The 279,726-nt window shown below is 50.3% G+C and overlaps 8 protein-coding genes and 1 long non-coding RNA gene across 21 annotated transcripts; 2 read left to right on the forward strand and 7 right to left on the reverse strand.

Moving 5' to 3' along the window:
• Positions 1 to 21,052: 21,052 nt before the first annotated feature.
• Positions 21,053 to 40,170, reverse strand: EFNA4 (ephrin A4). The gene is made up of 6 exons (XM_084824543.1): positions 39,997 to 40,170; positions 27,503 to 27,795; positions 25,736 to 25,804; positions 24,451 to 24,510; positions 23,171 to 23,572; positions 21,053 to 21,602 (listed from the first exon to the last, which is right to left on the reverse strand). The coding sequence occupies exons 1-5, from the start codon at positions 40,107 to 40,109 to the stop codon at positions 23,481 to 23,483; spliced, it is 627 nt and encodes a 208-aa protein (XP_084680669.1). The 5' UTR covers positions 40,110 to 40,170; the 3' UTR covers positions 21,053 to 21,602; positions 23,171 to 23,480.
• Positions 40,171 to 49,719: 9,549 nt separating this feature from the next.
• Positions 49,720 to 99,260, reverse strand: ADAM15 (ADAM metallopeptidase domain 15). 7 transcript variants are annotated; one of them, XM_084824678.1, is made up of 25 exons: positions 96,539 to 96,872; positions 88,628 to 88,731; positions 87,948 to 88,030; positions 86,098 to 86,176; positions 85,232 to 85,308; positions 84,774 to 84,951; positions 83,279 to 83,344; positions 82,740 to 82,808; positions 80,093 to 80,262; positions 79,405 to 79,486; positions 77,708 to 77,862; positions 76,076 to 76,250; positions 72,754 to 72,846; positions 71,684 to 71,879; positions 71,446 to 71,554; positions 68,912 to 69,077; positions 66,971 to 67,042; positions 66,463 to 66,574; positions 62,845 to 62,986; positions 62,146 to 62,196; positions 59,914 to 60,019; positions 52,569 to 52,649; positions 51,411 to 51,482; positions 51,068 to 51,183; positions 49,720 to 50,309 (listed from the first exon to the last, which is right to left on the reverse strand). In XM_084824678.1, the coding sequence occupies exons 1-25, from the start codon at positions 96,657 to 96,659 to the stop codon at positions 50,249 to 50,251; spliced, it is 2,736 nt and encodes a 911-aa protein (XP_084680804.1). In that variant the 5' UTR covers positions 96,660 to 96,872; the 3' UTR covers positions 49,720 to 50,248. The 7 variants fall into 7 exon arrangements, with proteins under 7 accessions (XP_084680804.1, XP_084680808.1, XP_084680806.1 ...); XM_084824677.1 differs by having other exon boundaries at positions 49,729 to 50,309; positions 51,411 to 51,521; positions 62,845 to 62,983; positions 96,539 to 96,956; XM_084824682.1 differs by lacking the exons at positions 62,146 to 62,196; positions 96,539 to 96,872 and adding an exon at positions 99,206 to 99,260 and having other exon boundaries at positions 62,845 to 62,983.
• Positions 99,261 to 99,531: 271 nt separating this feature from the next.
• DCST1 (DC-STAMP domain containing 1) lies at positions 99,532 to 122,718 on the reverse strand. Its single transcript, XM_084824436.1, has 17 exons — positions 122,604 to 122,718; positions 121,798 to 121,878; positions 119,980 to 120,105; positions 119,415 to 119,489; positions 118,241 to 118,369; positions 115,969 to 116,108; positions 114,666 to 114,843; positions 113,062 to 113,205; positions 110,855 to 110,976; positions 110,585 to 110,745; positions 109,161 to 109,260; positions 108,086 to 108,181; positions 107,208 to 107,334; positions 106,416 to 106,532; positions 105,064 to 105,206; positions 102,896 to 103,009; positions 99,532 to 100,060 (listed from the first exon to the last, which is right to left on the reverse strand). Exons 2-17 carry the CDS (start codon positions 121,859 to 121,861, stop codon positions 99,815 to 99,817), a joined length of 2,082 nt encoding a protein of 693 aa, XP_084680562.1. The 5' UTR covers positions 121,862 to 121,878; positions 122,604 to 122,718; the 3' UTR covers positions 99,532 to 99,814.
• A 482-nt stretch (positions 122,719 to 123,200) lies between these two features.
• On the forward strand, positions 123,201 to 148,162 carry DCST2 (DC-STAMP domain containing 2). Its single transcript, XM_084823613.1, has 16 exons — positions 123,201 to 123,278; positions 123,878 to 124,328; positions 125,677 to 125,847; positions 127,329 to 127,430; positions 128,452 to 128,646; positions 130,827 to 130,892; positions 132,113 to 132,326; positions 133,027 to 133,184; positions 134,802 to 134,966; positions 136,517 to 136,684; positions 141,030 to 141,130; positions 142,217 to 142,347; positions 142,927 to 143,054; positions 144,599 to 144,692; positions 145,727 to 146,017; positions 147,973 to 148,162. Exons 1-16 carry the CDS (start codon positions 123,201 to 123,203, stop codon positions 148,064 to 148,066), a joined length of 2,607 nt encoding a protein of 868 aa, XP_084679739.1. The 3' UTR covers positions 148,067 to 148,162.
• Positions 148,163 to 149,551: 1,389 nt separating this feature from the next.
• Positions 149,552 to 193,928, reverse strand: ZBTB7B (zinc finger and BTB domain containing 7B). Of its 5 annotated transcripts, XM_084824439.1 has the most exons (4): positions 188,059 to 192,358; positions 156,281 to 156,331; positions 154,358 to 155,354; positions 149,552 to 152,060 (listed from the first exon to the last, which is right to left on the reverse strand). In XM_084824439.1, the coding sequence occupies exons 3-4, from the start codon at positions 155,344 to 155,346 to the stop codon at positions 151,583 to 151,585; spliced, it is 1,467 nt and encodes a 488-aa protein (XP_084680565.1). In that variant the 5' UTR covers positions 155,347 to 155,354; positions 156,281 to 156,331; positions 188,059 to 192,358; the 3' UTR covers positions 149,552 to 151,582. The 5 variants fall into 5 exon arrangements, with proteins under 5 accessions (XP_084680565.1, XP_084680568.1, XP_084680564.1 ...); XM_084824442.1 differs by lacking the exons at positions 156,281 to 156,331; positions 188,059 to 192,358 and adding an exon at positions 193,873 to 193,928; XM_084824438.1 differs by lacking the exons at positions 156,281 to 156,331; positions 188,059 to 192,358 and adding an exon at positions 193,464 to 193,903.
• A 14,981-nt stretch (positions 193,929 to 208,909) lies between these two features.
• Positions 208,910 to 217,680, reverse strand: LOC146334520 (SMAD family member 6-like). The gene is made up of 3 exons (XM_084824234.1): positions 217,186 to 217,680; positions 215,231 to 215,314; positions 208,910 to 212,529 (listed from the first exon to the last, which is right to left on the reverse strand). The coding sequence occupies exons 1-3, from the start codon at positions 217,598 to 217,600 to the stop codon at positions 211,991 to 211,993; spliced, it is 1,038 nt and encodes a 345-aa protein (XP_084680360.1). The 5' UTR covers positions 217,601 to 217,680; the 3' UTR covers positions 208,910 to 211,990.
• Positions 217,681 to 235,942: 18,262 nt separating this feature from the next.
• FLAD1 (flavin adenine dinucleotide synthetase 1) lies at positions 235,943 to 245,065 on the reverse strand. 2 transcript variants are annotated; one of them, XM_084824539.1, is made up of 8 exons: positions 245,029 to 245,065; positions 243,507 to 243,651; positions 241,230 to 241,989; positions 239,706 to 239,853; positions 239,207 to 239,305; positions 237,842 to 238,031; positions 237,040 to 237,113; positions 235,943 to 236,408 (listed from the first exon to the last, which is right to left on the reverse strand). In XM_084824539.1, the coding sequence occupies exons 2-8, from the start codon at positions 243,606 to 243,608 to the stop codon at positions 236,273 to 236,275; spliced, it is 1,509 nt and encodes a 502-aa protein (XP_084680665.1). In that variant the 5' UTR covers positions 243,609 to 243,651; positions 245,029 to 245,065; the 3' UTR covers positions 235,943 to 236,272. The 2 variants fall into 2 exon arrangements, with proteins under 2 accessions (XP_084680665.1, XP_084680664.1); XM_084824538.1 differs by having other exon boundaries at positions 243,507 to 243,757.
• Positions 245,066 to 246,617: 1,552 nt separating this feature from the next.
• Positions 246,618 to 251,511, reverse strand: CKS1B (CDC28 protein kinase regulatory subunit 1B). Its single transcript, XM_084824876.1, has 3 exons — positions 251,377 to 251,511; positions 248,359 to 248,486; positions 246,618 to 247,114 (listed from the first exon to the last, which is right to left on the reverse strand). The coding sequence occupies exons 1-3, from the start codon at positions 251,433 to 251,435 to the stop codon at positions 247,062 to 247,064; spliced, it is 240 nt and encodes a 79-aa protein (XP_084681002.1). The 5' UTR covers positions 251,436 to 251,511; the 3' UTR covers positions 246,618 to 247,061.
• A 118-nt stretch (positions 251,512 to 251,629) lies between these two features.
• Positions 251,630 to 256,367, forward strand: LOC146334523 (uncharacterized). 2 transcript variants are annotated; one of them, XR_014786376.1, is made up of 4 exons: positions 251,630 to 251,875; positions 254,118 to 254,295; positions 254,463 to 254,560; positions 255,308 to 256,367. It is a non-coding gene; the product is annotated as an uncharacterized LOC146334523 (long non-coding RNA). The 2 variants fall into 2 exon arrangements; XR_014786377.1 differs by having other exon boundaries at positions 251,773 to 251,875; positions 254,404 to 254,560.
• The last annotated feature ends 23,359 nt before the right edge of the window (positions 256,368 to 279,726 follow it).

A 279,726-nucleotide genomic window follows, 5' to 3' on the forward strand; every position in this document is an offset into this window, starting at 1 on the left:
GACCTCCTGCTGCCCCGCTTCCACCTTAGGGGTGCCACATTTTCCCCGCCTTCTCCATTCAAAACACATGCACTGGTCCAGGGTCTCCATTCCCCTCAATTAGCAGGAGATCCCCCTCCCCCAAACGCAGCAGGAGTGGCTTAGGACTTTTCCAAGTCAAGCAATACCTCCAAGGGTTTCCCCTGGAGCAATTCCCCTATTTGGGAAAGGTTACAACATCCGGGATTCTTTAGCTTAGAAAAAAGGCAGTTAATGGGAGACATGATTGAGGTGTACAAAATGATGCCTGGGGTGGAGAGAGTGGATAGGGAGACATTTTTCTCCCTCCCTCATCATACTAGAATTCGGGGTCCTCCCATAAAGCTGATTGGTGGGGGATTCAGGACAGATCAAAGGAAGGACTTCTTCACACAGGGCATAGTCAAACTGTGGAACTCACTTCCACAAGATGCAGTGATGGCCACCACTTTAAAAGGGAATTGGACAAATTCATGGAGGAGAAGGCTCTCAGTGGCTACTAGGCCTGGTGGCTATATGCTACCTCCACTATCAGAGACAGTATGGCTATGTACACCAGTTGCTGGGGAATATGGGTGGGGGGTGCTGTCGTACTCATATCCTACTTATGCACTTCCCATGGGCAGCTGGTTGGCCACTGTGTGTACATAAAGCTGGACTAAATGGAGCCTTGTTCCGATCCAGCAGGGCTCTTCTTATGTTCTTAAGGCAGAGATCCCCAACTTTTTTGTGTGGGCACATTTGGAAATTTGAGAAACTGCTGTGGGCACCACCACAAAATGGCTCCCATGGAAGATGTGGCTAATCACATAATGGCTGCCATAGGGGCCTGGCTAGTCAAGAGGGGTGTGTGTGTGTGTGTGTGTAGGGAGAAATAGCAAGGCTAGAGGCTGGGAGGGAGGGGGAAATGGAAACTGGCCTGTCCAATCTTCTTCTGTCCACACAGACCTTTCCCTTTTGCTCTCTCTCCCTCTTTCTCTCTGTATGACTCTGTCTCTCTCTCAGCGACCAGCCTCTAGCCTAGTTATTTCTCTCCCCCAACCCCTTTCCTCACTATTTCTCTCCCTTCCTCATCCCTAGCTGCCTTTTTCCTCTCCCTTCCTAGCCCTAGCCTTGCTCCTTCTCTCCCACTCATCCCTTTATCTTGCTGTTTCTCCCCACTTCTAGCCTCGCTCTTTCTGTCCCCTCTCCCCCTTTGCCTTGCTATTTTCCCTCCCAGCCTTTAGCCTCGCTCGTTCCCTCTCCCCAGCCTCTGGCCCCCGCATGGCGGTCTTGGCCAAGTTTCTCACCTCTGAGTCTCATCAGCTTGCTTTCTGAAAAATGGATGCTGAAGAAGAAAACGCTGGTTTTGAAAGTGTGATTTTTTCCCTTCTGGAGCTCAGTTCCTATCCCTGCCTTGTACATAGGTTCTTGGGCAAGTTGCTTTTCTTTTAACTTTCTGAGAGATGGGTGTTGTCTGACTAGCCACATGCCCCTGGGGCAGCCATTTTGTGAGAGCACCTACACCACTCTGTCAGAATTCCAAATGTGCCCACCAACCCAAAAAGAACATGAGAAGAGCCATGCTGGAAACCCATAAGCAGGACATGAGTGCAACAGCACCCTCCCACCCATGTTCCCCAGCAACTGGAGTACATAGGCATTCTGCTTCTGATGCTGGAGGTAGCATATAACCATCAGGACGAGTAGCCACTGATGGCCCTCGCCTTCAAATAGAGGGCTGACCTCGGCAGATGGCCACCCTATGAATCCTGTGGTGTCGAGCCACGAAACCTGTTTCTGTGCACCCAGTGGCCCTGTGGATCCAATCCACTGCCTAGTGAATAAAGGGTGAAGAGCCACAACCTACAACCTTTTTTTAGTCGAGGCTGCCCCATTTCCCATTCAAAACAGTTTTACACACACCTGGGTCTCTACACAAACATCCATCTCCCCTTGTTGGGCTTTATGTCAAAGGCCCTGTTGTCATGGCAACACAGAGCTGGTTCCCTGTCTCCCCATAGAGACGAAGCCACTTTGGCTTATTTCCCTCTCTGTGGGGACCAGCAGGGCAAAGGCTGAAACCCAGACTCGGGAATGGGGAAAGCGAGGCACTGTGCTCTGGCTGCAGACCGCTCTTTATGTTACCTTGAGCTGAGCAAGGCCAGAGGAAGCTTCAACGAACCTGGTTTTTAGGCCTCTATAGCGGCCATTTCAGCCTGGGGAGCCACTTACGCATCATTCCCCCCCAAAAGCGGAAACACATTGCCAAAAACAAGAGGATGTAGATCTGCATAACATTTGCATGTGCTAATGTGAACATAGCAAAGCACATTTAGAAATCATTACTCTAATTTAAATAGAAGTACCACCTCACTTAGTGGGGATGGCTGTGACCAGGCCTGCTCTGCTCTTCTTCTTATGGTTCGCTATCTGTAAACCAGATTTGGACTGGACATAAGAACTTCAGAAGAGCCCTGCTGGATCAGACCAAGGTCCCTCTAGTCCAGCATTCTGTTCACACAGTGGCCAGCCAGTTGCCCACGGGAAGCCCACAAGCAGTACTGCACAAGAGTGCAGTAGCACCCTCCCACCCATGTTCCCCAGCAACTGGTGTGCATAGGCACACTATTGGAGGTAGCATACAACTATCGGGACTAGTAGCCGTTGTCAGCCTTCTCCAGGAATTTGTCTAATCCCTTTTTAAAACCATCCAAACTTGTGGGCATCACTACACCTTATGGAAGTGAATTCCATAGTTTCACTATGCACAGTGTCCTTCAAACAGTCCTTCAAAGAGACAGGACGCCTTCAGAAAGACAGCCCAAATATTTATCTTATTCTTCTTGATTTAAAAGGATTTCTTTAGGCCGCCTCTAAAGCTGAAGCCCTCTCGAGGCAGTGTACACAATAAAAACAGCTACAAACAATACAGAACAAATACAATTTTTTAAAAAATCAGTCAATAAACACTCAATGCAAATTCTATAAAGTTGCCATTGTTTTTAAATAATTACTGTATTTTGAATATTTGCACTGCTGCTGGGTTTTATTTTGGTTTATATTGGAGTTTTAAACTTCTTTTATATTATGTTTTATCATGTTGTATGTTATGGTGTTTATGGCTGCAAATCGCCCAGAGAGCTTCAGCTGTTGGGTGGTATAGGAACGTAATAAATAAAATAAATAATAAAATAAAATAAACAGAGATCACTAAGAAAACTAGCAGCCCTGGAACTATAGAAAGGCCAGCGAAAACAGGTGGGTCTTCAAAGGAGCAACCTTCTCTCCCCTGCCCCGAAAGAAAGCCCTCGTGGTAGTCCAAGAGACCTGAAGGCCACACATTTGGAGAACCTGCTCTAAGGGTGCAATCTTATGCATGTTTAGACAGAGAAAAGCCCTACAATTCCCAGTATGTCCCAGCCTGGCTGGGGCATGCTGGGAGTTGTAGGCCTTTTCTCTGTCTAAACGTGCATAGGATTGCACCCTAAATGTAGGATAATTGGACACCGAACATACGTTTAGGGAATGTTAAGGAACCAGGCCCTGGAATACCAGGCAGTTCCCCGCTGGCCACAAGCAGAGGTTGTGGTTAGTAAATTAAAAACAACACGATCCTTTATGCTGAAGCCCCATCTCTGTATGCTGTGCAGGTAGAATACTGCTCCGCTGTGGCTCTGGAATCTGCATTCTGCTTCCTCTTTAGCCACCACCACCCCCCCACCACACACACACACACACACACACATTCCCAACTGGACCCCTCATAAGAATGTAAGAAGAGCCTCCCAACAGATCAGACCAAAGGTCCATCTAGTGCAAGGGTGGGGGATGCCTCCACATGTTGTTGGACTACAACTCCTATCATCCCTGGCTGGGGCTGATGGAGTCAGAGTCCCATAACCTCTGGAGGGCCATGGGTGCCCTTACTCCTGATTGAGTCTGGTTTCCTACAGTAGCCAAACAGAGGTGTCCAGGAAGCACACAAGCAAAGGCCCACAGGAAACATCCCTCCCCTGTTGTTTGCTCCCGATAGGTAGACTGCCTCTGAACATTCTGTTGTATTCATCATGGCTGATAGCCACCAAGTGATGCCTCCGACCTCCAAGAATTGCTCTAATCTCCTTCCAAAGCTATCAAAGTTGGTGACTAGCATCAGAGGCCTGACTCTCTGGCCCACCAGCAAGAGCTGTTAGGATAGGGACAGGGCTTTCTTAGGGGTAGCCCCACACCTGGAACGGCCTCTCCAGGGAGCTACAAATGGCTTAAAAACAAACAAACCCTGAAGATACATTTATTCCAGTCTGCATTTGGTGCTTAAAACTCATTACCTGCTGCTGCACGTGTGTGTTTAATTGTAATTTGTATGTTCATGTTCTTTTAATGAATATTATAACCTGCCTTTGTGAGGGCAGCGCACCTTAAAAGGCAGCTTAAAATCTTTTAAAGAGAGCCAGTGTGGTGTAGCGGTTAGAGCATTGGACTGGGACTCTGGAGATGCGAGTTCTAGTCCCCACTCGGCCATGAAACTCACTGGGTGATTTGGGGCCAGTCACAGATTCTCAGCCTAACCTACCTCACAGGGCTGTTGTGAGGATCAAATAGAGAGGAGGTGGACCATGTAACCTGCCTTGGGTTCCTTGCAAGAGGAAAAAAGGCAAGATATAAATGCAATAATAGATAGAAAGATAGACAGACAGACAGATAGATGCCACACCTTTTGGCGGCGAGTTTCATAAATTAAATTCCACGTTGCGCAAATAAAGAAGCATTTTCCTTTCATCTGCCCTGAATCTACTGATGATCACTTTCACACCCCTTTCCCCAAAATTCTGGCGTTACAGAGGGGGAGATCTTTCTCTGCCCACTTTCTCCGCATCCTTTGAAAGGACTGACCACCCTCTTCTACCTCGAGCCCTGCTCTTCACGTATTATAGCTTGGCCTTCCAGGGAGCCCGCCTGGAGCCAAGAAAGAGGCCAAGAATCCAGTCTCCGTCAAGCCCTGCAGGAGAGCGGTTAAGCCCCGTGTCCGTCAGGGTCGTTCCGTCACTCCACAGTGGCCATCGGTCTCTTATTCAGCTGCCAGGTCCCATCTCGCAGCATGTCGGCAGGAGAAAGCCCCTCGACACGCGACATTAAACACTTGACAATGAGGCCTGTTCCGGGCCTGCTGGCAAAGCGCCTCAGGGGGCGGGCGGAAAATGCGCCCCGACAACCGTGCCCGGCCTTGTGCCAAACACCAAAGGGGGAGCCCCACAGGCCTGAGAAAAGAGTCGAACAGGCGTAGAAGGGTACGCTTGCGGTTTGTGGGGGTGGGCAGGAAACCATTGTGAAATGACAGAAACTCTGTCTAGGACAAAAGGCTGTGTCTACCCACCATTATGTCTGTGCCTTAAAAAAAACCCGCATTGTTTCATGCGCTTCCATGCGCGTGCACAGTTTAAGAAAAGGGACCAAAATAGTAGTCGATTTTACTGAGGGAGGGAAGAAAAAGTGGGCCCTGGACCCAATGACTCACGGAGCAAAAAGCCCTTTGCAAAACTCAAACCTTCCCTGCTCCACCTATCACAGAAACAGAGGAACAGCTTTGCTGGATCAGACCAAAGGTCCTTCTAGTCCAGAGATATTGATGCGCTTATAGCCTGAGGGCCGGATTCCATTTTGAAGAAGCTCTCGGGGGCTGCATTTCAGAGGTGGGCGTGGCCAAACGAGAAAGGGGCAGGGCCAAAATATCAGCCTATTTTATACCTTAAAGCTCATACTGCCGGACACAAAGCCTTAGGAGAAACATTTCAACCTTTTAGAAGGGGCAGGGGAAGCTGCACATAATTTGAGAAATAACCCAACAATTGGTGGTCAGGGGGGAGAGGGCGTGGCCATCCTGGAAACCCTGGAGGGCTGGAGGTTTGCTGGATTAGATCAGTATGTCTGTTTTCACCAGTGGCATCCGATATTCAGAGACAGAGCGTCCATGTGCACAGAGACTCTGTTTAGCTAGTGCGGCAAGCAATCACTGCTGGACCTACCCTCCACGAATTCCTCCGATCTTTTCTTTAAAAAATAAAATTAAAATTAAAGCTTCAAGGTGGCCGCCGTTTCCCGCACCCTGTTTGGTCCCCAGCACCTGCTCTTTAAGGTATCGTGATAGAAAGGGTCCCCGCTAACTGCCAGCGGAGCGCTCCACCTCCTCAAATTTGTGAAAGCCTGCGGCAGTCGCCTCAACGTATAGCAGTGCGGAGAGCTCTTACACCCATGCGCGTCGTTCTTATGCACACAGAGAAGTACGGTGACACTGGCTTTAATTTTTCGCTCTCTTTCATTCTCTCTCTTTCTCTCTGCCTTTTCCCCGTGGGGGCAGAGAACCAACCAAAGCCGCTGCTACAGCAAGATCCGGCTGACTCAGCACCGATCCGCGGCAGTCGCATCATAATGTGCCAAATCGGCCTACTCTTTCTAGGTCAAGGCAGTGCACGAGAGAGATGGGCCAGGGACCTTTTGCCACCGCAAGGTGGGGCGAGGTTAAAGGCCAAGTGGCAGAGGGTGGGCCCAAGTTCAGATGGGGCCATAAAGCACCATCCAGGCTGAGCGTGCTTTCCATGATACATTAACGCCTTATGTACCAGAGCTTGTTTAATGCATCCTCCTCGCAACGGCTGTGGCTTGTGCATGCCAGATCTATCGTCTGTTTGCTTTGGGTGGTGGGGTGTGTGTGTTGTGCTCCTCCAACAGGCGCTACTCTTTAAACGGCATGCAAAATTAAGTTTGTGAAACTTCTCCCCCCCGCTCCCGTCCCTCCGAAAAGAGATGCTGCCAATAAAAGCATCAGTTGCGAATTCGAACAAGTTGAGAAATTTTTAGGGTAGCCACATCACCCCCCGAAAGAGAGGAAAAAGATTTGCATAAAATGTGCATATGCTAATTTATAGGCAGAGATGCAAATTTAGAAATAGTGACGATAATTTAAATAGAATGAACTGGTTCACATAACATGACAAGCCAGAGTACGAGTTGAATGTGGGTTGTTGTTGAACTGTGGATTGTTGTTGATGACTCATGGGTTGTTGTGTTGTGTGAACCCAGCTGCGTTAACAAACCACGGTTTGTTAACCACGAACAACCCACAGTTCACAGCCCAAAAACAAACCATGGGTTATCTTCTGAGCATTTGAGTTCTCGGTATGGCACAAGTAGGCCATGAATGGTACCTACCAGTATACTGTCTCTGTGGTGAGTTGTGAGCAGATGTTGACCGCAGGTTTACACAGTGCGAGTTTAGACATATCCCTGAACAACCCCCCCACCCCCAAATCATGCTCAGACAGCTAAATAATTTTTTAAAATAAGCATTTATCTTGGGTTTTTGAGTTTACAATGCACTTCAGATACATTAACTTCTTGTAACAACACTGTAAGGTATGCCTATATATATATATATACACGCGCGCGCACACACACATATATATAATTTTAAAATTACCTTTACAATTATAAGCATACAAAAATACAAAAATTAGACACTATAGGTCTGTATTATTGACCCCATATTGCAGACAGGGGGATTAAAGAGAGAGAGAAAGAGAGAATAAACACGAATCGTTTGTCTAGACGGGGAATTCCGTACTTGTAGTCCAGACTTTTGGCCTTCAGAACACACCAGTTACAGAAACACGATGCTGAGATAGTGATGTATATCACTGTACGTTGGCTGTCTACAGGCCTCTGACCTCAAAGGAATTCACAGACACACTACCTCATAGTGAAATGTACAGAACTCGGGCAGACTCTCAGGTCAATAAGAAAAGGCTGCTGTCTTTACTATTAGTCTGCCCTCCTCCCTCCCCCCAGCAGTATCAAGTCCACCTGCAGCTTTTTCCGCCCCCTCTTTTGAATCTCCAATATCTTTTGTTTCGGATTTTAATTGTTAGAAGTTGCTTTGGGAAACTGACTGTGGCTGAAAAGCCAGGCCAAACGAAAATCTAATATTGACGAATGGAATCGGGAGGCCCAAAAATGAATTTCCAAGCTGGGGCTGAGAAGGATGCAGAGAACCCACTGAAATCCGGAAACTAGAGAAGAATGGCAAAGCCTGGCATTGCACAAGGCAAGCTGCAGAAGCTGCGTATGTTTGCCTGGACGAGAGAAGACCTGGAAAGGGCAGGAAGAGACATAAGCCCTCTCGAAAGACCCTAAGGCAGGTGTGCCAACATTCTTCCAATGCAAGGGCCAAGGCCAACTTCAGAGAAGCTTCCAGGGGCTGCATTCCAGTGGTGGGTTGGGCCGAAGGCAAAATGGGTGGGGCCAAAGGGAAAAGGGTGGAGCCAAACAACCAGCATATTTTCGGTTCCAGCTCTATCGGCCAGTACGTAAGGTGTAGGAGAGGCATTTCAACCTTTTAGATGTGAAAAGAACTGTGCAAAAGGTGGGAAGCCACCCAATGAGCGGTGGTTGGAGGAAAGGGGTGGGGCCAGGTGAAGGGGAGTGGACATATGCGGAACTCTCATATCAAAGAGGGCAGAACTAGATCGAATGGGCTTAGGTGACAGGAGGGGAGGCCAGGCCACTGTAAAAAAAGGCAAACTGCATTTTAGGCATAGTTAGAAAAGGAAGTGAGAATACAACGGCCAATATCATACTGCCCCTATACAAATCTATGGTGTGACCACACTTGGAATACTGTGTACAGTTCTGGTCACCACACCTAAAAAAATATATTGCAGAGCTGGAGAAAGTGCAGAAAAGGGCCACTAAAATGATCAAGGGGCTGCAGCAACTCCCCTATGAGAGAAGGTTACAGAGGTGGGATTGTTTAGCTTGGGAAAAAGGAGGGTAAGGGGAAGCATGATAGAAGTCTACAAAATTATGCACAGTGTGGAGAATGTGGAGAGGGAGACATTTTTCTCCCTCTCTCAAAATACCAGAACCCAATGGGGTCATCCTATGAAGCTGATTGGTGGGAGATTCAGGACAGATAAAAGGAAGGGCTTCTTCAGACAGCCCAGAGTTAAACTAGGGAACTCGCTACCACAGGATGTAGTGATGGCCACCAATTTGGATGACTTTAAAAAGGGGTTGGACAAATTCCTGGAGGAGAAGGCTATTCTTGGCTACTAGTCTTGATGGGTCTACGCTACCTCCAGTCTCAGAGGCCATATGCCTATGTACACCAGTTGATGGGGGACGTGAGTGGGAGAGTGCTGTTGTGCTCATGCCCTGCTTGTGGGTTCCTAGTCGACAGCTGGTTGGCCACTGTGTGAGCAGAATGCTGGACTAGATGGACCCTTAGTCTGATCCTGCAGGGCTCTTCTCATGTTCTTATGAGGGGAGAGTTTGTTTGAACATTAGGAGCAATCTAGAGGGGTGGCCGGCTCCCCCTCGCATGACATCTTCAAGCAGAGGCCTGACAGCCATCTGTTGGGGATGTTCTAGCTCTGAATGTCCTGTATTGATCAGTGGGTTGGACTGGAAAGGCTACCACTGGTGGACCTTGACGTTCTAGTAAAAAACCCAAAGAAGATCCTGCAAGCCTGATAAAGTCTGCCCACCCCTGTCCTACAGCAATTGTAGATAAATTAGATAGATCGATAAATAGATGACTCCCTCTAACTCTATAATTCTATGTGTTTGAATTCCTTGCTTTGGAAGATTGGATTTCAGCCTCCATATTCAGGGTTCAGAATGTGTGCCTAACAAGAAATTCAAGGAGGTTTCCAGAGCAGAGATCTGGCCAAAATCCTCTCCTTCTGGCTTCAGAGGTCTACCCCCTGGTTGCAGGCGCATGAGGGCTGGCAGTGGTGATCAGCAGTCAGACAGGGGAAACTACTTTGTACACACTCAGAGGCATGTGGCTACTGCCCCCATGTTTCTGAGTGAAACACTGGTCCTGAAAACCAGTTCCGAGATTAAACCCTGGAAAGGACCTGTTGGAGTACAAGCTTGCAGCCTGGTACAGCTAGGAAGACCGCAGTATTTGAGCCAATATTGATCTGGAGCGCTCTACTGAACCAAATTGTGAAATTATTTACTTTTTCCTTCTGCAACATGAAATAAGCATGGTTTACAACAGGGATGGGGAAACTCCAGCCTGCAGGCCAGATAAGGCCCACGGGGGCTCACCATCTGGCCTTGCAACTTCTTTCCCTGGCTCTGCCATGGAAGGCTGTTATCTCTAATCAGCAGCTGCTCAGAGAGAAGTGCTTTCCCCTGCTTAGCACTGAAAAAGGCTCCTTTTCTCAGTCCTTAGCAGGGAGAAGCACTTTTTTTGATCAGCTGCTGATCAGAGAAAAGAGCTTTTCCCTCTGGGGGAGAGGGTGCAGCGGGAGTCCTGCTTTCTTCAAAAAGTCAAATCTCTAAGCTCTGAGGCTTAGCCAGGGCAGTAGGTGAGGCGGGGGAAGGCCTGACGCAGGTGCTTATTGACCCTGACCGGCTGTCTTACACAGCAAATCACATTCAACCATTGAATAAAGCTGGAGGAAGGAGAAGGAAAAAAGTAACCAGTGAGGAGGAGTTTAGGGGTTGTGTGTGTGGGTGTGTGCGCAACAGCATCAGGCAGGAGCAGGCTACCTGAGTGGTGAGGGCTTGGAATGATAGGAGCATACCTTTCTAAAGGGCCCAGTCTTAACACACCCCAGTGCAATGACGACAACAAAGTTTGGAGTGTAAAAATCAGAAGCTGGCTGCAGGGACAGAAAAGACTCCTCCTTTGGAGCTGAAGCAGGCTGTAGCCAACACAACCCCGCGTCACTGATTTGAGCATGATGTAGCGATTAGCCCCAGCGTGCCGCTCTAATGAGGGAGCAAAGACGGGGCAAGTTAGCACAGCGCAGCCGGGCCGGGGAAGATGCACAGCCAGGCCTAATGCCTTACAAATGTCAGAGCCTCCCAGCGGCCAGAGAAAATGAGGGAGATTAACGGAGCTGTCAGGAGCTGGGTGGGATGGGGCGGGGGAGGGAGATGGAAAAGAGGCACATGCATGCGCTGACAGAGATATGAAGGCGCTTCAAACACACACACAGGAAGAGTCAGTGAGACACTGACATAAATAAGCATGCACAGCATTACATGCGCATACATCCGCTGGCACTGCACAGATCTGGAAGAAGAGTACTACTTCAAATGCTGTAAAAGGGAAGGAGATGTCTGTTATCAGGGGCTCTTGGATATGAGAGAACGTACACATTCAAAGATGGAACCTCCATGTTCCAACACAATCTACCTCCAAATGGTGCATGGCAAATTTTTTCAGGTTCTGCTTCCGGGCTTCCCTGTGGGGCATGTTGTTAGCTGCTGTGGGAAAGAGGACACCAGGCTAGATGAACCTTTGGTCCAACCTGGCATGGCTGTTCTTAGGAAGTTCTTTGGGTAAGATTCCCCAAGACACCAACAGTCCAATCCTGTGCAAGTATGCAGTTCTGGTCACCACACTTTAAAAAAAGATATTGTATTGCTGGAAAAACTGCAGAAAAGGGCAATTAAAATGATCAAGGGGCTAGAGCAACTCCCCTATGAGCGAAGATTACAACAGATGGGATTGTTTAGCTTGGGGAAAAGGCAAGTAAGGGTAGGGGTGTACACATGATAGAGGTGTACAAAATGAGGCCTGGTGTGGGGAAAGTGGATAGGGAGACATTTTTCTCCCTCTGTCATATTACTAGAACCTGGGGTCATCCCATGAAAGTGATTGGCGGGAGATTCAGGACAGATCAAAGGAAGTACTTCTTCACACAGTGCAGAGTCAAACTATGGAACTCACTTCCACAAGACATTGTGATGGCCACCAATTTGGATGGCTTTAAAAGGGAATTAGACAAATGCCTGGAAGAGAAGGCCATCAATGGCTGCTAGTCCTGATGCCTCTGTTCTACCTCCAATACCAGAGGCAATGTGCCTATGCACACCAGCTGCTGGGGAACATGGGCGGGAGGGTGTGGTTGCACTCGTGTCCTGCTTGTGGGCTTCCCATGGGCAGCTGGCTGGCCGCTGTGTGAACAGAATGCTGGACTAGGTGGACCCTTGGTCTGATCCAGCAGGGCGCCTCTGATGTTTTTACTTGGAACGAATTCCTGTCTGGCTCAGTGGATTTCATTCTCAAGTCATTCACCCATAAGAATGCAGCCTTAACATTGCAGACAGAGAAAAGGGCATCGTCTTTCCCATGGGCTTAGTTGACTTGCGGAACTCACCACCACGAGATTTGGCAGCTGTCGTCCCACCTTCTTAGACAGCCAGAAAAACAAAAAGGGATTCGAGACAATCACTGCAATCTTCTACACGTCTGCTCGAAAGTCCTCTTAAGTTAAATGGGGCTGACCAAGTGTGTACAGCAGGGATGTTTAACCTCAGACCACCCCGCCCTCTTCCCCTCGGACTGCCAACTGTCTGGTGGTTTCCTGGCTTTTGCACAGGTTTCTACCCATTGTGAAATGCCTCTCCTAAGGTTTAGTCACTGGCGGTGAGAGCTTTATGCTAAAGCATGCTGGCATTTCTGGTATTTTCGCCTCACCCACCACTGGAATGGACCCCCCACCCTGGAGCTTCTCCTAAATTAAATCCATTCCTCTGGCTGAAAAAGGTTCAACACCCAGGTGTATAGGATTGCAGCCTGATTCCGGAATCCTAAATACACTTCCCGATGAGGAAATCCCATTGAACTCAATAGGACTTACCTCTGAGTAACCGGCTCAGGATTGTGCTAATTCACAGAAAGGGACGGGATGCATCGAGCTAAACAGAACCTCCACGTGTAAGACTCGGCTGTGCTCTGCCTGTTTCTACACATCCTCTCCTCCTTTGGAGTTGAAGGCCACAGCCTACACAACCCTGCGCCACAGATTTGAGCATGTTGTAGCGATGAGCCCCAGTGAGCCGCTCTAATGGGGGCGCGAAGACATGGCAAGTTAGCATAGCACAGCCGGGGCGGGGAAGGTGCACAGCCAGGCCTGCTCTGGATTTATTTATTTCATTTCTATACTGCCCAATAGCCAAAGCTCTCTGAATAACAGATGCAGGGACAAAAAACAAGAGGGCTGTTGCACTCACGAGCCTCTTTGGCCATTAGCCATGATAGCTCAGCCTCCATGTGCAGAAGCAGTCTATCCCCGAGTATCAGATGGCAGGGAATAAGGACATACACCTGCTGTTTTCCCTCTGAGAGAGAGGCATCAGGGTGGCTGCTGTTAGCAGTGATGCATTTAGGTGAATTTTAGACTCTGGAGTTAACGGTCTGACAGAGGTGGGGAGGCTCAGTCTATACATGGTAATGTGAATGATTTCACTTCAAAAACCTGTTGCATCTGGGGGCCCTCCTGTTAATTCAGCTGAGCGGGGCCCGGACCTGTGCCCCAAAGTCTTACCCTAATGGCACCGCTGGTTGCAGAGTGTGATGCAGCACAAGCAGCCCTTTGTCTGTCGTCCCCCCACCACCACCTTGCCTCCCTTCCTGTCTCACTTACAGATTCTGGGCCAGTCTTCTCCCCGGGGTGGCATTAAGAGGAAGCCCCGAGGCAGAGAAAAGGCGAGACGGATGGGCGGGAGGGAGGATCATGGCGTAATTTACCTTTAATAGATTCAATTTGGGCGGCGCGGGCTGGCGGGGCGAGCAGCCATTTTCCCGATTCGGGGGCCGAGGAATTCGATTTGCCAGGAGCCGCCGTCAATTAGCTTTTATTGAGGCCATTTCTCATCCACAGCCTACGAGGGAAGGAAGGAAAGAAAAGAGAGGAGAGGGAGAGAGAGAGAAAAAGGGTTGCTACCTTTTTCTCTTCCTAGCAAGGTGCCTGCCCTTTTAACAGTGCAATGTCAGGCAGAAATTCCACTGGTGACGTTCACCTACCGGGAGGAGAGATGCCAACAGCTGTGCTGGTATAGAGATGCTGAGGAACACAAAGACATGCAACAGGGATGCCACCCCATCTCCCATCTCTGCAGGTACATGCTGCACCTGTTGGATTTCAACCCAGGGAAACACTTTTTCTCCCCAGAAAGCCTCCTATTCTTGCCAGCTATTGGTGTGCCTGGATCAGCTTGCTATCTGTCTGGAGGGCCACAATCCATGGCTGGTGGAATGTGGTCCACTTTGTAAGGCTTCAAGCTGCACACAAGTCTGCTTTCAAAGTCGCAGGTCAGACCAGAATGTCTGTCCATCCAATATAAAAGGGCACGATGGGTTAAGATCTCCAACTTACATACATTCATCCATCATCTTATCAAAATCAAAAGTGCCACCAAGTTGAACCTTGCAGAATCTGGGCTCACCAGCGCTGAGGCCCCAAACCTATTTTCATTGTCAAAGCCCAGGTCTGAAAGCAAAAGACTGCCCCCTGCCTGGTTCCGACTGACCTGGTGTTTAATGCTGAGGGTGCCCCTGAACATGGGTAGAGTGCCACGCCCTTTACAAAAGCGTAAGACTGCCCCCTGGTGCTTCTGGACACAGGCAGAGCATCACACTCTGTGTTGATACGTACTATGCAGTTTCTAGGATTCGAAGAAGATGCAAGTCTGAGCCAGGGCTGAGCATCAGCGGGCCTGCTTTTCCTGGTGCCCTCCAGATGCTGTGGACTTCAACTCCCATCAGCCCCAGCCAGCACAGCCAATGGTCAGGAATGCTGGGAGTTACAATCCCAAACATCTGGAGGGCACAGGCTGCTGTACAAAGTCTGCTATTTAAAGAAAAACAAGAACCTGGAATTACTTTTCTTTCCCTGCATCTTTCTGAAAAACCCAGAGCATTTCCTGAAAGGGCTGTTTCTTTCCTTCTACAAAGGTTGGAGAATTTCACCTGGCCAGAAACACGCACACACAAACATACAGAAACACACACCCAGGGCAGCCAGCAACCCGGTTCAGGGGACTTGGCGAGGGGGCGGGGAGGGAGGGGGCATCACAGGGGCCTACGTCAGCTTGGCTGTGCAGCTTGCAGGCAAAACCATAAAAGCCCCTCGGACGTGACTCGTTTGCTGCAGTGGAAAGGCTGCAGTGCCAGCAGCGGTGGCAGAGAGCTCTGGGGATCGAGAGAAGCGGGTGAGGGTTCCTTGGCATTTGTGCATGAGCACAAGCATGCTGGGCAGGGCTGGCGTCAAGGGTTAGCATGATCAGGCACATGCTGAGGGCCCACGCCCCCATAGGGGCCCACTGACACGAGCCCCCTGGCGTTGTGCCTCCTCTTCCCCATTGCAGCCTGCTTGTTCACCTGCCTCTCGCTCTGGCCCAGGGGTGCAGCTAGGTAATTTTAGACCCCGGACTTAACAGTCTTATGGGGGGGCTTCAGAAGGCTACGTGTACTATTTCAGTTGTGACACCCCCCCACACACATTTTTCTTCCCCACCTCCAGCTCCTGTTCCATGCTTTACAACTGCTTCTTCATTCCTGAGACGTTAGAACAACACCGTCTGCCAACCCTGAGAAAAGAAAGACTTCCAGCATGTGCAGTTGTGCATTTTAAGCTCACTTCAATCACAGCACCATCATGAGTACACGAATAAGATGGGAGTTTGCTGAGTTGTTCATGGTAGGATGCAAGACAGGCTCTTCCCTACCCCCAATTCTCTCTCTCCCTCTCTCTCTCTCTCACACACACACACACCATGGTTGTTCTCCAAATATCACATTGCCACATCTCAGGATTTCAGCTGGATGCGTCAAGGTCTTCTTCTCAAGGCTCAGAAGCTGCAACCTGTGCAAAATGCGGCAAAGTGCTGGTTTTGACCTATAAAACCTTACACAGCTCGGGACCACAGTACCTGACAGAACATGAACTGACCCATAAGCTAGGCTCAGCATCTAAGGCCCTCCTCTGGGAGCCTTCTCCGAAGATTGCTTGGAGGGCAGCAATGAGAGAGAGAGAGAGAGAGAGAGAGAGAGAGAGAGAGAGGGCCTTTTTGGTGGTGGCTCCCCCTTTATGGAATAATCTCCCCGACGAGGCCCACCTGGTGCCAACATTGTTCTCTTTTCAGCACCAGGTTAAAACTGCCCTCTTCTCTCAGGCATTTGGCAGTGTATAATTACTCTCTTGATTGTCTCTGCCTGAGTTTTAGATATATGTTGTTGTGTGCGTTGTTTTATGTCATTATGCAAATAGTTGTTATATTTTATATGTTTTTTAATTTTTGTGAACCGCTCAGAGAGCTTCAGCTATGGGGCGGTATAGAAATATAATAAATGAAATGAAACGAAGGTGTAAAATGAGGCCAGGAACCAGAATTAAAGGGGCAATCAACCTGCCACTCAGGTTGAAAGGCTTTGCAATTAGCCCCTCCCTGTGTCCATCAGGCTCCACCCCAAGGTACTTTATGCAGCCAAGCTCCTCCCCTGCCCTGCCAGTGTCCTCAGGGCCTGAGCTGCTAGGCTCCACCACCCACCAGGGTCTCTGCCAGTCACACAGTCAGGCTGCAAGTAACTAGAAAATGCCCAAGAGGAACGCAGTGTGACCATTGCTGGGGCTAAAGGGGATAGATTTATAGCAGGAGCGTTGAGCCTAAAGGATGGCGCATGGGGAAAGGGCAGGACCATCTGAGGGGCAGTCGGTTACTCACCTCTGGCATAGAAAGCTGGGGCAGGGCAGGCCATGCTGGAGATGAGGGGCGCCGCCTGAAAACCCATCTGAGTAACCTCCCTCAGAGTTGCCAGAGTGAAGGGTAGCCCTCAGCCCTGGCATTTTATAGCAGCCAGTGGCATGGGATTGGTTGTCCTTGATCACCTGACACTTAAGAACAGGAGAATTCTGGTCCGTGGTAACTTCCTGGCTGAAATTGCCTGCAATTCCCTCTACAGACCAGCGGTGACACAATCATTGCTACCCTGCATTTCTCAAACATTTGCTTAAAAAAAACAGAGTAGGCAATTGGTGGCTGCAATGGTTTCCTGTTCAAGCGTCTGATATACCACATTTGCCAAAGAGTCCCTCCAGCATAAATTGTGTGTTGCAAACCAAACTATTCTGGGATTGGCACGATTGGTCTGGTCACTGAATGGCAGGGTTGCCAACTATTTAGCAGGCCCTGGTACTGTGCCTTTAAGAGCAGCTTGACGTGTGGGAATTAGCAGGTGTCGAATGTTCATCACCAAGCCACAGGAAACTCTGCCTGGTCATCTATGCACAGAAAGAGGCTCTTAGAGGCACAAAGGCAGCCCAGGTCAGGCTTTTGGGATAGTTGGCAGCCACCCCAATGTGGGGAGGAGGCAACAGGTTGTTGATTATCCCACATTTGGAAGACCTGCACATTTACCTGCCAGCGTGAGTTGGGGGGATGTAAAGTAGACGAAAAATAAAATTAAAAAATGTCACAGTCCATATGCAGGAAGGCCTGAAACAGAAGCAGCTGGTTGGGTCCTATAATAAAAAAGGCAGCACAGACTTCTTGGTGGTGGCCCTCAAGCAGTCCATGGTTCTTGCACCCATGAAAATGGACACTGGAATTCAGTGTTCATTTATAATGGTGGGGGAGGGGGAGAGCCTGTGGACATCCAGGTTCTGTTGGGACTCCACGTCCCATCACCACTAACGATTGTCCATACTGGCTGGGGGTGATGGGAGCTGGAGTCCAACATCTGGAAGGCCACAGGTTCCCCACTCGTGACTTACAGCACATTTCTGGACCTCCGTCTCCACCATGATAGATTCCATTGTACCTTTCCCACCTGTGGCCCAGTCAGGAAGGTGGGTTTTGCCCCTCCTGATCACACATTGGTTGCTGGACACCATCAGGTATCCAGGTGGGTGTTCACCAGGGCATGATCCAGTCCCAGTGTTACCTCTTTGTAAGGAAGGGAACAGCTGGGAACAGGGATGGCTTGCTGTGAGCACCAAGCTCCTCCAAGCCGCCTGGCGCGAGATCAGAGGAAGCCGCACGGCGTTTGTACATAAAGGGCCATGAAATCGACATGCCACGGCAGGCCTCTGCTCCTACAGCCGCCCCCCCCCCCCCCCCCGCGTCCCCACAGCACAGATTAGACGCTTAGGCCACCACACTCTGCTGCAGGTGCAACTGATAGGGGAAGAGCATCACCGGGCTGGAGAGGCATCTGCAACTGCATCCAGGGGGTAAAGGCAGGGCAGAGGGGCAAAGCCCTTGGGCAAGCGAGGTAGAACACCCAAGTGGAATCCACCACTCCAGACACCACGGTGATCAAGACGGAGTGAAATCTGCCGGGATGCTTGCTCCGGCTCAAGTCCCCTTTGAAAGGACTGGGAGCTGCACAAGAGCGTTAGTCACACAGGGCCAAACAACATACCGGTAAGTTCTCTCGCATAGTCCCTCTAAGCTGAATGGGGCACCTGGCGCCCCCTAGAGTAGGAGAACGCTGCAGTCACCATTCATTCCTGCTGATGTTCCTCCCAGAAGGTTTATGGAGAGCCGATTCTCTAATCAGGGGCGGATTTAAAGCACACACACACACACACACACAGATCTGCACGCCACACCCAGGCACGCGCTTTTGTGGCGCAGCGCGGTTTGATTTGCAGGGTTCTGCCGGCGGCCGCACGGCCTCACACTGTTGCGCCACCTGCCACGTTTTACGGCCGGCACTAATTCTCCAGCCTTGATTTGCGGCAGGGGTTCTAATTGCCTCGTTTAGGTGCGGCGATGGTGCAGGGGCCGTTAACGTCAGGCAGAGTTATACCGCGTGGTGCTGCAGGGGCTGGTGGGGCGGGGGGGGGATAAACGTAGGCGGGGGGGCGTCACGGCTGTCTGCGGCTGCAGCGGGCGAATGCGGCTGGCGGCTGTGCCCATTTTGCTTTCTGCGTGGGCGCGCTCCAGCATTCCTCCATCCCAAGCCAGCTGAGGATCGGCAGACGCAAAGCCCTCAATGACCAATCCTGGTTCGATTTCGGGCGGGGGGGGGCTTCCTGCGCAAGGAGAGCAAGAGTAGCATCAACGTGTTGTTGGAGAAGCGGTAGAACCGGCTTTGTTACAGGTTGCCAAAATGGATGATCTGTGCTGAGATATGTCTCGGCAGGATTAAGTCAATATGAAAGTTCTGGGGCCAAAGTTGGCAGCAAGGAAAGCTGCATTCTACAACCAGCCTATGAATTATGCAGATTGTGCCTAATCTTGATTTATTCTGGTTTTGCTTGCCACGGGGAGGGAGGGACAGCCTCCCATCTTGTGCATCCAGTCATTTCGAAATCTCGTTCAGCCATCCTTCTGGCTTTGGAGGTTTTATTGAGTGTTTCCCATAAATTACCTTCTCAACAATAAGGACTAGTAACGAGGGATGTCCGTCGCCAGGAAATCTGGCCCTTTTGGGGCTGGCTGGATTTCTGCACTCCCCATGACCTGGTTTGCATTTCTGAGCCAAGCTGCAGGTTTCTTCCTGAAATTTGGGGCCGGGGGGGGGGGGGTAAAAATGCCTGTAAACAGCAATTTGCGCAAATTTTGGCCAAGATTTTGCATAATTTTCAGTCGAAATTTGCACAAATGGTTATTTACACAAATAATTTTTAAAAACCAAAAGTCCATGAACTGGCCCCACCTTGATGCAGAACGGCCAGCTCACGGGAAAATGAGCCAAAGTCTGAGGGGTGGGGGAGTGAGCTGATGAAAGCTCGGTGAGCTCTATCCCCCAGATGGAGTCCTCCAACATCCCTACCGGTAACTGGCTCTTTAACACCCATGAACTATAGTCTCAACAATAAGGACTAGTAACTTGCGCTTTAACACACACAGCCACAAACACATCAAACCCCCAAACTGTCAAGGTGTAGAATTCCGCACCCAATAGCCAGGTTTTGTGGCTGGACACAACATGGCACAGGCGCCCTTCCAATGGGGTTCTCTGCAGGAGAACCTCCTGATGGACCGAGCCCCATGGGTCAGAACTGTCTGCCACCCGCTCTGCCACCTTTAGGCCTTGCCTTGACTCGCAGTTAGAAAACCTTTTCCTGAAGTTGTTGCTTCCACATTGCATCCCCCCAGGTCCTGGAGGAGCTGGCGTGTGCCGGGCCTCCCATGTCCCTCACCCAACGAGACGGCACAGGGAGTGGTACGACGGGATCAGTTGTCGTTGCCACGGCAGCGGCATCCCCGCCCGGCTTACCGCAGCATCGACACTAATTGCCAGCAGGCGGCCCGTAATTAAAACTTCCATGGTGACATTTCCTGACATCTCAATATCAAACGGTGCAATTAATCTCCACCACCCGGAAGGTCATGGTACCGAGTGGCAACTCGGGAGGGGGTGCTGGGGGGAGAAGAAAATAGAAGGGGGCAAACTGAGCAGTGAACAACCACAATCCACCTCCTCCTCTCCTCTGTATGGAATTCCACCCCCCATCCAGGCGTGACCATAGGTGCCGGCATCACTGGGCACCCACTCTGGGGGGGCGGGGACGTACGCGAGCAGAGGTCCGTCGAGTTCGCTGCAGGCAGTGGCTGTGGTGGAAGATGCCCCCGCCCCCTACACCCAAGCTAACAACACTAGCAAGAAGGTGTCGCTGAAGTTGCTAGTGCTGTCCATCCCAGTGCTCGGCTCAGAGAGTCAACGTTTCAGAGGGCCCCCCTTTAGGTTCCTGAGATTGGGGTGGTGGGAGAAAGAGAAATTTGGATACACCAGAGAGGAAGAAATTGGCAGGGCTTGTGGCTTTCATGAAGGACCCCTCAAACTCAACGGCGGGCCGCTTGCAGCTTGCTGGACGTGCCCGGAACACAGCTCCCATCAGCCCTTGCACACAAGGCCAATGGCGAGGGATGAGGGGAGTTGCAATGTGTGTGCGTGCGCACCTATGCATATGCAGGATCCACTGGGAGGGAGGGGGGAGGGAGAGACCCCCCCTGCAGGTCTCTTGCCCTGGGCCCACAAAAACCTAGAAACAGTAACCTAGGAGGCTACGATTTGACCACCACTGTCCTAGAGTCCCGCGCCCAACAGCTGCGATGGATTTTCGGCAGCCGCCAAAAGGCACCCATCAGCCACGCAGCTCTCCCCTCACCTTCCTCACTGCCGTGCGCACCTCTGGCTTCCTCTTAACCCTCCCTCCCCTCCAAAAAACACCCCTCCAGCTCTTTCAAGGTCCCAGGAGAAAGCAGGGGGAATGGTGGGGAGAAAAAGCAGGCGACGGACTTTCTGAAATGGTTTTATCGTCCGGCTCAGTCACTGACAAGTAGGACAAAAAATATATATATATTTAAACAAAAGAAGCTGGGGAAACCAGGAGGAAATTGGTGATGCCAAAAGGAGATCTTCACGGAAGACAAAAAGGAGCAGCCATCACTGTCAGAGTTGTTCTCGTCGAGAACAGAAGGGGGGGATGGGAGGCTGATATGGTTCAGATTGTTTTCAGGGTAGGGGAGTGGAAGGAAGGCATTGCTCAAGGAAGATGTGAAAGGGAGTGGGGGATCGATGCCCCCTCCCTTAAAGCAGCTGAGTCTGGAAGATTGGGGACTGCGAAGTTGGGGGAGCATCTCCCCATCTTTGGCATACAAACAGTCCCGGAGACAGTTCTCTGGGCTCCTGCCATACCATGGAAGAGATTCGGTTCGCCTTCGTCAAACTCAAATCTGAGGGGGGGGCAGTTGGGGGGTGTCCTGGGTCCCCTTGCTGACACCATCAGAGGCAGGTGGTGAGACACTGTGGATCCGACATCCCGTGGGAATAGGACACAGAGAAACTCCTGCAGGAAAAGACACAGAGAGAGAATATGAGAGAGAGAGAGCTTGTTAACAGAGGGAATTCCTACAACTTTGGGGGGTATGGGCATGGGAACATGGCTGAACTAGAACTGGGGCTGGACCTCCAAACCCTGTTTACACAGCCCCCAGGAACACATGAAGTGACAATTAAAGCAGTAGAGGCCTCAGAGCATGTGCAGAGTTCCCTTCCTGAAGTAACAGTTGCCGTTTGCTCCCCAGCGCTTTACATGGAAGTTTTAGTGCCCCATCCATCGCAGATTTGTCCTCTGAATGATACACATCTTGGAATATGACCAGCACCAAGTCAATATGCAACCCCCCCCCAGACATTACTCCCCCAAATAGCGGTGTGTTGCCCTTTGCTGACCCTGACAGCCACTCCCCCTCACAGACTTTCATATTGGCTTCTGACATTTTCATGGTTCTGTTATTTGATTGAGATCTGCCTCAATAGATGATATTTGTTCTGTAATTTTCTGCCTTGTCTCTCTCTCTCCCCCGAATGCCCTTTTCACCGGTAGCCTAGCAGTTTGCTGTTGTTTCATTATTGGTTTTAAGTTTCTTTATTGTTCCCTCTATTTCCAATGTCAGGCTGCAAGTGCCGATCCTTATGTTACCCCTAAGGGCATCATACATGCAAAAGAGGGAGGTACTGGCAGACTTGGGTGACCCCAAGGTTTGCGGAAGTATAAAAAAAATCTAAGGGGGCAGACACACACACCCAGAAAGAGAGAACTGAGCAGGTTCAGTGGCCACAGAATGCCAACTGACCGCTGGCAAACTGAAAATCAGGGGGCAAGGAGAATGGAATGGAATATGCTAAAAGAAGTCACAGCTGGCTGGCTGGCACCTTGAACACTCTACACTACAACATTTTGTTGCAGGTCTCACTTGTCATTGTACTCAGGGCATTTTACTTATAAGGATAATTCCTTTTCTTCAACCCCCTGCCTCCACCATTGATTTTGAAAAACACACACACACCACAAATTCATTAATTACAGCTTGAGTACTCAGCAGTCACTAATACACAAGAGTAACCACTTTACACAAAAAGGGACAGGGCACGTCTACCTTGGTTTAGCTTAACCAAAAGAGAGAACAGGACCAAAAGAAACATTTCAAAACCATATAGACTAGAATCTTTGTTTTAAGCAAAAGCTAAGGTGCTGAAGGAAATTAATTAGGCCAGTTCTGTGGCCTATGCCCACTGGATATAGGCGTTCCCCTCATTATTCTCCCCCTGCCTCTTTTTACAGACAGACCTTCCCCCCGGTCTCTGCAAAAAAGCAGTTTTCAGCTAAACGTCAGGAGAAACTTCCTAACAATGTGTGCTGTTCTACAGTGGAGCAGACTGCCATGGGAGATGCTCTCCAATGGACATTGGATGCAGAACTAATTTCTTTAAGCATCTTAGCTTTCCTTTAAAACAAAGGTTCTAGTCCTTATTTAAGCAGGGAGCTGGACTAGATGACCTCCTTAGCCCTTCCACCTCTATCATCCTGTGATTCGTCCCCTCCTGCCCACCCATCTCCTTGTCAAGACTTACCTCCCAGTCAAGGTCTTCCTGTTGCCTTGACAAGTCCTGGGTGGAGATGGTGCTGGGTGGTCCTGAGGATCCAGGGGGCATCCTGCCCCTTTGGCTTGGTTTATCTGGTGTCCGTGAGCTCAGCCCATCTCCGAGGCTGAGCAGGGGCCCAGCTGAGGAATGGTTGCAGGCACGTCACCTCCAAGTCCTAAAGTGCCAAGTGAGGAATCCAGTATCCATGCGCGTGGGGTAGGGGCAGGGTGGCGGGAATGTATGGCCAGCACTCCCTGCCCCAGCCCGGAGGAGCCCTGGCCTCCCTCCCTCCCTGAATTCAGAGCTGCAGGAAGGGGAAGAGGACGAGCCCCAGGCAGGCACAGCTGCGCCAGGACAGGGCAGAGCTGCGTCCAGGTGCTACAGCAGCATCTGTGCGGAGAGAGAAAGAAAAGGACAATAGCAATGGGAAAGGGGGATCTCCTCAGGAAGCAAGCATGCATGCGCGCGCATACACACGCGCATGCGCACACACGCACGCACACACACACGGGGTGGGGGGGATAGTTACACGTCCAAAACCAGTCCAAAACTGGATTAACGACAGCTGCTTCTCCTGAAGCCCCCTGGGAAGAAGTTGTTTCAAAGGAGCTGCTCCTCCGCAGGATCATCCCAGTGCAAGTACGTAAAACAGGGGTGCAGAACCTCAGGGCCAGGGGCCAAATTCGGCCCTCTGTAGGTCCCAGCCTGGCCCTCCAGGGTTTGCCAGAAGGCCACGCCCCCTTCCCTGGGCCCCAACCCCTTTCCCCACAAGCAACAGTCATTTTTTTTGTTTGTTTCCCAGCTTTTGTGCCGTTTTCTTGTTTCCTGTTCTGAAAGGCTGAAATGCCTCTCCTAAGAGTGAGTTCCTGGGAGGAAGTGTAAGGTAAAATATGCAGGTCTTGTTGGTTTTTTGGCCCTGCCCCTCTTGCCTTCAGCTCCGCCCATGAGTAGGATGCAGCCCCCGAGAGCTTCTCCAAAACAGAAAGAGGGCTGAAAGAGGTTTGGCACGACTGATGCGAGAAGGGCCCTGCTGGTCCATCTAGAGTCCATCTAGTCCAGCCTGGCATTTCAACATTCACCTAGTCACCACGGGCAAACCTGAATCTCTTGTGGGCAAGTAAGCAGGCTGGCACTCCGTCCATTCCTCTGCACCCAGCATAAAAGACAGGTCCCTTGGCCAAGTTCCTCCGATTCTATACAATAAGCAGCCGTGCTGCCCTTTCCCTATGCCCAAGCCCACAGACGCCCACCCCCAACAACAAACTCACCCTCTGAGCTGCCTCTCCCACGCGGCTGCGATTTGGGACCCTCCGTTGCAGGTTCTGCAGCTAGAAGCAAAAAAGGCTGGGTCAGTCTAGGAGGCACGGAGAGGATCCCTCTTCCCCTCCAGGTCCGTGACGCAGCGTCACCTCCAACAATGCATGCCGGGAGGAGGGGGGGACCGGAGGCCCTCCAGATGTGGTTGTACTCCAGTTCCAATCATCCCCAACATTGGCCATGCTGGCTGGGGTTCATGGGAGTTGGAGTTCAACAAGATCTGGAGAGCCACAAATTCCGCACTCAAGAAGTAGTGTCCCCCCCGCCCGTGATATAAAGCCCCCCCCCCACCAGGTGTACACACACACGCAGAGGCCTCTGCTAAGACAGTCAGGAGACAGGCATCGTCGTCATGAACGGGCTTGTTTTTTCGGGCTTAATGTGAATGAGGCCTCCAGGCCGCGCTCCAGAACGGGCTTGATTTATTTATTAGCACCTGCTCTTCAAAGTCTGAACTTGGGGTCTTCCCCAGCCCGGTTGCAAGAGGTCCTTTGAACTGGAGACGCCAGGGACTGAGCCTTTTGCACACAAACCACTGAGTCATGGGGGCCCTCAACTGCTAACTGGCCCCCGGGGTGACAGCCTCTCAGATCGCGCAGTGCAGCCGCTGAGGGGGCAGGGAAAGGCCTTGGCTCCAGGCCACCCAAATCAGCCGGCCCCAGCCCACCTCAGATCACCTGGGTTTCTTTGAGAAGGGAGGTTCACGAAGCAATTGCACCCCCCCCCAGCCTTGTCCCAGTGCAAACCCCAGGTTTTGGAGGGCCTTTGGGCAAGTACCCGTCAATGGGCCCCCTCCCTCCGTGAGTCCACCTTCTCAGCATCACTGCCACCCGCTGTTCTTCCTCCTCCTCTTCCTCATCATGGCTCCTGCTTGCTTTCTTGGCAGGCAGAGTGCCAGGGCGCAAGGAGGCAACGACATCTCTCCTCCTCCCCCTTCACCACCGTTGCCTGGGCTGGAGCGAGTGGCAGGTGAACAAGCAGGTCGCAATGGGGAAGAGGGGGAGCAACTCTGGGGGGCTCTTGTCAGTGGGCCCCTGCTGGGCTGTGCACCCTCGGCAAGTGCCCAACCACGCCTACCTTGGACGCTGAAGAAAACAGCATCATCAGCTGCACCCAGTTGTTACAACAGGGAACCTTGTGGAGAGCTGGCAGGGGGGAGTGTGTGACCCAAGTCCACTGGCCAAACAAACGTCCCCCACCCCTCCTGGAATAGGACAGACGGTCAAATGGACTTACTGGTTGCTTTGCAGCAGACAGACACCCTCAGCTTCAGGCAGCGGCCAGGGCTCTCCACACCGGGGATGGCTGACGGGGAAACGGACCAAGAAGGAGGTTGTTGAAGAGGTAAGTGACCAGACTGTAAGGAGGGGAAATCACGCACCTGCGCGCGCGCGCACACACACCTCCAACCCTGGAAAAGCAAAACATGCAGGGCACAAAACCCCAGAGCTCAGCTGTCCGATTGCAGCTGGCACCTTCCTTTGCTTCTCCGTACCTCAAAGTGGCAATACACCGAGCAAAAATTCAACAGGTTCAGCTTTCAGCTCTTCCCAACACAGAGGTGCAGCAAAGGGAAAAGGCTGCATGCATTTGATTTTCCGCATGCAACACAGCCATTCTGAGCAGAGGAGCTGGCCAGAAAAAGACGTTGGCCCCCCTGCTGCCTTGATCTGCTTTCCTTCTGCCCGCCACCTAGTCACAGCTTCAACCGAGATTCCCCAAACCTCCCTGTGCCTCCAGGGCAGTTCTGCCACTTTGGCGGCTGTTGTGTTCCTTTCATAGCAGTCCGACAGGCAGCAACCCAACAGGCAAAGCCTCCCCCTTTGATTGACACCGAGAGAGCTGCATTTCTCCTAGATTGCTGGGAGGCTTTGAAACAGCTGCTGTCAGCAATCCAACTCACAAATGCAAGAACATACTTGGTATGGTTCTGTGGTTTATTGGGGTGGGGAGGTAGGGTCAGGGGTCCGCCACAGACAAACTGTAGTACTGAGTAGGTGAGGTTACAGTCACAAGTTATACGTATGGTGTCAGACAGCAGCACCCAAATCCTGGTTATTATCCACAGTTCTCTTTCAAGCAGGCCTGCACGTGTTGATCAACTAAAATTTAGATTAATCCACTAAAACTGCTGATCAGAGGAGAACCCCTTTCAGCGCAAGGGCCGAATCCCATTTCTGAGAAGCTCTCGGGGGCCGCATCCCAGTGGTGGGCAGGGCCAAAGGCAAAGTGGGCAGGTTTAGGATACCAGCTGGTGAAAAAATACAGGCATGCTAAGGTACATGAAAGTTTCTCTAGTGGGACCACTAAGCAACTTAGAGGGCTGGGGTTAAGAAAATGGCAACTGGGGAGGCATTTCAATGCCTCCTTCCCCAACACTTCTAGTCAAAATTGCAGCACTGTCCTGGCTGCTTTTGAGCTACAAGTAGATCTGATCTAAGGCAGAGCTAAAACACACACCCTGCCGCCATTTTGTCACCCCATTTGTGGGCAGAGAGAGCAGGAGGCTGTTCCTACTATTGAGAGGGCAAAGGCGGAGGGGAGGGGTGCAAAGCTCACCAGCCGCTCTCCCAGCTTGTCACTGCTGCCAGCCGCCATGTTGCATTCCCCATAATGCCCCCAGTACCACATAGCCTCGGTCCAAATGGGTAGAAAATGGTGCATGCTTGTAGGCAACTGTCTATAAAGAAAGACACAAATGGCTATGGGAGCCACTAAAGGAATGCCGCTTGACCAAACATTTTTCCGGGGCATTCTGGGAGTTAAACATGGTGACCGGCAGTGCCAAGGGAAATCCAGTGAGCTTTGCAAATCCCCAACCCCCACACCAGTGCCCTCGAAATGCAAAAGAGAAAAGGTGGTTTCACCCCTCCTTCCGTTGCACACCATCTCAAAATCCAGGCTGAACTTAAATTCCGGAGTGTGGCCTGGAGAATCGCAGATCCTCCTCATCTCAGGTGCAACTTGAAAAGAATTATTCTGGCCATGAAGAGCCCTACTCACAAATATAGTAGTAATCATGTCCGGGTTGAAACTCGAAGCCCAGCGAGAAGGGGGTGAACCTCTGGATTTTCTCCGAGAAGCGGACAGGCCCGTAAGGCGCATATGGGCGGTTGCACTCCCAGCGCTTGAAGGCGCCTGGCGTTTCGTAACAGCCCCGGTGACCCTCGACATCCACCATGAGGAGAGTGAAAACCTCTGGTCCTCCCACAGCCACAGGTTGCTCATAGTGCGGGCAGTAGATATCCAGATAATCGTTGATGGAGACCTGGACGGCATAGTCTTCATCGAAGAATCTGTAAACAGAGAAGCAGGCCGGTCACCATCTAACTGAGTCTCACCAGATGAATTAATCCAAATGATGCTGCTCAAAAGATGAGACTCTTAGGCAAGCCAATTTTGCTGCCCTATTCTATATGGTGCACTCCCTGGAGCATAAAATCCGAAGTAATCTGGAATCTCCAAATTGTGAAATAAATAGTAATTAATTATAATGAGTTGCTTCCAATATTGGTCCTACTTGGAGTAGACCCACTGAAGCGAATAGGACTTAGGTTAGTCATGAGTGTACTGTGCAGAATAGGACAGCGATATCGGTTCACTTAAGAATCTCATCTTGTGAGCAGCATCATTTGGCTTAATTGATCTGGTGGGAATCGATTAGTCATGACTAACTTAAGTCCCATTCATTAAAGTAGGACTAACATATTTATAAATGACTGGAGTAAAAGGCTGTTACCAAGGTTTTTGTTTTTTTTAAAGCTCTTATGCGTATTGCAGAAACAGAGCTAGAAGAAAAAAAGAAAATTCCCAAAGGGTCTCCTTTTTCTTTTCTCTTTCTTTAAAAAGAAAGCAAGTTTCTAATCCTCATGGATGCAAAGAGATGGGATGTGAGCACGCGGGTGACGCCTGGTAAAAGAAGCCAGGAAGGAGTTGCTGCTTATCTGTACTTGATTCAAGGTCTTGTAGAGCAGAGGTGGGCAGACTTCAGGCTTGCAGGATCTGTTTTATTTTTTTACGAAGTACAAAATGGGGGGGGGGCACACAGAGCCAGTGACCCACCTTATGAATCATACACCGGGAGAAGCTGCGCAGAGAACGGCCAATCTACATCCAACTCGCTAGAGATCAAGAATTCTAACACAAAACTTACTGCCCCTGGACAAAGGCAACCAATACATGTTCCCATTTCACAGACGAAGATGACTGAGGCCAGGAGACGCAAGACCACCCATGGCAAAACGTGTTTTTTTGCTTGTGGTCACTTTTTAAAATTTAACTGGCACTTTGACTTGAGATTGCTAAGAACCACTGGGAGATGGAAATCCTTGCTGATCTGCCACAGATCATCCAGAGATCTCCCACTGGTTCCCAGCCTGCCTTCTGCCCAGCCCTGTTGCAGTGCTCCTTGAAGACACACCTCAGAATCTCCAGCTCATGCAGAATTCTGCAGCCTGGCTCTGAACGAGGACAAAACGTGGAGAGCGTGACGCCGATCCTGGCTCATCTCTGTCGGCAGCAAGGAGCTGGCATTTATGCTTTAGTGGAAGACTGCCCTGCCCAAAATGGCACCCTCCAGATGAAGACTCCAACTCCCATCAGCCCCCACCAGCCTGGCCAATGGGCAGGGAGTATGGGGTTTGTGGTCCAAAACACCTGGGGGATGCCAGGTCCAGGGAAGGCTGCTTTAGTTCTCTACGTAGTTTGGATTCTTACTCGCAACAGCAAAAACTCACTTCTGTCCCTGAATATTTTCTTTAAATGACGCATGTTTCCCTCTTGCCCAAAGTCCAAAACCTCCTCCCAATTGGTCAGAGGCCAGTCCAAGTTTCCGCTCACGCAGGGGGACAAGACAGAACTGTACAGCTCAACAGGGCTCTGGAGAGCCTCCAAAGTGGTGCAGAACGACAGGAAAGTCCAGTGGTGCAGAACAACAGGAAAGGGCCATGTGCCCTAAGAAAAGATACTGGGTGGTATCCAACGTTAGTCTTACTTAGAGTGGAGCCAATGAAATGAATGGGGCTTGAGTTAGTCATAACTAACTCAAGCCCCATTCATTTCAATGGCTCCACTCTAAGTAGGACTAACATTGTGGAGTTGGAAAAAGTGCAGAAAGGGGAAACTAGAATGATCCAGGGGCTGGAGCAACTCCCCTGTGAGGGAAGGTTACAACAGCTGGGATTGTTTAGCTCAGACAAAAGGTGAGCATGGGAAGACGGGCCAGAGGTGTACAAAATTGTGCCTGGTGTGGAGAAAGTGGAGAAGGCGACATTTTTCTCCCTCTCTCATCATACTAGAACGCAGGTGGGGTCATCCCAAGAAGCTGACTGGCGGGAGATTCAGGACGGATGAAAAGTGAGCAATTAAACTATGGAATTCGCCACCACGAGACGTAGTGATGGCAGATCTGGAGCGCTTTAAAAGAGGGTGAGTCAAATTCCGGGAGGAGAAGGCTACCAATGGCTACTAGTTCTGATGTCTCTGTGCTACTTCCAGTTTCAGAGGCCGTATGCCTATGTACACCAGTTGCTGGGGAACATGGGCGGGGGGGGTGCCGCTGCACCCCTGTCCTGTTTGCGGGCTTCCCATGGGCAGCATGCTGGACGAGAGGGAGCCTTGCTCTGATCTAGCAAGGCTCTTCTGATGTTGGTGTGACATCTGGGTGAAGGGCCAGGCCCTCCGCAGGCCAGAGGAAATCCTGCCCCTGCCCATTTCAGCCTTCCTCTGTACTGAGAGAAGCACAGCGTTCCGTGACTCTCTCTGCAAGGAGCAACTGCCCGCACCCACCACCCGCTGTTATCTCCGATCCGTGACCTTTGCTGTATCTCCAGGGGGGATTCCTCCAGGGGGAAGAGCTTGGAGGCCAAGACCTGTTCCCTGGAGGAACCCATGGAGGCTCCACAGGCTGGATTAGGAGTTTTTGCACCCCTGGTCTAGTCCAGCCCCCTGCTCAATGCAGGATCTGCCAGTCCAGATGCAGCTACAGCGCCCCTGACAGACGGATGACAACCTCCTCTGAAAGTGGATGATTCATGCAACTGCCCCCGATCCAAGGTGGCAGCTGATCCACATCCCCCCCCCCCAATACAGGAGCGTGGTTCAATTACCTCACTCCCTGTTCCCTTTAGCAGAGCCCGGCTGGACGAAGCCATGGGCACAGTGGTCACTCGCAAGGGGGGGGCAACAAGCACCCTCCTCAGAGGTCAGGTCATTCTGCTGCACTCGGCGTGACTGAATGAGCCAACCAGAGATGAGAAAAAGAGTCACCTGCCGCAGTGGGGTCTGACCAGAAGCAGCCTGGGCCAGGTCAGCAACTCATACAGGGAGGCAGCAGGCACCCTCTTTTTGTGGGTGCACACTTTTATTCTCACGGGAGCCTTGCATTGCATTTAATTAACTTTTTTCTTGCAGGATGCCACTGCGCCCCGCCCCGCAGCGTAACCTATCGAATGCTTTTAGCATGCCCATTGCTTTTATCTCCGTCTCTCTTTTCATCACAGCCAAGGCATTCCAGGTTTGTTTGATTTTTTATTTTGATTTGGGGGTTTTTAATCTGCCTGTGGAAAGGCAACCCAGAAATTAACAAAAGCCACGTGCATCCAGCTATCCTGAACATGTCATTCCCCCCAACGCCCTTGAGGGCTGTTGCTTGTTGTAGCACAGAGCCCAGGGTTTGGGATGTGAAGGGAAAATGCCTCTCTCCAGGAGCCCCCACACACAGCTACACAAAAGAGGAGAGGTGCAGACGTCCCAGGGCACCCACTGCTTTCCCACCCACTGCTTCAATCCAGCTGCCCAGCTTTCCTAAACAAGCAAGCGTCAGCTCCGATTAATTCAAGTGGCTGGAGGTAAAAAGGGTTAGCGGGGAGCTCCCAGGGTTATGGGCTGGCAGCCCAGCCCCAACACAAAAGCCCCAGCGCCTGAAGGCACTGCTTGCCCCCCGCCCCACCGAGTGTGATGCATTGTCAGGGAATGTGGCTGCCCCCAGCTGGGCATCCCAAAATCCCATGCAACGAGGGCACTATCGCTCGCAACGCACTGTCGGCCAGGGGCAGGGGGTACCGGCAAGCCAAAGACATTCAGAGGACAGGGGGTTGATATCTCAGATTCATTCACGGATGGCTCGTGGGAAGGCAGGCGTGGGGGGAGTCGTTATGTCTGCCAAGCTCAGGCATCTCGAGGGAAGCAAGCGTCAGGACTCGAACTTGCAGCAGGACATGAACTTGGGCCAAAGTGCCGATGAGTGAAGGTAAAGGGGGGTTTCGCAGCTGTCGAGCAGGACCAGACCACATCAATAGACCAGAGTGGGCCATGCAGTGCTGCCTGACCCCTGCCTATAAAAGCTTCTGGGGCATGCTCATGGGTCAAGCCATCTCAAGGGAGGCCCAATGTCAAGCACACCACATTCTTGGGCGGCTGCGAAGGCCCCATCACCCTGGCACAACCCACGGCTGCTGCTCATCCGGGGGGGGGGGGGGCTTTAAAACGGCCACCTTTCTTTGAAAAAAAGACCGGCTCTCAACTCATGCAGAGCAACAGACTGACCCAGTAGTGGACTCGGCCAGTGCTCCGCAAGGGCCGGCCATCCCAGAATCCTTTGCAGCATGCAGAGGTGTTCCACGGCAGGCACTCAGAGGAATTCCTCTGCAGAGGGGTTGCTGGGAAAAGCGACTCCCCGTGCCACGTCCTATGATCTCTCCCTCACAACATCACAGCCATTGACTGGCATTTCTCTGTAGAGCGCATCAAAGACCAGCAGAGCATGAGCAAGTCGGTACATATTCGTTTGGAAGTTAAGTGCCGCTGAGTTCATGGCAGACCCCTACTCCCAGGGAAGCATGTGCTCTACTCCCAGGGAAGCAACATGCAGTTTGCAGACCGGCCTGATGTGTTGGTTACAGCAGAAGTGAGCAGACTTCAGGATTGCAGGATCTACCTCATTTCTTTACTAGAACCCCAAGATACATCAGCTGCAGCTAGCTGCAAAACCTTGCCTACGTTGCTTGCCTGGAATGGATGATTGCTCACCAGAGGCGAGTAGGTGAGTGGCTATACAAGTCTGCATGGAATACAAGAGACTTGGAACACTTGGAATTCAAGAATTTGGAGCCCAGGAATTTGTCTGGGTTGCCAGAACTGAACGGAGCTCATCATCCTTCCACACCAACATCAACTGCTGATTTCCCCTCTGAGCTTTCGTCAACAAATGAACCAGAAAATACAAAGCTCTCTAACGAGCTTTAGAACTACAGCAATTGTTTTTCAAAGGTTCCCTGTCAATCAGCCAGGGCCCACTGCATTCATTGGCCAGAGAACCCTGGAAGGTGGAAGCGGGCTGACTTCTTACTCATGACTGGACAGAACATGACCTCAATATGTTTGTCCTCATTGTCCATGACTAAAAGCAGGCTAGTTTAGCCTCTCACCTACTCGCCTCCGGTGAGCAATCATCCATTCCAGGCAAGCAACGTAGGGATGTTTTTGTGAAATGGATCCCCTTCCCCATCCCCAAACAGGCTTTTAATGTATCCAAAATTGCATTTATTTGTATACAATGGCAGGCTGGTCAGAAAATTGGAGGCAGAGAGGAGACGTAATGCTGAGGACACATTTGCAAGGTTAATCAACGGAGCTGCGAGACTTCAAAGAAAAATAACTAAAATGTGAAAATTCAGGAACTACTTCTCGTGATGTGCTATCTGGAGGTGCTAGAATTGTATTTTCCCTTCCAGTACAAAATATTTCAGAGTAGGTGTGCAGAGAACACAGCACCCCCCACAAGAGGAGCACACTTCTGCAAAATGGTGCACAGGCAATGTGTAGCCGGTTCTGCAAAAAATAAAAACCTGGACAGGACAGAAATGGCCCACAGACAGGGTGGAGAGGTTAAGAGCTTAAAAAGGCAAGGATCGCAGTTCATTAATTAAGAACCTCAATGACCTATTTTGCTGTTGTGAAGATCAATCAGATTAGGTATCGCTTCCTGTCCTGAGGTGGAGGGACGTGATGACGAGACACGTGCATTGTCCAACAGCTTATGCTGTCACTTTAATGTAGCTATAGGATGGTTCCGAATCTGACTGGAGTAGCAGTGGTGGGAGAGGGTATGCTTAACCCCTTCCCTACGGACCTTTTCCTGCGGAAAAAAAACCACTCCCCATAATCAGTTGTCACCCCATGGAGAAAAGATGCACAGTGACAGTATCTAATTTGGCCCGATTATGAACCAGACCATTAAGTAAACAGGGTTTGGAGAGGACAAAATTCACATGGTCACATATTTATATACAGAGATTTTAAAGTCAACACAACCTTTGTTTTAAACGATTAAGGGCGCAATCCTATGGCTGCTAGTCAGCGGCTAGACGGCCATAGGATAGGTCAGTTCCCAGGAAGTGACCTTGGAGCCTGCACTCTGAGGTTGGTTCCCTGAGAACCGACCTCCACCCCCTCCCCCGTGCTGCCTCACAGGCAGTGCGGATCGGCCCTGCGCTCGTAAGAGCAGCAAAAACGGGGCGTTCTGGGGGCTGGCCGGGGCAGGGAGGGTGGAAGTGCCTTTCCAAGGCTTCCTATGTGTCATCTGGCGTCCACCACCCCCGCCCAACTTCCCGCGGCTAGACAGCCGAAATCAGCTGTCTAGCTGTGTATGCAGGGCGGCTGAAGCACGGAGGGGAAGATCCCCTCTGCGCTGCTCCTGCCCCGCATTGGATAGGAGGTCGCCTCCGAGTTTAGAGGCAGTGGCCTATCCCAATAGGATTGCGCCCTAACTGGCTAAAATAAAAGCACCCCCAGACATACAAAACAACCTGTGTATGTATACTGCAACCTCACTAACGCAGCAGCATCCATAATCGTGATGTATTTTTACCTAGAGCTGGTACATTTTGACGGGGCTTTGTAGCTGATCACATTTGGTGCCCAGATTCAACCAAAAACTGCCCAGAAGCCAAATTCTCATATATGCAAACCTCCCCGCAGATTCCAGCCATTTGAGGCTTGGTTACAGTTGCTTAATGGGCAGAGAAATGCACTCCATGCATGGTCAAGAGCACGCTCTCTAACATCTCTTCAAGAATTCCTTGACTTAGTTTCCGGGGCTGGTGTTTTGGCAGACCATAACAACCTCACAGCCACCGCGACCTGGTTAACAGCGCCTGTGAGTTAAATCAACTTTTTAAAAAAAGGTTTTTTTAAAAAAAATATAGCAATGACTTAACAGAAAAGCACTCAAAGCACAGATTAAGAGCAGAGCCAAGGCTGCGGATTTTGCAACCGGGGTACAAAGTCCAAAACCAGACAAATAATAGGCCCTATTTAAATGGACGTGAGAACCGACCTTGAAAACAGCCTGGGCCATTTGCCTCTTAGCCAGAACCCTCAACCTAGCAGCCGGGATGTGTGTGTCACATTCGCTCATTGCCTAAAAGGGGTGTGTGTGTGTGTGTGTGTAAAGGCAGACTCCTGGCTTCAACGTCAGCCACTTTTTTCGACTCTCTTTTTTTTACATCATAAGAAGAGCAGTGCTGGATCAGACCAAAGGTCCACCTCATCCAGCATTCTGCTCACACAGTGGCCACCCAGCTGCCCACAGGAAACCCACAAGCAGGACACAAGTTCAACAGCATCCTCCCGCCCATGTTCCCCAGCAACTGGTGTACACAGACATACAGCCTCTGATACTGGAGGGAGCATAGAGCCATCAGGACTAGTAGCCTTCCCCTCCATGAATTTGCCCAATCCCCTTTAAAAGCCATTCAAACTGGTGGCCATCGAGACATCTTGAGGAAGCGAATCACATAGAGCGCTGTGTGAAGAAGCCTTTCCTTTTATCTGTCCTGAATCTCCCACCAATCAGCGTCATGGGATGACCCCACTGGGTTCTAGTATTATGGGAGAGGGGGAAAAATATCTCCCTCTCCACTTTCTCCACACTGTGCATCATTTTGTACACCTCTATCACGTCTCCCATTACTCGCCTTTTTTCTAAGCTCAGCAACTCACATGGGTACTTTTATTTGTTTACCACCTAGCCTGATAAAGAGTTCTGGATAACTCAAAAGCTCACACACTATTTTTGCGACCTTTGAGTTGGTCTAAAAATGATTTTGGCATTTTTCTTACAGCTAGTAGGAGTACCTTTGCTTTAAGAGAGCCTGCGTGTGTGTGTGCGTGCGCGCAGGCGTGCATTCACGTATGTGCTTCAAAGAGCCAGAGTACGCACTCGTGAGCATATATGGACGTGTGTGTGTGTGTGTGTGGTATGTGCTTCCAGAAGAGTGTGTGTTTTATGCTGCACTCTTGAAAGGGAGTGTGTGTGTTTGGAAGATGTGCATGTTTTTGGAAGAGACTTGTAATGCTAACTATTTCCAGTCCTCCTGAGCAGAAAAGAACAGGCCAGAACAACCTCCATCATCTTACACAGCACGCCACGCGACTGTGGGATAACTGCAACCTCTCCTCACAGGAACAAAGAGAAAAGCGGCAATAGCTAAATCCTGTCTGGGGGGCTCACGCGAAAGACACAGGCGCGAAGCCCTTCAACAATAAAAGTCCAACAGTAAATCTGTTTGAAAGATGAAGATAAACTGACAGAGTGGTGCAGACAGCCAGAGGAGAAATGGGAGAGAGTAGTAGCGTGGAACTGAATTTGAAAGAAAGGGGCAAACATCTCCCCTCACACACATTTGCTTCTTTGCGGAATCTGCTTGCAAAATTATGCATTTATATCCTCTCTTTCATACCTTTTAAAAATCAAAATCTTAAAATACAAGGAAATGCATGCCTTAAAAAACAAAAACAAAATATCTATATCAAGGCCGTGGTTTTGCTTGCAAAACCATTTCTAGAGAAAATGTTGTAGAAAACTTCCACCCATGAGACATTATCTTCGTAGAAAGGTGGGGTACAAATCAAATCAATAATTATTAGCTTTCCCCAACGTGATAGTCCTCCAGATGTGTTAGACTACAACTCCCAGTATCCCCCACCCAGATGCTGGGAGTTGTAGTCCAACGCAACGGGGGGCTCACAATTTTGGGGAAGATTCTAATTTAGGGAAATTTTCAACAACTTTTGCTGTATGTTGCTTTCTGTCTCTTAACCTCACAATTTCAGTTGGGATAATTGCACACAGATTTATATCTTCCTAGTTCAGATTTAAAATAAGAAATATCTCCATTATGAATTCGTAAGGGAAAGCAAGGCCCCAGGCCTCTCGCCACTTATTCCAGTGCAGCCAAAACCAATTTAAACGGGGCTGTGGAAAGGGACTGATTTAGACTAAATAGGTTGCAGAGAGCAAGCCACTGGTCCCCATTTTATCCATGTTTACTCAGAGGTAGGTCTCACTGACACAACGTAACTTACCCCCAAGAAAAAGTATGTAGGACTGCAGCAAGGTGAGGTTACAAAGGATGGAATCTCTCAGCACTGATGTTGATCAACAAGATTTAGGCTGCAATCCTATACACACTTGCCTGGGAGTAAATCCCAATGAACTCAAGGGGGCTTAGTTCTGAGTAGATATGGACAGAATTGCACCGGGAGTTGTATTTTTTATTACTTATTCATTACTACACCTTTTTTTCTCCAAGGCAGCATACATGATCCTCTTCCTCTCCATTCTGTCCTCACAAGTACCCTGTGAGGTACGCTAGGCAGAGAGTCAGTGACTGGCCCAAAGCCACGGAGTGGAGACTTCAACCCAGATCTCCTGAGTCCAACACTCTAACCACTACATTACACACTGATAGTTGCTTTCTTACCATGTCTGTCAAACATTAACATTCAAAGCCTTTGGATTCCTAACAGTATAAAAAAAGCTCTGCTGATTAGATCAAAGATCCATCTAGTCCAGCAATCTGCTTTCAACAGGGGACAGCCAAAGCTCTCAACACAGGGCACAGGGGCAACAGCCTACCTTGGTTGTCTGTGTCCACCCCCGCACCAGCTGGTGTTCAGAGATAAGACTTCAACATGAAGGCTCTATTAAGCTACCACGGCAAATGTTCACCTGAGCTTTGTATGTGTACAAATGTTCGTCTGAGAGTTCCTAGACTGTACCTGTTAAAACAGTTATCATTCAGACAAATCCTCACAGGGATTCTGCACCTACTCCTTTTTCTTTCTTTCTTTTTTAAAGAATTTTATGCAAAGGGCTGTACCGCTTCAGATTGCCTGGGACGTGGGGTGCTCACCTATCAGTACCAAAAAAAATAAAATAAAAACCTCTGCATCTTAAACACTAGCATCCCAGGGAAGAGAGTAGATTAGACCCTGTCTCCCTGATGTACTAAATGTCTATGTGCAGGGAATATTTGTTTTGTGTATGGAAAAGCATCCAGCCACAACAGCCTCCACCTTCAGTGTGAAGTGGTACTCAGGTTAACACACACATTCACTGCTTTACCTGCTTTACCGGAGAATCAGGCCTTAAAGGGTGGAGGTGGGGGGATGAGGCCCGGATTCCACAAGATGAACCAGTTGGCACAGAGAGACCCTCTCTTGCCCACCACATCCAGCGCTCCCAACACACTCTGCCATCTTTTATCAGGATTTATAATTTGCGTTGGGCTGCCGGCCAACTCCTTCCATGGCACTCCCAAGACGGCTTTGGCTAGGCCGGAGACCCAAGCGCCAGCTAACCCAACGCTCCCACGCTGAGCAAAGCAAAACAAGCTGGAATGTTCCCCACGTAATTCGCACCCCCCACACCCCATTCCCCGCAGACTCGCCCCAACTCGCCCCCTGTCTGCCCGGGTGGGCCTCACTAGGAAGGAAAGGAGGAGAACCTTGCAGTAGTGACAACAACAACAACAAAAATCCAGATTACATCTGAGAACCACGTCCCCACCCCCGCAACTCGGGCATCACTCTGGGCACAGTGCCACCACCTGAGGCAGGCCACGGCACCCAGAGCTGAACAAACAGGGCAGGCACCCGTGCGGCTCCTGAATTGTGTGCGGGGACTTGCCAAGGCTGAGCCCCGGCACCTTTTCACCATGCTGGAGCCCTACCCTGCTGCTCCCACGCATTCAATGAATGTAGCCCCTGACCAGGTGCAGAGTGCTTTCCCACGCCACTTACAACGAGTCCCCTGCACGCATGAAACAGGGAAGGGCTTCCATAAAGATGTAAGCGCTTTGGGTAGAAAATCAAGCACGGCACAGGACAAATGCCAAGCTAGTTACTCTGAGCTAACTTTTAAATGCATCTTTTAGCCTTTGGGCCCCGAAGTGACTGGGCACCCTCCTGTTAGCGCCATCGAAAGTTGGGTTTTGCCCCCTCTCGGAGCACTCGCAGCAGACTTTCCCTCCGCCTCTCTAGACAGCTGGAGCACCCGCCTCCTAGGCCTTAAAACTACCTGGGCCAAGGGAAGCGCCAGCTGATCTGGCAAACAGAGGCTGGCGCAGCGGAATGCTGTGCTGGGAAGGTGCCATGAAGAAAGCCAGAAAGTCCCTCCAAAGCACCCATTCTTGGGGCGGCGGGGGGAGGATTCGATCCACATCTGCGAGCATTAAACAGAAACAAAACAAAAGGAGATGGGGAAGGCAAGCAGGGACAAGCCGCCAAGCTGGCGGGCACCATGGGCGCAAGACCAGGCAAGACTCTCCAAAACAGAGGAAGAGGGAAGGTGTGTGGAGAGGAAGGGCCAAGGCCACCAGTCCTGTGGCCATAAAGAGGGGCAGAAGTGATGCCAGCCCAACCAAATTTGCCACCAGCGGGGCGCCAGCCCAGTCCAGAAGGGATCCCGGGGGCATCTAAGACAGCCCAGTCTGGGTCCAGGTAACCCAGGTGCCCTAGCCTGCTTGGGTCCTCCGTTTACTCGATTTAGAGCAGGGCGTCCGTGTGTGTGTTGGGGGGGCATTAAATGGGCAACACGCCCCCAACAGGCAGCCGAGGTAGACAAGGGAGGTGCGGGGTGAGGAGAGAAGCTGGATGTTAATGGAGGAAGGCGGCACCTGGCTGGGAGGCCTCCAGACAAAGGAGATGCTGAGCGCGCAACATGGAACCGGGCGGGGGGGGGGGAGCGGGAGGGAGAGGCAGACCCCCGAACCCCTCCCCCCACACTTTAACCAGATCCTCTCCGGGAAACGTTTAATTAAAAAAAATTGTTTTAGAAGCAGCTTCAGGCCTGAGATGGGGAGGCGATCCAAGATTGGGGGTGGGCCCCCCCAATTTTTAGAGTGGGGGGGAGAGAGAGCAAGCTCAAGAGAGAGCATCCACACTCTTTCTACCGGGAGAAAACTAAAAGGGTCTCGCCGTCCAACACACCGCGCGCACGGATCGGGGCGAGGATTTGGGGTTCTGGAGGGGGGAGGAAAGGGCGACGGGTCCCCCCAGGGGCGCAGGGGCCTGGAGGTGGCTGGAAGGCTCGCTCTGGGGGAGAGGAAGGCTCAGGAGAGCGCGCTCGCGACGGGATCCGCTGGGATCCTCGCGGGGGAGATGGGGGGCGGGATCCCCCCACCCCCGAACATCTCTCCCCCCCCCTTCCGTACCTGTGGTTGCTGCTGTTCCAGTAGACGCCGTGGCGAAGGGCGCGCACCTGCTGGCAGACGAGGGCCCCCCAAAGCGCCAGCAGCCCCCAGCCGAGTGCCCCAGCCGGGCGCATCGCTCCGCCGCCTTCCCCAGCGGAGCCCGGCCGCCCCGACGCGCGCGCGCTCGCCCGGCCCGGCCCGCGCAGCAGGGGAGCGAGAGAAAGTGCCGCGGCGGCCGCGCCCCCGCGCCGCCAGCTCCAACTTTCGACCAATCGGAGGGCCGGGACGCTGCGAAGAGTAGCAACTTCGCTCAAAGAAGGGAAGTGGGAGGGGCGAGAGGAAAGTTTGGGGTTAACCCCTGCAGTGCCGCGGCGCTCCGCTCGCCTGCGTTCATCCTTCTTCACGATTCTTTTCTCTTTTCTTCTGCTCTCTTTCCTTTTCTCGTCCGTTCCCTTTTTCTCGTCTTGCCTTCTTTTCTTCGCCCTGTCCTGCGAAGCATGGATTTCTTGTATTGTGTGTGCGGGGAAGTTACTGTATTTTAAAACTTGGCACCGCTGCTGGGCTTTTTATTCTGGTTTATTTTATTCTAATTGTTTTTATTTTGCTTTTTAGGCGGCAGTTTTCAACTTTTACATGATGTTGGGTCGTGTCTGTGGTGTGGGGTTTGAATGGTCGTCAAGCGCCCGGGCAGCTTTGGCTCTTGGGAGGTATAAAGAAATGGAATAAATGAAGGAATAAAATAAAATCAGGCACTTCGAGACTGCGGGGGGGGGGGGGAAGCGACGCATAGATTTTAATAATAATAATAATAATAATAATAATAATTCTGCTAGAGGAGGGCTGCTGGACATGTTTGTAAGACCTGGTTTGGCGCAAGAGACAAGACGCTTCGGATTACGGAATTAGGAGCCCAGGGATTTCTTTGGAGGACCACAGATTGTCGGAGCACACGGTCCTTCACACTTACATACACAGTCCACTCTTTGTTACCCCTAAGACAGCCTCCCTAAAGCTGTCGCCCTCCAGATGCATTGGACTACATCTCCCATCACACCCAGCCAGAGGCGGGGGACAGTGGGACTTGTAGTCCAACACATCTGGGGGCACCGGCTTGGAGCGGCTCCCCTAAGCTTTCTCCCCCCCCCATAAAATTTTATTTTATTTCGAAATAAAGTTAAAATGAAGGCAACAAAAAGAAGAAACATAATAATAAATTAAGATCACTAAAGAAACATAATTTTTAGTCTGTAACCGATATGCCTGTGGAAAATTTAGGGTGGCTGTGTGCGTGGTCATTTTGTTGCTGTTAAACATCTGGGAGTCAGAAGCCTTGCTGATCTACTGCAAATCACCCAAAGAACTACCCCAACTTGGTGCCCTCCAGATGTTTTGGACTTCACCAACCTCAGCCAGCAAGGCCAATGGCCAGGAATGCTGGGAGTTGTGGTTTAAAACATCTGGAAGACACCAAATTGGGTGAGGAAAGCTGAATCTACCTTTCACTCACTCACCCCAGCTAAAGTGAATGGGGGGTTGCCAATGTTTCAACTAGCCCCCTGCTCCTGTGCCTTGAGCAAGCCCCTCAATGGGCAGATATTAAACCAAGAGGGAGGCTCTGAGAAGTGTAACCTAGCTGGCTGCGGCACATCAAGCCTCAGAAGGCAGCGCAGGAGCAGGACAGGGCCTGGTTGGTTGGTGGTTTTCCTGGTCAGTTGGCAACCCCACAGCCCAAGAGCACGACCCCTACCTTGCAGAGGGGCCCAAGGAGAAAAGCCGAAACCAGGCTGCTGGGACGCCCCAAACCATCATCAGCATCTTTTCTTATTTTTAATTGACATTTTACGATCACCCATCTCCCTGGCAAGTACAATCCCTTCTCCATGCCAAGCAGAAAAATGGAGAAGAATTTGAGACTTCGCCTAAGAACGACATATTGAAGCATTTAGCGTGATTAATGTTTTGTTTCTCTTTTACAGGCCAAAACTCTTAGCAATAATATATTTTTTAAAAGGCAATGAATCTCTTGCTTGTTTTTCCCCCCTTCCTTCCTTGGCTCTGCTATAATATGCAATCGAAAACCTATCTTCTTTTACCAGGGTGGGTGGGTGGGAGGGTTGTGGTCTAATTCCTTCCTTACTGCCCCCCCTCCTTACCACTACCACCACCCTGCCATGTGCTCCACCCACGTTTTAAAATTTCCAAAGCAAGAAGGAATCGTCAAAATATCTTAGCAGATATTGTTGGACTACAATACCCATCATCCACCCAGTGTAGCAAAATGTTCAGGGTGGGGTGAAGGGAGTTGCAATGCAACAACATCTGGGGAACTTTAGAGTGGAAAAAGCTGAGTTAAAGGATAACTAATTTGTGTTTGATCATTATTATTAATAATTTTATTTATTTATTACATTTCTATGCCACCCAATACCTGAAGCTCTCTGGGCAGTTCACAACAATTAAAACCATAAGATACAATGCAATAAAATACAATGTAAAAGTTTGAAACTACAGCATAACATACAACCAAAATAAAACCTAGCGGCAGTGCAAAGTTTTAAAATGCATACTTATTTAATAATAAGAATTTATTTGATTTATATCCTGCCCTTTCTTGCAAGAAACTCAGGGTGCCTAACAACTCACACAAAACAGTACAACACAGAAACACCATGAAAACCATGACTCTAAAATAACAAATGTAATAAAATACAGTAAGACTCTGCAGTCCTATGCATGCCTACTTAGTAGGAAGTCCCACTGATTTCAATACAGTCTACTCTCAGGTAAGTGTGCATAGAATTGCTGCATAAAACAGATACAACACTTGCCTATACCCCCAAATGAATACATCTTTAGCTGAATGACAACAGTATTTGGGGACGGCCAAATCTCTACTGGAAGGGAATTCCACAGCCAGGATGCCACCACTGAGAAGTCCATGTGCAGTAGCCCTGTGGGCTGCTTTCCTCAAGGGGACCGGAAGCAGAACCTCCCTGGCCAATCTTAAATTGTGGGTTGGTCAGTACTGGGAAAGGCAGTCCGACCTTCAGATATCTGAGTGCTGAACCATTTAGGGCTTTGCACACTAGTACTGACACCTTGAATTAATCCTACACATACATAACAAGATGCAGAAGAGAGATCCGTCAATCCAAGATTAGCCGTGAGATATTAAAATGGGGCCTCCAAGCTCAGGAGCAGCATACCCCTAAATAACATTTGCTAGGGGAAGGTTGGAATCTTTCATCCACAAATAGAGGAGGAATGTCTCACGATGCTGAAACAAGGATTTTATTTGTAAAAAAACCCTCCCAACATGTTTTGGCCGGTTTGTATTTTAAGGCCTTCTTCAGGGGGGTCATAAAAACGTCTGCAGAAATTCTTATAATAAATATATCCTACTAATATTCGCACGAAGAGGCTGTCTGTTTATTTATTTCATTTTTTATATATTCTCTTTTGTCTGCCTCTAAGAGGACCAAGAATAGGGAAAGGCGATCGCCCTCTCTCCTTCATTGTGGGCTTCTTGGAGGCCGCTGGATACTGGGCTAGGTAGAACTCTGGTTTGATCCAGCAGGGCTCTTCTGATGGTGCTAGCCCTGCTGGATCAAATCAGACGCTTATGCTTCAGACAATAGACTGAAAAATAAATAAACAAACAAAATATAGATGCAATATAATGATACTTAATCATAAGAGTTTATTTGATTTATATCTCACCCTTCCTTGCAAGGAGTTCAGAGTGCCTAACAAAATACAAATGCAATATAACGATACTCTTTCATGACACTTGCAAACGGAGAGGCAGCCAAAGGCTATTAAACTGCAAGCAGATGAGGACAAATAGAAATGTCAGAAAAGACTGTAATGTCAGTGGCCTCTTTGGGGAGGGCGTTCCAGAGTTGGAGTGCCACCACAGAAAAGGCCCTTTCCTTAGTTCAATCACAGCGTACCTCCACCAAGGAAGGTGCTCAGAGAAGGGCCTCAATGAAGAACTTAAGAGCATGGGTCAGCTGGTGTGGGAAGAGGCACTTATGATGGTTAGGAATGAAATCTCCCTCTCCAGAGGAAGTCTGTGAATAATACCAGGTGCTGATGCATTCAGCGGGTTTCCCAGGGGCATCTGGTTTCTCACCGCTGGACCAGGCTTTCCGATTAGGCCAGGGGTGTTGAACTTCTTTCAGCTGGGGAACTATACCTGGGGAACTATACCTGTGAGAACAAAGGTTGCCTTGTCCTGCCCTGTCCTTCTTCCATTTTGGAGAAGCTCCTGGGGCCACATTCCAGCAGTAGGAGTGGCCAAAGTCAAAGGGGGTGGGGCCAAAATACCAGTGTATGTTAGCACAAAGCTCTTTCCACCAGGAGCTAAGCCTTAGGAGAGGCAATTCGACCTCTTAGCACAGGGGTGGGTGGGCTGCACAAAAGCCAGGAACCAGCAAACGATTGGTGGTCTGAGGGAAGGGGGCACAGCCAAGGGAAGGGGCATGGCTACCTCTAAGGAGGGATGGGTTTGTCGCTTGGGCAGGGGCTACACTCCTAAGTCCAATATCCTTTGCAAGAATCTCAGCAGCCATCAGATACTAGAGGGTCTACAAGGAAATTGTATTCCATTGTATTCAACTGGAATTCAGCTCTCAAACTGAAAGAAGTTCGACACCCCTAGGCTAGGTGGGCCCAGGTCTGACCAGCAAGACATGTCAGGACGTTACAAGAATGTAACAAAATATCTTCTCATAATTTCATTTCTATCAAGAAATAGACTCAAGCCTATATCTTGTCTCTGCACCCTGCCCCTTTAAGCTGCCTGTGGTTACTGAATGCCAAAGGAAGGGCACTTTGCACATGTTCAGAGGCCCTATTTTTTCCATTAGTATCACTTTGCACGGTCCATATTCTGAGCTTTAGTCTTATTTTAAAGAACATTTTTTTTTCATTAGAGGTTGAAGGTTGAAAGCTGACCAAACTGTTTCTGTTGAAGATTAATTAAAACTGAATTTATAAAGAGCAATATGCTGGGGCTGGGGGTGGGACTGATCACAGCAGAAAGAAGGATCAGTACAAATGGATCTCCGCAGAGAACTATTCCTTACCAGTCCTCCCCATCAACAGTAAAATGCACAATGCTAAGTCAGACTCTCACCATGTGAGGCTTCGGGGCTGCTTCACACAGGACAGCTTCCCTTCCTTTGTTCGCTTATTTAAAATTTTACCTTAAAATAATACAAATACAAAAAAGAGAAAGAAAATGTGCATCATTGCAAACAATGTTGCCCTGCTTCAACACTTGCATTCTTCAGACTGTAAGAATGTCCCCGTTCTTTCCAAAAATAAACGGAGATGCGTCACCCCTTTTAAAAATCTAATCATCTGGTTATCACTAGTCATTGACTTTATATAATTTATCATTTTCTCCATTAGAGCCACATCCTATTATCTTGCTAACCAATTTTTAATAGTTGGGATAGTAGCCTCGTTCCAGACTTCAGCTCACAGGTGGGGAACCTCCCCTCCTAGGTCAGCGGCCCCTTTCCCTGCAATTAAGCAGTTATGTTTTTAATAGCCTTCCATTGGCTTCAATTGCAGCAGGGGCTGTGCATATGTAATTGGGGGTGATGGGGGTGTACCCCTCTGTCCCTGGAGAGGGGGCTATTTGTGTGAGGGGGAAGATGTCAACCAGGGAGGGAGGAGTTACCCAAACATATTTAAGCTGGACATACAGTCAGGGCCAGAAATATTGGAGCAAGGATAACTGTTTTGGCAGTTGGCCTCTGTACACCACCACATCGAAGTCGAAAGGAAACACACCCAGATGGGAGCGGTCAGGACTTTCAGCTGTAATTTGAGGGGTCTGACAAAAGTGGGGCACTAACCATTCAGGAAGTACAGCCAGTGGCATACACACACCCCCATCGTTGGTGGCTCATATGTAATGGAACAAACCAACATCATTTCAAACTTAAGGATCGCCTGTAATACCTGGATGAAAATCCTTTGCAGGCCATGACTGCCTGAAGTCTGGAACCCATGGACATGACCAAATGCTGACTTTCCTCCCTCAAGATGCTTTGCCAGGCCTTTACTGCAGCTGCCTTCAGCTGCTGCTTGTCTGTGGGTCTTTCTGCCTTCAGTCTTGTCTTCAGTAAGTGAAAAGCATGCTGTATTGGGCTGAGATCAGATGACTGACTTGGCCATTGAAGAACATCCCACTTCTTTGCCTTCAGAAACTCTTGGGTAGCTTTTGCTGTATGTTTTGGGTCATTATCCATCTGCAATACGAAGTGGCGTCCTGTCAGTTTGGCAGCATTCGGCTGAATCTGAGCAGAAAGTATAGCCCTATACACTTCAGGATTCGTCCTGCGGCTTTTATCAGCAGCCAGGCCATCAATAAACACCAGTGACCCGGTTCCATTGGCAGCCATACATGCCCATGCCATAACACTGCCTCCACCATGTTTGACAGATGATGTGGTATGCTTTGGATCATGAGCTGTTCCTTTCCGTCTCCATACTTTTCTCTTCCCATCATTCTGGTACAAGTTAATCTGGGTTTCGTCAGTCCAAAGAATCTTATTCCAGAACTGGGCAGGTTTTTTTAGGCGTTTGCTGGCAAAGGCTAATCTGGCCTTTGGGTTCTTGAGTGTTACCAGTGGTTTGCACCTTGTTGTGAAGCCTCTGTATTTACATTCATAAAGCCGTCCCTTGACTGTAGATGTTGACAGTGACATGCCTACCTCCTCAAGAGCATTCTTGACTTGGCTAGATGTTGTGAAAGGGTTCCTCTTCACCATGAGCAGAATTCTGCGGTCATCCACTTTAGTTGTCTTCTGTGGTCTCTGAGGCCTTTTGCTGTTGCTGAGCTTGCCAGTTAATTCCTTCTTTTTCAGGATGTTCCAAACTGTTGTATTGGCCACTCCCAATGTTTTTGCTACCTCTCTGATGGGTTTATTCTGTTTCCTCAGCCTAATGATGGCCTCCTTCACTCGCATGGACACCTCTTTGGGCCTCATGCTGTGGGTTCCAGCGAACAGCTACCAAATGCAAATGTAACTCAGAACCCACTCCAGGCTTTTTATCTGCTTGATTGGTCATGGGGTACCCGGGAAACAGGCCACACCTGGCCGTGCGGCTGCTTGTCAGCCATTCGTTCCATTACTTATGAGCCACCAATGATGAGTGTGTGTCTATGCCACTGGCTGTACTTCCTGAATGGTTAGTGCCCCACTTTTGCCAAACCCCTTGAACTACAGTTGAAAGTCCTGACTTCACTCCCATCTGGGTGTGTTTCCTTTCAACTTCAATGTGCTGGTGTACAGAGGCCAACTGCCAAAACAGTTATCCTTGCTCCAATATTGCTGGCCCTGACTGTATTTATGCTGCAAAAAACACAAGTTGGATTGATTCATGACTGTCACGTCCCACATGATCTGGAACATATCGCAGCAACAGATTTTCCAGGTGCATCTGGGAAGGAACTCCTCGTTATCAAACCTATTCTATGACAGTTTTCCTGCATGGAGATCAGAGAGGGAGGGGAACCATGGACCGAAACATGCAACAGGGTCTGTTGGGAAAACAAGCATGCGGTTCCTGGGTCCCTGAACTACAGAGCCTCAAATCCTCTGCAAACAAGTGACAGGGTCACTAGCGCTCCTGCACGCAAGGCTTTGCCAATACCAATCTGTTTCTCCCTCCGCCCCCTACATCCTCCGTCCGCACCAGGGCTGCTGCAAATGGCATCGTTCCCAGCTGAGCTGACACATGATGGCTGCACTGCCCGGGGAGCTGGGGCTCCTGTTGGGAGTCACGTATTTGGTGAAATTACAGGGTGCGGAGGCCCATAAATGTGGATCCGCGTGGCTGGGCAGGACAAGGCAACCTTTGTTCTCACGAGGGAGGGGGAGACAGGTGCAGGGACCGTGGGAGACACACGCAGTGCATGCCAGGATGCAGGGCGAGAGGTGTCCGGAGGGCTGGGCAGGTGGGCCAGATCCCCTGCACCGCGCTGCCAGCATTTAATGCAGGGGTGGGCCACTTGGTGCCCTCCTGAGGTTTCGGCCTACAACTCCCTTCAACCCTAGCCAGCACAGCCAACAGTGAGGGATGATGGAACTTGTGGGCCAAAGCATTTGAAGGGGGACAAATTGCGTATCCCTGATCAATGTCAGTGAAGGCTTAGGGGAGCCATGTGTCCTAAAGAAAGATATTGGAGAGTTGGAAAAAATGCCGAAAGGGGCAACTAAAATGATCACAGGGCTGGAGCAACTCCCCTAGGAGGGAAGGTTACAACAGCTGGGATTGTTTAGCCTGGAGAAAAGGGGAGTAAGGGGAGACATGACAGAGGTGCACAAAATGATGCCTGGTATGGAGAAAGTGAAGGGGGAGGTATTTTTCTCCCTCTCTCCTAACACTAGAACCCAAAGGGGTCAGCCCTTATTCTGACTGGCGGGAGATTCAGGATGGATAAAAGGAAACATTTTTTTTCACACAGCGCAGAGTGAAATGATGGAACTCCCTTCCACAAGACATAGTGATGGCCACCACTTTGGATGGCTTTAAAAGGGGGTTAGACAAATTCCTGGAGAAAGCTACCAGTGGCTACCTGATGGCTACATGCTACCTCCAGTACCAGAGGCAGTATGCCCATGTACAACAGTTGTTGGGGAACATGGGCAGGAGGGTGCTGTTGCACTCCTGTCCTGCTTGCGGGTTTCCCATGGGCAGCTGGTTGGCCACTGTGTGAACAGAATGCTGGACGAGAGGGACCCGTGGCCTGATCCAGCACAGCACTTCTTATGCTCTTAAGTCCTCTTTTACAGAGGATATTCCTCTATTTAAAGGGCTACTAGGGGGCCATCCTCTATTTGAAAAGATGTCTTGTCCAATACTGGTTTAAAGACTTAAAAAACCCATCAGAGCGTTTGCCTATCTGCAGTTAGCACCTGAAGAGCAGACCAAACAGGTAGTCACTTCCACACTAGGCGGAGTTGTCCTGTATTTCTATTTAAAATATAATAGTCTAAATTTGCATCGATACATACAAATGAGTATGTGCCTACTTTATATGCAAATCTGAGCCCCCCTTTGTCCCTCTTTTTTGGTGATGCATTTCCTCTCCCATGGCAATTCAGCAGTGGGCACCCTAGAGCTGACGCAGATCCAAACCCCTTTCGTGTATTTCCCTCGGCATTTCTTGGACGTTTTGCTCGAGCAGCGACTTGCAAACATTTGTTCCGAAGCTTTTTCATTGGAGGCTCAGATTCAGCTCTACCATTGCCCACACCCAGTTTCTTCATTGTGCATCTGAATTAGGGAAAATTAAAATGTGGTGTGTGCCAAACCTTTGAAATGAAAGAGCTGCTAGGCAGGTTTCCATCGGCAAGAACCAGTTTTCTGCCAGTCAAAGAGCTCTGTGTAACATCAAACCTGACATATTCTGAGGCCCCAACAGATGTTGGTCCAATACAGGACAGCAATTCTTTTTGTTCTTGCTGCTGCTTTTGCAGTCTTCAAATCTCTTGGATCGAAGCAACCTGGCATCCTCTGGATGTGTCAGACTTCAGCCCCCATAATCCCTTGCCAGTATGGCCAATGATCCTGGTGGTTGGGATGATGGGAAATGTAGTCCAACACATTTACAGAGCACTGGGTTGAGGACAGCTGGTTTAGAGAAAATAATACCCATGGAGGGATGGGAGCATGTGCTGGGGCACCATCTAGTGGAAAGACAAAGTAACAGCACCAAAAAAGATAGAGACAAGCCTGTTTTTATTAAGAAAAGTTGCCTCAAACCTTAACTCCAAAGTTGTGGGCTATTTCCAGCTAGGATTTCAGACGTAAGGGTTCCCTTAGGGAATGGCCTCCGTCCTACACTCTCAGAATATAACACACACTCTCTCTCTCGCTCACACACACGCATTTGCACTTTACCGAGGGCTCTTGCCCCCTCATTCCCAGTGAAAAGACTTTCCCTGCCTTCTCAAAATTCCTTGTGTTCAGATTCCAAAACCACAGCAGGGCAGAGGAGCTTGGAGCCAATATGGCGACACTTCGGCCAAGTTTTGGAGTGTGACTCCCGGCCACAGGAAGAAGGAAAAAACCCCACACACGCTCCCCCGCCTTTGCCAAAGATGCAACGGCCCTCCACAAAGTCCACAGCCAAAGCCTGCAAAGCAGGCGCCAAGAATGGACTGTTGCTGTTGTCCCTGCTGCCTGGTTTGGCCGGAGAGAGGCAGGCCTGAACGCAGTAGAGTCCTTTAGGCCTGGGCAGGCCAGATTAGACTTCGTGGATGTGCACTGAAGGGCTGGCTGCCGTGGCAGGAGGAGGGGGAGCAGGCCTGCGGGATGAGCAAAGGAAGAAGGAAAGGTGAGAGGCTGCACACGTCAGAACAGATTCATCAAGAAGGAAGTTTTCAAAGTAATACAAGCCAAAGAGCTGACGGAACAGCTTAAATCGCCATGTGAAAAAATTCAGACTCACCTGCCCTCTTTGGCCTTACTGGTCCACTGTGGACCAATTAGGCCAGAGGGGGCAGGTGAGTCTGAATTTTTTACATGGCGATTTGAGCTGTTCCATCAGCTCTTACAATCTAAAGAGCTACAACACACAAGGAAAGAGAGATGGGCAGAGAAGAGGGATCTATCGATTTATCTATCTGAGATGAGGAGCAGGGCCATTCCATAAGCCTTGCTAGAAGACCACTTGCTTTTTCCCTCCCTCTTTTCTCCCCATTCCTTTTTCCTTGTGTGTCATGTCTTTTTAGGTTGTAAGCCTGCAGGCAGGGACTGTCTTGTTTCTACTGATTATATCTGAGCCACTCTGGAAGGCTTTTTGGCTGAGGAGTTGGCTAAAAATGTGTCGGTAAGAAAACATATACACACGAGATGCACATGCATCTGATCAAATGTTGTCACTCTCGTGAGATAGGGAGAATCGTTTTACGTTTTTCATAGTCTCCCTGACCCTGTGGGAAAAGGGGAGCGATCGACTTTACACAACCTGTCTCTCCTCATTCCAATTTCCCCTGCCTTGAAAGGAACGACCATCTGCATGTGCCACCCGCCCACAGGTGTCCTCTCCTGCCTTCCCCCTCACCTGGAAGGCAGCATCTGGACGCGAGGGTCATTGCTGGGCACTGCACACAGCTCAGCCCGGGGGGGATCTGACGGCAGTGGCTTCCGGGGAGGTGGAGGCTTGGTGGGGCCAGGGGGCTGCGCAGAGAACGGAGAGAGCAGGGATTAAATGGGTGAGTGCCCTCCATCCTCAAACTCTTCTCCCCCGCCTCGCCCTAGACAGGGTATTGAGACATCCCATCCACCAACATCCCGATACCCCCCCACATATCAGATCCATTGGCCTTGGACATCCCTCCCGCACAAACAGAGCACCCCCCTCTCCAAAATGCTGCCACCGCCACCAGGAATAACACAACGGTTACCTGAGTGTCTTTAGGAATGGGGTCGGCAGGCAAAGGGCGCGTAGGGGGCGCGGGCCTGTCCTGGGTCAAGGCCTGGGCAAAAAGAGCAGGGACAGTGACAGAGGATACATGCTGGGGTGAAGAAGAAAAGGGGGAGGTGAGGTCGTACATGGGGGGGGAGAGGCTAAAAGCAACTGGGGGCCTGGTTTACTGAGGGCTTTTACCAACCACGACAAATGACTAACTGAAGTCTCCCCTGCTCCTTTCTATTTTCAGGAAGGGTCATGACTCAGGGGCAGAACACATGCTTTGCATGCAGGAAGCCCCAGGTTCAATCACTGCCAGCATTTCCTGGTAGGGTTGAGACAAGACACCCCTCCTCCCCGAAAGCCGGGAGAGCTGCTGTCGGTCAGTGTCTATAATACTGGGACAGATGGTCCAAAGGACTGACCAAAGCAGCTTCCTATGTTCCTATTAAATCAGCCCTTTTTTCAGAAGCATGAGGACTGGAATCGTAGTTTGTTTTTTAAGGGAAGGACCATAGCTCCATGGTAGAGCTCCTGTTTCACAGGTTCAGTCTCCGGCATGCCCATGTAGGGCTGGGAATGACAACTGTCTGAAACCCCACAGAGCAACTGCCGGTCAGTGGAGTCCATACTGCACTAGAGGGCCGAAGGATTTAATCCAACAGGTTCCTATTTAAATTAACCTTATTCAGAACCATGAGGACTGGGATCTTACTTCCTTTTTAAGGGAAGGGCCATCACTTATTGGCAAAATGTTCCAGGTAGGGCTAGGAAAGGCAACTGCCTGAAACCTTGGACACTGTGGCCAGTCAGTGTGCAGACGATACAGCGCTCGACGGAATAGTAGTCTGACATGGTATAAGCCAGCTTCCAATTTAAAACAGACCTTCCTTCAGATCCATGAGGACTGGAATCTTTTTTATTAAGGGGAAGGCCATAGCTCAATTGCAGAGCACAGGCCTTGCACGCAGAAGATGTGAGACTCAATCCCTGGTGCTGGCCTTAAAAGGGCTAGGGAACAGGATACACACCCCTGCTCCCCCAGTCTCCTAAGTCCATGCATGGACAGGCAAGGGACATGCAACAGCCTCGAGAAGGTGTTATAGGCACCCCGCCCTTCCTTGCCCTCCCGCACCCGCCCCCGCTTCGTTACCTGTTGACCCTTTGGGATCGGGTCAGGTGGAAGAGGCTTGGACGGTGGGTTGGGCCGTGGGGCACCAAGAACAGCAGGCTGCTGTAGCAAGATGGGAAAGAGAGCCGCGAGAAATGAGGGAGAGACAAAAGAGAGACGGGTGGATAGAGGGCGTCATCAGTCAAGTTCGTGGCATGCTAGGGCACAGGCGGGGAGCTCACATCCGTGCAAATGTAACCATGCAGCATGCGCCAGCAGGCAAGAGGAAGAGAGAAAGACACACAGAGGTGCCCCCACATTTCATGTCCATACAACGATTCAGTCTGAACCCCAGGGCAGTCCTGGAACCTGCTCCCACTTTCCAAAGGCAGGGGCTCAGCCACAGAAAACCTTGGGCAATTCTAAGGAAGGACTGCTTTGGGGCATGTGCAGAGTGCCCTGAGCTTCAACAAGTATCCCAAACAAACCTGCCCCTCCCAACCTGACAGCTGGAGATGGGGAGGGGGGTTCCAAATTAAGGAAGGGGGTCTTGCAGTCACATTTAGATCCCTCCGCTAATTAGAAATGAAACATTATGGCTGGTATTTTTTTTGGCGGGGGGGGGGGAGATGTGACAAAACAGAAAACGTGATCAACAGTGTGCATGCTTTTGGAATCTGGCATGGTAAGGTTTGTGGTGTTTTTAGTTTTGGGCTTAAAAATCAAGTTTCTGGCTCTCATGGTTGCCAAAAGAAGAGAAAAAGCTTGAGGAGACATGAACAATTCGAGAGGAGGGGAAAGAACTCAGAAGCCAGGAAGGCTAGTCAGAGCTTTCGGTAGTTGGGACACGGAACTGAGGTGCCCTTGCACACCTCCCTAACCTCATCAGAATACTAGATTCTGATCTCTGCCCACTGAGCTTTGCAGTAAACCCACATATTTGCCATGTCCCAAAGGCATGGCTTGGGAAGATGTGGGAAGAAAACAAACCATTTAATAACCTGTCCTTGTATTATACACAAGGATAGGTTATATTACTATATTCACATTATTCAGTTTTTCCAATAGCCACTTCAGGGACTGAGTGCCGAAGACTAGATAGCCAAAATAGGGCCCGCTGAGAAACAAGAGGGTGATAGCAGCATGCTCGGGGGAAACCCAAGATTTGCAGAAGTACATTAAAAATGGAACCAAAGGGTTCAATTGCCCCACACAAAAATCCAGTGAGGACTGAGCATGTTCAGTTGTCATAGAAAGTTGAATATCACTTTAAAAAACAAGAAATGGGGAATGTAATGGAGTATTTTGTAGGGGGGCGAAGCAGGCTGGCCGGCCAAAAGGAACCCTTCTGCTATGAGATGAAGATACAGTGCAACATTTTGGTCCAGTGCCGATTGTATAACATATACTCTGAGAGACAAAAGTTCAACCAACCCATTACAATCCTCCCACTCTTAATTGCCTCCTTCAAACCCCAAAAGATGATTGCAGTTAGGCTAAAGCAGCTCATATAGGAATCTTATTTAACCGCCCACCCCTCCACACCTATCTATCCTTCCTTCCTTCCTTCCTTCCTTCCTTCCTTCATTATGAATACTTCTATACCACTTAATAAAATAAAATCCCTAAGAGGTTTACATAGAACAATATTATATCACAGCATTAAAATACACTATTACAAATCACTGCGTAAAAGAGACTATTGTAACACTTTCAGCCGCAAGAGCAATGAAAGCAGCGTATCCTTCACCAGTTCCTCAGTCTAACACACTCTTCATTTGTTCATGTCGAATATTGCTAAAACAATCCAGTTATTCACCCTATATCCTTCTCTGAGCAGCCACCATCCTTGTTTCTCTCTGTAGCTCTTCTTCTCTGCTGCCGTGAATATGTTGAAGATGTAAGGGAAGAACGTTTAAAACAAACAAAACAAAACCTGAAGCTTTAGAATGGGAACATGTGGAATAACCAAACAGGCTTGTTAGCTTCCAAACCCTGTGGGTTCTGAACTCCACATCACATCCAAATCCATGTAATTGAATCCCAATTAGATCAGGAAAATGGCAGTTCTGGTGGGAGCAACTGAGAGCAGGGAAGCAGCGACAAGAGACTAAAGCCCAATCGGACACACTCCACAGATGTGTGGAACTACAATTCCCATCACTCCAGCCAGCATAACCATTGGCTATACTGGCTGAGGACAATGGGGGCTGTAGTCACAATACCCCTGGAGGGCTGGGTTGGGAAAGGTTGTGCTAAATCATCTCCCACTGCAAATAACTCCCCAAAGCCTTTTGCCTTTGAGGGGAATTTTTTTTTGCAGGGGTTGTGATGAATACTTGTTTCCCAACTCCCCCCTCTCAAATCCCTCTCCCGATGCCCCTGCTGGACGCAGCTTTCCACACTCCAAGCTGGCTATCAAGCTGCTGCCACTTGCATTCATAAGTAACATGAAATCCCTCCCCGCCCAAGACACACACACCGATTTTGATCCTAGGACCAAGGTTTGTGACTTTGGCACAGAATTTCGGTTCACTGTGCAACAATAGGCCCCAAGTAAAGTTTGACTTACCAAGGAGGCTGCAGCAATGCTTTCTAACCACTTGAAGGCACTGTGGGACTCCCTATCTTCACTCCTACCTACTATTTAGGGATGTCAGAGAACTCCATTTGGGGGATGGAGTTCAATGAGTTTTCCTAGGTTTGGTCCCCAGACTTCATTCCAGTTCCTACTGTGATGCCCAACTCAGTCTGCAGTCAGTCGGGCCAGTCTGCGGATTGTTCCAGGCATTTCGTGCATTTTCTCGCCAGTCTGCATAAATTAAGGCCGAATTTGCAGAAGTTCAGCTAAATTTGCATAAATTTGGCCACCTATGCAAAATACTCAGAAATTTGTGCAAATTGCAGAACCTGTCAGGAAAATGTGCAAAAAAGTTTCCCAGAAAAGTTTAGGAAAACGCCTGCAGCTTCGCTCACAAATGGAACTCTGTCGAGTCAGAAAAAGACTGGATTTCCCAGAGACAGACATTCCTACTGCTATTTCTAAATGCTAGAATAACAGCAAATCCCCCCCTCCCATTTTGACAAGAAAGCTTTTCGTTTTGATGCGATGTTCCTTATTAAGGCCTCTGGCCACAGGGAAGGGGGGGTTGTGGGAGCCTTAAGGATGCACCAGCCCCCCTTTCTGAATTGAACTAGACAAGAGGAACCTTGTAAGAAAATTATGCTGTTCTATTCAGGGGTTTTTTCCCTGCAAAATCCATTCCTCCACGCCACTTTCTTTTCTTTTTTAATGGATGCTCAACATTCAATGGCTATTGAGCTTTGGTCTCACTGGACACTGTTTTGGGCAGGAGGGATTGCCCCCTTAGGTTTTATTTGTTGTTATATTATTAGTATTAGTATTATTATTAACATTTCTATACCGCCCCATAGCTGAAGCTCTTTGAGCCGTTTACAAAGTTAAAACATTAAAATACAATATACGGAGTTTAAAAACTATTTACATAAAAGCATACGGACAATATATACAAACAACATATAAATAAAAACATTTGGCTAAAAACGATTTTCTTAAAAATCCAACAATAAAACAACACAGCTTAAAACAACAAAGCTTGTTAAAGTTTTTTCTTTTCTTTTTGTACTTCTATAAACCATGGGACTCCCCTGAGCAACCTGATAATCTCCCTCATGTTTACTGGCGGCCCTGTTTTGGCTACATAGCCACCCGCACATAGCACCTGAATCTGCTGTTAGAAGGAGTGATTAAATAGCTTTACACTTATCAGAAATATATTTAGTTTTTTGTACTTTCACGTTGACTCAGTGCACCATTAAAAGGTCTCTTCTCTAGAACATATTTGGGTAGTCTTATTCCAAATCTTCATAGCCCCATGAAGCACAATCCAGGACTTGTTCAGAACCAGAGGACTCAGATCCAGAACTTGTTTTCAACAGGGGACTGTCTGGGCATGTACAGAGAGCATTTTGCAATCCCTACTAGGTAACGAGTGCCAGCTGTATTAATAACAAGAACAGCAACGTAACTTAAAAGAAAAGTTCAGTGTAATATACCCACTTTCTTGCAGAGGGGGGGAGCTCCCAACACATGAGACATGCCTATGGTTGTGAGCAAGACAGGGAACTCTACACATGCTCCAGAGTCCTTTCTCCTCCTGTCCCCAACCTATCTCAGAACAAGATTCCAGGACTGGCCCAAATTAAGGCCCAGGATCTCTTTCTCTCCAGATGCAGTAAATGCCTCTCATTTCAGATTTTACACGCCTGCTACATATTGACATTTTGATCTGATGCTGGTTTCGCAGTGGAATTCCCTGCCCACACGGTACCTCATTTGACATTTAGATTTACGATATTTAGAATTTCCCAGCTCTCTATCCTATTTGGAAGCCACCCTTCTTCTTGGAAGGAGGCTGGGCCCAGCAGCCAGTGCCCAAGTGAAAGAGCTGGATGTCAGGGTGGAAACTGAGCCCATAGAACCCCAGAGCAGTTCTGATTCTGAGGAGGAACAGCAATCCATGGGAGAGGAGCCAGCTCATCCCTCACAGGCACAGCAGCTGGCAGAGATTCCTCCTGCCAGCATTCCTGAGATAGATAGTGACCCTGGCAGTGAGAGAGTGTGGGAGGGGGGCTTGCTGGATGCTTGGCGCAGATGCAGGGAGCGACAAGCGATGGAGGGTGCGGAAAGGAGGCGTAGCGCCCGTTTGGCGCGCAAGCAACGGTTGCGTCCTGTGGACCCAAGGGAAAGAGGGAGGAACTCTCCCTAGCCCATAAGTTCAGGCTCTGCAGGTGATTCTCCTTCAAACGGGGACCAACTGCCTAGCATAGGCTACTCTGCTATTCATTGCTTAGTCGCTGGTGATTAGCATCTGAAAGAGTCATGAAGTTGTAAAAGGATTAAAGCCTTGAAAAGAATCCTTTTGTCTGTGTCTTGAGTTGGCTATTGAAGTAGACTGAAAGAGGCCACTAAGGCGCTCCTGACAGCGGCAACCGCACTACGAGGAAGGCCAAGGCACAGTGGTCAGCTCCAGGTCACCCAGTAGGAACTGAACCCAAGACCCACCCAAATCCCAGTCCAACACTCTCCTACACTCTATAACTCAGTGCACGCAACTGAAATTATATTAAAGTATTCAATTACGCATACAATGCTGCAGAAAAACACATCTTTGGTGGCTTTTTTATCTACTCTGTTGCAAACATAATAGTTTTTATTTTCCCATAATGATTTTTCACTCCCCACCTCTGCCATAGATCCCATCTCCACTGGTCTCCCATGACAATGCCCCCAGGATGGACACCAGAGTGCAATCTGCATAAGCCACATCCTCCCCAGATGACTGACCACTCCCACAATTACCCATAGCAACCATTCCTAAGCCCCACGTCCCCTCAGGAGCAACCCAGATCATGCCCCCCCATCACCCATGGCAAAAGCCCTCAGGCCCGCCCATCACCAATAGCAACAGCCCCAAAAACATGGCCTCTGGTTAATATGGCAACCAACATGCACATTTTATACATATAATATGTATGCGAATTTTGTGTGTGTGTACACACATACATAAAATAATTCATTTTTTCATTCATAATGTCTCTGTGTATCATTATATATATGTGTGTGATACACACACACACATCTGTTTTTTTCATTCAGAATGTCTCTGTGTATCATACTACATATATATATTTGCATGTGTGCATGGGTGTATATATGCGCACGCGCGCACACACACACACACACACACAAACCAACATTTTACTGAGCTGAAACGTAAATTTGATCTGCAACCTTGGAATGAAAGTTTGCAAGATTCCAAAATCTGAACGGAAAAAAGAAGTGGGAAATAAAATGGGAGAATTGGGAGGGTGGAGCCTTGTTAGCAAGCCTGAGCCAACACATTTTGCTACCTGAGGTGAAGGACAAAACAGTGTCTCCTCTCTATTTTTATTTATTTATTTATTTATTGCATTTATACCCCGCCTTTTTTTTCCTCTTGCAAGGAACCCAAGGCGGCTTACATTATTCTCCTTCTCTCCATTTTGTCCTCGCAACAACAACCCTGTGAGGTGGGTTGGGCTGAGACTGTGTGACTGGCCCAAAGTCACCCAGTGAGCTTCCATGGCCGAGTGGGGACTAGAACCCGGATCTCCCAGCTCCTAGTCCAACACTTTTGCCACTACACCACACTGGCTCTCTACTCCCTTTCCATGTACAAAAGTAGGGCAGACTGGCAACAGAGCCTTACTCCCATACTGGCAGCTTCCTCCACTATACCTGAGGGCATCAGGCGAGATTAGGGGGACACCGGGCAGCCTCTTGGCACTAGGGGTGTACAGACTTTGTTAAGTCCGTTCTGTATTTTCGCGGATTGTCAACATCAGGAAAAACTTCCTGTTAGAGCAATACGACCATGGAACCAATGACCTAGGGAGGTGGTGGGCTCTCCCGCACTGCAGGCATTCAAGACGAGGCTGGACAGCCATCTGTTGGGGATGCTCTGACTTGGATTCCTGCATTGAGCAGGGGGTTGGACTCGATGGCCTTGTTGGCCCCTTCCAACCCCACTATTCTATGATTCTATGAACTTTCATTTCATTGTCCACTCATTGATGGAATTGGGTTTGGGGTTTTTACCAGTTCTCGTTCTACTTGCGCCAATGCGCATTAGCGCTAATGTGCACTTGCACAAATATGCCAATGCACATACACACTAATGCACATCAGCACTAACTGCATTAACTAATGTGCGAATACACACTTATGCAAATGCACATTGAGGCAAATCTCCCATGACTCAGAAAAAGCTGGTCTGCCGCATTATCGGCAGGTTGGATTCATAGAAAGCTGAACCCATTTGAATGCATTGCAGATTTCTCCGACATCCCTACTTGGCACTGTCCACTCTGCACACTTTAGCATCTGCTGCCCGAGGCAGCTGCCTCATTTTGCCCAAGGGCAGGGCTGGCCCTGACAGTAATTTGATTGTGATGTTCCCCTTTCGTTTGTACTTCGTAACCCCCCTGACATCAATTATATTTGAAGAAAGGTGAAGTAACACTAAAGCAAATAAAATTCAAAAGAATAATTTGTTGCAGCAAGAAAAGAAACAGGGAGGTTTCTGACACTTAAAATTCATATTTAAAATTCCAACACTGAAAATTTAACTCCTGTATATTCAAGAGAATTCACCGCCAAAATTTCAAAGGGCTAAAAAAACTTTTGTTTTCAAATTTGTGTTTCAGCTTTAAAAGTCCTCTGTTCCTCAAACATAACTGCGAAACCCCTGCCAAGTTCTGGACTGGGGAAAACGATGGCGCGCGCGTGTCTGTGTGTGGGACTTCGCTTGCTCCCTCGGCTTACCTTAGAGTTTGGCATGAGCTGCTTTTCGGTGCTCTGCCTCCACTGTGGAGGACAGGGGCGTTCTGGGGGGGCTTGACTGTAACTCTGAGGTTCCGGCTGTGTGATCCTGATGAGGAGGGAAAGACAAGTTGAGACCTGGCCTGCACATTATGGGCCATCATTCAATCAAAATGGCTTCTGAAGAATAACATACCATGACTCTGGCCACCACCAAACCCAAACCATGTAAACATGGCCACCATGTTTGTACTTATTTCCCCTTTACCAGAGGTGCAGAACCTCCGGTGTGGGGGCCAAATATGGCCTGCCAAGGTTTCCAATCTGGCCCTCTGGGATTCCCCAGAAAGCCACACCCTCTTTCCTCATGCCCCAACCCTTTCCCCAAATCACTAACCGTCTGGGTTCTTGCCTGGCTTCTGTGAAGGTTTCCCCCCATTCTCGAAGATTGAAATGCCTCTCCTAAGGCTTTGTTACTGGCAGTACGAGCTTGAAGGTAAAATATGCCGGCAATTTGAGCTCCACCCCTTTTGCCTTTGGCCTTGCTCACCACGAGAACGCGGCCCCCGGTGCTGAAAGAGGTTCTGCACCCCTGCTAATCACGATCCACCAGGTCACCCTTCAATGCCAACCCAGCTCAGCATGGTTCTAGAAGCTGATGCCACACAATGCGGAAGGGCCAACATGCTGAGCAGCACTGCAAGTTACAGCCGCCACCGGGCTAAGCCCTCATGTGGCAGCTGATTCAAACAGTTGATGATAACCGTTACCGTGGCTTAAGGCCCGGCCTACCTCAGGAAACAGAATGCAGACATGGAGGAACCTGCGCCAACCCCTTCTTCAAACCCCAGCATTACAGCGTTTGTCTGGTGTTCCCCAAAGGGTTAGCGGGGCAAGAAATCTCACCTCCCACGAGGAACAGGGCTGTCTGTGTGTATTTGGAACACAGGCCACAAGGGCAGAATTAGGACCAGGGTCCTTTCGGTCTGGAGACACCAGAGGCCTCCTCAAGAAGCCAAGCAGGAGCCAGAATCCCAAACCTGAGTTGTCCCTCCCACCCAACCCCACACAATTTGCAGATGGCCTGAGCTGGCCTCCAGTTCCAATAATATTCATATCCTTTAATCTAGAGATGCCAGGGGGAATTAAACTCAGCACGTTCTCCACGCAGAGCAGGCACTCAAAGGCCAAGCTCTGAACTCAGCTAAAACGACATGCCGCCGTATACCACGGGAAGGCAGAAGGGAGACTGGAATCGAAAGTCCAAGTTCACATTATTTTAGTGTGCGTCCTTGTGGGTTTTATTGTATTTGTTTTGATGATGCATGTTGCCCCGAGAGCTTTGGATACATGGCAAATTATCATCACCATTTACTGATAGATGAACTGCTGACAGATTTTATCATATTCAGCGGTATATAAATGCCACAGATAAATAATAAATTAAAAATTAAAAATAGATTTCTGGGTGATTTGCTGTGGATCAGCAGGACTTTCCAACTCCCAACTGTTTGACAATAGTGATGATAAAGAGCCTTTCTCACTCCCCCACCCCTAAATTAAGCTGAAAGCAGGGGTGGGGGGATGCAAGAGTAAGGTATTTGCGTGTGAAAGAATTTGTTTGCAAGCTCCAGATTTGGGATTCAAAACAAAGTCCTGGGCTACGCTTTCTGGCTCCAGTTGATAGACTTTGAGGTTCTAGTGAAAGGCAAAGGAGATCCCGTAAGCCTAATGTCTTGGAAATCCTGGTCTTGGAAGGGAGTCAAGTCAATTCCTCTACCCTTCCCACTGCTTTTCCTTTGTGTGTCGTGTCTTTTTAGGTTGTAAGCCTGCAAGCAGGGGCTGTCTTGTTTTACTGATTATGTGTAAACATTTTTGGCTAAGGAGCGGGATAAAAACACTTTAAATAAGTAAATGAACTATGAATAAGAATTCATGTTTATCACAGAAATTAGATTCTGTGCCTTTCAGGGGGTCCCTTTGGTCACAAGCACATACAGCCCTGTTTTCCAGACAGCTGATTATACCCAGAAAAGGGGGGGGGGAATAAACATTTGTAGAAGCATTAGACCCCCCCAAACTGAGAAGCAGACTCACCAGTCAGAGCACAGATTATAGTTAAACCACCACCAAAATCTTTCAGTAATAAAACACCAAAAAGGGGCGCCAGTGTGGATAAATAAACAAAGAGACATATGCAAAAGCAGTCAGCTGCTCTGGAACCAGCCACATTACCCTCTTGCTTCAGCTGGGCGGATAAAGCGCACCCGGGACTCTGCCTCAGCACTGCAGGGTGAGCAGAGCAGAGTTAGTCTTGCACTACAGCGCACAAAGAGGGGCGAGAGCCAGTGTGGTATCGTAGCTGGTATCATAGTATCGAGCGCTGGACTGCGACTCGGGAGATCTGGGTTCTAGTCTCCACTCGGCCATGAAGCTCACTGGGTGACTTTGGGGACAGTCCCCGACTCTCAGCCTGACCTTCCTCACAGGGCTGTTGTGAGGATAAAAATGGAGAGGAAGAGGGCCACATAAGCCGCCTTGGGTTCCTTGCTAGAGGAAAGAAGGTAGGACATAAATGTAATGATAAATAAAATAAATAAATGATGGCTTTAGTTTTACTGGAGGTTTCTTTGTGAGGGGTGGGGCAAGTGTCGAAACAGATGGCGCTGGGAGGAGAGACAGGTGCGATGCGAAAGAAAGACGGAAGTCGAAAAAAAACAGGGGTGTTTGCAATCCCTGGAAGTTGGTGAGTGGGTTGGAGTGATTTTGGAGGACAGAGAGCCCAGAGAAGGTTGGCCGTCAAGGAGAGGGGGAACGAGAGAGAGGGACAGAGATGTACAGGACAAAGTGCTCACATTTGTGGTAAGGAGAGCTATTCTGATGGGATGCCAGTGGAAAGTGGGACCCAAAAGGGGGAGGAGGAGGCCACCTTACCTGTACTGGCAGCTGGTGCCTTTGCCGAACTGGCAGAGCCGTTTGTGGAGACCGATCCGCTTGGCGCAGCAGAGCCCAAAGGCGAGGACCAAGATGAGGAACAGGGCCGTAAGCACGAGGGCGGTCGAGGTGCCATGGCCTGCTGGGAAAGGAGGAGGCGGCGAAGACAGAGTGTTATTCAGTGCCAGGCAGACGCAGGGGCCGTTGGGCCACATGCCAGGCTGTACGCTCTAGGAGCACGGGGGAGGCTTCTCCCTTTGCTCCCGTCACAAAAGATGTCTTGTAACCAGAATCAGGCGTCTGCTGTGAATGTCCTACAGAGTTATACACAATGCTGAGTTTCCTAAAAAGGAGATGTGCTGGCGTTTCACCCTTCTTTTGAATGAGGTTGCCAATTTTTCTCTCTCTTCCATTCCTCCCTCCCTCCCATTCCTCAACTTCCTCCTCTCCTTTCCTCCTTCTTTCTCTCTTTCAGTCTGGCCCTCATCCTGAACCTCGCCCAGCTGCAGAATTGACTGAGTTCACACAACACGACAAGCCAGAGTATGGATTGAACCATAGGTTGTCGTTGAACTGTGTGTGGTTGTGTTGTGCGTACCCAGCTGCGCTAACAAACCATGGTTTGTTAACCACAAACAACCCATGTAGAGAACCCATGGTTTGTTGTTGGACTGTGGACTGTGGGTTGTTTGTGGTTAACCATGGTTTGTTAGTTTAGCTGGGTTCACACAATACAACCACCCATGGTTCAACAACAACCTATATTCAACCTATACTCAGCCTTGAGTATGGGTTGTCGTGCTGGGTGAACCCAGCCAGTGTCTCATGCAGGAACACCAGCGGGATGTGCATCCATCCATTTGTCTCCTCTGAGGCTTGGTATCCCCTAACCACCAAGACATTCTGAAAGTGAACCTTTTCAGGGCTAAGGAATTAATTTAATTCGGAAATAAGCGGGCCTCCACAAAGACATGTTCTGGAAACCTCTGCTCCAAAGGAAGAGAGGGAGAAGAATGGTAAGCCACCTCCTTGGTGGTATTGTTATGCAGTTCCTGTTTTAAATGGCTTTGTTTTGTTTCACTACTTTTATTCCTTTTATATGCTGGTTTGGAAGGCATATGTTTAACATGTGGTTACTATATAAAAAACATAATAATATAAGGTCATAAATAATACATAGTAACCTTTAATATATAATAAATTAATAATAACTTATTCACTACATTTCTATACTGCCCAATAGCCAAAGCTCTCTATTATTATTACTATTATTATTATTAAGTAGTAGTAGTAATAATATGTTGTTTCCATCACAGCTTTCATTGTTACAACTTAATAGCATTAAGAATTTGTGTTTTTCTGTTTTCCTTTTCCTTCCAGACCCCCTTTTCCTTTTGTGTCATGCATTTTTCCAACTGTGAGCCTGAGGGCTTGTTTTTATTCTTCCAGAAGCCCCTCTGGGGATGGCTGAAGAGCCAGGTATGAATGCTTGAAATAAATAAGCTGCTGCTGCTGCTGACAAAGAAGATCTGGTTTCCAGCCTTTTGTCAGAGAGATTGCCCACTAATGGCCCAGAATGGCTGCTGGATGTTTTCTTAGTGGGAGCTAATGGCTAGGAAATAGAGATCTTTCCTGAGCATTTTGAACAGAAGACACTATCTGACCTTGGAAGAAGATTCTTCCCTCTGGCTCACAAGCTTATTTTGTGTGTGCGTGTGCACACGCGCATATAAACATATATGGAGAATGTGTAGAAGGGAATGTATGTGTGTGCATATATCTGTGTGTATGGATGTGGTATAGATATAGATCTTAGCGAGACCATGTGTGTGTGCTTGAGAAGGAGACAGAGAGAGCTGAAAGCATATTGTGGAAGCCAGGGCCGTTGTCAAAGGCAGGCCACACCCCGGCAGGGACCCACTAACTAGAGCTCCCTGGAGTTGCTCCTCCTCTCCCCTGTTGCAACCTGCGTGTTCCTGTTCCCCTGCCTCTGGCTCCGGCCCAGGCAACAGTGGTGGTGGTAAGGAGCAGCAGAGATGCTGCAGCCGGCTTGCTCCCTGGCTCTCTGCCTGTCAGGCAAGCAAGTGGGAGCCACGAGGAGGAAGAGGAGGCAGAGCAGCTGGGGGCCATGGCGGGGAGAGGGTTGACTCACTGGGGGGGGCATTGAGGGTGCCTTGCCCAAGGGCCCTCCGAAACCAGGAGCCAGACAGGAGGAAACAACAGAGTCCCCCGAAGACATTTTGCTGCCTGAGGCAAAGAGGCCGCCTCCCCGCTTCCACATACAAGAGCCGACCAGACAAGAAGCTGAGCCTGGCACTGGAGACACCTGACGAGCCACAGGCTAGGTTACGGGGGTACAAGGCATGTCATGTACCACTCCATCGCCACCCGCGCCCTGCCCCTGCTCTACGCATGCATGCAGCCCCCCAGCATCGGCTGCCTCCCTCTGCCTAATTGTAGGGCTGGCCAGGGGGGGGGGGGAGCATCTCTCTCCCTCTCTCGCCCCCCCGCCCCTGCCCCAGATCTGAGGTGAGGAACTACATCTGCCTCCTGCTAGGAGCTCCTGCTCGTATCCTGGCCTTTTTTTGCTTTTTAAAAAAACTTTCAAGGCTTTTTATACGATGTTTTACCATATTGTATTTGAGGGTTTCAAGGGCAGTGGACTGTCCAGAGAGCTTTGGCAGTTTAGAAAAGGAATGGACAAATAAAATCACTGCACATTTCTAAAGGAAAAGAAAAAATATGACCAAAATGCCATTACGGCCCTGGCAACCTCTCTTCCCCAAAGATGCCAAGTGTCAGGGTGGACACTGAGCCCATAGAATCCCAGAGCAGTTCTGATTCTGAGGAAGAGGAGTCGCTCCTGGGAGAGGAGCGCGCCCCTTTTTCCCAGGACCAACAGTTGACGGAGATTCCTCCCACCAGCATTCCTAGCTTAGGTAGCAGTCCTGGGAGTGACAGAGTGTGGAAAACAGACTTGATGGACGCGCGACGCCGACACAGAGAGCGGCGCCAAATGGAGGGCGCAGAAAGGAGGCGTAGTGCCCGGTTGGCGCGCAAACAACGGCTGCGCCCAGAGGATCCAAGGGAAAAGGGGAGGGACTCTCCCTAGCCCTTAAGTTCAGGGGTCTGCCAGTAATTCCCTTTCAAACAGGGACCAACTGTTCCAACTTAGGGCACAGGTACTCTGCTGCTCATATCTAGTTGCTAACGGTAGAGTTGTTAAGTTGTAAAAGAAGAATAAAGCTTTGAAAAGAATCCCTTTGTCTGTGTCTGGACTTGGCTACTGGATTAGACTGAGAGAGGCCTCCAAGGAGCCCTTGACACCAAGCCCAGGAAAGCACTGGCACTCCTGGATGTTATCCGTGCTTGTGGAAATGTGGACTACATCATCATCAATAATAATAACAATCAATATCAATATCAATAATAGTAATCAATAATAATAATATCCAATACTACTCAATTAACATCAATAATGATAATCAAGAATAATAATTATTATTACTAATAATCAATAATATTAACATAAATCATCATCATGCCCCTAATGACACACCCTTCCAGCTCCAATATACAGGCTTTCAGCCACCCATGAGGGCTCCCCTCCCCATTTACCTTGATCCATAGGAGGGGGACCACTGTCAACGCTGCCCCCAGACCCACTGCTCTGGCAGTTTGGGGGTGCCCAGCCTGGCTGGCAATGGCAGTGCCCTTTGCTGTTACAGACCTGCAGCCGGCAGGGCAGAGAAAGGAGAGAAATTAACCCAGAGCCCCGTTACCTGGCAACAACCCCGAGCAGAAAATCAAAGGTAAACAAAAGGAATACCTAAGTAGCCAGGGAGGGTAAAGATGCTTGATATCGTGAGTGGAAGCAGAGGTGAATCAGTGGGGGAATGCATTTGGGCAGGGCTGGGCCTACGCAGGGGTATCTAACCTTTTTTCCGGCCCAAGACATTTTGCTGCCTGAAGCAGAGCAGCAAAAGGTGCCTCCCACCCCCAAGTCAAGGTGCACAGTAGCCAAAGTTAGCAGAATCCTTTTGGGACATGGGGCATGCCCCCTTGCAAAGGGTCCCCTTTGGTCCTCTGCCACTAATAACCCCTCCCACCATACCCCGCTGCTTACCCCATGCCCGTTGCACTGGCAAACTGGCAGCTTCAACAAGGAGAGATCCTGGCACCGTTTATCAACACAGATCTGGAAGTGGAGAAAGGAAAAGACATTTAGGGGGCAGGTTGTCCGAGGAGCTTGGCATGGCAACAGCAGGTCAGAGAAAACCCACGCCCCCTAGAGCAGGGGTGCTGGAAAAAGTGGAGAAAGGGGCAACTAGAAGGATCAAGGGGCTGGAGCAACTCCCCTAGGAGGAAAAGTTGCAACGTTGGGACTGTTTAGCTTAGAGAAAAGGCGAGTGAGGGGAGACATGACAGAGATGTACAAAATGATGCCTGGGGTGGAGAAAGTGGAGAGGGAGACGTTTTCCTCCCTCTCTCATAATACACCCAGTGGGTCCTCCCATGAAGCTGATTGGTGGGAGATTCAGGACGGATCAAAGGAAGGGCTTCTAATATCCTGGAAGACAGAAACAGAATTCAAAGTGATCTTGATAGGTTGAAGTGCTGGGCAGAAAACAACAGAATGAAATTTAATAGGGATAAATGCCAAGTTCTGCACCTAGGAAAAAGAAACCAAATGCACAGTTACAAGATGGGCGATACTTGGCTCGGCAATACTACAAGTGAGAGGGATCTTGGAATTTTTGTAGATCACAAGCTGAATATGAGCCAACAGTGTGATGTGGCTGCAAAAAAGCCAAATGCTCTTTTGGGCTGCATTAATAGAAGTATAGCTTCCCAATCACATGAAGTACTAGTTCCCCTCTACTCAGCACTGGTTAGGGCTCATCTTGTGTACTGTGTCCAGTTCTGGGATGCAGACAAACTCAGAGGAGGGCAATGAAGATGATTAGGGGACTGGAAACAAAGCCCTATGAAGAGAGACTGAAAGAACTTTTTAGTCTTTAGGCATGTTTAGCCTTGAGAAGAGAAGACTGAGGGGAGATAGGATAGCGCTCTTCAAGGACTTGAAAGGTTGTCACAGAGAGGAAGGCCAGGATCTCTTCTTGTTCATCCCAGAGCGCAGGACACGGAATAATGGGCTCAAGTGACAGGAAGCCAGATTCCGGCTGAACATCAGGAAAAATGTCCTGACTGTTAGAGCAATACAACCATGGAACCAATGACCTAGGGAGGTGGTGGGCTCTCCCACACTGGAGGCATTCAAGACGAGGCTAGACAGCCACCTGCCAGGGATGCTTTGACCTAGATTCCTGCATTGAGCAGGGAGTTGGACTCGATGGTCTTATAGGCCCCTTCCAACCCTACTATTCTATAATTCTATGATTCACACAGCGCAGCGTTAAACTGTGGAATTCACTTCCACAAGACATAGGGATGGCCATCAATTTGAATGGCTTTAAAAGGAGGTTAGACAAATTCCTGGAGGAGAAGGCTATCAGCGGCTTCTACTCCTGCTGGCTAAATGCTACCTTCATTATCAGAGGCAGTGGGCCTACATACACCAGTTGCTGGGGAACATGGGCGGGAGGGTGCTGTTGCACTCAGGTCCTTCTTGTGGGTTTCTCATTGGGGCAGCTGTGAACAGAACACGGGACAAGATGGACCCTCAGTTTGATCCAGCAAGGCTCTTCTGATGTTCTTAACATCTTTCAGTCTGAGGGCTGAATTCCATTACGGAGAAGCTCTCAGGGGCCACATCGCAGTGGTAGGTGGGGGCCAGAGGCAAAAGGGCCGAAATCCCAAAGACACCCAGCACATCTTAGCTTACAGGTCTTAGTGCCAGGAACCAAGCCTTAGGAGAAGCTTTTCATCTGCTAGGAACTGGGGAGAGGGGAAGCCAGGAAACCACCCAATGATCGGTGGTTGAGGGAAAGAGGAAGGGGGCGTGGCTATCCGGGGATCCCAGGAGGGCTGGATGTGGCCCTGGACCTGAGCTTCGGCACCTCTGCCCTAGCAGGACGCACCCTCTGTCCACATGACGCCAACTCACCTTGCTGGGGCCACAGGCTGTGCCCGGCAACGCCATGGCCAAATCCAGGATGTCGTGGACAGGCGTCAGAGTGTTATGTGGGCAGGCTGGGCCCTGAGCCGTTGCGTTTCGTCTTTTAGCACTGGCACTGCTGCCTCGGCACTGCAGTCGCCCGCACCATGCGTCACTGCCGGGAAGGGATTAAGTTGTTACGCTGGTTGCCCTTTACGCTCCAGTTCAAGCTTCTAGTCCTCAGTTTTTAGTTTAAAAATAAAACGAAACAAAAAGCAGTCTCCATTTCTCTGCCTCTTAAGTTTATCTTCTCTGTTTCTCCCCTGAAAGAGGTTATCACAGGATCGCTCACTGCAGATTAGTAACCTTTTAACAGCCTCTAACCCTGGCCGAATATCAGGGAGAGAAAATCCCACCTGTTCAATACATGCTTACAGGGGAAGGGCCATAGCTAGGGATGTCGCGGGCACCCGACTGGGTCCGGGAATTCATTGGGCTCCCCCTGCCCATGATCCCCGGACTGTGCCCACCGAGATGCTGTCTTTGCTCGCCCCCCACTCGTGCCTGCTCGCGCTCTCCAGGACTCACCGCGATCCTGTTCAGTGAGCGCCCGCCACTTTCGTGCCTTTGATTGCTATGTAAAACAGGAAGTTAAAAACATGTGCATATTTAAACATGCACAGTTTGGAGCTGGGGAAACTAAATAAGCACAATATTAGAGGGACTATACCTCTAATATTGTGCTTATTTAGCTTTCCCAGCTCCAAACTGCGCATATTTAAATATATGCATTTTTTTAACCTCCTGTTTTACATAGCAATCAAAGGCGCGAAAATGGCGGGCGCTCACCGAACAGGATCATGGTGAGCCTGGGGAACTCGCCGAGCTCGTGGGCGGCCTGAGCGCGGGTCCAGGGGTGTGTGAGCAGGGGTGCCACTTTGGCGAGCGCCCAGAGAAACCGAGCTAGCGTGAGTTCTCACATTCCTAGCCATAGCTCAGAAGGACAGCACATGCTTAGCATGCAGGTAGTTCCAGGTTCAGTCCCCAGCCTCTACAGGCAGGGCTGTGTAAGACACCGTCTGAAGCCCTGGAGAGCCACTGCCAGCCAGCCTCTACATGCTCCCAGTCTAGTTGGAGGGTTGGACTCTGCATAAGGCAGCTTCCTAGGTTCCTATTCAAATCCCTTATTCAGAATCATGAGGACTGCAATCTTACTTTGTTTTAGAGCTCATCCTCTGAATAACCTTCCCCAACATGACACCCTCCAGCTGTGTTGGAGTACAACTCCCGTTACCCCCAGCAAGCAAAACTGCTCCTATCCCCCACTAGCTAGGGATGATAGAAGTTGTAGTCCAATACACCTGGAGGGTGCCAGGTCAGGGAAAGCTGATGTAGACAATGCTGAGTTAGTGGGGCAACAGCTTCACTTTGTATAAGACTACTTCCTGTGCAAAGGGGGAGTTCAAAACCAGCAGTGGCATATGCATGGTTCGAGCAAAACCAAAGAACCAAGTCCTTCCCGGACCATACCACTTTAAACTGTGGGTGAGGGACAGCAGGCTTCCCCCTGCCAAAATCTCCACTTATCACCCCCCCGCCCCCTGCGGCAAGTGCAAACCCTTTGTGGATGTATTAAAACAAGTATGGTCACAACAAGGATGAGCTCAAACCTTGTCTGTATTCTGCACAGATCCGAGCAGAATCACTGACCAGGTTTGGATGTAACAATAAGCTAGGATTGTTAAGAATTGTGGCTTAGCGCTCGCAAGCAGCGCGCTTCAGCAAGCCGCCCAATCGCCCCCCTTTGGCTCCTCCACCAGCAGCTAAACAAAGCAGAAACTAACGAGGAAGCAAAACCTTCCCGTTGCATCCAGACCCAAGTCGCTCCCTGGAACAGGCTTCAGATTCTGGCTTGTCCAAGCTTGGATGTATTGGGAATACTTTTCTCCCTTGTTAGTTTCCTGTTCCTTTAGCTGGCCCTGCTGGCAGGGGGAGCCGAGCAGGGGGCGAGCAGCCGGCGTGCATGAGCAGGGAAGGGCGGGAGCAAGGAAAATTAGCCACTAAGGACAGAGGTAAGAGGGCAAGGGAACCAATGAATGCACAGAGAAAGGCGGCCAGCGGCTCCTTCTCCACGTGCAATTTGTGCTCCCTCCAGTTTTCTTGGCCTGTGGATAAGTCTTCAAGTGAACCAGATGGGTGGGGTCTGCAGAGGGCCCTGCCCTTCCCTGTCCCCTTTCTCCTGCCTGATCGTTTGGGGCTTTTCCTGGCATTTCGGTGTGTGCCCTCCACCCACATTCTAAAAGGTGGATAGGCCTCTCCTAAGATTTAGGGACTGGTGGCCTAAGAGCTTTAAGCTAGATTATGCGGGCATTTTCAACCCTGCTCCTTTTGCCTTTGGCGCTGCCCATTTGCCCCCCTCCCCACACACACACGCACAAGAGCTTGCATGAAAATTAATTCTGCTCTCAGGCTGAAAGAGGTTTGACAGCCCAAGGGCCAGGCCAGCAGACAGGAAGCTGACAAGGAGAAGGGGCGGCACTCACCTCTTGGCACAGGGGATGTAGGAACCGCTGACTCGTTCCCCACAGTGTCCCTCCAGGTCCCCTCTCCCATTCAAGGATGCCACGCAGGCATCCGAGACAGGGACTGAATCTGGCAGGAGACAGGGAGGGAGTCAGGACGGGACCAGAGCGGGATGTGGTGGCGGCCACCCAGGCACGAAGCCTCCTCCCGCCTCTCTGTGCGAAGTCTCCCCAGCACGCAGCTTGGGCGTCTGCTTACCGGGGCCCCAAAGGTCTTGACATTGGCTCCAGTAAGTGGGGCATGTCCCGCCATAGCAAACAGCCGTGCCTTCCTCGCACGATGTCCCGTCCTGTTTGTGGACGTTGGCAGGGCAGCGCGGGGAGACCCCGTTGCAGAATTCAGGGAGGTCACATTCGTTCTGGGCTCCACGGCAGACAAATCCGGCACTGCGCAGCTACAAGGAGGAAGACGGAAGGAGAGCATGGGTGATGAAAGAGCATGTGTGCGTGCACACCGACCCTCAAATGCGGCCATGAAAGAGGATGCAATGACTAGTTACACATCTATCTATGCAAAAGAGGGTCACTGAACCTCTTTCAGCCAGACGGCTAGATTCCATTTCAGAGAAGCTCTCAGGGGCCGCATTCCAGAGGTGGGCAGGGCCGAAGGCAAAAGTGGGTGGGGCCTAACTGCTGAAAATATCAGCCTATTTTAGCTTCAAGCTCTCACTGCCAGTAAGTAAGCCTTAGGAGAAGCATTGGGGCCTTTTAGAATAGGGGTGAAAAAATGCACAAAGGCAGCAAACCATGAAATGATGGGTGGCTGGAGAAAAAGGGATGGGATCAGGAGAAGGGGGCACAGTGGTCTGGAGAATCCTGGATGGCTGGAGTGGGCTCTTAGGAGGGCCAGATTTAGGGTTCCCAAACACACACACACACATGTGCAAGGCATAGGTGTCCATGTGCTCTTATTAAAAGTGGGACAGCGTGGTGTAGTGGCTAGAGTGTTGGACTGGGAGTCGTGAGATCTGGGTTCTAGTCCCCACTCGGTCACGGAAGCTCACTGGGTGACTCTGGGCCAGTCACAGACTCTCAGCCCAACCTACTTCACAGGGTTGTTGTTGTGAGGATAAAATGGAGGAGGATTATGTATGCCGCCTTGGGTTCTTTAGGGAGGAAAAAAGGCGGGATATAAATGAAATGAATGAATGAATGAATGAATGAATGGGACCTGCATATCAGAAGCTTTGTGAATCGGAATGCTGAGCCCCTTTGGGATGAGGCTGAGAATCAGCAACCCCCCCAGCCTCCCTGGGCGTGCCCAGTTACCTTGCACTCGTGGCAACAGGCTCCTCCCGTGGCACACTGGGCCCCAGGCATCAGCTGGCATGCGCTTGCGTTACAACATGGATCCGCACACTCCTGAAAGCGGGAAGAGAGCGAGAGAGATTACGCTGAGAAGGCCAGTGGGCTGCTCCATATCCTTGCTTTGACATAGCACACGCAGTGATACTGGGCTGCAGGGGGATGAGCAAAGCTGAAGCAGGCTCTCACCAAAATGCAAAGGCCTCCTCCTTCACCCCTCTCCCTGCATTCTTGCCACCAGCAACCTAGTTCACTCTTGTTCTGTCTGCGCCAGTGGCCCCTGAACTGGACATGGGTGCTCAGGGCTTGCTCCACATCTGCCCCGGAGCCTCCAGGTCACATCTAAAAGGGCGCCGCCTTCCCACAGACACTCTGTGGCTACTGAGCATGCTTATCGGGCGATTGTGTGTGGGGCAGTGGGAAGTGCTTCTCTAAATGCTGATTCTTACATAGCAAAACAGCACAATCCACACACAAGAGGAAGCACCAGTGTGGTGTAGTGGTTAGAGTGTTAGGCCTGGACTCGGGAGACCCAGGCTCTAGTCTTCGCTTGGCCTCGAAGCTCGCTGGGTGGCTTTTGGCCAGTCGCTAGCTCTCGGCTGAAGCTACCTCACAGGGTTGTGCTGAGGATAAAATCATGAAGGGGATCGCATAAGCCGCTTTGGGCTCCTTGAAGAAAGGTGGGATATAAATGTAACAAACAAACAAGAATTAAATTGGCTTTTGATCTAATAACCCAAGAAAGCCTGTGGGCTAAGTCAAAGACTAGAACAACTGGCAGAAGGTCGCTTCATCTTACAAAGGAATTGTATTCGGAAACCTCCATGCAAACTTGCTATGGCGTTAGTAGCCGTCTTTCTAACTCTATAAAGTCATCCCAGGGAGTTAAACAGGGGTGTATTTCAGCTCCTCTTCTGTAATCCTTACATCAATTATGTCTCCCCCAAATAGCTCCCCTGAATTTCGTACACCAAAACTTGCAGAAACTTGTGGATGCCACAGCTCTTCTTTCTCAAACACAAATTGGTTTGAAACATTTATTAAAGGAACTCCCCAACTACTGTCAGAATGAAGCTCTCTCAATCAACTATGATAAAACTAAGGTTTTAGTTTTTTCAAAAAGTAACAAAAATATTTGGTCCCTACATGTATGTACACTTGAACAGATCTCAACTTTTAAATATTTAGGATCATCTCTCCACTCTTTTTTATCTTGGACATTCCACAGGAATTACGCTATGGATCACACACGCAACAATGTGGCTGCCATTCAGAGTTTATCTGGGGCCATCATACCTAGAATCATAGAACAGTAGGGTTGGAAGGGGCTTATAAGACCGTCAAGTCCAACCCCCTGCTTAATACAGGAATCCGAGTCAGAGCATCCCTGACAGATGGCTGTCCAGCTTCATCTTGAATGCCTCCAGTGCGGGAGAGCCCACTACCTTCCTGGGTAATTGGTTCCATTGTCGTGTTGCTTTAACAATCAGGAAGTTTTCCCTGATGTTCAGCCGGAATCTGGCTTCCTGTCACTTGAGCCCATTATTCCGTGTCCTGCACTCTGGGATGATCAAGAAGAGATCCCGGCCTTCCGCTCTGGGACAACCTTTCAAGTCCTTGAAGAGCGCTATCCTATCTCCCCTCAGTCTTCTCTTCTCAAGGCTAAACATGCCCAGTTCTTTCAGTCTCTCTTCATAGGGCTCTGTTTCCAGTCCCCTGATCGTCTTTCCAGTCCCCTGATACCTCTTCAGTCTTACAAGTTTTCACTGCCGAAATCACTTGCTTAGCGCTGAAATCTGGCGCTGAAATCTGGATTCTGGGCTGCAATTCAAGTGTTGAAAAAAGTCAAACCGCCTTTTGACGCCTTTCAAACCGCTTCTGCACCTTGCATGGCTCCTTTAGAGCTCTGACAGGTTCTGACTGAAACTCGGAGCAGATTCACCGCCCCACTGACATCGGAGCCACCAGCCCCCGCTGCCCAAATGTGTGGCAGCCGCAGCTTTGGGATTGGGGGCAGTCCTGGACTCTATAGAAGTCAGAATCTGGTCTCTAGCTCTCAAACTTTGGCTTCGCTTAGTGTTTCCCTGCTTCTCCATCCACTAACTGAACATTGGTCCATTCAGATCCGTATGTATGTTTATGGATGAAGATGCTAAATGGCTAGGGCTCTCCCCATTGCTGCTTTTCCTATATGGCCCTGAGAAGGCCAGATCTGGTATAATACAGTGTATTAAAGATATAGATTTCCGAGCTTCAATTGCAGCAGCAAATAAGACCTGCTCTCCCTTGGCTTTTGGCATTCATCCAGCTTCTGTTAACTCTGAAGCCAAATACTTGCAAATATTAAGCATCTCAAAGTATAGGAGAGTGTTTGCGCTTGCCACACTTTAATGTGATACCCTCAGCTGTCTGGGATGGGAGATTTAGGGGGACAGATCAGGCAGTATCCAATGGTACTCCTACACAGAGTAAACCCGTTAAGTGAATGGGCCTAGTCTACACAAGACTACCATTGGATACTACCCTTTATTCCAACAGACTACGTCCTTGCAGCTCAGAAGAAATTGAAATCGTAAGCCATGCTTTTCTTCTCTGTAATTTTTATCGAGATCTCCGTAATGAGTTAATTAACCCATTAATCTCTTTGTATCCAAGAGGATCATCTGAATACTATGTTCTTGTTCTTCTTTCTGATACAAAATAGTGTTACAAAAATTGCAACTAAATACTTGTAAAGAGCAGTGAGGAGACGCTCTAAAATATTAAGAAGCTACACTAAATTTTCAGCTTATGCTCTGTTTTATTGTTTCTTTGATCTTTAACTATTGTATAACTACAGATATTCAATTTATGTTTTAGGATTTTCTTTCTGTAAGTCAAGCTATGGCCTTGTATTTTATCCTCCCGTGTCTATTGTTATACAGAGTAGCTCTTATTTTGAGGTCTGTTGACCGGATCAATAAACTGATTGAATTAAATAATAAATAAATAAACACCCAACAGCAACAACCCAACTTCAGGGAAAACCCCTCCACAGATGGAGGAACCCCAAAACAACCCCATAAGGACGGAGTTTGCTCTGTGGCTAGAGAATGCTGACTCATTGTTAGAAGGGAGATGGAACGGAGTGCCTCTGAAGAAGGCATGGCTGGCATCCTGAACAGGATCACTTCACACTGCAATATTTTGTTGCAGGACCCACCTGTATAAATGAATATACACCACAGATCTGCACAGCAAGGGCATCTGAGGAAAGCAGGGGATGAAGAGAGAGATGCCTTCTTACCATCCGGAGGCCGCAATCGCATTCCTCCCCAGACTCCACGAGATGGTTCCCGCAGCGCAAATCCACCAGGCGGGCCGGATCAGGCACGTCCAAGAGGCACCAGGCCCGACTGCTCTGCAGGATCTCCTGGACTCGCTGCTGGCTGCAGCTGCTGAAAGTCAGCCCAAGAGCAATCCTAGCAAAGAGATATTCAGACCAGAAGACGTTCAGAGCCAAGGCATCCTCAAGTCCCCGCACGTGAGTCATCTTCGAAACTCCAAAGGGCCATCCTGAAGGGGACGGAGCAGACTGGGTGCTCAGTCGCTCCAGAGGGCAGAACTCGAACCCACAGGCGGAATGGCAGATCTCGGCTAAGCATTGGAGATGCTTCCGAACGGTGAGAGCTGTTCAGCAGCTGGACAGACGGCCTCAGGAGGGGGTGGGCTCTCCTTCGCTGGCGGTGTGGAAGCAGAGGTTCGAGTGCCGTCTGCCACAGGGATGCTGTGGTGGTTTCCCCACTCACAGAATCATAGAAGGGGCCTACAAGGCCAGCGAGTCCAACCCCCTGCTCAATGCAGGAATCCAAGTCAGAGCATCCCTGACAGGTGGCTGTCCAGCCTCGTCTTGAAGGCCTCCAGCGTAGGAGTGTCCACCACCTCCCCAGGTAACTGGTTCCATTGTTGCATTGCTCTAACAGTCAGGAAGTTTTTCCTGATGTTCAGCCGGAACCTGGCTTCCTGTAACTTGAGCCCAATATTCCGTGTCCTGCACTCTGGGATGATCGACAAGAGATCCTGGCCTTCTTCTTTGTGACAGCCTTTCAAGTACTTGGAACAGTGCTATCCTGTCTCCCCTCAGTCTTCTCTTCTCAAGGCTAAACATGCCCAGTTCTTTCAATCTCTCTTCATAGGGCTTTGTTTCCAGTCCCCTGATCATCTTTGTTGCCCTCCTCTGAACCCTCTCCGGCTTGTCTGCATCCTTCTTAAAATGTGGTGCCCAGAACTGGACACAGGACTCCCGATGAGGCCTAACCAGTGCTGAGTAGAGGGAAACTAGTACTTCCCGGGATTTGGAAGCGATGCTTCTATTAATGCAGCCCAAAAGAGCATTGGCCTTTTTTGCAGCCACATCACATTGTTGGCTCATATTCAGCTTGTGATCGACAACCATTCCAAGATCCTTCTCGCTTGTAGTGTTGTTGAGCCACGTATCCCCCATCTTGTAACTGTGCATTTGGTTTCTTTTTCCTAGGTGCAGAACTTGGCATTGATCCCTATTAAATGTCATTCTGTTGTTTTCAGCCCAGCGCTCCAGTCTATCAAGATCACTTTGAATTTTGTTTCTGTCTTCCAAAGTATTAGCTATCCCGCCCAATTTTGTGTCATCTGCAAATCTGATCAGCATTCCCTGCACCACCTTCTCCTTTGTGGTTTCCTGGCTTTTGTGGATTCCCCCCCCCCCCCCCAATTCTAACCGGTCGACATGCCTCTCCTCTCCTAAGGCTTCGTTATGGCAGGAAGAGCTTGACGCTACAAGATGCTGGCAGATTTTGTATAGTTGGCCCTGCCCACCACTGGAACGTGGCCCCCGAGAGCTGGACGAGGTTCCACACCCCGTCTTAGCGACTCAGCCCCCCCGCAAGCGCACACTCACCCCATCGGTGGCTCCATGATGCAGCTGTGGCCTGGGCGGAGCCTGGGACTGGAGCCTTTGCAAGCGCAGCCAGCACCGTCGTGGTCGAGGCCCAGGTTGTGGCCCAGTTGGTGGGACAGCGTGGAGGCCATGGCCAAGGGGCTGACAGAGTGGTCCTGGAAAAGGGAAGGACGAGAGTGGGGAAGGGCAGCCTGAGTCCTCCACACAGGAAGCTGGCTTATACTGAGTCAGATCCTCGGTCCATCTAGCCCAGTACTGTCGACACAGACCGGCAGCAGTGGCTCTCTGGGGTTTCAGGCAGGAGTTTTTCCAGCCCTACCTGGAGATGCTGGGGATCGAACCTGGGACCTTCTGCTTGCAAAGCAGGGGCTCTACCACCAAGCTACAGGCCTTCGTCTAAACACCAAATAAGACGCTAGTCCTCATAGTTCCAAATAATAGGATTTAAACAGAAACACAGGAGGCAGCTTACAGCGAGTCAGGGCACTGGTCCCCCCAGCACAGTATCATGTTCACTCCCCAGGGCTTCAGACGGGGGGGGGGGGGGTGTCTTCTCAGCAATGCCAGGAGATGCTGAAGATGGAACCTGGGACCTTTTGCATGCAAAGCCATGTGCAGCGCAACCAAATTATGGCCCCTCTTCTACGCAGGAGTCCCCTCGCCCCATGTCCAGATTACTGGGCCTTTAACTTAATCGCCTGCAGGGAGGGATTATAATTTGGGATGCAAAAATTCAGTTGAAAACATGCCCCCATTTTAAAAAGGCAGTCAGAAGTTTCTGGCCCCCTCTTCTCAAATTCATCCTCTCTTATGCAGGTTTGATCAAGCATTAAAATCAGCAGTAGGTAACCCAGCGCCCCCCAGATGTTTTAGGCTACAACTCCCATAATCCCCAACCACCAGCCATGCTGGATGGGGCTGATGGGTGTTGTAGCCCAAAACATCGGGGGGGGGGCGCTGGGTGGTCTGTCTCCTGCTTAACAACCCCTAAGAGTGATCTGTTTTCTCTTATCAGATAACAACCTTCAGAGCTAGCAGTGAAGTTGTGTGTCCGGGTGCTGAAATGGCTTTATGTTAAACCAGGGGTGGGCACGTTTGGGGGGAGGGTCTAGGGACCATTTCTGGCCCCAGCTGATGCCTCTCCGCGGGCCGCATTCTGCAAGGCACCAGCAAAAAAATAAAAATAAAATCCAGATTTTAGGGGGAGGGGGAAATGGCAGTTTTAACGCTGCAGAATTCTGAACAGGTCAAATTTCGTTTGTTCTGAAGCTATATTTGACGTTTTTAGTCCTCTGTGGCAGCTATAGAGCACTTAAAGGGTTAAACCCAGCTTCAGAACAAGCAAAATTTGACCCATTTAATGCTCTGTAGTGCTAAAAGCTGCTATTTCCCACACACACACATACACGGCATTTTAAAAAAAAAATTGTCGCCCCCGCATATGGCCACACGGCAGGGGCTGCACCAGAGCGGCCCATTCCCCTTCCCTGTATTACACTTTCTTTACGACAACCCTGTGAGGTCAGCCAGTATTATGATCTGCCATATTGCAGATGAGAAGGGTGGCCGAGACCGAGCTTGTGTAGGTCCGCCTTGTGACTTCATGCCGAGATTCAAACTGGGCTCGCCAACCCGTAGCTCAGCTGCTAGACTATGCCAACTCTCTAGGAAAGCAGGGGACACGAGTACTCACTCACCATGCTGATCCCACCCGACCGCCTGGAACAGATGGAGCCTTGGGTGGATGCCCCAATCATGCCGCCAGTGAACGGGGAGCCCCTACACGGGGGGGGGGGGGGGGACAAAATGGGGGAAGGCAGGAGGAGTCGGACACAGATGCATGAAGTTTACACAAGCCAACACAAAAGAGGAGAAAAGCACACATCTGGAATCTAGCTGCAGCTGTGAAAGCATGCTGCAGGACAGACACCGTGTGCAAGTGCAGACAGCTCCGCCCACCAAGATTCTAGGCTCCGCCTCTCCGTGGCCATACCCACAGCGTGAGGATTCCAGGTCAAGCACCTTACTCTTTACAGCAAGGGTGGGCAGAAGGTAGATCTCCAGATGTTTTGGACTTCAGTTCCCAGAAGCCCCTGCCAGCATGGGCAATGGTCAGGAATGCTGGGAGCTTAAATCCCAAACATCTGGAGAGCGACTTCTGCCCACCCATGCTCTGAAGCAGCCTTCCCCAGCCCTCTAGATGGTCTGGACTACAACTCCCAGCATTCCCCAACCAGCCATACAGGGAAAGGATCCAGAATGCACTAACAAGGACCCAGAATGCCCAGGGTTTTAGCTGCAGATGCCTCTCCTCTGCCCACCGCCTCACTGGGGTCCTCTCGATCTATTCCCGGCATAGCATCCCTAACCCCGCCAGCTCCTCACATGATGAGCTGGACGCTGTCATGGGGAGTCCGTGGCAGCAGCTCCTTTTGCCTCCACTGCAGAAACCGCTCCAGCACCTCCTGAGGGGGGCCGTCCACCGACACGCGGTCCCGGTCGTTCCAGACTTCTAGGCCCACAAGCGCCACCCGCAGACCCATTGTCCGAAAAAACTGGGCAGGGCAGGGGAGAACAGAGAAAGGGCAGTTAGGTAAACAAAATAAAAACCCCCAAAAAGAGAGAGCAGAGCTTAATGGAAAATATATATATAATAATATAATATAATATAATATAATATAATATAATATAATATATTTTTTCTTTTTATATATATATACATACACACACACACACACAGTATGTATGTGTGTATAATATATATATGTATGTATGTATGTGTGTGTGTGTGTGCACGCACGCATATATATATATATATATATTCTCTCCATGCTGGATTAGAGCCAGAATTCATGGAATCTGAGAAAAATAAAAAAAAAATATTATTTATATGTTTTATATTCATTCATTCAATGCAGTTTTGCCCTGCTCTTTAGCTGAAAAGGCCCCCAGTGCATCTTATAGATATCAGAAGTAAGACAGTCCCTGCCCTTTTGCTTAAAATCTAAAGGACACGACGCATAAGGAAATGGGCATGGGGAGGGAAGAGGAAAAACGCAAGTTCAGGCACGCATTCTTGAAGTACTAATAATGAACTTATAATGTGTTTGTGTACGTAGATACACTGTAAGTTCATTATCTATATATGCATGTGTGTATGCATGTGTGTTTACATATGAACACGCGCACACACACAGAGCTTTTCTGTCTTGCTGCTGTTCCAATGAACATAGGAAGTTGCTTTATACTAGTGCTGTGCTGAAAATGTCTCCCACATTTTTTTCAACCCTTCTCATTCAATTTGATAGAAGAGGAATTGCTTTCGAAAAGAAATTCAATAGTGAAGACATTTCGGAGAAATCCTCATGGGTTGGGGTGGGTTTCCTGGGCTTACCTTACTGAGGAGGTGGCTGAGGAGTGAGCGCAAGTGTCCTGTTTTTCAATGTACACTCCCCTCTCTGGCCACCTGGCTCCTCGGCTTCCTACACTTCAGTTAAAGCCCGGTTTAAGGCACCATGAGGTAATTCCTCCCACGGGGCTTTTTCAAATCAGGATGTGCAGGCAGCCTGGGACACTAGCTGGGATTAGGTAAGCTCAAAAACACCACCAAAAGAAATGATAAAACATCCTGAATGAGGCAGAACAATGGAAGCCTCTTTCATGGCAGGAGAAAAATTCAGGAAATTGGAGGACAGACTTCAGCAGAGCACTAAGTCCCCCTCATCCCTGGAGCTGGACGCGACACTGCCCCCACCTGCATTGTGTGGACACAAACTGGGGGCTGGCCTGCCAAGACAGTTAATGCTGTTGCAGCCCGAACACCCCCAAAACCCTTACCCCCAAAGGAAGAAGTTGTGCGACAAGCCCTGCCAATGGGGAGCCCCACCTGGGAGAAACGGTTGGGAATTTCTCCTCTCCCTGGAGAAATCCGGTGAAATTATCTCCCAAATTGCTCTGCCCGCAAGGAGGGTGGAGAATTTCGTGAGGCCGTTTGCACACAGCTCTATTTTACAGCAGTTCAGACCACTGGACCACCCAGCCTAGCAGCCTCTGCTCCAGAGGAGACCCTCCAGACGTTGTTAGACCCCAATTCCCTTCAGCTCTGGCCAACACAGCCCATAGTGAGGGTTGATGGGGGTTGCATTCCAACCAGAACTGGAAGGTCACAGGCTGCCCTCCCCTCTGCTGTACTCAGACTAGCAGTGGGTCTCCAGGTCAGGGTCTCAGCCAGAGGTCTTGCATATCACCCGACACATCTTACATGGAGATGCCAGAGATTGAGCCTGGGACCTCTGAACAGAAAGGAGGTGCTTTAAAGTTTAAAGCATTATTGTAAAGCAAATTTAAAGATTTTAAAGCAGGTTCACCCTGCCCTTCAGCAGGAAAGAGGCTTACGTACAAAACGAGCAATTAAAAAAGCCCAGGACAGTGCCTGCCCTCAGTCTTATTATCTAAAAGACAAAACAACAAAAGGAAAACTTGACAAGGAGGGAAGAGGAAATCGAGCAAACTCGGGCACCGATTCATCATGTTACAAAGCTGTTCTAACAGACAGCTGGCACAGAGATGAGATGGTCGAAAAACAATTCTCCAAAAAACACTTAATTGGGAAAATAAATCGTCAAAACAAATATATTAACTTAAATTAATTCTAATACCAAACTAATAACAACAAAAAATCCATCAAAATTGTAATATACCAGGAGAGAGAAAAAAATGAGCATTTCAGATCCACAAAACTATCAATTCCCATGCCATCCCCTGCCAATACCGCCAACTCTTTCTTAGTGTAAAAAAAATCAACAGGAAATTCTTCTCCCTCGACTTCCTGTAACAGGTTATATCCACCGCTCCCCATCGCAAACACAACCTGTCTATATGAAGTCACTATAATAAAGATACTTGAATGTATGAAAAGGACTTCAAATATAAGATAGCTCAGATTTTATGGGAAGAAAGAGGAGGGTCTCTAGAAACACAACTGACCCGCCCCAAACCATATCACCCGAATCTGCAAAGGGAGTCTACTCACCCCGTCCATGTGGCTTGCAATTTCTAGCATCCGTAGCTGGGTCCGATTGATGTGAGGATCCAACTTGAACTGAAAAGAGAAAGAACTATGGTAGAGGTTGTAATAAAACTGAGTCCCCCAAGAGGCACTAGAGAAACTGTCGTTTAGACTTCTCCAATGTGACTCCCTCCAGATGTGCTGGGCCTAGGAGTTGCAGCCCAACACATCTGGAAGGTGCCAGTCCAATACATCTGGACGGGGAGGTTTAACACTCAGGAATGTTTAACTGTAGATTCTCCCACTGATTTGGTTCTTGACGGTGGCCACAAAAATACCAAGCTTGTAATCCCAGTGAGGAAGCTAGAGCGGGACAAGGAAGACTACCTTTTGAGATTAGCAACTTGAGATCGACACTGGGAGCTTCCCTCGCTAGATAAAGTTGGGCGTGTACAAATCTAGTCATTTAGGTTCTTTCTTGAGAAGCTACAAGGCAGGCAGTGAGGGGTTGGGGTGGGCAGGTAGGCACTGTGGGGGTACAGGGGGGAAGGCAAACGTCTCACCTCAGCCTGGTCAGCCACCATCACCAGCTCCACAAATCCGCGCTCAGGTTCTGCCTCTCGCTTAGCCTGGGAGGTGGGAGAAAATGTTGTTTGTTACAGTGTCAGAGCTGGGACAAGAGCAACAAAGCCCCAGAAATGTGGCAGATTACAGAAATCCAGCAAAACAGTTTGACAGTTGGGCATGACAGGGGATTTATAAAACGTTATGCATCAGGTAGAGACAGTGGAGAGGGAGGATTTTAACTCCCTCTGTCACAGCTCAACTTAGGAGTTCACCCATTCAGCCTTAAGGGTGAAAGGATGGACAAAAGAAAATGGCCTCTTCCCAGGAGGGGTAATTAACTTCTGGAATTATATGTGGTTAGGGGCACTAGCGAAGACACCTTTATTTAAAACCAGCAAACAGACCCAGCTTCGCACGGCTTGGAATACCCCTTAGTTTGATACAGCAACACCCTCAAGCAAACCTATGCAGCTATCAGAGTTGGAGACATTGTCCTGATGCCCCAGCCGCTGTGCACCCCCTATAGTCGCCTGAGGGAGGGTTCTCGCCACTCCATTTCCCTGAGGGGAGGGCATATAACTCTCTCCCTTGGCCTACTAATCTCCTCCGTTTCAAACTGTGTAGATAGCAAAGCTATGTGCTGGTTAGGGAAGTCTGCCACTTAGTGGCTGAAGATGTTACCGCAGGCTTCAACCACACGGACACATTTAAATTAATTAAAACTAATTATTGTGTTTTAAAAATAAAATAACTTTGAGGTGCACACTCCTAGGGTCCCCTTAGTATGCATGCCAAGTTCCAGGTGTCTAAGTTTCACAATCTTGGCACTATGGTGCTGACAGATGGACAAACCAAGGCACATCCTCTTTCATTATTATAATTAAGTTAAGACACATTTACAGAGGAAGATAGAACTATCAATTGTATCAGCCAAGGTGGCTAAATGGAGCCTCCAGACACAAAGAAAGTCTATCTCCAAATACCAGCTTCTGGGGAGCAACAGTGGAAGAGGTTTGGTTGCATTCAGGCCCTGCTCGTGAACTTCCCAAACGCATCCAGTTCGTCACCATAGTAAACATGATATTGGCCCTCTAGTTAGATCCAGAGGGGCTCTTCTTTCATTTTTTAACCAACAATTTCCATCCAGACACATCTCAGCCAGCCATTCCTGTGACCACTAAGTCAACATTAGATTGTTTTGGGGTCCCCCACCCCCACTTAGAGTTTTTTCCCTAAAGATCTCATGAACTTCTGCAAATCTTGGGAATCCCCCAAGCCTTCTGACACCTCCTTCCTTGTGGTACTGCTTTGGCTACAAAAGGAACAGCACGCACAGCCTGAACATCAGATATAGAGGGACAACTTGCAGGCAGAAAGCCCCAGGTTTGATCTCCGGCATTTCCAATTTTAAGGGATCTCACCCTAGAAAGATGCTAACAGCCAGGCAGTGGCTGGATGGACCAACGGCCTGACCCAGATATTCAAACATACCCTATGTAGCAGAGTTTGCTCTGGTTCTGACTGTGGGCGATGCTGTCCGTGGGACAGAGAGACCAGCTTGCATTCCCCCGTCTCTTGCCGGACAGCCTCGAGTCTGTAGGCCCTTGTTCTCTCCTCATCACTGGACTCAAGACTGTAGCTTCTGTCACTGGACACAACAAGGAGGCCGCTGGGGGTGGAAAGGGAGTGACATTAGAGCTCCAGCAACATTTTTGCTGAGGGAAAACCCACCTAGCAGGGGTGGGTAGAAGGTAGGCCACTGTCCGGTTTTGAGCAGAAGTCAGTGAATCCACTCCAGGTTTCAGTCAGAACCAGTCAGCACTCTAAGGAGCCATCCAAAGTGTGGAAGCAAGGGGAAACAAAGATGGGAAACAAGTTCTTTCTCAGTGGCTCTCCCTTCTACACCCTGACACATACACCCGCTGCCCTTTTCCTGGCTCCCCTCGTACCTTAAACCGGAGCAAACACAGACATTGGCCCAGGCATCAAGGTACCCCAGGATTCCACCCCGATAACAGCAGTTGCCCTGAAAGACACGGAAGAGAAAATATAAGCCCGGCCTCCCAGCCTGGCAAGCCTCCGTCAGCTCTGCCAGCGGTGTGGCTGGGGCTCACAGGGACGCAGCACCGGCACTTTTCGATTAGCGGGAACGCAGGCAACATCAGCCCACCCCCCAGAATTCTGCTCCTCGGGGTTACATATGAGCTTTAGAAATGCTGTCCCAGTTAATACCTGCAACAGCCCACTAACGTAAGCTGGCATTACAGACGGACATAATGGTGCACTGGGACCAGCACACTGAAGGGTCTCGCCACTCCAGTAGGTTTTCTGGTCCCGGCCTTGGCACCTCTGCAGCGGCAGGTTTCGGGGGGCCCTTGGGCAAGACTCCCTCCGTGGGCCCCTCCCTCAGTGCGTCTGCCTTCTCTTCACCACTGTCCCCAGCTGCTATTGCTCTCCCTTGTCTTTTTCATCCTGGCTCCCGCTTGCTTGCTTGGCAGGCACAAAGCCAGGGAGGAGGCAGGCCGTGGCATCTCTCACTCCTCCTTCTTGCCACCGCCGTCATCTGGGCCAGAGCGAGAGGCAGGGGAACCAGCAGCTTGCAAAGGGAAGAGGAGCTGCCACTCCAGGGGGCTCTTGTCAACGGGCCCCTGCTGGGGGTGGGCCTCAGCAGCTGCCCCACCACGCCAATTCTTAATGCTGGCCCCATACTGTGGCTGAGTCCCAGCTGGCACAGGCAGAAAGACTGAGAACTGTATCTCCAGCCGAGAGGCGCCGGTTGGTATGCGCTGTGCACTGCCAGGAAAGAGAAGCTCACCTCTGTGTATCTCGGATGCGTTGCCCGTGTCCCGTCGGGAAGGTAATAAACAAGCCCTTGGGCGCCGGCCAGCAGCTCCCTGCAAACCGAGAAAATACAATCAGCGGGGGCAGACTTTGTATTGGGAGGACATAAGAGCATCTGGCCAACCTCATGCTTCCAGGAAGCCCTTGAGCAGGAACGAAAGCAATTACCTCCCCACACTATCCTGTGATCCTTCCCTCTATCACAGGGGTGCAGAACCTCTTTCATCCTGAGGGCTGAATTCTGTTTCAGAGAAGCTCTCGGGGGCCACAGACAAAAGGGGAGGGGCCAACGTATCAACACATTGTAGCTTCAGGGTGCGATCCTAGGCATGCTTAGACAGAAAAAGTCCTACAGCTCCCAGCATGCCCCACTCAGCATGGCTGGCTGGGGCACGCTGGGAGTTGTGGGACTTTTATTTGTCAAAACATGCATAGGATTGCACCCTGAAGCTCTGACTGCCAGTAAGGAAGCCTTAGGAGAAGCATCTCAACCTTTTCGGATAGGGAAAAAACTGCACAAAAGCTACCAAGGGAAAAGGCATGCGGCCAGGGGAAAGGGCGGTGGCCTTCTGGGGAACCCCAAAGTTTAATTGCTGCATCTACCGGAAGCAAATTCAGGTGCTGAGAGTTAGCATGGCTATGTGGCCAAAACGGGGCTACTGAAAAACAAGAGGGAGGTATCAGCGTACTTGGGGGGGAAAACCCAGGTTTGCAGACATAGGAAAAAACCCTATGGGGCGAAAGACAGACAGACAGACAGACAGACAGGAACACAGGTTGTCCGCTTGGTGCTGGTGCGAGATGGAAAACAAGAGCAAACCACACTGCAACACTTTGTTGCAGATCATACTTGTCAATGGCCATTAGTCAGGATGTCTATATTATTCCTGCATTGAGCAGGGGGTTGGACTCGATGGCCTTGTAGGCCCCTTCCAACCCTACTATTCTATGATTCTATGAATCTCCATTTTTCTACACAGGAAGCTGCCTTACACTGAATCAGACCTTCAGTCTATCTAGCCCAGTATTGGCAGCACCTCTCCAGGGTTTCAAGCATGATTCCATCCCAGCCCTACCTGGAGACACCGGGGATCGAACCTGGGACCTTCTGTGTGCAAAGCAAGGGCTCTACCCCTGAGCTACAGACCCGCTTGAATACCTCTGAATACTTGTGGCTCAGAGGAGTGGCTGACCACTGTTGGAAACAGGGTGCAGGGTTCTCTGGACCCTTTACACTCTACTCCAGCAAAGGATCTTGCATTCTTACATTACGTTATAAGATTTTTTTAAAAGTGGACACGACTCCCATGCTACCTTTGTTGCGAGCACAAAGTGGGTGCTTTTTATCTACTGCCCGTGACAGTTGGAGGAGCCTCGCTCAACTTGGTGCCTTCCAGATGTTTTTGACTGCAACTCCCATGAGCCCCAGCCAGCATGGCCCATGCCTGGGGCGATGAAAGTTGTAGCCCATAAAATCCACAGGGCCCCAGGTTGGGGGAACAGCTGCTGGACAGCATACTGAACCGGGAGGTGGCTGGATTCAGAAAGCAAAGCTGTGATCGATTGTTACACGGATGTCTCACCCGGATCCTCCTCGTTCCATCTCTGAAGACCAGACTCTGGCAACAAACCATGGAGGAGGGGGAGGGAGGCTTTCATGCCTTGCTCATGGTCTTCCAGGAAGTATCTGGCTGACTTCTCTTGGAGACAGGATGCTGGGCTGGAAGGACCTTTGATGTCGATCCAGCGGGGATCTTCTCTGGTTCTTCATGCCTGTTCCCCTGGAGCCTTCCCCCAGTGCAGCCCCCCCACCCTCAAACTCACCAGTTCTGTGCCAAGTCCAAGAGAAGGTGCTCTCCCTCAACCTCCAGTGCAACCCGCAGCCGAGCGGGGAACCCCTTCTGCCCCTGCGGACGAGAGAAAGACAGACAAGGATGGCGGAGGAGAAACACAGCCACGAACGGCACCGCCTCCGTCGACAGATTCCCCCACTGGAAAAGAGTTTTGCCAGCTGGCCAGTTGTGGAATGGATGCCAAGGGGTCGCGGCAGTTCCGAATGGCCCCGGTGCCCTTTGAGCCACGTGTCTGGGCTCCCTCTGAGAGCCCGGCATCAGGGTCAAACTAAGGCCAGGGAGAGGCAGCTTCACCCCCTTGTGGGCAGGAAGGGCTGCTCCCTGGTTAGTTCATTGTCCTGTGGGTGTGAAGGATGGGGGGGGGGTGAGGAGCATGCTGCAGAAAGGTGTCTGCTTCCCCCCACTCAATCTCCACCCCACCCGGCATTTCCTGCCCAGCAGTAATACACGGAAATGCTCCGGAGCCTCCCAGCATCTGTGGGTTGGGCACATCGGGGGGGGGGGGTGCCAAGAGGAGATGAGCTCATTCACCCAGCTCAGCTTGAGGTCATGGCATAGCAGCTCTTCTCCTTCCCCCTTCAAAGTGTCTCTGGCTTTCTCCCGGTTTTAACTCAGATGTTTTTCTCTTTTTAAGCCAGCAGGGCATCTTACCAGCGCTGCTTCCTTCAGACTGAGGTGCTTTTGGTCCTGCACGATCTTTGGCATGACAGGCCAGGAGCAGGTCCGGTCCCCCCACCACGGCCGTGCACCGCCATCTGCCAACAAACCACCAGTGAAAGCATCAGAACTAGGATTGTGTCAAATCCGTTCCATCTGGGTTTCACAGATTGCCAAGTGTGTTTCGTTCCGTCATCCACACATTGACAAAATTGGATTTTTGTTTGTTTTCCAAATTTGCACAAATACACAAATCCCCCAAAATGCGCAAATCCCCAAAATGCGCATTTTCAGCTTTAGCCAATGGGGGGAAATGTGCATTTTTGGTCAGGTTTTTTTTAATTTTGCGTATTTTTCTACAAGGAAATTTGCGCAACATTCAGGAAAGTTAGAAAAACGTTCCACAAGTCTGCGGGCAAGGGGAAGGTTGGACCACTGTAGAATCATGAAAATCTAAACTCATTTGGTTCCATCGTGGATTTCTCCAATATCCCTAGTCAGAAACACCCCCCTCCCCAAAATGATCCCCTTTCTTTCGTCGGCTCTATGCACAACCGTGTACGGCCATCACTGGGAAAAGCCAGAATTCTTGCTAATTGACATATTCAAGGCATTCGTACTGGTATTCCGGAACATAACATTGGCTTGTTCACAGATGATATGGCCATCGATATAACAAATCCAATATCAGCACTATCAGAAAATAATCTCATTCCTTGATGTTTTGGGGCAAGCTTCTGGGTACAATGCAAACTATCAGAAGTCAGAGATGATTAATGTCCATCGATCTGCAGTTACATGAGCCAATCTAGAAATTTCCTTTTGTGTGTTACTACGCCTGGACGACATCTGGAGGTTCATCTCTCTCCCTCACTACATGAAGTCTATAAACTCAACTATCAGCCACTGTTCACATGAATTCACTCTGATACTTACAAATGGGGTAAGGATATGTTATCACGGTCAGCTAGAATAGCTATAGTAAGAATAAATAACTTGCAAGACTCCTTTTCTCCTTTCAGACAATTCTACTTCATCTCTCCATTCCAACTCTGGGCAAATGGAAGGAACTATTAACCTAATTTATCTGGTCTGGACGGAAGCCAAGGTTGAAGTGAGCAACTTTGAGCAGCACCTAGGCAAAAGGAGGTCTTGCCATGCCAAATTTGGAATTATGTTATGATGCAGCTCGAGATTTCTTGTAGGATGGATGTATCCTTCCCCAAAGCACCAATGGACACTCACAGAACAACAAGCAGTTAGCAACTGCCCTCTTGATGCTATGGGTCAGATGTTGCATCTTTGAGCATCCAGTGATTAGAAACAATATACTTACTTCGAAACACTGGCAGAAAAAAATGGCTCCTGACCTGTCTCCACTAATGTCAGTGTGGCATCATCCAGCACATAACAATCCACAAGGTTTTTGCACTTGGATAGCAGCAAAAGTTTGTAGATTTCTTTAAAAAAAAATTGATAAAGGGGAACCTCCCCTACGCAGATGTTTTGAAAAGAACTGAAGCAACCATGCTGTCTTTTTATCAGTATCTGCAACTGTTGTCACTTTCTTCATCTGTATCACATTCAGACGGCAGCCAAGCACCTATTTATTTCTTTTGAGTCTTTTATAGAAGCTGATGTTGGTTCAAATAAAGGTTTAATGTCATCTATTTATACAACCTTCCAAATGCTGTTATTGGATGGCAAGCCATCCTATGTGCGGGCTTGGGAGACTGAATTTGGTAAGTCTTTGGAAGACTGAGTGGCAGCATATTTGGACTTCTTTTGCTCCTTTATCAATCAACACTAATATAAAGACCGCACAATACAACATTCTCAGTAGGTGGTACATGACTCCTAAAAGGGAATATGTTCTTCTTTTTGCTGCCTTTATGTTATTAACTTTATTTTGAAACATTTCATGATAACATGGGGCGGGGGGGCAGAAATTCTCACTGAGAGAGACCATTGCCTATTTGGTGGTACAGCCAGCCAGAATCAGGCACCCCAATGAATTATGCAAATGAACGTATTTACATAATCATCTTCCCTACTCAAGGATTCGGCATTCTGAAAGCCCTGGAAGTCCCAGCTTCTTAGCCCTTCTCCCACACCCAACCTGAGTTTTCACCAGGATCTCAACGGCTAGAAACTTGAGGGTCGTGTGGAGTTTGTTTGTTTTTTAGTTTCTTTTGGTTTTGCATGTTTGTGGAATTTGGTACCAAGATCAAATGCAAGGGAAGACAACGCCAAATGCACTTCTTCATTTTTAGGCAGTGCAGAAAGGACGTCCTTTATTTGTGGTTTTCCGCTGAATCACTTAGCCAAGTGCATTTGAGGCTGTGATGTGCACTGCTCCTCCAGCTGGCTTAAAAGCTTAACTGGACTGGGGAAGGGGAGGGAGGCTAACTTAAAGTGGGGGGAAGAGAAAAAAGGATGACTAACCATGCAAGCTCATGCATGGTTATTCCGAAGTACAACCCTCTGTGTTAAATGGGGCTCACTCCCTGGCTGAGTGGGTCTGGAAAAACAGCCTTAGGGCTGATTCACACATGGCATTTACGGAGGCAGGAAAACTCCCATTTACACAAGGAATATCAGACGCTGTCTTACATCCCCACATCCAGCCTTCCCCAACCTGGTGCCCTCCAGACGGGTTGGCCTACAAGTTCCATCATACCCAGCCAGCATGGCCAATGGCCAGGAATGCCAGGAGTTGTAGTCCCAAGCATCAGGGGGCACGAAGTTGGGGACGGCTGCTGTACAGAGTACGCTGTTTTTAAAAAGCAACAACCTGGATTTTCTTTTTTCCCCTGCGCCTTTCTTAACCCCCCAGAACATTTCTTGAAAGGGCCATTTCTTTCCATCAACAGAGGTTGGAGGATTTCACCTGGCCAAACACACACACAAACGCAGGATAGCCAGCGCTCTATAAACAGGAGATGCCCGTTTTATAAACGGGGGATTAAATCTGGGATCTCTTGCATGTGGTCTACAGCCCATAATGCTTCCCTGCCTTAAAGCAGTGGTGGGCAACTTGTGGCCATCTGACTCCAGATCATTCTGCCCAACAACTCCCATCAGCCTTAGCCAGCATAGCCAATGGCCAGGGATCATGGGAGCTCCAGGCGAAAACCAGTGGCATAGTAAAGTCATGGTTAGCAGGGTCAAAGCACCAGGACTTCTTTATTAGCAGAGACAGCCATTTGCCACCCCACCCCACATACGTCCCTGTTCCCTCTGAGCTTGGCTGCAATCCTCCCAGTAGCTGGGAGAGGCAGGATGGATTTTCCCAGCAAATATATATTGTTCTGAGCGACGTAACACAAAGCCTTTGGGGGTGGGTGTCTTGGTCTTGAATGTCTCAGGATGCAAACATTTTGTTTGTGGAAAGCCCAAGATGTTTCAGCTTCTTATTTAATTTTTAAGGCCTTCTTCCAGAGGTTATAAAAATGTCTGCAGTGATCCTCAGAACAAAATTACCTCCTGCTGTAATTTACTGGGGGGAGATATTTACAGCAGGAAATAATTTGTTTTGAGAATCTCTGTAGGCATTTACATAACCCCTTGAAGGAGGCCTTAAAAATTAAGTAAGAGGCTGGAACGCGTTGGGCTTTCCATAAATAAAATCTTTGCATCTTGAGATGTTTTGTCTCCTTTTACGGTCTCCTATGGATGCTTACCAGCCTTTGTACCCCGCTTGGTCTTGAATGGACAGTTAAGACCCATTTGCTTGGCAATAAATAAAAACCACTATAAAATTAATTTGCTGCTATAGATCAACACAGCTGGTTGCATTTTAGGACTGTCCATGGGGGCGTGGCTACGGAGACTGTCAGAAAGAACACCTGCACTTCAACACTTGCTGGCTAAAACATCTGGAGATATGAAGCCCTCCAAATAGCTTAGTACAATATATATATATTTTAACATCACAGCTCCTGATGAGGGCGGAAGCCGAAATGTTTAGCTCTAAATATATTTTGAAATTACTCTGCTGTTTATCTTTCATACATATTACATATATTTAATATGTCATATGCACACACACCTCTCCAGAGTACACTTGAAACCATCACTTCACACCCCTGGCAAGAGTATTAAGAAGGAGCTTTCCATGTTAGATGAACCAGGGAGTCTGTCTGCATTAGTGACCAACTGGACGTACAGAAGCACGTAGCTAGCTACCTGTCACTTAGGGTGACCGGCCTGCAGCCCTCCAGATCGCATTGGACTCAAACTCCCATCAGCCCCTGCCAGCATGGCCCATGGCTCAGGGACGCTGCAAGTTGTAGCCCAACAATACCTGGATGGCCATGCCTTGCCCATGCCTCTGGGAGAAAGTGGACAGAGATGCCTGCTTTCCTCCTCCTCTTGCATCACCAGGGCTGAGAATGTAATCCCTTGAAATTGACGGGCAGTAGATTCAGGACAAAGAAGCTGAAGGAATTTGTAGAATTCACGGCCACAAGATGCAGCCATGGCTGCTAGCCATGCCTTTCAAAAGGTGTGTGTGCGGGGGGGGGGGGGGTAGACAAATTAATGAAGAATGGATCGATCGATGGCTCTCGGCCACAATAGCTTAAGAGAGCCTCCATATACAGGGACAGTCTATCTCTGAATAGCTCTTACTGGGGAAAAACAGCAGGACAGGGTTGGTTGGTTTGTGTCTTACATTTATATCCCACCTTTTTTTCCTCCAAGAAGCCCGAGGCAGCGTGCATGATCCTCCTCCACCTCTCCATTCTATTCCCACAACAACCTTGTGAGGTAGGTTAGGCTGAGAGTCAGTGACTGGCCCAAAGTCACCCAGCGAGCTTCATGGCCGAGTGGGGACTAGAACTGGGATCTCCGGGATCACTGTCCAACATGCTAATCGCAACACCACACGGGCTCTGGGTTTGCCTTCCCAGCCTGGCTGTAGGCTTCCCAGCAGCATCCAACTAGCCACGGTGAGGAAACAGGCAGACCTTTGGTCTGACCCATCAAAGCTCCTCCAGTGTTCTTAGGCGCCCACCTGAGAAGCATCACGTGTGACGTCGCCCTTCATCTCCCTTCAGCCTAAGCCCCTAGATCCCACCCTCCTCCTGAATCAGATGACCAGGGGTTCTTGAAACAGAATTCTGTAGGTTGGACAGCAAAGAATCGATCTTCTGCAAGAACAGAAGAACAGACTTGCTGGATCAGACCAAGGGTTCATCTTGTCCAGCCTTCTGTTCACACAGGGCCAACCAGCTGCCCAGGGGAAACCCACAAGCAGGACAGGAGTGCAACAGCACCTTCCCACCCATGTTCCCCAGCAACTGATAGGGTTCTCCTTCAGGAATTTGTCCAATCCCTTTTTAAGGTCATCCAAAGCGGTGGACATCACTAGATCTTGTGGAAGTGAGTTCCATAGTTTAACTCCGTGCTGTGCGAAGAAGTCCTTCCTTTGATCCGTCTCGAATCTCCTGCCAATCAGCTTCATGGCAGGACCCCTTTGTGTTCTAGTATGATGAGAGAGGGAGAAAACTGCCTCCCTGTCCACTTCCTCCAGACCAGGCATCGTTTTGTACACCTCTATCATCTCCCCCCTCATTCGCCTTTTTCTCCAAGCTAAACAAGATGTTGTAACCTTTCTTCATAAGGGGAGGTGCTCCAGCCCCTTGACCATTTTAGTTGCCCTTTTCTGTACTTTCCAAGTTCAAAGACAGTATACCAGCTGCTAGAGGGATGCATATGCTCACAGGAAACCAGACACTGGGCTTCGCAGATGCTCGGCCTAGGACTGCTAAATGTCTGAAGTGGCCTCTGCGGCTGGACCTTGAACAGCAATTTGAGCCGCAGGCCAGAGCAGGTAGATTACGTTCCGTTCTGCACCGCAAGAAGATTCGCCTGCTCCATTTCTGCATCTCTTGAGCCACCATTAAACACACAGGAACAACCTGGGCCTCACCTTCCTTCTCCAGCCATCAACAGCCTCCTTCATTCCCTTGCAGACTCTGAGAACACAAGCTATATGGGCAGCTAAGGGGTGGTTCACACATTGTGCAGGCAAACCCAGGTTCATAGAATCCTGGATATTGGAGGGGATGCTGTAGGCCATCTAATTATTATTATTATTAGGGCGCAATCCTATGCATGTTTAGACAACGAGTCCTACAATTCCCAGCATTCCCCAGCCAGCAAAGCTGGGAGTTGTACAACTTGTTGCTGTCTAAACATGCGTAGGATTGTGCCCTTAGACACTTATATCCCGCCTTTTTTCCTCTTGCAATGAGCCCAAAGGTGGCTTACATGGTCCGCCTCCTCTCCATTTTATCCTCACAACAACCCTGTGAGGTAGGTTAGCCTGAGAGTCCATAACTGGCCTAAAGGCACCCAGGGAGCTTCACGGCCAAGTGAGGACTGGAGCCCAGATCTCTCGAGTCCCAGTACAACACTCTAATCATGATAGCACACTGGCTAATCCACCCCATCTGCTCGACGCAGGAAATCCAGAGCTAGAGGATCGTCAACAGGTGGGCTGGGGATGATGGGAGTTGTAGTCCAACCCATCTGGAGGGCGCCAGGCTGGGGAAAGCTGCTCTTGGCAAGTCCATTGCTGAACTGCTCTTATAGTCAAGAAGTTTCTCTTTAATATTCAACCGAAATCTCCCCTCCTGCAACTTGAGCCTGCTGGATCGAGTCCCGCCCTGTGGGGCAGAGAGTCTTTTTTTTTCTAGGCTGCAATCCTAGGCATGCTTACTTGGGAAGAAACCCACTGAATGCAATGGGGGCTTACTTCTGAGTAAACACACAGGCCAGAGGTGATGTCCCAGGGAAAAGGGATGCCCACGGTCAAATCTGAACAGTTTCAGGGGCACGTTCATGTTGCCTGACACCATGCAATCCAAAGAGGAGCGATGGCCTTAGACAGAGGCAGGCATGAGGGCTGAACTGTGGCGTAGCTGAAACCTGGAGAGGTGGTACAGATCAGCAGCCAAGAGCTGCGAAACCAGGACTTCCCTGGTTGGAATCTTGCCGCCACCATGATCTCACTACTTGGCCTTCAGGCAAGCTCCTGTTTTCTCCAATTTACATGCACGCCTGCAGTATGGACATAATAATGCCCATGTTGTTGTTGTTGTTGTTGTTGTTGGGGGGGTGCTTAGCTTTCCCAGATAAATCACATACTTCTCACGCACGATGTTCCAGTTATCAGGTCTATAAGGCAGTTTCTTACATTTCTATTTAAAGAAGCCCTTACTCAGCACCATGAGGACTAGAATCTTACTTTGCCTCTAGGGGAAGGGCTGCAGCTCAGGGCACATGCTACACATGAAAAGCATCCCAGTTCTAATCCCCAGCATCGCCAGCTAGGCCTGGAGAAAATCTCTGCCTCAAATCCTGGAGCGCCGCGCCGCTGACAACCAGGGTACGTAGTTCGGGAGTGAGGACCCTGCAGCCTTCCCAATGTCGTTGGAGTACAACTCCTATCAGCCCCGCCCAGCATGGCCAATGGTCGGAGATGATGGGAGCCCCCATCATCTTTGGCACCATCGCCCCCGCCCCCCATAATGCAGAGGATACTGAGCTAGTTAGGCCAGCAGTCTGACTAGGTACCAAAAACCACAACACGTTCATGACAACCGGCCTACCTGACAGGGTTGTTGCACAGGCTCAAAACAAGCCAGGAAGCGCTTCCAACCCCCTCACGCATTCCCCCAAATTTCTGCTGCAACCTTACGCCCGCTTCCTTGGGATTCAGCGCCGCGGGCGTCATCGGATTGGCTTCCTGCGGGCCAAGCCGCGCAGGAGCCGGCTGTAAACTTAGCTGTGCACGCGTCCGAAACGTAACGTGTGAAGAAGCCCCTAAGGTTTAGCGAGCTCAGTTAGGCGTTCCCGTTTCACCAGCCGCGGTCGGGGAGAGGGCGAACGACTCACCCGCACTCCGCGCCCCTGGACCGGTGCCGCCGCCGCCGCGCTCCGACGCCGAGCCGGGCTCCCCGGAGCCGGAGCCGCCGCACGAAGCCAGGAGCAGCCCGAGCCGCCAAAGCAGCGCCATGCCTCTCCCGGGCGCCCCGGCGGCTGAAGGGAGGCGGGAGGCGCTGCGGCCGGCGCGCCCGAGCGCGCAGCCGGCTTCGGAGAGGTCCCCGCGTCCTTGAGGCTCGCGGGGCGCCTGGCTGCGGAGAAGCCGCAGATCGGAGATCGGAGCCGCCGCCGCCGCCGCCGGGAGCCGAAGCAGCCGAGGGCAGGAGCAGCAGCCGAGGCTCGGGCTAAATCCCTCCCCCGGGCCCGGCCAAGGAGGCGGCCCCTGCTGCGCTCCGGCCCGGCCCAGCCGCCTCCGCCCTGCCTCCCGCCTCGCATTGCAGCACAGCTGCTGGGCCCGCCCGAGAACGGGAACTTCCTGCCCGCCCGGCCCTGGCCTCGCCCGGCTGAAGCGTGCCAAGTCCCTGCCGGAGAAGCCAGCCGGCGCGCTGCGCGGCTCGCCCCACCTCGCCCCGTGCGCCCGAGCCGGCGAGAACCTGGCCGCGCCCAGCCGGGGCGCACGTAGCTGCGGGGGCGCCGCCTCTCGCTCGCGCTCTCCCCGCCCAGCCCAAGAACGGAGGGATCGCGGCCACCTCCCGGGGCCGAACCCGAGTCACTCCCGAAAGGCGGCGGCGGAGAAGCGATCGACGCACACAACAACAACGCATCCCCGCCGGGAAAACGGTGGCGGAGGGCTTCGGGATTTCCCTGGCCGGGGAGAAGGGCGAGGCGAGGGATTTTGCTCGGAGGGCTTGCCAAAAAATCAAAACCAACGCAAGACGCCAGATTGACATGGAGAAAATACACACAACAAATTAAAAACGCAATAACGCCCTAGGCTGTGCCACCCCTGTGCCCTGAACAGGCTTCACCGGGCCTAGAGCTAAAGTGAAGTACAGAATCCTAGAGTGGAGAGGGACACCGAGGTCATCTAGTCCATCCCCTGCCCTGCTGGTGCAGGAAATTCATTGCTATAGCCAGTGGTGCAGTTACACTTGGCCCTTAGGGACCAAACCCCCCCCCCCCAAGCACCCAGAGAGCAGCAGATGATGAGGGCATCAGAAGCAAAGTCCCATCTTATTTCTGTGGCCACGATAGTGGCTGTGATTTCAGTGAGCTTAAAATGCAAAACTGCACATGCTCAGAGTAATTTTTAAAAATACAGAAAAATCAGGGTTGGCAAACGGTGTTGCTGTTCTCACATATCAGGAATGTTGGTTGTAAAGCGTGGAATGGTAGTTATGGGGGAGAAGAGAAATGTGAGATGTGTGTTTCGCAACTGAAGAAATACACGTGGCTGTCTAAAAGCTTCCCCACCCCACCCACCCCATATTGTTAAATCCAGGGTCAAAAATGACCCAGCGGCACCACAGGTTACAGATAGGGGTTTTACGCAGAGACTGGATGGCCACCTAACAAAGGAGAGACGGCCACCATCTGAGGCAATGGATGCCTTCCACCAAACAGCTTGTACCCTTGGGATGTTTTTCCTAACGTTTAGTCAAAACGCCCTTTCTTGTCATTTGATCCCGTTTGTTTGGGAATTTGCTCCATCATCTATGTGACAACCCTGCAACCCAGAACATCCAAAGGGAAATGCAATAGGGAGAAGATAACTTTTTAACAATGTGTTATGGGAGCAATCCTGAGGCCCCTAGACGTTGTCTGAGGAGCCATTGGACAGTGGGGATTCCCCCCTCCGAGGTCTCAGACAGGGCTCCTACCTTGGAAAGCGGAGTCAGAGATCTGATCCCCTGCCCCCTCGCAGCCAGTGCTGCCCTCCTAGATCAGAAAAGAACCACGCCGGCTGCCCTCCAAGGTCAAAAAGGCAACCTTGGAGAGGGGGGAAAGGGGGTGCTTCAGCTGGAGGGGAGGAGACCGGGGAGGCCAGGGTATGAGCTATCCTGAGACCCTTCCAGCCTCCTTCCATCCCCCTCTGAAGTGCAAAAAAGCCCATCTAGTGAAAAATGCAGGGCGGGAGCACGGGGAAACGAAGATTGCCTCTGCCGCTCCTCCCACCCTGCACCGGATGATCGGACGCCTCCAAGTTCGGGGGCTTCCAGTCACTGAGGGTGCAATCAATAGGATTGTGCCCTAATGTGGGAGAAAGAGCAGGCCAAGGAGGCGGAAGGAGGGCATCAGGCAAACCTCACATTAAACCAGGAGTGGGTCACATGCAAGTCCCTGCGGCTGTTTTTGCAGCCCTGCCACAGCCACATTCGCCACTGAATCTGTGGCAGTGGGCAAAATTGCAGAGGCGCAATTGTTTTTGAGAACAAGGTGCAAGCGCTCCATGTGTCTTGTTCCAATGGAAAAGCGGCACACTTTTGCCTACCACCACAGCAGCAAATCCAGCAGTGGGCGCACCCTTCGGTGGCTCCTGGGGGAGCAAAGTGGCCCTCAACTCCCGGAAGTCGGCCACCCGCTGTATTAAAAGTATGCGTGAGGAGACCACTGGGGCTACCTCTGCCCAAGGCTATTTCTTGGCGAAGCAAACAGGGCTGCTGCCTTGGGTGCCAAATTCTGGCGGTGCCAAAATGACCCCCCCTCCGCGAAGTTGTCAGGGGTGCTCCAGCCACCCACCCATCCATGCTGCCCAGAGAATGGCCCCGCTCGCCCAGTCGCTCACTCTGAGGAAGAGAGCAAGCAGGCTCTTTGGGGAGGCAGCCAGGCCTAAATGCCGCGCTTCAAGGGGTCCTTCCTGAAAGCCGAGCATTCTGGGCAAGATGGCTACAGAGATCGCCTGTGCTGCTGCAGCACAGGCAGTCTCCAGGGCCACCTCACCCAGAATGCCTCGCTTTAAGAAAGGACCCCTTGAAGCACGGCATGGGCGGCAGAGAGACAGCCGCCAGGGAGAGTAAAGAGAAGGATCAAATAAAGCAGTATATAAATGCTAATACTGTAGTTTTAAACATTTACATTTTATATTGTATTTTATGATGTATTTGGTGGTTTTAATTGTTGTGACTAGCCCAGAGAGCTTCAGCTCTTGGGCAGTAGAGAAATGTAATCAATCAATCAATTAATTAATTAATTACGTGAACCTCTGTTGTATTCCAGCATGAAGAATCGGCCTTCTGGGTAGGCTGCTGCTAAATACACGTGAAAATCCAAGGAGACGAGGAACAGCACATGGGCAATTTAAGCCCAGGAAAATAAAACCCCACGGCATATCCCCACACACGCCCCGCCTCAATCGGCGTAGCCCGCCTGCCCGTCGCTGCTGTCGTCGTCGGAGAGCAGCTCATCGGGGCTGCACGCAAAACACACCCGGCCCATGTCCTGCCAGCAGATTCGGCAGTACAGGGTGCCGCAGTCTGGGTTCGGGCACAGGCAGGAGTTGTGGGATTCAGGCAAGTTGCAGAGGATGCAGCGCCGTCGGAGAAAGCGCTGCAGGAACGGGAACCAGCGGCCCAGTCGGTCCAACAGGGGCTTCTCCTGCAGCGAGGAGAGGGAAGAGGGAGGCATTCAGTGCCAGTCAGAGAGGCAGATGAAGGGGGAAAGCATCAGGTTCAAGGCCCGGCCTCTCTAGGAACAGTTGCAAGGCTCTCCGGTTCCAAAGCTATGAAATAACTCAGCCAGTGATGGAGCACGTGCCTTGCACGCAGAAAAGCCCCCGTTTCAACCCCTAGCAACTATAGGTGTGTGTGCTTTTAAACCCAGCTCCCCCAAAACATAAAGTTAGCACACCCAAGATTCTAAACCAGCTCTCCCTGCAGTGGTAGCTTTCTACATGCAGAGAGGGTTTAAAAAACAGTATATGGATATCAATGGGAGCCCAACAAGGGGGGGTTTCCTACCTCCGCTTGCAGTGTGAAGTAGTACAGGTCCCCTGCACTGCCACATTCTGCAGCGTGTGGGAACGGGCCTAGTGAGCCTGCATCTTGAGTGGAAGAGCTGCAGCTTACCTGTGGACCCTGTGCAGGGGTAGGCCAAGACATTTTGCTCCCTGAGGCAGCGGACAAGATGGTGTCCCCCCTCCCCTATTCCATATGCAGAACCAGGGTACTATCCTTCACTACACCTGAGGGAAGCGGGCTCAGATACGGAGCACAGGACAAGCTGTGTGCACGCACACAGCTGACTGTGCACGCACACACAGTCCTGCCCTGCAAGAGGGCTAAGGAGGAACAGCTGCCCACCAGTCTTGGGGGGCCTTGGGCAAGGCATCCTCAATGGCCCCCCTCCCTCGATGAGTCGGCCTTCTCAGCACCACGGTCACCAGCTGCTCTCACTCCGCCTCCTCTTTCTCAGCATCACTCCCGCTTGCGTGCTTGGCAGGCAGAGAGCCAGGGAGCAAGCAGGCCGTGGCATCCCCTGCTCCTCCTCCAGACCACCACCATTGTCTGGGCCGGAGCGAGAGGCAGGGGAACAAGCAGGTTGGAAGGAAGAAAATGAGAAGGAAGCCCAGGGGCTCTTGCCACTGGGCCCCTGCTGGAGTGCGGGCTCTTGGCAGCTGCCCAACCATACCCACCTTCAGTGCCGGCCCTGCCCGCTCCCCCAGCATGTGCCAACTGAGGCAGTTGCATCACTGTGCCTCATGGCAAGGCCGGCCTGATTGTATGCTCTGTGCGTCGGAGGCCACAGCCTGAAACAAACCAACGTGGCCTGGTAATCAGGCACCGAAGGCACCAGGCTGGGCTGGTAATTTGCTCGATGACTGGTCCCAGTGGGAGGGGACAGGCCAGAGGCTGCTCTGCTGAGCCAACAGGAAGCCATGCCCTGAGGTCTCTGCACAGCAAGGGGGTGGAGAGCCGGAACGTAGCGGACTGAAGTGGACAGGATATAGGGGACGCCGCCTTGGAAAGGTATTCACGGGCTGCAGGGTACTTGCACTCAGAGGCCCACGTGCAAGATGTGCAGAGGGGGGCACGCAGGTTGGGGCGAGGAGTTTGGTCTTTATATGTATATAACATTTCGCTGTGTAAAAAGAAGGGGAGAAATTACATAGACTTTAAACGAGCACTGAAATGTTCTATCAAAGAGGACACAATTCTCAGAAATGTACATTACTACTACAAAATCAACACAGAAAAAAGAATGTATGGTTGCCCCTTAGGGTCAAACTTATTATTCCAGAAATTAATAAACAGTGACCATTTTTCTGTAACCATTAATAAACAGTGACCGTTTGTTCTGCTTGTTTCCTGCAAAACAGCCCTCCCCAACCTGGTGCCCTCCAAGCGTGTTGGATTACAGCATCCATCATCCCCCATCCACACAGCCCCTGTGAGCTGGGGATTATGGATGTTATAGTCCAACACATCTGGAGGGCACCAGGTTGGGGAAAGCTGCTGTAAAAAGTCTTGCAAAATGTCATTTTTGGTTATTCAAGCTATTTCCCATATTTTCATTAAAAAGTCTGGAATTGACAGTGTTATCCGTTGTTTTCCAGTTCAGAGCAATGTATATCGGTCTTTGCGAATTCTGAGATGTATGGTCCTGATCCACACCTGTCGGACAAATGTGTGGATTGGAGCTTAGCTATCCAGCAGAATTTTTACCCCCTCACAAATGCTGCGCTGCAGTTCGTAGCAGTTTATAGATGTATCAAGACCCAGATTTAAAAACGGATTTTGGAGAGCATATGTAGTCCGCATTGGAATACATATTAAAATATGTATGACACTGTGTATTGTAAGGGTTTTTAAAAATCACATTACTACACCAAGCAGAACAGAACTATGGGTAGTAAGGGGGTGTTCTTGTGCTCATGTCCTGCTTGAGGGTTTCTCGGAGGCTTCCGAGCGGCCACTGTGGGACAGAATGCTGTACAAGAGAGGTCCTTGGTTTGATCAGGAAGGGCTTTTCTGATGTTATTGTCACACAGATCAGAAATAGAACCAAGGTCTACTCAGAGGCTGCATCCCCTGCCAGCCAAGAACATCACAGCAAGGGGACGGACAACCTTGCCCCATCCACTGGCCAGAGAAGGAAGTTTGCTTTGCCCTTCCCTGCCAGAAACAGCACCTTTGAAACAAAGAACTGGGGCCGGAGTTTTGCTTTTTTGTCTTTCCTCCTCCCTCCCAATCCCGTTTCCTTTTGTGTCGTGTCTTTCAGATTGTAAACCCAAGGCCAGGGACTGTCTCCACATTCATCTTTGTAAGCCGCTCTGGGAGTCTTTTTTGCCGAAGAGCGGGGTAAAAATGCAGTCAACAAACAAACAGATTCTGCCAGCCTTAACTGGGCGCACAAGCTGAGCCCAAGGCAAGGAGGCAACTCCAGCTGATGGAGGAGTCCAAACGGTGTGATGCCGCCGACAAGGCTACTCACCAATCTTTTGTGCCGCCGGGCCCGCAGGATAATGCGCTTCCGCTGCACCGTCATGAAAGCCACGCGCTGCCGCAGCATCTCATTATAAAGAAAGAGAACACGCTTCTTCTCCCGCTGGCAAATAGAGGGGAAAACGTGCGTGTGCAAGGAGGAGAGTTGTGAGGCAGCTGTCCTAGGCCTAGGACGAGCCACCGCCAAGGTCAAAGGGGGGGTTGTCACCTCTTTTCACTGACTCATCAAAAAACCTCCAGGTGCCCCCACCAAATGAGGAGAGGGGGCTACTGAGGAGGGGGCCTTTTCAGTGGTGGCACTCCAGTTGCAGAATGTTCTCCCTGGGTGCCGTCTACACTGTGGTCCTTTCAATGCCAACTCATGATTGTGTTATTCTCCCAGGCATTTTAGTTCTTTAGTTCCTGCCATTTTCAAATCTGTGATTGTATTTTTAAATATTTATGCTGTGGCTGGTTTTTACTTTGGTTATATACTGTAGTTTTAATGTATGTATGTATGTATGTATGTATTATTGTGCTGTATTCTAATTGTTGAAAACCACCCAGAAAACCTCGGCTATTGGCCGGCACAGAAATGTAATAAATAAAAACTGAATGGCCTTACAGGGTTATGGGGATGTGTGTACAAATGTCAAGTATTATTATTTAGTATTCTTCATGCTGACGTCAGGTGGGGGACCCTTCACCTGTTATACATTTATTTTTTATTAAATGTACTTATATGCCACCTTTTAGGGAAAAGTCCTCTGTAAGGGGCTTACGAAACATATTTATTTATTTGTTAAATTTATTAATCGCCCATCTGACTGGTCACCCAGCCACTCTCAATTAGCTTCCTATACATAGCGGGACATGGCTTTTTGCGATCCAGTGGCACTGTGTTCAGTCCAGGCCCTCAGTCATCTGCCTGTAAATTGTTCAGCTGTGCCTGGGACTGCAGAGCAATGCATTCTAGCTTCATCCATTGGCCAGAAGACCAAGGCTCGTGGGAGGCTGCACCCACTGCACCCCAGGAAGGACATCACATTGAGGAGGGGAGACAACCCGGTCCCCATCCATCAGCCAAAGAAGGAGCAATGCTTGTTTTCCTCTTCCCTCCCTTTTCCTTTTTCCTTTCGTGTTGGTGTCGCTGAGATTGTAAGCCTGCAGGCAAGGACTGTCATGTCTTTCAACAGCTGTGCAGCGCTTCGAAAATGTTAACTCTTTCCAAAGGGGTAGCCTGTTAGCCTGTTGCAGCACAAAACAACAAAAAAAATCTTCTGACACCTTAAAGATGTATAGTGTATTCTGGCTTGAGCTTTTGTGGGCGCTGCCCACTTCATCAGATGCATGAATATCTGATTCTGATCCGAGTTCATGCAATGGATGAAGAGTGTATCGTCCAGGAAAGCTCGTGCCAAAACAAATTTGTTACTCTTGAAGTGCCATGAGATTCTTCATAGAAAATGTTAGACATTTTGCAAATGAAGGCACAGAGTCATAGGGTTGGAAGGGGACTATAAGACCGTCGAGTCCAACCCACTGCTCAGTGCATAATCTTATGCATGTTTAGACAGAAAAAAAGCCTACAAGGCATGTGCAGCGCTTGTAGGCCGTTTTTCTGTCTAAACATGCGTAGGGTTGTGCTCTGAATAAATATTAATAATAATAATAATAATACAACTGCTGACAACTGAAGACACACTTGTTTGCCTGGGCATTTTCCTGACCGCTAGCATTGTCAGCTACCCCTGGCTATTTTAATGAGATTTTATTAGGTAAAATCAAACATAAATCCTACTGTTGAGTAGACCCATTAAAGTGAATGGGACTTAGCTTAGTCATGACTAACTTAAGTCCCAATTATTCCAATGGGTCTACTCAAAGTAGGGCCTTATGGTGGACTTTACCCATTGTTTTCGTCCTTGTTTTCTTCATGATTTTATCTTGCAAACCGCTTTGGGATCCGTTTTTAAATAAAAAGCGGTAAAGAAATTGTGATGTTATCATAATCCTAATGATAGTGACAATCATAATAGCAGTAATATTAATGACAATAGTGGTGAACATGACGATAATAACGATGCTGTGAGCCTGAATCCCATGAAGGGCACACCAGAGCAAGGCTCCGAGGGTGTCTTGTGGGGTTGGTTTCAGTCTTCGGCCCAGCACACCAACCTTGGGGAAATAGAAGGCAGCGATGATGCGACGGAGACGGAAGACATACACCTGGGCGAAACACAGCAGCACCAGGGCACCCAGGGGAATGGCGCAGTTCAGGTACTGCTCTTTGCGCATCCCTCGTGCTTCCGGCAGACACTCTGTGGAAGGCAGACAGAGAGGGAGACAGGTGGTGGAGGCTTCCCAGCCCTTGGGAAAGCTAAATCGGTTGGCCTATTTTTGCGGCAGTGAAGGCTGGAGGCTATGATGTCAGCGGAACCAGTCAGCTGCACCTTGGATAGCTGCTTTAGAGTTCTGACTGGTTCCGACTGAAACCCAGAGTAGATTCACCGCCCCACATCAGGGCCGCCAGCCTCCACAGCTTGGCAGCAAACCCAGAGCCATTTTAAAGGCAGAGGCATTAAAAAAAGAAAGCCCACTCTACGGAGCAGGGGTGCCACATCTCAGGCCAATCCAGCCCTCGGGGTTCCCCAGAGGGCTACACCCCCTTCCCTGGCCACTCCTGATTTCCCCCAGCCATCGATCATTTGGTGGTTTCTTGGCTTTTGCACCGTTCCCCCACCCCCACCAGCCATCGTGGCTAAATGGAACCTCCAGCGTGAGATGCAGTCTGCTGTCGGAGCCAGTGGCCACTGGTGCCCATTGGGGCTGGTGGGGCGGAGGCAGGGCAGATGTTCAATGTTCTGTTGGGACTGGAGAGGAAGACAGGAGAAGATCGTGTGTGGCCAGGGCCGGCCCGACCATTAGGCAAAGTGAGGCGGTCGCTTCAGGTGGCAGAGGCTGGGAGGCGGCAGCAAGGTGTGCCACATGGCCCTAAGCTAGCCGATGCCTTCAGGTGCGGAGGAGGGGGCTGACCCATTGCTGGTGTCGAGTAAGATTCAACTGCCAGCCCAGTCAGCTTTCGAACATGGAGGAGGAGGGAGTACCGTCTTCTCCTTTGCCTCAGGCAGCAAACTGTCTTGGGCTGGCCCTGGGTGCGGCACTCAATGGCTGCACGTGTACTTGGTTGTCTCTGCCACAGGTGGGGGACAGGTGGAGGGTCACTGCCCCACTTGCCCCCAATACAGAACCACCTCTGGTCGCACCCGAGAGACACTAGCCACATGGCTGCCTTCAAACCCTGCTTGTGAGCTGCCCAGAGGCCTCTGGCTGACCCCTTGGAAAAGATGATGCTAAAATAGATGGGCTGGGGGATGGCTTATTGTCTTGCATGACCCCCTTAGAGGTTGGCCAGCTCACCCTTTACCCAGGAAGACTGGGCAAAAATGATTGCCCCAGCCTTACAACCCCGCCCCCTGCAGCATGCCTGCACCGTGTGTCCGTGCCTGCATCCCCCCGCCCTGACTTACGCACGTTGGTCGTCTCCATCACCATCTCCGAGGAGGTGTTCAGGGCCCCGATGGTGCTCCGCAGAAGCCGCGCCATCATGGTTTTCCCACCGACCTTGACTTCCAAGTGGTGACTGCCTGGAGAGAGAGGGAACCCAAAGCAGCTTACGCGGTCCTCCTCCCGGGGCCATCTAGACTATTGCAGGGAGGAAAAGATGGGTCCATCGATAGCGCCCTCTCCCCAAATCTGCAGCTGGCACTGTGTGGGAAATTTATTTATTTATTTGTTCATTTATTACATTTAGATCCCTCCTTCTTTCCTCTAAAGAACCCAAGGGGGTGTACATGATCTTTCTCTCCATTTTATCCTCACAACAACCCTGTGAGGTAGGTTAGGCTGTGAGTCAGTGACTGGCCAAAATCACCCAGTGAGCTTCGTGGCCGAGTGAGGACTAGAACCTGGTTCTCCCCAGTCCTAGTCCAACACTATAACTATGGTTAGTCCCCTGATAAAGAGATCACAAAGTCATAAGGTTGAGAACGGAACATGCAGCTTCTTCGCTGAAGCTAAGCAGGCTAATGTCTGGTCAGTGCTTGGATGGGGAACCCCAGCCCCCACCCTGAGAACTTCTACCACCTTGAGCCCCGTGGCAGGATATAAATGTACGGAAATAAAGTTAAAGTAAACAGTGTTGCCTGTTTCATGCGTTTATCATCTCCAGCTGATGTTTAAGGCAGGGCTAGAGGAGGGGGAAAGGAAACCTCCCTTCCGGGGCAGGGGGACGGAACAGGGTGCCACAGGTCACAACTTACTGCGGAAAGAGTATTCCACAAAGGAGTGGTGTCTGATGGTACTGAATATGATGTACAGCAGAAAGTCAAGGACACAAGCAATCAGCAGGAAGATCAAAGCTGGCAAACAGCCCAGTAACTCCATCATCTGGAAAGAAGCAGGGGTGTAGGGCAGGCGGAAGTGTGGGGCGGGGAGACAGAGGGGCCAACGTGAAAAGCGGTAGTGAAAAAGGCAAACTCAGCATCAGGAAGGGGGAAAAGACCAAAAATATTGTGATGCCTTCATCCAAAACAAGGGTGGGGAACCTGTACTCCAGCTCCCATCAGCCCCAACCACTGTGGCCAGGGATGATGGGACTTGTAGTCCAACAACACCCAGAGGGGCACAATTTCCACACCCCCTTGATCTAAAACATTCAAATGGCACAGCCATGCTTACCGTTTCAGGACTCTACTGCTTTCTTCTGCTGCATGTGCTAAATAATGTTGCTTATAGAATCCTGATAGAGAAATGGAACCTCCCATGTTCAGAGGCAATGTACCTCTGGACAGCAGGTGCCGGAAACAAAGAGCAGCGGGAAGGAAGGCCAGGGACTTCCTGCCCTGCTTGTGAGCTCCCGGGGGCCTATGGCTGGTCACTCGTGGAGAGAGAACATGAATACCAGCCATGACTCCTGTACATGGGGAATTTGGGGCAGCACAGCTCTTCTACACCTCTGCGTGATGAACTATGCCTCTCCCCACCCCAGGATTCCCCAGTTCTATGCGGCAGTTAAAGGCACCGAAGGAGCCCAGCCACCTGACACCCCCCCCCGCAATTTTATGTCTTGCCCCTTTACCTCCCTCCAACTTTCCCCACCAGCACTGTAGGTCTCTGCCTGCAAAGCCCATCCATTTACCATGCTCTTGGTCTCAGCCGGCTGGAAAGAGAGGCGCGAAGGGTCGATGACACTGCTTTGTTCTGCACGCCGCAAGGGCAGAAGCGTACGTTTCTTCTGAAGGATTACCGGGGGGTGGGGTGGGGGGGTGAGATAGAAATCAGAACATTGGCAATATGGTGCTAGACCCTGCACCCCAGCCCTGACTGGCCCTCCCCCACCGCCCGGCACCTCTAGAAACTCACACCAGCAACACTTGTCTGTCTGTTGTCTGGACCGCTCATGCCCTGAACGGGTCTTTCTCTGGAATGCCACCAGCTCAGCCTAAGTTTCTCTCATGGCAATTGGCACACTGAACCCCCCACCCTTTGCAACAGGGCTGGGGAACCTGGCCGTACACCCTTTCCCCTGACTGCCAGTCATCGGGTGGCTTTCCCGGTCTCGCACAGTTCCCCTGGCCCCATGCGAAAAGGTTGAAATCCCTCTCCGAAGGCTCAGTTCCTGTCAGGAACAGCGTCAAGCTAAAAGATGCTGGCATTGGGGGGGGGGCGCCCCTCTTGGCGTAGGCTCCGCCCACCACTGGAATGCGGCCCCCGAGAGCTCCTCTGACATGGAATTCGGCCCTCTGGCTGAAAAAGGTTCTGCAGCCCTGCTTTGGGAGGTGAATGGAAGCTTCCAGAAAGGAAAAAAAGTTGGTTTGCTTTGGAGTCCTGAACACACTGTGGTTAAGGACTTAAGAAGACCCCTACTGGATCAGACCCAAAGTCAGTCTAGAACAGCATCCTGTTTCCTGCTTTAGCCAGCCAGGTCCTTCTAGGACACCCACAAGCAGGGCAAGCAGACGGGAGCCCTTGCCTGCTGCTGTTGCCCCTGGACCTCTGATATTCCAAGGTGAATCTGAGCTCCAATTAGCTATTGACTCCAATAGCCATCAACAGACGTATCCTCCGTGATTCTGACTGCCCCGCTGCTCTCTGAGATCCTTCCTCCATCCCACCTTCTGGACTTATTTTGGACTCTGTTGCCCACTACTGGTAACCTTTGACCCCTAGGGCTGTGTGCGCCCCCCCAGCTCCACTCACCCAGCTGACCCTACCTGTTTCCTACGCCGGGCGTCTATCTGCCGGAAATAGCGGGATATATAAAGATTGTCAAAGCGGATGTCTTGGTTGTAACTGTTTGTATAGGAGAAAGCCCTTGAAGAGAGAAAAAGTGGGGGGGATAGGGAAAAGTTGGCAAGGGGAAGGGCTGGGGAGGGTCACTCCAGCCTTATCTGCCCAACTCCCCACTATAATCACACTGAGACCTACTTCCACTTCCCCTGCAAAAATAGGCAATGTTAAAACTGAACTTTTCCATTTAAAAATGAAGAATCAAGCAAGTAGTCCTCATGGTTTGGGAGGAAGCCCACTGGACCCAGTAGCGTAGTGGAGCCAGGCTCGCAGGGATGCAGCACCAGCACTTTTAGATTAGCGGAACACTGACGTCATCTGCCACCGCCTCAGACTTCCCTGTTCCCTCTGAGCTCAGCTGCAATCCTCACAGCAGCTGCAGGCAAATTAGTTCTTCCAGCAGCAAGAGCTGTTCCCTGTTGTAATCCAAAGTATTTTGGGCTGGAATGGGCAATTCAGACCCTTTCGTTTGTCAAAAGATCTGCTCCTGATGGAGAAGAAAACTCCTAGAACTGGTTTGTTGAGATGTATGAATGCAGCTGCCTGCGTTTTTGGACTCTCCCTCAGGTGATGGCTGTCACGATGGGCACCTGCAGTTCCAAATTGTGGCACCCCGGCTGTGGAATGAGCTTCCCAGAGAGGTTTGCCTGGCACCTACATTGTACTCATTCCAGCGCCAGGTGAAGACCAATTTATTCTTCCAGGCGTTTGAGGTCTCCAGTTTGTTTTTATCTGGTATTGTATCTTTATTATTATTATTTTTTGCACCGTTGTTGGCTCTGTTTGGTTATTTTTATACTGTAGTTTTAAACTTGTACATTGTATTTTATTATCTATATTTTATTGTCTGGTATTTTTTGGTTTTAACTGCCAGAGAGTTTCGGCTATTGGGCAGTATAAAAATGTAACAGATAATAGATAAATAAGTAATACATTTGCCACTATACCCCTGGGTGGGCAGCATCTGCTCTGAAAGGGGGTTTCCTGCTCATCATGGGCTTTGATGCTCTCTGCTTCTCCCTCTGCATGTCCCAGTGGGGTACAATTTCTTATCCACCCCCCACTGCACACCTCTGTATTGCCCCAACAGACACGGGGCACACCGTAACGTGGATTTGCAATGTAAAATACATAAATGCACATTTATGTAAACACAAATGTAAACACATTTATTGCTGCTAGCCGCCTTGGGAGGGCTTCTGCCCTGAAAGGTGGCCCAGAAATATTTTAAATAAATAAATAACCGTTCTCCTGCAGACGCTGAAACCATGTGCTCCGTGACCAAGCCCTGACCCTGCTCCGCCGAAGGCCCCGTCTGACGCGGCCCCCCTGCCCCAGTCAGACTCACGAGGCAAAAACGAAGACGAACATGCAGGAGAGCAGGACCCGAAGGACGGACATGGCGGTGCTCAGACGGCTGCTGTGCTCAGCCAGCTGTTCGTTGACATCGTCCACCAGGTGCTTGTGGGAGGAGATGTCAGCCCCCACCAGCATGGATTGATGCTCTTCCTGGGTGGTCAGGGAGAGGAAGGGAGAGGAAGAAGAGGAGGAGGGGGCCACATAGGTGGTCCCCATGCCCTCGGCAGTCCCTGGCAAGAGAAAGACACCACCCACGCACCTTGACCACTAAGCTGGTGGTGAAGTCCTGGTTTAAGCTGTCCACAGAACCGTTGACCCGGTCGTAGGTCTGGCCAAAGTTCCCTTCTACGGGGATCTTGTCACGGCACCAGGTGTGCATAACTGAGGAAGAGGGCCGGGGAGTGAATAAATGTGCATCAGTGAACACAAGCCTCGTTCTCGCTGAGGTGATCAACTTTGGGCAGGATTATACCACATCAGATGGCAGGGCTCTACGACTTTAAGCAGCAGGTGGGCGGGTCGCACGATGGAATGCTCCTCCCTACCCCACCCCAGAATGTCCCTGAACACAGGAAACTAGCATTTCAGGATGAAGTGTTCTAGACTAGCCTTCTTTCGGCAATGCTAGCTTTCTATGGGCAGGGAGTATATTTTTGGTTCTAGCCAAACCTTCTCCCCGCTATGGTAATTTTCTATGTGAATATATTTTGGGTGTGGAGGAGCATGCCATCATTTCAGCCCCACTCCACCCCCAAACCTGGCACCTGCTATCTAAAGTGGTACAGGCCAGACATAGCAACTTAGGGGTGACTTAGCTACCCATGACTATGCATGTGCTGAGACCTTCTTTCCAAAGGGAAAAGGCAGATGAAGCGTTGGCCTCTGTGACTGGTCCATCCTGGGATCATTCCCTCTATTTCCAATGTTCGGGTGCAAGTGCCAATGCTTGGTTCAAGTCCCCACTCGGCCATGAAGCTCCCTGGGTGACTTTGGGCCCATCACTGACTATCAGCCTGCCCTACCTCACAGGGTTGTTGTGAGGATGAAATGAAGAGGAGGAGGATCATGTACTCTGCCTTGGGCTCCTGGGAGGAAAAGAGGCAGGATATAAATGCAACAAACAAACCAATAATAAAGACGGAGGTATTGGCAAGTTCAGGGGAACCCAAGTTCTGCAGAGGTATGAAACATTATTAGGAAAAAAAACAACCCTAAGGAGAGGGGGGACCTTCAAGAACAACCCAGTGGAGAATACGGACTAATTGCTGGGGGGAAAACACCCAGAAAGACAGACGGGGGGGGGGAATGTAATGGGTCCCCCGAGGCTGGAAGAGTGTACAAGAGCTCTCTAATACAAGGTTGTCTTGCAAGTCCCCTTGTAAATGCTAACGAATCTGGTTAACACATGAAGTCTCTTTACACAATGTCAGACCGCTATTGGAGTGTCAAGACCACTCCCTGATTTCCCCCAGCATCTGCTACTTCAGCCTTTAAACTGGAGATGCCAGGGCATCGAATCTGGGACCTTTGGCAAGCGAACACGTGACACTTCAGTGCTACGGCCGCTCCTAGCGTAGCCCCTCAGGTGCAAGACCTGAGCCCAAGGTACCCTCAGTTGGACCTGGATCTGGCCCCCACATAGGGATGTCGGAAGAATCCACAATGGAATCAAATGAGTTCAGATTTCTATGAATCCGACCCACGGATGCCACAGCAGACCAGCTTTTCCTGAGTCGCACAGATTTCATGGACTTGTGGACCGGTTTCTTTACTTTCAGGAATGTTATGCCAATTTAGTTGTAGAGAAATATGTAAAATAAAAAAAATCGCAGCTGAAAATGTACATTTCCCCCTTAGGCTAAAGCATGAAAATGCACATGGGGGGGATTTGCGCATTGGGGGATTTGCACATTTTCGCAAGCACGAATTTGCTCAAATGCAAATTGGCACGAATTTGGGAAATTGGGAAAAAATCTGATTCCATCAACGAGGGGACAACGGAACAAAAGGCAGCTGACAATCCACGAAACACAGATGTAACAGATTTTACAAAATCCATACATCCCTACTGTCACATTGTGTCTCTAAGATGCAACTAGATCAGTCATGTAATTTTTTAATATCCTTTTTCGCAAGATTACAAGGTCTGGGGCATCTTAGCTCAGAAAAAAAGCAAATGGGGCAGGAGGCAGGACAGAGGTGTACATACTCATGCCTGGTGTGGAGAAAGTGGACAGAGAGACGTTTTCCTCCCTCTGTCACCATACTAGAACCCAACGGGGTCGTCACATGAAGCTGATGGGTGGGAGGTTCAGGACAGATCACAGGAAGGGCTTCTTCACACAGCGCAGCGTTAAACTGTGGAATTCGCTACCACAAGACGAAGTGATGGCTGCCAGCTTGGACAGCTTCAAGAGGGGATTAGTCAAATTTACCCGGCTCCTCTCATCCTTGGCCATGACTCACTCTTGGCAAAATTGCAGAGGAAGGTGAATTTCATGGGAACGCAGAGCAGGTGGTTGATAAGAGGCACGGCAATGGTGCGCATGCAGGATCGGTGCTTGGTGTCGAACCAGGCGCGGCAGCGCACGATCGCTTTGTCGATTATGTCTAGAATGAGAAAGGAAGCCACAACATCCCACCCTTTCTTTCTTTCTTTTGATTATTTCATTTAAAACATTTGTATCCTGCCCTATCTCATTAAGATCTCGTGGCGGCATACAGATAAAATCAATTTAAACAGTGTACAACAATAAATAATTTAAATAGCTACAAATATATTAAATCATTACGCTAGCTAAGACCAATTTAAAATCTAAAACAATAAGGGGGGCAATCCTATGGGGATGGGTGGCTGCCTCCAAACCCAGAGGCGACCGCCTATCCAGCGCAGGGCAGGAGAAGCACGGAGGGGATTGTTCCGTCCATGCTCCTCCTGCCCTGCATTTTCTGCTAGACAGCCGATTTTGGCTGTCTAGCCACAGGAAGGAGGATCGGGGGAGGAGGCTGCCGGATGACACACTGGATGTGTCATGCCAGTGTTTCCACCCTCCCCGCCCCAGAACACGCCCCGGAATGCCCCATTTTGGCCGCTCCACACTGCTCTTCCGAGTGTGGAGCGCGGAAGGGGGGGAAGGTCGGTTCTCCGGGAACCGTCCTCAGCACATGGGCTCTGAGGTCGGTTCCCGGAAACCCACATATCCTATGGCCATCTAGCCACTGACTAGCGGCCATAGGATTGCTCCCTAAAACAGTTCAAACTGTGCAAACTCAGGGAATCCAATTAGCCCTCAAAGGCTTTGGTAAAAAGCCATGTTTTAACTCAGCGCCAAAATGAAAACAGCGTCGGCATCAATCGGGCCTCCAAGGGGAGTGCATTCCACAACCAGGGTGCCATAACAGAAAAAGATGCAGCACCCCATTTTTCCATTCTCCATTAACACCACCATGCCAGGTTCAAAATATTCTTATAAACAAGAGGGCCGTTAACACACATTACTAAATAGGGATGCATGAGAATTTGTTTTTGCCTGCAAAACATGGAAACACACCCCATTCAAAGCTTCGAGCACAAGTCCACCAAAAATATTCACAAATTGTCGAACACGCATTCCCGTTTGTCTTGTTCCTGATTCCCATTTCGATTGGTGCAAATTTCCTGATTTGCCCAAATTTCCTCACTTTACTAAATCAGCCCCTTTTAAGCCAATGGAGGAATCTGGTGCAATTTTGGGGAGATTTGCACTAATTTGGGGAGATTTGCACAACTCTCCTGTTCGATTGCAGCTGTGTTTGCACAAGTTTCCCATTTGCGCAAAGCAAGCAGTGATCGCAAACACAAACAGGAACTGGGGGCACAAGACGAGCAAAAATACAAGGTTCGGAGAATTCTGCCCATCTCAAACCTTGGTTGTTCCTGCATCCCTATTGCTAACCAACAATGTCGTTCCCATTTTAATTTTTCCGCAGGGGTGGGTGATGGGGAGCGATGCCTTGTTTAAAATGTGGCTATCGTTTGCCCCCCTACACTTGAAGCTCCCCTCTTTGCGCACACATGCGCCCATGCTCACATGTGCAGCGCATCCGCGTCTTTGCCTCGTACACCTCTTGTGTGGAAGGGTTGGCTTTCTGTATGGCTTTCCTCATCAAGCGCATGTCGTAGCCCGCCTGGCTGGCCACCTGCTTGTTCAGTTCCGAGAAGGAGCGGGAGACTTCTTGGGTTTCGGATCTCAGGGTCTCTCCGCTCTTCTGCAATAGAAACACAGCTACAAGTCATCGGGATGGTTGAATATTATGTCCAGTATCAGAAGCAGTATACCAGTTGCTGGGAACATGAGCAGAGGGTGCTATTGCATTCTCTTCAAGGCATCTGGTGGCCATTGTGAGAACAGAATGCTGAACTAAATAGGCCTTTGGTCCAATCTAACACAGTGCTTCTTGTGTTCCTATGTTACCCAGAGACACGGTGCTGGGGGTGGGAGGTGTCCTGAGGCTTACAGGGGAAGCTAATGTCATCTGACAGGGTCAGATCTGAGCAAGGAGATCCAGTCCATGTAGGACACTCAGGTCAAGGCAGGTGAGCTTGAGTCAGGTAGGTAAAATCCAGTCAAAGCAAGTGCATCAGGCCAGGAAAAGCCAGAAGCCCACCTGCATAAAGGGAAGCTGCAAGAAGACCACAGAGCATGAGCCTGGCCAGGTGGCGCTGTCGGCAGCTAGGAACATAGGAGGATGTTGTCTCAGCAGCAAGCTGAAGCCAAAGCAGGAGGGAGGTGGGACTGAGCAAGGGATACGGATGTTGGCAGCGCCATAGCCTGAGCCGTGATGGTCTCACATCTTTTTTTAAGCACCAGGCACAGCTGGTGCTAGAGCCAAACACCATGTCTCAGAGGCCAGGGAGAAGCTACCAACCAAGCAGAGCGAGACCCCCCTCCCCACCATCCCCACACTACCTAAGGAAGAGCCCTGCTGGATCATACCATGGTCCACCTAGTCCAGTGGCCAGGCAGATGCTACTGGGAAGCCCACCAGCAAAGACCACCTCCGAATTCAGTTTCGGAGAAGCTCTCAGGGGCTGCCTTCCAGTGGTGGGCGGAGCTGAAGGCAAAAGGGGTGGGGCCAAAATACCACCATATTTTAGATTAAAGCTCTTAGTGCCTGTAGCAAAGCCTTAAGAGAGGCAATTCAGCTTTTCAGAATGGAGAAAAAACTCGCAAAACAGCTGTGTGAAACCACCACACGGCCAGCGGTTGGGGGGAAGCGGACTGGATTTGGCCTTCATGCCAGAGGTTCCTCACCCCTGCCCTCCGCCAAGTGCCCAGGCACCTCCAAGAGGACTAGCATCTTAGCTTGGTGATCTAAGCCCTTTCTTCTCACCACCATGTCCGTGAGGATCTTGCGCAACGGGGCCATCGACACCTTCCAAGAGCGCTTGGCGTTTTCGACCTGCAGCTCCACAGTGCAGCTGACAGAACGGACAACTTCGCCAAGGTTGTGCCGGATGTTCGCCACGGGGCCTGGTGCCAGGGGTGGGGAAGGAGGGCGTCAAGCGGGAGAGAGGAACTAGCACCCACAGCACCGCATCATCCAGGAACGATGCCTCGGCTGCAGCTCCCTCAGGACAACAGCCTTGGAGTGCAGACAGGAGACAGCCTCCCGCAGCCTTGGCAGCACAGGGTCCAACCTCTTTCCGCCCAGGGGCATTTCGGAGACACTCTCGGGAGCCGCATTCCAGTGGTGGGCGGGGCCACAGGAAAAAGCAGCGCGGCCAGAATGCCAGCATATTTTAGCCTGACATTCTTACTGCCAGGAACTAAGTCCTAGGAGAGGCAGTTCAACCTTGCAGAATGGGGGAAACCCCAGCAAAAACAGCAAAACCACCCAGCAATTGCTGATTGGGGGACAGGGGCGTGGCCAGGGAAAGGGGCATGGCCACCTGGGGAACCCTGGAGGGGTGGATTGGGAGCCCAGGAGGGCTGGGTTTGGCCCCCGGGCCTGAGGTTCTGCACCCCTGCTCTGCAGGCATCACAGTAGTTCCCCCAGAGACGAGAATACGCGTTTACAATTTAAATTGCTGCATGGGATGATAATCCTGCTAAGTAATATTTCCCCCCCACCCCTCTGCTCTAGCCACTCTTGCCCTTTGCAAATTATTTGTTGGCTCTGCTCAAGCATGGGCACTTCACATAACATTCAACAATCGGAATTCTGCTGTTTCCCAAACTCTGCACCAAGAAAATCCAAATTCTCATACTACTATGATGATGATTATTATTATCATTTAGAAAAATAGTTCTAGATTATTATGGCTGTTTGATCAATTCCTGTGCTGTTTATTGTTTTGCATTATATTGTATTTTATTCTTTTAAATATTTGTATTGTGTTTTATATTTTCAACTATTCTATGGCATTTTAGTTTTTTAACTGTTTGTAATCTGCCCAGAGAACATTAGTTATTGGGTGGATTAGAAATGTAATGAATAAATACATAAGTTGTTGTTCTTGTTGTTAATGGTAGTAGTACTTATTATTATAGAAATTGTTATTGTCACAAGGGAGGCTTGGAAGGTGTAGACAAGGGAGAGGGCCTTCTTGGTGGTGGCCCCCTGATTATCATCTCTCCACTGAGGCCTGCCTGGTGCCAACACTATCATCCTTTCGGTGCGAGGTTAAGATTGTACTCCACTCCCAGGCATTTAATTGCATATGATGGGGCATTTATGTTAGCAGTCTTGAACAGGTCTAGTATTTCATTGAAATTGTTTTTAATAGTTTACATTGTTTTAAATTTGGTATATTGACATTTTACGCTGTATTTTATTATTTTTCATCTGTGGTTTGTGATTTGGTGAATTGTTGTGAACCGCCCAGAGAGCTTCGGCTATTCAGCAGTATAGAAATTAAATTAAATTAATTATTATTATTACTATTATTATTTCTTCCCAACCCCAACATATGAGTTCTATGTCAGTCAGCACAAGAGCAAAAGAGGGAACAGAGAGCCCAGGTTATAGTGCTTGTATTGCGGGGGGGGGGGGGGATATTTTTAGAATGATGAGATGGGGAGCCTAGTTCAGTGGTAGCTCAGGGCCATCACTCTTGACCATTTTGATTGCCTTTTTCTGCACTCCAATCCACATCTCCTCCTACCGGTTTTCTCCCCAACAGCTACCCAACATTCTGTGACTACTGAGCACGCTCAGTCCTCATTCGGCTGTTTTTAGAGGTGTCCCCCCCAACACATATTTAATCCCCCCCCCAAATATGCATTGTATTTCAGCAAAACCTGGTTTTCCCCCAGTCCTGCTGATTCCCTCCCACGTGTGTATGGGTGATACCATTTCGGCTACATAAGCATCAGCACTCACACCTTGAACATTGGAAATAGAGGGAAAGATTGCAAGAGAAAGAATGCCAAGTAACCACTGGTGTAAATGTCCATAAGTTTATACAGGGCCAGAATTTCTTGATGTAGAAATCTGGTTTAATGTAAGTAAAACATGTACTCCTGTTTAAGTGTAAAGGACACACACAACCATATATGCTAATGCTAAACCAAAGTATTTGTGGTGTAGTAAAAGCGTTGAGCCCCAAATTAGAGAACATGGTAGGAAGGGGTCATGGTAGAAAGCTGGGTATTTCTCTTACCATCATAGACTGTTGCCAACACGTAGGTGAGGATGTAAATCCGCCCTTCTTTCCCCAGGAATTTGGGTACCACCAAGAGGCTGGAGCAACGGAAGTGCGGAGAGATGCCCCAGCCCAGGGCAGCCACACCTAGAGGAGGAACAGAGCAGCCGGTCAGAATCAGTCTCCGCCCCAGTGTTATTATTCCTTCTTTATATAGCCACTTTTGCATGCATTTTACAGAGCACAAGATGACGGGTCCCTGCCCTGATGACCTTACAATCTAAAATTCAAGACAAGAGAGGGAAACAAAGGCAAGAGGAAAAGAGGAAAGGAATATGTCGTTGTTTCAGTTATATACACTTGTTCTGGTTACAGGCTTCCCTGCAGGAGGATAGATTTCCTCAACCCAGTACCCTTTGGGTATATTGGACTCCAGCTTCCCTCATCCCCAGCTAACAGTGGTGTAGCTGGGTAATTTTAGACCCTGGATTTAAGGGGGGGGGGGCTTTAGATGGCCACATGTATTACTTCAATTGTGAAACACACAAGTTGCATTGATTTCTTAGGGTGCAATCCTATGCATGTTTAGACAGAGAAAAGGCCTACAACTCCCAGCATTCGCCAGCCAGCCATGCTGGCTGGGGAATGCTGGGAGTTGTAGGCCTTTTCTCTGTCTAAACATGCATAGGATTGTGCCCTTAGTTATGTACCATATTTCTTGGCCGCCTTTCAGGGCAGAAGCCCTCCCAAGTCTGCATAAAATAATAAAACACATTTATCTTCTCCCCACCCCCCGCCCCCAACGACATTCCAGGGTTTACAACAAACATTCCCAACATGTTAGAACAACAACACCGTTTGCCATCCAGTGTTATTATTCCTTCTTTATATAGCCACTTTTGTAGGCATTTTACAGAGTACAAGATGATGGGTCCCCTGCCCCGATGACCTTACAATCTAAAATTCAACAGAAGAGAGGGATATGGAGGCAGGGGGGAAACAAATTTCTCATATATCCCCAAGTCCAGCACATCTGGAGGACACCAAGTGGTGCCACAGCAGGGCACATTGACTCAAAGAGAACCATGAAATGATGCCCCTTGAACTTCCGAAATCCCTTCTGAGTTCTTCCACCTCTGCACCTCCTCCAACCTCCAGAACCTCCCTCTCCCTCTCCTCACCCTGCACTCACCCGCCATGCTGAACATCAGCTCAATCTTGTGTCCTTCGCTGATGGACATTGGGAAAATCAGGAGGCGAGAGAGCCCTGGAATCCAAGCCGCCAAGGCAAAGGGGCCAAAATACAAAAAAAACACAAAAACCCACCAGCATATTTTATAAACCTCTTACTGCCAGGTGCTACGACTTAGGAGGGGCATTTCAACCATTTAGAATGGGGGTGGAAACCACACAAGTGACAGGAAACCACCAAACGGTTGGGGGGGAGGAAGGGGGGACAAGGAAGGAGGTGTGGCTCTTTGAGGTTCAACACCCCTGAAATAAATGGAAGTTGGAAGTTGTAAACTGGGAACTGGGTGCATACTTACCTCAGAGCAAGCCCCATTCAGTATGGTGGGACTTGTGTCTGCATAAACATGCACAGCATTGCATATTTAGTGAGGGCTCTCTACTGCCCCCAAATTCTTTTCTGCACCATACACGTCGGCCTGACTTCCAACAGCACCTGGATCTGTTGCATGTTCTCACGCCTCCCACAAAAAAAAACAACACCCTTATCCAGGTCAAACTATACTCACCCAGAGCAAATAAGGTCCCAATTCCAGACCCCAGGAAAAACTTCGCCACTCTAAATTCGTCAGGCTGGCTCCACAGAAAAGTTATGCAGAAACGGGGCAGGAGGATGCCAAGGGTATACTTCAGAGCTATGTGGACACAAAGGGGTTAATAATACCTGTGGAGGTTATCCAAAAAATGTATTCAAACACTATTAACAATGGCTAGCTGGGTGGCTTTTATGCAGATTTGGGGGGCATTGTCCCTACATGCAATTGCTAGTCTAGGGCAAAACAAAAGAAATTATGGACCTTGATATTCCATATGATCCAAAGATAACCCTTTTGGGATACTTAAAAGGAAAGCTTGGAACCGTTGGCTTGGACCAATTGTTTAATTTATAGGATGCTGCAAGAATTTGGATGGTAGAATATCAGAAATCCATGCAAACTCCTACCACCTCAGACTGATTTTTGTCTTGTTTTTATAAAGTTGGGACATTCCATTACTAACAAAATTGACCTTTTTTTTCAGTAAGTCACCCAAGGAGACAATTTAATAGATTTGTTGAAAGATGATGTCTATTTATAAATTTCTGGAATAATAATTGTCAAGGTATAACCTTCACCCATATGTCCTTCTTTCCATGCAGTAAACACTGGCTTTGCTTTTACTTGGTGGTCTTAGTTTATTTATTTATTTTATTAGCCGCCCATCTGGCTGGCTACTCAGCCCTCTAGGTCTTAGTTGTTGTGATTTGTCTATTGTTAATGTCAGTGTTCTGATCTTTCTAAAAAATATATTTGCATTATAACAAGACAAAAAGAAGGGGAGGGGGAATCATCAAACAACAGCAAAAAGAACATTAAAAAGCATACCCATTCACAAAACTGATTGCAACCATTAATTTTTTTAAAAGGGGGGGAGGAACCTCAACACTTCCATTTCAAATATATACCGTAATATAAGCATTACATATATAAGAATGCAAATGAAACTGACCACAGTAGGACATATGTTCAAATGCAGCAAAAGAATTTGTGTGTGTGTGTGTGTGTGCATATTATATCTGTGTGAATTATACACACACACACACGTTTTATATGTTGCATTATAAGGGGAACCTTCACAAATCAGTTTATGATAAACGAATACAAATATAATTTGGATAACTTAACTAATACAAAGGCATTCATTAAACTACAATTTCATGAAAGCAATCAAAGTATAAATACAAACATTAAGAAGTAGGGGTTAAAAATAAAACCCAGTACAGCTCTTGGAAAACAACAACAACCACCCAAAAAACAAATTAAACTCAAACCATCAGTAATGTCAAACTGCAGAAACCCAGCGCAGTATTATAATTAAAAGCTGATTTGAACAGAACAATTTTCTAAACCTGATCAGGGTGCAATCCTATGCATCTTTAGACAGAAAGTAACTCCTACAACATGGCTGGCTGGGGAATGCTGGGAACTGTAGGACTTTTTTCTGTCTGGGGAATGGCTGGGGAACACTGGGAGGTCTAGGGTGTTTCTTTCTGTCTGGGGAATGCTGGTAGTTGTAGGACGTTTTTCTGTCTAAACATGCACAGGATTGCACCCTAAAAAGATAATAAAGAAGGGGCCATACATATATCCCTTGGGAGGGGAGTTCCAAAGATGTGGGGCCACCACGGAGAACTACCTGCAATCGAACAGGTCTTGATGGTGGGCCTACGAAGAGGCCAACCTAATGCACCCCAAATAATGCCCCCTTCTCCACTCGTATAGATTTTGACTCTCCCCAAGGCTTGGGCGGGGCGAGGGCACCAGAGGGTCAGAGAAGGCAGCACTCACTCGTGTTGGCGGGCTTTCGCTTCTTGACTCTTGGATACTTCCCGTTGGAGACCTGGCGTCCCATGGCTCCTTAGACTCCTGCTAAACAAACAAATAAAAGGAGATGATCTCAAAAGAAGCAAACCCCGCTCTCAAGAGCGAACGCACCAGAGAGGCCACAATAAAAAATAAGGACTAAAGCAAGAGACAAAATTAGAACAGTCTTTAAAAAAAAATATTGTATACCTTGTGTGCAGGATGTTAAGAATAACTGTAGTATAAAAGCCCGTTCCCCCCCTGCCCCCCCCCCGTACAGACTAGCCTTCCTCAGCTTGGCACCCTCCAGATGTGTTGGAATAACTCCCATTATCCAGAGCTCGGACTGGGGTGATGGGTTTTGTAGTCCAACACATCAGGCAGGCCCCAGGTTTGGGAAAACTGGTAGAGATGTTCAGTGACCTTGTACTGCAATTACTCTTTAACTAATCCAGTGCATGACAAAGTTCTCATCTCCGGTGATTTCACCTTCGCCAGTTTCCATTCCTGTGACATCTAGCATCAAGGTGAAGCCCTGCCTGATATCAAAGAAATGGTGGATGTGTGTCTGGGTCGTACCACTTGTGGGGCATGCTCACATGATGTAATTCTTCTCCATACCAACCTGCGCTCTATTCAATTCCCTGCACATAGAAAACTAGCATGCCAGGAACTGTTCTCCCTGACATACTAGATTTCTACACATGGGGGAGGGGAAAATTCTATTTTTCATATGGAGGAGTGTCTCGTCATGTGACCCCCACACACACACACACAACACACATACACACCATCTGAAGTAGTACAGCCCAACTGTGAGAACTGTGCCATCGCAATCCAGGTTCTGCGTTGCCATGGAGAGCATGCCATTCTAATGTGCATGAAAAGTGTGTTACCAGGTGGGGTGTGTGTGTGTAGGGAGGAAATGCACTGCCTTTCCCCTCAGAATTCAAGCTATTCCGGGTGAGCTCAATCATAGATAGGAGCAATGGTGATTAAGTCATGGGAGCAGAGCTGATTCAAGTTGATTAAGTGGCCATGCCAGGAACCAGCCCATTTCCTTGAAAAAGTTAACCTCTGAAGTTCAGGGCCAGTACTTGGCCAGCCTCTGGTACAAAAGTTGCCAACTGTTGGTTTGGAAAGTATTAGAACCTCTTCATCGGGCAACCTGACACCCTCCATGTGTTTCGGAAAACAACTCCCATCAACCCCCAGCCAGCATGGCCAATGGCCAGGGATTGTGGGAGGGGTCATTCAAGACATCTGGAGGAACCCGGATACTTTATCCCTGTTTTACAGTGTGTGTGCTACGGGTTGGAGCCACAGGGTCAGCCAAAGTCAGGTTAGAGCCTGAAAGAATCTGGGCAGGGGAGAGGGGCAGAGCTGAGATGGAATCTGATAGGCCAGGAAGGGAGCCAGGGCAGAATGTGGGTGGAGCTAAGGAGGGGTCAGGAGAGAACCAGCAAGTGATGGGAGGAGCTAGTGCAGAATGTGGGTGGAGCTAAGGCAGGGTCAGGAGAGAAACTAGCAAGTGATGGGAGGAGCCAAGGCAGAATGTGGGTGGAGCTAAGGCGGGGTCAGGAGAGAAACTAGCAAGTGATGGGAGGAGCCAGGGCAGAATGTGGGTGGAGCTAAGGCGGGGTCAGGAGAGAACCAGCAAGTGATGGGAGGAGCCAAGGCAGGATGTGGGTGGAGCTAAGGCGGGGTCAGGAGAGAAACTAGCAAGTGATGGGAGAAGCCAGGGCAGAATGTGGGTGGAGCTAAGGCGGGGTCAGGAGAGAACCAGCAAGTGATGGGAGGAGCCAGGGCAGAATGTGGGTGGGGCTAAGATGGAGTAAAGAGAAATTCTAGCCAGTGATGGGAGGAGCCAGGACAGAATGTAGCAGGTGATGGGTGGAGTTGGGCAGAACCTGGACTTTACTGGCTTTTCAGATCTCGAACAAGAACATTGTCTTTGGAGGCAGGGGCAGTAAAATACTAGTAACTCTCCTTCCCCAGCTCCCCCATTCCAAATTACTATCACCCTATTGGTTTCTCAACCCACCCTTTGTCCGTGCTTTACCAGCACTGCCAACCAACCTCTCTTCAGGGCCCAGTCTGGACACACAGAAGCAAGGAAGACCCCCGCACACTCTGGTTTGCCCAGCAGCCCATCCAGAGGAGCCTTTGCACCTCCGTCGCCACCATGGGCCTTCTGTCCAGTCTGTCCATCCAGCGGTTGAAGGAGGCACTGCAGAAACTCTCGGGCCGCAAGAGGAGGAGGAAGAAGCGGCAGGCCGTCCCTCGGCTGGCGGAGGACACCCTGGGCCGGTCGGTGGCCCGCAGCATGGGCGGGTTCGCCCTGGGGATGACCCTCGCCGGGGCCTATGGGGCGCTGGTCATTTTCGTGCAGGGGTACAACGTCTGGTACTGCCTGGTGACGACCATCACCCTGGCTGCTGGGCTGGGTCTGGGCATGGCCTTCTCGCGCAAAGCGAGGCTCACCGTCCTGCTTACACTGCCCCAGATTTTCTCAAGTAAGTGCGAACGCCAAGATGGGCAGCCCCTGAGCACTGAAACACCGCCCCTGCAGGCCACGGATATTTACTCGAGGGCTGGCTCAGATTTCCCTGCGGGCCAAGCGTGTGGTCGGGGAACTGGGACGCATCCACGAGGATGTACAGTTTTTATTCTGCCTGCGTTTGGTGGATTGTCAGGCATCTTTCATTCTGGCCTGCTCTCGTGGACAGAATCAGGTGTTTTTTAGGGGTGTATGAGAGTTTTGTTCCACTTGCACAAGAGCACATTAATGCAGGTCCCTACCCCCCGAAGTAAAAAAACAACAACACCTCAGCAGGTCCACGGAATCTATGCAACTCAGAAAAAGCCAGTCCGCTGCAAAATCCTCAGCTTGGATTCATAGAAATACGAACCCATTTGAACCTGTTGCAGATTTCTCCAACGTCTCTAGCACCCACACCAAGCCCTCTATGTACCCCCTTTATACCTCTGACATCAGGAAGGTAAGAGGTGTGGAACTTTCCACGGGGGCCCTCTCCGCAATGTTCCCCAGCAACTGGTATACACAGGCAGACTTCCTCTGATGCTGGAGTAGCACATAGCCATCAGGACTAGTAGCCATTGATAGCCTTCTCCTCCAGGAATTTGTCCAACCCGCTGTTAAAGCCATCCAGATTGGTGGCCATCACTGCATCATGTGGTAGCAAATTCTATAATTTAACTCTGCACTGTGGGAAAAAGTCCTTCCTTTGATCTGTCCTGAATCTCCCACCAATCAGTTTCATGCATATATAGTGCATCTTTATATTTTTATATTACGGTTTTAACCTTGCACACCGCCTGGATATGTTTTACTTGACAGGCGGTATAAAACTATTTTTAAATGGAATGAAAATGTCAATAACTGAATAATCGCTCCATTATCTTCTGATAGAACTACATATAAATCTAACTCCCCTGGGGTCTCAGTCCAGCCCTCTGATGTTTCCCAGAAAGCTCAACCCCTTTCCCACAATCCCCAAGTATTTGGCGGTTTCCCAATTATTTCCCACAGTCCCCAAGTATTTGGGGGTTTCCCAGAATTTCCCCCCATTCTAACAGATTGAATTGCCTCTCCTGAGGCTTAGCAATGGACAGTAAGAGCATCAAGCTAAAATACGTGGGTGTTTTTGGCCCCTCTCGTCTTTCCTTTGGCCCCGCCCACCACTGGAATGTGGTCCCTGAGAGCGTCTCCGAAATGGAAACTGGCCCTCGGATGGAAAGAGGTTCTGCACCCCTGTCCGAAGGGGAGGGCTTGAATGAAAATAACTCCTGCCCTAATGTGTGTCTTTTTCCTTCTGCCTTTTTCTCTGTCGCCCCCTACAGAAGAGGGAAAGACCATGTTGATGCTCTTGGCGTTCAGCCTGGCCATGGAGGGCCCCTTCGCCAACATCATCCGGAACTTCACCCGGGGCGCCGAGGCTGTGTCATGCGGCGCTGAGCTCGCCCTCAACCAGACAGCGGAAATGCTGCAGCGGGCCCGCCAACCTCTGATCAGTGAGATAACAGGGCTTTTTGCCCGCAGATGTTTGATCACCTCTGGGTTTGTGCCAAAGTGGCACTTTTATTCCTAGCCGGGTCGGAACTGTCTTCTAGTCAGTTTTTCATTTTCTTTTCTCATTATTTTATTTCCGGATGATGAATCCCTGCCTTCCCAAGGGGAGGACACATGAGGTTTTTGTTTTGTTTTAGCCATCTGATCTTCACAACAGCCCTGCGAGGTTAAGTTAGGTTGGAAGACACCAACGATTGCAAAAATCACACGGTGGCGGGGGGGGGGGGCAACTAGATGTAAACAGGAGCTTTTAAAAATTATTTTTTAAGCAGCTGGCTGGGGCCCAGAGTGGTTGTAGCCAGAACCAAAAGCAGGCTGAGTTATGGATGTGACTCTTATCTTGGTTCAATGTGCAAAGGGGGTGGGGGGGAGAGACATTTGCATCTGGGGATTCTCCTTCCAAAGCTTGGGCAAGGTTTCCCCCCTCCCCCATTGAGACAGAACAGGACATTGTCAGTAATATCAGGAACCCAGGACATGGCACAGAGAAGGGGAGAATAGCCTGTAGTATGCATACACCGGTTGCTGGGGATCATGGGTGAGAGGGTGCTTTTGCACTCATGTCCTGCTTGCGGGCTTCCCCTGGGCAGCTGTTTGGCCACTGAGTGAATAGAATGCTGGACTAGATGGACTCTTGTTCCGATCCAGCAGGGCTCGTCTTGCATTCTCATGATAATCTGGCCATCCAGATTGAGAAATATGCCAATATGCCAGAGGTTCCCCACCCCTGGATTCTTTTTATTCTTTTTAAACTAGCAAATAGACCCAGTGCACCATTTGAGGCCATGAGTTCTGATGATGCTCAAAGATGTAGCTTGGTTGTAGGCTTCTGCTAGGGCTCAGATCAGGAGCAGGTTTCTCAGGAAGCCAGATGGAAAGCGATCACCGCCACAGAAAGCTCCAAGTGGCATTGGGGCTGGGGGCCAACCGAGGCTGTCTGCGGGACGCTCCCAGAGAACTCAGAGCCAGACTGAGGCTTAAATAGGACTCCACCGGCCCTTGGCCTGGTTAGCTCCACCTCTGCATTGACAGAGGCTTTGACCTTTAAAGGGGACTGGTCTGTTTCAGCAACCCCAGGCTGCGGCAATATGGGAATGGTTGCAGCATGCTAGTGTCTCCGTGGCGCGAGTTCTCAGAGGGGAGAGGGAAGTTTGATATATAATGAACAAACATCTAAGTGTATGAGTTGCTGGGAGCCACACCGCACTGTCTAATTTAAGAGTCTTAGGCCCCTATTTCCAGATGTTTGTTGGCTGCTTGACAGTGCTTAAAATGCACTCTCAACATGCCCAGGAGCAACCCCCTCTTTTATGCTTATGGCTTATGTTCTTGGGTTCAGCCTGGGCATGGAAAGACAAGTACTCCGCTCCCTGGCAAATGCGAGCTCCATTTAGGATCTGCTCCCTCCCCATCTTCCGCCTAGATGCACTACAGAAAATCAAGGAAATCGCCCAGAAGGCCAAAGTGGTTGGCGACCGCGTGCGAAAGCTTTTCCGGTCCGTCATGGACTCTGTGCGCCATGTAGGTGAGTGCCAGCAGTGCAGGATGGGGTGGGATGAAGGCAGAACTGGACAGCCTGGAAGTAGTGCTCTTATTCATAGTTAACCACTGGAACTTACTGCCATTGGGTGTAGTGTGAGGACTAGCAGCTTAGATGCCTTTGAAAGTGGATTAGACAAATTAATGGGGGGTGGAGGAGGAGGAGGGAAAATCTGTCTGTATCTATTAGCCATGATTAGGGTTGTATAAATTTTGTAAAAACCATTCTGTCTACATTTGCCTTTCATTCCATTGTCCATTCATTAACAGAATCAGATTTTTCCCATTTCCTGAATTTGTGCAAATTCATACTTGCATAAATTCACACTTGTGAAAATGCACCCCCCCAATGCATACCCCCCCAATGTGCAAATCTTGCCCAAAATGCATGTTTTCATGCTTTGGCCTATGGAGGAAATGTCTATTTTTGGCCAGTGTTTTTAAAATTTTTCCTATTTTTTTACGACTAAATTTGCGTAAAATTGCAGAAAGCTAAAAAAAAAAACAACTGGTCTGCCATCTGTGGAATCCATGCGACTCAGGAAAAGCCGGTCTGCTGTGGAATCTATGGGTCAGATTCATAGAAATCTGAATCCATTAGATTCCATTGTGAATTTCTCCAACGTCCTGGCTAGATGGAACATCCAAATTCATATGCAGTCTACCTCTAGATAGCAGATCCTGGGGTCAAGTAACAAAAGACAGCATACAGCTTGTGGGCTTCCTAGAGGCATCTGATCGGAACTGGGATACTGAGCTACGTGGGCCTTTGGTCTGATCCCACAGGGCTCTTCTTCTTCAAGTTCTCCTGCTCTTTGAAAGGTTCAAGACCTGGGGCAAGTGGTCCCCCTACAGTTCCCCAGGGAGCTTGCACTTGGGGCCAGACTGAGTCCTGGCGGCCAGAGAAGGGCATGCAGAAGCCCACGTGGTCACTTTTCCACAGGGGGAGGCTCCTTGGGGAGGCTCGAGGTGATGCGGTTTCTCCCTCCTCCCCTTCTGCCATGCAGCCCACTGTTTGCGCAACATCTGGCACTGGCTCCTCAACCTGGGCACGGTCTGCAACGAGGAAATGGGCACCCCCTACCGGAAGTGCACCCACATCTTTGAAAACGCCAAGGACGAATGTCAGCGGGTCATCCCCGTCCTGTACTACCTCTGTTACGTCGTCCTGCTGTTCAAGTACCTCTGCGGCCTGGCTAACGGTGAGTGCGGCCACAACCCGGAGCCCTCTTCAGCCCAGCTGGCGGTGACGCACGACGCCTGACCTCTGCCGCCAGAATGTGGCCCCTTGACACGCTGGCCATCTTTGGACTGGCCTGAACCCCGGCTCTGGCCCCATGTCAGCTGGTCACCACATAGCATGGCCTCCAACCCCACATCACCCTCGTTGATGCTTCGCATCCCTGACCTCTCACCATCCCACTTGCTGTTGAGCATAAAGCCTGACCTCCAGCCCCTATTTGCCTGACCCTTGACCTCTGACCCCTCTCAGTCCACCCCTGAGCACTCATGCTGCTGGCTGTGACACTCTGCCTTTCATCAGCCTGGATATTGCTTTGCATGACCCTTGACCACTGACTCCTCAAGAACCAAGTCACTAAGCATGACCTTTGGCCCCTCCCCATAGCAGCTGCTTGAGGCGACCCTTGACCTCTGACCCCCTCGCCACCTCACTTGCTATTAAGATGACCCCCTGATCTCTGACCCTTTGTCAGCATCCTGTTCACTGTCTAGGTGGCCCCGACTCCTTCTCAGCCTAGTCCCTGCCTAGTGTGACCCTTGACCCATGCCCCCTCATCAGCCTGACCGCCGTTTGGGGTAACCCTTGACCTCGGTGTCTGTGGACAATGGTTAGAGTGACTCTGGATCTAAGATTCCACCCACCTCCAATACTTTGGTCAGCCCTGCAGTTGGGCCGGAGCAGGCCAGGAGTGGAGCTGCACAGAAACTGGTGGTTCAGGGATGGATGTTGGTGGGTGACGGGTGGAGACCAGCAAGTCATGGGCGGAACTGGCAGGATCATGGGCGGAGCCTGCACAGTCGAGGGGTGGAGCCGCTCCAAAAATAACATGCAGGCTCTGTGGTTTATTGGTTTTTCCTATCCTGATACTGGCAAGGGTTCAGAATACTGGCCTACCTTAGAGGGCTGCTGTAAAGATGAAAGAGATAGTGGGTGGATTTGTTGTTGTTCAGTCGTGTCCGACTCTTCGTGACCCCGTGGACCACAGCACGCCAGGCCTTCCTGTCCTCCGCTCTCTCCTGGAGTGTGCTCAAGTCCATATTCATTGCATCGGTGATGCTATCAGTGGGTGGATACAGATCACTATATAAACACTTAGTAGAAGACTCTTACGAGTCCCCTGGACTGCAAGGAGGTCAAATCAGTCCATCCTAAAGGAAATCAACCCTGAGTGCTCATTGGAAGGACAGATACTGAAGCTGAAGCTCCAATATTTTGGCCACCTAATGCGAAGAGAAAACTCCCTGGAAAAGACCCTGATGCTGGGAAAGACTGAAGGCAAAAGGAGAAGGGGACGGCAGAGGATGAGATGGCTAGATAGCATCACGGATGCAATGAATATGAACTTGAGCACGCTCCGGGAGAGAGCACAGGACACGAAGGCCTGGCGTGCTATGGTCCATGGGGTCACGAAGAGTCGGACACGACTGAACGACTGAACAACAAAAAGGGCTGAATAATAGGAACAACTCCGCATGCTTCCAGACACTAGGGGGCAATAGAAAATGTCCTGTAGCGTGACCAGTTCCCTTTTTCCTGCTCCCTCCCCTTCCTCTTCCTTCTTCCACCTTCTTCTTCCTGCCTCTGCAACAATGAGTGCCATGTGCTCTTTCCGGAAAGGAATCAAATAACCAGATCTCATGTCTTCGCTCACTTACACTCATGCACCCAGCTTTAAGGGGTGCTTGTAGTTCAACGGTGTTAGATAGCCTTCTCTGACAACGTGTATAAAAGCACTAATAAAATAAGGGTGCAAGACTATGTGTGTTTAAACAGAAAAAAAGTCCTACAGCTCCCAGCGTTCCCCAGCCAGCATGACTGGCTGGGGCATGCTGGGAATTTTAGGACATTTTCCGGCTAAACATGCATAGGATTACTCCCTAAGTTGATTTGAACTTCTTTTAAACTGGCTCTAGCCTGCATTTATTGCCTCCAATACTAAATGCTGTGTTGCCACACTTTCTCTGTATAAACCAAATCTGCTGTAAGTCACACCAGACTTTCCATCAAGTAGTAGTTGCAGTATCACAATTACTGGCCGGTCAGTCAATTAGCGGGCGTTTGGCAGCTGCTCAGCCCACAGGGGCTGCAGTCTGGAGTGTGTGGGGCTGCCCTCCTAACGGCCTTCTTTTCTTCCCACAGTCCTCCTTGCCTTCTGCATAATTCCCCACTACATCGTGCCCTTCCTGCGCCGCAAGGTTGCTGAACGTGAGTATGGAGGATAAACTTGCCTGCCTCTTTAAAACGCCAAAGTATCTCTCCCTACAGATCTAGTTTCCCCCTTACGTTGCAACCTAGCTGTCACTTTCCATGCATCCTACAGATACGCAGCTCATAATTTCCCACCCATGGTTCTTCAGGGAAAACATTGCCCGAAACCCCTCCCAGTTTGCACCTTTTACTCCCACCTTCCTGGGTTGTTGAAAGGTGCCAATGACACATCTCCCGAGGTGTGACAGGTACTGAAGCTCAGGCCTGTGGGCCAAATGCAGCCCATTTTGAGTCCCAGTCCAGCTATCTGTTGTTCCCCAGATGGCCATGCCCCCTTTCCCCAGCGCCACCCACTTTCCCCCCACTGCCAATCATTTGGTGGTTTCCTGGCTTTTGCACAGCCCCCCCCCCCCCCGAGCACACGCACAGCCCGGGAATTTGTGATCAGTAACCAAGATGAACCCCACACGTCCTTTCACACACAACAAATCCCTCCTGTTTTTCCACCAAGTGCTGTTGTTATTATTTTTAAAATCTATTAGATGCCGTTCTCAAAAAAATAAAATAAAAAATCAAGGAGTCTTAACAACAGAGATGAAAACATGCACAAATTTTAAACAATTTAAAGATGCAATCCTATGCATGTTTAGACAGAAAAAAGTCCTACAACTCCTAGCATTCCCCAGCCAGCATAGGTGGCTGGGGAACGCTGGGAGTTGTAGGACTTTTTTTCTGTCTAAACATGCATTGGATTGCACCCTAAAGCAGTTAAAAACAATAAAATACCAGGACCTGATAAAACACCTAAATTAAGAATCTCCATCATATGCCATCAAATGCCCAGAATGAATTTCTGGCTTTTTCAGCAACCTGATTTAGGAGGGGAACGCTTTTTCGTTGTTGCTCTTGTTAGGCAATTGGGTGTCAGAAACCCTTGCCAGAAGCCAGAAGAATCCAACCTACCTTCTGCCCGCTCCTGGTACAGAGGTACTGCGAGACTTTCCTCATCCTCACAAGGGGCTGTAGCTCAGTGGTACAGCGCCTGCCTGGCATGTAGAAAGGTCCCAGGTTCAATTCCCGGCTTCTCCAGGTAGGGCTATGAAAGAACCCTGCCCAAATCCCCAGAGGACCCCTGCCAGTCGGTGTAGACAAGACGGAGCTAAGTGGTGCAAGGGTCCGAATCGGTGTAAGGCAGCTTCTGATGCTTTTCCCATCAGCCATTGTAGCCATACTCAACCGCGTGCGGAGCGAGTTCGAATTCAACATCACCTCCGTGCACAAATTCGACGTGACCGTCAACGCGAGCAAGAGCCTGTCCCAAGTCGCCTTTGACATCATGGAGAATGTGTCGGCCCGCCTGCAGCCGGCGAAGGAAGCTGTGGGGCTGTTTGGCTACACGTCCACCTTGGTTCTTCTTTACATCTCCATCAAGTGAGTTGGAGAGGAGGCAAAGCTGGGAGCCATTTCCCTCCCCTTAGATCAGGGGTGGGCCAAAAATAGCTCTCCGGATGACTTGGACTTCAACTCCCAGCATTCCTGACCATTGGCCATGTTGGCTGAGGGTGATGGGAGTTGAAGGCCAAACCATCTGGAGATCTGCCCACCTCTGCATTAGATAACCCAAGGCATTCTTGCCCCAACCAGATTGGGGAACACTGGGCTCAGGCGTGAACCTGGATTGCCCCAGCCCTGCCACCTTTTATCCTCACAACAACTGGGCAAGGTAGGTTAGGCCAAGAGAATGCAATTGGCCCAAAATCACACCGCAGGTCCTAGTTCTGAGTAGCCGTGCGTAGGGTTTCGCAAACACCACACAACGCGCTGCCTGCCACCATTTTGCGCACTGCAGCGGCGAAAATCTATTTCAAACTGCTGGTAAGTCGCATAGTAGGAGAAGTGTGTGTTTTCCTAGCATATTGTGCAAAACAGAAACAACACGCTTTTGCATCGGTGGAGAACAGGCCATGGCAGAATCAACAAATGGAGCAGCAAGGGCAGAACGTTTAGCGATGCGTCATGGCGAGTGGAGGAGCGCAAGGGCGACCCTCCCAAGCATGGGAATTGCAGTGGCAAAAGTGCTGCCCCCATTTTTGTAGCAGGGTGAGAAAGTAATGTTGGTCGCCTCTACCAGGGCTCTGCTCTACCGGAAGCATTACTTACACGAGGACGGTTTCGACAACATCTACATCACCAAGCCGTTCCTGGAAATGGATGCGATGAGGAAAAAAAACAAGAGGCCCACCGTCCTGCCCCTGTCTGCAAAGGAGAGCACCAAATACATCCGCCCAGGTAGGACAGCACAGGCAGCGAGACCCGGATGGGAGAGTCTGGCCTCTGGGGATGCTGGATGGGATTGGTTGGTCATTATATAGTTAAGTCCAGGGCTGGGCAACATGCAGGCCTCTATATGTTTTGGCCTACAACTCCCACGATCCCTCACTGTGGGCTATGCTGGCTAAGCCTGATGGGAGTTGTAGGCCAAAAATCTGAAGGGCCACAAATGGCCTACCCCAGGTTTAGTCACTAAGTGGTCCTGGATGTAGTTATATCTGAGTGGAGGCAGGAGTTTCCTGGTGCAGTTCTGTTCTTTACTTAAGAGAGATAATAAAGTTATTGGTGGGCTGGCAAATCCACTAAGCCTGGGCCACCACATGTGGGCTGCATGGGGCCCTCGGGATCTCCAGCTCTTCCTACACTTCAGGCCCATTCTTGTTCTCCGGACCGCCCCCTCTAGGAATGACTTCCTCTTCCACGTGCGAGAAGTGGAGAAGGAATGCAGTGGCACAGATGTGAGAAAGCGCTATGCAGTCCTCTAAGGTTGCGAACCCCGCCCACTTTGGCTCTGGCTCCGCCTTCTCTTGACTATGGTGGCGCTCAATGGACTTTTCCCGCGGGCCAACGGCCCTTCGTAGGAAAAAGGTTCCCCAACCCTGTTCTAAACCTTCCACGAGTGGAGGGCGGGGGGGTGTCTAAGAGTTCTTGTAAGGCACATCATGTAATACGGAAACTGTGAGGGCTCCACAGTTGGAGGCTAAACAATTACCTAGTCCTGTGTGAAAGGCACTCTGTACATGGTCTGGGACACTCATTCCTGATTCCCATTTATTAATACTTGCAGGTTGCTTTTCTGCCCGTGGGCTTTCATAGTTCCTCTCAAAAAAAAAAAAAAAAAGTAACCCCCCAACAGACATACAATTATAGAACAATAAAATAGAAAAGTAACATTCTGACAACTTCATAAGATTGAAAGTGCGTCCAGACGAGGCTTTTTTTTGACACTGTCGCCCTGCTGTGTTTATGGGGGGTCCAGAGGACATCTTCCACTCATAACCTTCCTATGTTTTCCCACTGTGTATTTTTCCTTACCATGGAAAATTCATGAAGGAGAAAAAGACAGTGCCTTCCAACTGTTAGAGCTAGGAGTCCTCCATCTGGAAGCACGCAAACATTACTTTTAAAACTAGCATTTCAAGAGGAAGGTGGGACTAGAAGCCTTCTCCCTGAGATGCTACTTTTCTATGTGTGAGGATATATTTATTTATTTTGCATCCCGCCGTGTGGGGCCCCTCCTTATGAAGTGTGAGCAGTACAGCCCGGACACAGGTTGAGCACCTCCCTGAGACAAGTAGGCCACCAACCTCTCAGACCTCGAAATTGCTACACACACACAGCATTTGGTGTCCCTAGGCATAAACAGAACACCCCAAATACAAGGCTGCAAGATCGCTTGTACTGAGCGAGTCACAATACAAACCTACATTCCCCTCTTAAAATATCAGGTGAGTCCTTTAATACTGATCAGTGTAACACTCAGATGAGTCCCCCCCATACAACACAACCAAATACAAACACATGTCATTGCAGCTCACACACACACACACCCATTCAGTGTGTCTTCTCATGCAGCCTCACTCGTGTTGCCCCGCAAAGAGCAACTCCGCTACGCCCTGGCGATAGCCTCCATCTGCCGCCAACTGATCCTTGTGGTCCTGCTCATTGTCGCCGACTACTCAGTCTTCTGGCTCTTTGACTTGGTGCGATACCAGCTGCATGGAGAAATTGTTGCGAGAGGTAAGACGGGGAAACATGTCTGTGCCCTCCACCCACCCAGCTCTTCGCTACACTGGGCCTCTGATCCAGGCATTTGCTATCAGGACCCTTATTTTAAGGACAGATCTACATCATCGCCATCGCTTTTTTCCTCTTGCAAGGAACCCAAGGCGGCATACGTGATCCTCCTCCTCTCCGTTGTATCCTCACAATGACCCTGTGAGGCGGGTTGGGCTGAGAGTCAGCAACTGCCCCAAAGTCACCCTGTGAGCTTCATGGCCAAGTGGGGACTAGAACCCGGATCTCCCGAGTCCCAGTCCAACACTCACCACTACATCAGAGGGCTCAACACTACACACATATATCAGTTTTAAACTGAGTGCAAGAACTTCCAAAGAGTGCGGCATTTACCCTGGTTCAGTTGCCTTTGGAAGGAGGTTGCTGGAGACTTATTGGCGATTTGTAATATTTGGGTTTATTTACAAAAATGCAAGTTGAGCAGAGGTGGGAGCACAGCTGAAACGCTCCAACAGCAATGGCATAATGGAGTCAGGGCTCTGAGCCCCTGCACTTTTGATTGGCAGGGATGCTGACATCATCCTCCCACCCCCCCACCCAGACTTTCCTGTTCCCTCTGAGTTAGCAGCAATCCTCACAGTAGCTGTGGGGAGAAGATGAATTTTCCCAGCAGGAATATACTGTTCCCTGGTGTAATGCAAAGTATTTTCAGGTGACTTGGTCTTGAATGGGCAATCAGTTTTATACTGATTGGCTTTACAAAAAGACCTGCTCCTGAAGGAGATGAAAACTAGGGACGTGGGAATCGGCAAAACTCGAGCTCGGCAAGTTCTCCAAATTCTATCTCAAAGCTCATTCTGATTCAAGTCCATATCAGAGAGCAAGCTTTGTTTTGTTTTGTTTTGTTTTTGTTTTTGCTTGGAAATCCAGGTGTATTTCTGTGTGCATTTTTCCAGAGGTGCACATCAGTTGTGCGCATTCTTGAAACGTATGCATTCTCCTCCCATTAATTAAAACTTATTTGTGCACATTTGTCAAAAGTACGCATTTGTCATGTGCATTTTTCAAATGTATGCATGCTGTCGAATGCATTGGTGGCAGGGTGTGTGTGTGTCTTTGAATCACATTGTAAACTCAGAAATGTATGGACTTCAACTGCAGATTAAGCCTGAAGTTTGTTCTGGAAGACGCGGACTGAGTAAATTCTGATCAAAAAACAAACTGAAATTAATTTCTCATACGTATCTAATGAAAACTGCTAGAACGGTTTTATTGATATGGATCAATGCAGCTGCTTGAATTTTAGGACTCTTCTTGGGGTTGTGGCTATGGGGCTGTCATGATGAGCACCTGCACTTCCAAATTTATCAGTACACCACTGCCCAACAGACATCCAAAGCCCACCGCTACCCACTGGAGCACGTGGTTAGTCATTGCGGGATCAGAACGTTGGACTAGAGAGACCTTTGGTCTGATCCAGGAGAGCTCGGCTTATGTTCTTGACAAGGGCTCACCACTGCTGATGGAGTGAACTGATCTCCTTTCCCCCACAGCCCCAGTGACTATGAGTGTCAGCGTAAACGGAACAGGCTACGCGGGCGAGATGTATCGTGACCTGGTCTCCTCGTTTGAGGTGCTGCAGCGGGGGAACATCAGCGTGCTGTCCCAGAAATGCCGCTTGCACCCTGCTGAGCCCGATTACAATGGCTACATAGTCATCGGTAAGCAGGGGCACCACTAGGCTCTTAAAAGATCGGGGGCCCGGACCCCCGTAGTGCACAAATCGGCATGCAATGTGCATATGTGTTGTGATCCTGATCCTTCGAGCACACACACTCTGGCACTCTGACACAGCACGCCCAAACCAGTGAGACTTCTTTATTGTAGGAAACCCCCCAGCCAAAGCTTAGTGGTTACACTTTTCAGAAATTCAGCACATGGTCATTAGCTATAGGCCTTATGTAATTCCAGAACAGTCAAAAGCTGGAACTATAAACATGACCTAGACCCTCAAAACTTAGTTTCCTGTTGCCATCTCCATGGCTCTAAATACAGGAAGGGAATCAAGATTCCTGGTTTAGATCTTTCCAGGCAATCCAGGACAAGAGTTTCAGGGAAAGAGATTCAGCAATCCTGACGTAATCCAACTCAGGCAATCCCTACATGACATTCCAAACCCCAGACAAAAAACAGGAATGAATCCTGGAGTTATCACTTCCAGGCAATCAAAAGGGTGGATTCTAGACAAGGCCTAAGCAGAACCACAAACATAGAGTTTGTCCAGCTTTGAATCTTCTGTTGAACCGGGCTACATGGTCAAGGCCTATCAACATCCAAGAATATGGTAATTTATATCTAGATTTACATTTAGAAACACTTCATAGGATTTATGGAAATTTCACAGAAGGCCAAGCCAGCCAATTAATTTCCCACCCAAATCACACCAAATCAAAGAAATACTTTCATTTGCACCCCAAGCCCGGACCGTCCTAATCAATAGCTCCTCTTCAATTATGATTAATTTGCAAAGGCTGCAAACAGGTGTGAAAACATGCACAAAAAGACTGGCTGGTAAGTTGTTCCACAAACCCTTTCATAACTAAGCTTAGGATAAAAGCTTCCATCAGTGCCAGTAGGTACTCAGGGCTCTGGGGAAAAGATTTGGGCAGGTCTGCATTGCCCAAAAATGTGGTGGGGAAACCTTGCCAGTTTCACCGATCCTTCACAGTCTCCCTGGTCTGCAGTCCAGTGAAACTGACCATGCTTTCTCCATATCTTGTCAGTTCCACTGGTGAGTGAAGTGGAGAGACAATAAAGGAAAGGGATTCAGGTGAACTAGAATCACAGAATAGTAGGGCTGGAAGGGGCCTACAAGGCCATCGAGTCCAACCCCCTGCTCAATGCAGGAATCCAAGTCAGAGCATCCCTGGCAGGTGGCTGTCCAGCCTCGTCTTGAAGGCCTCCTGTGTGGGAGAGCCCACCACCTCCCCAGGTAATTGGTTCCATGGTCGTATTGCTCTGACAGTCAGGAAGTTTTTCCTGATGTTCAGCCGGAATCTGGCTTCCTGTCACTTGAGCCCATTATTCCGTGTCCTGCACTCTGGGATGATCGAGAAGAGATCCTGGCCTTCTTCTCTGTGACAACTTGAAGAGTGCTATCATATCTCCCCTCAGTCTTCTCTTCTCAAGGCTAAACATGCCCAGTTCTTTCAGTCTCTCTTCATAGGGCTTCGTTTCCAGTCCCCTGAAATTATGGATGGCCTTCTCCAACGTGGGGCCCTCCAGATGTTTTGGACTCTCAACTCCTATAGCTCTTGATCATTGGTCATGCTGGCTGGGGCTGATGGGAGTTGTTGTCCAAAACATCTGAAGAACACCACATTGGGAAGGCTGGACTAGAGGAATACCTCTGGCACTGGATCCCAGGCTGGTTGCAGGATTCTGTTGGCCAGCCTCTGGGGAATGTAGGGAGGATTTCTTCTATGCTGTGTGGAGGGGGGTGTGCTGACACTTAAAAGCGGAAAACGTGACAGCAGCAGTGCCTTAACTGTACCGGGGAAGACTGTGAGCCCTAAAACTACGGGGCATCAAAATACAAAACTTGTTGTTCACAGCCTGGTCTGCCAGTATAGGGGTGTCCATCACTGTGAAATCCAGCCTTTTGGGGGCTCGATGGATTCCCGGTGCCCACCCAGGTTGGCTTGCATTTGCAGGCTGCGCTGCAGCTTTTCCCCAGAAATCTGCGAACTTCTCCCAGTTTGTTTTATTTGTACAAATAGAGATTTGCACAAATTTCAGCCAGAATGCATGTGATTTGTGCAAATTTCGGCCAGAATTTGTGTAATTTGTGCGAATTTTGGCTGTAATTGCAATTGCAATTCATGCAAATCTCTATTTGGGCAAATGGAAAAAAACATACGGAAAATCTGCTAGCTGGCCTGACTTGCTGCGAAGCCGGGCCAGCCAGCAGAAGATGAGTCAAACTACAGGGGCCAAGCCGACCAATGCTCGCGGAGCACCATCCCCCAACCCAGTTCTTCCAGGATCCCTAGCATGGATGCTCACGAAGAAAGCAGTGTTCTGCAGAGGCCTCTCGTGGCCCCAGCTGGAGCAGCGTGGTGAGGCAACTGCTCAGCAAGGGCACATCAGAAGAAGCAGCAGGAGCTGCAGCATCCCCAGTGGATGTGGCAAGTGTGTGCATTCCATGCAAGAGCGCCTGCGCTGACACGGGAGGCTGATGTGGCCCGTTCAGACATGGCCCTGACTATGCAGATGGCTGCCTCTCTACACAAAGAAAAACCTGGACAGCACACTGCAAAAAGGTGGGCCTCAGGCCGAGATTTTTCCTGTCACCTGCTCCCCAAGATCCTTCAAACTGGAAGTTTCCAGGTTCCACAGAGGGGCTCACCTACCTGTACCCCATGCAAAGCATGTGCCCAATCCTGAGTTACAGTGCCCACCCCGATCCAACCCTACTATTCTATGATTCTATGCCAGTTTTTGTTTGCAAAACTGTGAATAATGAATCATTTTCTTTTTCAACATTCCCAAGAGCAGGTTACTGGATTTAGAGAGATGTCTTTTTGGAGAGGAAAAGAGCAAAGTGCAGAAGCATTTAATTGGGCAAGATACTCCACATTGGCTTTAAAAACAAGACACCCTTTTTGTCTCTCAAAAACTCTCCCTCTCTATGCATACTTATTGCAATCGTGGCTGGAATCCTTACCTGGGAGTCAGCTGAAGTCAATTAGTGGGACTTACTTCTGAACACTCACGCATGGGACTGCATTGTCAGGATGCAATCCTAAACAAATTTACTAACAGGTTAGCTTCACTGAACACATTGGGGCTTACTTCTGAATAAACATGCATGGAATTGCATAGCTGGGTGCTGTCCGTATATTCAAGGATGATAGAAGCAAATTCTTTAAAGGAAAAATGGAGGGAGTTGGATTCCAAGGGTAAACCAACATAAATCCATTTTAGAATAGACCCATTGAAATAAACCTCATAACTAACCTAAGTCCAGTTGATTTCAATGGATCTACTCTATGTAGGCTTTGTGTTGGATTTTACCCAAATTTGGGGACAATTTGAGTTTTCAGACAGCAATCATTTTTCAGCTGAGTGTTAGTTTTTTTGTTTTTTTTTTAAACTCCGGTGCTTGAATTACAGGAGGAAAGGTACCCCCGCCCCTGCAAGAGTTGGCCACAAGAGGGCATCCCAGAAGACGCACTGAGGTCTGAACTGGGCGGTAGAGCTCAGCAGGCCACAGGCTCAGGGTTGACCACAAGAGGGCACCAAATATAAGCCCAGTAGTCTCAACTGGGCAATGGAGATCAGCAGACTGCAGTGTTCTGAGACAGCCACAAGAGGGCACCAAATATACGCGCTGAGGTCTGAACTGGGTGCTAGAGATCAGCAGGCCGCAGTGCTCAGGGTTGACCACAAGAGGGCACCAAATATACGCGCTGAGGTATTCGGTGGATTATGGAGATCAGCAGACTGCAGTGCTCAGGGTTGGCCACAAGAGGGCACCAAATATACGCGCTGAGGTATTCGGTGGATTATGGAGGTCAGCAGACTGCAGTGCTCAGGGTTGGCCACAAGAGGGCACCAAATATACGTGCTGAGGTCTTAAGTGGGTGATGGAGATCAGCAGGCCGCAGTGCTCAGGGTTGACCACAAGAGGGCACCAAATATATGTGCTGGAGCTCAGCAGGCCGCAGTGTTCAGAGTTGGCCACAAGAGGGCACCAAATATACGCGCTGAGGTCTTAAGTGGGCGATGATCAGCAGGCCGCAGTGCTCACGGCTGGCCACAAGAGGGGCACCCCAGTACACGTTCTGCCTCTGAACAGCTCTTACCGTGAGGACGCTTCGCCTAATGTTTTGCCGAAATCTGCTCCCCTGCAGTTTCCACCTCTTGGTTCTACTGTTGCCCCTGGAGCAACAAGAGAACATGTGCGCTCTGTTTTGTTCAGCGGTCTTTCTCCAGAGACTGTTCAGGCTGCCCTTCCTCTTCTGATGCATGCTTCCTTCTCCCCCCCCCCCCCCCCGCCTCCAGGCCTCATGTATGGTACCTGCTTTTTCATCGCCATCTTCGGCACCTATATCCAGCGTCTGAGGCGGGTTGTTTGTGCCTGGTACTACCCCTCCCGTGAACGGGTGAGTTATTGCCACAGTCACACACTCCACCCCACCCCACCGCTCTCAGATCAGGAAGACACGTCCCCCAAGGCAGAGAGGTTCGCTGCCCTGGTGTGGATTCTCATATTTTTCACCTTTGTTTGCAATACGTAACTGGACTTGCTGACTAGATCCAACTATTGTGAGTTTAAGAGCAGGGGTTCAGCTGGGGGTGGACCTAGAGGGCCAAAGTCCAGGGCCCCGCCCTGCACGGAGCCTCTAAATGACCACCCAGAAAGTGGCAGGTAATGAGTGCATTGGGGCAGCAGGAGGCAGCTTTCCATTGTCTGCCTGAAATCGGCTGCTGATAACAGACAGGGAGATGCTGAGTTCTAGTACTGCGAGAGAAGGAGAGAAACAAGTTCTTGACACCATAGATACTTTGACAAACCTCCCATCACTTGTCTTTTTTCCTAAGCAAAAAACCCAAATCAAATGCTGGAAATTCAGGGGTAAGAACCTGTGTCCCGTGAGCCAAATCTGTCCTGCCTTGGATCTGGATCAGGCCCTCTGGGGATCCCGAGATGGCCCCACCCTTTCTCTGGGCCCCGTCCACTCTGCCCGCCCACAGAGCCTTTGCTGGTTTCCCGGCTTTTGTGCAGTTTCTTCCCCATGCTAAACAGTTGGAATGCCTCTCTCAAGGCTGAGCTCTGGGCAGCAAGAGCTCTGAATTCAAATATCTGGATATTTCCCGACCCCTTCGCCTTTGGCCATCCCACCATTGGAATGTGTCCCCCAAGAGCTTCTCAAGCATCAAATCCGGCCCTTGGACAGAAAGAGGTTGCACACCCCTGCTTTAGTTTCTCCTTGTTGGGAAGGCACTCCAACCCCCTGACCGCCTCAGTTGCTCTTTTCTGCACTTGGTTGGATCCAGCTTTAGTTATACTTTGAGTGGATGCACTGAAATCAATCGGACATCAGTTAGTCATGACTAACTTAAGTCCTGTTTATTTCAATGGGTCTCGTCTTCAGTAGGATGAGAGCTGGACTCAACCCCTTGGCTTCATATTGCCTAATTCCCTGGGCGCCTTCTCCCACTCACTCGCTTTTCTCTCCACCCCGCAGGAGCGGATCTGCTACCTCTACAACACCATCCTGACCCGAAGGGCGGGGCTAGCAAAAGCCGTGCTTAAGGCTGTAAGAGAACGGTCCGCAGAGGGGGGTCGCACCAATATCTTACTCGTATTTGCAGCAAAGTAAGGCCCAGGGGTGGGCAGGCGTCTGTCTTCCTGGGTCTACTTTCTTTTTTGTTTTCTTTAACTAGAATCCTAAGATTTTTTGCCTGGTGCAGATGCGCACACTTAGGATTAAAGAATCCGCAACCCAGGAATTTGTTTTGAGTCCCAGAACAGAATGGAGCTTCCATACAAAAATTGACACCTGGTTATAGAACTGTAATTCCAGCAGCACAATTTTAAGGCAGGGGGAGTCATTGCTATTATTGCTATTCTTAAGCAGTCCGGAGCTAGAAACTCCATTTGTATCATTCTATAGTTTGTTCTTCACATTTAAAAAAAATTCTGTGGTGTAACCTGCTTCAGAAATCATTTGAACAAAAGGTGGCACGGGGGTTATAATAAATCTTTTCAATCAAGCAGTAAATACATAAATATTTGCAGATCATAAGGGCTAGAAACTTGCTTTTTAAAAACACACACACACGAACGAGAAAAGTGAGATTTTCAGGATGTCTGATTCTGTGCTTCCACAGAAACTCAGCATGTTCACACAGTGCTGACCTACGGTGGTAAAGTCACTCCTGGTTTTCTTCGCAGGGTGCGTATGTGTGCCTGGTTGGCTAAGAAGCTGGGCATACATGAGTCTTATTGCATGGGATGTGGAAGAATCCGTGACAGCGCGGCCAGCCAGGACTTTGTCACTTGCATCACACCTGGATGCCGAGGTTGGGAAGGGAGACGGGGTGTGGGCGGTGGGGGGAACATTGCTATGAAAGGTAAAGATTCAGTCTTCTGCAAGGGAAGCAGGAAGGAGGCAACTCTCGAGTAGCAAAGGCTGTAACCCAGAGGTCCCCAACGCAGCACCTGCAGAGACCTCCGCCAGCACCCCCAAAGCTCTCCACACCCTGCGCCATCAAAAATTTATTTTTAATCTTAAAAAAAAGTTAAAAACATTTGGGCGCCAGGTTCTCAGCTGTTCAGCAGACAGGAAGAGAAGGAAAGAGTTGCTCCCTAGCCCCACCTAACCTTCTTCCATCCCTGACAACCTGTCCCCTTTGCTCAATCTCTCTCTCTCTCTCCCACCCCACTTCCAGCTTCTAGCCTCACTGTTTCTCTCCCTTCCCTAGCCTTCTTCTTCCTCTCCTTTCCTAGCCCCTAGCCTCGCTCCTTCTCTCCCACTCGCCTCTTTATCTTGCTGTTTCTCCCCCCACCCTTTACCTCACTGTTTCTCCCCCCTTCTACCTCAGTTTCTCTCCCCTTCTGACCCTTTCCCTCCCCTCTCCCCCTTTGCCTCACTATTTACCCCTCCCTCCCAGCCTCTAGCCTCGCTATTCCCCCCCGCACCTCTTTTGACTAGCCAGGCCCCCACAGCAGCCATGATGTAACTTGCCACATCCTCCATGGGATCCATTTTATGGTCCTGCCCACAGCAGTTTCTCACATTCCCAGTTTCTCAAATTCCCAAGTTTCTCACATTCCCTTGGACCCACATGGGTCCAAGAAGGTTAGAGACTCCTGCTGTAACCTATCCAAACTTGACAAAACAACAAGCAAGCCACTGTTCCATTAAGAAGATATCCAGTGTCATCATTCCTTCTATTTTCGATGTTCAGGCCATGAGTGCCGATGGTTATGTAGTCACAACAGCACCATCCTCACACAAAGCTTGGGGGAGCCCTGAGGTTTGCGCTTGACTGCCATTGAGGGCAGCCACGTTACCTGGGCCCTTCTGACAGAGTGATTCTAAGGTGGGCAATTATGATCAGGTTCATGTCAGACTAGCACTGGGAGAGAAATTTGTTCAGGTCACATTTTAATGCGAATTGACCGAATTTTGCGCTTCCAAATCATTATGCAAACCGGAGCTCCGTCATCCTTTGAAACCCAGGCTTCCCCAAATTGTGCAGTGGCGTTCCCCAAACAAAAAAGTGCACACATTAGGGAAAACAATGTTCAAAAATGCGTTGTATTAGGAAGATAGCTTATGCGAGAGAGAGAGAGAGGGCAAGAGAGAGAGAGAGAGAGAGAGCGCATTAGGCAAAAATGCATGCAGAGTGCGTCTGTTAGGAGATGTGTGCACAAAAATGCTGATGAGTTGTCATGCAACTTTTCAAGAAGAATATGCTCAACATTTGGGATGAACTGAACATCAGACTGGAGAAATTCTCGACGTTCAAGACGAACCGGCCTCACGATGAGAAAAATGAGAAACCGAAATGGACCGATTCCCATCCTCAGACTGTGTGCCTCTCTCCTCCCACCTCCACAGGTATCTACTGCCCCGACTGTTACAAACTCCTGAAGGATACGTGTGCCATCTGCATGGCCCCGCTCACCTACCAGGGAGATATGGACGAAGAGATGTGAGTGAGCAACTTCCAGATGCTCCCATTGCTGGTATTTCGGGGGGGGGGGGGTTGCTGTCCTTGGTAAATAGGTCATCCTGCTCCCCGCAGCGTCCCTGGGCCAGTAGCAGACAACGTGGTTCCCGCGTGCACTGATCTGCCCTGGACGCCTTTCTTGGTGCTGGCCCAGACGCCCCCTGCGTTCCACTTTATTTTTCAACATTAACGTGTTTTCTTACCAGCACCTGGGATTGCTGTGAAATAGGTTTCTCTTAGTGCCGAAAAGGGTGGGTTCAAAGTTGTTGTTTAGTGTGTTGGGACTCGGAAGCCACCTCTGCCTGGTACTCAGTCTTTGGGGCAGGTGACTTGTGCTTTTCCACGCCTCCCACGGCAGCCATTTTGTGGTGGCGCCCAGGAGAGTTTCTCAAATAGCCACATGTGCCCACAGCCCTGAAAAGTTCGCTACCCCTGATGCAGGTGTTTTCAGTGTCTGGGTTGTAGCCTGTCTTGAGCGCCCAGGCACAAAAATGTGGCCTCAGGAACACAGCGATGCCATTTCACACAGAGCCGGCCCAAGACGTTTTGTTGGCTGAGGAGACAGACAAGATGGCGCCTCCCGCCCCCTGACTGAACCAGCACCTGAATCTGACCCCAACACTAGTGACATCCTCCAGATGTTTTGGACTTCAACTCAGGAAAGCTGGGGGTTGTAGTCTGAAACATCTGGAGGGGGCCAAGGCAGAGAAGCCTGCTTCAAGAGATTTATTTATTTATTTTCATTATTACATTTATACTCCACCTTTTTTCCGCTCGCAGAGAGCCCAAGGCAGCTTACGCGGTCCGCCTCCTCTCCATTTTATCCTCACAACAACCCTGTGAGGTAGGTTAGGCTGAGAGCCAGTGACTGGCCCAAAGTTGCCCAGTGAGCTACACAGTCAAGTGGGGACTAGAACCCAGGTCTCCTGCGTCCCAGTCCAACTCTCTAACCGCTGTGCAACACTGGCAATCAGTGTCCTTATCTGGCTGCTTCTGCTTGTATCCCCTGGTTTCAGGGATTCCAGCGATGAAGAGGCCATGGCGCTCTGGACCGGAGCTGTGCAGGCACTCCGTGGGGTGCCGGACAAAGAACAACAGAAGCAACGGCGGTTGCTGAAGGCTCGGATCGCGCGGGCAGTGAAGGGTCAGGGGGGCTGCCGCCGCTTGCCCGCAGAGCTGGCCAAGAAGATTCTGGCCCAGCTGAAGCAGGAAGAGGAAGACGGGGACAGCGCCAGTGAAGAGGACCCATCATCCAGCTCAGATGAAGGCAGCACCTCCTCTTCCTCTTCCTCTGGGTCTCAATCCAGGTGAGAGAACAGCTGCTGCGGGAGGCACCGTTAAAAGCCACCTGCTTTTCTCCCGACAGGTTCTGTGGGAGACAGGCAGAGGCTCAACTGGCGGTGATGCACTCTAGGCACAGGAGGGTGCAGTGGTGTTGCGAGCCGCCCTGAGGAAACTCTGTCTGTCAGGGTAACAGCACGGAGAATCTGCAAGTGGGATGGAGATTCGCCACCGTGGCAGCGAGGGGTTGGCCCTGGCTGGGGAACACGGCCACAGCAAGCCTACTAAGGCAAAACCTCACCAGGACTAGAAGCTTATTTTTAAATAATATTAATATCAAGACATTCCAGGGCTCATCTTCATCCCCAAAGTAGTGCCCTTGGGCATGGAAGACATGACTTCCTCCTCTCGGGGTGCTGTTATTGTTCATCAGCCTGCCTCACTCACGGAATTTTACAAACGTCATTATCTTCTTAGCCCTCCCGTGTTTTCCCAGCATTGCTTCAGTCTTTTTTTCCTTAACAGTGGAAAATCCGTTGAGAATGAAAAGGTGGAAGAGCCTTCTGATAGTTGGCGCTAGGATCCTTGTTGGGAAGCACCCCAAAACATGGGTCTGTTTTTCAGAGATTTTGCTTTGACACACTTCACTCTAGAAGAACAAGGCCACATTGCAGAATCTTCTCTGAATCTTCTCCATCAGTTTTTTTTTTTGGGGGGTGCGCGCTGCCCTGTCTCCCCCACTGGAGCAATGCTAGGCCCAGGGCATTGTGGGGAATACAGAGTGGCTGTCAATACAGTTCCTAGGAGAAACAAAGGAACCTGTGCTCTTGAACCCCAGCCTGAGCGTTGGAGAATGTCACCTCCTCCAGGAGGAATTCAGTTAAATGGTTCCCCTTGCCCCCCCCATTTCTCTGCCCAAATCCTATGGCCCTCTACAGTGTCTAGCAGCCATAGGATTGCTCCCTAAATGTTTATCCCATCGATCCAAAACTCTGCACTGTCCCAGTGTTTGAGTATGACCTGTCCCACTTTAGCTGGAGGTTTCTGTCCAGAAATGCTTGACTGTCCCTTTTTAGTGTTCCTGGAGAGAGCCGTGACATTCGGAGTGTGTAAAACGGCAGGCTTAAAACCTGTTTCAGCCCTCACCCCGGGGAATCCAGGCAGGTATTCACACAGAAATCTCTTATTCAGCCACCTGTCTGGTTTCTGAGATTTCAGCAAGCATCACCCACACCCACTCGCATGCATATCTTTCCACCACAAGGACTAGGAACTTGACGGTTGCTGTTTTCTCAATGAATGTATCAAAAATTTTAAATGAGATTCTGAGAAAGTTGAATCAGGCACCTGAAATCAGTTGACAACAGACAGCATTTGGGGAGGGGGTAACAGTTAAAGTAATCTAAAAGCAATAAAAGGTTGTAGCGTTGCTGGGGCTGTAAGACTGGTTTCAGATGCTGAGGCTTAGTCGACACTAAGGGCGGGGAACCTGTAGGCCTCCAGATGTTGGAGTCCAACTCCTGTCATCACTGGCCATGTTTTCTGGGGCTAATGGGAACTGGGAGTCCCAACATCTGGAGAGCAACAAATTGCACACATATCCCTCAGCAGGTGGCAATGCGGGAGAAGGCCGAATCCATGATATATGCCAATCCTGGAAGGTCTGTTGGACTGCTACATCGGCAGTGAGTTTATACAACACCCAAGGACTTTTTAAAATAAATGTTCAGCAGCATTCTGATGGATTTGCTTTCCCCCACCCCATGCTGTCTTCCTTAAGTCTTTCTGGGATCGTTTCATCCTTGGTGTCATTTTGTTTTAAAGATTATTCTGCCGCGACTCTGTGCGTGCGTGCCTGCACCCATGCTTAATGATTTGAGCAGCCCAGATAAGCTGGGAAAAAGCAGGTTATGAAATAATTCAAGTAAAATAAAAACCTTCTGCCACCCACCCCCTCCATCCTTGCTTTCCCCTTCCGCAGCCTTGATTTCAGCTACCAGAAGGAAGCAGAAACCAGCAGCAGCGAGGAGCTGATGGAGGTGAAAAGTAATAGAAGGCCAGACTCTAAGAAGTAGGAAGGAACTGAGAAGGAGAGAGCAAGGGAGGTAGGGAGCTCCCCACATTCAGAGGGGATGTAAATGTCACATTATTAAATTCATCTTTAGATCTTGCATTGTTTTCAGTTATTGTTGGGTGGGATTTCTTCCCTGCCCCGTTGGAAGCCATGTCCAAAGGCAAAGAAACTCAGTCACTTCACCTGAGTCAAGAGGGTGATTCACACACACAGATGCCATCAGGGCAGATCTGTGGGGCAGTTGTCGAGGCCCTCCCCACTCAGCAAAATGAGCAGGAAGACACACACACACACACACACACACACACACAACTGCCGGCGCAGGGCTAGCGTTACCAACCTCAAGCCCAGAGATCCCCAGATGGTCATGCCCCCTTCCTCTGCCCCCCCTTGTTCCCGGCTCTGGCACAGTTTTTCCCCCATTCTAAAAGGCGGAAAGGCCTCTCCTAAGGCTGAGTTCCTTCCAGGAAGAGCTTTAAGCTAAAATAGGCTGGTGTTTTTGCTCTCGATCCTTTTGCCCTGCCCATCACTGAAATGCAGCCCCCAAAAGATTCTCCAAAATGGAAATTGGTGCTTGGGCTGAAAGAGCTTCTGTGCCCCTGATCGAGGGAGAACGCGGGAGCTGTCAGACTACTGGACCCAGATTCTAAGATAGCCTAACTACACTACCGTTTGTGCTTTGTGTATCATTCCTTCACTTCCGTGCAGGATTATGCAAGATGCTTAGAGGGAGGGCTTTGGGTTTGTGGTTGCCTCCTGCTCTTCAGAGACCCGTTAGCGGTTTTGAGTAAGGAACCTCTGGTAAGGGGGAAGGTTATTCCAGTAAAATCAATCCAAAACCAGAATCTTTTAGGGGCGCCTTCCCCAATGCGGCGCCCTTCAAGCACGTTGGACTACAACTCCTATCATTCCCAGCCAGCAATGCTGGGGATGCGGGAGCTGTAGTCGAAGATGTCTCCAACCTGGTGCTCTCCAGATGTTTTGGACTTGAACTTCAGTGTGTGAGAGCCAGGGTGGTGTTCTGGTTCGAGTGTTGGACTGGGACTCAAGAGTCCAAGGTTCTAGTCCCCACTTGGCCATGAAGCTGACTGGGTGACTTGGGGCCAGTCACAGACTCTCAGCCTAACCTACCCCACAGGGTTGTTGTGAGGATAAAATGGAGGAGGATCATGTAAGCCGCCTTGGGTTCCTTGCAAGAGGAAAAAAGGCGGGATAGAAATGTAATAAATCCTATGTACGTAAATAAATAAACTCCCATCAGCCTTAGCCAGTGAAGCGGATGGTTAGGAGCGGTTGGAGTTATATTTCAAAGCAACTGGAGATGGCAACCAAGTCAGGGGAGACCGGTGGCATCTCATGGTACAGGTACGTGCACCCATTATCCATACTCGGCCACAGCCATAAAGCACATGCAAGCACCCCCCCCGCTTCCCACGATCACTGCGACAATCCAGATGTGGTAGTTCATGAAGGAAATGCACGCACACATATATATGCAGTTGTAGGCCAAAGATTCCCTGCTTTCCATTTTATTGTCAAGCAGCCTCAACGGACAAAAGTCACCTGGCATTCCAGCACGCTAATTAAAAAAAACAAAAAAACGGCACAGGGGCCACCCCAATCCTGCCCCCGCTCCCCGCAGTCCAGGAAAGTTTGTACCGTTTCTAGAGTTCCCACAGAGGACAATACAAACAAGAGAAAGAGAAGTTATCAGGATAGGGCTGTGGTTTCTCATAAGACACGTACATTTCTGGAATTTTGTTGATCATCAAACCACTGAGAAACAGGGGGAGTATGCAAGGGGAGGGGGGACTTCAACATGGGGAAGGTGGGGTCAGGTGTAGCTGAGGCTGGGGCCAAACACACCGGGGAAAAGGAAGAAAAAAAACCAAGCCGTTATGCATTTCAAGTAGCTAAAGATTCAAGTTTAAACATTACAGGCACTTTTAAAGCTAGGGAAGACCTATCTGCCCCCCCCCCAATTCCTTCTGCCACCCCCCACTCTTTGCCTGAGGAGAGACCCCACACCACAGTTCCTGCTGGGGGGGGGGGAATTGGGACCAGGTGGGGTGGAGGGGAAAGCAGAGGGCAGGGGAAATAATATATTACATCATCTCTTAAATATAGATAAACTCTGAGCTAATACTCCAGGAGCTGTAGCTCTTCCCGTCGCTCACCAGCCGCCACCTCCTCCTCTAACCCCCATAGCTATTTTGCCCCTCCAGGGGGGAGAAGAGGAACCCAAGGAATGTGCAAATAGGGGTGGGGAAATAGATATGACTGACCCCTAACTCACCACCAAGCAGTGTGCCAGTCCGAGCCCCCAAACTGCTGGCATACCCTAGTGCAATAGAGTGGTATAGGATGGGGTATGTGTGTGTTCAGGGGGGGCGTGCATGGAAAGAGATTAGAGCAAGTGAAACAGAGCAGGGGACACACAGAAGGGGTACCTGCTTTTTTTGTGCCATATCCCCTCGTGTGCCTTTTGGCATGGGATAACATTTCCGGGCTGGGGGTAAGCCCAGATCAAGTGGGTCACTTGATCTGGGAGGAGGTGGGCTTCTTCCCCATCTCCACCCCTAAGTGCTAAGTCTGTCTTCTTGCAAGGAGGGCTGTGTGTGTGTGTGAGACAGAGAGAGCGGGAGAGGAAGGACGGACGGACGGACGGACGGAAGAGCCAGGGGTGCTGGGACCAGCCCGTTGCACTGTGCAAGAGTGCCACTAGGGGGCAGCAAGGGCCTCGCCTGGCTCGCCTGTGCAGAAAATAGCCGGTGCATGCGAGCCCCGGAGACGGCCTGTCCCACCGCCTGGGGAGGGAAAGCCCCCCACCCCCGGACATGAAGGAAAGGCCGCGACTGAGCCAGGCCCAGTTCCTAAAACAGCTGCCAGCCCCGGGGGCAGGAAGAAAACTCTTATCTTTTTTCCTTTTTTTGCCTCAGAAATCAAATTTCTGCAGTCACGAGAGGCCCGGAAGAGGGCGGAGGAGACCCGCGAGTCCTGCTGGTCTCAGGATCCTCTTCCGAAGTTCATCAACCCCAATGCTTTTTGTGAAGGGGAAAAGGCTGTTTCCCCTCCCCTCCCGCACTGCTTCCCTTCCTAATGTGGGGCGTAGAGCCCCAAAGTGCAGAGTCTGGGGGCTGCCTAGTACTCCCCCTTCCCCCAATTATAGTCCTCTTGCATTTATTGGGGGGGATCAGAAACATCCCCCAACACAAAGAGTACTACCCCTATTTAATTGCTTATTTTGCAAACCTGAGCATAGACACACCACCCTGCTTTTGCTGTTCCCCCCACACACTTTGGTTCATAACTGACCCCCCGCGCGCCTTTTTTAGAGGCCGCTAAAGGCACAGAGTCAGCGCACTGCGGAGGGGAGGGGCACAGTGCCTCTCATCTCCATGCACAGAGTAGGGGTGGGGGGATTAGTGCATCTCAGCCTAGCCCATGGTAGTCTCCCCAGAGAGAGTCGCCATGGCAACAGTCCAAGCAAGGCAGGCCTCAGGCCCAGGCCCAGGCCCTACGCCATTTCCATCGCCGGTGGCCTGTCCTGCTCCGCGACCCCCTCGTCCCCCACTTCCTGCTCCTCCTCCTCTTCTTTGGAGGCGGGAGACAGCGCGTGACGGGCCTGGGCCTGATCCCAGTAGTGCCGGGGGAGCGAGAGACACAGCCCCTCCATTTGCCCGTTGGTCAAGTCGAGGCCAGCGGAGGGCGGGGGCGTCCCGGAGGGGGGCACGGAGTCGGGCTCGTGCTCGGCCCCACGGCGCCGGCGCCTTGTCCGCACCTCCAGGCAGTTCTGGCCTTTGAGGTGGCGCTGCAGGTGGTCATCCTTGGCAAAGGCCTTGTGGCAAAGGCAGCACTCGTAGGGCCGGGCCCCCGTGTGCAGGTGCAGGTGGTTCTTCAGGTCGTAGCTGTGCAGGAAGCGAGCCGTGCAGTGCGGACAGGAATAGGGGCGCTCGCCCGTGTGCTTACGCATGTGGATCTTGAGTTTGTCGTTCCTGCAAAGCGGGGGGGGGGGGGGGAGGCAGAAGATGCATGTAAGCCCAGGCAGGACGAGCTAGAAATCTTGAGCCATTGCCAAGCAACGCCTTCCTTGCATGTTACAACTCAAGTGTCTAACAAGAAAGCTTCTAGTCCTTATGAAGGTCAAGAACAACACAGAGCAGGGCTGCTGAAGTTTCTGGACCCAAATAATAGTTATTGTTCTTTAAAACAGATGTTACTATTTGATGTCAAAATCAGCAGCTTAAAAAATATAAGCTTGCTTGCTTGCTCTCTTTTTAAAAAATCAAGTTAGGGATAGACAAATCCATCAATTCTAAGTTTTCATTTTTCCCATCTTAAGTCCATTCTGTTCCATTTACACCTGAGTTTGTGACTTAAGGTGTACCCCAACATTCGTATGCATTTTTGGATGCATTTTCCCTAATATACACATTTTTGTACTTGTGTTTGAATTTTAAATATGCATTTTTTGCAAACAGAATTCCTTAATATAATGCTGTTTTCTTTAGTTCCCCACCACCACCACCAACATACACATTTTTGTATACACTTTCCCCTGAAATACACATTTTTGTGTGTATTTTTGGTTGGAGAACTGCATCACGAACGTTCTGAGAACTGAGAATACTGAAGGATAATTGCGTTCTGGTGCGTATATTGATTTGGGGAGTGCAAATTTGATAAGTTGGTATGCGAGGTGAATGAAATTGCCCCCCGCTTCTGAATTTGAGTTAGTGAGCCATATAGATATGAAGATGGACCATGCATAATATACAGACACTACTAACCTAAATTTACAATAACCTTCCTCAACCTGATGCCCTCCAGATGTTTTAAACTACAACTCCCAGCATTCCTAACCACTGGCCATGCTGGCTGGGGCTGATGGGAGCTGAAGTCTGAAATATCTGGAGGCTGTCATAAAAGAACACCCTAACAACAAACAAAGCAGCACGACATGGAAACACATTTTAAAAAACACCCTCATGTAGTGGAGGAAAGTTTGGGGCAAAGCAGCAGAAATCAACTGCTAAAGCCTGGATCGCACCATTTCAGATGGTGGGGAGTGAAATGACATGCTGGAATCACTCCCCTTATGGGAAAGATGCCAATGTGGAAATGGAAAAGCAGGCTGTCAGGGACCAAAGTGCAGCCTAATTACCTCTTCGATGGGCTAATCTGGTTCAACAAGGATGTCCTCACTGTGGAGGGCTGCTCGAGCCCAGCAATCCACGCCCCCTCCCTGTAAGTCTGGAGTGATGTCATCCAGGAAAAAGCAGCCCTACTTCATTCTGAGGATCGCATGAAAGGGATCTTACGGTGAAGCTCATTGGAGTTGTGGCCTGCCGGATTTCCCTCTCTGCCCCCCAGGATGGCACGAGCATTTTGACAAGGCATCCCCCAAAAGGCAACAACAGGATTAACCCGGGACAGGGGGCCCTGGGGCCTTCTGCATGTATGGGATGCGCCCCACCACTCACTACGGGCGTGCCTGGTTTAATATGAATCTGTGAAGGTGCCTTTGGTCCATCTAGGCCAGTATCATCTAGCCAAGTTGGTAATGGCTTTCCAGGGTCTCAGGGACACCTTTCCAATCTCCTGCTACTTGACACTTTTATCTGGAGATCCCAGGAATCGAACCTGGAATCTCCTGTAGGGAGAGCATGTGCTCCACCAGGGAATGATCATTCTTCCCCATCTAGGAACTTTATCCTTTACCAGGAACTGGTTTTATAAATAAATAAAAGCAGGACAAGACTGCAATATCACCCTGTCTACACAGTGAAGTAGCACCATGTGTCCTAGGACTTCAGGGTTTCTCCGACCTCATGTAGACTATGCTCAGCATCGAAGGTCCTCGTCTAGGTGCCTTCTCTGAGGGAGGCTCAGAAGGTAGCAACAAGGAAGAGGGCCTTCTCAGTGGTGGCTCCCCAATTATGGAATGTCTCCCCCATGAGGCCTGCCTGGCACCAACACTGTTATCTTTTCGGTACCAGATTAAGACCTTCCTCTTTGCTCAGGCATTTGGCAGCATGCGATGAGTTTTTAATCGGGTCCTGGATGTGTCTTATGGTCATGGTTGATAGCTTACAGTTGTTTTTAGATATTGTTTCTGTGTGTACTGTCTGTCTGTGTGCTTTTATGTAAATAGTTTTAAAACTTTGTAGAGAGAGCTTCAGCTATAGGGCAGTATAGAAATGTCATCAACAACAATACTAAGCAGACCCAGTTTCAGTGACATAGCAGCAGATGGTTGGAGAGGGAAATGGCTTGGGGGCAAGTGGCTTACCGAGTGAAACGGACCCCGCACACTTCACAGGCAAACGGCTTCTCCCCCGTGTGGGTACGCATGTGGCGAGGAAGTTTGCCAGCACCATGGATGACCTTGTGGCAAACGGGGCACTCCTGGGGCATCTGCGAGCGGCGTTTGCGCACCAGCTTGTCCGGGGGGTCGAGAGCTGGAGACAGCCCCTCTGGGTTCAGCGCACGCATGTAGGCCAGGATGTCGTGTTCAGTGGGTTCTTCGTCAGAACCCAGATCCTCCGGGGAGAGGCCCAGGGCATATGGGTACGGGAAGGTGCGAGATGGCGCGATCGCCTCTTCCTCATCCTCGCGGGGGTGGCTGAGGGCTGGTGCCGGAGAGGCCTGGTTGGGAGGGCTGGGGCGCTCCTGCGTCCCCGTCGAGGAGGGGGACGGGGAAGGGGACAGCTCGCCGATGTGGTTGTTGAGGCGGGAGCCTTTGGTCTGGAGGAACTTGCGGGTTTTCTTGCTGCGGCGGGGGGCCGGGCAGGCTGGCGGCTCGGCCCGGTCTCCTTCGGCGGCGGGCAGGGTGGCAAAAGCCTCCAGGTAGCGGCGGGCGCGCTCACGGGCAGCATCATCCGGGACGGGAGCTTCCAAGCCATTGCCCTGCAGGATCTCCATGCAGGCCGCGATGACGCAGGGGATCTCGAGCAGACGGGCTGCGCGCAGCACCTCCCCCAGGCTGCCTGTGCTGATGGTCAACGTGGCGGTGTAGGCGAAGTCCAGCAGTGCCCCCAGAGCCTCGGCGCCCACAAAATCCAGCTCGCACACCCCCATGCCAGGCCCCGCAAAGAGCCGCTGGAAGTAGCGGCTGGAGGCGGCCAGCACGGCCCGGTGGGTCCGGTATTCTGAGCCCTGGGCCCGCAGGGTCACATCGCACAGGACTCCTCGGCGGCGCTGTTCGTTCAGCCGGCCCAGCAGCTCGCTACTGTGTTCGGGGAAAGGGATCCCAATCAAGTCGTCTTCAGGGCTGCCCATTGCCTCACCTGTAGCGGGGGGGAAACAAGAATGGGAATGTGAACACCGATTCACGCTAACTAGTATTTAGTTAGTATTTAGTCTAGTATTTAGACTTCGAATCCAAGGAGCTCCCTCTCTTTTGCACCCGACACGACGTTGGCCTTGCCAGGCATGCAAAAAGAGGAGTGGGAGGATTTCCCCCTTCCTCTTGTGGGGCCCAGACTCCCAAATATGGCCCTGCAGGGCTGCCCAGATAGCCCCATCCCCTTTCCCCCCAACCGCCAATCATTGGGTAGTTCCCTGGCTTTTGCAGTTTCCCCTCTGCCGCGTGCCCCATTCTAAAAGGTTCCCCCTCCTAAGGCTTGGTGTCTGGCAGTAAGAGCTTCACGCTAACAAAATGGCTAGTATTTTGGCCCCGCCCCCTTTGCCTTTGGCCTCACCCGCAACTGGAATGCAGCCCCTGAGAGCTTCTCCGAAATGGCATTTGGCCCTTGGGCAGCCATTCTCCTGGGGGAGCTACAGCATCTCTCTCTCCTAGTGTGAGTATCAGATTGCTCTGCCCATCAATTATAAGCGGTTTTAATTGATTCATCTAACTCAGAGGTGGGCAACCAGTGGCCTTCCAGATGGTCTGGCCTACAACTCCCATGATCCCTCACTGATGGGAGTTGGGAGTTGTAGGCCAAAACATCTGGAAAGCCACAGGCTGCCCATCCCTGATCTAATTGGATTAAAATCAATTAAATTATTGCAAACCTAAACATTTACTATTTCAACAAAACACAAAAATAGCAAGCGCCTCCTTTTGAAGACCTCGTTTGAAAGGCAATCTGAAGTTAAAACCTCCTATAACTTTGCAAAACTGAGCTGTGGCCATCTGTCATGCGCACGTAGCATGACCCTATGCATGTATACTTCCAGAACAAGTTCCACTGTGTCCGACTGGGCATACCTCCAGGAAAGTCCGCGTAGGGCAGCAGTCACAGATTGAAAGGCTCCTTGTCTATGTAAAAGAGAGAGTCACAGGGGGTTGGGGATAACTGACTCCTGAGGTTAATTTTTCTAAACGACAGAAAGCGCAGTCCTATTTGTGTCCACTCAGAATTAAGTCCCATTGGTCGTGTTCGCATGCAGCCACAAGTCCGAGTTCTGGAGAAACTTGGCTTATCACGAACGAACTTCCTGGTGGTGCATGCAGACATTTGGCTCCTCTGCCCCACTAGCGTGAGCGCTAAACAAACCAAGAAGGGGGCATTTCGCCTGTCGTCCAAACCAGGTGTTTTGGTTTGTTCCTCCCAAATAACCCATGAATCACAAGCTGAGAACAAACCCTAGTTTCCCATTCCGGCTTGTAAAGGATGCAACAAACCCCAATTCCCAGCTTGGACGACACACAAAACAAACCTTTCATAGAACAGTAGGGTTGGAAGGGGCCTACAAGGCCACTGAGTCCAACCCCCTGCTCAGTGCAGGAATCCAAGTCAGAGCATCCCTGACAGGTGGCTGTCCAGCCTCGTCTTGAGTGCCTCCAATGTGGGAGAGCCCACCACCTCCCTAGGTGGTGTGACCGCTAAACAAACCACCTTTCCTGGTTTGTTTAGTGATCACGCCAGGAGCAGGGCAGCAGTAGATGCAAGAGCACGCAGCTCACTGAAGATAAGCGAGGATTCTCCGGACGTCTAATGTGCAGTTGCATGCAAACGCAACCACTGAGTCTCAATGGGACTGCAGCCTCAGTCAAGTTTTATATTTGTTAGCGCAGGCTTCCAGCTGGAGCCGACAGTCAGCAAGGCATCACAGGCGTGTCTCTGGGGGCAATCTTTACAACGACTTTGCAAGGTGGGTTGGCATTATCACCCCACTGTTCTGCAGAGGCAGAGCCGAAGCCGAGGGGACAGCAGCTCCCAGAGAGTCTGCAGAGGTGGCACAAGTCAGGGCCAGGCCTTCTTGGCCAAACGCTCTGCCCCGCCGCAGCGTCGCCCTTCCTGCCCCCTTTGAGTCTAAACTGGGCCTCCTTCAGGGAAGGTGGCAGGGTACCAAAGCACTCCACAGAAAAAGGAAGTGCGCGCACGCGCATTGGCAGAATGCAGCACCTCCATCTCGGTGAAGGAGGAAGTCCTCTCACCCCCAGACGGTGCGAAGCAGATCGTGGGTCCCGATACCGACTTGGTTGAGGCAGATTCCTAGGAAAGATAGGGTCGCTCCCCTCTTGCCGCCCACGGCCTTTGGTCCCTCCGGGGGAGGGGGGAAGGTTAACCTTTGCAAGCCTTCCTCCTTTACAGCCCTCCGTTCAGCGCGCCCCAGAAAGAGAAGCTGCAGCCAGAGCCACCAAGGGACAGAGCCTCTGATCCCTCACGGTCCCTGTTTCATTTCTGGCACAGCTCCAGTGGCCTTTCACAGGGAGAAATCCAGCCAGCAAAGCTTCTGCACAAACAAAACACACTTTGCCTGTTGGGTTTCTGCCCATCAGAAGGCACTGCCACGCTCTGCAGCTGCACATCAAGCCTCTCTCCTGTAGCACCATCCATAGGATCGTGAGACCCAGGTCAGACTGTTTATCCATCGATCCAGGGATGTCCTACAAAGACTGGTGGCTGCTGTCCGGGGTCTCAGGCAGAGAGGGGGCATCCCCATCAGCTGTTCCCAGATCCTTTTAAGTGGAGATGGGTCAGGGATTGAATCCAGGACCTTCTGCTTGCAAAGCAGGTACTCCCTACCACGGAGCTACGGCTCCCCTCTATCGAAACGCCACGCTCCCATTGTAGCCCATAAAAGCAGGGCTGGGCAACGTATGGTCCTCCAGATGTTTTGGCCTACAACTCCCATGATCCTTCACCATTGGCTATGCTGGCTAGGGCTGATGGGAGTTGAAGGCCAAAACAGCTGGGCAGGGGCACAAGATGCCCACCCCTGCCATAAAGCAACCCACTAGTAGACGGTGTAGCGCCAGCCGAAAAAGGGAACCATCAACTGAGAGATACTGCTATTAGCTTCCCCGCTCCCAAATAAGAACACATCAGCCACCTTTAATTCAGTGTGAGGAGGGGAAGAAATATGAGATAATGTGCCTATTAAACTGGAAATATGCAGGGGGCGCAAAGAATTCGCATCTGTGAAAGGAGAAATAGGGACGAGGATTGCTACATCTTTAAGAGATATGGAAGCTGTGCACCAGGTGCTAGAGGAGGAAACGGATGTGTCCTTAACCAGTAGGGGCTGAGGAGCATGGAGACTGTTGGCTGCAAGGTTGCCAACTTCCAAAGCGGCCCGTGCAGCTATGCCTTCAGCAGCCCTTTTGAGCTGCAGCAGCAGCCAGGCTGTCATTTGTTTTTAACTCCATGCCGCGAAAAACATTTCCCTGTTGGTTCCTCACCCTCAGACCTCTTGTAAAAGGGCACAGGAGCAGGCCAGGCTGCAGGGTTTCTAGCCAGGTGGCAACCTTCTCTGGCCACCAGCAGGGGAATCCATAGAAGCCCCAGAGCAAACAGCTCAAATAAGCTCCCTGCTTTGTTCGTGGGGCCAAAAAGAGGGCATTATCCGGCGTGCAATGAAGAGGGACTCGCCCCGAGTTGCTGACTACCCCTCCCAGCTGAGCTCCTGTGCCATTAACAGGTGCCTGACAGGCAATATTTTAGTAGGAAAAGCTTTTTCCCCCCCTGTAGCACAACAACAATGGGACAGGGGAGCACACAGGGGGGAGCACACAGGGAGCTGCACTGCTAGCTGTAAAAAGCACCACGTAAAATGTTGGCAACGCCAGAGGGACCCCAGTCTCACCCCAGACAGCCCATCCCTCCAAGTGTGCGATGCTGGGTAGGACAGGGAACGTGGGGCTGGTGTCAACATTTCTTGGTTTCATTTCTAGAAATGACCATTCTGGGGCCAAAAAGGAGGAACACAGCAACGCAGGAAGCGGCCTTATACCAAGCAAAGATAATTACCCGTCTCATTCAGTATTGTCTACTGTGACTGGCAAACGCTGTCCAGGGTCTCAGGAGGAAAAGGGTCGTCCCTGTCGCCGGCTACCGCTGATCCTTTTAACTAGATGTGGAGGGAATTCGGCCTGGGACTTTCAAGCGTGCAAAGCAGGGCCTCCACCACCCAGCTGCAGTCCACCCCCATCATCTCAGCCGGACATTCTGTGTCCTATAATCCCAGATGTAAAGGAGTGTGTGGGGAGAGAGACACTAGTTGTGTTTACGCGGTGAGAAAGAAAAGGCATCCTGTCTATGCTCAGAGGTGCTCTTTTCTATGGAGCCAGTAGAAACCTGGCACTGAGAACTAGGTCCCACTGGCCTTAATTCCTGGGCAGACATAAGACCAATTCAGACTTGTCCCCAATCAGAAATAACCCCTGTATACTGCCCCCACCATACCAACCTGGCTCCCTATTTTCCTACCCACCTTTAGCCCAGAACATGTGGGTGCCAGTGGGTAAGGCCATCAGGGTGGGGTTTGGGGTGGGGAGGGAACTGCAGCAAGCCCCGTCTCGCCCGGGGAAGCGGGAGAGGGCTGTGTGGCCGCTCCCTGCCCGCCTTGGGTGCCCGCCAGCTGGGCTGTTTGCCTTCATGGGGCAAGGGGGTGGGCGGGAAGGGAACGGGCTCCATCAGGGGCAGCCGCTCCCCTCGCTGCCAGAGCAGGACCAACCGGCCGGGCGAGGGGGATGGGAAAGCTGCCAGGTGCGGCTGCGAGCTGGAGCACTCTGACCTGGGAGATGGGTGCGGCCCGCGTCACAGCATCGCCCGCTGGGCCGGGGAAGCCAGCTCAGCCAGAACCCGCATGGCAGAGAGTTGGGGGGGACACATTTGAGAGAGAGTGTCGATTATCTACCCCGAGGGGGACAGAATAGGGGCAAGACGCCCAACCTGGGCCTTACCAGGTCTGTTCTCAGTCTCCCCATGCCAGCCACCCAGCGGCCCAGCTCCAGTATCACCCCACTCCTTTCCCACAGCTGGCGCCTGCCTCCTTGTGCACCAACTAATGGTGCCACCTTGCTCTCCCCACCCCAACAGATTCCCAGTCCTGTTAACAGGTGTGTGTGTGTGTGTGTGAGTGTGTGAGTGAGTGATGGAAACTGAGCACTTACAGGCACAGATATGTAAGTGTGTTGGGGGTGTGTGTGTGTGCATATGTACATACAAAGCTTTGCCTGTTGAATTCCTGCCTGGCTGCTGCAGAGGAAGACAGGAAAAATAAAATAAAATAAAATAAAGACAGCAGCCCTTTCTTGAGAAAAGAGGAACCGTGGCTCTCGATGCCCCACTCCCAGAGCTGGGAAGAGAACCCAGGAGTCCTGAGTTTACCCCACTGGGCCTCCCTCTCCTGCCCCCAAGGCCATGAGTGGGAGGCGGGAGGGCCTGGTTTAGCTGCAATTAAACCATCAGGACCCTTTGGGGTGACAAACCCTGATCAGATTAGGGGAGGATTAGCAGGAGGTGTAAAGGGTTGGGATTAGTGGAGAGGCAGCTTTGCTACAGGGAGAAGCCAGGCATGGTTTGGAGGAGTTGGGGGCGGGTCGGCTTCCAGGATGAACACAGGGGGCATAACACCACTGGGAATCAGGCTTTGCGGACAAAAGGACATGAAAATAACTGCACGCTAAGCAGAAATTCAACTGGTACTGCTGTTTGTAAGGGACACTTCACCTGACTGGAGGCCGGAGGATTGAAGAGAGAAACCACACCACACCACTGAGCTCCTTGGAGGATGATCAGGACAAAAAAAAATGTCGCACATAAATAAGTCCTTGGTATCTGTGTCAAAATAAGTAAAAAAGAACTCCGTGTCCCACCCACCCCCAAAACATATTTGCCGCACGCCCCTAAAGAATGCTTCCAATTTAATCAAGAGGAGCGTTCACATCTTTAAGACTGAGTTTGTGGTTTCAAGGCACTGCTCAGGGCTAGGTTTGAATTATATCCGTGGTACCATCAGGGTAGGCTGTTAGGGTAAATGCCCGGGGGGTGGGGGCACTCCGCCAAGGCTGGCTTACCCCAAGTTGAAGTGAGTGAAGTAATACACATTAACAGCTAAAGAGCCTCTCCCCCCGCCAGCCCCGACCACACCACTGCTGCAAGACCATTAAGTCCAGAGTCTAAAATGACATAGCTGCATTACTGAACGGTATCTACGACACACACCCTTATGCCCTCAACATTTCACAAGACAGAAATATGGACCCTTATGCAACACCCCAACTTATTAAAAATACACCACTTGTGTGTATCCCCACACCCGAAATAAGACACTGTGATAGGCTCTCCGCCACCTGCTGGGCACTGTATTCATTTACTCAGCAACCGCCTCCTCTTCTGCTAATTTAAAAATCGGGAGGGGCGTTTCTTCTTTTGGTTAAGGATCTACTAGTGAAACCAAATTGCCCTATATAATACAATAGGTTATTGACAGTTCAAAATACACCAGAGAGCAGCCGGAGGGCGAAACAGCAGACTGCACCCTGCACGGCGTCTTAGTGTTCATGCGCACACAGATGTGGAGATGCACACACTAGAGTTGAGATACACTGATCTACTAGCGAAACCAAGCTGTCCTCTAATAAATAGGTTATCGACAGTTCAAAATACACCAGAGAGCAGCCAGAGGGCAGGCTGCGCCATGCACGGCGTCTTAGTGTTCATGCACACACAGATGTGCAGATGCGTGCCAGAATCGAGAGACATCTCCACCCAGCTTGAAGGCCCATCTCCCAAGGTTTTATCACACCTGGCAATCCAGAGGTAGATGAACCAAAGGTCTGAGCTGGGACAGGAACCTAGGAAGCCACTTTATACTAAGTCAGGTCCTTGGTCCATCTAGTCCAGTATCGTCAACACTAACTGGTGGCAGCCGCTCTCCAAGGTTTCAGGCAGGAGTTTTTCCAGCCCTACCTGGAGATGCTGGGAATCGAACCTGGAACCTTCTGCATGCAAAGCAAGGGCCCTACCACTGAGCTATGGCCCCTCCCTTGAGCGATAAGGTAGCTTCCTATGATTTACCAGGGACCAGAACCAGAAAAACACTACTGTCCCTGCTAAATAGGAAACCTCAAGTTTGAATCCATCCATTCAATTTATATAGTGCCAACTGGCACATGCCAGTTACTGTTTTTACAATCATTGTAGATTGTTTTTTCCCCAAATCATAAAGAAAATCAAAGCAACCAAAACAATAAATACTATAAATGTACCAAAATACTAAAACATTAAAAATATTAAATAGTCAGTAGTAATGTTAAAAATCAAAGCGACAGATTAAAGATGAAATGCCTGTCGAGCTCCTTCCATTGGACCCCCTCTTCAGTCCACACAGCGCCTGCCACGGATGACTTACCGCTTACTTTTCATCATCACAACCAAGATTGTCAGAGAGGAGGAGAGGGTGGGCTTTGGGTTTGTGGTTGCCTCCTGCGCTTCAAAGACCCATTAGCGGTTTGGAGGAGGGAACCCTGGGTTAGGGGAAGTTTATTCCAATTAAATAAATCCCCAAAACAGATTCTTTTAAGGGGCCGTGCCAGAGAAAGCTGAGTTTTGTCTTTTAGGCAAAGTTCTCCAACCTGGTGCCCCTCCACCAATGTTTTGGATTTCCACTCCCATCAGCCCTAGGCAGCAGGGCCAACGCTCGGGAATGCTGGGTGTGGTAGTTCATTTTAAAAGGAACCAGCAATGTCAAATTTGTTAGAAGTCATGAGTACCTGCAGCATGAATTCTCTTCTGATGCTGAAACAGAGAATTCGTATTTAAAAGTCAATGGTATGCTGGAGTGAGACCTGGGGAGACTCGAGTTCGAATCCGCACCCAACCAGGAAGCTCACTGGCTGAGTTAGGGCCAGTCACTATCCCTTGGACTAACTTACCTCACAGGGTTGCTGTGATGATAAAATGGGGGAATGTAGAATGATGTAGTCCTATTGAGCTCCATGGAGGGCAGGAGATAAACAGAGCCAGATAAAACTATATAACATGCTAACAACATCTTAAAAATTTAAATCCTCCAAATGTAGGAAAATCCAGTTCTGTTTTGAGCAATTTGTTGACCCAGGTTTATGGGTTATTTTTCCTGATTTTAACTAGACATCTGCCATTTAAAAGAAAATGGAGGAGGAACCTTGTGATACTTGCTGGTTTTGTTAGTAAATTTGTTTATATTCTCTATTGTTAAATTGTTGATAATACTTGGTCCAATTATTTGTATACTTTTATACACTTTTGCCAGCACTGTAAAAAAATGGGGAAAAATGGAGGAGGAAAATTTAATTAAGGAAAATTAAATTTGTGATTGCTTTTTCTTTTTTTTTAATGAACTTGGACCCTTTACAACCTGTTAGCACAGAGCCAGTGTAGTGTAGTGGTGTAGTGGTGAGAGTGACGGACTGGGAGCCGGGAGATCCGGGTTCTAGTCCCCACTTGGCCATGGAAGCTCACTGGGTGATTTTGGGCCAGTCACAGACTCTCAGCCCAACCTACCTCACAGGGTTGTTGTTGTGAGGATAAAATGGGGAGGAGGAGGATAATGTAAGCCGCCTTGGGTTCCTTGCAAGAGGAAAAAAGGCAGGATATAAATGCAATCAATCAATCAATCAATCAATCAATCATAATAGCGGAAATGCGAACTGAAAACGTGGATCTCTCATGCCTTCAAGTTGATTGGCCTCTGATTGGTTTCTGTCAGCATCATTCTGGAATTTGAAGAGATATCGATCCAGACTGGAAGAGTGCAATCTCGCATATGGGCAGTTTTTCCAGGAAGGGATCACAGAACACGAGCAAACGAATGCTAGGATATCAGGCATTTGGGAAGAGGCCAGGTTTTAAGCTGCATAAGAACTGGAGGCAGAAGCTCGTATTAAAAGCAATTATAAATAATGATCAGGTTACTGACTTGCCCATAATCACAACCACTTGGGGGACTATGATTCCATTTCACTGGTGGGGAAACTGAGTCAGAGGGACAGCAAGTTGCTTCAAAGCCACTTAGTCCTTGGATGAACAGGCTTTCAAATTAGGTTTTCCTGATCAAAATCCTGTATTCTATTCCTCATGCATCCAAACATTTAATTTAATTTTTTTTAATGAGAGGAGATACTTGGGCCCAAGTCTGCAATGCCAGCTAGTTGCAGTTCCTCAGCGGTGAGAGAAAGGCACTCTGCACATGCTTTGTGGCACCCTGCCCCCATGATATTAAGATTGGATCGTGGCATTTGAAAGAGATATGGACTTAAATGTAAATCAGGCAACCCGCTATGCTCAAATTGTCCCACCCACCCCGCTGGCAGAAAAGATCTGGAAAATCCGCGGGGTTGGACTCGATGGTCTTGTAGGCCCCTTCCAACCCTACTATTCTATGACTATTCTATGAAAAGCAATCATTTTCCTGTGCTGGAGAGCTGAACTGATCTTCCTGGAGCGAAACTTGTCCTGCTTGTGTGCTTGTAACTGCACCCCTTCTAACTCAAGCCAGAGGCTTACTGAAGCTATCACACACACACACTAACAAGGAACAATGCTCAACCTAAAGACAGTGTGACTGACTTAAGAGGAAGATTCAGTGATTCCTCTCTAGTGACACCCAAGACAGATCTCCCCCCCACACACCCAACTTCGACGTGGGTGCTCCGAGTTCCGGTAGGTTTTCCTGTTTTCAACCAAAAAAAAAAATTCGCTGTGGCAGCTAGAAGGCCAACAATGGGGTCTATGAGAAATGCAATACTGACAGTGCTTCACGCCCACGGCCTCCCAACCACTCAGAATCATCACTCCGTCACCCAAGAGCAAAACTTTGGAGCCCAGACTTAAAATATTTTATTTGGCAACATCCGAATGGGGTCGTGGGGTGGCGGCGGGAGGGGGGAGAGAAGGAGGAGAAGGAATCGCTACGGTCATTTTAGGTTAAACAAGCAAGGGGCTCAAGGCATCACTAAGTGGGCGAGCTGAACACTTCCTCCATGAGGGTCGGCGGCATGCCCTGCTGAAGCAGCTATAAAAACAAGTCTTTTTGCGCCGAGGCCACATTTTCACACCGAGCACAGGCACAAAATGAATGAGCGGATTGATTTCCACAACATCAAAGTGAGAGCGGCCCACCTGCCCGCAGATGGTAACACACCAGGGGCTCAATAACACCCCCCCCCCCAACATTTTTGCTGCCAGCCTGTGGCAGAAGACACAGGAGGACATGTCGAGAGCCACGATCTGTGGCTGCTAGGCTGTAAAGTTGAGCAGCTCTGGCTCGCTTTGGCCTACAGCTCACCACAGCTCGGCTGCAGAGCCCCTGAGAACGTGCAGACAAGTTTTCCCTCACCCTGGGCCCCATACAGGCATGACTGGAAGGTGCAGCTTCCAGGCAATTCTTCAGTGCCAGCACCTCCGATTTTAAAAATTAAAAATGGTGGGTGGGTGGGTGGGTGGCAAGCAAGTCGGATGCCGCAGCTGGGCTAAGCTATCCCAGCGGTGACTGGAGGAGGGGATTTTCCACCTCTACTGCTCTCGGGGGAGATGCTGACAAGATAAGCCAGGGAGGTGTTGTTTGTGGGGGGGTGGGGGGGTATTTAGAAAGGAACATCTTTGGTTGTCGGTTCTGTGCATTTACGGGAAACCCTGAGCACGAGGGTGACCAGATGCAAAAGGAGAACAAAAATGCGCCTTGGGTAGAAGGGGGAGTTTTGTAAGAATGCAGCTTGTCACACAGGGGAGAAAGAAAAGCTGCATCAGCCAGAATTCCCCCTTCTGAACAACAGTTACAGAGACAGAAGCCTTGGAGTCCCTTTGCCCAGGGAGCCCAGAACTCCACCAACAGTCACTAACCCTTTGGATTTAAGAAACACTGAGGGGCAAGAGCGGGGCTAAGCCTGGCCGCTGAGGGGCAGGGCTTGGTGAGGCAGACCACAGAAGGATTTGGAGCCAGGACAGGATCTGGCATTTCAGGGAGAGTCAGAGGTGGAGCCCAGAGGAATCTGATGGCTTAATATGGCCTAGCGCAGGGGTGGGCAATCTGTGGCCCTCCAGATGTTGTTAGACTACAGCTTCCATCCTCCAGCATTATTGCCTATGCTGACTAGTGCTGCTGGGAATTGCAGTCCAACAACATCCAGAGGGCCACAAATTATCTGGCCCTGGCTTGCACCCGGGCAAGGCGGGGCAGGGTGGGGCAGTGGTGAAGACTAACCAAAAAAACCTGACAGTTTGCAGATAGCAATGAGAGAACCAGCCATTTTTAGGCTCACCTAAATGTTCCAAAAATCACTCTGAAGCTCGTTTCGCTCGCTTCCATTTTTGACCAGTTTTTTTGGCTCATTTGAGCATGAAAAATTTGCACTTCTGTGCACATTTTTCAAAAGTGGACCCTTTCCCCGCATTAACTAAAGCATGAAAATGTTTTTTTTTAATGCACATTTCAAAGTGCACAATTTTTAAAAATACATATTTTTAACACAATTGGAAGTACAGTAATTTGCTAACATTTCTTGAAAAAAGCGCTCCTGTTCGCATAATTTGCAAATAGAAACAAAATCACCGTGCATTCCTAGTGGCAGAGGTGCCAGGGCATAATCTGGCAGGTCAGAGGCAGAGCCAGGTGGGGCAGAGTCAACAGCAAAAAAAATAAAACTTTTTTGTCGTGCCAACTTGGAACTATGTCAGATTTTGAAACCCTTGTACTAGTTGCCTCCCAGAACTTGGATTTATTGACCAGACTGGTTTACTAACAGAGGTTCTGCAACATCTACTCCTGACCAATGAGCTGTCAGCCACTCAGCCAACGCCTCAAGCCACTAGTCCTCAATGGGCACTGGCAAACACACACTACTTCTGAGCAACCACAAGGTGAAACGGGGGGGGGGGGGAGGAGTCTTTAAAAGCTTAGCAAAATTAAAGTGTTAGTCATAAAACAGTCAAGGTTGGCAGTAGCCACCTTACTTGGAAGGACAGCCAAGTTAATTAAGAAGTAATTAAGTACCCAGTGTGAAGCAATCTTGCATATGCGCCCTTCAGAAGTGGTTGAGTCGGACAACCTTTGATTCAAATCTCGCACTGGCCCCAGCTGTGGTAGATGGCTTGCAGCGAGCCACTCTGGTTCTCAGCCTCAGCAACATGGGCTAGAAATCTCCAGCCTGCCTTGCAGGGCTGTAGCAAAGATTGCCAAGATAATGCAGGCAAACTGCTTTGAACTCTCCGAAGCATCTTATAATTATTTCTCTTTGCTCCGATGGCACTGACAACAGAAACAACACGCAACGACCACTGATCAACAATTCTGATTCTATAGCACTGTAGACAGTGGTGTAGCAGAAACAGGACTTGCAGGAATGCAGCACCGGCCCTTTTTTTTTAGTAGCAGGGATGCTGATGTCACCTGCCACCCCCCTCAGACTTCTCTCTGAGCTTAGCTGCAATCCTCACAGTCACTGGGGGCAAATGTATGTTCCCAGCAACAGTAAGTTCTGTGCCCTAATGCAAAGTATTTTGGGGTGGCTTCGTCTTGAATGGGCCATTAAGACCCATTTGCTTGACAAGAGACCTGCTCCAGGGGAGATGAAAAGTTTTGGAAGTGTTTTACTGATAAGGATCAACACCATTGCTTGAATTTTTGGACTCCCCTTGGGGGCAAGGCTATGGGGACTGTCATAACGAGTGCCTGCCCTTCAAAACTTAACACCACACCACTGACTGTACACTCAGTGCCTACTATGGCTATAGCCCTTACACCACACTGCCTCTCCCGACTAATATCTATTATTATTAGAAGCCAGGAGCTGAGACACCTGGCACCACCACAAGCGAGAGAGATAGAAACTGCCCCCAAGGTGCCTCAGTCACTCATGGATTTAACCCGGGGGGACTTTTGTTTTGTTTGCAAAACTTCCATCCTACAGGGAACTCAGATTTGGCTAGGGCTGTGCATACAAGCAAAACATGAATTTGTCAAAGGTCCCCAAATTCCACTTCAAAGCTCATTCTGTCTCGTGTCTGTGCCAGATTGTGATCTTTGTGTGTGTGTTCTTTCGCCATGAAAATCTGTGCATATTTTCCAAATGTGCACATCAATTTTGTGTGCCTTTGAAGCGTATGCATTCTTCCCCATTGACTAAAGTGAGCTTGTGCACATTTTTCAAAGGTACGCATTTTTTCATGCACAGTTTCCGAGTGTGTGCATGCTGTACACTTTTCTTTTCTTGGCCTGCGAATCGCACTACAAGCTCGGAAATGTACGAACTTCGACTGCAGATCACGCCCAAGTCCATATTCGAACTGGGTAAATCCCGATTGAACTGAACCAAGCTGAACGAAACTTCTCATACATCCCTAGATTTGACTGATCTGCCACAGAACCTCTGCGCGTTACAGAGGTTCTGGAGGCATGCTTCAGGAAGTTTGGGCCCAGGGATGGCGGACTTCGCCCTCAACCGATACAAAAGCAGGCCGCATCAAAACCCATCCTGCAGCTGAACGTCACAGGAGAAACACGGGAATCCGTCTTCCACTAAGTCAGACTATCTGCCTGTCTAGCCCAGTGTGGCTACTCCGATTGGCAACTGCTTTCCAGGACCTCAGGGAAAGAAAGGTGTTTCCTATCAGCCCCACTACCTGATCCATTAACTGGAGATCGCAGGGATCGAACCTAGGGCCTTCTGTGTGCAAAGGAGGAGCATTACCAGACAAGCAGTGGCGTGCCAAAGCAGACTTCTCCCCCCAAAACGTCCCTGCCGTGGTGGCAGTGCTGACGCCAGGCTCTGGAGGGCCCTTCGGCAAGACGCCCTCCCCGGCCCCCTCCCTCAGTGAGTCAACCTTTTCACTGACACTGTCACCAGCTGCTCTTGCTTCCTCATCGCTTGCTCACTTGACAGGCAGAGAGCAAATTGGCCGTGGCATCTCCTGCTCCTCCTCCTCGTCACCACCATTGTCTGGGCCAGAGCGAGAGGCAGGGGAACAAGCAGGTTGGAAGGGTAAACAAGAGGAGGCGCAACTCCAAGGGGCTCTGTTCAGCAGACCCCTGCTGGGGTGTGGGCCCCTGGCAGAGACCTGACCATGCCGACTCTGGACACTGGCGCTGCATGGCAGATCTATTGTGGAACCCCTCGGAGGTTTCCCCAGCCCAGCTTGAACCTGGGTTCAAATCCCTGCTCAGTTCAATCCAAACCAAAGGACAGAGTTGTAATCAACAAAAAACACGGACCGACTCTGTGTCCAGGGAATTCAGCAAATCCCCGCATGGCGGGCAGGGGCGGCTGGGAAGCAGGACTCGCACCATGGGCATCAGGGTACTGTCGTCTGCAGAGTTAGGCAGGGAAAAGGGAGGCAGGGCAGGGAAAGCTGAGGATGGCGCCGCCTGGGCATTGGCAGGCAGGGCTGGAACCAAGTGTGCTTTCTGTTCGACGCCCATAAATCCCGCTGTTGCAAGCCGGGCCCAAAGGAAGGGGGCACGACAGCTCCGATGAAGGTGCCAGTCAGGCTGTAGGTGGGAAAGCGGCGAGCCCAAGCAGGTTCTGGGAACAGCCCCCAGTACATGGAGCCGCTCCCTTGGGTCAGGAGGACCCTGGCACAGGAAGGAGCCAGCCTGCCTGCCAGGTGAGTGGGGCTGAGAGAGAGAGAACGAGCCTTCCCGATGTGACTTAGCTAGTAGCAAGTTCCCAGGGGAAGGGAGTGGCCCACATGGGCCCAAAATTCCCAGCTCCTACAAGTTGCGGCCTTTTGTAATGGAAGCAGCGAAGCTTGCCCTTCCACCAGACGGGGCTGGGTTAGACGTGGCCACTATCCTGAGGATAAGTGGCAGGGTTAATCTGTCCAGCGGAAACCCCCCCCCCCCACACACACACACACAATTTTGCACAAGAATTATGTCTAGCATTTTTGTCCTGAAAAAACCAAACAGGCCAGTCCCTGTTGGTCTAAGAGTGGAAGGCGAGTTTCCGAGTTGCACAGCAACAATATATGAGGCAGTCCTCAGTGTGTCATGGACAACAACAAATAACTTTAACCTTTTTTCCCCTTCCACATCTGCTCAACTCCTGCCACTACTCACATGCATTACCTACTCTTGCTACAAGAAACTCCCGAATCCCCAACTTCCTCCCTCTTGCATCCTCCCCAACTTTCTCTTTTTACCAGAGACAGTCACTATTCTCCGATCCCTAGCCCAGATAAAGGCACTCTCTCAAGTTTGCATGTCCCTTTTGCCTTTTGGGGGCAGGGGCAGGATGCTGTGACAGTTTTGGTAAGGGGGGGGTCTCTCTCATTTTCATCCTTCAGAGATTTGGCTCCTTCTTCTGGGACTCTCAGGGAGTTGGATGGTGGCAGGAGAATCTTGACTCAGATGTGCACACATGTAAATGTGCAGCCATGCACGCACACAAAGTATGTGGGGCACAGCTTCCTCTCCTCGCCACCATGGTAACTGCCTGAAAGTGTGTGCGTGTGTGTGTGGGGGGGTCATGAACTCCACCAGCCCCAGCCCTCTCCCCAGTTTTAACCAAACCACGTCTCTCTCCATAGCCTTCTAAATCGAATAGGTAAGGTAGCTTGGACACCTCTGCCCCCTCACTGTCAAATTCAGTCACTGAAGTATAACCATATCCACTGTGAGATTCAAACTTCTAATAAAACATAATTACTTTTTTTTAAAGAAGTAAACCTGTTCTGATCCACTGAATGTACAGAGGGCGAGGAAGAGACTTACGCGATGTGTGAGGGTTTTTTAGTGCAGGGCGTGGGGCAGGGAGCACCAGGCTTTGATCCATGTATGCCTCTCCTTGAAGGAAAAGTGGCATATAAATGCAATAAATTAGAACAGGGTGTCATACACAAGAGCAGTTCTGGCTTTGCCTGTGAAATGCTGGAGGGTCTGTGACTGGCAGTTCCTTAGGCTAGGGGTGGAGTATGGCTGTCCTGTTTTGCCCAACAGTAAAACTGATGTCACTGCAAAATTAAAGACCGTCTACTCCTGCATGCAGTCCACAAAAATGTGTTGCACACTGCTCCAACGCAACAGAGGCATTTCCCCCCACCCCCCAAGTGCCTTCAGCAAGGAAAGTTAAGTTCTCACTCATTGTTTGGATTTTTTAAAAAACAAGATAAAGCCATCTTTTGTTATTGCTGTTGCATTTGCTGATGCTTTGAACGTCAACGGCGACTTTCCGAGACGACGGAAGCCAAAGGCGCTTCCGTTCCATTCTTCCAGTCAGATAGAGTTGCCAGTTGTGGCCTTAAAATATATATATCAGTGGGTAAATGCTGGACCGGTCAAGAGACAGGTATCACAGGCTAACTCTGAAAAGCAGCATGGTGTAGCAGTTTAGAGTGTCAGATTCTAAGACCCAGGTTCAAATCCCCTGCTCAGCTGTGCAGCTCAGTGGGGCACCTTGGTCCACTCACTGTCTCTCAGCCTAACCTACCTCACAGGGTTGTCAAGGGTATTAAAGGGGAGGGACTATATTTCCCTCTCCTTGGAGGAAAAGTGGCATATAAATGTATTAATAACACACACACCATCATCAGTCTCTTTCCAAGATCTTGACGAGGCAGGGGTATACAAAGGCCAGACTGCAACTGCAACTCCCATCACCCCCAACCATTAGCCACACTGGGGATGATGGGAGTCAGGGCCCAAAAACATTTGGAGGGCCACAGGCTCCACACTTCTGCTTTAGCCAATGAAGCAGGGTTGCCCAAATTCTGACAGCCGCTTTACACTTATACCCCCCGCCACAAGATTTACTTTTAGAATGAGAGTCAGAATTAGCCGCCCTCCAGCAAGCCCATATTACTGAGTTTCTGGGCAAGGCACTGGCCCAAGTGGGCCTCCCTGACTGGGGGGGGGGGTGAGAGGGAAGAAAGATGCCAGTGCACAGCAGTTACTCATGAAGAGTGGCAACAGGCAGACACCTCTAAGGGCAGATAACACGTCAGGAGTGACAGGATGCTCCAATGTGGAGAGGGAGCAGAATCCATTGGGAAGTTCAAAAATCAAGGAGGCAGAGTCAGGACCACAAACTCGTGCAGAGAAACAGCAGGTTGCCTCCTTGAGTAATTTCACATCGCACAAGATGGAAGTCACAGGATTAAAGCATACAGAGTTAATCTAAAGCAGCCTTCCCTAACCTAGCACCTCCGGTGGTCCTGGACTAGAACTCCCATCAGCTCCAGCCAGTTGGCTGGCTTGATGGGAATTCTAATCCAACACCTCTGGAGGGTGTCAGGCTGGGTAAGGCTGATGGAAGGGTGTTACAATACTGGCCCTATTTCGTATTCCTGCTCAAGCCCTCTTTAACATTTCCCCTTGGCTTCCCCTGGACCTAAGGCATACAGGCATTTCAAGGCGTTACCTGAAATGACACCGCAACCCCCTCCGGGACGGTGATCAGACACTCAAGAAGAACCAGGCTCCTTTTGGGGACAAGAGAGAGACACGTTTGGTCGTGTGCAGCTTATCACCTTGCACAGATCTAGACAGGAGGCCTGTCTAATAGCTACGACAGCTCAACGGACCCTTCCACGTCCAAAGGCAGTCTACCTCTGAATTCTGGGGGCAACTGTAAAGGGTCAGAACTGTCAGCTTCACGGCCTGCCTCCAGAGCTTCCCAAACTGGCTGCAGACACACTAAAAGGATCTCTGGCCGGACTCAGAGTGGCTTGTCTTATGTCCCGAGAGTCGAGAGCAAAGCATTGCTCACTGAAAATTCCCCTTCTGTGCAATGGTTCAAAGCTACCGGAGCATATCCACAGAGATGGTCCTATTCTGGGGAGAGGCATCACATCTTGGGTCAGGCTTGGGGATGCAGAGGGACATGGGGGGGGCAGCTCATGCCAGCGGGGAGGAACCTGTGCTGAATAACTGCAGCTCAGTGATCAAAGCACCTGCTATGCAGGCAGAAAGTTCCAGGTTCAGTCTCCAGGTAGACCATGGTGCCGTCAGAAAAGGACTTTGGGGCAGAGGTAGAGGGCCCCATTTCGCAAGAGATGACTCGCCAACACAGCAGAGCTAGCTTACCACATTTTAAAGTAAGTGAAAGAATAGAATATTACCATCTAAAGGGCTGCAGGGGACTTTGTGTGTGTAAGACCCTGAAGTCCGAAGTCTAGAATTACCTAACTGCAGCACTGCAGGTAAGGCCAGGAAACAGCCCTGTCCAAAACCCCACAGAAGTGCTGGCAAGCAGTGCAGACCGGTGTGTGCGTGTGTGTGGATTTCAGCTTTGTAGGATCTATGTTGTGTGTCTTTTTACTAGAACCTTCAGATCCACCAGCTGGAACCTGATGCAAAAGCTGCGTGCTTAGAATTAAAGAATTCTGAGTCCAGGAATTTGTTTCAAGACCCGGAACCAAAAGGAGCTCACTTCCCTTTAAAAAAAATATACACTTGGGTTATCCCATGCTTTCTTCATTTCTGCAGTATTGGAAGCCAAAGATCCTAGCTGATCTACTCCAAATAACCCAGAGATCTACCAATAGATCCCGATCTACCTTCTGCCCACCCCTGGTGTAGATAATACTGAGTTAGATGGACTCAATAGAAGACAGCTTCCTTGGTTCCTGTGAACTTTTTTTTAAACCTGTAATTTAAAAGAAAAGCTACACAGCACAGCTGTGGAAGTACAGCAGCAACAGAGGAAGGCGGCTATTTCCTTCCATCAACCTCCCCCCTTTGCATTCCACGCTCAGAGTGGTAAAAATGGGGTCGAGCCCAGACAGCAAAGCCTATAGAACCTCTTTGGCAACCCCAACTCAGGTTTTCTAACTGCTCATCAGTGGCACTGGGATGGCTGAAGATTTTTAACAGTCATAACACCTGTTAATGTGCAGAAGGCCCCTGCATTTCCTTGAGCTCCTGAACGCAGCGGCCCCCAATTCTAATCTACACTGGATTTCATACCATTTGAGATGATGTCCTGGGTGAGTTATAGGGGCAGATTTCTTCACCTATAATGCAGGAACTGTGCAACATGAAGACAAGAATTCTAAAATTGGAGCCATTTTCCAATTGTATTCTAGCTGCCCTCACCACCACGACCCCCAAACAGAATTGCAGGCTTTGAGACGCTTTTTAGGTTTTTAGATTAACTGGGATATTGGAGGTGCAGAAAGGAAATGAATGGGTTCAGGTCAGAAAGAGCCAGACAACACAATTATATTCTCCTCCCTGGTTTTATGAAACTTTAACCAAACTGGTCCATTAAGCTCTGTGGTGGTTATTTTTTCCTCCGTTGAAACGTGGAGGACTAGAATCATGGTTGGTGGTTTAAACCAAATACAGATGCTCAGGATCTTGAACAAGCAAGCCAAAGCTGTGATGCAGTATTAGAGAGTTGATGCTGCCATAGCTAATTTCACCCCTTCTCCTGGTTTGTGAATCGCTTTGTGCCCAATTTAAATTTTGGAGAGAGGGGACAAACTTTTTATACTGGGCTCTGAGGGATCACAGAGCAGAAGACAGGGGCAACTACCCCACAGTATACATCTTACTCTTGCTCTTCCGGAGAAGACCCACCCCACCCCAAGTTCCCTGGGGCAAGCGTTTCAAAGGGGATTCGATTGTTGCCGTGTTTTAGAAAATAACCCGATGGAAACAATATATTGCAGATGTGGATGGGGGGATGAAAGTGGCATCAAGAGACATTGGGGGGGGGGGGAAGACCAGTAAGCCTGCACTGGAATTATGGGGAACCAGAACACATTGGACCATTCTCAACCCATCCCAGTTGGGCGGAAACACCTTGCCAACTCTCTGATGGATTCGGACCCGTCAAGATAGCAGGTGGCATGGGGCGGGGGTAAAGAACCAACCCCTCTGCAGCCAAATAGAAGGGCACCAAATAGTTCGACTTGGAGACAAAATGCAGTCTCGAACAGGGCTGCTGTCTGCGGGATGACAGCTGTAGCTGCAACACCGCTCTGCTCTGGGCACCGTCTCCTCGGAGCTTGGGCAGGCGGGCACACAGCCTTGGCACCGATGGACTCTTGGCCGCCAAGCTTCACCGATCTTGGCAACGACGGGGCATTGGCACGGCTCCCCTCCCCAATTCTGAACCCCAATATACCCCACACTCACCCCTCGCCTCAGGTTCCCCTCAACTACCTCGCTTCCCCTCCGTGGGTCTCTCTCCGCAACGAGCAAAGCAGATCTGAAGCCAACCTGGCAGGCTGAGGCCGCTGAACTTTCATTCCAATCCCACCTCAGAAGAAGACAACGCCCACGCCCCGGGTTACGCAGCACCTCTGCCTCATCCCCTCCCCTCCCCCCAGTCTTAACTCTTTGCCATACTCTGCAGCCCTGAACCAGGCTCCCTGGTTCTTCCCTGCCAGGCCGAATGCCTCAAAAAATGCCACGGCTCTAAGAGAGCTGGCAGAACACGGTGGCAAAGAGCATCCAGGAAGTCCCCAGTTTGAATCTCGCCTCTGCCTCACGAGCTCAGCCCTTCCCTCTGAAATATGGGGTTAAGAACACTTGCCTGTCTTTAGAGCAGGTGTGGGGCACTTGGGGCCTCCAGATGTGCCAGCCAACAACTCTCACAATCCCGTTGCATTGGCTATGCCGGCTAGGGCTGATGGGGGTTGTAGGCCAAAACACTTTCGAGAGACACACATTTTCCAGCCCTGCTTTACAGGGACGTCAGAAGGGTTATAATAAGATAATTGCATGGGAATTGTGCCAAACAGCCAAAAAAGAGACGTAAAATGCCAGCAGGCCCAATGGGGAGTCCATCTAGTCCAGCATGTTGTTGCTAAGAGCAACTAACCAGATGCTCCAGGGAACCCACAAGCAGAAATTGGAGATTTCCCCATTCCTGAGATTTGCCTTTACCCAACATCTGCTATATTCAGGTATACTGCCCCCAAATATGGAGGTTTCCATAAAAAAAAAAGCTGTCATGGCGAACAGCCATCAGTAAATCCATACCCACTAAAAAGGCACATAATCCTTCTATTTTTGAAGGGTACTCTAGGTGTGCTCAGAGGCACTAACAAGTCTCAAAACATCCAAAGCTCACACCTGCTCAAAGTTAATTCAAACCCTGCCTCTCTCTTTCCCTACAAAGTGACCCATGGTTTGCGGGGGAAAGGAATACTGCTCTCCAGGACACCCCACCCCATTGTCAAGCTAAAGTCGGCAGAGCTTAAAGGCCAAGTGGCGAGAAGGCATTTAATCACTCCAGACAATGTGGGATTCAGAAGCGGGAAGAGGTTTCATGCTGCAACTGTTCTCTTCACAAGGCTTGATCCAGAGGTGCAGAACCGCTTTCAGTCCGCAGGTCAAATTCCATTCCAGACAAGCTGTCGGAGGCTGCATTCCAGTAGTTGGCGGAGCTGAAGGCAAAAGGGGCAGGGCAAAGGGGGCAGGTTTAAAATAGCAGCATATTTTAGCTTAAATTTCTTACTGCCAGTAATTAACCCTTAGGAGAGGCATTTCAGCCTTTCAGAATGGGGAGAAAACTGCGTCCATCTAGGGAACCTTGAAGGGCCAGATTGAGACCCCAGAAGGACCCAATTTGGTCTGAGGGTCTGAGGTTCTGCACCTGTTTTCCAAAGCTGGATTTAACTCTTGCACCCATTTTCAACGCCAGTCCCATGAAATGCGCCAGTGTGTCTCTGTGTGCACACGCATGCACACAACATATGCACAGCCTGATTTAACCAATTGGTTTTTAAATGGTTTACTTAACATGAGCATTTGTGGCTTTTCTGGCTCTGGATAGCCAGCTAGGGGAAAGCCAGTGCTAAGCGCTTTCCCCCACACACACACACCTTAGTTTACTGGGGGCAGGGGTGAGCGGGAGAAGCTCCCTTCTATGAGCAGGTGTTGCAACTTCTAAACAGGCCTGAGCCCCAACATCTATTTTAGAAATTCTTTCATTCTGGCACAAATACCACCACCACACAGGGTTGCCAACTACCCAGAAAGACACAGGCAGGGATGCTCCTGTGCCTTTAACAGACGCTTGATCTGCAGAAAGGTGTATCTTTCCATGGCATGAAACAAAAACATGATCACCCCTCTCATTGCTGCGGGAGAACTTGCTGTTATGGGCAGGAGCAGCAACAGGGGCTTGTTCAGAAGTTGGCAATCCTAGACCAACCACCCAGTATTTGATTCCTAACAGGCCTATGGAGGCAAGAGCCCCCATCCTTCCCATGTAGCATGTCTCCATTCAGAGGCAGGCTGGTTCAGAACATGGAGATTGGACTCTTGGCTTATTCTAAAGCAGCTGTGGAGGCAACTCAGTTCTCACACCGAAAGGAAAAGAAAGAAGGGATCTCTTCGCTGCTCACAGGCCAGCTAGGAAAGAAGCAACCATCCCGTGTGCAAAGTCCCAGGGCTTCAGCTTAACCATAGAGCTGAGTCATCTGATACAGAAACATATGCTCAGACTGCCCCATATTTACCAGGGACATGGCAAAGAAATAACAGCAGCCTCCTCTAACCCAATGCCCTCTAGATGCAATGGACTACAAGTCCCCAGCCAGCACTGCTAGACTGCTGGGCTAGGGTGTCAGACCAGGGCTGGGGTGATCCTGGTTCAAATCCCGACACAGCCACACAGTACACCGGATGACCAGTCGCTATCTACCTCGCTGGGTTGTTGTGAGATTAAAATGGGGGGGTGGAGGGGGCAACTGGATACAGTGCCTTGTTCTCCTTCAAAGAAAGGTGAAGTAAAAAATGAATGAACAAAACAATAAATTCGCAGCCCCGTGTTTTGCTTTCTGGGGGGCCTTGTTAAGATTTTGTTAGCACAAGTTGCTTTCTGTAGCACGCTTCCGAGTTCAGCTCCCGCTACCACCTCCAGGAGTCTCTGGGAATTATTACATCTCCAAATGGGTGGCTCTGGCGCATGGGCACGCATGCTCACGCGCATGGATCTCACAGGCCCATGACATGCGCTGCCTCCTGCCGTTTCACATGCTAGGCAAGGCCCACATGGAACTCCTGCTAAATAGATTTTAGGATATTTGTATCTTTCTTTGGTATTGTTCTAACCCTAGAAATAAGATGACAATGAAAGACAGACCCTCTTGGTTTTCAGAATACTGCACTATAAGCTATTGCAAAATAAATCTACGCAGCTGAGACTATAATTCCCATAACCTGCAAACACTGGACTATAACTCCCGTTATCATTGACCACTGCAGCTGTCACCATCTCAATCAACAGTTAGGTTAGCTGGGGCTGATGGGAGTTGAAGTCCAACATCATCTGGATGGCCATTGGTTCCCCCGTCCCTAATGTACAGTGTACAAGAGTAGGAGTAGCATTTTCAGGAATATCTTGCAGGACTTGGGAAACAATCCGATTTGGCAGGGATGGGCAAGTTGTGGCGAGCCAGATGTTTTGGCCTTCAGCTCGCATCAGCCCCAGCCAGCATAGCCAATAGGGAGTGTTCATGGGAGTTGCAGGCCAGAACATCAGGAGGGCCACAAGTCGCCCACCCCTGTGATATGGCAAGCAGGGATCTTACACGCTGTGCCTCTGTCACCCCACTCACCAAATGCCAACCACATAGGGGCTCATTAGTAGAGAGGAGTGGGCACTCTGCACATGCTCCCTCTCCCTGTGCTTCTAACGAATACGTTCTGCTGAGGCCAAACCCCACCACTGAAGGAAAAACAGGTTCTGGGTTGAAGGGCTCAGCAAGACCTCGCCTCAGATCCAGTCCCCAGAAACTTCTTTTTTTCTCTCAAAACACCTTTGGATGAAGAAAAGGAGGGAGCCAGGGTGAAAAACACAGACGCCACGGTGAAAACACGGAACAGGAGATTGCGCACACACACCCCAAGCAACCCAGAAGGGTGTCCGCAGATCCTGATCTTGGCCTACTTCCTTGCCTCGTGCCCCACTTGCTGGATTGTGTCACCCATCGGGGCTGGGCCAGGGCTGCAAGCCCAAGCTTGCCCAGGTGAGCAGCCCAGCGTGGGGGGCGCTGCCCTGGCCTAGCCAAGTCACTCCCCGAAAGTGTCAGCCTGACTCAGCCCGCAGGGCAGCACCACACAGACTTGGCAGCCCGGACTTTCCACCTCCCACCGTGCCCTAAACCAGGGGTGGGCATTAAGCCAATCTCCAGATGTTGTGGACTTCAACTCCCAGCATTCCTGAGCATCGGCCAGGCTGGCAGTGCCTTCTGGGAGTTTTTGGTTGTCCAAAACAACTGGAGATCTGTTTACCTTCTGCCCTGGCACCGGACAGAGTTGGCAAGAGGACGAAGATCTTCTGGGAAGCAGTGAAGAGATGTCCAATCTCCTTTTCCGATCTCATGAAGAACTGGGCGGGTGGTTTCACGGGGAGGGCGAGAGAGAGGGAGACAGAGAAGGGGAGAAGCGCCAGCACTTAAATCTTCCTGACCCTTAAGAGGCAGGAAGTGAGCAGCCTGTGGCTGGTGCCGGTGAGAGGAGGGTGGGAATGGCACTCTGCATATGCTCAGAGGCACATCATTATCACTTCACATCCTGGCCCTGGGAACAGGGCCAGGGGCTCAAATCACACACGTTTGAGATGGAGAAGGGATGCAGAGGGGGAGGGGAGGGAGAGAAACAGTACTTGCCCAATAGGGCCAATGCTGGGTTCAGCCTCAGTGCAACATGTGCAGTAGAAACACAGGAGAATATGCAGAGTGCCTTGGAGCATGTGCAGAGTGCCTATTCCTCATGACTAGGGGAGGAGCCATAGCTCAGTGGCAGAGCACCAGCTCTGCATGCAGAAGGTCCCGTTCCATCTCTGGCATCTCCAGGCAGGGCTGGAAAAATTCCTGTTGAAATGCCGGAGAGCCACTGCCCATCAGTGACAACAATATTGGGGTCGATGGACCAAGGATCTGACTGGGTATAAGCAGCTTCCTTGGTTTCTATTGCCTGTGGGTAACTCCGTGCCAGGTCTCAGCCCTAAAACCTTACTTTAAAATGGCCAGAACTCATCCGCTGTAACAGACAAATCCGCAAAGTTAGCCTCTGAGCACATGAAGGGCTCTGAGCACACACACAAACACCCACCCACCCTCCGGACACCTGGGCTTCTGAGGCAGGGTTCCAATTCTCCTTTCAGTCGCCACAGGGAGAACCAAACCGCTTCCCCGGTTGGAAAGAACCGAGCAGCCAACCAGGGGACGGAACCTGCCAAGACGGGGACAGAGAAAGACCCGAACCAACAGGGAAACAGAGACTCTGTGGGCACGCTACTCCTTCTGCAGAAAGCAACCGGTATGAAAGAGGAAGAGATGGGGAGGGGGTTGCCCAAGAGCCTAACAGGGTCAGGTTAGGCTGCAGGGGGGTGGGGGGGGAGACATCTCTGATACCAGTCCTTTTCCCAGAAAGAGAACATGCCCTGTTGTGCAAGATACCCACCCATGCTGGCTAGAGGAACGTGGAGCAGCAACTGTGGCTGGGTGGGGTGAGGAGTGAGTGAGCCAGACAGGATCCCAGGAACCAACACACCCTGGCTCACTGCCCAAAGTGGGTACACACACACACCGCCATTTCCGAGAGAGAGAGAGTTTCGGGCCCATCCCTGTCCGGCAGCTGCCCCCTACCCCCCATGCATCCCATAGCGGCAAGATCATGCCTATGGAAACACCAACTCCACATCAGCTTAGGTTAAGACGGGCAGTGATGAGACAGGAGCCCCGCCACCCCTGCCCTGCCCTACCGCTAGTTCAAATGGTGCCTCGGACGAATGTTCCCTGGTTGGCTAAGGCGAGCCCCCCTCCAAGCCTGCAGCCTGGAGATAATGCCAGCCTGCACTGGAGGGTTGTTGGGCTGGTTGCCGAGATAACATGCACAAAGAGCTTGAAAACACAAAAAGGCTTTAAAAGTATTATTTACTACTACCATTGACAACCACTTCTTAAAAGAAAGGGTGCCAGGGGTCCTAGACCACGCGGGTGTCCCGCTACCCAGCTGCAAGGGAAAGACGCTCTGTATATGCTCAAAGGACACACCTTTAGGATGTTGCCAGTGCCAGAACAGATCTCCAACAACAGAAGGGAGGCTCTGGAGTGAACCAAAGGGGACCTGGTTTTTAGCCCTGGCTCAGGATTCAGCCCTGCCAATGGAAGAGATGTGTTGCATCCTTCATCCCCTACAGCACGCCTAAGGCTAGCAACCAAAGCCCCCAGTCCTAGTTCTTCAAGGGTTCCCCCTGCCACCACAAACACACACACACGGCCTGTTGTGTGCTTCCACTCCTGCAATTCTCTCTCCTCTCGTTGCTGCCCAATGCCTTTTCTATGCGCTCTTCATGCGCACCTGCACATGATCGTGAAGAACCGGGGCATCAGCAATGACCGTGAGCAGGAGGACACGAGCGCAGTTTGCCCAGAAGAATGTGGGTGGGACAGAGGCAGCGACAGGAGATGTCTCGCGCCGCAATTTAAGCGACCGACAACACTGCCCTAAGCCAGCGGTACACGCTCAGCTGCAAAACCGCTCTCAAGGTTTTGAACTGCCTGTCTGGGTCAGGCCCATCCCATCCGCTGGTTCTTTCGAAAAGCCCAGGTGCCTCCAAAAGTCCCGCAACCAGGGCGCAGTAGCGGTGGCAGGAAAATGCTGCTAGTTTGTCATTTAGAGGAAGACTGCTGCTGCTCCTGGATGCTCTATTTAGCCATCTCAGCCGATAGCCATTGACAAACCTCCTCCTCCTTCCCCATGAATCTGTCCAAGCTTTTCATTCAGGGCGGGTGTCAAGGGTAGGGGTCACACACCCCAGCAGGGGCCCCCTGCCAAGAGCCCCCTGGAGTTGCTCCCCCATCGCAACCTGCTTATTCGCCTGCCTCGCTCCGGCCCAGACAACGGCGGTGGTAAGGAGGAGGAGCAGAGATGCCGCGGCCTCCTTGCTCCCTGGCTCTCTGCCTGCCAAGCACGCAAGCGGGAGCCAGGATGAGGAAGAGGAGGAGGAGGAGTGAGAGCAGCAGGGAACAACGGTGGGGGGAAGGTGGACTCACTGAGCGAGGGGGCCCATGGAGGGCGTCTTCCCCAAGGGCACTCCAGAGCCTGGAGCTGGCTCTCTCACAAGGCAACTCGTACCATCGTCCAACAGCTCTTAGCATTTCCCCCAATGTTTAGCCGAAATCTGCTTTCTTGGAGGGAGGAGCAGACCATCTGGTGAGAAGACAGACTCACTGATGAAGGGGGCCGATTGAGGGGGCCTTGCCCAAGGAACGTGCAGTCGGCACTGTCTGCATTAAAATGTGAAGCTGATGTCCAGTGCCCCGATATTTAGCGCGACGCGGCCTTTGACCATGGAGGATGCGTCAAGCTCTTCTGGCCAGAAGCTGCCAACAGACCTTTTCTCCTCTGCTGAATTTGTCCAGTGTTTGTTTAAAGCAGGGATGGGGAACCATTTCCCTATGAAGGGCCGTGGACCTATATGAAAAATCAATTGCCCCTGTAGGCGGGGCCAGTGCTAAACGTGGGCGGGGTGTGCAGCGCTGCATAGCTTGTTCTCTCTCTCTCTCTCTCTCTCTGCCACTCTATCCCTTCTCTTCCTTTTACCCACGCACACATCCACACCCAAAGGAGAGGAGGAAGTGATTCCCAGAAGGGCAGTCAGCATGGGTGGGCCCCTCAGCATCCAGAGAGCCAGACGATGCCAAGGGCCGCACGAGATTAGGCTGGGGGCCGCTGGTCTCCGCACTCCAGCTTGACATCCTGATGGCTGGGGGCCGCTGGTCTCCGCACTCCAGCTTGACATCCTGATGGCTGGGGGCCGCTGGTCTCTTCACTCCAGCTTGACATCCTGTTCTTCCACACCTTTTGGGGGTAGGCTGCCTCCATCGCTGGAGGCTCAGTTTGGCTAACCTGGCTAATCGCTGCTTCTCCTCCTCCTCCTTGAATCTGTCCCAGCCCTCGACAAGATGGCGATGTTTCAAAAGCCCCAACCAACGCAGAACAACCACTCCCTCTCCTGCTGCCCGTCGCCACCGTCCCCCCCACCTGTGTTGTACCACTTCCTGGTATGCCAATGCCAGGTGCAACGGCCAGGAGATAAGGTGGGCGAGGCAGTCGGGGAGGGGCGCAGGCCAAGCACTGTGCGCCAAGGAGTTCTGACTGGTGGCATCGGGAGGGGGGGACACCATGCTGGGAGGGCTGTGACTCACACTGGGTGGGAGCCGCTGATGCAAGTTCTCTCTCTCTCTCTCTGTTGCAAACCACAAGCAGTTTTAAAGTGTGTTGAGGGGGCTGGAACACCCACTCTAATGCCATCCGTGGCCTCGTTTATCCTCCAGCTCGAACCAAGCAAACCAGGAGTGTCCAGCTGCAAGCTTCTTTCAGGGGGGAAAACACACACACACCACCTTTTCCATATAAACAAGAAACTATATTTTATGGTTTTAATTGTTGGAATGCCCCAAGGAGCTTCAGCTGTTGGGCAGTATTAAAATGTAATGAAATAAATAAATAAATCAAAGAAAGACTTGGGAACAAGACTCACTAGAGGCTTAGCTCTGGAATCGCTTCTGAGTGCCTCTAGGAATTGCAAACAAGAGTTCACCAGAGCATGGGCAGAGTGCACAGCCCTTAACCACTCCACCCCTACCCCTGCCCAAGAACACTTGTCTGGGGTAGAGGCTTTCCAAGTCAACGGGGCCTCTTGACCGATTAACACTTAGAACTCAGTGCTCCCCACACCAGAGCACCCAGCAATTTCTACAGTGGGAGAAGCAGGGAGCATGAGAAGGGAATGGAGGAGGGGAATGAAGAAACTGGGGGACGAAAGGGAGGTTGCTTGAGGCCACACGAGCCCCCCTTTTCCTTGTTCTCTGGAGGAAATGGAAAGCTGATAATGGCACAAGGAAAAACCAGGAGCACCATCCCCTCAAAAACAGAGAGATTGACCCAACTGGTACAATAGCTTGCAACGCACAGGGGCGTCTTCAGCAGACCAGCTGATGTGGTGAGGGTTCCCTGTCCCTGGAGGGAGGAAAGCTGGCATGCCCCGAGCCCCCATCACCTACCTGCCTCCAGCCCCCTTACAGGCCCTAGCCCCCTGCTGAGAGAGGGGCAGTAAAGGTGCTCACATATTGCTGCAGGCATCTCAAGCAAGTGAGCCAATCTGCACACAGGTGTAGAGAGCTGCTCCAGGCTGCCGTATATGGCTGGGGGTGGGGGGAAGGCTATGCTCGGCTTGGAGGTTTATGAGCTGTGGAGGCCAAACAGAGGAGCCCCCCTACCCACCCACGCCTGATGCTGGACACCCTGCTAGACAGCATAGGGGATGTAGATAGAATCCCTTCCTTATCCCAAATATGTCAAGAGGAGATTTTTTAAAAAGAGCAAACAGAGAGAGCCACTGTGTCGTTGTAGTTAGAGAGCTAGGGTTACAAATGCAAAGGACTGGGCTGAAATCTCCCATCTAAGCCCTGAGGCTCAGATGGGCTCAATTTTCATCCTTCCGCCTCTCCTAAGTTTATTTATTTATTATTGCATTTATATCCCGCCTTTTTTCGTCTTGCAAGGAACCCAAGGCGGCTTACATTATCCTCCTCCTCTCCATTTTATCCTCACAACAACAACCCTGTGAGGTAGGTTGGGCTGAGAGTGTGTGACTGGCCCAAAGTCACCCAGTGAGCTTCCATGGCCAAGTGGGGACTAGAACCCGGATCTCCCAGCTCCCAGTCCAACACTCTTGCCACTACACCACACTGATTCTGTCTACACTGACTACACCACAGTTATTCGGCTGTTGCAAGGATAAAATGCGGGACAGGCATTCTGAAATGCCCTGCCCCAGACCCACTACTGCTCCCAGTCCCTAATACCACTGTAGGATTTTACTGGAGGTTGTATGCTTGGTCAGAGTTCAAGATGTCCTTATGACAACCTTGTAAGGTAGGATGGAACCATGATTCCTGGGGAGCCAAGGTTAAGAACAGAGTGGCTGGCATAAAACCAGTGGCATGTGGGGGGCGTGCCTGTTTCTGTGGTTTCTGTAGCAATGCCAGGCATGGTCCGAACTGGATACCATAAGCCATTTGGGAGGGAGAATTTTTAGAAGTCGGTAGGAGAAGCAGAAGTCCCTCATGAATTGTTGCAGGGGTGGGGTGGGGATAGTCAGTATAGCTTTTGAGACACATAGAACTGGTCCCCCTGCCCCCCCAAAACTAGAGGGTGAAAGCGGAAGACACAGTGGGGAGGAGGAGGAGAGGAAGGAAGGACCTGGTGAAATGAAATGACACCAAGTCTAGGAAACAGGAAGGAAAGATTCAAGCAGCCACAAACCTCCGGGGTGGAGAAGAAAAAAATGATATAGTTTGCCATTTTCTTTCCTCTGCCCCCTTTGCACAAGGGGCTCGGCATTACATTCCCAAAGAAGTCCAGAAAAAAACAACAGTTCTGTTTTTTGTTGCTTGGGGTGTGAAGTAAGGGAGGGAGAAAGCACTCTGCACATGCTCAGGGTAGAAGTCAGAAGGCACTCTGCACATGCTTGGGGCATGTATATTATTATTCAGCGTGCCCCAGAAGAGATCCTCGGCTTTGAAAATAGGTGCTAAGGCTAAGGCTGTATAGCAGAGGGCCCTGCATGCCGCCTCTCCCCCACCACCCTGATCCCTCAACTTCCGGGTAGGGGTGGGCAGGAAGAAGGATTGCACCTTGAACTAGCCTCACCAGCCAAAGACATATTTCTTTTCTCCCAGATCCTGAGCACAGCTGGAAGGAAAGACTGCAAAGGTTTTTATGAGCCAGGAAGCCTTCGGGGTGGAGGGGCAGAGAGAGAGAAAAACCAGGAGGAAGGTGGAGTTACTAGGGAACATTACAGGGTGGGACTTAGCCCTGAAGGGCCCTGGGGTGAGGCATCTGGGTGGGGTTTCTTGAGTGGGTGTAAGCTGGGAGCAAAAAGGGGCAGTTTGGAACAACACGGGGGGACATGTGTGTGTGGGGGGGTGTTAGAGACAAGAGAGACCACCGGTGACCTCAACGCAGGCTCTCAACGTACCCCGAAATTACCCTTTTGGTGCCTTCCCTTCTCTCCATGTGTCTTTGTGGTGGTGGCGGGGAACCGCAGAGGCTTGAAATGAGCAAGGCCCACCTAAAAAATAATATACATTAACCTACTCAGAGCAAAAGCAGGCAGGCAGGCATGGAAGTAGGGAGAGGTAACACCCAGAACACTTTCATGCTCACGGTAACCCGGCCTCAGCGGGCAGCACCCAGGCAAGTAGGAACAACGCACTCCAAGGCTGCTAACTTCTTTTGCAGACATGGTTCTTGGTGGCCTGGACAGCGGTGTGATGGGCCGGCACCCCCCGGCTAAGCTTCACTTGTTGCTGCACGTCCTTGCCAAAGAAGGGGGGAATAGCATACCTGTTGAATCTCCGCCTGTCACACCCTATTTCAAAACACACACCAGGAACCATCTTTTCCATGCCGGGTTCGCCATTCCGAGACACGGGAAAAACAGACAAGAAAGGTATCTGAGCATGTGCAGAGTTCTCACCCTACTGAAAAACTGCAGCTACCATTGAGGTTACAAGGCCAAGCTCCAGTCATGAAGGCCACGATCGGAAGAGAACACTGTAAGCTGGAAAAGCTCTCATTTTCGGAAACCCCGCACAGCATACAATCAGGTTTAGCCAATACCCAAATGCCTCCAGGATTCTGCACTGACATTTTTCTCTTCCTCTGGGGTGGGGTGGCAAGTACAGATCTTCCCACCTACACTAGCCCCCATGTACCTCCTAAAGCCCCCTACCCCCATATGCACAACCTGCAACCAGCCACACTTTCTTTTCTTTGCCCTCTCGCTTTTACACACACAACAGTTAAACGCTGACATGACCTGATATGACCCTCCACAAGTCCAAGTGCTGATCCAACCAGAGAGGAAAGCACTAATCCCCAGCCCTCCAAACCTGAATCCCACCCACATCTGCAGCTTATACCCACCCACAAGCACTCATGCACTCGACCAGGCTCAAAACAAAGGCTCCATTCCCTAGTGAGTGAGTCACCGCTCCCTCCACTCAAATAAACCTATTTGATAGCCACCCAGACGCATGACCGACAGAGAGTCACACACACACCGTTTTCTCTCTCCTTTTTGTTTTTTGCCCTCAGACTGCAATACTGACAGCACCCACAAGGTGGGGCTATGGAACAGCAGGGTGGTTCAGGGAAATGCTAAGATATTTGTAGGAGGGAGCTACGCCCCCCAAAGCTCTCTGACACACTTCCCTGCCACCCCGCCTTTGCACAAGTCCTCGAATGCAAGGCACGCCCTTGCCTGAAATTATAGTGCCCACTCTTATCTGCATCTCCCTGGCGCACAAAGTTCGCTAGCTCACCATCGATGTAAGCAGGGAGAGCATGTGGCAATATCAAATTGGCAATTTGGGCTAAGCCAGAGGGTGCAGCAAGCTGCCCTGTGAACAATAAGGGTCTATCCATGCCTCCTTTTTCTTTCTCCCACCCATTTGCTCAGCCCACTGAAAAGTAAGCCGTCCAACCCATACTCTCAACCCCACTCACCCCACCGGCAGCTCTTGCACCATGGAGTGTGACTCCATGTCCTAATTAACCTGGAATAGCGACACCACCCACCCATCTCTTCTGTTGCCATCTTGGACCAGAATTCAATTCCCCAATTCATGCATTAAAAGGGGAAGGGCAGGGAAGAATCTACTGTTTCCCCACCCCAGTTGCAGTGACGACCAACTGGGTCCGGGATAAACTCATCTATGTGAAGGGTTCGTCTGAGCCCTGAGTGGCACTCAGATGCAGAGAGAGTTTGCCTGCCCCAGAAACGGCTTCCCCGGTTCTTACCCCATCCGGTGCCCATGTGGCCGGTGGAGATCAGCCGAGGAGTCGAGGATTGTGGCAACCAGGCCGAGCCCTGCCCAGCACAGCCTGACCTACTTCTCCTTCCGACTCGTCACCTGCTCTCGTTCTCCCTCCTCGGGGAGGGGAACTCGGCCAAGTCACGCCAACGGTTGCCTGAGGTGACACCCCCTTACTAGGACACACAGCCTTGCGCGTGGTGCCCCCCCTCTTGGAGTGCAAACGGGAACCCCCTTCATAGCAGAAAGAAAGATGCGCCACTTTAAAACCAAGCCAAAGCGCACGCTCTCTCTCTCAAGCTGGCAATATAGGTCACCAACGCAGCGACACAAGCAGGCAATCAATACTTTTTTGCCGGGTGACCATCACTCCCAAGTTTGCCGCCAAGGTTGGGGGGGGGTGAGCATCCCTCTTGCCAACACTTGCCCTCCCTCTTCTTGGCAATGCCACCCGGCTGGCACCGTGCCCAGCTTTCGCCTCTCCTCCCTGCAGGTTCCCCCTGCCAAGCCAGGCTCCTGTTACAGGCCTTGCCTGTGGCACGACAGCCAAGATGGAGAGATGTGCCACGGGGTTGCTAAGGAGCGCGTCGGAGCTCAGGGGCAGCGTCGCCCCCACCCTGGGGGGGGCACCTCCTGCACAGAACTGGGAGTGGCGCGGAGGGAGATTTCTCAGTGGTTTCATCAGCCACCCCCTGAGGAGACGCTCCTGGTGCCAGCGTTGCTACTCCTGCCTCTCAGCAGCTGGGGCTCCCACGGCAACCATGCCATGGGGGCCCCCCTGGCAGGCCTGACTAGGCCAAGCTTTGGCCTACTCTGCCACCTGCGCATAAAGTTTCGCTCAAGCCCAGCCAAATCAAAGCAGGAGTAAAGAGAGACAGGAGATAAGCCACTCAGGCCAAATCTTCTAGCCAAATGCCTTCCCGTTGGACCTACAAAAATTCCCAGTGACCCATGACCCGTCTGTGCTGAGATTCGCATTTACAGTTACCACTTACTCCTATTTTCAACAGCCTCATAACAGACAGGGATCTACAGAGAAAACCTTTCCACAGCATAAGGATGGTGTCATGAGGAAGAACATTTCACCTGTTGAATTTCTGCCTGTCACACTGATATTTAAAGGCCTCACTGCCTCTGTCTGTTAAGAAGTGAAGGCCAAGCTTGCAGAAATAAGCCTCCAAACCCTCAAACCCAAGAACATTCTGCCAAGCAATTAACATTGACCACAGAGGCAAAAATGTAACCCCCTAACACCAAATGTATCCCCCCCTTTAATTAAATAAAAATTGACTTAAGCAGTGAGGTAGATAGAAAACTGGATTTGGACACAGTTGTTCCAAACTGGCCTATTAATCTAAATTAATAGTAACAGTAATTCCTGGGTGGGGGGCTGCAGTTGCTCAGGGATAAAAGAAAAGAACTCTGTCCATGTTCCGAGGCTCTTATTATGATGATTTTAAATGCTCCAGGGTGTGTTGTTGTTATTGTTTTCTCACAGACTCTAGACCACATAAATAAATAAAGGGACAACTTCATTCTAAATCTGCATTTCGCTAAATGACTTAACACATATGCAAATGAGTTGGTAGGATTTCCAGCTGCCAGAAAGAGAGAGGGACTTGCTGACCACAGCTGCTATCGCCACCCCATATTCTGAGATACCCACAGAGTTTGCCCAGCACTTCAATTGAAGAATAAAAAGTACTGGGGGGGGGGTTGTCCCCTGATGTAGCCCAACTCACCCGCCCACTCCCATCCTTGAGAAGAAACTGCGCTCTGCACATGCTGATAGGCCAACCTGATCAGTCAGCCAGCATGAAACATTTTCAAGAAAGAAAGAAAGGAAGAGTGAGTTTCAAGTAATTCCAGATAGAAGTCCTGGTGTTGATAACAGCTGCTGGGGCTCCCAGTAGATCCCAGGGCTCAGATTAATTTTGGGATGCCTTAAGCCGAGTTCTTACCTTCCCAGACACGCTCATGTCCTGCCAGCTAAACACACCCACTGTCAATACCCTTTGGAAGCTCACGGGCCCTCCCCCACTGCCTACACTTCCAGAAGGATACCTGGGGACAAGAAGCAGGTGTATTCTTAGCCACATCTCCACCCCCACCTAGCTCACCCTTGCGCTGCCAGTTCGGAGCCCTTGGGGCGATGGGTCTGGGCAAGTAGACAGGTGTGGCAGGCAGCCAGAGCTGCCTCCTGGCCTCCACATGGTAACCTCCGGGAACAGCACCCTACCACACTGGCACACAGGTGGGCAAATACCTGTGTCTACCTGTAGAAGGGGAGCGGCTTATGTTCCAACCCAGGGCGCATTTGGAGGTGTGGGGGAGACAGAACTCTGAGACCCCCACAAAAGAACCACCGCATCAGCAAGTCACCTAGAATAGCCACCACGTCCTGGTTCTGGATTCCCCCAGTCACTGATCTGGGTAATTAATCAGACTAGGTCATCAACTGCCAAGGCCAGGAAAGACTGAAGATCAACAGAAGGGCTTGCCTGTGGGAGTTGGCACTTCTGCCATTCTCCAGTCGAGTCCATTGAAGCTTTTCATTCCCCTCCACCACCATCACTTTGCAATTAAGGAAATTTCCACCAACGTGTAACAACTGTCCACTCTTACAAAGTTTTATCAGGTTCCCATTATTTTGCACACACCCCTTTCTGCATCCCATTTTTGCTCTCCCGTTGACTGACTTAGTTTGCAAGCCAGCCCCCTCAAAGTAGGAAGTACTTTTCTTTTCTGGAAGTGTGTAAAAGGACTTGCTTTGAAGCAATATTGGGAGAACAACGATTATCGTCCGGATCAGAACCCCCCTCCCATTTCAACTCATAAGCATGCACTAAAAGTAGGTAGTGGGGAACCAACCCACTTTTCAAAACCCTTTGGAAGAGGGTTTTATGCTTCAGTGCAGGGTAAAAATAATTTTAAAAACATAAAATTGGTTGCTCTTTTACCAGTTGGAGGGCAATGGGTTTGAAAGGTAAGAAGCGATCCTGAGCGAGAGCCCCCGTGAACCTCCCAAAGCTGGCCCCCAGAGTCAGGCTGACTCCAGATTTCTGCGCAAGCCCAGGAGCAGAGCAAAGAAGTTCACTGGGCACAGAAGGGGCAAGCAAGTTGTTCCAGAGGGGCACAGCCAACCCTGCAAGGATGAGCACACACTCACATCCCTGTAAGGGCATGCAGAGTAAGCAGTGGGACTGGGTGTGCCTTGGAGGACAGAGTCCAACAACCAAGTTTGCCAAGGAGAAAACACACCATAGACACGCAACCCACCTCTTCGTTCTTGCCAGTGTGGTGCCCGGGCAAGCAGGCACCTCAGGGTTACCAAAGGAGACTTTCTATTCCAAAGGGCACATTCACATTGGAACCCAGATCCGTCCTTGCCGCTCAGGCACAGGGTTGCTCATAAGCAAGACGCAGGTATTGACAAGAAGTTTCTTTCCTCACTTGCAGACCCTTCTCGAGCAATGGCAAAGAGCCACGGGTAGGCACCACAGGATGCCACCTCTTGGTCACGAAAAAACTCTACCTTCATCCTCCCAAATGGGAGCCCAAAACACAGGGGACAAGGCTTCAGGGCAGCATTGCCAAACTTGGCATCCTGTAAATGTGTCAAGCAGAAACTCCCATCATCCTCAGGCAGCAGGGTCAGGGATGATAGAGGCTGTAGTCCAACACCTCTGGAAGGCATTAGGTTGGGGAAGACTGCCTTAGCGAGTGAGGCGGGGTGGGAGGGTCAACCCTACGAAAGCCGAAGGATCCAGAATAGATGAATAGAATAGAACCAAACAGCAACTCTTGCTAACTGGGGCGTTCAGCCCCTAATAGGGACCCTTCCCTGGTACAGCCCAGCAGATGGGCACTTCTGTGGCAACTGCCTGCTCTACCCAAACTTGCCTACCTGGACAGACCACCTCAGAGTTACCTTCACAAGGAGGAAAAAATAGTTGTGCCACCCACCCCCTAAAAAAAGACTCAACCAAATTTGGTAACCAAACTAGCTTTGCAGTATTTGAACAAGGAAGGCCTTTCGACCGGTCCAAGCCACAGAATGCCAGCTGGCCACAAAATGCCAGTGGCCCATGAAATGCCACCTGACCACAATCCTCCTCTAGTGCCCTACCTGTGTGCCTTGACAAAAAGGTCATGAACAGGAACAGGCCAGCTTAGGATGGGGCCCAATTTATGCCACCAAAGAAATCACGGAGAGGAGCACGCAGCACCATCAACGTCCAGGTATGGCTGAGGTACCCTGCCACCAGCCACACTGCCAAGACGGCCTTTCCAAACCCCACCCCACCCCACCCCTAAACCCACCGTCCATGTCCCTGCGCATCTAAGAACCTGTCAAAGTTAAAAATAACTCCCATCATGTCCAACTCAACAGGCACCATTCCAAGGGTGGCCAGCTAACCAGGAAAAGAATCAAAAGCAGGGTGGGCAAAATTCACCTACTCACCCGAGACCCCTAGGGCGAAAGAGTCCGGATTGCGGGGGCGATTGTGTCTGCACCCCTTGGGATTTTCCGGATTGCGGGGACGATTGTGTCTGCACCCCTTGGGATTTTCCTGACTGGGAAGCCCTCCCTTGCCTTTGATCAATAGGAGTGAATGGATCAACATGTCCCTTCCACAGGAGGGTTGCCACCCATTCATTCCAGTGGAGCCTGGGCACAGTAAAGCGGGTGTTATGTACAATAAGCTTTGTGGGGGAAGAGAAAAGGGGAGTGCCAGCTGCCAGATAATGTTTTTTCCACCTGGGGTTGTGAAACAGCCCGTGTATGTCCTGATCGCACCCCACCAAGATGTTCTCCAACTCACCCCCTGGGAAGTGGGGGCGGGGAAGGAACAGGGCACGGCTCAAAGGTGGGGGAGAAGAAAGAGGGGGGACGTGGGGAAAAAAGGGAAGGAGGGAACAGGCAGGCATTGACTGGAGGGGTAGGAGAATGCGGGGGGGGCATAGGAGGAAGAAAAAGGGAAGTTATGGAAAGTTGGGGAGATTACACAATGAGCGAAGGGGGGGCAGAAATAGGGAACGCGGGGCAAGCAAAGACACTCACCCGGAGGTGGTACTTTGCTCTGGTGGGGGTTGGGGGGGTCTACTCAAAGTAGGAGAAGAATGAGGCGGGGAAGTTTTGAAAGGAGGATTTTCCCCCTTTAAAAAAGTCCCGGGACGGGGGGAGATCCGGGACCGGCGGAAGAAACCTCCCCCACCCTGGCGCCTTCCAGATGAGTGGCTGGACTACAACTCCAATCATTCCCCCCCAGGCAGCAGAGCTAGAGGGTGGACTACTAGGGAATGGAAAAGCCCCCCGCCCCCGCCCGGCACGATCCCACCCCATACAGCCCTCCCCGGCGGATCGGCGCGGCCCGGAGCCGGACTCACCCCTTGCCGGTCTCCGCGTCGCGCGGGGGGGTTCTCAGTCCGCTCCGTCGGCGCGGGGGACACCTGGGCTCGTGCTGGCGCTTGGCCGGTCTCCGTGGCGGAGTGTCGGGCGCGATCCCTCCCTCTGGCTGCCTGGCCGGCCCACCCGCTCGCTTCCCCCCCTTCCCTCCACCACCGCCGCCGCTCACCTGCCCTGGCCCCGCCCCCAGCTCACCTGTCCTCCCCCCCGCCAGCTTAGCAACAGCTGCAAGAGGCGACCGCCCCCAAAAATAAAAACGAGGCCAGACCTCCTCTTCTCTCTCCCGCTTCCTCCCCACCACGACATTGCCACCCCCACCTTCTGCAAGCCACGCCCCCACCTGCCCTCAGGCCACACCCTCCAGGCTCCGGCCGCCCCGCCCCTTCCCACCTGGCTCCTGCAACTTCACTCGCCATCTCTGCTCTCGCGCTCTCTCTCGTCCTACTTTTCCAGGCACTCCCAAGATCCCGCCTGTGCCGCCGCCTCATTAGACAGACGGTGCAGGATCCCTTGCCCCCGATTGGCCGGGGTTGCTGCCCTTCACGCCTCTGGACACGCCTCCAAAAAGCTGTGGGGCGGGCACGTGGGGTAGGAGTAAGGGAAAGGGTTATTTAGGGCTGTGAAACAGGGGGCAGTAGCCGCTTCTTTCTTTGCCACCCTGGCAGGACGTCTGGGTCCTTTTCCTCCCCCCCACTCATTTTCTTTTTCTGTGTTAGTGTCATGCAAGGGTTAACACGCTTTTACAAACGTTGGAGGGAGCGGAATAGAGATGTGGCATGGACCGGGGGCGGGGGGCGAAAATCCGGTCACTTGGAAAGGAGTGGGGGGGGGGAAGAGCTGAATCATCTGAAAAGTTTGCAGCTGGAAAAGATGATTAAATCCCCAGGCGGTGGTACTGGGAGGGGACTTCCCAGGGAGGAGGGGGAGGGAGGGAATGGGTCATCCCCTTCCCCTCCGCACAGCGCTTGGCCTGGCTACAGCCAACAGCAAAGACTTCTGGCTCCAAGTTAGCAAAAGCGCACAGCTAAGCACCATCTACTGGTCCATAGTGGCGCTCTTTGCCCTGCCACGCAACGGTGTCGGGAGCCCACATGGAAGCCGTTCATGCCAGCTGGGTTTTCTCTGTCTTGTGGGTGGGCGCATCCGTGGGCAAGATGCCCGCTACCTCCACCCATTCACTTGCCTTCTCCCTTCAGGCCTGATCCACATAGCGGTCCAGAGGGAAAGAGCATGGCCAGCAGAGACTGCCACTGCTCTTTCACCTTGCTTTTGAAGCTGAACGCTTGCTTAGAATAGACCAGTAAGTATGCAACCACAGGAAGGTGGAGCAGCAAAGCCAGGAGGCTCTGAGGGTTGGCAGTGCCCCCCTTCTGCTGGAATATGGGCATTGGCAGAGGCCCAGTCATGCCAACCCCTCATTTTGATACTGGAGCCTACTTCTTTCTGTTGCTGTTATTTATAATAATAATAATAATTATTATTATTATTATTATTATTAATTTTAAATTTTCAACAATACAAAACAAAATTTTAAAAGGAGGAAAAGAAAAAATTGTAGCTACATAATTTATATTATTATTATGGTTTTGATTTATGCATACATTGCCACCAATGGCCATGTCATTTTACAGAATAACATAACCAAAAATCAAAACAAAATGAAAAGGATCTCTGCCCCAAGAGGCTTACAGAGTATATTTTGTCAGAGTCAGGAGAGGCTTAGCAAGTGTTGAGTGTGGGCAGATGCAGCGCATACTGCTCCAGTTTCATTCCAGTTGGGGTTTGAGGACTTGGGGGGGGTGTTTAAGCCAAAGGGCGCAGTGGCTTTGGAGGAGGGGGTTCCCTCTCTGAAGGATCCCGGAGTTGCAGACATGGCCCCCTGGAAAATAATTTAGGGCTGCCAGGGAGCCTGGACGGCCTGCCTTCAAATGTCCCCTCAACTCCAAAGCTCATTCAGTGTCCTTAGACAAGCCCCTCTCCTGGCTCCAATATTAGATGGTAATGGAGTCCTACCTTGCAAGGTGGTGCTCAGGATGGATACTTGCAAAGGGTTTTGGACACCACCTTAAGCACGTATCAAATGCCAGCGGAGTGTCCAAAGTGCTCTGCATGCATTTATCTCAAGTAATTTTTACAACAACCCTGCAAGGTAGGAGTCTATTGCCTTCTAAAACATTGGTTACACATGAGGGGCTTGCTGCTTCTAGCCAGTTTCTGAAAAGAGAGGTGCAGAGATTTAAGCTCAGGGAGGCTGCAACATCTGCCTTAGAAGCTCAGCCCCTTCATGTGTTTTAATGTTCTCTTTTTTATATTGCATTTTAATATTGTGAACTGCTAAGCAATTTTGTTCAGCAGTATATAAATATCACAGGTAAATAAATAATAAAATGACGTGAGTGTGAGGATAAGCTGGTTACTCAGCGGTGTTGCTGGTGGTGAAAGAGGAAGGAAAGGCCACTCTGCACAAGCTCAGGGGCACTCTTATTACTTTCATCTGCTGAAAACCCTGGTATTGTATACAGACTGGAGAGGGCGGAGGCTGGGAGAGCTACAAAACTGGTGACTGGGATTCCTGGATTAAACCTGCACACTTGGGAAGGGAATGAGGCCTAGCGAGACAGAGACAGCCAGGACACTGTTTTGGCTCGCCCCCATAGCAACGGAATGAGATTTGGGTCTGTGTCGAATTACAGGTCGGAATTAAGATTGCCGGGAGAATTATCAACAACCTCAGATACGCAGACAATACCACCCTAATGGCAGAAAGCGAAGAGGATCTAAAGAGCCTCTTGTTGAGGGTGAAAGTGGAGAGTGCAAAAGCTGGTTTGAAACTCAACATTAAAACAACTAAGATCATGGCATCTGGCCCCATCACTTCCTGGCATATAGAAGGGGAAGAAATGGAAGCAGTGACAGATTTTACTTTCTTGGGCTCCAAGATCACTGCAGATGGTGACTGTAGCCATGAAATTAAAAGACGCTTGCTCCTTGGGAGGAAAGCTATGGCACACCTAGACAGCATAGTAAGAAGCAGAGACATCACCTTGCCGACAAAGGTCCGTCTAATCAAAGCTATGGTTTTCCCAGTAGCAACGTATGGCTGTGAGAGCTGGACTATAAGGAAGGCTGAGCACCGAAGAATGGATGCTTTCGAACTGTGGTGCTGGAGAAGACTCTTACGAGTCCCCTGGACTGCAAGGAGGTCAAATCAGTCCATCCTAAAGGAAATCAACCTTGACTGCTCATTGGAAGGACAGATACTGAAGCGGAAGCTCAAATATTTTGGCCACCTACCTAATGCGAAGAGAAAACTCCCTGGAAAAGACCCTGATGCTGGGAAAGATTGAAGGGAAAAGGAGAAGGGGACAGCAGAGGATGAGATGGCTAGATAGCATCACCGATGCAATGAATACGGACTTGAGCACGCTCCGGGAGAGAGCGGAGGACAGGAAGGCCTGGCGTGCTGTGGTCCATGGGGTCACGAAGAGTCGGACACGACTTAACGACTGAACAACAACACTCAGAGCAGGAGGGTCTAGGAAAGGCCGGACTCCTGTCTTCCTTTTCCCCAACGCTGGGAATTGGGTGAGGCCTAGCTAGGCTGACCATATTTCCTTGAGACAAAAACGGGATATTGGGATGACAAAACAGGACGGGGTTATGTAATGTTCCGTATTCATGAAAAAGTAAGACGATAAAAGTTTTATTAGAGGAAGAATCTCAACGGGCGGAATGATGGTAGTAATAACAGTAAGACTCACCCTCCTGGCTCCCACACCCTGAATGGGGCTTAGCGACCGCCTCTTGAATTCTCCGCCACTGCAGAGGGGCGGCGTCTGATCATCGCTAGCCTGGCCCTGACTGGATAAAGTAAATGGAACTTTCTCTTTCATCACACTAGTAGTTTTACTGCACGCATTGATTAGCATAGAGCCTTATGATAAACATGTTCAGTTTTTTTACAAAAAATTAAAAATGGAACAAAATTGACATTTATATTAAAATGACGGGACGGTTGGGAAATATGAAAAAAACGGTACTGTCCCATTTAAAACGGTACGTATGGTCATCCTAGGCCTAGCAGATTGGTAGAGAGTCGTGGGAAAATCATAGTGGATTCTTTTCCTCTCTGTGATTCACCCAAACACTTCACAAATGAATTTCGTATAAATGAATCCAGGCTAGTTTCACGGGATCATAGAACTGGGGGAAAGGAGGGCCAGACACAGAGAGAGACCTGTTACTTACTCCGACCACTGTATACACAAATTATCTTAAATATTTGCCCTTAAGCTCACCTGCTGATATGATTCCCTGTCATAAATATCTAGAAAGGGAGGGAAACGCTTGTATTTTCCCATAGTAGCCTGGAGACCTGATCTCAGCAGGGCTTAATTTCCAAACAGAAAGCTTGCTTCTGCATCAAGATTGTCCTGGAAGGTGTGAACCCCAGATCCTAGATTGATAGGTGTACTTTGCACATGCTCAGAAGCACTACCATTATTTTCTGTGTTTTTGTCTGATCCAAACACGGCTCTTGGGATCAAAACGACTGATCCAAATTTGGCTCCTCCTAGCGCTGTCAAGAGTCCCTGGTTTTGTGCAGTGGTCATTGTCCCCATGGTGGCACTGCACAAAGCTACTCTTCCCAGCACTGGTGGAGCCCCCCACATTCACATCCCCAGTGTTATCTCTAATCTGAAATCGGAGATAACAGCACAGGGATTAGTGCAGAGGGAAATCTGTGCTGTTACCCCAGATTGGAGATAACAGTGGGAGATTCCTCCAGTGGGCGGGGTTTAGAGGTGAAATCCAACCCCCCGGAGGAACTAAAGGAGGTTCTGCATCTCTGCTCTTAATTTTTCTCTTTGCCTCTCTGTCAGGGGACAATTCCTGCTTTCTTCTGCTAGCTTGTTTGTGTATTACTGCCATTTGTTTGTTTCACTTTGATGGGTTGTTAGTTTATTGTGTTTCTTGTCTCCTACAATTTGGATTACTGTAACGCGCTCTACGTGGGGCTGCCTCAGAAGAGTGTTCAGAAACTTCAGCTGGTTCAAAGAACTGCGGCCAGACTGCTGACTGGGGCTGGTTACAGGGAGCATACAACTCCCCTGTTAAAACAGCTTCACTGGCTCCCAGTCTGTTTCCGGGCACAATTCAAAGTGCTGGTTATGTCCTATAAAGCCCTATACGGCTCGGGTCCAGGTTATCTGAAAGACCGTATTCTCCCTTATGAGCCTACTCGTGCCCTGAGATCTTCAGGGGAAGCCCTTCTCGCCATCCCGCCATCATCACAGGCACGCCTGGTGGGAACACGGGAGAGGGTCTTCTCGGTGGCTGCCCCAAGGCTCTGGAATGCCCTTCCCAGGGAGGCGAGAGTGGCACTCTCCTTGATATATTTTTGCAGGCATGCAAAAACGTTTTTGTTCCAGCAGGCCTTTGGGGATAACTAGTCTGGACCTGGGAAAATGCGACGTACGGATACCATTTTTGTTGTTCTGACTGTCTTTTAATGTTTTAATATCTTTACAATTTTAATATTGATGATTTAATTATATTTTTAACTTTTATACAGTTGTATTTATATTTCTATTTATAGGTTTTAATTGTAGCAGTTTTAACGTTGTAAGGCCGCCTTGAGTCCCAGTATTGGGGAAAAGACGGGATATAAATATAATAATAATAATAATGCAATGCTGTGATGATCTGCATTGTAGATTTTGTGTAGCGTAAGCTGTCTTGAGTTCTTGTAAGAAAACTAGAATAGCCTTTGAAAGAAAGAAAGAAAGAAAGAAAGAAAGAAAGAAAAGAAAAGTGTAGTGAACCACATCCTATATATCAGCGATGGGCAACCTATTTTCATCTGGGGGCCCGATTGCCTTTCCGGACCAATCCGGCAGGCCAGAAGATGTCACAAGGGATTGCAGCTAGCTTGGAGTTTGCAAAAGTTAAAAAAAATCCTTAGAAGAAGAAAAAGCTTACCAGAGGAAGAAACCCTCTGAACAATCCAATGAGAACAGAGGACTAAGGATGCTCCGTAGCCACAGGATGTGTGCTGTGGAGGTGGGGCGGAAAACTTGGGGGGGGAATGGAATGGAGTATTGTGGAAGGGGACATGGCTGGCTGGAATGGAATGGAATGGAATATTGTGGAAGGGGACATGGCTGGCTGGCTGGTTGGAACCCTGTACAGGAGCACCCCATACTTTTATCGTAAGTGCCACTTGTCTGTCTCTACAGTACAAAAAATGAAAGTCAGGTTCTGAAGGCCCTGCTTTGAGTTAACCTCTGACCCCAGCCCCAGAGGCACTGAGGCTGTTTATGGGGGAGGACCGGAGAAGGGAGGGAGCTCCTGATGCTAGCAAAGTGGCCAGGCCTGGCGTGATGTGCAAGAGAAGCTCGGCCGAGCTGGGCAGGGTGGAGTCAACACCCTTTTCTTTTTCCCCCTCCCCTGCTCCCCCTCACACAGGTGACTGGGTGGGGTCACACCAGCACAACCTGTTTGGCTGCAACTCGACGGGTGGGGAAGGCGCACGGTGTTCCTGCTGGCTTCGTAGTCACCTGGCTTCACCTTAAGAGACCCTCCCGCCCCACCCTGGGTGCAACCCTGGCCTGCCTCCACCACCCCGCTGCCATATTTGCCTTGCTTCTGGGCTGTCCTCCCTCCCTCCCTGCCTGCCAGCCCTCTGCGCCTGACTCAGAAATGGCCACAAGTCCTTCGGATTTCGCTGAGCTGGGCAGGAAGCTTGCAAGAACCCGCTGCCCACTTGCCAAGGCAAACAGGTCCCTTTGCACAGATGTTATCTCACTGCCACAGCTGAGCACGAAGCACACAGCAACAGAGAAGGCAGGATCGAGACCCAGGAAAGGCTCTGTTTGTGCAAGGCTCTGCCCTGTGGGCTTCCCTGCCCGCCATCCCCCAATATCGATAAAGTATTATTTTAGGGTAATGAATCCAGAATAGTTTCATGGAATCATAGAACTGGGGCAAAGGAAGGGACATGCATGCATGGAAAGACCTGTTACTCTGACCACCATTGGGGGAAAGGCTGTAGCTCAATTGTAGAACTCACCCTTCGCATGCAGAAGGTCGCAGGTTCGATCCCTGGCGTCATCAGGTAGAGCTGGAAAATCTGCCTGAAACTCTGGAGAACCCTTGCCAGTCAATGTTGACAATATTGGGCTAAATGGACCAAGGGTCTGACTTGGCATAAAGCAGCTTCCTGTGTTCCTATCCACAAATTATCTTAAACATTTGCCTTTAGTTGCACACTGCAATATGATTCCAGAGCAGAAGAGAGGGGAGCGCAAATTTTTCCGTAGTCTTCTGCAGGCCGGATCTCAGCCTGTCCAGGAACTGGTGGCATTTTGGTAGGTGCAGAGTGCCTTTCGCTAAGAAACTGCCATTGAGTGGGCACAGAGTGCATTTCTGTGGGTCCACAGAGAAATTTGATGAAATAGTTCTCCTGAGCAGGTACAGAATGCATTTTGGTTTTAAAACCACAGATGAAAATGCCCTTGAGAAGATTCAGGGTGCATTTCAATAAGGAGAGCAGCAAGTAGAACTGAGCAAGTACAGACTGTATTTCATTGAGTGCAGAGTGCCTTTTGATAAGAAAGTCTCTCAGGGCAGGTAAAGAGAGTGCTTTCTTTTCAGTAAGAGAGTGCCTCTGAGAAGGGGCAGAGTGCATTTCAGGAATGACAGGTGAAAGTGCTCTCATTCAGGTGCAGAGAAGATATTCAAGTACCCCTGAGCAGGTCCAGAGCGTATTTCAGTGTGTGCTGAGTGCATTTCAATAAGAGTGCCTCAGAGCAGGGACAACGTACATTTCAGTAAGGACAGATGGAAGTGTACAGAGTACAGAATGTACTTCGGTAAGAAGAGATGAAAGTGGTCGTCCTGACCACATGCCGAGTGCACTTACCCCAAATAAGGCCTGGATTCGGACAGATGAAAATACAGTTTAAAATACAACTGGGCAGATAAAGGGTAGCATTTTGGTAAGAACAAATAAAAATATCTTGGCCAGCTGCAGAGTGTATTTCAGCAGCAGCTAAAGGGACTCCTTACACATCAGGGATAAGGGCAGTTATGCAGAAGCGCAGGCCTGGGGGGTCTAATCCAGCCCTCCAAGGTTCCCCAGATGGCCACACCCTCTCCCTCTGGCTCTATCCCTTTTCCCCAGCCACCAATTGTTTGGTGGTTTCCCAGCTTTTGTGCAGCTTTTCCCCTCATTCTCAGAGGCTGAAGTGCCTCCCCTAAGGCTTTGTGATGGGCAGCAAGAGCTTTACGCCACAATAGGCTGGCATTTTTGGCCCTGCCTCAATTTGCCTTTGGCCCCGCCCACCACTGGAATGTGGCCTCCCAGAGCTTCCCTGAAATGGAATTCTGCCCTCGGGCTGAAAGAGGTTCAACGCCCCTGGTTCAGGAACATCTCGTGTTTCTTTTTCATCTTCTGCATGCCACTCTGGATGCATTCTATGTAGAAAAGTGTTGTTTAAAACCCCCCGGATAGAAATAAATAAAATAAAATATTAATCCATGTTGATGTTCTGATCCCAAGAGTTTAGGAGAAGGAGTTTCCTCTACCATTGTCACAACCCCCCTTATGGGGGGTCGTGGCCATGACACTTTGTCCTCAGCTGCTTTGCTCGCTTTCTGTAAAATGGGCACCGTGACCTCCTTTGCAGGGTTCTCTTTGGAAGTGTGAATACCAAAAGAGAGTCTCTCAGGCCCTTTTCCAAATCAGAAATAAGACACACGTATTATGTATAAAAACAGGAGAAACAGCTGTAGGGTCTCTTCTCTCCCCGTAACCACCACCAGCCACCCTCGTCCTCCCCAGCTCAGAGAACGTCTGCCTCTGTATCACCACCAAACCTCTGGCACCCATGAGAAAGAACAGGCTTCTGTGGGGGGGAAATCCAGAGTAAATCCCCCTGTGGCTTCGAAACCCACAGCTTGTGGTATTGCTGATGCAGCTGGGCCGTCCCCCCTACATAATCGGCCTTCCGTCTCTGAGCCTGCTTTGAAAACGGGCATGCTTGTCATGTTGAAGTCTTTGCGCACACACGCACACCGCTGTCGCCACGGTGTGTGCGGAATCGCTCTGCTCCACTCTCTCGCCTGCTTTCCACCTAGTTTAAAAGCGAAGGGGATATTTGTTCTTGCACTAGAAACACATACATGTGCCGTACAATCTTGTTCTTAATCACCGACAGTTTGAAATCTCCCCGTGGCGGGTGTGAAGGTGGCAGGCTGTGCTCACTGCCGGGCGCCTGAGTGTTCATGCGCGTGAATTAACTTGCATGTGCATTAGAGACCAGATGTTCCATTCTCGGTTCACAGGGAGGGCAGGCTAGTCCAAGGTGGGGCCAGCTGGAGGTGGGGCCAGTTCACAGCTTAGTGTTCATGTGTGTGTATTAACTGACATGTGCCCCAGAGTCAAGATGCATCTGTCTGCCTTCTCAGAAAGGAGATCTGAGGCTGCGGGGTGGGGGGGATTTAGGCACAATCCCCTCCCCACGTTCGTTTTATGTGTGAGATTAGAGGAGAAGAGGAGCATTGGCTCGGCACAGTGTGAGTACAGGAACGTTGGACCACAAAACAAAACAGACAAATAAATTGAGGTATTTTGTCCACGAGGCAGTGTGGATGGCATGGACAGAGATCTTCCATCACTCTGCATTGTTTGCTGCATGTGTCATAAAATCGTAGACTCTTAGAGTTGGAAGGGGCCTTGGAGGTCTAACCCCCACTCAAGGCAGGAATCTTGCAGCTACAGCCTCCCCAAGAGATGGTCATCTGGCCTCTGGTGGATCATTTCCTGGTTTTGTGACCATTGCATGCCTTGAGCCAGAAGGTTGCTTTTCCCTTTTTTTCATCTTTAAAATTTAAATTTAATTGTTTGCAAGTGCACTAATCAACATTACACATGTATAGGTGTATGAATGTATGTATACCTACGTGTGTGTGTGTGTGTGTGTACATGGGAGTTATTCCCTGACCTCGTTCTCTCCTGGAAACAAGTCGTCCTCATTTCCACCTCTGAAATCATCTCTTTAATTAGTAGTTTCCTCTTTGCAGCCATAGCAATCGTTAATTGTTTGGGGGGGGGGTTTGTTTTGATTTTCCTTTTCTTCCTGTTGTAGTTGGCATTGTAGCTAAGCTCAGTCACAACGGAATGGATCTACTAGTCCTGATGGCTATGTGCTACCTCCAGTATCAGAGGCAGGTACACCATGCTGGGGAACATGGGTGGGAGCGTGCTGTTGCACTCATGTCCTGCTTGTGGGTTTCCATGGCCAGCTGTTTGGCCACCGTGTGAACAGAATGGTGGACGAGAGGGACCTGTGGCCTGATCCAGGGTGGCTCTTCTTCTGTTCTTATCTTTAGGGGTCCAAAGCGCTTTTTCTCTGCGTTCCTGTGTGGACAGATTCATTGCATGCACGCGTGCACGTACACACGAGCATGTAACTGCTGGCAACAAAACACCCTCATGGCGGCGGGGTGGTCTGTGGAATCCACGTCGAGACCCTTCCTCCGGAATGACCTCCTTCAGCTTGGCGACTATCAGATGTGGTGGAATACATCTTCCATTGGCCCCAGCCAGCTGTTGACCAGGGAGGATGGAGCGGTAGTCTGCCACATTGGGTTGGGGAAGGCTGCTCCAGAATCAGGGGAGGGAACTTGGGGCCAAACTAGATACGACATTAAATACACTTTTGCATTTGAAGTGCAATATACACACACGTGTGTGTGTGCGCGTGCGTGCGTGGGTGTCTATAGCTGCCACAGTGAGGTCTGAGGCGTATCAGCAGGGATACGAAAAGCAGGAGCCACGTTGCCCAAGATCTGGAGTTTCAGGGGGTGGGGTGTCTTTCTGTGGGGCTCTCAAACGCTCCTTTGGCCTCCACCACCTGGAACCGCCGCCGCCCATTTATGGCGTGCACTGATTGGGAGGCCTACGCAGTTACCAGAAGGAGAACAAAAGCAAACTTTGTGGCTAGCAGAGTCGGCAGCTGCAATGTCGGCGCCCGCTTTGGGGGCGCCAACCCTGGGTGGGGAGGAGAGGTTCCTGTGTCAACCACTTCAGAGGGTCTGGGGAAAAGAAGAGGGGAGCGCGCACAGAAGGGGCATGGAAGGCAACCCACACGGCGGCAGAAACCGCCCCCAGCGCCGAAACCAGCCCTGCCACGTGATTTCTAATTTTAGCCCCCCCTGCCCACCCCCCAGAGGGAAATGGTTTCTGTACTGGGGAGCGGGGCAAGCGCTTCCGTGCTTTGCACGTGTCTCCTCAGTGCCGGCTCCAGGGCTTGGACGGTCCTTGGGCAAGACACCCCCCATGGGCCCCCTCCCTCGGTGAGTCTGCCTTCTCACTGCCATTGTCACCAGCTGCCCTTCCTCCTCCTCCTCTTTCCCATCATGGCTGCCGCTTGCTTGCTTCGCAGGCAGACAGCCAGGGAGCAAGGAGGCCGTGGCGTCAGCGGTGGGCACAGGCAGGCAGCTGCCCAGGGCCCACACCCTGTGAGGGGCCCACTGATAGGAGCCCCTCGAGTCGCTCCTCGTCTTCACCGTTGCATCCTGCTTGTTCATCTTGGCCCGGGCAACAGTGAAGGTGAGGAGCAGAAGTAGCCGCGGCCGACTTGCAAACAAGCACTTGCCCTGTTCCCGGGTACAGTAACAATTTCCCTCTCCGGGGGCTAAAACGAGAAATCGCATGGCAGGGTTGGTTTCAGCACTGGGGGCGGCACATGACTGCACGTAGGGCTGCATCGCGATCATTGCTGGGCAGTGTTTTACCAGCGCGCTTGCAGGCACGTTGATAGCACAGCGCGGTGCGCCGGGTCTGGTCGTCACCCAGTTAGCAGCACCTGGGCAGCAAACGGGGCGTGCAGGCACACGAGACACCTGGTCCCAATCCTCCGCACTGTTGCATTTCTAGTTGGATTCTAGTCATGGCTTCAAAATGTGGCACCCATGTAAGCGTCTCAATGCAGAGTGGGCGGGAGAGCAGGGAAACTGATGCATCTCTCAACCGTGAGCAGAGATAGCCGGCAGGCCAGACGGGGCCCACCGGAGGGCCAGATGGGGGCCGTCTCAGTTCCCCATCCCTGATCGACACAGATCGAGGAGCACATGCAAATCTCATGCAAATCAGTGCCCCCTTTGGCCCTCTTTTTTCGGCGACACATTTCCTCTCTAGCAACGTCGGGGTCCCCCGGTTCCTTCCCCCAAAGAACTCAAAGCCCCTTACAAAGGATTTCTGCATGTGGCCTTCGAAGACTGGGGCTGCTTAGGTTGTCCTTCCAAGCATGAGACCCTCCTAGAAGAGTGATGCTGGCCAGGGGGGAGGCGAGGCAGGGCTCCTGAGACAGCCGGTCCTTCTTACCTGGAGGCGCTTGCACAGCTAAACCTTTTGGGGGTAGGTGTACGAGCAAAAGGTGCCTCCAGTCTGAAGAAAGAGTAAATGAACTCAGGTCATGCTTCCCCCACCCACAGTGTCTCTGCATGAGTCACTCCCCTCACCTCGCCTCCTTCCCATCAGCTCCCGCTAGGCATGGGTAGCCTGGCTGCACTGCTGCTGCATTGGGGGCAACAGGATAATCCCATTCCCGATGCAAAGACGTAGAATGGCCTTCCCCACCCAAATCCTGCCAGCCCTGGCCAGAATGGCCAGTGGTCAGGGATGATGGGAGGTGTCGTGAAAAACATCTGGAAGGCATAGAAAAATATCCCCACTCAGAGGAGTTTGCTTGCTACTTCTCTGCATGAATTGCTGCTCTGGCCTTGCCCCCTTCCCATCAGCCACTACTGGGCATGGGCATCGCTTTGCATCTCTGCTGTGTTGGGTGTTATGGATCAGTCTTTCCTGACACTAAGACTCCAGCCCATACAGGAGTTTACCCTGCTACTTCTCTGTGTGATGTACTGCTCTGGGTACATCCTCCTAATCAAAAGACATGCCCACCACAGGGACTTATGCAGAAACGGTGTGTGTGCCTTTTATTGTTATTACATTTATATCCTGCCTTTTTTTCCTCTTGCAAGGAATCTAGAGTGGCTGACATTGTCCTCCTCCTCTCCGTTTTATCCTCACAACAACTCTGTGAGGTAGGTTAGGCTGAGAGTCAGCAACTGGCCCAAAGTCACCCAGTGAGCTTCATGGCCAAGTGGGGACTTGAACCCAGATCTCCCAAGTCCCAGTCCAACGCTCTAACCACTACACCATATCATGTATGTGTGCGAACTGCTCTGAAGGCAAGTCAAAACCAACCCTTCTGGACGAGCAACTGAATTGTGCCTTCCATTTCTCAATCTCTCTCTCTCTCTCTCCCTTGGTTGTCAGGTGACTGGGAAATCTGACTGTTGTGACATGCTCTGCCCTTCCAGTGAAGCACTCGTCTTCCTGGCCCCTTCCTCAGCCAGACGCCACCACGAAGAACCTTCCCCCGTTCCCCCGCCTAGCTGCCACTCATCCACCCACCTCGGTTTTCTTTTAATTTTTTTGGTTTCTCCGAAGGCTTGATGGTAACACTGTGGCCTGGGAGGTGAGAAGCAGTGGGGGGAAAGGAAGCCGTCATTTCCCCTCATGTGGCAGTCTAGGAACTAGAGACCCGAAAACAACTCATACACACACACAGAGCACATGTGACGTGCACAGATTTGGCATGCGCCCCACAGGCAAGTGGAGGAGGGGCGCGCCTGTGCATTTCTATATTTAAACCCAGTCTATTTTGGATCGCAGGGGCTAAGTTGTTGCCAATGGTCGACATATTAAGAGGTCATGACCAGTGGGAAGCTTCTGTCTGGTGTGTCAGTTGACCAGCCAGCTGTGCCTTCCTGTATGTCCTCCATTCCATACTCCCTAACCCAACACACACCTAGCGTTCTCTGGCCGCTCAACACACCTCAATGAACTGGGTTGGATTCCCCTCCCACTCTGGGGTGTTTTTTTTTTCCTTAAAAGGTGTGTGTGCGTGTCTGCTTCTGCAAACTTTGGGGCTCTCCCAAGCCTGTGGCTATCTCCCTCCTGTGCATGGGTGGTGGCATTGGGGCTACAAAACCATTGGCACTCACAACTGAAGATCCGAGATAGAGGGAGCAATAGCTAGATCAGGCCTCTTTATTCAGAGGCTGTTTACCTTGGAATGCCAGGGCCTGGAGACACATGACAGGGGAAGGCGGCTTGACTTTATGCGTCACGTTTGTGGTATCTGGATGACCAGTGTTAGGATCCTGGATAAGGTGGCCCACAGGTCCGATCTACTTAGCTCTTCTTAAGTTACTAGGCATGAGACTGAGGAATGGAACCTCTCTGTGCGAAGGCAGTCTATGAATACCAGAAGCTGGGAATGTAGAGCAGAGGATGTCTTTATGCGCTACGCATGGGCCTCCCCGGGGGAATTTGGCTGGCTATTGTCAGAAACAGGATGCAGGGTGGGAGGAAGGCCTTTGGTCTGGTCCAGCAGGGCTCTTCTTAGTTCCTGAGCTCTTCATTCAGCATCATGCAATCTTTTTCTATTTCTGTTTGCATGGTGTTAAAGTGAAAGCGGGCAACCCTTTTTTGGTGTTAAGCAAGAATCCAGCCATGGGGTATTCCCCACCCACTCACCCTGTGACAGGCAGGTGATGCTTTGGCCATTGCTGCATCTCCTCTCTTTGTAAAAGCCAAACCTATTGGGTTTCTGCCTGCCACGCGGCTGCTGTTAAGGGCACACCAGTTCAGCCAGGAATGGGGGGAGAACTGGGAAGCATACATGGGGTCCAGCCATACAGGGCTAAGCAATCTGGTGCCCTCCAGTAGTTTTGGATGACAACTCCCATTATCCCTGGGCATGGGCCATGCTGACTGGGGCTTATGGAAATTGTAGTCCAAAACATCTGCAGGGCACCAGGTTGTCTACTGGCGGCTGGTGCTAGCTGTGAATACAATGCAGTGGGTGCCCCCTGCTGGCAAGCACACAAACTCCACTTTGAGTAGTAATTTGTTAATTTCGAAAATGAAAGATGTCACCTGGAGGGGGGAGCACGCTAAAGCCCACCTGCCTTTGACCTGGTACCCAGTCTGATTACTTCTTCCTCTAACCCCCACCCCCGCCCATTCCCAAATGTTCTGGGTCTGAATGTGGTTGCGGGGAGGGAGGATTCACTTCGCACATGCTCAGAAGTGCTCTTATTCCATTGCTCGACATTTCTGCACACGCTCATCAATCTTATGGCATGCATTCCTTCACTGGAAAATTTATACTCTGCCTTCCAACTTCCAAAGTGCCGAGGCAGCGAAAACCAATTTAACAATAAACACAATAATCGGTCTCTCTCTATGCTGAAAGGCACTCTGATTATGTCTCTGCACGCACTCAGAGGCAATCTTATTATTTCTTTTCACATGCTCAGAGGCACTGAATAAACCTGCACATTAGATGCAGAAAGAAGTGTTTATTGTCAGGTGCAATGAGTGTCTATCTGTGGGAGAGACATTTGGTCAGCATTGATAACATTGCCATTATGAGGGGGGGATTTCAAAGTAAGCACAACAAACTTTTACTTTTTAGCAATTTAATATTAAATATATCCAAAGGCAGACCTTTCAATCTTGCTGAGAATCACATCCCCCACTCCAGCTCTGACATCTGGTTGCCCTCCACCATCCGCGTTCTGACCAAACTCTGAATTTGGCCGTTGTTACCTTTTTCCCAGCATGCTTTGGAGCAACCTGGGATCTTTTGCATGGGGCACCATCTAACCTCATCCGCTTGCAATAGCCTTCCTGGATGGGAAAGAGCTCCTAATGTGCCCTGTACCAGCAGCATCTTTTTATCTCCCCACCCCCACCCCCTGCCTGCTCTTTCTTTTTCCTTTTAAAATTGACTTGAGGAGGAAGAATTATCTGCAGCTCAAACGCTAGCTTGCTGCATTGTGATGTTTAGGCCTCAGTCCTAGACTTTGGCTACGCCAGCTTGATATGGCGGAAGGCTCTGCCACACTGGCGCAACAAGAGATTCACCACCACTGAGAAAGATATGCTGGTGGAACACCTCAGGTATTTGTTGGCGAAACACTCCGCTGCTGCAGTTGCACACACCCATGCAACTGGGATATAAGAATTATAAGTTTTAGATATAGCATAACGTCCTTCTGTCCTTCTGTCTCCTTTAACCATTTCCCCCTTCCTAGCTTTTGTCCGCTCCTTCTTCCTCCTTATATGTAGTACAGCCCTCCTCACGTCTTGCTCCTTATGTACGGTACAGCCCTCCCCACTCTTCCCCCTTACATATGGCATAGCCCTCCTTGCATTTCTCTCCTTCAAACACTTTCCCAGCCTCATCCCTGACGTCCTGTTTCTCGGTCCCAGCTCAATCCCTCTCTGTCCCCTAGGATTGAATAAGTTTTGTCTTTCCTGGCAAGGATCAGGTCACAGTTATGCTCCGTACAGCACCTAGCACACTACAAATAAGCATTAAGTTCTAATAGCAAAAAAGAAAGCGCGGGGGTGAGAGGGGAGGAAAAAGTCTTAGGCAGCTGCGAACTCCCTTAAATGTTATAAATCCTAGGACTGGGAACCAAGCAACATTTCCTTAGCTATCTTTAACTTTAGCTCTCAGAGTTGCCTTGCAGTTGTGGGTGTTTTTTTTTAATGTGCCCTACATCAGGGCAGGCAAAAGGAAGGTCAGGATCTAGTGGTAGATCACTAGGTGATTTGCAATAGATTGCCAAGAGGTTTTGACTCCCGATACGTTAAGGAGAGCAAGTAAAATGGCAAGAAAGCGAAGCGGGAGGCGGGGGGGGGGGAGGAATTTCAGCCTCAGTGTTCCTCATCTGTAAAATGGGAATACAAATTGGCTGCTTTTTTTTTTTACCAGGTCTTGGTTCAGCTCTGCTGGCCAGTTTTAGAGTGTTACCTTCGAATCCCTGATCTCTGGTAACTCACACGCCGATTTGTATACATGACAGTGTGCGGTTCATGGCGCGTAGCAGATAACTGACACATGCCCCACCCCACTTCTCTGCTGCTACTTTGCATCTCTCTCTGGTTGGAAGACTGCGGTGTTCCAGTAAAAAATCAAAACAGATCCCCCGCAAACCAGCTGTCTCCCTGTCTTATATGAGAATGACCTTGCTGGACCAGACCAAGGGTGTGTCTGTGCCAGGGTTCCAGAACCTCAGGCCTGCAGGCCAAATCCAGCCTGCCTGGGGTCCCAGTCCAACCTCTGGAGTTCACTAGGTGGCCCTGCCCCCTTTCCCTGGGGAACCCCCTTTCGCCCAGCCACCAATCATGAAGTGGCTTCCTGGCTTTTCCCCACTTGAAATGCCTCTCTTAAGGCTTACTTACTGTCGATAAAAGCTTCTAGCTAAAAGATGCTGGCATTTTGGTCCTGCCCCCTTTTGCTTTCAGCCCCACCCACCACGGGGATGCTTGGGGGCTTGGGCTGAGAGAGGTTCAACGCCTCTGGTCTACGCCCAGCACTAGGTTCCCAAAACCAGCCCGCCCGACACCCCTGGGAAGCTCACAAGCACAACAGGAAGGCGACGTCCATTCCCCTTGCAGTCAATCCCCAAGATGTGATAACGTGGAGGTAGACTGTATCTCAACATGGAGGTTCCATTTAGCGAACACATTTAGTTGACGTTCATAGACCGATCCTCCTCCATGAATTTCTCCAATGCCTTTTGCTAAAGCTGTTAATCTCGGCCAGGGGACCTCTCCTACGTCTTCAGGCAGTGACTGCTGCAATTTACCTATGCATTGCATACAGAAATACTTGTACTTGTCTCCTATCCCTGCACCTATGAGCGCCTGCCTCACTGGGCAACCTCAAGTTTCCCTCCCTCCCCATCATTTAGTGAAATGAAAACGCCCCAAACTTTCTCCTTCCCTCTCCAAAGAAGGAAGGAGAGAGAGAGAGAGAGAGAGAGAGAGAGACCGCTTCAGATCACCTAACTGCCTTCCTCAAAAGCCACAGCTGCGTTTACACTACAAACTGACAGGAACCGGTTTGAAACCAGCTTGGCCTTAAGAAGAACATCCCTGGAAACTGTCATTTTGCGGGCGGGATGCTGAGCATCCCGTAACAGTCAGAGAGCACTTTTACAGCAGGACTACAATCCCGTCCTGCTCCCCGGAGACCTCAGGGGAAGCTCTTGAGAGTTAAACTGGTTTGGGGCAGGGGTGGAGATAGAAACCAGTTTATATCCACAGTGTAGGCCTTCTAGATGGACAAAACCAGCCTGAGGTTAACCTGAGTTCATCGGACCCTGCGCTAATTCTGCCTCGTGACTACCACTAAGTTACTAACGGTGCTTGCTTGCCCTGATGCTACCTTCTCGACCTGTATATGTATAAAGAAACCGATAATTCGGATAGGCCGCCGGAACCTTCTAGAACTCTCTTTCCACCAAAGGAAGCTGGAGGGAAATATATATATTTCCCGAGCCCTCTGGGGCTGAGAGAGGGAGGGCATTAAAGTAGCCCCTCTTCCTGGCTCCCCGGCTCCCCGGCTCTCCCTCATCTAGGTGTGTTCAGCAACACTTCCATCCAGCAGGGGCAGGAGGTGATAAACCGCCGGGAGTAACACGGCCCCCAGCCTTTGGTAAAACTGATCCGGATGGTGTGGGCATCGTAGGGCCCGTCGCCAAGGCCCTGGCTCCTGACTGCCAGGTTGCCAGCCCGTTCGTAGTCAAACACCTTGACAGAGTATCCGGGAAGGATCTTCTGAACTGCTGGGCTGAGGCTGCCCGGAGGCCCCAGCGTGGGCGAGCAGACAAAGACGGGGTGGTCGCTGCGGTTGTAGGCCCAAACCCCACTCGCCTCACGGCTGAGCAGCAGCCCCTGCCCGAACTTGGCCTGGGCCCTCCGGACAGCCCGGCTGCGGTTCCTCGAGGTGAGCTGAGCCAGGCAGAATCCGCTTCCCGCCGGCAGGTCGGAGAAGACGTTCACATACTCATCGTGGACAGGGTAGAGGCGGCCCACCCGCAAGCGGTACTCCCAGTAGGCCAGTTTGCACCAGTAGCCGTCTTTGAGGGAGTGCTGGGAGAGGCTCGTGTCTGTGGGACGAGAAAAAGTAACACCTGAAGCCTGTGAAGGCCTATCTAGTCCAACTCCTTCACGCAGCAGAGAGTTAAATGATGGAATTCACTATCACAAGAGGCAGTGATCGCCCCCAGTTTGGATGGCTTTAAAAGGGGGTTGGACCAATTCCTGGAGGAGAAGGCTGTCAACAGCTACTAGTCCTGATGGCTATGTGCTTCCTCCAGTATCAGAGGCAGTCTGCCTGTGTGCACCAGTCGCTGGGGAACATGGGCGGGAGGGCGCTGTTGCACTCCTGTCCTGCTTGCGGGCTTCCCGTGGGCAGCTGGTTGGCCACTGTGTGAACAGAACGCTGGACTAGATGGACCCTTGGTCTGATCCTGCAGGGCTCTTCTGTTGTCATGTCCCTGGTTCGATCCCCAGCATCTCCACGCAGGGCTGGAAAAATTCCTGCCTGAAGCGCCAGAGAGCTGCTGCTGGTCGGTGTTGACAATACTGGGCTGGATGGGCCGAGGCTCTGGTTCCTGTGCTCCTATGCACCACTGCTGCTGGCAAATCATGATCTCAAAGAGGGACACTGATTTTGTGCCAGGGACGGGCTCCAGAAAACAGGGCCTGTCCCGCCCGGGCAATAAAGAGAGTCGGAGTGTATATATGCTCCAACAAAGACGCTTGGGGACAATGGGATTGGGACATCCCACGGGGCCCGGCTCCAGGCCGTTCTGCAGCGCTGCGGACCAGCACGTAGGCCCGCAACTGTGCGCTGGGGCCACGTCTTCGGCCGGGACAGAGGAAAAGGCAACTCAGGCGCCGAGCTGGCTCGGATGTGGCGGCGTGGCCAGGCGCCAGGATCCGGCGCCGCTTTGTACGTCAAGGCACATTGTCTGTGTCTCTGCGGGCTGTGCTTCCTCCAGGCCGGCGGGAACCAGAAATAACAGGGGCAGCCGTCTGTCGTCGTGTTCCTCCCCCCTCCCCCCAACAATGCTTTTTCTGTAAAGGATTCAGGAAGACATTCAACCCTGCCCCTCCCTGCAGCTTTTCCTTCTCCTGTGAAGCGGCGGGGGGGGGCGCGGGGGGGGAGTTACACCACAGGGAAATCCACAGCACTCGGTATCAAAAATTACTCAAACTCTCTTTAGGGTTTTCTTCTAACCTTTTCCAGAGTTTTCCGGAGTCATCCGGCTCTGCCGTTGGGCAAAGGGAGAAGTGGCAGATTGGGGCCATGGCTAAGAATGGCGAAAACAGATGGAGGGACACAGAAGAGCATGCAGTGGTGCTGCTAGGTTATTTTAAGAACATAAGAAGAGCCCTGCTGGATCAGCCCAAGGGTCCATCTAGTCCAGCATTCTGTTTTCCACAGGGCCAGACAGATCACCCTGGGATGCCCTCACACAGGACAAAAAGGCAATAGCTTTCTCCGACTGCTGCTCTCCTGCAAATCATATTCAGAGGTAGATTACTTCTGATCATGGAGATCCTATTTCACCATCATGGCGAATGACCATGGACAGCCTCCTCCATGGAGTTTGTCTAACTCTAATCCCTTTATAAAGCCTTCTATGTTACTGGTCCTCGCCATTATTGATGCAGCCACAATATCATCTCCCACGCACAAGGGGGAGAGACCAGCAGGTTCCTTGAAGTTTGCAGAAGTACCAACATCCCCCAAAAAACCTTAACCCCACCCCCCTACTGCAAGATCTCCCTTTCTCCATGTGCCCTAGCACCTTGGACAACAATCGTAAAGTTATATTTTCCCAGGCATTTCAAGAACTGTGCGTAGTGCCTTTAGTACTCCATTCTGTTTTAGTACTCTATTCTGCTGCTGGTTTTAATCTGGTTTTATGATGTTGTCATGGTTTTATTCTTTGCTGCTGATTTCACTTTGGTTTTATCCTGTGCTGTTCTTTTTTTTTCTTTTCTTTTTAAAGTAGTTGTACCATATGTTTTTCATGCACTGTACATCGCCCAGATAACTTTGGTTATTGGGTGGTTTGAAAGTACAGTAAATACCTCGCACGGAGAGGACCGTGTTGTACCTGTGTGGCATGTAAGTGTTAAAGATGAGGACTTTGCCTAGAGATGTCTGTTGCTGGGAAATCCGGTTCTTTTTTGGACTCCTCTGAGTTCCGCAGTGTGTACAACTCAATTAGTGAGCCAAGCCACAAGCTTTTTCCTGAACTTGGGGAACTTTTTTTGAACATTAGTTTTCACAAGTTCTGCAGATTTCTGAGCAATTTGCACAACTTATAGCCAGATCTGTGCGAACTGCAGAACCTGCGGGGAAAAAATCTGCAAAATGCCTGGAAAACGCTCAAACGGGCCCGACTTGCTGCAGACTGAGTTGGGCACCATAGCGGGAACCGGAACAAAGTCCAGGGGGCTGAACCTAGGAAAACTTGTTGAACTCCACCCGCAAAACAGATTTCTCCGACATCCCTAAGCCCAACCAAAAAAGGAGGTGGCAACCCTAATACAGCACCACAACATGGTTGGATACAGAGGGATTCAAAGCCAGACTTTTAAGAGATAAGCGCTCAAAGTCTTCTGCCTGGATGGACACATCTGTTGGTCTCACATTGATTTTTTTTTAAATCTCAAGTTCTTTCCCTCCAGTGTATGAAGAAATCAGCAAATTGTAGCAAGATCTTTTCAAACAATGAACTTCTCACAGGTCCCTGCTTTTCCCAAACCCGCCAAAAATCACTCCTTCCTCACCTTGCCATACTTTACGATTGTTGTCCAAGGTGTTGGAGCACTTGGAGAAAGGGGAGATCTTGCAGTAGGGGGGCGGGGGAGTCTCTGTAAAAAACAAAACCAAGGTACGAAGACAGGGATGTGAGCCAGTTTTAAATTACACACACGGAGAGAATCAAGGCTGGTCACCTAAATGTGATTTACGGCGATGGACAGGTTCCGTTTTCTACTGATCAATTAAGAGCTGGGATTGTGTAGCTACGGCTGAAAGCATGAACTGCTTTGATTGCAAGCTCTGTGGGACAGAGACCCGTCCTTGTTCTTATCCATTAAAACATCATGGGGGTGGGGGGATCAATTAAAAGAACTGGAGCGGCAATGAGCCATCCATTAGTATAATCAATTCGAGAACAAATTGACTTGGAATCGACTGATGAAAACTGCAAGTGGCAAGCGCCATGCTAAAAGAGGCATGCTCTCTTTTGTTCTCATAGAATGCTTCTTCTGGGGTGGGTGAGTCAGTTATCTACCGCACCCTGTTAACCATATATTGAGATAAATACAGATCGACGTGTGAGTTACCAAAGATCAAGGATTTTAAGGCAATGCTCTAAAACTGGCCATCCGAGTTGAACCAAGAGCTGGCCAAAAGCAACCAAATTGTATTCCCATTTTACAGATGAGGAACACTGAGGCTGAGAGATAAACAATTAGCACACGGTCAGCCTTACCAGAGATCCCCCTCCTCTTTCTTGCCATTTTACTTGCTCTAATTAAAGTACTGGGAGTCAGAAGATGTTGGAGATGGACCGCAAATCATGCAAGGAACTACCTTCTGCCCGCTCCTGCTCTAAAGACAAATAGCACACTTCAGTAGTATTTTACCCACATGGAAATTTAACCAATAGGCTGATCAATTTAAAATCCCTATGGTTAATGATTTTCTCATCAGGTGATAGCCATAATAATAAAAATAATAATAATTACAGAAGAAGCCAGGAATCCTTATGTTCAAATTTCCTCCCGGATATTAACAAGAGGTAACTTTAATCCAGCCACTAATCTCTCAACATCAACCCCACCCTATGGTCTGCAACAAAGGTATAATATGGCCTACCCAACAGGAGGGTCATTAGCGTTATTGTGCTAATGCTTGTGAAGAACTTTAAACCCCCTCTCTCTACCCCTCCCTTTTCCTCTTCCTCTCTCCCCCTCTCTATACATGCTAAGTATATTTTTTATCAGACTACCCCAACATAGAGCAATGCGCATAAGAAAGGCAGACTCTTGCCAAGGAGCTGCTGATCAACAAACGTACACTGAATGCTGCTCACTTGAGCACCTTGCCCTAGAGAGTAGCTACTGCCAGGCTGCATTATCAAGGGGTTCCACCTCCGATTTGTTCCCCATTGATTGCTTGTGTGAATGGGGTCCCACAGAGATGCTACTAAATATGTCAATTAAATAGGAGCAAATTCATGGCCCGCTTTGGATTTCTTTGGGAGTTGCGCCCAGTTTCGCACATTGCTCTGTGTTGAGGTAGTCTGATAAAAAAAAAAGATTCTTAGGGCTGAAAGCAGGAGCGTTGACCCTGATTCAGCCCGAGAGACAAATTCAGTTTCGGGCAAGGAGCCTCATTGCAGTGGCAGGCAGGACCGCAGGCAAGAGGCCTGGGGCTGAAATGCCAGCCAGTAACAACGCCTTAAGAGAGGCATTTCAACCTTTTGGAAGGGGGGGGCAAAGCTGGGGCACCGCCAAACAATTGGCGGGCAGGGGAAAGGGCAGGCCAGGGGAAGGGGGCAGGCCAGGGGAAAGGGCAGGCCAGGGGAAAGGGCAGGCCAGGGGAAGGGGGCAGGCCAGGGGAAGGGGGCATGGCCATTTGGGGAAGTGGGGGGCTGGATTGGTGCCCCAGGCGGGCCAGCGTCTCGGTGCCCCTGGCCCGAAGGGCGCCGCCTTCCTCCGCCAGCCGTACTCACCGGGCCGGGTGAGCCGGCTCAGATGGTGCGGGTTGCAGCAGTGGGCCGCGCCCTCGCCCCCGGCGCTCTTGCAGCAGCTCAGGCGCTTGAGTTCATGCGGGTGGCGCAGGTCCGGCCAGCGGTAGAGGCGGCACAGGAGGAGCGAGGCCGGGAGGCTGAGCTTGGAGCCGCGCGACTCCACCCAGACGCAGCCCGACTCGCCGGCCCCCCGGCTCTCCACCGCCTGCAGCAGCAGCTCCAGCTCCGTGTCCTTCAGCGTCTTGAAGAGGGCATGGGCGGCCGGCTTCAGGGCCCCGTGGCTGTCGTCCGGGCCGGCGCCGGCGCTGCGCTGCCTCCAGAGCCGCTGTACCAAGCTGGCTCGCCGCGACCGGAACATGAGGCTGGAACGAACAAGCACAGCCACGCTGGCCGTCATGCCCTCCGTTTGCGGTGTTTCGCGATCGCCATCAGTGGGTGGGCACTCTTACCCTCGCTTTGCCGATGCTGGGGTGGGGTCTGAGGAAACAGCAGTTTGCACCGGGTTCAGACTCCTGCGGAGCCATCAAACTCACCGGTGTGTGTGTCTCTCTCAGCTTGGGGAGAGGTCTCACAGAATCCTAGGGCTGGAAGGGGCCTACAAGACCTTCGAGCCCAACCCCCTGCTCAGTGCAGGAAGCCTGATTCCCAGGCGGTTCCCCATCCAAGCACTAACCAGGGCTGACCCTGCTTAGCTTCCGAGATCAGACAAGAGCAAGCGCATCCAGCCCTGTGGCTGCCCTGTTTTGTTCTATGGGCTACTTCCAGGTTGGACTACTGTAACACACTCTGCCTGGGGCTGCCCTTGAAGACCGTTTGGAAACTCCAATCACTTCCAGACGCAACGGCCTGCTTTTGAACGGGGGGCGGGCTCATGGGAGGACATTGCTCAGGTTGCCAGGTCTCAGGGTCTGACGTAAAGTGCCAGGTTTTAGCCTCCGCCTGCTCAGGGGACGGAGCAGAAACACAGGGCGAGAGAGGCCAGAATCAGAAGGGGGGAGGCTATTTTCAGATTGGCTCGAGGGTGTGTGCTGTTAGCTCCGCCCACACGGCCACCTGTAAAGTCCTCGTGCATAGTCAGGATCTGCCGCATGTAGGGTGGCCATGAATCCTGCTTTGGAGTGGACAGTCTCTACTTGCTGTCCTGTCCAAGTCTGTTTTAAAGACAAAGAACCCTAAGAAGGGAGGACACAGCAGGGAAATTGAAGGGGCCCATCCACAGGTAGCAGCGCCTGGTCAGCAGACACAGAGCTCACCTGGTCAATCTCCTCTGCTAGATTGTGAAATATTGTATTTCTGTTTACATTACAATAATTATTTCCAAAGATGCATCCAAAGGGCTGGATGCGCCTGATCGCGTCTGATCTCGGAAGCTAAGCAGGGTCGGCCCGGTTAGTACTTGGATGGGGAACCGCCTGGGAATCAGGCTTCCTGCACTGAGCAGGGGGTTGGACTCGATGGTCTTGTGGGCCCCTCCGAACCCTATGATTCTATGATTCTATACATTTATAAGTTAGCACGTGCGCATTTAATGCAAACCTACATAGTAAGAAGCAGAGACATCACCTTGCCGACAAAGGTCCGTCTAATCAAAGCTATGGTTTTCCCAGTAGCAACGTATGGCTGTGAGAGCTGGACTATAAGGAAGGCTGAGCGCCGAAGAATTGATGCCTTCGAACTGTAGTGCTGGAGAAGACTCTTACGAGTCCCCTGGACTGCAAGGAGGTCAAATCAGTCCATCCTAAAGGAAATCCACCCTGAGTGCTCATTGGAAGGACAGATACTGAAGCTGAAGCTCAAACATTTTGGCCACCTAATGCAAAGAGAAAACTCCCTGGAAAAGACCCTGATGCTGGGAAAGACTGAAGGCAAAAGGAGACGGGGACGGCAGAGGATGAGATGGCTAGATAGCATCACCGATGCAATGAATATGAACTTGAGCACGCTCCGGGAGAGAGCGCAGGACAGGAAGGCCTGACGTGCTGTGGTCCATGGGGTCACGAAGAGTCGGACACGACTTAATGACTGAACAACAACAACAAATGTCCCTGTGTGGATTCCCCCCACCCCATCCTCTTTTCCACCCTAGCCAGATCCAACCCTTGGTTCCCATCAGCAGTGGTGTAGTGGAGTCAGGGTTCATGGGGACTCAGCACTGGCACTTTTTGATCAGGAGAGATGCTGACGTCATCTGCCACCCTGCTCAGATTTCTGTGTTTCCTCTGAGCTTCGCTGCTATCCTCACAATAACTGGGGGAAATGAATTTTCCCAGCGGCAATAGATCATTCCTTCTCATCATGCAATAGCCTTCTCCTCCAGGAATTTGTCCAATCCCCTTTTACAGCCGTCCACATTGGTGGCCATCACGACATCTTGTGGAAGGGAGTTCCACAGCTTAACTATGTGCTGTGCAGCGGAGGCTGGTGGCTCCACTGTCACTGGGGCGGTAAATCCACTCTGGGCTTCAGTCAGAACCAGCCAGAACTCTAAAGGAGCTATCCAAGGTGCTGAAACCTATCCCCAAAATAGGTTTAGCACCTTAGATCACTCCTTTAGAGTTCTGACTGAAACCCAGAGCGGATTCACAGCCCCACTGACATCGGAGCCACCAGCCTCCACTGACGCTGTGTGAAGAAGTCTTTTATCTCTCCTGAATCTCCCACCACTCAAGTTACTAGGATGACCCCTTTGGGTTCTAGCATTATGAGAGAGGGAGAAAAACGTCTCCCTGTCCACTTTCTCCTCACCCAGTGTAATTGTGTACTCCTCTGTCATGTCTCCCCTTGCTGGCCTTTTCTCTAAACTAAACAGTCCTAGATTTTGTAACCTTGCCTCATAGGGGAGTTGCTCCAGCCCCTCAGTCATTTTAGTTGCCCTTTTCTGCACTTTTTCCAACTCTACAATATCCTTTTTAGGCGTGGCGGCCAAAACTGTGCACAATAGTCCAAGAGTGGTTGCACCATAGATTTGTATAAGGGCATCTATCTGTCTGTCTGTCTATCTGATGCTGATATATTGTGCCCGCTGGTTCTCATCATCAAGAGACAAGAGCAGTCTGCTGTCCACTCGCATTGGGTGGGTGGGAGCACACACAAAATTCATTTGCACAAACTCAGCTGAACAAATGTGGCTAGACGCATAGATTGGGTCACACATGTTCCCCCCACTTTCCTGTGCGCAGTGATGCGCACGACTGGTGCTGGCTGTGGGGACAGTCGATGTGAACTGCTTAGGGATTTTATTATACTTAGCGGTATATAAATATCACAAATAAGTTTTCAAGGGGTCCAGCATTGATCCTCGCTGCCATCTTTCCTGCTAGTGCACATAGTTGGTCTCTCTCCTATGCGCCCTAGCAGCAGGAATCTTTGGCGCCATCTAGAAATGTCATAAATAAATGACAGGAGAGACACTCCCAGAGTCTTTGCCTTGGAAGCTCCTTTGCTTAGGTGTCTTAAGGGTGGGCAAAAGGAAAGCGCTCTGTACATACTAGCTCTCTTCAAACATTGGAAGGGCCGCCACGCAGAAGACGAAGCAGACTTGTTCTTTGTTGCTCCGGGGAGCAGGACTAGAACCAATGGGAAATTGCCGGGATGCAGATTTGGGCTTAATCTTGCCAGCGGTACGAGCTGTTTGAGACTGGAAGAGACAGCCTCAGAAGTTGGACTCTCCTTTGCTAAAGGTATTTAAGCAGAGGTTGGACCCGTCAGGAGCATGGTGGTTGCATCCTGCTTTGTAGATCCTGCACTGAGCTTTGGGTTGGATTAGATGACCTCGGAGACCCCTTCTATGAGTCTCTCTCATATCTACAGGAAAACCCAGCCAGGCACTCCCATGGAAAAAGTGAACTGGCTACACATAGCGCAAACTCACGCAGGGGACATACACTCCCACGGAGATCCGCATAGGCGCATGTCAATGGGAACGCATGCACGGAACCCTGCTGATGCCCATGTGGTTATGCAGGTCTCTATGCCAGCTTGTCCCTAAGCCACCCTCTGGGCATGCCACTGGCGCATCATCAGCATGCCATCATTGCACACATGCACTTGAGCGACATGAGTGTGACAACACGCAGGCACACTGGCACATGTGAGCCCCACCACACCATGCAGCATCAAACACAGCCGTGCACATTGACAGGCATTCCCAGACCCGTGCCCCTCGTGCGCCCAATGTGCATGCCCCAATATTCAGGCACAGATTTCCTAGGGATAGCAGCCGAAGCCAGATCGGAGGAATCACTCACTGTGCAGGCAACGGGTGGCTGAGCACAGCACTGGGTCCAGACCCGCCAGGAGACTGGGACGGCTCACACTGCAGACTTCCTGGCGTGGTCTTTTCTTGCTGGCTTGTTCCCTCCCATCCTTCCCAGCCCGGCCTCTCTGTGTGGGAGTCGGTGCTGGGGGGAGGAAACGGGGATGGGGGAGAGGCTGGAAAAACCTGGGTCTGCAGGGGCCTTGGCTGGAGCCAAGCAGCAGGGGGGGGGGGTGCAGGGAGGTGGTCTGGCAAGTTGGGCTGACTTTTTTGGTGTGCCCAAGATGTAAACTAAACTAAACCACACCCTCTCTCCCCATCTCTTCCACAAAGGTAACTTGAGTTCACAACTCAGGGGAACATTCTGCCAAAGCCAGAGTTCGCTTCCTGGTGGACCACGGCCCCCTGCGTCAGATCTGGCTTGTCTCGCACCCTGTTCCCCATGAACACTGCCAACCATCCATGGCACAAAGCGACTCTTTCTAGCACTAGTTATTCCTGATCAACGAAGAGCACAGATCTGCGATCCTGTGTCGTCTGTGCAATATAGCGCAATCGAACCTCCATGTTCAGAGGCAGTAGGCAGCGACATGGGCGTCAGGGCCTGTTTGGGGGTTTCCTGTGGGTATCTGGCTGGCCAGCATTGGACACTCAATGCCCTGTGGGTCAGATCTGTCCCCATTAACGGCACCCCAAATCCACAGCTTTAGTTTACCTTATGGTAGAAACTGTCTCTGCGGTGTGTGTGTGTATGTGTGTGTGTGTGTGTGTGTGTGTGTTAGTGTTACACACCTCAAACCATGGATGGGCAGAAGGAGCTCAGCAAGGGTTTCTGACTCCCAACTCTTTAACAACAAATACATTACACACACAGTTGCTGCAGATTGTACTGCTGAAAGGAATACATCTTGTAACCAGAAGTGGATTTTTGCATGTGGAAGGACTTGTGAGCGACATTCAGTTCTGGAACTCAAAATAAATCCCTGGGCTCAGAATTTCTTTAATTCTAAGCATCTTGTGTTTTGCCATACACAATGATCTAGTTGGAGGATCTTGGGATACCAGTGAAAAACACAAAGTAGATTTCACAAGCCTGAAGTCTGCCTGCCCATGCCTCAAGTTGTTAGCAGCGCCATCCTAAGCATATTTACTCAGAAGTAAGTCCCTCTACGTTCAATGGGCCTGGCTTCCTAGCACATATACTTCGGATCTCAGCCTGACAGGCAAATATTCAAGATTGCTTCTTAAAGATTAGTTACCCCTTACCTGAGGGTGGGGACACTCTCAATCACTCAACTCAGACTAAAAAATAAAGCCAAGATCCACCCTTGGGCAATACATTTCTTAGGACCAACGAAAATGCCACCAAAATGTGCAACCTTTCGAGTTCTGCAGAACTCTATGTTTTGACTGCTAATCAGCATGTGATGCAGGTGGGTCATTTAGCTCCACTGCTGCATCAGGTACAACTGCATCATTCAGTCACTCCTGATACAGAAACAGAGCAGGAACGACCTGTCTTCGGAGCATGTTCTGGCTTTGCCCCCTTCCGGCCGGACTCTAATGGTCATAGGTTGTCTGGCCACAACTCTGCTGAATTGGAATCCTTCAGTCGCTCCTGATGCAACAGTATCGAAGAACAACCTGCCCACATGGAGGAGGTTGACCTGCTGCCTCTCTGCACGATGTTCTGCTGTGAGCTTGTAGCCATCTAATCAGCAGGCATGCCCAGAGCTGTGACTCTGACACCAAACATTTGGGGGGATGCAATATTGTACCTCCAATTAATAAAAAACCTCTTAGAAAAAAAACTGAGCTCTCTGAAACACATCTGTGAAATTACAAAGGTACAGATGCTCTTGCCCCTTTTTCCAGCCCCCCCCATGTCCTTTTCATACAGGGGGGTCAGCCTGAGGACTGATTAAATTTCAGAGAAGTTCTTGGTTCACACAATACGACAACCCAGAGTATGGGTTGTTGTTGAATCGTGGGTTGCTGCATTGTGTAAACCCAGTTGCGCTAACAAACCATGGTTTGTTAACCATTAACAACCCAGAGCTCACAACCCAACAACAAAACATGGATTGTTCATGGTTAAGAAACCACAGTTGGTTTTTGTGGTTGGGTTCACACAACACAACAACTCACAATTCAAGTACAAACCACTCTCAACCCACAGTCTGGGTTGTCGTGTCATGTGAACCAGGGAAATAACCCTTAGGAGGGGCACTTCAACCTTTGAGAATGGCGGGCAGTGAGGCAACTGTACCAAAGCTGGGAGAAGCCTGGTGGGCTCGATTTGGGCCCCAAGCAGGTGCTCTAGTCAATGAGATGCAGCCCTTTTCCCAACAGGAACTCTGACCAGCAACACATCTCGGGGGTTTCAGGGAAGGGTCTTTCCCCATGGAGGGTTACTCAAGATCCATTTCATGCTGGAGATACTGGGAGTTTAAACGGCGACTTTCTGCATGTTCCACAACCGAACTATGAAGGTTCGGCAACAGGGCAAATCAGGCTGATTGCGCTTGCCCTGGTCCGGCACCTACTGAACATGCGGGGCAGGCCTGCCAGGAGAAAGCGCAAGAGTGCCATTGTACAGCGGCAGGAAGGCGGCCCCTTTAAGGACCGAGGGCGTCCAGTTTTGATGGCTCCCAGCCCATTATCTGTTCCACTTCCTCCTCCAACTTCCCTGAGAGATAAGTGCGATTTGACTGGCGCCGGGCTGCCCCCTCTCCCCTTTGAACAGGCAGCTCCGAAGGTCGGGGGGCTACCCAGTGGTTCCCCATCCTCCTCCCTCCGCTCTCCTGACCCCCGAAACAGGCCTGTAGGACGGCCAGGGAGGGCGCATTATAAACCCGGGCATGGTTTATGTCAAGTGGCGCCAGCAAGGATCTGACCCACTGGCACAGCTGGCTGGCCGACGACCCCAGGGTCGGAGCAGGGGAGCCCCAGTTTCAAAGGGGGGAGCGCCCACCACTGGCCTGCTCCCATTCTTAGCCAGACTGCTGCAGACTGGCCAGGAAGTGACCTTTGGGGTGAGCTCCAGCCAGTCTGGGATCTGCAGAGGGAGAGAGGATCTTATCACGAGAAGCAGGAAACGGCCTGGAGCGGTGCTGGGAGAAGAGACGCTGGCCTAGCCAGGGCCGGAGTCAGGAATGGGGAAGCGGCTACTGTAGCAGAGAGAGGTGGGGGAGAGGAGGGGGAAGGAGAGGCTTGCTTGCATCCAGAGCATGAGTGGCCAGCAGCATGCTCCAGGAAGGCCCCCAAGGGACACATGGAAGCAGCGGTTCTCCCCTCTGGTTGCCCCCAGCAGATGGCTTTCATATGCTGCCTTGCATCATTGAATCAGAAGGGGTCTTAGAGGTCATCTAGTCCAGCCCCCTGCTCGGCTCAGGGATCTGGCAGCTTCTCCCTCTGGCAGCTCCTTTGCTGAAAATACCTCCAGCCAATGAGAGCCTGCCACTTCTCGAGGAAGGGCCGGCGTCAGGGGCAGGCATGGTCAGGCAGCTGCCGAGGGCCCAGAGAACCCCCTGGACTTGCTCCTCCTCTTTACCATTGCAACCTGCTCGTTTATTTAATTTTTTATTTTATTATTACATTGATATCCCACCTTTTTTCCTCTTGCAAGGAACCAAGGCAGCTTACATGGTCCTCGTCCTCTCCATTTTATCCTCACAACAACCCTGTGAGGTAGGATAGGCTAAGAGTCAGTGACTGGCTCAAAGTTGCCCAGTGATCTTCACAGCTGAGTGGGGACTAGAACCCAGGTTTCCTGAGTCCCAGTATCAATACTTCGAACCATGACACCATCGTGTGTGTGTGTGTGTGTGTGTGTGTGAACTAAAGGCAGGTCAAAACCAAACCCCTTTCTGGATGAGCAAATTAACTCTGCCTTCCATTTATATTGATTGATAGATAGATAGATAGATAGATAGATAGATAGATAGATAGATAGAGATAGATAGATACACATACACACACACAACTCTAACCACTACAGCACACAGGCTCACCTGCCTGTTCCCCTGCCTCTCGCTCCGGCCCAGACAATGGAGGTGGGGAGAAGATCTCTGCAGCCTGCTTGCTCCCTGGCTCTCTGCCTGCCCAGCAAGCAAGCAGGAGCCAGGATGAGAGAGAGGCGGAGCAGCGAGAGCAGCTGGGCACAGGGGCAGTGAGCAGGCAGACTTGCTGAGGGAGGGGGCCCATGGAGGGTATATTCCCCAAGGGCTCCCCAAAACCTGGAGCCAGCTCTGTCACAAGGCAGCCTGTACCACCATTGAACAGCTCTGACCGTTAGGACGCTTCTCCTAATGTTTCGCCGAAATCTGCTTCCTTGCCGTTTCCACCCCTTGTTTCTAGTCCTGCCCTTCGGGGCGACGGAGAACAGGCGTGCTGCATCAACGGCATGACAGGCTCTCTGTTCTTTGAAGAGCGCAATGATCTCTCCCTGGTCCTTATGTTTTAGCCTGGAAGCGTAGCCTAGCTTAAGCCCATTATATTTGTCGGCCTGGTACTTGTCCCGGGTGTTGACCTCGTGGCTGGCGAAGGTGTGGTCGGAGGGGAGCTTGTTGCTGGCCCCAGTGCGGCTCCAGTTGTTGTGGTGCGCGGCGTTCCCCTGGTCCTCTCTGGGGACGTTTTTTTCCGGGTCAAGGATGCGGGACTTGTTGGGGTAGTAGTGCCTAGAGTCAGAGTTGAGCATGGGGGGCCCCGGCTGCACATCCAGCATGCCCATGTAGGTCTCCTGCATGACGTCGGGGACGGCTAAAACACATCCAGACCTTTTCAAGCCTTCTGCATCGGACTTGTTTTCCAGACCCCTCGCCCTTCCTCTGGACACGCTCCGGCTGGCTGGTTGTGGCTCTGAACATGGAGGTGCTGTTTAGCTACGCAGAGGAGACGAGATCGCATGGATGCGCTCTTAACCGGTCTGGAATAACGAGGGAATGAAACGATCCCTTTGCCTGCACAGAAAGGCCCCAAAATGGGTGTCGAACCTCTTTCAGCCTGAGGGCCAAATTTCATTTCACAGAAGCTCTTGGGGGCCGCATTCCAGCGATGGGCGGGGCCAAAGGCAAAAAGGGGCAGGGTCAAAATATTGGAAATACCAGCATCTTTTAGCTCAAAGCTCGTCCTGCTAGTAACTAAGCTGTAGGAGAGGCATTCCAACCTATTAGAAGGTGTGCGCGGGGAAAATGCGCAAAAGCCAAGAAACCACCAAAAGGCTGGCAGTAGGGGGGGCAGGACTGGGGAAGGGGGTGTGGCTATTTGAGGGACCCCAGCGGGCTGGATTGAATCTGCAGAACAGCCACTTTCGGCCTGCAAACCTGACTTTTAATACACCTGCCCTGAGACTGGTGTAGTTAATTTTCTCCCCCCACCCCACGCATACCTCCTACCCTGGCCCCTGTGAACCAGCAGGCTTCTGGATGCAGTAGTGGTCTGCCATGGCTCTCCACACCTTCCCCGGGAGATAGGACTGCTCCACCAACAGCGTTAACCAGCAACATGTGTGTAGAAATCCTTTTGACCATCTCTCAGCACTGTCCTCCCTATACGCTTGGATTTTTTTCACAACTCCATCGCACATGGAAGTCATCTGCTCTGGATGACGCACAACGCCAGCATCAACCCGCCGTTAAGCTGTTCCATTTTGCTTTCATTGAAAGGCATTAAAATCTATGCAGCGGTCAAATGACTTCTCTGGGAAGCCGAAGAAATGGAGACTTATTCATTTAAGAACATGAGAAGAGCCGTGCTGGATCAGACCAAGGGTCCATTTAGTCTAGCCTTCTGTTCACACAGCAGCCAACCAGCTGCCCACAGGAAGCCCACAAGCAGGACATTAGTGCAACAGCACCCTCCCACCCATGTTATTTGCAAAAATAGTTTCCCATACGCTATTGTTAGTCACCGACCTGCAAATAATTATCAATCTTCTCCTTTTATTAAAATTGTCCTGCTGGGTCAGATCAAAGGCCCAGCTAGTCCAGCTAGGGGCCCCTTTGAAAGCTCAGGCATAAGTTATAAAGATAGTCTGTTCCTGGATAGGGAGGTTCCATTTTGACCTCATGAGTAATAGCCCTTGACAGAGCTTCTCCACTTAAATGACTTAACACTTTTTTTAAACAAAAGCCAGTTTGAGCCAGTGCTGATCATTGTCACTTCCGTGAGTGAGTTATGTGCCGTGTGAAGAAGTGCTGATTAAAAGCCTGTTCTGATTAAAATACAGCCAATATTAAAACATATTATTTTATTGGCTTTTCAATATTAGTGTTGCTAATATACAGGGGAAGAGCCAATCCATGGGGTTGGAGAGATTGGTAGGAGTTACTCCCAAGTAAATCGTAAATACATAGTAGGGCAGAAAGCACATTCAGAGACCATCTTCTTTCTGTTGGGTGCCCTGGGAGATTATTTGGGACCATGGGAAAAGTCGACTACCACATTGATGTCCCCAGTCCCCGGGACATCCTCCTCCGATACTAATTGCAGGAAGCTGTATTTGCAAACTGTAGCCACAAGAATCCACTGGTGGGAAGAAGCACAACACCCCTTTAGATTATTATAAGGTTCAGAAGCAGCACACACAATTAAGACCAGTTTACAATCTCAGCAGAAAGCACCACAGCCACCACTTTATAATGCAGGCATGTGGGGCTTTTTTTGCAGGGGAAGAGGTGCCATCACATAACAGAATGTTTCCCCCTGTAAAAACAAAACTCTCCCTGCATGAAGAAATCTAGCACCTTAGGGACAAGCGTTCTAGGCATACCTTCTTCCTGATAGCCTAGCTTTCTACATGCAGAGAGGTTGGCTTTAACATGGTTAGAGAGGCGGGGAGCATCCAAGCAGCTTGAAATGAGGATGATCAGATAGATGCAAAGGAGAATAAGGCCTCTCTACTTTTCAGAGTTCTGAGAAGAGGGAATTCCAATATCTTTCCTTCCCATTCCACCCCCTACCCCATATGACAGGGTGGGGGCAGGCAGAAGGTAGGTCAGGATTTTATGGGTAATTTGCAGTAGATCTCCAAGGGTTTGCAACTCCCAAAACTTTAACAAGAGCAAGGGAGAAAAAAATATCTCTTGCATGGATGACTTTGTGCTAGTTATTGCTTATCTCTTAGCCTCAGTGTTCTTTGCCTGTAAAATGGGAGTACTAGTTTGTTGCTCTTGACCAAATCTTGATTCAGCTGCGCTGGCCAGTTTGAATCCCTGATCTCTGGTAGCTCACAGGTAAATGCATATATATCCCACTGTATGGTTCATGGGGTGCAATAGATAATTGATCCCACCTCTCCAGCCAAAACGTGCCTGGGTCTGGTTGGAAGATCTCAGTATTCTATTTTTTATTTTTTTTTATGATCCTGCAAACCTGTCCTATGCCCAGTGCCCCTGCTGTATGACCACAGCTGAAATTCTCCCTGCTGTATAGCTCTTAAAGATACAGGAGCTCTATTCCCCTTTGCTTCTGGTCTCCCTACTATGCAGGGGTGGAACTCTAGGAAGGCGATACACAGCATGCTTTTTCTGAATGAGCCAGCTGGACGCAGCCCAGGAGTCTGCACATCTTTGTATAGAAGTCTTCGGTTTCTCTATTGTCGCATTCCCAGCCCACAGCTGACGGAAATGCAGCTCAGACACCAGATCCGCCGCCGCCTCTCTTCTTTCCCAAGGGCGAGCGCCGCGTCTCCACTGCTCTTGGAAAACCAGGTGGTTGTTGCTATGGGTGAGAGAGCTGTGGTACTTGGTTTTCTTTTTAACATCTCAGGGAGCTGAAATGAAATATGAGCTAGGCTGGAAAGTTGGCAAAACCTTTCAGATAGACTATTCCTGCTCAGAAGCTGCAAGGCAAAACCGGGCTGCATTCGGTGGCTTAATTTGCTTTTCGGTGCTAGGCTATAGACATGGTGCCAACGGTCAGCGTCCAATGCTGCTGCTCTGCTTACATCACTGATGTAGTGCTATCATAAGCACCCTCTACCACAACGCCAATAGCGTAAGCTGGCATGATGGGTTTTTCGGGAAAACCTGTTGCGCCGATGGCACTGCGCTAGGAGTTGCTTATGCTAGTGCTCGGTCAATGGCATAAGTGGTGGGCCAGTGTAGGAAAACGCCCACTAAAAAACCCCCTCTGTGATACTGCCCTGCCCAGGCCTGCTGCCCATACTAAGTCTCCCAAGCTGGCTGAGAGACATAGGGAGTTGTAGGACTTTTTTCATAGGATTGCTCCTTAAATAAGCTTGTGATTATCTATCTATCTATCTATCTATCTATCTATCTATCTATCTATCATCTATCAAATTTCTTAATCGCCCATCTGGGCAGTCACCCGGCCACTCTGGGCAATGTACAACAGTACAATTTAAAACAGTAAAATTACACATTAAAACATCGTCTAAAAATACCCTAACCCACCCCAAATGCCTGCCTGAACAACCAAGTTTTCAATGTGTGGCGGAAGCTTATTAAAGAGGGGGCATGGCGGAGTTCCCTAGGGAGGGAGTTCCACAGAGTGGGGGCCACCACAGGGAAGGGCCTCTCCCTCGTCCTCACCAGCCTAGCTGTCCTGGTTGATGGGACAGAGAGAAGGCCATCCAAGGCTGATCTTGTTGAGCGGCCTGTCTGGTGTTGCTGGAGGCACTCCTTGAGATAGGCTGGGCCAGAACAGTATAGGGTTTTAAAGGTCAAAACCAACACCTTGAATTTGGCCTGGAAAACAACTGGTAGCCAGTGCAACTCCTTCAGCACCAGAATGATGTGATCGCGCCGGCAGCTGCCTTTAATCAGGCGAGCTGCTACGTTCTGCACCAGCTGCAGCTTCTGAACCGTCTTCAAGGGTAACCCCACGTAGAGTGCAGTATAGTAGTCTAGACGAGAGGAGACCAGGGCATGTACTACCGATGGGAGCAGATGGTCGGGAAGGTAGGTGCACAGCCGCCATATCAGATGGAGTTGGTACAGCGCTATCTACCTTTTCAATGAAAATAGGCTTAATTATTCAATATTACATAATGATTATGTAATATTTTCTTTGTGATCTGGAATAATTAAGCATAACTAGGGGGTGGAAACAGCGATGCTGGCTGCTTTGGGGTCACTGGGGGAGGAGGAAGCTTTAGCCTCTTCACTCTCCCAACAGCCCAGCTGGGCATGGCAGCTGCATAACAGGTGTCCAGGGGCCACATGTGGTCTGCGGGCCCTGAGTTGTGCACCTCGCACATAAACACTTGTCAGTATGCCACATTCCTGTTTTGCTACATCCAGGATAGGTGCCCCTAACACTCCACCATAACTGCACTGCTGGAGAAACGCACATTTTCTGATCATACTTTTAATGAAAGCATCATAAGAATGTAAGATGAGCCCTACCCGATTAGAACAACAGTCCATCTAGGCTGGGGGCAGTGGGGGGGGGGATGGGACCACCCACCTGTGGGCTGTGCTGCTTTTGGTTCAGAATGGGAGTGTTTGATCATGAATGGGAGCGTCTCCTTTTTTCCTAGCTGCCCCAGGGTGGTGCTTTTCAGGAGGGTGGCAACTTTCGCCTGCCTGTCGCCACCCCCAACACCCTCCTTTCTCTAAGCCTAGTCGCTGTACTAGGTGGGGGATTTGGGGGGGGAAGTGTGTGTGGGAGGGGGAGAGAGAGAGAAAGAGAAAGAGAGAAGAGGAGAATGAGAAGGGGGGAAGAGAGATAATAAGAGAGAGAGAAAGGGGGAGGGAGGGAGACAGAGAGAAGTGAAGTGAAAAAGAGGAGGGGAGAAAGAGAGAAGGAGGGGGAGCAAAAGAGGGAATATAGAGAAAGAAGGGGAGAATGAGAAATGGGGGCAGAAAGAGAGAGAGAGAAGTAGGGGCAGAAAGAGAGAGGAGGGGGAGAGAGAAAAGTAGGGAAAGAGGGAGAGAGGGAGAGAGAAAGAGAAGGGGAGAAGAGGAGAATGAGAAGGGGGGGAAGAGAGATAATAAGAGAGAGAGAAAGGGGGAGGGAGGGAGACAGAGAGAAGTGAAGTGAAAAAGAGGAGGGGAGAAAGAGAGAAGGAGGGGGAGCAAAAGAGGGAATATAGAGAAAGAAGGGGAGAATGAGAAATGGGGGCAGAAAGAGAGAGAGAGAAGTAGGGGCAGAAAGAGAGAGGAGGGGGAGAGAGAAAAGTAGGGAAAGAGGGAGAGAGGGAGAGAGAAAGAGAAGGGGAGAAGAGGAGAATGAGAAGGGGGGGAAGAGAGATAATAAGAGAGAGAGAAAGGGGGAGGGAGGGAGACAGAGAGAAGTGAAGTGAAAAAGAGGAGGGGAGAAAGAGAGAAGGAGGGGGAGCAAAAGAGGGAATATAGAGAAAGAAGGGGAGAATGAGAAATGGGGGCAGAAAGAGAGAGAGAGAAGTAGGGGCAGAAAGAGAGAGGAGGGGGAGAGAGAAAAGTAGGGAAAGAGGGAGAGAGGGAGAGAGAAAGAGAAGGGGAGAAGAGGAGAATGAGAAGGGGGGGAAGAGAGATAATAAGAGAGAGAGAAAGGGGGAGGGAGGGAGACAGAGAGAAGTGAAGTGAAAAAGAGGAGGGGAGAAAGAGAGAAGGAGGGGGAGCAAAAGAGGGAATATAGAGAAAGAAGGGGAGAATGAGAAATGGGGGCAGAAAGAGAGAGAGAGAAGTAGGGGCAGAAAGAGAGAGGAGGGGGAGAGAGAAAAGTAGGGAAAGAGGGAGAGAGGGAGAGAGAAAGAGAAGGGGAGAAGAGGAGAATGAGAAGGGGGGGAAGAGAGATAATAAGAGAGAGAGAAAGGGGGAGGGAGGGAGACAGAGAGAAGTGAAGTGAAAAAGAGGAGGGGAGAAAGAGAGAAGGAGGGGGAGCAAAAGAGGGAATATAGAGAAAGAAGGGGAGAATGAGAAATGGGGGCAGAAAGAGAGAGAGAGAAGTGGGGGCAGAAAGAGAGAGGAGGGGGAGAGAGAAAAGTAGGGAAAGAGGGAGAGAGGGAGAGAGAAAGAGAAGGGGAGAAAGAGAGAGAGAGAGAGAGAGAAGGGTGGGAGATAATGACAGAAGGGGGGAAGAGAGAAAATGCATGACCCAACACCTGCTCCAGTCCCACCCACCCCTGATATGTGCCCCCTGCAAAAGGTTTCCCTGGGCGGAATGGGGCCCTCAGCATGAAAAAGATCCCCTAGCCCTGGTCTAGTCCAGTATCCAGTTTCCAAGAATGGCCAGCCAAATGCCCACAAAGCTGGGCATCGGGACACAGCCTTTTCCTGCTCTTACCCCTCAACAACTGGTATTCAGAGATACACTGCCTCTGAATGTGGAAGTTCCACATGGACCTTGGGTTTGCCTGGCCACCATCTTGTGTAGCAAGTTCCATCAGTACGTTCTGTGTCGTGGGACTGCCCGTCTTACCTGCGGAGTCAGCCCCTCTGAGTTATGGTCCCTCTTCCAAAGGCAAAGCAAGCCTCCAGTCCTCATGGTTCTAAATAAAGGGCTGATTTAAATAGGAACATTGGTAGCTGCCTTATGGTTCACTTGTCTCGGGATGGACTGCACTGACTGGCATTGACTCTCCAGGGTGTCAACGGGAGTCTTTCTCAGCCTTACTGGGACCGTCTGCATGCAAAGCATGTGTTCTGTGACAGAGTAGTCCATCTTTCGTTTGTCGTGAAATCACAGACCTGCTAATGAGGCAGTTTTAAGAAGGGGATGGGTTTGACTCACGTTGTGACGAGGCAGGCGAGCGACCGTGTTGTACCACCTGGGTTGTATCTCCCAAGGTCTGGAAAAGCGAGGGACCCCGAAACGTGCCTAGAAGAACAGGTGTCCCAGGGGGCCACCAACACTGCACGGCACTGCACGCAAGGCTGGGGACCTGGGAGGCCCCCTAGTCCAAAAGCTCCTGTATACACCAGCAGCAGAGAAGCACATAGACACACTCGTGGAGAGCTCGCAGCACCCAGTAACCCAGGCTGACCGAACACCCGCTCTTGCAGTGCGGAAAGGCCAGCCTGTGCACAGCCCGCCGCGGGCCGTAGGGACCCGCGGGGGCCATCGAGCCCCACGGATGCAGGCCTGCAAACCACCGCAAAGGGGGAAGCATTCTGCTCTGGGCCGCTTCAGATGCGAGCCAGCTTTTAGCAGGAGCGTGACACTGACGTCTCTGTGCCTTTGTGCCGTGTGACCGCTGGAAGCTTCTCCACTGTCCGAAAGGCCTCGATGCCTCGTCAGGCTTGCCTAGTAGGAGCTGGGGGGTGCCAATGTGAATCCCAATGGCTGAACTCCCCCCGCCTCCACCAAATAGAAGTGAAAGCTGCAAACAGTAGGGGCATACCCAGGGCAAACAACAGGGACAAACTACAACAGGGGCATGCCCAGAACAGCACAATCAGAGAGTCTAGCCCTGGGAGTCTCAAACAGGGCTGCCCCCAGTTTACCATGGCAGGGCACAGCAAACAGAAATTCAGCAGAAGACGCATGTTTTCTGTGGTCCCCGCTCCACTTTGAGGTTCAGCGGGTCTGCGGCCCAGGGACTTCATTTACAGCTGGAGCTGTTAGCCGCACGGTGACAGCCCAAACAGACGTGGGAAGTGTGTGATGAAATCATGTTATTTTTTAACATGAAAGCAACTGCGGAGCGGGGGGTTCCCGATGTTGATCGGGGCCAGCGGCCCTGGAGGAGGGGGTGTTTTAACCGCTTCCCCCTCTGCTGTTTCGCTAATCTAAGTCATCCCACCACCCCCAGATCTTGAATTCTCGAGCCGGGGTGGGGAGACAGCTGCCTATCCCCCTCCACAGGTGAGGATATTAACACCGGTCTTCCTTGTGCAAGCTCAGACAAGAGAATCAAACAAGGGTGTGTGTGGGGGGAAATATACGCAAAAGCACTCTGCACACGCTCAGAGGTCCTCCTCCGCTTGTCAACATTCCATTATAACCCAGAATTAAATACAGCCTTGGCACAAATTTAAGCGGCATGCTTAATAAACCTCACACCCTTTGCCTTCAAAAGTGGGTCCTGGGGGGTGGGGAGGGACCAGACCTCGATGTGCCGAGGCAAAGGCCTTCCCTGCTCATGCTTTGTTTATATGCAAAAGGGTAACCCTTCATATAAGCAACCAAGTTTATCACCCAAGTCAGGATGTTTATCAGTAAGCTGAAAATAATGTCAACGGAGAAGATAGGATGACAATGCGATATATACAAATAAAGAATCAACAGCTTGAACAAATTTCAACAACAAAAGGTTTCCTTCAGCGGAAAAATATACATCTATTTGGCTTCGTTTGTATATTTGGTCATTTATCTGAAAAGTTATCTTTGTGTGTATAGATCAGCCTCTCCCAATCTGGCGCCTTCCAGATCTGTTGCACAACTCCCATCAACCCCAGCCAGCATGGCCATTGGGCATGCTGACTGGTGATGATGGGAGTTGTAGTCCAACACATCTGGAGGGCTCCAGCTTGGGGGGGAAGGCTGGTATAGAAATATTTATTTTTGCCTTAACTCTTTGGATCTCTCGTTTATTGTTTCGGGTAAGGCGACATCACGTTTTGTCTCATTGATTCAGCCTTGGATAGCTGCCAAGTCCCAGCGTCCCCACAGAGCCCCCACCCCTAATTTTTTTTCTGGCCCAGGACTCTTAGCAGTGCGAGGTGGCTGTGTTTAGCCACCCTTTTCATTTCCCAGAACGCCCCCTGGCCGAGCGACATTCTGCGGCATCCTTGGTAATTAAAAGGAAGGCTAAATGCAGCTACCTGCCGCTGCTGTGATCACGGCCCAGTAAGCCTGCCAGACCCATTAAGGACTGGCCCCGCCAGGGGACACTTTGCCAAGGTCTGCTCAAACCCGAGCCTGGACCTGATTGACCTTTTGGGGAGGGAATTTTGATTGGGAAAACTCCACATGTAAAATGGGTTGAATTTCCCTCTTCTATCGCTGTTTCCATGAGCCAATTCCTTCCTCTGATCACTGAACCAATTTTAGATCTAATCCCAATCAACTTTAGATTTGTAAGCTCCTTGGGGGCAGAGACTTGTCCTCCTTTTTACTTTGTAGGTCACCATGCACACTTACGGTGCTACAGCAATTTAATGTTATTAATTTTTATTTTCATTAATTTTTAATTTTTATTTAGTTATATTTAATTTTTATTAATTTTATTAATTATTGTTAGTGTCACAAGATATATTACAATTACTAGTAAACCTAATAAAGATAACAAACATGTCTATCATGATTAATACCTATTATGATCATAATAATGAGGGGGAGGAGCAGGAAGAGGGGTTGGATTTATGTTTTGGGCCTAACATCCTGGCATTTGAACAGTCAGTGTGAGATGATATTGTCTGTGGATGTGGGAAATTCAAAAAGGTATTTGGGCATCTCTTGCCGAGGATGCCAAGTGTTGTCAGATTCCTAGAAGCGCACCCCCGCCCTCTCCACTGTGCCTTCCTGCCCCTGAAAATTCTTGCCAGTTATTTGCTTTACTTAGGTACAGTGGCACAAAACCAAAAAGACATAATCAAGAATACAATGGGGCTGGAATTAACCAGGTTTATTTCCGCTTTCTCACACGACGCAGGGAAGAATGTGTACAGCTGACCACCGACTGTCACGAGCACAGGGGCTGTACCATAATATATCTGTGTGTGACAACAGCGCAGGTGCCAATGGGGCTGGAAGCGCCACCGTACAGCATGGTGCCCCACTGGTCATGGTGGTGGTGGAGGCACCGCTCTGTTTCGCCTCAGCTGAAGCAGGCCTGGCCTTAACCGAGTTAGGCTTTGGGCCTTGTCAGCTCTGCAGGGACGGCCGACAGTTGCTAAGACAACAGGCATCAGGCCTAGCCAGGATTCAGTGGCGGGAATTGCGTTCATCCTCTTCGTTTTCTAGCTCATAGGCTGGCTGGTAGCATTCCTGCCCTCGGGCATCCGTGTAGCACAGGGCCGGGTTCTTCCGCGTGTTGCTCATGCCACCGAGCGAAGTGTAGCTGTCAGTACGTGCGGTGTTTGGGCGGGAAGAGAGAGGGAGAAAGCATATAATTCACAGCAAGCCATCTTTAGTACAACTCGTCTTTTCAACAAATTTACCACGCTGAAGCCTCAACTCCCACATGATGTAGTGGATATTTTAGACTTGAACCAGAGGGGGGGAAAGAGAGACCTGGGCTTAAATTCCCATGCAGGGGTGAAGCTGCCAAGGATGATTTTGGGCATAGCCATGACTTCTCAGCCTCACCTACCTCGTGGGATAAAGTTGGCTACTGGTGACTTTTAGATTAGGGAGGACTCATAGCTCAGTGACAGAGCCCCTGCTTTGCATGCAGAAAGTCCCAGGTTCAATTCCCAGCTTCTCCAGGTAGGGCTAAGAAAGGATCCTGCATGAAACCCTAGAGAACTGCTGCCAATCAGTGTCGATAATGCTGCGGTAGATGGACCAGGAAGCTGACTCGGTATATGGCAGCTTCCAATGTTCCTATGCAGATTAGATTACTGCAATTTGGCTGTGTGTGGGGCTGCCCTGGAAGATGGTCTGGAAACGTCCACTGGTTCTGAATGTGACTGCCCAATGGTTGATCCCACATTCTATCTGTTATTTAAAAGCACCATTACTGTTCCTACCCCTTGTCATAAAGAATGCAGTACGGGACATATAAGGTGCGAAGGAACTTCCATATATCCCGGTACGTCCAATCCTGTGGGGCAACCAGAAAGAAGAAAAAGAGTTATCAGGAGAGCTGATTGTACCTTGCACTAAGCCCCGCACAAATGTATGCCCCAGAGGAACCTGAATGCAAAGCCAAGGAAAGCTGGACACGATGATCTATGCAAATTAATTCAATTTGCTTACAAGGGCAGGTAATTCAGATCAAGACGGGTGAGCAGTCAAGTCCCAAAGGCAACAAATGAAGGCCCAAAGGAACTGGAGGCAAGTAATGTGGTCCAGGACAGACAGGTAAGGTTCGGGTTCCAAAAGATGGTGGTACAGGGGCAGGGGGCAGGAGCTAAGCCAGGGGAGGTTTTCTCTTGTGAGTGGAGATGCTCAGACTAGAAAGCCAGCTCTCAGGCCAGGGTTTTTATCGGACCTGGTGAATAGAGATTGGCCCTCCGGGGTCAGCTGATGGAATTTACAGGCAGGTGACAAGGCTGGTACTGCAGCCTAGGTAGCGCCTCTGAAGCCCAGAACTCAATCTGCCAGGCTTATGGGTGACACAGAGTGCTGGCAGGGGTGGTGGAGGAGGAGGGAGGGCACCACAACCCTGGCTGCTGGGGGTCTTGTCTGGAGACCACTCCCTCCGGAGCCTTACGCAGCCAGATCTCTGGCTGGAAATTTCTGCTTAATCAGCAAGATGACACAGCTATATTGAAACAGACCCACCCAGCCACTCATACGAGAACATTAGGCCTAGGTGCTGTCACGAACCAGGAGAGGGTTGACCCTCATGTACTGGGGCCAGTCAGGGTCTGTCATGCAGAAAGGCGTCAACGTGCAGGAGTAAGGATCAGTGCGGCGGGTGCCCATCAGCACGGCCTCAAGCTCCGGCTGCTGTGTTTTCAGGTTGCCCAGGGCCTCTTTTATGTTCCCGTGGACGTTGAAGATGTGAAGTTTATACCTGTGGGAGGTGTGCGAAGTCGTCAGGAGGTATTAGGGATCTGGAACATGAACCAAGAACCTCGTGGAATCCTCCTCAGGATGGCAAGCAACCTGAACCCCCTTGATTGGTTGCCAGAACGAAGCGTCTGGATTGGCCAGGCCTGGTATAAATATTAGGCCTTTGGCACTGCTTGATTAATGGAGCAGTAAACTCCTGGGCTGCAGAGGAGACAGTCCAGACTTGTTTTGGGGCACGGCCAATGGCTGTACCTCCCATCCAAGGGTGGGATATATATCCCAGCCTCTTCCCTAGGGTATTTAGAATATATCCCTGAGATAGATAGATGGACGGATGGCATGCGCGCATGCGCATATATATATATATATATATACACACACACACACACACACACACACACACGTATATATATATATATACACACACACACACACGCCTGCCTGCCTGCCTGCCTAGGCATTATATATATATAATGCCTAGGCCCAAACAATCCTGGGAATTGTACTTTATATATATATTTAAAAGTACATTATTGATAAGCTGTTCCAGAACAGAAAGTTCTCCAGGCAGCACCCCAAAATAAAATAAAACAAAATTATAATTGTATGACAGAGCAATAAGTGAAGGTGCCAATCATTTGTTTGTTTGTTAAGAACATAAGAAGAGCCCTCCTGGATCAGACTAAGGGTCTGTCTAGTCCAGCACTGTGTTCACACAGTGCTCAGCCAGCTGCCCAAGGGAAACCCACAAGCAGGGCATGAGTGCAGCAGCACCCTCCCGCCCAGGTTCCCCAGCACCTGGTGTACACAGGCACACTGTCTCTGATACTAGAGGTAGCATACAGCCATCAGGACTAGGAGCCATTGATGGCCTGATCCTCCATGAATTTCTCCAATCCCCTTTTAAAGCCATCCAAATTGGTGGCCATCACTACATCTTGTGGAAGTGAGTTCCATAGTTTCACTCTGCACAGTGTGAAGAAAGCCTTCCTTTTATCCACCCTGAATCTCCCACCAATCAGCTTCATGGGATGTGCCCTTTGGGTTCTAGTATTATGAGAGAGGGAGGAAAATGTCTCTCTCTCCACATTCTCCACACCAGGCATCACTGTGTACACCTCTATCAAGTTAAGCAAAGTGACTTCCCAGCCCCTGGAATAAGTCCACGATTCGTACCGCTGAGCGGTGTCTTTGATAAACTCCTCCATCTCAGGAAACGGGGACACAGTGTGGATGTAAAGAGCTTGCAGCTTCTCCGTCCTCTCCGGGTACTGCCTGGGTGGGAGAGATAACACATGGCACATCCATTTCAGCAGGAACATAGGAAGGTGCTGTAGATGAGGTCACCTATTTGTCTGCCTACCTCCGTAGTGTCTACTGCAGGGGATGGGCAGAAGGTAGAGATCTCCAGATGTTCTGGACTTCAGCTCCCAGAAGCCCCTGACTCCATGGCTGATAGTCAGGAATGCTGGGAGATGAGGTCCCCTGGTCCACTGCTCTGATGGGCAGCACAGAGGTTTTGCCCATAAGCTGCTACCTGACCCTTTTCAGATGGAACCAGTGGGGATAGAACCTGGACTTCTGGCATGCAAAGCAGCTGCTTTACCACTCTGCTAAGGCCCTCCCAAGCATATCAGATCCACAATACAGAAGGACATAAGGAGGAGGGAGGCACCTCTGTACAGCAGCATGGAAGAGGTGCAGCAAGGCTGTGCAGTCTTTCCCGCCATTGAACCCGAGGCAAACCTTCGACAGGATGTACCGATCCAGGGCTTGCTCAATGGTGTGGATGGCTGCCGCCACCTTCTGGCCAAGGGGGGAACCTGCAGAGAAGTCGAAGGGGATGATTGAATACATTAAGCTTGTGACAAAATCAGATGAATATAAGAACACAAGAAGAGCCAGTGTGGTGTAGTGGTGAGAGTGTTGGACTAGGAGTCAGGAAATCCGGGTTCTAGTCCCCACCCGGCCATGGGAGCTCACTGGGTGACTTTGGGCCAGTCACAGACTCTCAGCCCAACCCACCTCACAGGGTTGTTGCTAGGAGGATAAAATGGAGAGGAGGATAATGTAAGCCACCTTGGGTGCCTTAAGGAGGAAAAAAGGCAGGATATAAATGTTAATAATAATAATAATAATAATAGCCCTGCTGGATTGGACCCAGGGTCCATCTAGTCCAGCATTCTGTTCACACAGTGGCCAACCAGCTGTTGACCAGGAAGACATAAGCAGCAACTGGTGTACACAGGCAGACTGCTTCTGATACTGGAGGTGGCATATAGCCATCAGGACTAGTTGCCATTGATAGCCTTCTCCTCTAGGAATTTGCCCGATCCTCTTTTAAAGCCATCGAAATGGGTGGCCATCACTACATCTTGTGGAAGTGAATTCCACAGTTCAACTCTGCAAAGCATGAAGAAGCCCTTCCTTTTATCTGTCTCAAATCTCCCACCATTCATCCTCATGGGATGACCCCACTGGGTTCTAGTATTATGAGAAAGGGAGGAAAATGTCTCCCTCTCCATGTTCTCCACACCAGGCATCATTTTGTACGCCTTTATCACGTCTCCCCTCACTCGACGTTGTAATTTTATCTCCAGGGGAGATGCTCCAGCCCCTTGATCGTTTTAGTTAGCTGTATCTGCACTTTCCCCATCTCTAAATATATTTTTTTAGGTGCAGTGACCAGAGAGAGAGAGAGGGTGCAACTGACCTGAGCTTATCCAGGGAGCTTCATTGCTGAGTGGGGATTTCAACCAAGTTCTCCCTAGTCCAGCGTTCCCCAAACTGGTGCCCTCCAGACGTCTGGGACTTCAACTCCCATCAGCTCCAGCCAGCCTGGCCAATAGTTGGGAATGATGGGATCTGTATTCCAGACCATCTGGCGGGCATCTCCTTCAGTTAGGCTGGCCTAGTCCTAGCCTGACATCTTACCCAGCCTTCCCCAACCTGGCACCCTCTAGATGCGTTGGACTGCAACTCCCATCATTCCCAGCGAGCATGGTGAATGGCCATGCTGGCTGGAAATGCTAGGAGTCACAGTGCAAGACGTCGGAAGGGCACCAGGTTAGGGAAGCCCGCTCTAACCACTAGACCACACTGGCCCTCCTTTCGGCACCCACCCACTATTGCACTTATAACCTGCAACTCCATAACCCCCAAGGCTCTGGCAGGAGTGCGCTAGGCATTACTACCCTACCAGACTCGGCCAGAGCATACACATCCATGGCTGCCCGGGCGACAGGATCGGCTACGAGGGGCACCACAACCCCTTCGGGCAAGTTCTTCATCAGGAAGGAGGACGCCTCCTCCAGATCCGCCTCTGAGTCCGAGTCCAGGGTCAGCTTGACCCGGAAGTAGTTGCTGACCCAATCCGGGTAGGAGCCCAGGCTTGTGCGGCGCCGGAAGCTGGCGTTGGCCTGGTCCAGCACAGGAGCGATGACGACTTCTTCCGTGTTCACGTAGATCTCCTGTGAGCAGAAGCGGGTCTTCTCGTTGCGGAAGAGGTGGCCCAGACCCTCAAACGCCCGCCGCAGCAGCGACGGAATACCCGGGAAGACGTACACATTCCGGACACTGATGAGCGGGTAGCTGAAGAGGCGGCCGGTCTCCTTGTCCACGCCGTAGTTGAGGAGTGACGACGCGGGGACACGGGCCAGCTTCATCTCAGGGCACTTGGCGTCCGACTTGCCAAAGAACTTCTTCACCAGCTCGACCATCTCCGGGTGGGGGAAGACTTTCTCCCCGAAGGCCTGGGCCACTGCCTCGAAGGTGACATCGTCGTGCGTGGGGCCGATCCCGCCTGACGTCAGGACGTAGGTGAAGCTGCGGGCGAAGGACGAGATCTCGTCAGCGATGGCGTCCACCTCATCAGGGACCACGGAGATCTTGGCTACCTTCACGCCCAGCGACCGGAGCTTCTTGCACAAGTAGAATGAGTTTGTGTCTTGGGTGTAGCCCTGCCAAGAAAGCAGGAACACTTCTGTTAAAAAATATACTGAAAATATAACAGAAGACACAAGAAGAGCCCTGCTGGATCAGACCAAGGTCCATCTAGTCCAGCATTCTGTTCACACAGTGGCCAACCGGCTACCCACAGGAAACCCACAAGCAGGACATGAGAGCAGCAGCACCCCCCCGCCCATGTTCCCCAGCAACTGGTATACATAGGCAGACTGCCTCTGATACTGGAGGTAGCACAGAGCCATCAGGACCAGGAGCCATTGATAGCCTGATCCTCAGTGCATTTGTCCAATCCCCTTTTAAAACCATCCAAAGTGGCGGCCATCAATAAACCTTAGGGAAGTGAATTCCATCATTTAACTCTGCACTGTGTGAAGAAGTCCTTCCTTTTATCTGTCCTGAATCTTCCACCAAGATATACTTCTTCTTCTGTTTAGTTTACAATAGTTATATACTACTCTTGGTATGTAACCAAGATACACAGTTCAGCCAACAGGGAAAAGTTCTCCCCAGCTGATTTTTGCATAACAAACCTCTCTTAAAGGCACAGGAGCAGTTCTTTCATTATGCAGGCTAAGCAAATCTGCATGTAATTCCCCTGTTTTGCATAATGCCCTCTGCAAGGCAAAGGGAGGTCCAAGAAGATAGAAGCCCTGCTGCGGGGGGGGGGGGGGGCTTCTGAGATTTCTCCACCCTTTCTCTGGTTGATATCCCTAAGGACTAGGAACATACTTTTTAAAAATACTTATATAGATGAAAGCAACGGCATGAAGATAGTACCTCACCCCCACCACCCTTATTTGCTCTGCAGCAACCGCTATTTAGAAACAGACTGGTTCTGTGCAATGGAAGTTCTGTTTAGTCAGCCACATAGCACAAGATTATTTATTTATTTCAAGTATTTTTATCCTGCTCCTCAGCCCAAAAGGCTCCCGGAGCAACTTACATGCAATAAGTTAAATAAGACAGTCCCTGCCCTCAGGCTTACAATCTAAAAAAGACACAGCATTCAGAGAAAAAGGAATGGGGAGGGAAGAGGAAAAAATGAAGCAGTCTTTCAGCAGGGCTGGAGAAATGGGCCTGCTTTCCCTCTCATCTCCGTCAGTACAGCCTGCTGAAATGGCTGCTGGTGTTGGCAGTTGAGGGAGATGGTCTTCAGCAGGACTGGTGGGGTGGCCCCAGTTCCCACTCTAGAGGAGGGGTGGGCAGAGAGCTCTCCAGATTTTAGGAACTTCAGCTCCCAGAAGCCTCTGCCAGCATGGCCAATGGCCAGGAATTCTGGAAGCTGAAGTCTAAAACATCTGGAGATCTACTTTCTTCTCTGCCCCTGCTCCAAATGACGGACTTTTGCTCTGGAATAACAACTCTCCTGCTGCTTGCCCTCCCAGGAGTTGGCATTCAATGGCAATGAAATGGCAGTTTTATTTAGCTATCCTCCATATAATTCTCTAATCCCCTTTGGAAGCCATCTAACCCTGTGGTCATGACTGGACTGCACAGGTAGCGTGTGTACCTTTAGGATCTCATCTCCAATAACAATGATCCCAGCTGTCACGGTCCTGTCTGATGTCCTTTCGCTGCTCCCGGAGTTGGCGTCATTGCTCTGCGCTGCCATGGCTCGGAGGTGCCCACTTGGCCGCCCCGCACGAAGAATGCCCCTGCACAGCCGAAGGTTCCAGAGCATGAGGGTCAGGCACTTGGAGCCTGCGAGCTCTAAACGTGGAACTGGAATGGCCACATGTCCGCACGGTGTGGCTGGCAGCACTAGCCAAACAAACAAATAAGCAAGCTGATGGTTGGGGGGGGGAATGGGGTGGGGGCAAGAGGAGTGGAATCGAGTGTCTGGAATCCTGAACTGGAGCACTTCATACATTTTGTTGCAGTATCCTTATGCAGGAGGGGGCTGCATGTGGCCCTTGCCACCCCCACTGAAATTTGTGGTGGCAAAAACGTCACCAGTTTGCCACTGATTTTCGGTGGCTAACTGCTAAGGAAGCCTAAAAGGAAGGCGGTGTGGTGTAGTGGTTAAAGTGTTGGACTGGGACTCTGGAAACTTTGGTTCTAGTCCCCACTCAGCCACAAAGCTCACTGGGTGACTTTGGGCCAGTCACTGGCTTTCAGCCTAACCTACCTCACAGGGTCCTTGTGAGGATAAAATGGAGAGGAGAAGAATCACTTACAGCACTTGCAAGAGGAAAAAAGCAGGATATAAATGTAGTAGTAGTAGTAGTAGTAATAAATCCAGCTTGTGCTTGTTTTAAAGTGGCTCACCAGGAGGGAGGTCTGGGGCAACGAAAATAGCCCCCAGGCTTCCCAACATTGTCTACCCCCATCTTAATTCCACCACCACTTCCTTTGTCTTTTTTCTGAGCTCTCCCACCTCCACCCACAAAGAGCCAGGTTGTTTACCCTCTTCAGTCCCCTTCTCTTCTTTCTTTTGTGTCATGTCTTTTTTAAAAAAAGAGCTGGATAAAAAAAATGCTTTAAATAAATAAATAAATAAATAAATAACCAAGGGCGGGCAACTCAGTGCCCTCCCGGTGTTTTGAACTACAACTCCAGTAAACCCTCACCATTGGCCATACTGGCTGGGGCTGATAGTAGTAGTCCAAAACATCTAGAACTCACTAGGCTGCCTTTGAATAGGGATACCTCTTGCATTTCATGGCCTTCCCACCCCCCCATACAGAAGTGTAGATCTGATAGCTGATGCCACAAGAAATCCCTCTTTCAAGGTGCTGCAAAGCTCTGGCTCCCCCTCCGCAATTACATCTCCTTTATTAGGCTGCTGTGAGGACTTTTTTCCAGAACAGAAATGTGTGACACTCCTAGATGAAGGCGGCTACTTTTCAGAAAGGAATGAGAGCGTGAAGACACTCTGTACATGCTCAGGAATACCCTCCTTCATATCCTCCAGCGTGGGGGATAGCACTGAAAATACATCCCGGGGCACACCCCTGTGAAGCCCCAGCTCCTATTCAAGCCCCGGCTCCCTCCCCCCCCCACGCCCCCTTTTCCTCTCCCTTCCTACTTACCTAGCGTCCAAGCTCAAAGAGGCTTGATTCCCCGCCCACCACTCGTCCATTGGCCGCCCCTTCCACTGCCCCACATTTTCCTTCCCTGATTGGAAGGCAGGAAAAGGGGCGTGGAATGAAAAGGGGCGAGGAATGAAAGGGCCAAGGGAAGAAGCCCATTGGCCTACAGGATGTGCCCCGTCCTAGCCTGACGTTCTATCGACCTAGTTAGAAGGAAGATGGAGAATGAGCGACACTCTGCAAGAAAACTACAACTCCCATCGTGCTCTGCGAGGTGCAGCCAGGGAGGTTATCTTTTGGAAGCCAGGAGAGGCGTTGATTCAATCCTTTCGCTTAAGTCGCGGGGAGATAATAAAAGGTGTCTCAAATCACTGCCTAGTCTGGAAAAATTACAGCGCCCGCTTTCCCAAACCTGGTGCCATGCAGATGTGTTGGACTTCAACTCCCATCAGCCCCAGCCCAACACACCCGAAGAACACTAGATTGGGGAAGGCTGATCTAACAGATAGAATTATAGAATTTTAGAGGTGGGCGGGGTGCCTAGAAGTCATCTAGTCCAACCCCTAGCAGGATTTACATTGCAGGGTGCAACTGCAGCATAGCTGTGACAGCCTTTCAGTTTCTGCTTAAATATCTCCAAGGAGAGCCCACCACCTCCCAAGGAAGCCTGTTTCACCACGTAGCAGCTCTTACTCTTTTAAGGAACGCCCCCCCCCCCCCAGGCCTACAGCTCCCAGCATATTTGGCTAGACAGGCGATTTTACCTGTCTAGCCGGGAAGCTTCAGAGCAGGGGGTGGGGGAGGTCATGCGGAGCATAGGAAGCTGTGTAAAACGGCTTCCCAGTCTCCTCCCCTCCCCTGGGACCACCCCCTCCCCCATGTCCGCACGCCATTCCCAAGTGCAGAGATGTACCCACCGCGGAGAAAACCACACCAGCTATGAGGGGGCAGGGCGCGCAGTTTCTGGGAACCAAGGTCAGAGCCCTGGCTCTGACCTTGGTTCCCAAAAACTGAAAAATGCTATGGCCCTCTAGACAGTGGGTGGTGGCCACAGGATTGCTCCCTAAGGATTAGTCTTCGAAAGAGAGAAGCAATATACATGAATCATCTCATCTACAGCTTATTTTTTAATATTTCTAGCCCAGCCTCATAGATAAGCCTACACATACACACAGAATAGCTACTAGCCTGCAGAATTTTTTTTCACTAGCCTATTTTTCATGCTGGCTGCAGAGGGAGGCTCCATTCTCCATAGCCAGCATGGAAACTAGGTTCTTAGGTTAGTAGAAACCCCCCCCCCCCGACTTCTACCAAGCGGGCTGGGGGAGCTGGGATGGATCATTCTGTTCCATGCTTGTTGCAGAGGAAGAGGCGTTTCTTCCTTCTTGGCTAGCATAGAAACCAAATGGGCTAGCATAAGCGGAATGAAACAATCTGTCCCTCCACAACCAGCCTGCTTATTCACCTGCATGTAATTCCTGCTTGCCTATCGCAACCAGGTGACTTGTTAAATGCAATGCTGTTCTAGCTGCACCCGGATTATTTAATCAGCAAACAGAAAGGCTTGAATGAGCTGGAGGAGAGGGGATAAAAAGACGGGAAACATAAAATATTTGTGTTTTATTGATGGAGCCTTAAGAACAATCATATCTAGAATAAAAGGAAAAAGTTCCAAAGGATACTTTTAAAAAGAAACACATATAAAAAAATATCCAAGCAGAGAATGCCACATTCTCTGGGATTTAAAAACCAAACTAGCCCTGCTGCATGCATAGAGCAGGAGCCTTTAGCCAATGTCAAAATTATTAATATTTCAATAGCTAAATTAGTCCTTTTCAGTAGACAATCTTTCTGCAGCGAGGGAAGCTTTTCTCGGCTGGCGTCAGTGCTGTGTTGGTTGTGTTGAGTGGCATTTTCTTGACAGATGTATTGAAAACATTTGTCAAACCTCTTTTACAAAACCTCCCCAAACAGTTAATGTTGTTTTTAAAAAAGGTGCTTGTATCTAAAACATGGAAGAGGGGCTGCAGACGTCACTTTTCTGGCTTCTTTGGCAACGGCCTTCGGAAAAGCAGGATATGGGGCTCTATAGGGAGAGAGGAAATAGCATGTTAAAAGGGTCTTGGAAAGAATTCATGGCCTCGCAATCCAGCCTAGCCCGGTTGTCTTAACATTCATACCCGAACCCAGGTGGTAACATGGCTACAGCTCTGTCGCAAATGTGGCTTCCAAAATGTCATCTCATGCAATTTTCACTTATTGCTTAGTAGAGGGATAAAAACACTTTAAATAAAGAAATCTCAATATTCTTTTTTTATTAAAGAAAAGAAAAAATGCTACTCTTCCTTGAGCAATGCTTAAAACATTAAGGGAGCAATTCTATGGCCCACAGACATTGTCTGAGGAGCATGGATTACTGTGGATTCCCCCCGCCGACCTCGGAAGCGGGAAGTTGAAGATCTGATCCCCCTCCCCCACTTCCTCACAGCCAGCATGGAAAGAACTGCGCTGGCTGGCCTCCAAGGTTGGAAAAGCGACCTCGGAGAGAGGATAAAGGGGGTGTTTTGGTGAGCAGGAAGGGGAGGAGACTGGAGAGGCCAGGATATAAGTTACCTTGAGGCCTCTCCAGCCTCCTTCCCCCACCCCCAAAGTGCCATTGATAAAAGGGCAAAAAACCCATCTAGTGAAAAATGCAGGGCAGGAGGGCGGCAAGGCGATGATTGGCTCTGCCACTCCTCCCGCTCTGCATTGGATGATCAGGGGCTTCTGATCATCAAGGGCACAGGCGATAGGATTATGCCCTAAAGCTACGATTGCTTAAAGCAGGGGTGCAGAACCTGCAGCTCTGGGGCCAAACCTGGCCCCCTGAGTGTCTCAACCCGGCTCTCTGGGGTTCCCCAGAAGGCCAGGCCCCTTTCCCCCAATCCCAGATCTGGCCTGAGGGCATCCCCAGCTTTTGTGCAGTGTTTCCCCCCTATTCTAAAAAGCCTGAAACACCTCTCCAAGCTTGGGAACATCACTATAATCTACACTCTCATTACCTCCGTCTGAACTGCAGCTCTGTTCTGCATAGGATGATCGTAAGCCTCCAAGTTCCGGGGTTTACGATCATCAAAGGCACAACCCATCGGATTGCACCCTAAAGCAGTTATTGCGATGCAGCCTTTCAGCAATAAAGTGGGATTCAAATCCTCATCCTTCCTGCCCAATCCACTTCCTGGTCCCCTGATACTGGGAGCTGTCCAAAACCCCTCCGCTCAAGCAGGGTCTCTCAACATTTCTTCAAGTTACTGTGAGCCCCCACCCGCCACATCACATTCTGCAACTCACCTGGCTCATGGATCATGTAGTGAACCCACCCCTGGCTCTGCTGCACCCCCAGGTTCCGCCACTCTGACTCGGACATGAGATGGGTCTTGGGAACCAACTTCGCAATGTCCTTTGGCAGCATCACGTGCCTGCAAGGGGAGAATGCCAAAAGGAGAGGATGTTAAGAAGTGGGAGGCACGGCGTGAGAGGGCCACTGAATCTTTTGTGCGCGTCACTGAGCAGGTCCATGTAGTCTTTCAGCAGGGCTGGTGAAACAGCCCTGCTTCTCCTCTCCTCTCCCTCTGTACAGTCGGCTGGAATGGCTGCTGATGAGGACAGCTGAGGGACAAGGAGCCTTCATGAGGGAGATCTTTCTGAACATTGGGTGTTTTAGTCAAAAACATCTGGGGAGTCTCAGGTTGGGGAAGGCTAGATTAGAGAAATGCAGAGGTTAGGGCTATCAGCGGCAACTAGTCATGTTGATGGCTTTATGAACTGTCCAGGTTTAGAGGCAAGACGCTACTAAATTCTAGTTGGTGGGCAAGGGGGCACTCTGCAAGAGAGGGGTGTTCCCCTCCTGGGCTTCCCAAATGCAGCTAGTTGCCCCCTGTGGGAAACAGGATGCCAGGTTCAATGGGCAGGAGGGCTTGTCCTATGTTTTAATAACCACTTTAAAAGGATAGATCCAGAGCAGCCTTCTCCAACCTGGTGCCCTCCAGATGCCTTGGGCTATGATTCCCAGCATTGTTGACCATTAGCCTTGCTGGTTGGGGCTGATGGGAGTTGAAGCCCACAACATCTGGAGAACACCAGGATGGGGAAGGTTGACCTAAACAACAGCACTTCATCTTAAATATGTACTACTGAGTAATTCTAGGTCAGACCATCCTGGGGATGCAAAAAGCGTCCCTCTTCTGACTGTTTTGCAAGGTAAGCACACATGCTTAAACTCACAATGGGCACATACCAGGGCAGTCTGCAGTGAAACTAAGCTCCCCAGTGCTACGCACTGCCGGTCCTATAGGCTTGCTGCTCTGGTGTTCCAAAATATCATTTTATTCCTGTTTTAGGGCACCATCCTATGCAGGTTTAGACAGAAAAAAGCCCTACAACTCCTAAGTTTCCCAGTGTTTGGGCTGTCTCCCACACCCACCTCCCATTCTAAAAGCTCGGGATGCCACTCCTAGGACTTAGCTAACTGGCAGTAAGACCTTGAAGCTAAAATAGGCTGGCAAATTGGCCCCACCCCCTTTGCCCTTGGCCCCGCCCACCACTGGAATGCAGCCCCCCCAGCTTCTCCAAAATGGAATTCCGCCTTTGAGCTGAAAGAGGTTCAACACCTTGATCTAGTCCAACTCGCTGCTCAGTGGGGGATGAGGAGGCAACTACAAAAGCCGTTCAGGTCATCTAACAAAAAAGGCACAAACATTTTAGAATACTGACATGAACAGTGTCATTGGGGTACCACAAAAACGGTACTATAAATTATTTTTTAAATTTATTTTATTTTATTATTAAATTTATTAATCGCCCATCTGGCTGGTCACCCAGCCACTCTGGGCGATGTACAACATACAATAAAAACAGTTTAAAACAATAAAATTCTACAATAAAAACATTTTCTAAAATACCCTAACTAACCCCAAATGCCTGCCTGAACAACAACGTTTTTAATGCACGACGGAAGCTCATTAAAGAGGGGGCATGACGGAGTTCCCTAGGGAGGGAGTTCCACAGAGTGGGGGCCACCACAGAAAAGGCCCTCTCCCTCGTCCCCACCAGCCTAGCTGTCCTGGCTGATGGGACAGAGAGAAGGCCATCCGAGGCTGATCTTGTTAAGCGGCCTGGCTGGTGCTGCTGGAGGTGCTCCTTAAGATAGGCTGGGCCGGAACCATATAGGGTTTTAAAGGTCAAAACCAACACCTTGAATTTGGCCCGGAAAACAACTGGTAACCAGTGCAACTCCTTCAGCACTGGAGTGATGTGATCTCGCCGGCGGCTGCCTTTAATCAGGCGAGCCGGCACGTTCTGTACCAGCTGCAGTTTCCGAACCGTCTTCAAGGGTAACCCCACGTAGAGCGCATTACAGTAGTCTAAACGAGAGGAGACCAGGGCATGTACTACCGATGGGAGCAGATGGTCGGGAAGGAAGGGGCGCAGCCGCCGTATCAGATGGAGTTGATACAGCGCTGTCCGGCTCACAGCTGACACCTGAGCCTCCATGGACAGCTGGGAGTCCAAAATGACCCCCAGGCTGCAGACCTGGTCTTTCAAGGGTAGCCATACCCCATTCAACACCAGGTCAACATCCCCCAGCCTCCTCTTGTCTCCCACCAAAAGTACCTCGGTCTTGTCAGGGTTGAGCTTCAGCTTATTCCTCCCCATCCAGCCACTCACCGTCTCCAGACATTTGGACAGGGATTCTACGGCCAACCTTGGTGAAGATTTGAATGAGAGGCAGAGCTGCATGTCATCCGCATATTGATGACACTGCACCCCAAACCTCCTGATGATAGCCCCCAGTGGCTGCACATAGATGTTAAATAGCATCGGGGAGAGGATGGAACCCTGTGGCACCCCACAAGTAAATTACACCAGCAGTAATAATAATAATATTAATAAAATATATAATAGTATAATATAATGTATTATATATTTACCAGCTATCGCTACGACGTATTGTACAATATATAATAGCAATAGCTGGTTATTATGAGATTATCAGCCCAACCTACCTCACAGGGTTGTTGTGAGGATAAAATGGAGAGGAGAGGAATGTAAGCCGCCTTGGGTTCCTTCCAAAGGAAAAAAGGCGGGATATAAATGCAAAAAATGAATAAATAAAAATTCCTCCCCGTCTCACATTATGCCCCCCTTCAAAAACGACTGAACAGGGGGCCCCAATGCGCGTGCGCCCCGGCTTTGATCACAAAGTTGCCGAGGCAACCCTGATCCCGCCCCTCCGTTCCACAGGCCCCTCCCACTCCCGACGAACCACGCCCCTTCCCCGTGCCTTAAGCCCCGCCCCGCCCCTCTCACCGATACTCGAACTCCTCGTCGTCGTACTTGTCCGAATAGTAGATCTGATTGTGCGCCATGGTAATAATCCCGATGATGATGCCAACGACGATAAGGAGGAAACACCCGCCCCGCCCCTCAGTTCCTCGTCACTATGTATCCCGGCAGCCTCTGCGGCAGCAGACCAACCAACGAGCGAGCGAGGGCGCGCGCTCAGGCCCCTCCCGCTGGCGCCCGTTGGGCGAGGAGGAAAGAGGGAGGACCCGCCGGGGGCGAGGCCACGCCCCCGAGCGCGCGCTGCCTTTCCCCGCCCACATGCACGCGCCCCCTTACTTAATGGCCTAACCGCCGCTTTTCAAAGGTCGCCGCCGGTCGCGCTGATTGGGCGAGGGAGGCGCTGGGAGGTTGATGCCCTGTGACGTAGCGAAGCCTGATTGGCTGTCGTCGGCCCCGGATTGCTCTCCCGACCCATTTCTTTCCTCACAACGCCTCGAGCGCATTTTCTTTCAGTGCTCGGAAGGTAAAGGGTTGCTGTTGGACAGAGCAGAATTGATAGAATGAGTTTAAATGAATTTCTTTTACTTAAATAAGGAACGCGTGTGTGTGGGGAATCTTATTTCTATGTTATGGGAAAACGTTCTGACTTCTCCATCCCGACAGCCTCTGGACATGTCGGACTGCAGTTCCCATTATCCCCAGACCCTATGGCTATTTGTTAGACCAAAGCTCCCATCATCCTCAGCTATCAAGACTCCAAGCTTCATCATTCCCTGCCAACATGGTCATTGGCTATGCTGGCTGGGGATGATGGGAATTGAAGTCTGACACATCTGGTGGGTACCAGGTTGAGGTAGGCCTTCGCCAGCCTAGTCTCTTCTGATGCATTGGACTACAGCTCCCATCCTCCCATTGGTTATGCTGGCTTTGGGGTGATGGGAATTGCAGCCCAGTGGAAAGCCCTGGGTGGAGGAGGGCATAGTGAGGCTCATTCTTTGAGTGTGTCGTTCATATGGGGGTTGGGCTCAAGCTGAGAGAGTAGCTTACAACAAACCTGCAGTGTTATCTCTTGATTTTACTGCCCCCCTCCAGTCTCAGATGGAGGTGAGAGAGGAGCATGCAACAACCTGCAGTGTAGCTCAGTGTTATATCCTTGTTGTGGGAACAGTTGTACTAACAGAGACAAAAGGAGACAGGAGCTCACACCAGCCCTGTATTTTAGTCAACTGTTAATATTGCAGGTCAAATAAGTGAGGCCGGTTTGGATTCCCAGTCAAAAAACTCTTCTAATGCCTCCCAGTTTCCAGAACAGCTGCTTAAACTGCCCCCTCAGACTCTTCTCCCAGGCTAAATCCAACACTCAGATGAATGCAGAAAGCTCATGCTCCATTGTCTTTATTAAAGTTATTCATATACCACTTTTTTGGGCTGACCTCACAAAGCAAAAAAAAGCATGAAATTATTCAAACAATAAACATCAATAATGTTATACAATAAAACAGAAAAGACAAACAACTATTTGTCTTGGAAGATCTCGCCTCAGGACAAGATGGGGATATGCATGCCAGTGGTGCCACCACAGTTCACAAGCTTGGCTTGTTGTTTCAGGTCTTTAGTGGATTTCTGTCTCCTGAGTGGCTCCTGGGTTCTGAAGTTGTGAAAGACTCCTTTGGGATAGATACCACTTACTCGGAGAACTTATTTGGGAGTTTAATGGAAAGGCTAGTAGAGAAGGATCTCTGTCTTGGACCAAACCTCCCGAGGACGTCAGTCAATCTCAAGCCGTTAGATTTCTCAAGCCAGATCTATACCATGTTCCTTGGCATTAAGTGAGATCTTTTAAGAATGTTGCAGTGTTTGTATACCTCAAAGGCAGAATGTGTTTAATAACCCCAAGACTATATGCACTAAAGATGTGAAATGTTCAGGAAAAACAATTTTACATAAATGAATTAATAAATGCTGCTGAAAGCTTTTAGTCCCTACTTAGACCAAATTTAGAACAACAATATCAACTTGTTGACTCTGGTTCATCATATAATTTAACTCCCCCCCTGCCCCCCCGGTCTTGTCTAGTCAGTTATGATGTGTTAAAATAAGTCTCAGAAGTGGTCACAGTTGCTGTTTATAGCGTCCCAAATTTTTAGAGCCTGTTCTTTAGTTAGGAGTAGTTGTGATTTTTAGTGCCAGCGGGTGGGTGGGCTGGAAAACAAACACATACAAAAGATTGAGTACTGTCACCTGTTCCATTGCTAGGAAGTTGTGCCGCTTACTGTAATATATGTATAGTCATGTGAATGTTCGTGTTTGAGTTGTAAGGTAAGGTATCCAGGTAAGATAGAGTTGATGGAATGTTGGTGTGTGAGTGAGGAGAATTCTAAGGAGTTTAAAAAGGGAGTCTTGACTGTTTAACCCATCAGATAGGGTTTAGGGATTCACTTAATGTACATCTAGTGAGATTGGTTTGGGTGATAGGTTTAGAAGGTGTAGGTAGGTTAGCAATAAGTATAAGACAATTAAATAATAACCTTTATAAACTTGTAAATAATAAAATATGATGTGTTTTATTATTTATATAATTCCCCATGTCAGCTTGATTTGTTAACGCTACCGAATTAGAAAAATCTATTTTCCTGTTACCATTCCTATATCTGTTAAAGAAAACCAGTTAACCTAGTGGGTGTCTCCTTGGCACAAGGTAGCTTTGGGATTCTGTGTGGACAACTGGTCAAAGCTGAGGCAGATGTCCTGGTGTTATTTTTCAGTTTTGAGCATCTGGAAACAGGCAAAGAGCATCTGGAAACAGGAGGGAGAATAACCCCAGACAGGAACGTCACACTTGTGTGGGGTGGTTGGCATGTTAGAAGAGCTCTCTGTATCCTGAACCCAACACGTGGAGCAGTCCTAGAACTAGTCCAGCAAAACTGCTCCAATCTTCCTGGGGTAAGTGAGCACCATCTATATCAGCATCATCCCTTAGGGAAGGAAGCAGGGCATGCGTGTCAGTGGTGGTGCTGCTGCTGCTGCCATTCACACACTTTGTCTGTGCAGGTCTTCGGGGCCTTTCTTAACACCTGACCAGCTCCTGGATCCCATGTGCTTCCTTGCAGGAGCTGGCGAGGCTCCTGTAGACTCCTTTACCTTCACTGTACTGAATCAGTATCACCTGCTCCAGGAGCTCATTTCCAAATTTGGCAACAGCCTAAAGGTGAGGAGCTGCAGGGATGTGAGAGAACTATCTCGGCTTCAGACCAGATCCCTTGAATCTTTCAGTTCATCCCCAGGAGCCCAGCCTGATCCTCTTGGGGAGACTGACCGCACGCCACTCTCTAGCCAATTCCAACCAGTCATCCTGTCATCCCTCGTGCAATCTGATGGGGCATTGGAAGAGATCCTGGGACGCTGGTCCCTGGCTGTTTGTGGCAGTCACTGTGGGAGGTGGCGGCAGCATGTCTTAGAATAGCCAAGTGTCTCAGCATCTACAGCAGATGGCAAGGGGCAGGATTCTTTAGGCGAGTCCAATGTATTGCGTGCAGACTGGCTGAACTTTTAAAATGTTCCAAAATATTTTTAAAAATGTGTACCTGAAGGTAAGACCCAGGTTAGAACAGGGTCTTTCAGTGCAACTCTATGATGTAAGGCATATACCGCAACATTTTATTTCAGGGCCCTACTTGTAAATATACATATGTATTAACAGACTTCAAAAACCACTACAAAATCATGTTATGAAGCAGGTAAAGGCTTGATGGGCAGTTCTTGGAACTGAGTTGAAAAGGTGGCTGGCATAAAAGAACAGGGAGCAGGACATGTCAAATGAGCAGCAGCATTTGGAACAGTGGAGAGGCTTAAGAGTAAACAGAAGAAGAGCAACAAGTGGAATGTTTATAATACAGGAAATACTAAGAAAATTAATAAAAGTTAGACATTCTCCATGTTCTCCCCCTGATTTCAGCATCAAGGAGCAACAAACGTTTCCAACATTTTGCTGTGAAGTAGCACAATATGGCAGACGGTGTTGCCTGGACCATTTCAGGCAAGGCACACAAAAGTCCTTCCCTGATAAACTGCCTGACTATTGCAGTTTTCGGGATCTGGAGCACAGAGCCTCTCCTGATGGTGTGTCTTCGAAAGTTGTGAGGGGCCAGCAAATACTGGGACTACTCAAAAGTTCTGGCGGCAGGGGCCATGATGGTGAATGAAATGCAGTACAAAGAATCCAGTGGAAAGGTAGGTGGGACGTCCGGGCATGAGATGTGGGGAAAGTTCTGTTGAAGAAGAGGACTACACAGTTGTTTGGAACAGGATTACCAAATGGTGTAAATAAAACCCCAAGGGTTAAATTAGATGTTAATGAAGGAAAAAAACAAGGGGGTGGGGGTGGGGGAATCTGGTGTGTGGGTGTTCAAGTTTTTCAGAAATGTTACATCTCTAGTGTTGAGTGGGAGAGATCACAGGGCTAGGATGAAATTCCATGAGTCTTTTATATCAGGGTTATTCACTACTCACCTAGTTACCTGTATGCTAAATTAGGTGAAAGAAAGTAGAGAAAGTGTCATAAGAGTGTGATGCTAATATCTGCTGCCCCCTGTGCCTGCTGCCCCTTTTCTCAAAAATATATTCCAAGTTGGAAGAAGAACATAGAGTCAGGAGGTGGGTAGAAAGGGATGGAAGTTGCCCATACTGTATCTATGTTCTGTAGCTTTGAAGAGCATTCTGTAGTTTGAAGTTTAAAATTGTCCCTGTTTTACTTTAGCATCTTAACCCATAGCTGTTATGCATTATCCTCACTTTCCTTTTAAGTTAGATCTATCCTTACCCAGTTGTAATTCACATGTAAGCAATGGACTGTAGAACTAGTGTTATTTTTTTCAGTGAATGCTATATGATAAAGTCAAATGTTATTTTCTGAACTGTGTAAATTTTAAACTACTTTAATTATTTGTCACGTTGATTTAGGATACTGTTTACCTCTGTACTTGATGTTGCATTTATATTAAATGTTTGGTTAATTAAAAACAGCGAGTTACACTTTTCAAACTATGTGGAAGGAAGGAAGCTGTAGGTGGGTGGGACTGTTCTGGCATGAAATAGCCAAAAAGGTGGTGGTGGGGAATTGCTCTACATTTACCATGGCAAAAGTCCATGACCTAAGAACATAAGAGCCATGCTGGATCATACCAAGGGTCCATTTAGTCCAGCATTCTGTTCACACAGTGGCCAACTAGCTGTTGACCAGGAACCCACAAGCAGGACATGAGTGCAACAGCACCTTCCAGACCATGTTTCCCAGCAACTAGTGTACATAGGCAGACTGGAAGTAGCGCATAGTCAACAGGACTAGTAGCCATTGATAGCCGCCTCCTCCATGAATGAGTCCAACCCCCTTTGAAGCCATCCAAATTGGTGGCCATCACTACGTCTTGTGGTAGCAAGTTCCATAGTTTAACTATGTGCTATGTGAAGAAGTACTTTTATCTGTCCTGGGTTCTAGTATTATGAGGGAGGGAGAAACATGTCTCCCTCTTCATATTATCTACACAATGCATAATTCTATACACCTCTATCTTGTCTCCCTTTACCCTCCTTTTTTCCAAGCTAAACAACCCCAGGTGTTGTAACCTTCCCTCAAAGAGGAGATGCTCCAGCCTCTTGATAATTTTAGTTGTCCTTTTCTATACTTTTTCCCGCTCTACAATATCCTTTTTTTTAGGTTGTTGTGACCAGAAGTGTATTCCAAGTGTGGTCACACCATAGATTTGTATAGGGGCAGTATGATATTGGCAGTTTTATTCTCAGTTCCTTTTCTAATTATGCCTAACATGGAGTTTGCCCTTTTTACAGCAGCTGCACACTTGGTTGACATTTTCATTGAGCTGTCCACCATGACACCAAGATCTCTTTCTTGGTTGGTCACCACTAGCTCAGATCCCATCAGATTATACTTGGAGTTGGGATTTTTTGCTCCAACATGCATCACTTTACATTTGCTTACATTGAACCACATTTGCCATTTTGTGTCTGTTCTCCCAGTTTGGAGAGATCTTTCACTATCCCTTTCTGTTTTAACAATCCTAAGGCTGCAATCTTATGCATGTTTAGACAGAAAAAATGTCCTACAACTCCCAGCATTTCCCAGCCAGCATAGCCGGGAGTTGTAGGTCTTTTTTTCTGACTAATCTTGCATAGGATTGCACCCTAAATGGTTTGGTGTCATCAGCAAACTTGGCCACCTCACTGCTCACTCCAAATTCCTAGTTCATTTATGAACTAGTTAGAAAGCACTGGTCCCAATACAGTTCCCTGTGGGACCCCACTATTTACTTCCCTCCATTGGGAGAATTGACTATTCCTACTCTCTGCTTTCTGTTTTTTAACCAGTTACTGATCCATAAGAGAACCTGTCCTCTTATTCCACGACTGCTAAGTTTGCTCAGGAGTCTTTGGTGAGGGACTTTGTTGCTCTTTCACCTGTGTTCCCTGTAGAAGGTGAAGAAGCCCTAGAATAGGACTTCCAAAAGGGTTTTGACAAACAGCCCTTTCACCAAAAGCAGCCACCTCTCCTCTTATGGAGGGGTATTTAATTTGCCTGTTTATTGTTTAAAGGTTCAGTGTCTCCTGAACCTTTAAAAGCTTGCATGGAGGACAGAAATCCAATGCAGCTTTTCCCATCACAGCATCTGTTTGCCGAGGATTTGCTTAAAGCTGCTCTGGTTGCATTTCTGCCTGCCCTGCAGCTCAGAAGGGGGTGGGCAGCCTTTTTGGTGTCAAGGACTGTGGTCCCACCTGAGAAAGTTTTTAGGGGCCCAAATGCTGCTGCTTACACATTCACTCTCTCATATACACACACTAATCAGGAAGGAGTCTAAGATGGATGGGAGTTTCTGAATAAGGAGGTACTAGAAGGGAAGGGCCTAGCTCAGTGGCAGAGCCCCTGCTTTGCATGCAGAAGGTCCCAGGTTCAATCCCCGGCATTTCCAAGTAGGGCTGGAAAAACTCATGCTTGAACCTCTGGAGAGCCGCTGCCGGTCAGTGTTGACAGTACTGGGCTAGATGGACCAATTGTGTGACTCAGTGGAACTGAGTCAGTTTACAAGGCACGGCAGCATATCATGGGTTAGTGGGTCAGCAGTTGGGTTGTTTAGCCCCTAAACCCATCAGTCCAGGTTTGCATGTCATAATGACATCCTTTGATTGTGCTGATCGGAGGTTGTTCACAGAAACTGAAAACATCTTCTAGGTAGCACAAGTGCCCCTGCAAATCGTGGGCTAAATAACGCACAATTTGCTGCTGTGATGTGTGAACTGCGTCAATATAAGACAGCTTCCTATGTTCTTGGAAGGAGTTACTAAAAGCAGAATTGCAAACAATACCAATGAGCAAGAAAAATTAGAGACTTTAAAAAAAAAAAAGGCCAGTGTGGCTGCACAAAAAGCTTAGTGATGAACTGAAAATCAAAAAGCATATAAGAAAGGGGAGGAAGGAGAGGTTGCCAAGGATGAGTATAACTTTAGGAATGGCGTCAAAAAGGTAAAGCTTAGAATGAGCTGAGATTGAAGAGGGATGCCAAGTAAAAAAAAAAAAAGCTTTTCCAGGTATGTTTGAAGCAAATGAAAGAGAAAGGAAATGGTGGGAACAGTGCTTAGTAAGGATGGTGAAATGTTAACGGGTGACAGAAGGCGGAACTGCTCAATTCCTATTTTGCTTCCCATTTTCTTGGAAAAGGGGAACTGCAACATCTAAGTAGCATAACTAGTGAGCAGTCCAAATTGCATTTTAAGGTTGAGAAGCAGTTGGTCAGGAAATACTTCCTGGAGAAAGTGTGGTGCCTCAGGAGTGGAGACAGGCAAATGTCCCAATCTTCCAAAAAAAGTGTGGGGGAGTAAGATCCAGGAAACTATAGACCAGTCAGTCTGACTTTGATACCGGGGAAGATACTAGAACAGATTATAACAGAGTCCATTTGTAAGCATTTTGATAACAATACAATGATTAATAGGAGCCAGCATAAATCCTAACAAACTATGTTTTGTTTTTTTAGATCAGTTTACTAAATAGATTGTGGGAATGCGGTGGACATAACTGGATTTCAGTGATTTGAGAAAGCCCTCCCATGATACTTTGATTATCAAACTGGTTAAAGGCAGGTTTGATGTAGTACAGTCAGCTGGATTCACAGGTGGTTGGAAAACTACTCAGCTTCAGGGCTCTGTCCTGAGCTCTGTACTCCTCAACATTTTAATCAATGGCTTAGATCAAGGGTGGGCAAGGTGTAGCCCAGAACATTTGGAACTTGCCCACCCCTGACATAGATGAAGGCATGGAGAGAATTCTCAGATTTGCAAATGACACAAACTGGGAGGGATAGTCAGCACCTCAGGTGACAGGAATAAAATTCAAAATTACCTTGATAGAATGGAAAACTGGGCCAAAACTAACAACATCAAATTCAACAGAGACAAATGCAAAGTTCTGCGTTTAGGCAGAATAATAACAAAAACAATCAAACGTGCAGATATAGGGTGCGAGATGCCTGGCTTTGCAGTAGAACATGTAAAATTGGATTGCAGTTGGATCACAAACTCAACATATTAGCAGTGTGATGTGGCTGCAAAAAAGGCTAACGTGATTTTAGGCTGTGTTAATAGAATCATAGTTTCCAAGTTGCAGGAAGTAGCAGTTATACGTCATTCTGCCCTACTTGAACCTCAGCTGGAGTACTGTGTCCAGTCCTGGGTGCTGTACTTTAAGAAGAATATAGACAAGCTCCTGGAGGAGAAGGCTATCAATGGCTATTAGTCCTGATGGCTCTATGCCGCCTCCAGTATCAGAGGCAGCCTGCCTAGTACATCAGTTGCTGGGGAACATGGGTGGGAGGGTGCTGTTGCACATGTCCTGCTTATGGGCTTCCTGTGGACAGCTGTGTGGCCACTGTGTAAACAGAATGCTGGACTAGATGGACCCGTGGTCTGATCCAGCACAGCTCTTATGTTCTCACAAACTGGAACAGGTTTAAAGGAAGACAAGAAAGATGGTCAGAGATATGGAAAACAAGTCCTATGAGAAAAGATAAAAAGAATAGAACATGTTTACGCTGGAGAAGACTGGGGGCGGGGTATGATAGGACTCCTCAAATCTCTGAAGGACTGTCACACAGAAGATGGCAAAAACTTGTTCTCTCTGCTATCCCGGAGGGCCGGACTAGATCTAATGGGCTGAAGCGTCAGGAGGATAGATTTTGGTTGAACATCTGGGGAAACTTCTTGACAGAGCAGTTTGACAATGGAACCAACTACTTAGAGGGGTGGTTATGGGCTCTCCCTCACTGGATGTCTTTGAGCAGAGATTGACAGCCATCTGTTGGGGATGCTCCACCAGCTCTAGATTTCCTGCATTGACCAGGTGATTGGAATAGATGGCCACAAGGCCTCATCTTGTATGGGAGATTTGGGGATGGAAATTCAAGCCAGCCCCAGCCCCTCCTCTAGCCTATTATGTTATATGACAGAACTGGGGTAACCATGCTCAGCCACAGAACTTAACCCCCCCCGCTCTGCCCCCCCCCATCCTGCTCCCCAATAACAGGTTTGGAAAAATCTGAGGTTTCTCTGTTGTTTAATTTTGGCAGTTCTCACTTCATCCCTGAGGGTGGAATGGTAAAAAAAAATTATTTTGACAGAATAAGCAAGTTTCTTCTACAGGGAATTAAATTGCCACTCTAGCCGAGATATAAAAAGGCAAGACTATGTGACACAATATCAACACACCCATAAATATTAATGAAAAACGTTATTAAAGCATTTATTACATCTTTAAATTAGTTTTTAAAAAGGCTTTGGAGCTGCTTTACCTAACTGAGCGCCCATCAGATGTGTTGAACTACAGCTCCCATTATTCCCAGCCACCATGGGCAGGAGGGGATGATGGGATTTGCAATGCAAAACATCTGAAGGTCTCTAGTTTGGGGAAGGCTGCTATAGAGATGGAAAGCACACCCGTTCGTGGTCTTCATTGACACATCTGGTTCCAAAGCGCCGGTTTTCCACGCTTCGCTTCCAATGCGACGAGTAGAGGAGTATCGCTATAGGGGTCCTGAGCCCTAGAGCGCCGAAGGTCTTTGCCCATAAGCCGAAGAACCTGATCTCAGCTTTCAACCTTTAACTGGAAGCGGGCGCTGCACCTGTGTGTGAAGGAACGGGGTGGTAACGACCCCGAGCATAGAGTCGGGATTCGATGAACCATAGAGTAAGCGCGACTGAAAGGGGAGGAGTAAGTGGCGGGGCCGGAGGTGAGCTTCGGCAGGACGGAACCGGAAGTAGCTTGCTTAGGGGGCGTAGCAGGAAGCGGAAGTGCTTGGAGGAAGGTGGGCGGACAAGGGCGGGGAGGGGGTTGGCCCAGAAGTTTGTTCGGGAGCCGCTGGACGAGGAGGGAGGCCACCTCTGCCGCCCCCCATGCTGCCGCCGCCCCCCCGGTAAGACAAGCGGACACGCCCCTTCCCCTAGCCCCGCCCCTTCCCCTAGCCCCGCCCCTTCCCCGTGCTTGACGCGGGGCAGCGCCGCCGCCGCCCCCTTGCTGTCGACCTGGTCACTTTCTGACGAAATCTTTCCCGCGCCGTACGGTTGTCTCCCGCCTTTCCCCGAAGGGAAGGGCTGCTCTGCCTTTGAACCCTCAGCACAACCCTGCGAGGTAGGCCAGCCAGGGAGAGCGGGCTGAGACAGACACGGCGAGGTTGGCGTTGGGTTGAACAGTGCTCCGCGTGTGGGTGGGGGGATTCGAACTTGCGTCTCCCGCCCCCCGAGCCCAATCCTGTGCATGGCACTGGCTCCCCTCCTGCTCCTCCACCTTCTGCGTCGTTTGTTTTGGTACATTCATCGCTCGCATTTCCTGCAAAGAACTCAAGGTGGCGCACATAGTTCTCTCTTCTCCCCCCCCCCCTAAACTTCAGTTGTATCTTCACAACAGCCCTGTGAGGTAGGCTAGACATGTACCCATGCTCCAGCCACTCTCCCCCACCCATCCCAGCTTGGTGGATGGTTGGCATCTGCATCCCTGTTTCTTTACCTGTCAGGATTCTCACTCTTCTTCCAAAACCTTGTCTAGTCTCTTGAAGGCCCAGATAATTTACCCTTTACCAAAGGTCTGTTTTATCCACCATCCAGTTTCCAACAGTTGTCAGAGAGGGGTCTCTGGGAAATCCACAAGTAGGAAAGCACACCCCCCCCCCCCCGTAGTTTGTCTCTTTGCAAGAGTCAGTTAGATATACGATGCCTCAGAATGTGGCTGCTCCATTCTTGGCTATCATGTTTAATAGCTGCTGGAAATGACTTCCTCCATGTGAAAGTATCTAATTTTTCATAAAGAATGTAAGTGATCTCCGAGGTCTGGCCAAAGGCCTATCTAGTAAAGCATCCTGCTTCCAACCATGGCCAACTGAATACCTTCAGGAAGCCCAAGAGCAGGGAAGGAAGCTTTTGGCCTTCCCTTGTTTGTCCCCAGCAACAGGTACGCAGACTGCCTCTGAACATGGAGGTTCATTTCCTTCCATGGCCCCATGTATATTCCCACTGCTCCCTTCCTCTCTGCTTCTCCTGCCTGTAACAGTGGGGGAGGCCAGATGCTTTTAGCCCAGGGATGTTGACCCTCAGGCCGTGGGCCAAATCTGGTTCACCTGCAGTCCCAGTCTGGCTTAGCGTGGTTCCCTAGAAAACCATGCCCCTTTGGTGGCTTCCTGGCTTTTGTGCAACTTTTCCCCAATTCTAAAAAGTGGAAAAGCCTCTTAAGGGTTAATTACCGGCAGTAAGAGCTTTAAGCTAAACTATGCTGGTATATGGGGGAGGGGGGGTTCCCCCCCATTGTAGTGTGGCCCCCAAGAGTGTCTCTGAAATGGCATGTGTCGCTTGGACTGAAAGAGGGTTGACATTCTTGCTTTAAGCCTATGGAGCCCTATGTCTGTTTTTTATGTAGGGATCCCCATTACCACTTGTTCACTTACTTTTATTTAGTTCATTTTGATCACGTTCTTCCCAAGGAGCCCAGGACCAGGTCTGTGTTATTCTTGTAAACAGCCCTGTGAGGTAGGTTAGGCTGAGAAATCGTGTCTGACCCTGCATTGGATTCCTGCATTGAGCAGGGCGTTGGACTTGATGGTCGTATAGGCCCCTTCCAACCCCACTATTCTATGATTTATGACCCTGTGAGTTTTAGGGCTGAATGAGGATTTGCCCCTTCCCAAAGGTATCTGCCTGTGCCTCCTGCAAGAGACAGGATACTGGTCTGATTCACTAAGGGTGCAATTCCATCAGGATTCCCGTCAGCCTCCAAACTCAGAGGCTGCTGGGAGTTCTATGCAGAGCAAGAGGAGCAACCTTTGCTTCTGTGCTCCGCCTGCTCTGCCATTTAGCTGGACAAATCACGTGTACGAGAAGGGCAGTGGGAAAATCCTAGAGCCTTTAGCTGTAATAATCACTACCGTGACTTCAGATGGAATGGAATCGTAAGTGTGGAAATCCTTTGTGGGTTATCTTGGGTTTCCCCAGGTCCCACTTAAGGTAGGTCCAGCATTATTGTCCCCATTTTATGGAAAGTGAGTCCAAGAGAAGAACAGCTTGCATAAAGCTGCGGAGCGGGTTCATGGCAGAGGCGAGATTTGAGCTGTCACAGCTCGGTGTCTTCGTTCCTCTAAGCATTCCATTACGGGTGAGTAAGACCTTGAAGTGGACACAGAAGGTGGGGAGGAGCAGCAGCTAACGTGCTCTGGCTATGGAAGAAAGGCGACATCTAGCCAAGGTGTTCACATCATCTGCTCCTGTCACCGGCTCCTGTAATTGGGTTTTGCTGGGTGCTGGGAGGGGAAAAGCTTCCCTCTCGTTTGTCTTTGTTCGTCATCCCTCTTCTCTCTAGCTCTGACTGTACCACTTTTCCTTTCAGTGTCTGCGTTCTGTACTAAACGTGTCTTACATGTGGCTGTTCTTCCATTGGCATCTGATGTAGTTGTCTTGGAGCTGTGTGTGTGAGCAGATGGGGTTGTAGTTCTGGCTGTGTATACGAACCCCACCCCATTGTGAAACCCCAACTCCTGGGGGTGGAGTTTTCTAAAGAAGGCTGTGAGTAAGCAATGAGTAACGTGCTTTGATTACGACATGTCGGAGCTCTTAAAGGCAGACTTTTCTTTTTTTTCTTGTTTTTTCTTTATTTTGTAGACAACCTATAACATGACCCTGGGGTTAAAAAAAAATGGAGGGATACATTACAGAGAAATAAGTTGCGTTTGGGTGAAGTAAACAGACCCACGGGTCTTGACTTTGCCACTATCCTCATTGACAGCGATGGAAAATATTCAAATGTTGTGTGTTGGCATTGGTTTCTCTGGGTTTTTCCAGCCTTGCATATGCTAATGCTCTATGCTGGCATTTCCCAAATTGAGGAACATCAGAAGCTGCCTTATTTCAACTCTGTCTAGCTTGTTCTTGTCTGTACCAGCCTGCCCCAATCAGGTGCCCACCAGATATTTTGGCCTGTAACTCCCATCCATTCCAGCCAGTATGGAGAATTGTCAGGAATGCTTGGAATTGTAGTCTCAAACATCTGGAGTGCACCAAGCTGGGGAAGCCTGGTTGAGTTTCCAGGGTTTCAGGCAGGAGTTTTTCCAGCCCTTCTTGGAGATGCTGGGGATTAGAGCTGGGACCTTTTGCATGCAATGCATCCCCTGAAAATATCATGAGATCCCAGTCCTCATAGTTCTGAATAAAGGGCTGATTGAATAGCAACAGGCAAATCTGCCTTCTACCAAGTCAGATCCATTTGACTCAGGCACCCTAAATTGGTTTGGGATCTGGATTCCCTCCTCAGACCAAGCTGGCCTGCCAAGGGGTGTGGGCCATGCCTCAAGCACCTTCCCTTCCTGGCATATCAAGTCTACCCCACCTTCTTTTTTTGCTTCCCTCCCACCCTTCCTCCACCTCTCTCTGCATGGTGAAAGCGACTTGGCTGGGGTTTGTGGGACTGGGGCCTCCAAGCCCCAGCGAAGTCGGGCGCCTCCTTCCCGCACTGCTTGCATCCCAGTTGGGGGGTTAGTGGCACGGGAAGGGACCTGGTCTTGCAAGCCCCAGCCAAGTGTGGGGGTATCCATTCGTTATCTCCAATCTCTTATTGGAGATGATAAAAGGCTTCCTTTTTGTGTTGCTCAGCTTCCTCTCCCCCTCCCTGCTCCCAAGGCAAGTGGCACCCAAGGGAATCCGCCTGTTATCCGTGGTTGGAGATAACATGGGGTTCTTGTCGCTAGATCAGGGGGCAGGGCTTGGGAGGGGACAAGTTGGAGTCCATGGAGGGAGAAGTGTATCAGTAAACAGGGATGGTATCTTGAGGGTTTTTTCTTTTTCTGAAGGCTGTTTTTGGAAGACTGCTTGTTTTTATTTCTGCATGCAAGTGCCATGAGCGTCGTGTACCGATGAGGAAAAAATGGACCTGCGAGTCCCTGCTGTTGATGGCGCTTCAGTGCAATAGGATGTTCAGACCTTCGAAGGCAGGGCTCGGGCTCCTTGTGGCCCTCCAGCTGTTGTCAGGCTGCAAGTCCTATCATCCCTCACCATTGGCTCTGCTGGCTAGGGATGATGGGAGTTGCAGGCCAACAACATCTGGAGGGCTGCAAGTTGCCCACCCCTGTTCTAAGAGGTCAGCGACATTTCTGGAGTTGAGGGCCGCATTCCATCATGGGCAAGTAGTCAAGGCGCCACATGCAGGTGGTGGCCGGTGTACCCAAAGGCAAGAGTGATTGAGACACCCCTTTTCTCTCTCTCCCCTTCATCCACCCACCCACCTCTGTTCCATTCATTCTACCTCTCTCACATGCACATTCACACACACACACACACACACACACACCAGTCTCAGTGTGGCCAGGTTGCTGCTCCGCATTCTGAGCTGCATCGGGATCATTGGCGGCCAGGCGGGGAAAGACAAGCCTGGGAACAGCTCTTTCCCCCACTGGCCAGCTGATGGCCAATCGGCTGGGCAGCGGAAGAGAGTAGGTGCCCCCGACTCAGCAGGCTGCACTTGGAGCAGTTGAGCACTGCCTGTGGGTTGCCCGCCTGGATTCCAGCTGCTTGGGGCAAACGGTCAGCGGTAAAACATTGACAGACTCTAATGTGAAAAATGAGTTTCGGTGGGATGACCCGCTGCCCTTTTTCCCCTGCTTTCTTCCAGCCAAAAAGTGAGTGGGCAGGCAACAAAATGTGATGGCTAGTGAGCCAAGTGGTGGGTGTGCAGGGCAGGCCCAAGGGGTTAGCGGCGTGTTTCTACGCTGATCTAATACTGTAAATCTTTGGCTGCGGGTCTCTAGTAGCTGCTCAACCTGTTTGCAACTCTTTGGCTCCCCTGGTGCCGTAATCCGCTGTGGGTCGGCATGTGCCGTCCTTTCCTGGTCCCGCAGTTGCTCTTGGAAGCGCCCATGAACAGCAGGCAGTGTCTTCTGTATCTTCCTCTCCCCACCCTACCCCTGGCTGTTTTCAAATGAACCTCACCTTTCTCTTGACTCCCATGGCCTTTTCCTCCCACGTGGTTCTACTCAAATGGAGCCAAGGAGCGCTGAGTCAGGATGCGGTTGAATGAATGGGAAAAGCCGTTTCAGAAATTGGAGTGGAGAGTCCTGCTTCCCTTTCCAGTTTTGGGCTCTTGGAGAGGGTCGCTTTCTCTCCGCTCCCACCATCTCCTGTTAAATGGATCTCGGCCAGCAGGACTGTCTGCTGTCTGGGAGACCTGCTTCCACACAAAGCTGACAATACTTTAGTCTGACGTGGGAGGGATTGAACCTGGGACCTCCTGCATCTAGTTTTTCAGGTGCTGTGCCTGAGGGCAGGGACTCTCTTACCATTAGTCTTTATAAGCCACTCTGGGAGCATTTTTCAGCTGAAGTGAGGGATGAAAATGCTGTTGCTGTTGTTAATGATGATGATGATGATAATGTGCTGTTAATAATAATGTTGTTGAAGATAATAATGATAAAAAAGAAGGCAGCCTTGTGCTGTCCCACTAAAAATAAAGTAAGATCCCAGTCCTCGTGATTCTGAATGAGGGTTGATATAAACAGGAGCACAAGAAGCTGTCTTATACAGAGACAGACTATTGGTCCATCTTAGCTCAGTATTGTCTACTCTGCCTGGCAGCAGCTCTCCAGGCATTGCAGACAGGGAGCCTTTCCCCAACCCTACTGGAGATGCCAGGAATAGAACCTGGGACCTTCTTGCCTGCAAAGGATGTGCTCCACGCTTGAGCTTCTAGCACCTTCTGTAAGTGCCACGCTTCTTCCTCCACTCCTTAAAGCAAGCTGCAAGCTTCTCTCGAGTGGTGGAGATGGGGTTGGGGGAGAGCTGAGTTTGAAACCAAAGCAGTTCACGCAACAGGTTCTGGTTTGGTGCCGCTGGTCACCTGGGGGGATCCTCCCCGAAACAAAGGAATGTCTGGGTCGTGGCTTTGCGTGTCTGTTCTCTTGGGTCCTGCCCAGAGGGGGATGGCTAATATCTCAAATTTCACGGCTTTTAAAATTGGGATGACCTGGAAAAAAGGGGGGGAAGGAGGAAGAAGAGAGAGAACCACAGTGGCTTTCTGAGTTAGGCAGCTCTCAATTTCTTTCTCCTAGGAAGAGGAGGAGCATTTCCAGAAGGGGTGAGGTCCCGGTTCTCTCCCCCCTTCCAGCCCAATGGTTTGGTCTTGTTTATTTCTTCCTCATTTGGGGGGCCAGGGGTTACAAGTGTGTGTGTAGTTCAAGGGGAAATTCCTCCCGCTGGGGCTTTGTGGGGGGAGGGGGCGAGGGCACGCTCAGCCACACAGAACTAGGTCACAGAGGGAATGCCACGTCTCCCTCCGGCAGCCAGAGATGCTGGTTCAGGAATGTGCAGACTAGCTGGGCTGGGCTGCTGCAGAGGGTCGCTCCTCGCACAGCTCTGGGATTCTTTAAAGCCAGCTTCAGTTGTTCCACCTGCCCCACTTTCCGGGGTGAGTGCGCCACCCCCTTCCTGTGAACGCTCAGCCGCCCCTCCTGACTATGGAGCCGCGGAGGTTGTCCTGACAGCTCTGGCGCCAACATTGGGATGGGGGTGATGGAAATCTGGGCAGGGGGGGTGCCAGTGTTTGGCTGCTGCATGGCTGAGGTGCCTAGGGAGCAGGGATGGGGGACAGGCAGCCCTCCAGATCGTGTTAGACTGCAACTCCCACTAGCTGTAGCCAGTGGTGAGGGACAGTGGGAGTTGTAGTCCAACACGATCTGAAGGGCCGCCTGTTCCCCATCCCGGTTGGGGAGCCTTCGCCATGGCACAGGGCCAAGGCTGCTCCGCAGTAGGTCAAGTCGCTGTGGGGGGTGGCTGGAAAGTGCCTGGAGCACCTTCTGGTAGCACCCCGCAACTGGCTGGCTCTCCTCACCAGTCCTTCCCATAGGGTGGGGTTGGACGCCGCTCGCCACCTTGAGAAGGTTTTCCCCCTTGAAGGTGGCCTAGACATTATTTTTGGCAGATAGATGACAGGAGGGGTGCCTTCAAAAAACAGCCTCCAAGCAGGCCTGCTCCCTTCGCAGGGGGCGGGGGGATTGCGAGGAGATGAGGAGGAGGAGGAAGGATGATGGTGATGTTGAGCTCAGTCAACCCAAAGTTGTAGGCCCCTGCTTTCGACAGGAGGTGCCGGGGATTGGAGCGCCCCCAAGTTGCGGCCCATACAAAGCTCAAACCACCCATCCCTCGAAGCCCAGATTTGTCTGCTCAGCCTGGCAGCGGTTCTTTGGACTCCATTCCCAGCCTTACTACCTGTGATGGTTTTGCATGGGGGACGCTGAGGAGGGAACCTGGGGCCTCCTGTGTGTCCTCCCAGCCTTGCTAAGAAGCTGCCCTGCTTGGATTCGGGCCACTGGTCAGGCCCATTACTGTCTGCATGGCGGCATCTCTCTGAAGCCTGATACAGCGGCTCCATCACCAGCCTTGCTACTGCGTCCATCCAATTGGGGCTTCAGACCTGGGTGCCTACTACCCGCATCCTTTCCCCTTCAGCGTGCGGAGTGCTGCCTGCCCTTATCTAACTGAGCTGCACTTCCCTGGGCAATTTTTAATGCAAATGTGCATTTAAGAAGAAAAAGGAAACAAGAGCTTGATAGAAAAAGAGCGCTGCTGGATCAGACCAAAAGCCTATCCATCCCGGCATCCTGTGTCCCACAGTCACTTCCAGGCAGCTCACAAGCTGGGAGTGCGGGAAACCTTTCCACCCCACAGAGCTGACCTCCAGAGGTAGACTGTGTTGGAACACAGAGGCGCTGCATCGCCCCTCCCAGCTAAATAAGTCTTCCTCAGTCCACCTTTTTAAAGCCAGTGGTCTTTGCTTTATTATTACATTTTATTATTACATGTATATCCCTCCCTTTTTCCTCTTGCAAGGAACCCAAGGCAGCTCACATAGTCCTCCTCCTCATGGCTGAGTGGGGACTAGAACCCAGGTCTCCTGAATACTAGTCTAACACTCTAACCACTACACCACATTGGCTGTCAAGAAGATTGCTTGTATTCTTCTCAATGGCAGAATCAATCCATTTAATTAATTTAAATCAGGAGTGGGCAGCTTGGGGCCCTCCAGCTGTTTTGGCCTACAGCTCCCATCGTCCCTTCCCAAGGGCATTGCTGGCTGGGCCTGATGGGAGTTGTAGGCCAAAACAGCTGGAGGGCCGCAAGTTGCCCACCCTGATTTAAAGCGCTTTTCGATAGTAAGGATTTGAGCAGCCCTGGTGCATATTTCAGGCCTCATTTGGCAGCCTGGCCTCCCTGCCTTGCTTTCGGCGCTCCCTCCTGTTGCTTGGCTGGGTAGACAGGCCATTAATCACCCCTTGTTTACCAGATTGTCTGGGCTTACCTTTTCCTGCTGGGTCAGAAGCCCAGCGTCACTGCCGCCGTCCTGGAGGAGGCTCCTGGCAAGAGCCCTGAGCTCTGCTTATCTCATTGCCTCTTGGCCTAATCTCTCCGATCACATAGCCAGGCTCTCGCTAAGGGGACATGGGTTGGGGGGGGGGGTCAGATAAGGGCCTGCTCCGCTCCAGCAACACAAGGAAGTTCAGATCCTGTTTGTGGGCCCTGCTCGCGGAGCATATTTTGAGCTCTGCATTCCTCCTCAGGAAGGTGGAAACAGGCAGAGAGAGAAATGTGAAGGCGTGTTCCCTCTCCCCTAGTTTTTCTAGGTTTTTTTTCCAGGCCTTCACATCACTCCCCCCCCCACACACACACACACATACACTCACTCTTATTTCATGGCCAGAATCAAGCACTTAGAAGCAAGCCTCTAAATTCTGATGTGCCAGCCTCTATCCATGAAACTTTCCAGCGTTACGCACAAGGTGAAAACGAGGGTGTTCCTGCATGCGTGTAATGCCCCTTAATTCTCACTGCAGTGTTGGAGTCGCCTCCCTCCCCACCTTACAGAGGACTGAAGGTTCTTTTCCGCTTGCTTGTACATTAAACTGACTGCAACGGTTTAGGTGTTATTTGTTTTTAATGCTTAAGAATATTTGTGTGATCTCACAATGCAGTCCCTCTTCCGCAGCAAGCCGTTGTCCTTCCAGTGTATTGGGACTACAGATCCCATCTCTCACCAGGCTGGGAGCTGGATCCCATCAGCCCCCACCAGGCTGGGAACTGGATCCCAACGCATTGGAAGAGGGATGGCTTGAGAGGGAAGGCTGTCATAATGGTGACCCTTCCAACAGCATTTCCTCTTGGGCTGCGCCACAGCCCTGTGGCAGAGTTTCCACTTTCCATGTGCAAAGGAATCTCCAGTTTAGACGATCTGGTAGCAAGCAGTGGAAAAGATTCTCTGGTTGGAGACCCCAGAGGGCTGCTCCCAGGAAAGATCAGTAGACGGTACTGGGCTGGATGGACAAATGGTTTCCTACGTGGGATTGGCGCATTGGCTGTTTGGGCCTCTGAGCGTACATTTACATGTACGCATGTGTTAGCATTGAGATGCCGCTGCTCCCATCTTGGAGATTGTTACTCATGGGAACACAGCCTCTGAAAGGCACAACAGGAATGATGGTTTTTACCAGGGACAGGAATCGGAAAAACGCAGCGCATTCCTGAGAACTGGGGATGTTTGGGTTGTGGGTATTGCGGAGTTGGGGGAAGGAAAGAGGTCATTCCTGAACTGGCTACATTTGGGATACCTGGGCGATAAGTGGTTGGGATCCTCTTCAGGCACACATCAGCCCTTGTGGGGAACTCCTCCTGTCTGGCTTCTGTAGTGTCAGTGGGCAGCCATGAGGACTAGGCCCTTAAAATAAATATAAAGGAAGCTGAGATTCTTGGAGAGTTGAGTGTGCACGCAATACGGCATGCTGAGCTCTGGTGAACCAGTGCAGACATACAGCCCTGACTGCTCCTTGTCAATCTGGTGCCAGGAGTTTTGTGGCTGGGTTTGAGCAGGGCTTGAGGTGGCGTGTGTGTGTGTGTGAACCCAATCCTAGCCACTCCTCACCTCCAGCCTCTCTCCCCACCTCCTGGGCCTGGGAAAAGCAACTTTCTTTTTTCTTCGAGCAGGGATAGGGAAGCAGGCCTCCCTGCTGATATTCTCCCCCCACTTCCCGGCCCCCTTTCCAGCATATGCCACAGCTTGGGTAGTCCTGGCTAATTCCCTCTTTGTCACTGAACTGCAGGTTTGACTCCCGAGAAGAGGGGCTGTCTGGCATCCACATTGTCTGTGATGGAATACACGGTAAGGGCGGGTGCCTCCCTGTTCCTGGGTGTGGTGCAGGACTGGCTAGCTGTGGTGGTGGGTCAGCCCTCCCTTCCTTCTCGGTGGTGTCAGCTGTCTCTTGTTTTCTGATGCTGGTTAGGGCTGCCGTTTTCGCCACGTTTAATGAGGGAGTTGCTTCCGGAAGGGCAGCCACATCTGTCTGATGCGCTAAAGGCAGCCGAGAGCCTTTCAAGACGAGCGGACTTGGGTGGGGGGCATAAGCGTTTGTGGACAGGAGCCCCTGTCGTTGGATGCACAAAGGGGGTAGAGCTTGGGGAAAATGTGAACAGTGGGGCGAAACAGCCACAGAAGGCCAAAAATATGGGGTATTCTCTGCAAAACATAAATATCTTCAAGATGAGCGCTATTCATAACAGCTGTAATTGGTGGTTCCAATTGCCCTAGTTTTGTTAGGTTAATTCCTGCCTGGAATGGGGCGGGAAACCCTGATCTTGATTCAGGCCTAAACAAATAGCATCAAACTTCATGCTGGGTCCGCAGTACTCCCCATATGATGGACTACAACGCTGTTCATCCCCCGCCAGCATGGCCAGTGGGTGCTGGAGCCCAATGTGTCTGGAGGGCACTAGGCTGCAAAAGTCTAGTTCAGAGTGTCAGGCAAGAACCGGGTGCGAATCCCCACTAGGTCATGAAACTCACCCTCTCTTGGCCTAACCTACTTCACAGGGTTATTGCAAGGATAAAAAATGGAGGGCGGGGACAACTGCATCTACTGGCTTGAGCTCCTTGGTGGGAAGGTGGGGTACGAACTTAATACGTTAATAGATAAAGGCATGGCAGTCTGTGGCTCTTGGCCTTCCCAGCAGCACAGTTTGGGGAAACCATTAGGAGACTAACTCCCCAACCCCTTTTCAAGGAGTTTGCTTTTTGTGACGTCTTACCTGATGAGGAGATCTGTAGATCTAAAAAACTTGCCTGATTTTGGGTGCTCTTTTGAGTAGGTCTGATAAAGATACTACACTATATGGCAACCTTCCCCATCTTAACACCCTCCAGATGTGTTGGACTACAATGCCCCCAGCCAGCCCCATACACCCCCAGCCAGCTAAGCTATATATCTGGAGGACATGAGGTGGGGGAAAGCCGCTATATGGATTTTGGCACTTTTTTCCTTGTGGCCAACCTGTCTGCCTTTGGGATTTTTTTCTTCTGCCAGAGCAATTAAGGTTTTCTTTGAGTCTCCAAGGATTTCTGACCCTTTTTTGGCTTGTGTTAAAACGCACCCTTTGCCCTTTTCTCTCACCCTAGCACACTGCTGTTTCCTTGGCGGGGCACGACTCCAAGAAGGGAAGGGGGAGTGGAATTGCATAACTTCTTGTGGAATCGGAACCACCACCACCCCACTCCCCGGGCTGTGTCATATTTTTCCCAAGATCCCTGCTGTGCCAAGGGCAACAGCTGTCCTCCTTTCCATCTGTAGTATTAGTTGTGGGGTCTGGTTGCGGCTGGAGATATGGGGGCATGGGACATGTACAGGAGGAGGGTGCAATTGTGTCTGGGCTGAAGCATGGGCTTGCTTACAAACCTGGCGCCCTGACAGAGGAGTCTTCCCTTTCTGAAACAAGTTTGTTCAGGGGCTTCTTAAAACACACATGGATCTTTCCCTCTTTGCTTGCATAGCCTTGAATTAAAACTCCTTGCTGTTCCTTCCTTCCCTGCCCATCCTCTTAGTTTGAAACAGCCTCCCCTCACCCCAGATATGTTGGACTCCAAGTCCCATCATCTGCCAGCACAGCCAGTGGTTGGGAATTGTGGGAATTGGAGTCCAAAATATCTGATACGGGTGGTCTGTAAGTTTGCAGGATAGCACCACCGGACATTTTGCACAAGGGCGTGTCTTTACCACATCAGCAATATTTTAAAATAGTAAACCTTGAAGGGGGACTGTAGCCACCCCTCCCAGGGGGAGCAGTTCAAATGCAGCCTCTTATGTCACATGGGCACAAGGTATCGCTCTCTTGACTTTGGCCTTCCCTGCAGCAGTATGGTGCCTTGGTTCCATTTGCTGCCTGCATTGCTATGCTGGACATGGAAGTGGCAATGCACCCTCTTCCACACTAGGGGGAGAGTGGTGTGGAGCACTCAGTCCTTCTCCCAGCAGCCCACTCTCCTTCATGCAGATTCTAGTCACCTATGGCGACCAGGTGAATGGCTGAAATGCAAGTCTGCCATAAAAGACAATTTGGGAAATTTGCAGTGTGACAGATGGCTCTTCTGATTCCCATTAGCTGTGGCAGCCCTTCATGTTCAGAGGCAATCTACCTTCAGCTATCAGATGCTGGTGACAAGCAACAGCGGGAGGGCTATTTTTACTCATGTCGTACTTACGGGGTTCTTGAACGAATCCAGCTAGCTGCTATTGGAGGCTGAGCCTTTTGGTCTGATGCGGCAGGGCCGCTCTCCAGATCTTGGCATGGCCAGCTTGCTCCCAGACTTTTTGATGCTTGTGCAACGGGCAGAAATACCTGTGGGTCAGGGTTTGTGCATCTCTGCCTACTAGGAAGTGTCACCACTTGGATTTCTGCCTTGTGATGAAGCACAAGCCTTGCCAAGGAAGGAATGTTGGCTGCCTTAGTCCCGCTCACCTCCCACCCTTGATGTTCTGAAGGGGGAAGAGCCAGTGTGCATCCTTAAGATGGCCACAAGCATTGGTTTGCGGCAGAATGGTCCACACACCCAGCAAAAGCCACCCAGATCAGCTGGTTGACTTGCCTCGCCCTTTCCTACTTTACTGCTTCCGCTTCCTGTGCTGCTTCTCTTGCAGCACAATGGCCCCACCTTGTGGCCAGTCAGGCACATCGCCGCAAGCCCTAAGCACAAAGCAAACAAACGAGTGGTTTTCACAAGGACTAGCATCTTGCAGCCAATGATTTTGGTGATTTCTGAAACGTGCGCAGCTCTCCTTTCTGCCAGTTTTCTCCTAGTTCCCCCACCTCCATTTCCTCTTCACCCTGCTTCTTCCTCCTGTCCTGGGCCTCCCTGCTTTCTTCCTCCTGCTTCTCTTTCCAAACCCCTGCATCTTCTGTCTCCTATGTCCTTCTCTTAACCTTCCCATCTCCTGCATAGGGAGACAGCACCGCCTTAAAGGACCGATCTAACAGTTGTTCATATAATCTAACCTTCCCCAACCTGGTAGCCTCATGGTGTTTTGTACTATAACTCCCATCATCCTGAGCATCCACCGTGCTACCTGGGGGTGATGAGAAATGGTGTCTACAGCTTCAGGAGGGCACCAGGTTGGGGAAGCCTGGTCTAATACAGGGGTGGCGAACCTCTTTTATCCTGAGGGCTGAATTCAGTTTTGGAGACCCCCTTGGGGGCTGCATTCCAGTGGTAAGCTGGACCAAAGGCAACAGAGGTGGGACCAAATTATCAAAAATACCAGCATGTTTTAGCTTAAAGCTCTTTCTACCAGGAACTAAGCCTCTGGAGAGGCATTTCAGCCTTTTAGAATGGGGGCAAAAAACGGTGCAAAAGCCAGGAAACCAAACTATTGGCACTCAGGGGAAAGGGAATCAGAGCATCTCAGCCAATGGCAGCCAGAGGCCCCTCTGTGACACAAGGGCAGCTCAGCCAATTGCTGCTCAAGGCTTTCACTGCTGCCACAATAAATCCCTTCAGTCACAACAACAAAGATTATTACAGGTTTATTTTTATATTTATTAGATTAACAACAACGGTGTTTATAACTGAGCTTTCAACCTAAGTTTCATGAGGTGGTGCGCATGATGAAATATACCCCCTGCCCTCCATTGTACAAGTTGTTTCAACAATGAGTCCAGTTGATATACCGTCATAGCAGTGTGGCCCTTAAGACCCCAAAGCAGCATCCATATAAAATGTTTTCCAAAAAGAGGCGAGGGATGAAGATGCATGTGTGCATCTTATGACAGTGCCTCGCACTGCCATGGGGGCCACAGGAGAAAATGCCCTGCTTCTAATAGCTGATAGTTTTACCTCATGAGAAGAAGGGACCTGGAATAGAGCCTCCTCGGCCGGTCTTAAACCGTTGAGGACCACATAAGGAAATCTTCTCCAACTTGTTTTGGACTGCAACTCAAGTCAGCCCCGGCCAGCATAGACACTGGTCAGGGATGATGGACATTGTAGTCCAAACCATCTGGAGGGCACCAGGTTGGGGAAGGGTGATGTAGGCCTTCAAAAGGCCCAAACCAGTCCCTTGAATTTGGTCTGGAATCAAATGGGGACGTAACATGTCCTCAACAGCTCACATACTTCCCCCACATCACGAATGGCAACGCTGCATGCCAATGGAGGTTTCCAAACCGTTTCCAAGGGCAGCCCTCGCATCAAGCACATTACAGTAGCAGGAATCTTTGCAGGTCTGCAGCAGCAGGTATTTAAAGTGTTTGAAGGCCAATGCTGGTCCGTCCGTACAGCTGGAATACAAACAACCTGAGAGAACATTTATAATCTGATATGGCTGAGCCATGTGTTTGCGGTAGGTCTTTGACCGGTCAGGCAACAGGCGGTTGAAGGATGGGAGGTGAAATTCCACTTCTCTTAGGTAAATAGGTTTCCTAGCTAGTTAGTGGAACCTACTGAGAGGGATGGGATGGCGGGAGGGGGCTGTAATCCGGACATCCTTGGTTCAGATCTTGCCTCTGCTGTGAATGGATCAGCAGGCCTTGGGTCTGCGCCCCCCACCCCACAAAATGTGCACAGTAGTACCGCTTTACCTTAAGGGGACTGCAGCTCTTGCAAGGGAACAGCTTAAAACAAATCAGGATAGCGATAGACTGCAGTAGCTATAAAGTGCTGGACGTAGGTGGCTGGGACCCGGGTTTGAAACCCCCCTCCCCCAGCCACAAAGCTCACTTGTCAACCTTGGGCTGGTTGCTGACCTCTCTGCCTAACCCTAGCCTCAGACAGGGGTGTGGTGATAGAATAAAAATAAATAAATATGGGGAAATGCCAAGTTCAGCTCCTTTCGGCTCTCAAGAGGAAGGATGGGGTTTTAAAATTCCAAGAAATACAAGAACTGGCAGTAAAAGATTTGTTGAAATCAGGGCAAAGCGGAGAATCCTTGGAGCCACTGGCCAGATGTGTTGGACTGCAGCCTCGGTGCTGGCTGGGGATAATGGGGGTTGTAGTCCAGCCCCTCTGGAGGGTATGGATTGGGGGAGTCGGCTTTAGAGGAGCCTTGGACCCTGGCCAAGAGATCCATGGTAGGAGGAGAAGCCACTACACTTTATCCTCAAACTGGGAGAGCCAAGCTGCAGAGGAAGGGGGTGTCTCTCTTCCTGCCCCCCCCCCCCGGGAATGGGGCCTGGAAGGTGCTCCCATGGTGTGCGGTTTCCTACTTTCCAGCCTCAGGGTCCTTGAGCTGGACCCCGAGAGGCACACATCCGGTAGTGTGTGTGTGTGGGGGTAGTCTTCTCCGTGCCCTTCCCGCTGCTTCCCCTGATGGTTGGGTTTTCTGGCTTCCAGGGAGGTGACATTGTCCTCCTTGTGCCTCCCCCTTCCTCAGAGGAAGGAGCAAGTCAGTTAAACTCTGCCCCTCTGCCCTATTCTCTCTCTGCCACCGCCACTTTTTTCCCAGGGCTTGACGTCGATCACTCAGGAAGCCATTTCTAGCCTTCTAGCTCTCCGCCAAGGTTTCAGTCGAGAAACGCTCTCTGGCGCTCGTGTGGGGGGTGCTGCCGGACTCTGGGTTGCCCCCTCACCCCCTGGTCCCTGAGCTCAGAGGATGGGAGTTCAACTCTGCCCTGGTTCCTGAGTCTTTTCCCCTCCCCTCTTTTCCTGGGGTCCGGCCATAAAAAGAAATCCCAAGGACTAGGCAGGCTCTGAGATTACGGCTGTACATCTGTGCGTTCCCCCACCAGTGTTGGGAGCAAGAGGTATGGCTGACGTGGCTTGCGCCTGTGCAAGTGTTGTGTGCTGTGCCCCCTTTCACATGGCCTCAGGGGTGAGGCACTTGCCTGGTGTCAAGAGTGGGCAGAAACCAGAAAGGAAGTCCTCACAGCCTAGGGGGGAAGCACGCTCTCACCAGGAAAGAGCATTTTGGAGTTGGGGGAGCCCAGCTTGGCTGGGGCCATGCTAAAACAATGTTGGATTTATGTCAAGTCTGCCCAAATTTCTGTGGGTGGGATAAACTGTGCAAATGAGTATGCATTTGCGTAATGTTGATCTGCAGTGCCCAACCACAGGAAGGAGGAAAGAATGGTGCTTTAATTGACAGCAGTCTGGCTCAACGGCTCCTTGCCTTTTGAGACGTCACAAAGCCCTACCTGCAAGTTTTTGCAGTGAAAACCATAAGGGCTAGAAACTTGACTGTGCCTTTAAAACAAGATTCTCAGAGGGGTTAAATCCGGTGCCAGATAGCAAATGCCATACCTGTGTGAGGCAGGTGATAGAAGGCACTTTGGGCTTGCCGCTTATACAGCCATCCTGGGTTTGAGTGAGTTCAGTGTTGAATGGGTGGCTTGAAAGGCAGCATTGTTAAGTGGGTAGAGAGGAGCTTGATTTGGAGAGTGGGGCCCTCCAGGTGCTGTTAGACTGCAACTCCCTTCAACCCTCACCATTGGCTATGCTGGCTGGGGCTGATGGGAATTGCAGTCCACTAACATCTGGAGAGCCACACATTCCCCACTAGGGACTCTCAGGGTGGTCTTTTAAAGTGAACCTCTTGCAATCAGCTCTCCTGTTGCAGTTTTAACATGAATAAGTGAGACTCCCCCCCCCCCCCCAACAATCATGATCTGAGAACTGCTTCGTGCCTCAGGAGCACTGTGCAAATACCCACTTCTCTGCCACTGATTCCTTAGACGAGCCCTTCCCGCTTTCCCTCAGAGCTCTCCACTCCACCTATTTGTCTGCCCCATTTGTCCGCCACCCCAGCACCTCACCTGCTTGCACTCTGCTGAGGGTCGTCCTGGCCCACCTTACAGGGTCATTACAAGGGTTACCGAAAAGAATTGGGACGCTTGCTGCAAACACTGTTGGCGGAGGGTACTGAATGAAGATAGAGGGGGCTGGGTTGGAATCGGGCGGTATTTCTTTGATACCCCCTGAACCTACATAACCAAGCATCTTCTCTTATCACCCCTCCCCTCCCCTCCCCTCCCCTCCCCTCCCCTCACGACTCTGCTGGGCCTCTCCCCTCCCCTCCGAGTCCTTTTTCCATCTCAGCAGGCAGAAACTTCTGCTTTGCTTCCCCTGTGCACGGACATTGACCTTGATTTTGCTTGTGTGAGTGTGTGTGTGTGTGTGTGTGTGTATTTGCGTGCTTCCTGCTCCAGATAACTCCCCCCAGACCCCACCCCTTTTGAAGCGGAGCTCGCTTGCCTGTATTCCGCCCCCCCCGCCCCCTTCTATATTTCATCCTCCCTTCTGCACGGAGGGCAGAAGCCAAGCTGGCTCTTGTGAGTCAGCGCTGCCCTTTCATTGGTAGCAGGGGCTTGGCCACTTTCTCTCTCTCTCCCCCCGCTTCCCCGAACGGAGCCGCAGTCACTTACAGCCGAGCGATCGCACGCAGGAAGCGGTAGCAATTACCCCCGAAGGCAGCAGCCGCAGCTGGGAAAGGGTGGGGGTGGAGGACCAGGGCTCCCAGGTCGGGGCGACCTGCCGGATTCTGAGGG

The sequence above is a fragment of the Heloderma suspectum genome, chromosome 17, assembly GCF_057233095.1.
Source record: "Heloderma suspectum isolate Gila_16-S chromosome 17, 16-S_ref, whole genome shotgun sequence".
Lineage (NCBI taxonomy): Eukaryota > Metazoa > Chordata > Lepidosauria > Squamata > Helodermatidae > Heloderma > Heloderma suspectum.

Coding starts and splice junctions, on each gene's coding strand:
- EFNA4 (XM_084824543.1), bottom strand. CDS start 40,109: ATGCGCCCGGCTGGGGCACTCGGCTGGGGGCTGCTGGCGCTTTGGGGG. Junction 27,796..39,996: donor TGGAACAGCAGCAACCACAG/GTACGGAAGGGG, acceptor CTCTGTTTACAG/ATTCTTCGATGAAGACTATG. Junction 24,511..25,735: donor TGTCTGCTGCAAAGCAACCA/GTAAGTCCATTT, acceptor TTTTGCTTCTAG/CTGCAGAACCTGCAACGGAG.
- ADAM15 (XM_084824677.1), bottom strand. CDS start 96,659: ATGGCGCTGCTTTGGCGGCTCGGGCTGCTCCTGGCTTCGTGCGGCGGC. Junction 83,345..84,773: donor AGCAAACTCTGCTACATAGG/GTATGTTTGAAT, acceptor CCCACCTCCCAG/GCTAAGCGAGAGGCAGAACC. Junction 51,184..51,410: donor CCATTCCTAAAGACACTCAG/GTAACCGTTGTG, acceptor TTCTCTGCGCAG/CCCCCTGGCCCCACCAAGCC.
- DCST1 (XM_084824436.1), bottom strand. CDS start 121,861: ATGGGACGCCAGGTCTCCAACGGGAAGTATCCAAGAGTCAAGAAGCGA. Junction 118,370..119,414: donor GCTGATGTTCAGCATGGCGG/GTGAGTGCAGGG, acceptor TTCCTCCTCTAG/GTGTGGCTGCCCTGGGCTGG. Junction 108,182..109,160: donor ACGCCCGGCGTAGGAAACAG/GTAGGGTCAGCT, acceptor GTAATCCTTCAG/AAGAAACGTACGCTTCTGCC.
- DCST2 (XM_084823613.1), top strand. CDS start 123,201: ATGGAATCTGATAGGCCAGGAAGGGAGCCAGGGCAGAATGTGGGTGGA. Junction 123,279..123,877: donor GGTCAGGAGAGAACCAGCAA/GTGATGGGAGGA, acceptor GTGCTTTACCAG/CACTGCCAACCAACCTCTCT. Junction 125,848..127,328: donor GGCCCGCCAACCTCTGATCA/GTGAGATAACAG, acceptor TCTTCCGCCTAG/ATGCACTACAGAAAATCAAG.
- ZBTB7B (XM_084824442.1), bottom strand. CDS start 155,346: ATGGGCAGCCCTGAAGACGACTTGATTGGGATCCCTTTCCCCGAACAC. Junction 152,061..154,357: donor TGCGGGGTCCGTTTCACTCG/GTAAGCCACTTG, acceptor CCCGCTTTGCAG/GAACGACAAACTCAAGATCC.
- LOC146334520 (XM_084824234.1), bottom strand. CDS start 217,600: ATGACGGCCAGCGTGGCTGTGCTTGTTCGTTCCAGCCTCATGTTCCGG. Junction 215,315..217,185: donor GAGCCGGCTCACCCGGCCCG/GTGAGTACGGCT, acceptor TGTTTTTTACAG/AGACTCCCCCGCCCCCCTAC. Junction 212,530..215,230: donor CAATCGTAAAGTATGGCAAG/GTGAGGAAGGAG, acceptor CTCGTCCCACAG/ACACGAGCCTCTCCCAGCAC.
- FLAD1 (XM_084824538.1), bottom strand. CDS start 243,677: ATGCTCTGGAACCTTCGGCTGTGCAGGGGCATTCTTCGTGCGGGGCGG. Junction 239,854..241,229: donor GTATGCTCTGGCCGAGTCTG/GTAGGGTAGTAA, acceptor ACTTCTCTGCAG/GTTCCCCCCTTGGCCAGAAG. Junction 237,114..237,841: donor TGAGGGTCAACCCTCTCCTG/GTTCGTGACAGC, acceptor GTTGCCCCACAG/GATTGGACGTACCGGGATAT.
- CKS1B (XM_084824876.1), bottom strand. CDS start 251,435: ATGGCGCACAATCAGATCTACTATTCGGACAAGTACGACGACGAGGAG. Junction 248,487..251,376: donor GACGAGGAGTTCGAGTATCG/GTGAGAGGGGCG, acceptor CTCCCCTTGCAG/GCACGTGATGCTGCCAAAGG. Junction 247,115..248,358: donor CTACATGATCCATGAGCCAG/GTGAGTTGCAGA, acceptor CTCTCCCTATAG/AGCCCCATATCCTGCTTTTC.